Source organism: Zosterops lateralis (genome assembly GCF_965231275.1).
Source record: "Zosterops lateralis genome assembly, chromosome: 5".
NCBI classification, from domain to species: Eukaryota; Metazoa; Chordata; class Aves; order Passeriformes; family Zosteropidae; genus Zosterops; species Zosterops lateralis.
Window position 1 is genome coordinate 28,123,165 of NC_139766.1, and position 208,023 is coordinate 28,331,187.

A 208,023-nucleotide genomic window follows, 5' to 3' on the forward strand; every position below is an offset into this window, starting at 1 on the left:
AAATTAGTAATAGATGATGATTTGAGAATCACCTGAAATACTCTGGCCTCTAGTTACTTTTCTCAAATTACTTTCACCCTGATTATACTACCTTCATTTGTAAAATTGTGCCACTTTATGTGAGGCATGAGCATGCTAAGTGCTTTAGTTGCCATAGAGATGGTCATTCTTCAGCTTTTGGATGGGGTGGGTTATTTGGGGGTTTTTGTGCAGTCTGTATTGAACTCTTGAGTTGCAAATCCTTGCTTGAGCAGTTGCCTTGCAAAGAAGCACCAGGACACAGCAGCTGACATTAACAGTGTTATTTTGTCATAAGCAGGCAAAACCTGCAAAGTCTGTCAGATCTGCAAGGATTTTCTGTAGCTGCCCTAAAGGTCAGCTGTTTAGTTGAGCTGAAACTTCTTCACAAAGCTTTTGTTGTGAAATGAAAATACTTTCCTTTGATTTGGCATTTCAACTATTACATTGATGCAATAAAGTGAAAATTGGTGCAGTCAGAATTTGCTCTTGTAGCACTTGTGCTTTTTCGGTCCAATTTTAAAAACAATTCTAACAAACTCTTGAATAAAGAAGTGCTTTTATCTTCACAGAAACTATTATATAGAGCAGTTAATGAAGTTTATTTGTATTTGGTAAATTGAGCTGGAATACCTGTAATGAAAGTCTTTTAAGCACCTGCTGTGGAATCTAGGACCCTGAATTAGATCATGTCCTACTTAGCAGTTACCTGCTTAACAGTAAATGTTCTTTAAAGCTATCAGCAAAGAACTGTTGGGACTTAGCAGAGGGAAGGGCTGAGGGCAGAACTTTTACATCCCATACTCTTTCAGGTACAGGTGAGTGGCAGCTGGTGCTCAGCGTTGCCAACATAATTTCATTTCCACAAAAAAGCCACACCCAACTCCCTCCCCCCCCATTTTGTAACAATAAGGGAAAAATCAGTCATGGCTCCCACAGGTTTGTTCTCCATCCACAGCCCAAAGGTTAAAGCATCTATCCAGAACACTGAAGGTATGTTTTTAACATCTACTGCCTGTGGGGTGCTGTAAAAGTTAATTGAAGGCCTAGGAGAGAATGTGCTTTAGACTTCTTGGGGATGGCATTAAGGCAGTCCCTGTTTTAAAGTAATTCATACCCAAAGAAAAATTATGATTATTCCCTCACTGAGGTGGGCATTTGGACCTTTTCCTACAGTCTCAGTGATTTCTTTAGCACCACAACTTAATTGTGAAATAGTGGTAGAAATTCTGAGCCATATTTTAAAATAAAATCAGAGGTGCCAGTAGCACTGTATTTGGATTGTGTTGCAGTTAGCATGGCCTATGCATATTCAGATGACACTACCTGTTCAAAACTTCCAAAAGCTTACACATGAGAATGCGAACATTTTGGGCTCAGGCAAAAATAAAGTGTCAGTGTTGCTGGAACATTCAAGACTTGTTTCAAAGCATGTACTAGAGGAGAAATTTATATGAGTTTCATTGAGGGTTAATTAAAAAACAAACCTAAACTAACAAAACCCAAAGCCAAACAAACAAACACCCCCCCCAAAAAAAACAAACAAACAACAAAAACAACAAAAAACCCACCCCAATACAAACTCAGAATTTCATGCAGAGCTGAAGTGCCTCTAGAATTGCATTGCAGTCCAAGTTCCCAGATCCCTGTTCCACCTGTGATCTAAATGTCTGCATTCAAAGCTCCTCATTGTTGCTGTGCGATGCCTACCTGGGTGAGAGGGACCTAAAGCCACTTAAGCATCTCCTCTTGCACTTTTGCATAAGAATTTTAGATCTTAAGGCAAAACAGGCTCTTACTAATCAGCCTTATCAGGATACACGAAGTTGGTGTTGCAGCTGGGACTTCAAAGCACATCTATCCACACAAAACCTAACATGCACTCTACGTGTTAGAACAGCCACGCTGGTTATAAGTGATTTCATCCCCTTGCTGCTGGAGGAAAGGGCAAAAGATAACCTTTCCCTCAAAGGAGAGTGCTTAACAGAGATCTGTGGGAAGAACTTGATGTCCCTTTCCCCCCCATGCTCTCAGTTTGTTTCCTTAAGTAACTGCAAGCAAGCTTGCCTCGAGAGCTTTGGGTTTCTGCCTTGGGACTCTCCTAGCAGAACTCAGGTCCTGTTGTCTTCTGTATAACAATGAAATGTCAGTTCAGCTACAGTGGGGAGCTTTTCACAGGACAGGATTTACTTCCTGAAGGGTACTCCCTGACTGCAAAGGTGATCTTAGACTTGTTCCCTGTGGGAGGTAAAAATTCAAAACTTTTTTAGGAAGGAATGAAGATGCATTTGCACAGAAGTTGGTAAAAGAATGAACTGTAACAGCTTTTCTCTCTCTCTCCCTTCCTGATGACAGATGCCATCACCAGTAGGATGATATCTTCACAGAAAAACAGTACAGCAAACAAGCTGCCAGAAGCTCAACAGATGCTTGTGAATATCAAGCATTAAGTTCAAGTCTTTTTAAACGACAGAGCTTTTCACAGAAAAGAATGGGCTGTCGTTTACTTGGTGCTTCTCAGACCCCAGGATTTCATCTACCAGGCAGCTGTAGCATCTGCTGAACAGTATGCTGGCAGAGGAAAGAGGATGGGCTGTGGCCCCTGCAAGGAACTCTCAGTCAGAATCAAGTGAGGTCTGATGCAGGAGGGGAAAAAAGAAGGAAGAAGAAAAAGAAAAAAAAAAAAAAAAAAAAAAAAAAAAAAAAAAAAAAAAAAAAAGAAACATCGTCCCTCCCCTTACAGCACTGTCAGGGAGAAGCTAGTAGCCCACTTTGTCAAGCCCCTCCTACAGTTCTTTATGCTGATAAAAACATTCTGAGCTGACAGACCAGAAAGCTCTTGAGCACAGGGAACCAACACTCACTCAAACAGACAATATAATTAAGATGCCAAGCCCCAGAGAATTTGTTTGGATTGGAAAGTGACTATATTTGTCTTAATATGGCACAGCCTCTGGTTTCCCATTACATCATTTCCTTTTTCTAACACTAAACATCTACTAAAAGGCCAGTTTCATAGCTAGTACAGGTTTGTATTCAGTATGCTTTAAAAGTTATGTCCAATATAGGACATCCTTCCAGCTTATTTACCAAACAAAACCAAACATCTCAACTGGGATTGTGAAGACTTCTTTTACCAACTACTTTCTCTCAAACACTCAAAACATTTTGTCCTAGAGAACCTGTCACATCCCTATAGGCATTTCTGACTCCAGTTTAACTACATAACTTCTACAAGCAAAAGTGTTAAATTTTTTAAAATCCATGATGAAGTCCTGCTACTTGTCTTTGCTCATCAAAGCAGTTGCAGTCATGAGCAGACAGGAAAGCATAACTTCACAAAAACCAAGGCTCAATGGACTCTGTTTGGTTTTGGTAAAGGCCTTAGAATATCTTAAATCCTATGATTAAACATTTTACAGCTTTATGTTTTTTAGGTTTTTTTAATTGCAGAAAAGTGCATAAATGCAAGGATAATGGACGGATTGCAGCATGACACCATGGATACTATCTTCCTTAAACAGGTATTTCATCTAAAAGTAGAAAACCTTCCCATTATAAATCCAGTTGTAGATAGCCAGGTCTTTATAGTCCAAGTCAAAAAACATCTCAGCCTTGGTGAGGTGCAGGCCAGGCAGATGTGGTTTGTCTACTGCTCCTGACAGTACTTAAAAGCAACCATTCTCTGGGAACTGTCCCTGCCCCAGTGTCAAGTGAGCACAGCCTGGTACTGCTGTTGGTCTCCCTTGTGCTGTTCTCCAGGATCAGCTGTGCAGGTAACTCTATGCCCTCTGTCATTTGTAATTAATCAGTCTAAAGCACAGTTTGAGTATCTAACAGATATTTACCCCACCCCACACATGCTGATGCAAAGCTCCAAGGAATGGGTTAGATCACCTAAAAAACCAAAAAGATTACCAAGTTTTATAAAGCATTTAGCAATGTCTGAACCTTGCCTCATCTTTCATGAGCAAACATCTTTCTACTAATGTTCTAACATTGCTTCAAGTTGCACTCCCATCACTCCCCATATCTTACAGTCATCTTTGCACGTTGTCCCAAAGAAAAACTTGCTAGAATGAATGTGACAAATACCTGACAATTACCAGAAGAAAAATCAAGTTAGATGGAGAAATATGAAGTTGCCATTTCATATAAGGAAAACTGAACTTTCTGCACTTAGTGTTCGTCAGTGCTCATCCAGGGCAGCAAGCTGTTACAAGAAATGACGTTTGGTAAAAGGCTGGAGGTAAATATTAATCATAAATTAAGAATTACAAAAGTGGGAAGAAGTCCTTGCCAAAACACACATCACTTCCAGGCAGATATTTCTGAGTATGATGACTCCACCCCATCACGTTGAAGTTTATGAGCTCTCTTATATTAACACACGCACATCCCATTCACTGTATAGCAATTTATGGCTCACCAATCTTTCAGACACATCTAATTTTGTTCTCATGCTTACACAAAAAACATTTCTACAACAACTTGTCAATCTTATGACTGAACAAAGAAGGCACAATCTCATAAATAAAGTGCCCCAACAATAATTTAGGGTAGCTCTTGTTGGCTGTTCAGGAGTGCTACCCAGCAAAGGAGACTCCCTTAAGTCTGACAGAAAATGAGAGGTTGACTCTTTTGTTGACTATTGCTCATCATCAGGTAAACTCATTAATAGTGTTGTACTTTGCTTTCATAGGAAGTGAGCTTTCCCCTTTTCCCTTTTGCCCAAGTCTAGATCACTTGCATTCCATTTAGGCTTAGTTACATTGATTTTTAACCTTACTATAACAGTATAAGGTGATCAAACTTGGTCCTTACCCAGCTGTTTTATTGTTCCATAGCTAAAGAATCTATGCTGGTTGATGGGGAAGAAAATTTAAAAAATAACTGTAACAAAGTACTCCCCAAATTCAAAATACACTGTACAAAGTACAGCATGGTACTCTCTCCAACCTATTTACTGCAATGTTTGTTTTGCAAACGTTCAGTTGAGTTTGTTGCTCTATCCCACTGGAACTGCACAAAATGACAATCTGGTACACAAAATATTCACTTAAAAAAATCCAGTTTGAGAAAACTCTTAAAAATCTTTCATCTCCAATCTCAATTTTCTATCATTCCCAAGAGCTCATCTGTGGAATGGTTACTGAAGAGTGGTTCTTATAATTATCCTTAATGCACATTTGTTAAACACAATAAATTTGCTTTTTATATTGTTGCTTTTCTTCAATGAAATTTTGCCTTACATAGTTTATACAATTCCAGAAGTAAAACTCCTTTATGCACAGAGAAGTGCAACCCAATTGACACTTGCAAATTTACTGTATTAACAAGTCATGGGAGCTTATAAAGACACTTAAAAGCCACATCTTTCAGCAGACTAGGGAATACTCAATTTCAAACTCAAGCTCTTGGCAAGAATTAAAAAAAAAAAGAAATCACCACTAGTTTATTTTGGTATTTCAAGCCTGGCTACAGGGACTTTTCATTGCCAAGGAAAAAAAAGTCTTGCCACCTGCATTCTTAAGAAGATCATGGTGATATAAAGACTACATTTCTAAGGTTATAGCATATGGATGTGGAAGAATAGAGGATTCCCTTTCTTCTTTTATTATGCAAATATAGCTTTCCAAATATTCACCCAGGACTTTAGTCATACCCTAAAGGGGAAATTTGCCCTAGATTGAAAGTGATATTGGAAGATGATCCAGGAGAATTCAGGCTGCCTACAGCCTTGAACTCCAGAAGAGAACACGGCCAGAGTATCTGACTAGCAAGTCAGTGAAATACCTCACTGCGCTGCAAGGACAGGTTCCTATAACTTTTAAGTTTTGCAAAATGCAAATTTCAGACCTGATTTAAACAAAGCAGAAAGAAAAGCAGGACACCAGGAAAAAACTTTTCTGACCAATAATCAGTCTGAGACAGGTACTATAATCAGAAACAGATTATGAACATACCAGTTACATCATGAAGTGCTCACAACCTTAATGTAGGTTAAACAGCAGCTTCTGGATTTACTTAAGATCCCAGAATAGAAGCATATGGAAAAGGAAAGTGACTTTAAGTTTCTGACAAAGTTAAAAATATTACAAACTTTTAGCTTTTATTGAAAATTAAATATATTAGCAAAAGCAAGATTTAAGAAATATTTTACAAATGATTTACATACAAGAAAGCCAGTATCAGACATATTCACAAATATGCAAACTTTTAATTACAAAAAGTACCTAATGGCAGCATGATGCTAACCTTGCCACTGCAGTGTGCTCTACTATTTATATGAATAAGGCATAGAACTCACATTTGCACCAACTCAAAAGGTTCAAATAAAACTTTAAGCTTTTGAATCCTGGATGCACAATCCCCGATAGACACACGCACGCACACTCTAAGATTTCTTCTTCTAAGCTCTACAAACTAAGTGTGTGCTCTGGAAGAACAGCCTGAAAAGCCCAGTAAAAATGTAACTGGTACTAGCATTCAGATTTCAGTTTCCTCTTTAAAATGTACAGGCCTAGGTATGTAAACCATATTCACAGTTTAAGTATTTTTAGACAGAAGTACCTTTTTTTTCTGCATTTGTTCCTTAAAGTTGGCTCTCAGTTCAGCATACAGTTCATGTCACCTGTTTTGTGATGCATACATTTACAAGATAATTTAAAAAAATCTGTGCCATATTTATGGTCAAGATAGTTAAACAAGAGTAGTAATATCCAACTGTGACATTCGATACTATATTTCAAATATTTGTGCAAACAGCAAAAAAACAGTTGAGGCAAACATTTGCAAAACTTTTATTACCTCCTCAATGTTGTAAACTTGGACTGTCGGCCTTAACTCCTGCTCTTCCACAGCTTAGAAAAGTCAACTGCTAAAATGACCAAGTCTCAAAAAGGTTCTTTCTACATAGTGCAAATTTTAATGTAGATAACGTGAAAAACATATCTAGCTGGATTGACTGTGCAATTGTCAATGGTCTTCTCTCACAGTTGAAGAAAGTGTGCATTCAATGAACCATGTGGTTCAGGAAGCCAGGAAGGTGGAGAGAAAGTTCCATTACACTTCTCAAACCAGTGCTAGATGTGCAAAGGCAGCAAAAATTCCAGCTGCTACTACAACCAGAACAGAGTAACTTCTCAGGAAGACCCAGGCGGTTAGTCACTTGGACTGGTCTCTAGAAAAATAGGTGAGTATATGTTGAATTTTTATCAGACGGTCCTTTAAAGACATCATGGAGAGAACTGACAGCTGGTATCTGGGGTCTACTGGCAGAACAGCTAGAAGCCACCAACACCAAGCAGGACCATTGGGCATTGCCTAGAAATAAAACATAAGCTGGTTACCAATAACCAGTGCTGTGTAGTTGACTTCCATGAAGATATCAAAAGATAAAGTCATCAATGACCAAGACTACTTTTAAGTTTGATGCCAACTAGAGAATCCCAGGGCTACAATACTAGAAGAGTGTTGAAAGGGTCTCTTCTTGTCAACTGAGAAGTCAAACAAAGTACACTTAAACTAAGCTTTATAAAGCAATTATTTTTAAGACAACATAGGAAGCTCATAGGTTCCTTGGGAAAAGATGGCTAAGCACAGGACAGTCACCCAATGACAAATTTCCCTGATAAAAATTAAATCTAATACTTGTCATGCTCTTCTTAAGGCTTGAATATTCTTGAAGCCTAATGTTTTCATTTTAATTATTTGATGGAATTCTCTGTCACGTCCCAATTCCACTCCCCTTCTCATTACCCTCTAGACAGAGCAGGACTACTTAGCAAGTTTCTTCTAAGCAGTTAAAACCCTGTAACTTTTTCTTGTACTTTAATTACCAACAGCAACCATTAGATGTCAGGCCTTGAACTGGACTTAATACTCTTCAGTAGATGTCCTACCACGGCAGAGAATATTAAGTACCTCAAATGATTTGCAAAAACATTACTGGTAGTGGTACATTCCAGGATAACATTTCCTCATTTGTAGTTGTTACCACACAGCTGAGACATTTGTTACCTATTATAAATCTCAGGTACACAACCACTGTAATGCTACCCTGCTAATTATTCTGATTTTGCACAAATATTCCTCTTTCCTAATATGCTATTTTAAATCTATTTTTATTGAATTGTTCTAAAATCACTCCTGACTTCACACACCAGCCTCTACAGCATCTATAGTCCCCCCAGACAGGTTAATATAATTTTACAGAAATATGTGGCAGATGGGTGAGGGACAAGCTCCCCTAAGATCCCAATTCACATAAAACTCTGCTTTGAAAACCAATCTTACATATTTTTAAATGTTACTTTTCTACAGCCTCCACTCCCTCAGGATCTTACCTTTATTAATTGTTTATAATAACCATCAAAATAGATTGCTGCAGCTAGTTTCTCAAGAAACATTTGTCAAATGCTAGCAGCTGCAGCAGTTTATGAAAAGCTCAGAAAGGAGTAAAGTGTTATTTGTGATTACCTCTTAGCCAAAGGTAACTGCCTGCATGTGGCAGATTCAGTTTCTTTACTTTCACAGGGAGAAAATAGAGAGCTTTTTCATTTTGAATTCTAACAGCTTTACACAAACTAACAGTTTAACTGTTACAAGAACTTAAAGTGCTTTCAGTTTACTAGTTTTATTTCCACAGCAGCATATCATCCTTTCCTGGAGAAACTGCTGACCAGTGACAGAACTGCTTTTTGTTACTCACTGTAAGAGAAACAAGATGCAAGCACCATTGTCTTTGAAGCTGGTGAAAAAAGTGGGAGTTTTTCTTTTAATATTTAGCAGTTGGCAATAGGGTTTTTATTTTTCAAAATAAGCATCTAATAATGAATATTAAATGATGTCTCACCTGTATATTTTCCTCCCTGTCAGGCATTGGTCCAAAGTGCTGAAGAATTTGAGTGCGAAATTTGTTTCTTAAGTTTTGGAACCAACTGCAGGCCTGATTGTAAACGAAATTATGAAGCTCTCTCAATTTCTTTAGTTCTTCCTCATCAGCAACCTGTAGGAGGAAAGTTATGAAAATATGATTAGTGATAAACAATTAAGGGCTTTAGGCTAAAATCAAAAACCATTCATAAATTTCAACTGAATTTAGATACATTTCTTGTGTTCTCCATAACCTTGACTGCTAATGACTGAATGGTAAAGCAATATTATAATATTTTTAAAGTTACACCTTCAAACTATTGTTGAAACAAAAACTATTGTTTTCTAATTTATTTTATAGAAAAAAATTAAGTTAGCTTCTAGGGACCTGAAAATTTGAAAGAGAACTTTCAAGAACAAATCAAGCAAAAATCTTGATATATTAATATTAGTAAGTATTTAGACAGCATTCTGGATACCTTAACATCTTCCAAATATTCAATGTCTGCAGTGCAATAACCATCTTTCATCCCTCTCTGTAAAACTCGAAATCTCTTTCCACCAACTGTATCGACAACAGACCGTCCATCAGGTAGAAAATGAACGTTCCTAATCTGCAGCATGCAACCATAATCTGCAAAACTATAAAGAGACCTTGTCAGTAATGCAATTATACACTTCTGAAAAGACGCTTTTTGTGATTAAAAATGACAAAATAGATGGAAGCTTAGAATTAGGATGTAAACCTACCCATTTTGAGAATCACTTATGCACATCCCAAACTGTTTCGTTCCAGTTTCCATACTCCTGCGAATCATGAGTCGGTATCTTGGCTCAAATACATGGAGAGGGCAAGGCACAGTAGGATATGCCATAGTGCAAACAAACATTGGAACATTCTTGGTCAAGCTTCAAGAGAACACAAAAAGAAATACATGCCTTCAAAATCTAAACATTGAGCTATGCCATTTTTTTCAGTATTTCTGCTTTGTTTGAGGTCATAAAGCACTCTTTTCCAAGTCAAAATATATTGTAGAAACTTTCATGAATGATAAACCCACATACTGGTAACAGTGGCTGAATACCTATGTACTGATTTGCATACATACTGGACAGTAAGACTCGCTGTTATCTAGGTAGTGAGTATCTAGCATAATGAATGAAGGGCTCTGCTTTGGGATGGGAGTGTCAGCTACTTTTTGATTTTTGCTTTAGTTTGAGCTATAAAAGGATTTGAGCCCTCAGAGACACAGTTTTCCTGTAAGTAAAAAGATGTAGTAGTAACTACATAGAGCTAGGTCACCATTTAGATTATTTTCAAGGAAGGACTCCAGATGTCAATATGCAACCCAGTGTGTAATTTGCACCTTGCAATATGCCTCAGCAAGGTAACTGAAAAACAAAGTATCTTTTCATCCTATTTTATCAAGTATGTAGAGCTAATAGTAAATGCAATCAATCTATCACTAAAACATTACTAGGTATTTAATTTTAATGCCTTTTAGACTATAAAACATAATTCTACTGGATGGATTCTGTTAATTAAGTTGCATGAGCTGTAGTTTTAAATAGCTTTCCAACATTCATATCTACAATACATGATGCTCTACGTATTTGAAGAACTCTCTGTGAGATAAACAACACATCTGTCTGTATATGATTAGTATCTTTTATGAATTGCTTTGCAAGAGATTCAAGTCTCTGAGACTCTGCAGTCAATTGAAGACAATTTCATTAACAGCAGCAAACCTAAAACCAAAGCTCCCTGACAGTGCAAAGCAGAAAGAGAAACGGAAGGGGAAACATGTTTCATAGAAAGAACTACAGAACAGCCTAGGTTGGAAGGGACCTTAAAGATCATCTAGCTCCAATCCCTCTGCTGCAAGCAGACACATCTTCCACTAGAGATCAGGTTACTCAAAGCCTCCTCCAACTTGGCCTGACCAACCAAGTGACCTTGTATGATGGAGTGACAAGAGAAGGGCTACAGATGTAATTTTATTTGCAATTCTGTAAAGAGTTCTCCCCTCAATGTCCTTTCCAAATTCGAGAGAGATGGATTTGATGGGTGGGCTGTTAGATGGACAATAAAGGGTTGGATGATTCCACCCAGAGGGCAGAGGTCAATGGCTCAGAGTCCCAGTGACCAGTGGTGTCCCTCAGGGGTCCATACTGGGACCAGCCCTGTTTAATGTCTTCATCAATGACACACACAAAGGGATTGACTGCACCCTCAGCAAATTTGCTGATGACCCCAAGCTGAGTGGTGTGGTTGACACAACTGAAGGATGGGATGATACCCAGAGGGACCTGGACAAGCTTCATACTCCTTCTTGCACCTATAATATACCACAATTAATGACTATAAAAATAATAGAACATTTCCATACTAATTTCTCAAGTTTTTCAAGACAGGAAGCTTACTTGGAGTGTTCTGCAGTTTCTTCAGCATGAATTCTTTTTCTCTCAAATAATTCATCAGACAAATATTTCATTATTAATTCCTCCAGCAGTTCTGTGACGCTGTATTTTCTGTTTGCAAGGTACTGTGAACAATAATAAAAAAAAATCATGTATCTTAACAAAAAGCTTGAGAAAATGCAGCTTTTTTTATAAAAACATGATCTATGAAATGTTACAAAACTCATGAAAATTTACAGCTCTGAAGTTTTTGTTTCATTAATTGAAACCTAATGATACTCTAATATTTGAAAATTAGATTCTCTGTGTAAGTTCTTAGTGTCTGACAATTTGAATGTCTAACTCAGTTTGTATTTCTATGCTTACGAGAAACAGAACTGATTTCCCAGTATATACAGCCATACTGATAAGAAAAGTGTATAGAAATCACAGAGAGGTTTAACTGAAGAGTTACCAAAGCTTACAAATATGCAGGATTGAATTATACCACTGAAGTAAATGGTCACAGAAACATAAAACCTCTAAGACCCTGAGACCCTTTTCCATTTTAGCAATCCATAATCCAAGCAAACCCAAATTGTTGGGTTCAAGTGAAACAGCCTTTAAAATTATACAGTATTTGTATTTGTGAGCTTTACTGAGAAACAATACCTCTTTCAAGCTTTCCTTACAGAGTGGACACTGTGGAGCATGATCTAAACACCGTTCCAAACAACCTTTGCAAAAAGTATGTCCACAAGGGGTTGTTACTGGCTCAAAGAATAGTCTGAAACAAAATTATTAGAAGTTAGATGTCATGGCCAGTGTGTGTTTTCCTAAAAATCTCAGTGATTAATCTCTTGATTTTTTAAGACTAGTTATGCTATAACAAAGTAAACAATTAGTCCCCAGTCTCCTTATTCTACTTTTTCCTCTATACTGCAGTTTGGTTCCCATTTACTGCAACACTTACTGTTTTGTTTTCTGATGAAGCTGAATACATTCCAAAACTCCAGGTAACTAAACATTTACCCCAATATGCAAAGATTTTGGTCTCCCTACACAGAGATTCCGAATACACAAAATCAGGTGGTGATTCTTTGAGAAACTGGATTGTTTTAGCAGCAGTATTACCTACAGCATAACTATGAATAGTTCACTATACACCAAATGTTTTACAGTATTTATTTGGATATCAAGATTAGTCAGTAGGAGTTTTCAAATACAGCATCAGCTACATTTAAGTAGACTAACATTCTGAAGCATATATGTCTCCCAGAAAAATACAAGGCTCACAGGCTATGCATCTAAGCATTAGCCTTCCCAAAATAAGTTTTATTGACTGAAAAACCCCTAATATTTAATCACAAAAGATCCTGTCCTTTGATGGTCACCTAAAAGGGCAACTTGATTAAAAGAGTCCTACAGTATACAGCATCGTAGCAAATAACATTTAAATACACGTTAGTGCAGAGATAGTGAAAAGCTGAAATTGTTGACTGATATCAGAACTCGTAACAACTTACAAGTTGTTATGTATACATACATTCAGTTTATACATGTAACAGATACACAGCCTGTATAGATAAACATCTGTAACAAATACTGAATCAAGAACAAAATCTTACCTCATACATAGAGAGCACTCAAAATCTGATACATCAATCAAATCTCCTGGGACTGCTCCAAAAGCCAGTGTCATGTCCCTTTTTGTACTTTCTGAGGAAAAGCAGGACAAGATACTTCTTCAAACAAATGCACAAGGCAGTAAATACTTTAAATTTCACAGTAAGTGACTGCTTACCTCCTTGCTTTTTGTGTTTGTTTCTTCCATCTTCACATACAACTGTATCCTGTTCTGAAAAGGAAAGCTTTCTTTTTAACAAAGCACCTTTTCCTTGGCCAGAGAGAAGGGGTTCAGAAGACACTCTCTTTAAACCATCTTCCTTGGCAAGGTCTTTTGTTGAGTTAAGAGCATGGGCAGACTGTGCACGATTTAAGCCTCCACTCACAGGCTCCAGTACATCTGATCTTCCTAAACTCTGCAAGAGTAAGATGAACCGAACTGTATTCTAGGAGTAACACAAATCTAAGTATGTGAGATGTGACAAAGATACATAAGCCAAACTGATACCCACAGTTAGTGGGTACCCATTAGTTAACTACAAAAATTTCTAACTCAAGACAGTACTCAAATTTGCTTAGATTTAACAATTCAAAAATCTTCACCCGCTTCAAACAAAACAAAAATTGTATTTCATCTGCTTAAAAAAAATTGTATTTCTCTTTGCTTTGGAGTCCCTAATATGAAACTTCAGTATCTTCTAATACTGTATTTATTACTCCTTCTAGTTAACTGAAATGAGGAGTTTTAATACTACGAATGAAAAAAAATTACACCCAAACCATGCTTCTTTTCCTCCAATGTAGCCAATTACATAACATCAGTATTTACACTGGAAAGTGTGACAAATCAGGGTATCAGTATATCTGATGTACACGCATCAGCCAAAGACAGAAATTACTGCAGAGTTTTTATTACCTGCAGAGGAGAAAGTTGTAAGTTGCAGTAAGATGCTGCCACCTCAGAACCAAGCATAAAAGGTTTATTTCTAATATGGGGTGAATTCCAAGCAGATTCCTTCAGACTCTCACCTAACTTCTCTGGTGACAAAACATCACACAATATCTAGAAAAAACAGCCCAATGTTAATAACAACAAAAAAGAATCCACACATACCTTCATTATAAATTTACATATCAAAAGTTAAGAAGGTAATCTACATGAAGTTAATCTCATGAACAGATCTTTATTTAAGCAGTAACTCTGAAGGCAGAGTTGAGAACAAACCTATGTATTTAGGAAGAAACCTACATACCTATGTTGCTAAAAAAGAAATTTATCTAGAAATGTTTTCTACTACAAGTCAAACAGAGTTGGACATTATTAATTCAGTAGTATGCAGCTTTTCAATGTAAAGTTTTATTATCACAGAAAAAATTGTCGTGCTCCAGGCACAGAGGGTTCCAACTCAGAAAATTTCACTTGTTGCCTGCTTTTTCCAGTTTTCTACATATCCATTTAGTAACTTCAAACACACAGGTACTTTTCAACATGTATGTGAAACGTGTACATTGGGACTAACCCTTCAACATAGTATGATTTAAGAAATATCTCAAAAGGAATCTTTCACCTGAACGTTCTATGTATGTAATGAAGATTTTAGACACTCAAGGTCTATTATAATGGGAGTCTCAAAAAGGAATCAAGTCAGAGATGGGAATCCAGTATCATAAATAAAATTACCTTTTCTACTTCTAGCTTGGCTGGAAGAAAGTCCTCATCAAGGGCTAAGCACTGTAGAAACAGTTGTAAGGCATCACCTACAAAGCCAGAGTCTTGCAGCACTTTTCCTTTCTGAAAGTAGACCTGAGAAAGAGATACCACAAGGACATTTGTAGAGAATAGGGAAAACTGCAGTATTGATCTTACAGGCATTGGCTCAGCACTAGAAATAGAACCTGCCATGACAGAAAGAATGTAGCTTTAACAAATCTGAACTGTGCACAGTGTGCATGATCCATATCCCTTGTCTAACGCATCCACTACTGTGTTTGAGTCATGGGATAGGCTGGTAGGATAACTTCTTTCCGTTAACTTGTTTTGTCTTATATAAAGGGTTAAAAAACCTCACTAGTGCTGAATTCACAGCCCTTAATTTCCCTCTTGGAGCCTCTGGAGAGGAGGAAGAGGGACAAGAAATGCAAATTATTACATAACCTCACACAACAGCTTACAGGATACTTTTTTTGAAGTCTCTTTCATTAAAACCCTTATGGTTCCAGCCTTCAGAAGGGTGAATACAAATAAAACAATCCACACAATCTTACATACTTCTCAACCTACATTCTTAAAACAAAATAATGCACTCTCAGAATTATTTGCTTCTTCCAACTATATTTTATGCTTGAACACTGGATACCAGCCGGGAAAAAAAAATTAGTGTATTGTTTTCCTTGTAATAAAAAAAAAAAAAGGGGAGGAAAAACTCCTGGATTTTACTGAACTTACTCAAAAGTAGATGACATTGGAACTAAGAACTTATCTCAACTTTTAAAAGTTGCACTGACAGTAATAGAAAAAGTTTAATAAAACCAACAGTTATTAAAAAAAAAAGTTGAAACAACAATATCTATTTGTATACAGGAATTTGGGTAATGGGCCAGAAATGAAACTTAAAAAATGAACGAACAAAACAAAAAAGAAACCCAGACTATAACAAAGAAACAAACAACCCCCGAAAACAAAAATCATAAAAAACCCTAAACAAACAAACAATCCAAAACAAACCCCCAAAAAATTCTACCTAACCCCAGAATGGAGTTTCTACACAATGACTGACAGTATGAACAGTAACAGCTGTTCAACAAGACTGTCAGATGAGGACATACACTCTCTTTGATGGATTTGGGCAGTTTTCTTTAAGATGAACTCTGAAGAACGGAAGTTTACTAGTCCTCCCTTTACAATTTATTTTCCTACAGAGGTAAGGATTGTTACAGGAATCCATCCACCAAACCAAGTTCAGTTAAGTGAAGTGAAGCTTCTTTCCAAACACACAGAAAACACTCAACAGTACTACCAACACTGAGAAGTGAAAAGCAGGAGGTTTTATGAATTTGCAGTAGCCACAGAATTGCTAAACACAAGAGAAACCAAGACAACTGCAGTTATCTCCCCTTGTGTGGTAAGATCTTGCTGCTCCTGCTGCGTTCAGAGTTTAGACAGTGCGACAACACGCGTTCTGAAGACCACAGACTCCCCAGCTGCCTATACTATTTCTAAAGCTCAGCTCCCACTGAGTTTATTTGGGCTTTTTGAAGATAAACTTTCCAAACTAAAACAGCAAAGTGTCCCTCTGTTAACAAAAATTAACAACAAAACAAGCCCCAACCCCCAGCTGTTACAGGTTACATCACCATGAACTATTCCAACTCTCAGTGTATTTGTCAAACAGCCCCGACCTGCCACACTCATCAGGAGCCTGTCTCACATGAGTTAACTATTTTAAAGATTACTGTTAGCATTTTGCCTGTCTTAAGAGACAACATTTAAAGTAGTTGGCTTAGGTTTTTAAATTGATGCAAGTATAAATTGGAATTTATTAATTTTACAAACACAATATTGAAAAATGATGACTTCATACCAACTTACCTCTGGCCAATTTGGCATTTTTGAAATAACAAAATTTAGATCTTCTATGGCTGTTTTATATTCTTGGAGGCCAACATGAGACTCAGCTCTGTAAATTCTTAGCATCAAGTCACTGGAATCTGCAGACAGAAATTAGGTAAAATCTTTTAAAAATCAGAATTTTGTAATTTTTAATTAGATTTGCTTTCATAGTAATATAACGTAATTACAGTTTTTTGTACAATACTTCCAAAATTAGTGGAGTACCTTCTCCCTCACAGCCTAGTGTTTGAATAACAAATGTGGAAGTAATTCCTGGTTCATGTCTTATAAGCTGAGGAACAAATTTTGGATCCTAATGTATCTTGTAACAAGAAAATTTATTTTCAAATACTGAACAGAGGGGCTCACAAAGCACTATTCAGTACTGCTGGGACAACAAAAATTGAGGCCTAAGTTAACTTTACAGTACATCCAATCAAAACTACAGAAACCTAGGAATTTATACCACACTTGTATTAAAAGTCTAAGTATTACAAAATTTGCTATAGAATACCCAGGTTTTTCTGCAGACTGCAATTTGCTTTTATAGTGCTTGACCCCTCCCCTTCTGAGTATGGCCGGAAATGCCACTTTCATAGTGGCATCCATCTGGGAGGTACCAGAACTAAGCTTTATCACTACATGATAAAAACAGCCAATTCCAGAAAGCCTTTAGCACCAGCTGGCAGCCCTGTTGTAAGGAGTTGCAGTAGAGAACTTCTAGAGTGCAGAAAAAAGCAAAATGTGTTCAGTAAGGATAAGTTCCCATGTCCAACAATACAGCATTTTGCACCTTCAGCACAGCAACCTCTAAATGGGAAGACACCCATCTCCTTGCCACTGAAACTGCAGTTTTGTAACCCAATTAATTGCAGTTGCTGCCTGGAAAAAATGCCAAAACACTGTTTTGATCTTAATTGTTTTTATAAATAGACCTGGTTTTCATTGACTCAGATAAACTAGTCAAAGTTTGGTCTACTGTAAACAATACTAAAATCAAATAGTTCTTTAAGTATGTTTCAAAAATGGCTTTCTTGGAGGCTATAGTTTTAATTTAATATTCTGTTTATTCTAAATGTCTAGTATAAATTCTCATAAATTTCCAACATTAGCCTGCTCTACAGCTAGAAGGCATCCTGGCCAATGTTCCCATAGATTGCAACACATTGCTTAAGATTTAGATTCATAATGCTACATGTAAAAAGATCTTAATGGAAAAGAAAAGGTTAAGAAAATCAGAGAAGAATTCATTTAGCTGAAACTAGAGTGTCTTCCTGATTTGTCTTTCTTTCGAGTTGACAGTTTTCCCTCAAACGTAAATATTGCCAAAGCTGGATAGTTTCATTTTCACATTCAACATAATAACATGCTTGTTTTAACGGAAGTCTGGGAAACTCTCTTTGTCTGAGTAAAACACTAATTCTGCAAGCAGAACAACTCTGAAGCCTGTTTTCCTGTGGCTGTGTTTTATGACTGCTACAGCTTAGCAAGGTGAGAGCTCAGATTAAACTCTTTAGATAGTATTTTGTGTTGTATTTGACACTTTGGTGTCCAACAGAGTTAGCAGCAAACCAAACTCCTTTGTTCAGAGGCAGCAGTAAGTGCAGGTCTTTGTTCTCTGATAAGCTGCCTATTTGCACAGAATCAGAGGAAGCTCATCTGTTTCAGACTTTCAAGTGCAGAACATGACCTGAGGAACTCCAAGCCTTTTTTCCTAGGGAGAAAATGAGGGGTAGTTTGAAGATAAAAATGTGAGTTCAAGTCTACAGCAGGTGGACATTTTATCCACTTTTTTTTTTTTTCCCCACGAGAAATGCATCCAACTGAATTAGTACAAAACAGAGTTTAGCTGAGATCCCAACTCTGCTGCTGAACATACAAACACAGTCACTGAATGACCAATAGATAGGACAAACTGGGTCTGAATATTCAGAAGCCTGAAGGTAGATGATTACTAGTAGCTTTTCTCCTAGCTTAGTATTGGGGCCAGTCCTCTCAGTATCTTCATCCACGACCTGGACAAGAGGATCAAGTGCACCAAAAGTTCACATATGATGCAACTTGGGTGGGAGTTTTGATCTGGTGGAGGGCAGGAAGCCCCTGCAGGGGGATCTGGACAGGCTCAATCAATGGGCCAAGGCCACTCTATGAGGTTCTGCAAGGACAAGTGCTGGGTTCTGCACTTGGGTCACACAAACCTCCAGCAGTGCTACAGGCTGGGGTAAAAGTGGCTGGAAAGCTGCTCAGTGGCAAAAGACGAGGTTAACAGCAGCTGAACATGAGCCAATGTGTGGCCAGGTGGCCAAGAAAGCCAAAGCATCCTGGCCTGTACAAGGATTAGTGTGGCCAGCAGGATCAGGACAGTGATCATCCTCTTGTACTGAGCACTCGTGAGGCCGCATCTTGAATCCTGTGTCCAGCTCTGGGTCCCCTCACTACAAGAAAGACATTGAGGTGCTGGAGCAAGTCCAGGGAAGGGCAACAGAGCTGGTGAAGGGGCCTGGAATACAAGTCTAATGAAGAAAGGTTGAGTTTAGCCTGGAGAAAAGAGGTCTCAGGTGGGACCTTATGACTCTTTACAAGTAGGTGAAAGGAGGTTGTAGACATGTGGGGCTATCTCTTCTCCCAGGTAAAAAGCAACATAATGAGGGGAAATGGTGGCAAGGGCAGCTTAGTATGAGCATCAGAATATTTCTTCACTGTTAGGGTTGTCAAGCATGGGAACAGACTGCCCACAGCAGTGGTAGAGACACCATCCCTGGAGGGATTTGAAAGATATATAGATACGGCACTTAGGAACACGGTCCAGTGATAGACTCAGACTGCTGCACTAACGGTTGGACTTAATGATCTGAGAGGTCTTTTCCAACCTAAACAATTCTCTGTTTCTATCTAAATTTATACATTCAATTTTCTAACAACAATTTAGTTTTCAGGCTTTGTTACAATGAAAAAACAATTATTCTGTGTTTCAGCATATATTTTAATGTTTTCTTCGCCTAAAGAGAGGATGCAAGCTAATTTTGAATCTTTGGATCAAAGAGAGAAGAAACATAATTAGTTCTTGAACTTTCAATTTCAGTGACCAAATATAGTGCAAATACTATAGAAATGAGTGAGAAATCATTCACTTCTATAATCCCAAAGACAAATGATTTTAACACAAAAATGCACCAAGTATTTGCAACATAGAGCTGTGCATATCAGTTGTTATTATTACATTAATAGGAAAGTACACACACAAAAAAAATTCAATACGCATTCTTGAGTTTTATATTACTTCCAAAGCATCTGCTCTTGCTATAAGTATAAACACACCAATAAATGAATCACCCATGATCTGATTCTGCATGCTTTTTATAAGGTTCTTAATACGGCAAATGCTTCAAAATAAAAGACATGCACATCAAACAAACTATGTAGAAATACTTTAGGATACAGTATTTATTAACACAGTACTACAGGACCACCTTTCTAATCAGAAGTGGAACACACAACCCTTAAGAAAATGCCAAAAGAACTGGACTTGTTTAGCAGAAAATAATTCCTGAAGGCATTGGGAGAACACAGCACCTTTTCAGAATCCAAAAGTGGGTTACATAGAAGACTCTACTGAAGTACACAGTAGAAAAGCAAAAGAGACAACAGTTATAAACCAAAACAATGGCAGTTAAGACTTGAAATAAGGAAAAGATTTTTCACTATGAGGATAATTAACCTTTGAGCAGGTTGCCCAGAGCAGCTGTGGAATCATCAGCCTGTAGGTTTTCATGATCCAGCTGTACAAAACGTTAAGCAAACTGCTCTGATCACAGTATTTGCTCTGCTTAAACAGGAGGCTGATTGCTCAACACATCTCCTGAGGTCCACTCCAGCAGGAATGAGTGAGATTCAGATCAACCCATCAGTGGTGTGTTTCAGGACACTTGATTAAAGGCAAGCTGCACTTGTATTTCAATTCAAGAGACCCCTTTTAACTAAGCTATTTCATTCCTACTCCTGCAAGGAATATACTGACTACATGAATGTTAACATTCCTTATGATTTTTAAAGTCACTTTTGCACAATAGCAAATACACCTCTTTAAAATTTTTCAGAAATGGAAGAAAGTTATGACAAGATGCCATTTGAGTAGAGGTTTAGCATCAGTGCTTTATTTAGGAAATCAGATTTATGCTCATCACAGCTTTTTAACTATGTGCATTAAAAAGCAACAGATGAAGCAGCAGTAAGGGAACACTGAAATGGAACATGAATGACTTTAAACATTAATACATTTCTTAAGCTACATCTTTTCCATCTCTAAATATCTTCAAAATTCATGGTCTGAAGGAAGATGGAAAGTATGCCAGCAGCTATTAATTTATCTAATGGCCTGGAATCACCTTCAATTTGTAGTTGTGAATCCACAGCTCTAAATTCACATTTAACGTATGTCTGCACTCTGACTCACAAAGTTCTTCACTATCTTTTCCAGAATATGTGAAATGTTGATAATTCTCAGGATGGGAGATACGGGAAAGAATTGTACACTGGACCTTAAAGTAACCTTCTAGCACATGTACTGAATTTGAATAATGAAATTTTGAACAAGCATCGCAGCTGGTAAGTATATTCAAATTTTAAACCCATTTTGCCAAAACAGAAGATGTAGATTCACATAAAAAGAATAAAAATTATTTCTCCATAAATACCTAAAAAATATTCCTAAATCCAAAAAGGAAAGATTAACAAAAACTGTGTAATTAATTTACTCTTTTATTCTTTCAAAGCAGTCTTGAAACATGAAACAGGAGCCCTGTAAATATATGTGATCAGTACTGGATTCATCAGTTTTACACTGAAAACTACTGAGATTTCTTTGCGACCTGTATGAGTCAATGCTGTACTTCAGGACAAGTCTGCATCTTACAGTTTCAAGATTTAAAATCCATCCTGTATACTACCCTTTGGAAACCCTGACAAATAAAGTAGGATTGATAGCCAAAACTGAACCCCTTAAAATTAGGTTGCCAAAAAGCATATAAAATAGATCTTCGACTTAATCCCACCTACGTTGAGAACAGTTTATTCTGGAACTAGACCTAATGTATCTCCCCAGAACAGATTGGAAGGATTAGACTTATGCAACCTTTTGGTTTTTTCCCTCCACTGCAGACAACTGTAGAAACGTAACAGACTTAATCTGTAAAAATATTAATTTCTAAGTTACTGAAAAGAAAAAAAAAAAAATCCTGGTATAAATTACAACAGAACCTCCCATGCCACCAGGTGTTAAAATCTTTAGTCAAATTAAAAGAACAAAGGAATCTCTTGCTGGATCCATCTAGGTGTATCAATCACACAAATATGACTCGCTCTACAAAGAGTAAACTTTGAAAAATTGAGCGTATCTTAAGAGTCCATGGTACCAGCCAGACACATATATCGGGACGGGCACAGGACAGCCCAAAAGCGTGCCTCTACCTCCCCTCTCTGCACCCTCTCCAACACTATATAAAACTCCAACCACACCCACCCATGATGTCACTGCCATTACACAACCTGTCCCCCTCCGTGCCTGTCTGCTTATGCAACTGGGCCCGGCCTGCTGGGAATTGTCTTGGTGACACTTAAGACTGAAAATAGGTCTCTCTCTCTCAGGAAACAAGGTTAAATACACCAACGGAATTTCTCTTTGCCCGCGCACGGCGGTTACCAAACACAGAAGGAGGCAGAGCCCACAGGCTCCTCTGTAAACAAGTCCCACAGCAGCGGGCGGGGGGGACAGGCCGAGCCCGTGCGGGACGCGCCCCGTCACTCTGGGGGAGCAGAGGCAGGTGTGTTACCCCACCGCCAGGCCGGGCGCCCGACCCAGCGCCTGCCTGCACGTCCCCTCCACTCCGCTCTCCAATGGAGAGGCTCCTCCAATCCCTTCAAACTCGAGAAAACTTCGGGCGCTCTTCACCGGCCCGTGCCGATCGCTGACGGGCCCGCACGAGGGGATAAGGGCTTATCTACCTACTCCACCACACCCCCAGGCCCCACCGCTGCCGTCCCGGGCTACTCCTCCGTCCCGGGCTACTGTAGTCCGTCCCGGTCCCGCCGGGGCACGGGCGGAGGAAGGCGCGCTCTCCCAGCCTTACCTGCTCGCAGAGCCTGGTTGGCGGCGCCCAGCGCCTCTCGGAAGCGGCCCTGGGCCAGCAGCTCCTCCAGCCGGGTCGCAGCCCTCGCCCTCTCGCACTCGCCCGGGAACCACTTCTCGGCCAGCCGGTTGAGCACGACGCTGGTGCGCAGCGGGGCCGCGGCCGTGCTGGTGCCCCCCGCCGGCAGCAGCCAGTCCCGGCAGCGGCGGCAGCGGGCCCGCAGCTCCCTGCGCAGGCAGCGCCGGCAGTAGGTGTGCCCGCACGGGACGGTCACCGGCTCGCCCAGGAACCTCCCGCAGCCGCAGCAGCGCAGCGGCCCCTCGGCCCCGCGCTCCCGGCCCGGGCCCTGCCGCAGGCGGTAGTTCAGCACCAGGCACTCCACCAGGGTCCCGAGGCGCTGCGCTCCGCCGAGGGGGCCGAGGCACAGCGACGCCAGGGACGCGCCCACCGCCTCCTTCAGGCGGCTCGCGGGCACCAGCCGCGCCAGCAGCGGCTCCCGCTCTCCGTCCGCCCCTCCGCCGGGGCCCCCGCTGCCGCCCGGCTCCGGCGGCAGCTCCGAGCCCACGGCGGCGGCGGGAGAGGACGCTGCCATCGGGTGCGCGGCGGCGGCGAAGGGGGTGTGGCGCTCCCGGGCCGGGCTCCGGGCTGGGCTCCGGGGCGGGCGCGGGCGGGGGGCGGGAGGGGGCGGGGGGAGGTTACAAAACAGCGCTCCACGCGCGCGCCGCCAGCCGCGCGGGGTCACGTGGGGGCCGGGATGGGGCGGGCCCGGCCGGGAACGCCCGCACACGGGGGCGGCCGCCCCAAGCCCCGGCCCGGCCGGGAACGGGAGGGGGCAGCGCCCGCGCGGGCCGGGGCGGCCGGCAGGGGAGAGGGACAGCCCTGCGGGCTCCGGGGTGACTCCTGGGAGCGGCTGCCGCGGTGAGGGTCGGGCGGTAGCAGGGCTATGGGGGAGGCAGGGATAGAGGGGCAGAGGGTTCTCCGGGGGGAACGGGGGGCCGTGGGTGCCGTGGCCCCGGTCCCCGCCGCCCTCCCCGCGGCTGCTGCTCGCGCTCGTCTTGAGCCGGCCCCTTCTCCTTCTTTGTTAGTCTTTTAATGGAGGACACGATAAGATAAAAGTTAGAAGGTTAAGGAAAAGCTCTTTGTCCCTAGGGTTTACTTCCTCCCCTCTGTTGGGAGCGCTGCCGGCGCGGGCAGGCCGGGCCTGGGCGCCCCCTGTGCCGGCGGGCCCCCTGTGCGGGGAGCACCGCCCCGGGCGGCCTGAGGGGACACAGCGGGGACACCTGAGCCTTGCCGGGGTATGCCCGCCACTAGGGAAAGCTTGGAGCCTATTTCACAGTGCTGTGTATTTATAATTGTTGCAGTGCCTTTTGTTGTTTGTTTTTCTTTTAGCGTTAGAAGGCTGTCGTAAATCCAGACGTTTCAGATAAATATAGCAGTACCTCTAAAACCTTCCAAGCAAAACTTGTGCATCAGAAAAATTAATATATGGCCTTAGGAAGAGAGCAAAGCTATATTAATCCTCAGCCGTGTTCCGTGTATGGCAGACTGGAGGACGATGCTAAAGGTTGTTAAGAAAGCTGTAGGCAAAGATGGCACGATTGGAAATAGGCAGATACATCTGGATTTACATCCCGGTGTTTTGTCTGACCTCAGCTACTCTAAGGTTCATCTTTTGCCTCTACAGTGTCTTTCAAGTTCCTGAAGTCAAAGAAAAAAGATGTTATCACCACTACAGTTATGGTAATTGAAGCATGTGGTATATTTTAAGCATGGATAGGAAAGGTAGTCTCTTACAGTAATTAATGAAAAAATTGAGTGATTTAGGAAATGACAGTCTAAAGATCAAAGTAAAATAGATTTGTGTAGTATGAACTTGAGTTGTGGTGGGATGCTGTAAATCGCCTTGAATCATTATGGATGGTTTTAATGGATTATGTATTCTGGTGTGGACATGTCAAGCATGAGTTGACCCCTCACAAAGTATTGGACTTAGCCAATTTGGACAAAAGTAAAACTCTGAAAGAAGTACTGTTAAAGAGAGCAGTAGTTTATTTTGCATTTCAGATTAGATTACTCATGGAAATACAGAAGAAAAATAAAAATAGGACAAAGCCCAAGGGCTTGTGGGATTGGAATTAGGATAGTAAGGCTGTCCTCTGATGGAACAATTTAAAACAGTAGAAATGAAAACCTGTTTCCACCATTGCCACTTCCAATGATTCCTATAAAAGTTCACACATTAGTGATTCAAGCAATCGTGAGTGCAATCAATGCAATCAGCTATTTTACATACTTTCCAGTGTAAGGGAACAAAATATTCATGGCTTTGCCAGCGTTAGTGTCTTGGAGCGGAAGAGTTGAGGCTTTTCCCATCATCTTTCTCTTCAGAACTGAAGCAGTGAAACAAGGGATTTGGAGTAGCATGGATGAATAGATGGGTAGGGAGCCTGACATTTCGTACTGCTCCCACCAGTTGTAGAAATGTCTGGTATCTGGGAGATTATTTACGGGAAAGCTAGACTATATATTCACCTCGTCCTTATTCTCTAGACATTATTTTTTTATCCCTGTTGGAAATGATACTGGGCCTACTTAGACCGTGATTTTACCCAGTGTTGACATTCTTGTATCTTTGAACTACAGTTGATTCTTTGAGTTTTAGTTTTGATGTATTATTCCACCTTTGGCATATTTAACTAAACAAGAAAAAAACCCTCAAATTTCAAGTTTTTCACTGTGTTACCATCAGGATGTGATAGTTATGTAAGAGAGGAAAAAAAGACATTTTCAAGATTAGATAACACACAGCTCCACCACCACTCCATTAAAATAGCACACTCAAAAATCCTTTTTTTTTTTCCTCCTGCTTGTAGGGTCAGATAAATGATATTTTAAAACAACAAAGCCTTGCTATCGCGCAGTTCATGTGGGCCATTCTAAGAAAGACTTTAGGAACTGTCCTTTCCCTTCCTGCTGTAGAGCAGAATTATATTGTTGGTTTTGGAAGTTGATTGTTCTCTTTCAGAAAGGTACCTGCAAAGCACTGTGCCTTCAGTACAGTGAGGTAGAAGTAATTACTTTCCTACGCTTTTTAAGGTATTGGTTGGATGTTTTTCCAAGCAATTCCTTGTATGAGTAGTGTGTGCAACTCAATTAGATATGAGATGACAGTAAAACAGTGGTTCAAGTTGTATTTTAACCCCACTTTAGGTCAAATAAGCACAGTGAAGCAAGACCAACCCAGGCTAAGGGAACAGGCAGTGGACCTAAAAATTAATTACCTGCATACTGGAAATCTGGAGGCAAGCCCCATTTTTACAGGCCCTTGGTGTATATACCAAGAAAAAGTATTTAACCAAAAGGATGTAGTTGTATTCTAAGAGAAATAATGGTTTTCTGGCTGTTCTCTTTTTCTTTGAAGGTAGATGCTAATTATCCAGCTATTGTAACTTTTTCAAAAATACCTGTAGCAAAGGCAAAATAAAATAATTTGAGAAAGATTAGATTAGGCAAATAAGAGTCATACTTAAAAAAAGAAAAGCATAATATTCTTGAAAACTATTCATTCTACTAAGAAACACTTAAATATCATTTCTTCTAGGGAAAAAAAAAAAAAAAAAACAACCAAAAAAAGAAATATCAAGCCATATTTAAAACTCTTGAATGGCTTTTGAAGACCTTTGCTCATAATGTTGGAGTTCCTTCAGTCCTGGTTAAGAAATAATGCTCAGAACCAACTATGATTTGTTTTGTTTCAGATTTTCATTGTTGTTTAGTAGACTTTTGGGGCCTTAATATGATAGTTCTGGTAGAGAGATTTTTAAATGGAAAAATCCTCAATATCACTGCAGTAAAACTGATACTAATTCTTGTTCGTACAACACAGTGGTGGGTAGAAGTTGGTTTTGATTTTTTTTTTTTTTTAGTTAGGAGTGGTCAAAAAGATGCATTTGCAGCTTGGTCTCAGAATTAGTTATGGTGAGCTGAGCAGGGTCAGACTGTCAGCAATAGTCTAGACAGCACCACCAGGGCAGTGACTGTCCCCCTGTGCTGGGCACTGCTGCCGCCACACCTCAGGTCCTATGTCTGGTTCTGGGCCCCTCACTACAAGAAGGACATTGAGGTGCTGGCACAAGTCCAGAGTAGGGCAACAGAGCTGCTGAAGGGTCTGGAACATAAGTCCTGTGAGGAGCAGCTGAGGGTACTGGAGTTCATCCCAGAGACTAGTCTTTTCGAAAACAAGAATTTTAAATGAACAAAATTAATTTTAGATTTTTTTCTTTTGGCAAAGGCAAGAATTCTAACATTTTTATGAAATGTGCTAAATGCAGTGACTTCTGCTGCATAAAACCAGTTTTTAGCTGTCTAAATAAACTGCTAATTAACAAACAGTCAAGTGCTGTAGGGATTTCCCTTCAGTTCAGCATGAAATCTGAATTCTGCTTCATAGCATAATAATATGGCAATTGCCAGTGTATAAGGGAAGGACTGTGGATCTGGTCTGCCTAGACTTTAGTAAAGCCTTTGACACTGTTTCCCACCGCCTTCTCCTGGCGAAACTGGCTGCTTATAGCTTGGACAGGTGCACTGTTCCTGGCTGAAAAGCTGTCTGCATGGCCAGGCCCAGAGAGTGGTGGTGAACAGAGTGACATCCACTTGGCAGCCAATCTCTAATGGGGTTCCCCAGGGCTCAATACTGGGACAAGTTTAGTTTCATATTTTGATCAGTGCTCTGGGGGTAGGGGTTGGTCTCTTCTCCAAGAAACAAGCAATAGGATGAGAAAATGGCCTCAAGTTGCCTGAGGGGAGGTATAGATTGGCAATAGGGAAAACTTTCCTCACTGAAAGGGTGATCCAGCATTGGAACAGGCTGCCCTGAGCAGTGATGGAGTCAGCATCTGTGAAAGGATCTAAACGACATGTAGATGTGCCAGTTAGGGACATGGTTTAGTGGTAGCCTTGGCAGTGCTGACTTAACAGTTGGACTTGATCTCAAAAGTCTTTTCCAACTTAAATGATCCTCTGGTTCTGTGCCCTCATTTTCAGTTCAATTACAGTTTTGGAAGTGTCTGCCCACTTTGTCCAGAGAGCCCTGAGGACCTTGCTCCTGCTTGCTGATTTTAGACTTGGGGTAATGATGGACAGAAGCTGGTCCCCATTCTTCCTTTGCAGTTACCAGAGTGCTAGTTTGGCTGTGGTGCTGGGAAGTCTCATCTCCAAAAACAACTGTTTTCAGTCTTAACATACCAGTGTTACAGACTGATGGGGTTTTTTTCTCCAGCCAGAAACTACTTGTTTTCAGTAGATCCAATGACACTTTTGAGATTTGTCAAAATGAGATTTCTTTCACTTGGATGATGATGATGATGGCAGCAACACTTAACCTTTGTCATTTGTATTTTTAAGGTGACCTCTGGGGTTAAAGGTAGAATGTATAAAAGGAATGAAAGTTTAGATTTTATCTAAAGAGAGAAAATCTCAGCTAGGGGAGGCTGAGCTGACTAAGTTTCCAAATGTGACAGAACTGACAGTCATGACAGTTCAAAAATCTGGGACACTGGCTGTAGAACAGCAAGTACAGTATTGCTTACAAGGAGGAAGAAAAAGGCATTCGCCAAGTATAGACAATGAAGCTACCTCAATAGTACATTAGGGATGTAAAACACATTTTCAAGTGAAAAAACTAATGGGAGACGTGAAGCTAATATGAATACCATAACCCTTAATTTTACATAGCATAGACTAAAGTCAACCTAACAAAGTCTGCTCTTGTTCTTGTAATGGAAACTATATTCTGCAGACAGACAGCACTCAGGCTCTCATCTCTTTGGACTTGAGTAAAGCAGATTATACAAAGAGCCACAGGGAGAATTTTGGCTGAAACAGGGTAACGTGGAATTGCTAAAAAGTTGTCAGGTCTGAAAGATCCTGTTAAAAGCCTATGGAAATGGATCATGAGATCAGAAGAGCTTCCTGTCTGGAAAAACACTTCATATGCATTTTTTGAGGATCAGCTTTAGTACTAATTTTACTTGATATTTTAATCAGTGACCCTGGCACAAAAAGGCAGGAAATTGATCTTTTGGTTTGGCAGCAAGTAAGAAAGTGATGTCAATAAACTGAGGAGAAAAATGTCAGACAGAAAGAAACCAACCTGCGTGACTACTGGGATAGCAGAAATGGAAGAATTGTAGTCATGCAAGTGCCCAACCATGTACATCTATTAAGAAAAAATATTTTTCCTGAGAGTGTATTAAAGGGAAATGATAGAAGATGAGAAAGAACAGGAAGCTATAAAAAACTGGTATAAGCCTAGACTTTTTTTACTGTTGAGATAAGGAATTATTCATTGTGCTATACGTGGCTGAGTCACACAACAGTTCTGATCAGGTTATTTGTAAATAAAAAGGAAGCATAACTAGCTGAAGGAAGAAGAGGATAATTTGGAACAGCTTTGCTGTAAAACAAGAATTGGAGAAATGCTTTTTCTCCCACTGTCTTGCCAAAATGAGGATGGAGAAGGGATATGATTGCCCTATGTAAGTGATTTATGAATACAGGTAGCAACATAAGAAAAAAAAAATGAAGTAAATGACTAAAAGAAATTTAGATTAGAGATTAGGAGAATACTTCTGAGAGTCTGAAGTGAGATTATGGGATGTTTTCTGAGATACAGTGGGAGGATTTACACACTGTCAAACAGTGCTTGTTAATGCCAGGACAGGGATTACCTGACACGCAAGCTGTTACAGCAAGGGACTGGATTTAGTCTGAAGAACAGAAAACAGTTAATCAGTAGGAAACAAGTTATTAAATAGAAGAATAATTGACAAACTGCTACCTAAACTTTTCAAATATTGAGTTCACCCCTTAGTCTCAGTCATTGTTACACAGTGAATGTTTCAGCTTGTCTCTTCTCCACAGGGTGATGAGGGAACAGTTGCAAAGTCACAAGGACCACAGTTGAAATGTTCTCCAAGTCCTTAGGAAAAGTACAAACTCACTTAGGGAAGAAGACTCCGGAGAAGTGTGAGGGAAGGAGAGGGAACCTCTTCATTTGAAAGACAACAGGCATAAGGTATCCACCTAACCCTGTGCCCAGGTTAGGATACCCAACACAGGGGCAGGACTGACAGAGAAAGTAGCTGCTGTCTGTGCAGCAAAGTATCCATAGAGAAGCATGTTAGCCACTACTTCAGCGGCTGAAGTGTGGTGGGGAGAGAAAAAAATTGGGTGCGGAGAGAAAGCAGCAAAATCCAAGTTTAACCACCTTGAGCTTCCTCTGGTAGCACTCCAGAGAGGAAGTGCTCATGGCTGCTGCTGTGCCTCTGCAAACCATGCATGGCACTGAGGACTTCCCAGAGACTGTGACTATTTAAACCATTTTCTTTTGCTTTTCACTCCTAAATGACTGTTCTGTCATTCTCACTGCTTTGGCTGAATGGGGCATGTTCCACTTCAGGTAGATCCAGTGAAGGAGAGAACAGGCCATGCTTACACCTTTGGTGATGGCCCTAAATGGAAAAAGATCAGTTGAGCTGAAGTTGAATTCTCTCACGGGAAATAAGCTTATTACTACTGATAATATTTTTGTTCAATACAATTTTATTGGTTTTTAAAAGTCCATACACAAGAAACTGGCAAATCCCCAGTATAAAACAGCCCTGTGAAAGTGGCCATGCCAAATACTTCCTGAGACATTTGACATCTCTCTAATAATATTTATTTGTAATTGTTTCAGAAGGAAAGTGTGCAACGTAACCTGTGAACAGTTCATGCATATTCATGCCTTCCATGTGTTAACTGCTGGGGAATGGCTTCAGATTGCTTCACATTATAAATTGTTGCTTATTTACCATGCCAGTTGGTGACCAAGGTAACATATGTGAAATGAATTTGCAGTTTCTGTTACTGTTAGTTGAAATTTTCCAGTGAAGCAATTTCTCAAATTAAAAGAAAAAAAAAATACCGTTACCCATCAATCTGGAAGACAATGCTTTGTAGAAGAGTATTTGTTTAGATAATCTGACAAAACATAGGTAAGTTTTCATGAGAAGCATTTTCCAAATATCCAGTAAGATAGCACTGGTGGTTTCTGTGTATTTCCAAATAGCTCTACCATGAGACTAGCCCCCACATGCCTCTAATCTGGTAAAATCCCTGTTGTGGAACAAGAAACTGATTTTGGGAAATCCATTTCTTGTCAAAGGTCAGCTCCTGGCTTCATAGCAGTAGCCTCCTGCCATGTGTCTGTAGCTGCAGTTAAAAAACTTCTAAATTCCTATTGAATCAGCAACTGGGGCCTTGCAGTTCTGGCTCCCAGCCCTCCTCAAATAAAAACATATATGCAAAATTAATAACAATATATACATATTTAAGAAAATCAAGTTTTTCTTGAGAATCCACAGTAGTTTCCAACTTCTAAAAGCAGATCTGTTTAGAAAGCTGTTTCTAGTTTTTTGTTCCATGGATAAAAATATTTTGCCTCAGCTTTATGGTATTTATTTTGTCCTAAAGTAGTTAAAAGTCATTAAAATTGATGCTTGATGTTTGAGTCACTTCAGCCCTGGCTAAGAAATAATGCTCAAAACCAACTTGGTTTTGTTTTGTTTCAGTTTGTTCTGTGTTGCTTAGTAGACTTTTGTGAGATAGTTTCAGCAGAGAGATTTTTAAATGGAAAAATGCTCAGCATCACTGCAGTTAAACAAATACTAACCTTGTTCGTGCAACACAGTGTTAGGCAGAAATTGGCTTTGAGTAATTTTTAGTTATGAGTTGCCACAAAACTGCATTTGTAGCTTGGTCTCAAAAGTTAATTTGAGCTGAACAAAGCTAGACTGCTACCACTGTCTAGCATTTCTGCAGTGGGAGTTTTCCCAAGGATCTTAATTCCCTTTGAGAAAATTTGAGCTATTGGTTCTCAGTACTTTTGAAAGAAACCAGCCCCACAGTACATTATTTAATTACACAGTAATTATGTATGCACTAGTATGAAAAAAAATGACCACACATAGGATAAATAGTTAACTACATGTTAGAAAGATAAAGATCTCATTAAAAATATAAAGGGAGGCAAAACATAATAGGATCTAAAATACTTAGGTAAAGACAGAGAGAGAGTTTATTGGCTTGATCCAATAAGGGACTTAAATGCCCTAAGATAAGGTTTATGGAGAATTCAGTTACCTAAGTCAAATAATGCAATCACAGCTCACATAGCTGCTGCCTAACCCAGGAGTGCCTAAAATCACAAGTCTCTTCCTTGATTATAATCTGTATCTTTAGAGTGTCTCAGATTTTACTTTTGTGCACAGTCAGTGCGCAGCAGCTTGAGCAGTTTCGGCACTTACTTCACATTCAGTCATTTATAGTTCTCAGCTGAAAAGTTCAAGGATGCTATTTTGTGTACTATGTACTCAGGCCACACCAGGCACAGATTCACATTCTGAAATTCTTCATTTGTTGTAGTTGCTTGCTTTTAACATGAAGGATGGAGAGGTGGAATAACCTTTTATATAACAACCTGTTTTAGATTATTGATACAAGGATAATTCTTGAACATCATTTCTGTTCCTACAGACAAGAGAATCGTTTGCTTCATTGTGGCATGACTTTTGACAGGAATGGGGCAGGATCATCTTTGTTTTCAATAGCCCTGTCTCTTGCTGGGTAGGATCACTTTTCTGCCCTATGATTTGGATCTTTTTTTTAACGGGGAAACACAGCAACAATGGGTTGCTGTATAGGAGGTGATTGTTTTTTCATTTCCTTCTGTTACCCTGGCTGTGATTTAACAGAATACTGCAAGCCCTACTCCTCTTTATTTTTTTATTTTTTTTTTTTAACAGAATGGTAGTTGGATCCTACAGTTAGGAGGACTCTAAGCTGTGAGATTTAAGCACGCTGTGTTTTCCATGTTGTGGCCTGACTTAAGTTTCTAAGGAATTGCAATAATGCTGCTGCATTTCTGGGGTTTGGTAAGTCTGGTAATTATACTTTGAAACTGTGGAACTGACTATCCTGGAGACACCAATAAGTGGAGTCATTCATTTCCCTGTTTTCACGTTCATTGTATTTTTTTCTTTTCCCATATGTGGTTGTAGATTCTAAAGTATAGCTGAATGTTTCTACATGTGCAAGGCAACAAACTTAAAAATGTGATAAAGTCTTATTTTAAATTATTCCACTTTTAAAAAGTAACTAAACTCCAGATATGACATGAATCATATTTATCCTTCAGGAAGAGAAACCTTGGACTGATCAGACTCTTTCCTTCAGCCATTGTTGCTTGGTAGGAGAGATGCATATAATCTACAGATTTATAAAACAGCTAAATATTCACTGGAAAATGTGCTCCTATTAATATAAATTGTAATTATTCAAAGAGCAATGCACTTACAAGTGTAAAGTACTAAATTTAAAGAGATAAAGTGCAGGAGCTCTTAGTGCAGAACTGTAACTGAAAAATGAACAAAACCCAAAATAATAGCAAAGGAAGTACTAAAAGACTTCAATTAAAGAGAGCTTTTTCTAGAATAAAAATTGCTTGCTAAGGAAGTGTGCAAAAAGCAAATAAATCAGCATTTTTAATATTTATCAGTGTGTTTTCCTTCAGCTGAAAGCTGTTGGCTAACAGTTATGTTGAATATCTTATAAACTTTTTCTGAGTTTTTATGTCTTCGCTCTACAGAAAAAAAACAAAACCCACCAGGCTGACTGTTTTAAAAATAATGTATAGCAAAAGAAAATGTAATGATTTTGGACATGTGTTCTGTATTCTAACTCGGTATTTAACAAACAGTTTATGTTGGTATCTGTTTATATATTCTCTAATATTTTCTAACATATTCCCAGATAAAATATATATAGTCCCTAATATATTCCTTGCTATCAAGCTGGATGTTTTGTGTCTCTTTATGATGGTCCTCTGAGATAAATAATATTGAGATACATTCAGCATTGAATATAGTTTGCCAAATAGGAGGAGTCTCTCTGAATTTTTAATAAATATTGCTCTTCATTCTTATACAAGTTTAAAAAAAAGGGGAAAATTACAGTTATTGTATCATACTTGCATTAAAAGTATGCCTGTATTGTTCATAAAATCTTCAACCAAAGTAGAAGGAAGAAAAAAGCTTCTTATGCTTAACATCTAGCCTCTTGGAAAAAAATTTCATTTCTGAGTGGTCAATAATAAATGCAGAATTAAATTCAGAGTTTCAGTCAATTAAAATACATTTAAGAAGTGCATGTAGAAATCAGAAAATACTAGGCAGCCTACTTGTAGTGGTATTGAAGGGAAAGGCCCCTTATTCGTTATTACTGGATTGGACTGCTGCTTGTATTAGATGAATCACTGAGTCTATATAAATCTAGATAATGATAAAACCATCAGCAATCTTTTAAAATTCTGAAGAGGTTGTTAAAGTCATAAAATTCATGTTTACTTATTCTTCTTATGTTAACTCCTTGGGATCAGAGGAGCAACTGCTCCTTGTGTTGTAGATATTTCTCATTCATAGAGTTCCATAGAGTTTTTGCATGCATATCCACTTTTTTCTTGTCTAATGGGTGTCCTTCCTTCAGAGGTTTTAGAACACTGGGCAAATATTTTGTATTAAAGAGAATAGGAAATACATGAGTTTGCTTCAAAACTCTGTGACTAGTACTCTTTACTAAATATAGTGTTATGTGAAAGAACATGAGCTGAACAAAATGCAGTTACTTTATTCACAGTGGCAGAAGACATATACTTAAATCACCTTATAGGCAATACTTTACCTTCTGGGAGCAAAATGAATGTTACTGTTCATTCTGACTATTCAATATTCTTTTTCTACTTTGGCTTGTACCTACTACTGTAACACATGTCCTATTTGCTTCTTGAACATTAGTAGCATCACCCAGCAGCACATTGTGTGCTCTCGGCTGAGATATCACAGCCACATCTTTTCAACCTCTCCTACAAACGTGCTACAGGAAATGTACACCTTTATTTTACTTCTGCCAGAGATACCAAATGACACCATTAGTCTCCATTAGACCAGTGTTTTTCAATGGAGCACAGGATCATACAGGAAAAAAATGTGAGCACTCAAATTCTTCATTTCAGCATGACTCTGTAAAGAACCTTGTGTTTCAGTCTTTCTCCCTCCCACCTGTATTTTTCCTTCACCGTGTTTATACAAGAAGATAATTGTGTATCTGGTCTTTGGCTGTTGTCCACAAATACTCTATGTAGAGACAAAAGAAGACCTCATTTAATTTTTTTCCATTCCTGAAAATGCAATGCAACTTTTATTTATTTATTTATTTATTAACTCAAAAATATATTGAACATAATTTGTCCATGCAGGTGTAATAAGCTTCAGTCATCCTGAGTCTAGGCTGACCACACTTACTCACAGGAGGCTCTGTGGTAATAAGTAGCCCATCCCAAAAGGATTCTGCGTGATGTGTTCTGTCCTTGTCATACTATATATAACCATTACATTTTAAGGATCTTTTTTTATTATTTGCATCCCTCAATTTCTGATTGTCCAGGAGGGGTTTCACAAGGCTGATAAGCCCATGCATATGTGAGTATTTTTAAAATCACATATTTTATTTTTCTTCATATTTCTATTTCTAGTAAAAAAATCACAATTTTTTTAGGTGAACAGCTTATCCTGCTGTTTTTCATGGGTTTTCTGATGTGCTGAATCTGTTTTACATTTGTGTTTGGTTATGCTGGTGTTGGTAAATAACGTGAGAGCCCTGCTTTACTCCCAGTTCCTGCTTGCCCTTCACTGGAGAGTTGCAAACTTGACAAGGTGTTGCCATCATTTTTCTTTGTGACATACTGTGGAGTCTTCTTGTTACAAAGTACTTGGTTTGTGTCCTGGGGGTCTCAGCTGTGGAGATTTGATGTATAGCTCACTCTGTTAAGTTTCCTGGTTCCTATAATATTTCATCCTCCTGTCGGTACTGACTTAATACCTCAATTCCTGACCGTAAATTTAAGCCAAAAGTTAACTATGTAGCCTAGATATAAATATTTATTATTAATTGTAGAAATAGAAGCTGCAACATGTTTTTCTTTATTGTTTTTAAACATTGGAATGGACTACTTAGAGAGGCAGTGGAATCACCATCCATGGAAATGTTCAACTAACGACTGGATGTGGCACTTAGTGCCATGATATAGTTGACAAGGTGGTGATCAGCCAAAGGTTGGACTTGATGATCTCAGAGGTCTTTTCTAACCTGGCTGATTCTGTGATTCATTAAAAAAAATTCTCAGAGGTTCTTTTTCTTGGTCACCTGGGTCACCTTAATAAAAATGGTCAGTGGAAAACTCTGGTGTTTACAGGACGAATTACTGGGGGTAACAGTGTCTGAGAATTTTTGAGTTCTGCAACACCATTAACAAAATAATAGTTAGGTCAGTAGTTGGTTTCAGGCTTAAAATCAGGTTATAATGATTGTAGGGCTGAGTCATATCTTAGACATAGTAGTTAAGTAAACTGTTCTGGTAAAGTAAACAGTAATGCATCAGAATGAAAGGTTTCTGAATAAGCTATTTGCCGATAAATTACAGCATAGCAGAGCTTGCCTGTCAAGAATGAGAAGCAAAGAAGGCGTCAGCCTGTAGTTTTTTTTATCCAGATGTCCTATTGTAAAAGACTTACACTGTAAGAAAAATACCAGGTATTTATAGAGGGAAGTTTGAGTAGAATAAGTAATTATTGGGAAGGAAGAAGCAAAACGGAATGTATAGTTTTCAAAGACATCCTACATGTATATTTACATAATGAGACTGAGTATATTTACACTAATTGGGACTGAGCTGTACCTCTTTTCCTTGAAATCACCTCTTTGTCAATGGTGTGAAGTCGGCAAATCTCTGATGTAGCTGCTTTCCTATTTTCTAACATCAGCTAAAGAAAAATATAGGTTGTGTTCACATTGTCCCATAGCTCAGATTTCTCTTGTCCGCAGCCTTTTTGGGAGCACAGTGTTAAATGTAAGCAACCTCTGATCCTTCCTTTCCTGACCCGAACAGAAGCATATGAATGATAATATGTGCGGTGGTCACAGTGTCTCAGGAACCTCTTCCCGCCTTGCCTGGCCAGCTCTGACACCGGCCACAGGAAAGCTGCAGCTCGGTATTCTGGAACACCTCACTGATCCTGTGGGCTCTGTGTCCCGTGAGTGTGTTCTGTGACGATGGAATAAAGGGAGGACGCTGTTCAGGTTTCAGCCGCTGGAGTTTATTAGCGCCCCATAAGGGACAACCTCACCTGCAGGGACTCTGCCTCGGCAGAGCACAGATCACCCTGGTGCAGCAGCTTAAATATGGGGGTGGAACAATGGGAGGGGTCGAACAATGGGAGGGGTCGAGCAAGGGACCAGTCAGGGGCAGGTAGGGAGTGCCTCTGTAACTGAGGGACACACAGAGGAGCCAACCCAGGAGGGGAAGGAGGGAACAGCTGGGATCCTGCCCAATCACTCGATGACCTCACTGGAACTTTCTAGACCCAGGGTGAGGCCTCAAAGTGATGGACAGGACTGGGGAGTTATATAACATGTGATTGACATTTAACTGTAACTGGAGCAAACTCAGGGGAGTACATGGAACAAACCATCAACATACATTGAACAATATAAGAACAAAACATAAACGCATACATTAACTGATGAAACTAAAAACACACCACTACAAATATGCATCAGTAAATCCGAAACCCATCTTCAGGCTTGGTACTGCTTCATTTTGCAACCATGACCTCCTTTCTGTTGATCTCAATAGAAAGACATAATGCCTTTTATCAATTCTTACTGCAAATAACAGTTTCTTCATGGAATGACTATATTAAGAAATCTCTCTTTGAAATTATAATTTTAAGGTGATTTACATAAGAAGTAACAATGCCTATAGTTAGATTGTTGTTTCAAAGTAAGGACTTGGATGACGTTGTTGTCTTAGAAGTTTGAGTTACTTGATTTTTTTTTTTTTAATTTTAGTTTTCAGAATACTGGATTATACCTTCTCTTCCACTATTGCTTTTACTGCATATCTTATTCCTACAATTCTCATGTTATTATTCTATTCAAATAAAATATATACATCAAAATATATATATATGTACATGTGAACAAAGTATTTACATATTAAATATTTAATTAAAAAAAAATTGCTTTTGCATTAGCTTTTTAAAAACATTTTCTGGAAAAAAAAAGGTTTTAAATGAAGAGAGTAATAAGTGCTTTAAATAGTAAAAAATAATAATAAAAAAATACTGGTTTTGCCTGTTTGTACTTTTATTGTAAAAGTGGTGCAGTGTGCTTTTCTGCATTCCAAAAATTTCTCACAAGTCAACAGCTTGATTGATTGATTCATAATTTTTATTGTGTACCAGAAGGGATGTTCACTTAAACACTGCTTGGTGCACTTTTAGATCAGGGGAAGGACGTGCAGGTGGAGTCACTGGTACCAAGTGGGAGCAGCTGGTTGCAGTGAGCTGGTTGGGTTTGTCCTGCAGGCAGAGGCATGTGCTGCCCAGGTTGGGCTTCAAGACCAGGCTGGACATGCAGCACAGGGCTGGTGGAGCTGCTCTGCTTCCCTTCTCTGGGAGTCACTGCTCCTTGGTGCACAGTGGTCTTCTGGTCAGGATCACCACTGCATATTAGAGGTTATAGAAAAGAAAAGGATCTTCTGAACTTTATAAAGTGCATGAGCTTCCCTCCAAAGCAGCCAGTGTTCGTATCATTAGTAATACCTGTGCTTGCCTGTATTCCTGCTTTAAATGCTTTGAGAAGACACTGCTATTTCTCCTGCAGTGGAGGTACCATCGTGTAGTTCCACTGGTTGGCTCCTGGGGTTAGGATCAGGCCTTACCAAAAAAGTATGTGAAGATGCTCAAGGGCAATTAAAAATTGTGAAGCAAAATCGTGATGATTATTAAAAATTCCACTGTTATCATGGAAGGTGTTAGTGCTGAATAAGATTAAGAATTTCCTTTTCTAAGGCAGCATCCAATTTCTGTTTTTCTTTCATTCCAGATAGAACAAAAGCTATTTTATTAATTTTTGCCCACTCAGTCAAGATACAGACAAACAAATACACATCTTGGATTATTAAAAGTTCGGAATTATTTTTACTTCTTTAGGAACAACTGATGTAATATACTTTATTTCATGTAAATTCAACTCTCAGTGTTTTCTGTTTTAGGGTGGTACAATCCAGGAATTTTAGAAGGGCTTGATATGCTTTAATAGCTCAATTCTCTGGCCAGAATGTGTTTCTCATGATGAAGAAATATCACATATCTCCAGGCAGATGTTTTCCTGCAGGCTTGGCCCTTAGAAGAAAGAAATTTTGAATTTGTGCTTGGTAAATGTGTTGAGTTGGAGATATATTTATTCAGCATTTCATAAACTAGTTGGAAACAATGTTTCGGATGAGATGGAGAAAAAAAAATCACACTTTGAAATTATGTTTAGTTTTCCCACTAGAACATTGGCAGTTAACAATTACATTATTTGTCAAAAAATCTTTCAAGCAAGAAGCTAGTCAGCTCTATTTGCACAAAACTAATGGTCTACCATTGTAAACAATTTTTAATTACTTCTGTCATATGTAATGCATCCCAGAAGCAACATACATTTGAATGCAAAAGAACTGCACTTTCAGGAAAGTGAAGATAAAAGACAAAAATAGAGATTTCTGCCAACCTTTCAAGTAATTATTTAGTATGAAAAGTTTGCCTGTAAAGCTTTAAAAACTGTATTTTGCATTGCAATTTTCAGTGGAACAGTACAATTATTAAACACAGCAAAAAGAATAAATAATTTTTTAGTAACAGAGTGCAACAGATTATTTTTTAAACTATTTTCATTCTATTATGCATAACTGCTTCAGTTAGGTAGGAATTTTACTAAATAACTACAACTTTATATTTACTTTATTTTGGTTTGCCATTAGATTTTGAATTTCATGAGTCCCACAGGACAAATCTCTTTCTTGGTCTGCATAATCCCCATGGAAGGTGTCTGAGTTCTGGGCCACCAAAGCTTTGATCATATTAGAGATGGTGGATGTTTTGGGTGTTGGGCAAGAATATGGACTTGCTTGTGCTCACACAGAGAAATATTCCTGCACTTGTACATGCTTTTAGGCAACCGACTCCTGGCCTGACATACTCTGGCTCTTGAGGAATGGAAGACACTCAGTGCCGGTAGCTCCATGAGCAGCTGCAGTGCCAGCTCTGGGCTCAGCTCTGGGTGATGAGAGCCCCAGACAAGAGGACGTTAAATGCAACCAACCTTTGTGCAACAAAGGACACGGGGACCTGTGGTGCCAGCCTGGGGACAGGACACTCAGAGACACAGCAGGAGCTGAGGACCTCCAGATCTTCCTTGCTTTGACTGTGAGGATACAAAACCCCAGATTTTTCTTTGTTTGGAGCCCCTTTTTGGCAGCACTGGCTGGAGCTGTTATTCTGTTGTTGCACCATGACTAAAATACTTGAGGGATCCAGATGTCTGAGACTCTGCTATGGGAAACCCAGTCTGACTGTGTGAGAGTGGCATGTGTAGATGCAAAGGGACCTCAGTGCCAGCTTGGGTAGCACAAGAGTAACTGACGGAGTGGCTTCTGAATGGTCAGACAGGAAGGTTTCCTTAACACATCCTTTGGTGGCCTCCAGTTGTGTTTTGTCAGAGCAGAATGGGTCAAGGTGCAATAAAGTCCATGTGCACTGTTTTGTGCCTTTTGCTCTTGTCTTAACCAGTGTATCTGCACAGTGTATCTGTGCTAAGGCAATGAAATGCCTGGTATAGCCACAAAGCACTGGTTTATTTTGTACTATAAAGATTTCCAGAGGTCCGCCTTGAGATGTAGACAAAGGAAGCAGATGTCCATGGCTGCTTGGAGCAGTCACTTTCTCTTCTATCTGTGCCAGAGCTGCAGCACAGTGTACAGCCTGTGGTACCTTCTTTTTGCTGCTTTGCTGATGTTGAGGGAGGAAAATGTTGGAAATCACAGAATGGCAGTTTCTGCAGAGTTGTCAGTGGCTCTTCTCAGCCATTGATTTCGTACTCTCCTGTTTTTCCTCCTACTTTGTGTATCCTGCAGCCACAGAAGTAATAATTGTTTTCTAAGGATTTTCTCTGACTTTCTAGGTGCAGCTTCTTTCATTACCCACTCTCCACCCCTTTAGTATGACAAGCCCTTTCTGGTTTCTGGAACCTCAGACTGTATAGAAGTGTTATGAGAGGTGTTTTTTAGGGAAAAAAAATGCTTGCAGGAGTAATGGTAGGAAGTTCTTGTGTAGGAGTACGGTGGGAATTTAAATTTGCTTTGACAAACTAGTTGTTGACAGTGAATGATGTTTTGAGTGACCTTTTGTATAGCAGAAGTGGAGTTGTGCTGGTGGTTTTGTAACAGTGGACATTTCCAAGTATTTCACAAATATATGCACAACTTCAAGGTGACACCACTGCCAAGAATTACCAGAACAAGAGGCAATGAACGCAAACTGAAATAAAAAAATAGGAATAACGTTTTTAACCATGGGTGTGGTTAAGCTCTGGAACAGGTTGCCCAGAGAGCTTGTGGAGTCTTCATCCTTGGAAATACTAAAAATCTGAGTGGATATAACCTGAAGAACTTGCTCTAGTTCAGTCTCCTTTGATCAGAAGGTGGACCAAAGACCTCCAGCAGTCAAATCTCAATCAATCTGTTACTTTGTTGTAAGAAAAGCATGCAATAATCCTTTTTAAAGTGAAGGTAATGGCTTGGAGTATTGTTCTGACTTCCTGCAATTTGTGGTTCACACGCTTCTTAAACATTCTGTTGTCACTTTGGAACCTTTAGTTATTACACAGGATGTCAGTGTAAATTACATATGCAAAAAAAACCCAGACACCAAAATCATTGTTAATGAATATCTCCAGTTTTATCGTCACGTCAGAAACATTTTAAACAATAAAGAGATAGATTTTGGTTTCTTTGAAGTCTGCAGTTAAAACTTCCACTGGCTTAATGGGACAAGGAACTTTATTTATCACATCTTATATCTAACAGAAAACAGAAACTAAAGCAAAATAAATAGGTTATATAACCATATAACTAACTAGTATATTTAAACAGTCTGTAAAACCAAAACCTCTGGAAATAGGAAGTTCAGGCTACATCTGCCTCCAACCATCAGGCAGCTGTCTCTGGTCTGCTCTTTGCCCAGTGCACTAATAGCTGCGTGCCCACAGTGTGTGTGTAACTTGCTGACATCATGGTTTGGCTGCTTGACATAAGGGAAGAGCTGGGAAGCTTCATTATTCTGTAGAAAGGCTTTTAAATGTGTAGGAGCAGCTTGAGAGTGCACAGTTGAGGAATGGGCCCTTGTATGTGACAAGACACACTTTGTACTTTGCTGTACCAAGAAATCTCTTGATTTCTCACATTTGAAAGTGGAAAATATCATCCTCCTATTTGATAAATTAAACTGTTTGTCTGCAAAGCAAGCATATAAGGAATAGAATAAACATATTTTCTCACTAAAGGGATAGTTTCAGGAAAAGAGGATTAAAATTCTTGAAAAATCAGTGAGGCAGCTACAAGTGTCAGGTGATTATATGGCCTTATGTAACTACAGCGGTTGGTGTCTAGCCAAGTATTTCTAAAACTTATAGGGTAACTTCTGTTCACATTTAGGCAAGCATAAATCTGAAAGCACTTCAAAACTCAGCAGTGTTTGCTCCTATGTTAGAGCTTCTTTTAAAAAAGAAAATTATATTGTATGATTTTGGGTGTTTTACTGCAGAGAATTTTTAAAGGAGATGGTGTAGTTAAAACTGAGACTTCCAAGAATTGGATTTTACTCCTGCCTTTCGTGTAAATCCTCTGTAATGGGCAAGCAATTTTTGTAGCTTGATTTCTGGCATAACCATAGCAAATGTATTTCTGTATATGACATTGAAGAAATACAGTGTGTGTTGGTGGATGTGGTTGGTAGGTATGTATGGCAGTGTATTAAAATAATTTTGTTACTGATTTTGTTTAATGAAAAAAAAAAAGCCCTAATTGGAACTAACTGGGAGAAAAAAGTGGGTTTTTTAAAAGAAATTTTACTTCCATTTAGTCTAGTAGTGCAGGTCATGATAACTTGCTTCTGAAGGCAGCCTATCTTAAATGAGTAATTTATTTGTATGGTTTGGTAGGTTTTTTAAACATATAATAATCTTTTAAAGTCTCTTTTTTTTCCCCAAGATAGCATTCAGAATGCAAATTGTTTCCCATAATTTTATTTTGTTGACACATCCACTCTTTTTTATATCCTGCTTAGTTTTTTGCAGTTTATATCACATCACTTTTCCACTTCAGGTTTGATTTATCTTTAAACTTGTTGAGAGACATAATACCACTGAATAATTCTCTCAGACTCTGGCAAATCTTCAGGCATTTAGAAGGAGAGAAAGAAAACCTTACACTGGCAAAACGTTGCTTGAAGGGCTGAAGATGACTGGCTAAATCTGGTGAGTACTAATTAGGTAGAATTTTTTCAGTCTGTCAGTCAGTCTTACAGATCTTCTTGATCACCTACTGAACATTTACAAAGCAAGAGAGTAGATACAGTGAATTCAAGAAATATCTTCAGAATGGTGAATCTCTTTTGAAAGAGATTTGTGAACTGATGTTCAAACAGAAACATGTTTCCATATGACAACGAGATGAAAGATGTCAGCGAGATCTCAGAAAAGGAAGTTAGAATAGACAAGAATGCATTTGGAAATGTGTTAGCTTTTACTGGAAGTGTGAATTTGGACATCAGAGAACTCCTGTAATGCCTGCCAGGCTGTGTTCTCTGTCCCCACAGGGCTTTCAGCGCTAGAGTTGCCCACCAGGCAGCATCAGATGAATCATCATGAAAACCAAACAAGACAACTTTACTTCAGAGAGAGAGAATATAGAATATGAACAATCCAACTGCCATCTGTATGTTTTCCTGATGAATGGCATTATCACATCTTTTTGTGCCAAATGAGTAAACTGTTTTCACCACACAAATACTGTCTATTCCAGCACGTATTACATGCAACTACCAGCACAAATTTCAGGATGATGTTTGCAATGTGAATTCACTCTGCCAGTTGAAATCCCATCCAACAAGTTCTGGTTAGAAAAGTAATCTAAAAAAGGGTTTGTGATGAGTGTTAGGTCATGAAAATTCCACAGCTTTCCAGGGGCTTATAAAATGCCACTGAGTCCATCGCTGTCACTCACATTACTTACTAATGTACTTACAACCAGCTGACTCACTCACAGAGAGATGGACAAGCTGAAAATGTATATGAAGGAAAAGAATAATTGCTAATAGGAGACTTGTATGCAGAAGCATTTCAGTGAACTAGAAGAGAATGAAAAGACAAATTAAGATGTTGTGGTGTTCTCTGCTGTTTCACAGGAAACTTCCAGTACATCTAACCTGGTTTCAGAAAGGAAAGTAACATTTTTGGTTTACTGTGTGTTTAAGTAACATAACTAGGTATTCTATGCTTGTAGAAAAAACTCTTTAATCATTACCTAGCCTTTATAAAACAAACTTTTTTTTTTTTCATAATGAAATAGATACCATAGCTAAATTATCCCTCAAATAAGGTTTTCACATTAAGAAAACCTAGAGATCTAGATTTTCAAAAAGCATTTGCTAGCTTAAATGTAGCGACTTTAAGATCTTAAAGTTTTGGCTCATTGGGTGGTGTTTCTTTGTACAGTCTGTCTTACATACAATAAAGCCTACTCACAGGTTTCCCAAACCCTCTGTGCAAATCCACAATTTCTGGCAGCTCATGTTTAATCAATGATAATGTGCTTTCAGTGGAATAATGTCAGTAGTGGACCAATGGCTGCATGAGCAAAGCTCTGTGGAAAGAGAAAAGTCATAAAAAAACTTCAAATTTTCATATTGATTAGAAAAAACTAATTTACAGCAACAGAATACAAATACAATCAGAATTCACATTGTAAGATGAGTATATAAGGGCAACAGTGTGATATGTTTCACATGTCCAGGAAGGACATGTTTGTCCTTCCTGGTCCTGCTGCTATTTGGTGTTTCTCATCCAGCACTGTTTAGTACTAAATGTTTTCAAACCTATAGGATATCAAATGGTGTTAGCACTGGTAAGGGTAACGTTGAAAAATGCTGCCATTACAGAGCAATAAAAGTAAGAGTAAATACTCTTCATTTACCATGAAGAGTATTTCCATTACACAGCTTTCAGGAGTAGTGCAAAAGAACTTTCTGGAATTGTGTCTGTGACAATTACCTCAGTTTTTGACGATCCAGCAAGGATTGTATTGGATTGTACTCGTAAACAGTACATATTGCAAGCTGTTGACAAAAAGTTACACTTCTTTTTATTATTCCTTTAAGATGTTTATTTATCTTGCATTCTGTATATACCTTTCATCTCAAGATATATTTACTAAATGATTTATGACACACTTGAGGTTCCCCCCTGCCCTTGATAGAGCAAACTGCTGTATGTCAGCAACATGACTTGTTACCACAAGAAGCACAATGCCTCGTTGATAATGCAGTGCAAAGATCTGAGAGATGAAAAAGGTGCCTTTACATGAGATTCTTGATATTGAAATGGATCTCTCTACAAAGAACTCATTAGACTTACTGAAGTTGTACAAGAACTCAGTCTCACCTTAAGAGTTCTGGATTCTGAAATGTCTGACCCTGATATAGAAGAGGATCAGAGATTACCGAATGAACTACTTATGTCACTTCCTGCTGCACTTTGCATTTATGTGCCAGCTCCTGAAGTTGGGTATGTGATCGACTGTTTAACTCTGGGAAAAATAAATAAGAAAACAAGAAGATTACAAGATATAAATTTAAAATCTAGAAGAAGTTTTAGGAACCTGAAACTAATTCAAATTTGTAATACTTTTCCTTTATAATAAATAAAGCTAACACAAAGAATTTTTTAGTACCGCAGATTCATATGCAGTGATTTGGGTCTTGAAGGGGAGAGACTTTTTTTAAAGCATTTCTTGATACTATTTGCCAAACTCTGTTAAATGATTTACTGAGTGGTTTCAGGGCTCAGTTATTGTACAATTCTAAATGTTAATATATCACTCTTTCATCTGGAATGGAATTACCAAGGAAATTATTTCTCTTGCTATTTTCTTGGAAACAGTAATATTTTTTTGTGTCTCACGACATTTGAATTCTATGATGGTTATTTAAAAGTGTTTAAATTTTTTAAAAACATTTTTAATCATTTCTGCATCATTTCTTTGTTTGTCTTTCACAAAAATTTCTAATATTACCAGTAGCAGTTCTGTTTCTCTGTGTCATTCTTTGTCATATTAATTACCTCATTAGCTCTCCTTTGCCACAGGGAAATCACATTTTTCTTTCAAATTGTGCAATTTATGAAAACAAGTAAAATAAACTGGGATCCATTTGCTCAAATCTTTATTCATCCTTTCAGACCAGAACAAATAACGGTGTACCCCAAACTTGTCTTTTTTTCACCCCAGTCAGATGGTCTTGTGGAAGGTCATATTTGTCCCCTGAGCTTGCCTTACTTCCCTGTTGAGCGATCTGCATTCACCAAGGATCTGGTGTGACTGAAGGAGGAATTTGTCTAAAGAACTAGGGGTTCTGTAACCCGTGATTCCCACTCTGTTAAACGTGGGAGATGAGTGGGAGCTCCCACCCAGTAACTCTGTGCTATGCGGTCATGGAAGACAGAAAGGGTCTCTGGGCCCTGCAGTTCCCCTCTCTGCCATACAGGGCTGTGCTCTGCTGTAACAGCTTTTGAGCTGTAAACATCCTAGGATGAGAGCTGCAATTGTGTTCCTTGAGAAACTGTCCCTTAGCAGAAGTTCAAATGTGAGAAATTTTTTCTTATTCTTTTGACTGAGAATTCTCTACCTTAATTTTTATTGAAGTCGTCTATTTCTTTACTGCCTATAACTAAATGTTGTATCTGCAAACATGTATGACCCTGATAGTTGTTGCTTAGCCAGTTGCCTTGTGAGAGACAGAGGAAAAAGCATATTTCATTAGTTACTCTGGATTTGCGAGTCATTTTCTGAAATAACTTTTGGGGAAAAAATTTTGAAACAGAACCTTTCCATAAGGTATAAAATGCAGTAATCAGAATTCATATTTTTAGTTGGTTGTAACTTCTCCAAAATGTCTACTGTGTTGCGGACTCAGAATAGCTTTTGAAGTAGGAGAACTGGATATCTGCCATGATACTCACAAAATAAAAATAAAACAAAACAAAATAAAATAAAATATAATCAATTTGTTGATCCTCCATGTTCTGACAACCTAGATTATTCTCACGATAACCTTTGTAATCTTTGATTTAAAAGTGCTATACATAAAGTCTACTTCTTAACCAAGGTTAGTTTACTTGTGCTGGAAATTTAGAACACGTCTGACTGCTTTTCAAACCAGAATAGGGAATTGTGTTACAGCACTGAGAAGGTTGATACAGACAAGGAAAGCAAAGCCAAGCAAAAACATAAATAAGAAGTCTTGAAATACAGGTTTATTAAGTTATGATGCATGGTAGCTTTGTATATTCATCAGGAAAGAATGTTTGGATTTTTTTAACTTAATGAGCACATGAGTCTGTTTATCACATGCCTCTATAAATGACTGTCTTTGCAGATGTTTTCTCTTTATTGAAAGTACTTTTTCTCTCCTCAGGGCATGCTACACTATTAAATTAAACTATGAATTCCCTTGCTTATTACAGAAGAGACTTAGAACACTATGGCAGGCATAGCACTGGCATAACTTCTTAATATCAATTTTAAGAATTATTTACAGATTAGTAGTGTAGCACCTATATATTCTGTCTGGCAAAACTTTTTAATATAAATTCTAAGAGCTGTTTGCACATTATTGTAGTATTTCATAGATGCTATGTCTGGTTGATCAAAAATGATCAGCTAATTTCATTGAGAGTGCTATGTCTGAGATATACAATGAAATACAATAAAATTCACTGACTGCTGAATGGTCTGGGTTACTTAGGATAATTTTATTATCCTAATGAATTATTAATAATTTGTCTGTCCTATTCATCCTTCCTGTATCTGCAACCACTTTTCTTTCACAGTGAGGCTTAAACTGGCAGGTATTCTCTAGTGTCAAATATCATGCTGTCAGTGTTACCTCAACAAAGCCAGCTGTTAATAACTAGACAGTTTCTTCAACAGAGAGAATAAACATAATCACAAAACTATTTCTAAAGAGGCTTTATAAAACTCTAGAGAGGAAAGGATGAAAGAAAAATAAGGAGTTACTGTGTAGTTTAGGAATTTTGAATTACAAAATACTCTGATATACTCCTGTTTATATTACATTTCAACCTGAGATAATTCACTATTCATGTCCTTTACATTAAAATCCTGAAGTCATATAGAAATATAACAATTAGTAAGAAATGATAATAGCTTTTATTTGCATACTCTGCTTAAATGTGCTACTTGCTGACTTAGCAGAGAAATTTTGCCCCCTTCCGGTTTTTGTTTTTTTTTTTTTTAACTTTAAATGTTCAAATCTGGTTCTACTGACTAAGCTCATACTTAGAGAGGTAAATATTACAAACCTAGAATGTCTTTGCCTTCCAGTCAAGGTTGGCCTATACTGATACTTGCAAAGTTAAGCAGTTGTCATATTCTTTAAATATAGCTATCTTGCCTGGGCATAAGAAACATTCAGCACAGTTTGCACATATCGTAAATTACTTCAAGTCTTCCTAAGGAGAATTTTCTTGGCATAGTTTCTATGATGCCATGCTTCCCTCATCAGAAGAATAGCTTAAAGAAATAGAGTATGGAATTACAAGAGATGACAAAGAGCTGTAAAATTAGTTTTGTATTTTGTGGTAATATCTGTGAAATCCTTTTTTTGTGTGAAACAAAGCGGACATGATATAAAAACCACATTGTGGACAGAACTGTAACAGAAGTCCTGACAGGACACTGTTCTAGCACTCCATTGTATAGTGGCCAAGGATGTCGACCTTTCTCATAAAGAAATAACCCAAGCTAGTGCTATGTCATCATGTAACATTCAGTTCCAGTAGTTTGCCTTAGTTTGAATCCATCACCAAGAGAGGAAAGGGAAGGAATGTTGGGCATGTGTATAGTTGTGATAAGTTATTAGTGTTCATGCAACACTGACATCCATCAGACTGAGGGAATGGAATGCAGTGTATCTGCAGTGCAGTGAGGGTATGTTTATGTTGGATTAGCCTGTGCTACTGCAGAGTGAGATTTTCACCATTTTATTCATGCCACTATTGTATCTCTTGTAGACGAGCCACATCACAGCCTTACTGCACTGGGCTGTGGCTTGAGTGCATTTCAGATGTGGAAAGGTTTGCTTTGTGTATCTATAGTAACCACCTGCTGGCATTTTCACCAAGTGCTGTGCATAGGCTGAGGGTGTGCAACTGTTATTATTATCTGCTTTATAACTTTTCCCAGAAGGCAGTGTAGTATGTGGAAGATTAATTATCTTGAAATAAAACAGTTCATGATCTCAAGTGCTTCAGCTCTGGCAGCAAAGATGCTCATGAAGTTTAATTGACCCTGCCAAAAGTAATGGTATAGAGAAACCTTTGGGTGTTATAATTTACCTTTCTTCATCTGAGATCAGGTAAAGTACAGTGTCTGTGTGGGCTGTAATGCTCTCAGCTCCCATCACTTCCCTGTATGGTAGACATGCCTTTTGTTTAGTGGTATAGCAATCAGCAGGTGAATTTATGTTTTATCCAAAACATTGCTTATAATTAAATGTCTCATCTTCTCCGTGGTGCCTAGTTCTGCTGAACTGTTTTTACCAGAGTAATAATCATTCCTTTGCACATTTCAAATAGCAGTAAGTATAGTGGCACTTATATATGGCGAAGGATTATTCAATTACTGCATCTTATCTTACCTATGTGTGAAAGGCAAGAGGTTTTATGATTGTGAAATTACCCACTGAGCAAAGTTTCTTAATAATTCACTATAGTTTAAAGCAAAGCTAAGGGTAAAGAAATAACCAGAAACCAAAACCATCACATAATTTTTCCAAACAGAATCCTTTAAAACTTGTCAAGCTGCTACTGCTTGGCTTGTGCCACTATGCCCCTTACCTAGCACCCAGCAATACTACACATATTTGTATATTTGTATACACAAATATACAAATATGTGCTTCGGAGCTGTTGATTTCCTCTTCATATGTTTTTTTACCACCATATCCTTTGGGTTGTAGTGGTAAAACATGAATGGATTTGGGAATAAAAATCAGGGGGGAATTACAGTCGCAGAATCGTAGAATGGTTTGAGCTGGAAGGGACCTTAGATATTATCTATTTGCAACCTCCCTGCTGTGGGCAGGAACACTCCACACTATACCAAGTTGCTGAAAGCCACATCGAATTTGGTCTTGGACACTTCCAGGGATGGGATATGTACAACTTCTCTGGGCAAACTAATAGTGATACTATGATACCAAATTAGTGATACTGTGATACCTTGTGATATTAGTGAATGTGATATTGCAATCAGTATTATTTTGTTGATGTCTTTGCATGTTTTCCAGTGAAAGTAATTATGAAGGAATTCTGTCTCTCACTCTATGTTTCTAGTCACCCTCTCTCTGCCACCATTTTACAACAGGTATTTTGCCACTAAAGCGTATTTCTCAGTAGATAACATATTACAGAGCATGGAGTAGGGTGTTACAGAACTTGGTGCATATAAGTTTTATACTGTTTCTTCTAGGATGTCTTATGTATCTGGAGAACTATCATAAGCTAAAAATACTTTATGGCCTTAAAAGCAGACAATATAAGAAGTCTTCCTGTATATTGTGAATCTGAAGTCGGGTGGAATTCATGTTACATCGCTTTGTAAATTATGTAGTTTTAAAACTGTGATTAGCAGCTTGTTCTGATGTTGGCATTCCATAAAAAAGTTAAATGAGTTTTTGAGAACAGGGCAGTATGTTCTCTGCCACGTCAAAAGTGAAAAGTGCAGCTTCAGATACTGTAAGTTCCTGCCAGATGACACAGTTTGTATTAAATCATCCAACCCTTATGTTGATACTTTGCTGTGGTGTTCTGCCTTGCGCAGAGATGGTTGAAAAAGACTTGTCCTTGCAAGAGAAGGCAAGTAGGCTAAGCGCAGTCATCCTGCTTTATTGCTGTAACATCAAGGCACTATAAAATCTGCAAACAAAGCAGATGGGAGAAGAATCTACAGCTTTCCTAATTAATTTACATACTCTTTAGCTTTTCAGCTCAATTTTTATGTACAAAGGTAGTACCTCATTTGTATGTATAATCTCTTACCTTTCCCATGCACATCATTTTAGAATTTTTGAGGCGTCAGGATTCCTTCACATCTTTAAATATTTTAATTATGAAATCTCTCTTGATTGTTTGAAATTAACTTCCTCCTAAACATCCACAAGTAATGATGGTTGTTGGCTTATTTTTATACCATTGCTGATAAAACAGCAGATGATGAGTGATCTGACAAGTATTGCAACATTCTGGCAGTAATTATTTCTTTAATTAAATTATACATGATAATATCGGGTATGGGCTGCTCTGCTGTGAAGCCTGCCTGTATGGGTAAGTCTCAGTTTATATTCCCTTACTGGATGCAAAATTCCTTATATTCAGTGAACTATTGTGTAGGAGTTGCATAACATATAACAGCTGACCTTTTTTAAAATTCATACTCTAGATTATGCAGAGATAACATTTTGGAGTTAAAATATCAAGGGGTTTTATTTTCAGTCACCAGAGCCCACAGTATCAAACCTATAGTTCTCAAAGGCATGGAAAAGAAGTTGAGTATGAGTTTTAAAACCTGCTGCCTTGGTGACAAGGCATTAAGCATAAAGAAACGTGATAACACCAATCAGCAAATTATCAGTTTCTGGCTCCTCCCGAGTTTCAGCTGACTTCCTACCAGACCTGTGAAGCAAGCTGTAAGAATTATCTTCCTCTAGGCGCTAGGCAGCAGTTTCCAAGTCAGCTTGCTCCACAATGCCAGCAGATGCTTGGTGGAAGCAGCAGATTTTATCTTGCCTGGGGATTATAGTCTGCTGCCTGAAAAGATGGTGTTGACAGTATGTTCCCTATTAAAAATGCAGTAGTACAGTATACAACTTACATAATCAACCACTCAGTAATAGAACTCTTCAAAGCACATCCTTACCAATCTCCTTTGAATATAAGCAGGGACAATAACCTGGGGTTTATCTGAATACATCTGAGGAACAAATTCTGCTTTTAGGATACCCTTGACTGATCAACTTCACTTATTCATTCATATCTGTATATCAGATAGGAAGGTCGAAATCATCTAGACTAATCCCCATGCTCAAGCAGCATCAGCTAGAACCAGTTGCCCATGACCATGACTATCAGATTTTTAATACTTTAACAAGTACTTTCACAGGTGGCGATTCTAGAGCCTTTCTGGGCAGCCTATGCCAGTGTTTGGCCCCACTCACCAGTAAAGAAATTTCTTGTGTTCACATGGACTTGCCTGTGTTTTCATTGTGCCCATTGCCACCTGACCTATTGCTGGGCACTACTGGAAAGTCTGTCTCTCTCATTTCTGTTTCCTTTCATCATGGATTTATTGAATGATAGAATAATTTGGATTGGAAAGGACATTTAAAGGTCCTCTAGTCCAGCTCCCCCTATGATGAATATGGATTAAGCTCTGAGCTATACCCTTCCCCAATCCATTACAGCCATTGATGTGCCTGAGCTTTCTCTTCTCCAGGCTGAAGTCTCAGCCTCTCCTCATATAAGACATGCTTCAGTCTCTTTATCATCTCTATGCTGGACTCACTCCATTAAGTCCATGTCTCTGTTGTACTGGGCAGTCCACTCCTGGTTGTGCAGTGCTCCAAACTATGTTCACACAAGTGCTGAATGGAGGGGAAGGATCACTTGCTTTGACCTGTGGTCATTGTGTTTCGTATTACCCAGGATGTTGTTGGCCTTCTTTTCTGTGAAACTGCACTGCTGGTTTGTGATCAGCTTGTCCACCAGGACCCCAATGGCTTTCTCTGCAGAGCTTCTTTTCAGCAGGTTGGTCCCAGGTGTATATGGTGGCTGTGTTTATTCTTCTCCACAGTTCTCTTCAGGACTTTACATTTCCTCTTATTAAAATTCATGATGTTCCTCTTGAATCAGCTCTCCAGCTGGTTGAGGTCCCACATGGTAGCCCAACGATGTGATGTTTCAGCTGCTCCTCCCAGTTTTGCATCATCTGTGAACTTGCTGAGGTGCACTCTGTCACATCATTTCAGGTTATTAGTGAAGCTGTTAAACAGTATTAACCCCAGTAATGATCCCTGAATTACACCACTTGTGACTTGCTTCCAACTGGACTTTGCACTGCTGATCACCACCCACCAAGCCTGGCCATTCAGTTAATTTTCAAGCTGTGTAGTTATCTGGCCTTTAATTTGTCAGCTTGTCTTTGAGGATGTTATAGGATCTGCCTTAACTCAAGTTGAGGTAAACAGCTTTAGCTGCTCTCTCCCCTCATCCAACAGGCTGCTCACCTTGTCGAAGGTTATCAGGTTGTTAAAGCATGATTTCCCTTCTGCAAACTTATACTGATTGCTCCCAATCTCCTTTATTCCCTTCATGTGTTTGGAAATGGTTTCCAGGATAGTTTTTCCATCATCTTTCCGTGGATATAAATTGCTGCTGTATTGTTTGCCTGTGGTTGCAGAGCCCAGATAGTAGATTTGATAGGAAAACTGTCCTATAAATTTTATTTTAGAGACACTTAAATTATGGAATTTCTAGATCCTGGATTTTCTAAAACATCTCTCAGTTATCTTATGGAGATCAAATTGAAATTTTTCTTGTGGCCAGTGAATGGGAGGAGGCATGGAAAAGGAACATGTAGAAATCCTGTAGAGCATTGCAGACAGTGAGGCTTCAGGGACTAAGAGGAGTGTGTGTACAAAATACTGTGTTTGAAATGAATTCAAAATACTTATTTTTGAAATTCAAAAATGTATTGAAAAAAATCAAAAATATGTATTTTTCCTGTTTTCATAGTCTACTCCTATTAGAGCAATGCTACATTGCAATTGACCTGTTTAAAAAGAAGTCTAATATTCTAAGTTAATGCTTGTATTTATTTTATAAGTGAAACCCTGAAGATTGATACAAAATCAGTGGCCTTGCCAAGATTTGGAAATATTGTTTAAAACTTTGTCCTTCAAGATTATTTAGTTTCATTTTGGCTTTTCAAGGCTGTGGATAGACAAACAGGAATGTTTGAGGCCAACTCCCTAATTCCATTCAGTTGAATATCACCTTACTCAGAAGTGGATCTGTAGGACATACTGGTGGGTTTGTGTGGGCAAGTGACATTACCTACCAAACTAACTATGGCAGAGAGGGAGAGAAATTAGAAATCTGTCAGAAGATACCTCAAAACAATGCATATTATGATAGCTAATTTTCAGTTGCTTGCTAATCAAGGAGGACAAAGTCATACTCAGACATCTGAGGCTTTTTTTAGTCTTTCTCTTGAACATAAATATTTCTTCTCTTTTTAGGTGTGGGTAAATCAGACAAGAACCTAGTTAGAAAGGCAATCAGACAGAATGAAATTGTGAGGCTTTATAAATAATCCTGTTTTGAATATACTAAATGTATTCAGAGAAGTTGTGTGATTGGATGTGGTCTATGTAAAATCAAAGATCTAAGAGAAAAATTGAAGACAACTGTCAGAAGCTTTTTGCTCTTGTGATTGAAGGCTAGAAAAAATGAGTTTCATATCAGCACCGCATTGTCAACAATGTTAAATGGCCTGATTACTGAGGCAATTAAAAAAAATATTTGTGAAAATCAGCTGTGATGGCCAGACAGAGAAAATAAAATTCTGATTATTACTATGGCTTGCTTGTGGAAATGGTAGTAAGAATTCATTACACTTATTCTTGTGAGAGCAAAACCACCAAGCTTCCAAATTCTTTCTTACTGTTTTTAGCTTTTAGGTCCCTCCTTGAAGTTTAGAATTTTGCCAAGGAATTGGCCCATGTATTTTCAGAACAGGTTCTGAATTTTTTTCATTCTATTCTGATCATTATCTTTGTCCTGCTTTCTTTTGCAGTAGTTTACAATTTAGCTCAGTATTCCATCTGCTCTTCCTATAGTACCAAAACAATATAAATAGCACATTTGTCATGTCTTCACGAATTATTCTATTCTATTCCTTCTCTTGCCAAGTGACTGCAGGCACAGAAGTGAGGAGTTCATCACCATGATGAGGTTATTTGATACAATAAACAGCTGGGAGATGAAAGCTTATCTGTTATGAAAATGTTTTATCTCATGTTGTGAGACATTTTGAATATGGAACAGTAGCTGATCGTTTAAGGTCAATCCCTATATGAAAGTCAGTGCCTACCAGGAAGTGTCTAAAACATGTGCAAGGCTAGTTCAACTCCTTTTTCTCCTTCTGCCCTGGGCTGCTCTGTTTCAAAGAGTGATGTTTAGGAATGCTATTGGATGCTCTCACTCTAGAAGGTTATAATACAAAGTTTGTGGTGTAAATACATAGTTTGTAGTGTAAAGAATCAGCTGAAATTCTGCAGTTGCCCTGGAGGATTTTTTTTTTAATAAGTTCTCAGCTGGCATAATGTGCAAGCATTGCTTTATGTTTCTGAAAGGCTGTTTACCTTTGATTCAATACTATACTGAATCTTAAAATTTGCTGTTGTGACTACTACCATGCTTGCAAATACCTAATTTAAATTACCTCTTAATAAACCTAGTGTATCTGTTTTGTTTGGCTAATTTCTATTTTCACTCTAGCAGAAGAAGAAAAATGAGGAAAGAGGAAGAGAGAGTCATTGCTTTGTGATGACAGAACAGAAGGTGTTTCTTTAATTCTTCCTCTGCAGACCTAAGAGGAATTTTTGAAATTTTCTCCTTTCAAGAGTTATCTCCACTGATTCTCTCCTTGTAATAGTGTTTAGCATTTTGAATGTTCAGCATGCAGTAAAGAACAGTATATATGGATCTCTTGGGATAGCATGTTCTAGCTGTAGAACATCCAGATTTGTAATTTCAAACAATGGATAGAGTTGGCAGTTTTATTATCTGCTTTATCTTGGTGCTTTTATTTTTCTGTGGAAAGATTCTGATCTCACAGTTCTGCAATTGGTTTTGCTTTGGCATCTAGTTCCTGTTTTCCCAAGAGGCATAGTTAGTTCTTGCTGATCACCCTTCATGGCTGAAGGAAAATGCAATGTACATTTTAAGAATTTTTCCTGAAAAGTAGCTTCTGTGGGATGCTTACATAAGCAGACTGCAGTGTACCCTGTTTTTTGAAGGCATTTCTGGTACAGTGGACAAAACCATTACCTGTCATTGTTTCCAATACTATTGGGGAGTTTTTTTCATTCTTTTATTTCTTTTTTTATTAAATGCTACAGTGTCCTTTCTGGATCCTTTTGTTTGTACTGGTTTAGAAAGATACTGATTCTAGACATTCTGCAATATTCTTCCTCTTTCATCTGATCATCCTCTGAAGATTTTTTTTTTAAATGGAGGGACTTTGAGAACCATGGTCCTAGCTATCCCTAATGTACTAGATTATCTGGTATTTTTCTAATAATTACTTATATCTTAGCCCCATATGCTATCTTGTTTCTGTTAATACTTTTTTCATCTCCCATATTCACAGTATTAGACCATACAGGCCTGTTTTAAAATTATTTTCTGATTCACCTTTATTTTGATGCATGAAATTGTGCATTCTCAAAAATCACACTGTGGCGTGGCATAGAACTTATATTTTATTGAATAATTTTATGTAACCAGATATAAGACTTCTGGAGTAGATGTCCTGTCATGCACAGCCCATTACATACATTGGGGATTCCTTTGTCTCTTGTTGGTCTAAACTAGATGTAATCCCTAAGATCACATATGCTTATTCAGCATGATCATCTGTCAAAAGAGAGGTTAGCTAACCTGTGGCCATTTCATTGTCACTGCCTTTGGCCAAATTGGTGTCACTCTTTAAGGAATTGAACTGGTGCCCGTTGCTGGGTTTGGCCTTAACAATACGCCTATGTTCACTGCTTGTTTTGTCCTGGACTCACTGCAGCGCTCTTTCTTTGATCTTTCTGCACTTTTAGGTCTCTTGTGCTTCTATTGCTGTTTAAATTCTAGGGGCTCTTCTAGCTAAATTAGAGCTCTGGCTTCCCTGATTTTTCTCCCATTTCCTTTTGCTTGAAAGTCTTGTGTATCTTTGATCCTTATCTAATCTGATTTCTAACAAATGAAGATCAGAAGTTCAAGATTAGAGGCTCAGTTAGAATGTATACAGGAACTTTTTCCCCACTTCAATGCTGCTTTGTTCGGCCTGGACAATGCGTTCTTCACAATTAATGTACTTGATTTTTCTTTAGAAGGTCTGATTGGTAAAAAACTTGGATTAAAAATATGTGACAGAAAGGAAGAAAGGCAAATGCAGAGCCCTGTTGCTATTTCCACTCCCATCCTGTATTTTTTGTCTCACTTAAAACATGAGGACACAATTTATGTACAACTTCTAAGGAACTAGGACCTTGCAAAGTGAAAGTGAAGATGATGGAAAATATATGTATTTCATTGACATCATACCCATGTTCAGAGGCTGCTTTCTCTCATCTCTCCTCTTAATCTACCTTTGAATCTGTCAGTCTGTCATGCCCACTGCTACTGCTTTTTGTCAAAGGAGCTGTACTTTTGACATTGACAGATTTAGATTTTATCCCGTAGATTTCAGAAAAACATGCCCACTAAGTGCAGTTTGCCTTACTGTTTGATTATTTCTTTGAAAACCTTCTGATTTAAATGGAGAGGCATAATTTGTCCAGCTGCTCAACCCTGCCATCAGGGACATGTTCCAGAGATAAGCAGGATTTAGCAGAGGTTAAGGGGGTACATCTGTACAAGAGCTACTTGTTAATATATTAGTGACGTATCACAGAAGGATTCACTTCGGGCAGGAGCTAAGTGTGGGCTTGGTACATCAGCTGATCTCTGACAATAAGCTCCATTCTAAACTAGATTGCTTGATCTTTTGAGGCTCATCAATTTCTAGAACAGTATTTATTGCTTTTTGAAATGTTCAGGTAAATACTTAATCTGATAAAGATTTAGTGGAGGAAGTTTAGTATTGATGGTAATTTTTTTGATTTCAAGCAAAGCGCAGTAAAACTACAATGTTATCTTTTAGTACCTTGACAGCTTCTTTGGAAATATGCTTTCTTTGGCATAAGCTCTTACACATAACCTGTGCCAGTTATGTCTTGCATATTAACTGCAAACACGGGATGTGAAATAATGAAAGCCAGAGCATATCAGAATTAAATTTGGCATTGCTGCAGGAAAGAGCCAGTTAATGTCCTTGTGTAATGCTTATGTAATAGATTAGATTCTCTGCCTGACTGTTCTAGTTGTCTGTGGTGGTATATAAAAAGCTTGCCAGCTTGCTAGTACTCAGTTAGCTCATTCACCATGAGTAAACTAGTTCTCTAGCTTATAGGAGCAAAGCGCTTCCAATCCTCTAATTGGTTTATGCATATAATCTTTTCCACACACCAACAAGTGCAAAAGTTGACTTGCTAATAGAATCAGAGAATAAAAGTGAGAGAGGAGAAAAAATACAGAAAGATCTATAAACTCAATCTCTATGTGCCATTGTTTATTAATAGCACCTTTGGTTACTCCTTCAGTTCTTTTTGGTTACTTGAGACAGCAGATAAATCTTAATAGAGAAAAAAAGGGATCATAGTCACCTAATGCATAAAAATGTTTGGTTTTCAAGATATGCAGTTGCTGTCAGGCTCTCAAACTTAATTTGTTTTATATGTATTATTTTAACTTTCTACATACTTTCTTTTTAATGTTTTTAGAGGGTGCAAGTAGGCTTTAGTTGTTACCTGTTATAAGTTTTTAATAGAAAGTTGTACATTTTATAAAACTTACAAAACTGGTAAAAGAAAATTCTCTCTTTAGAAAGCATGTCAATACCAAGTCAATGTTATTTCAGGGTCTTTGAAAAATTACAACTTATAGCCTATTTTATGGCATAGAGAATAACATTTTAGGGCTTTTAAATGAAAGATATAATTAAACTCATGGTAGTATATTTAGTGGACCTTTCTTCAAAACTTCAACTTTGAACATTATCAGGACAGAACCAAGACAGTGCTGGGCTCTTCGTATTTTATGGTTCTTTCCAGGGCAGAAGCACTGTGTCTGATGAGAGATATCATCCTGAAATGGGATATGAACCTTCCAGTCTTCAGCTGCTTCTCCAGCCTTTCTTACTTGTCTTTGTGGCATCAAAAAATGCAGCAATACCTCTTCTAGAGTTAACCAGGACTATGGTGAGGCTTCACTTTAAATTTTGTTATTTCAGCTCTTGCCTGACTTCTCATCCATGCAGAGTCTTACCATGAATAAAATGTGGGAAATTCTTGCTTCAGAGGATCAAACTTTCGATGCTAAGGAAAAATTAAATGTTTTATAAAGGTGTCAGTAACATCTACTTCATGTTCTGCTTTATTTAAGGTAAGCTCTTCTTAAAACTTCATAATTCTCTTTCTAGATGCTGAGATGTTTTATAGATATTTTTCATCCAAATGTACATCTTCTAGCTTGCTCGTCTCATAGCTAATGTGTGTTTAGAAATGTCTATATATGAACATAGAATGTCTATATATGAACAAATATGAATAATATACTTTTTAGTTTAAGAATCTGTCTATGAGTAAATATTAACTGAAAGTTTAATTCTCCTACTAGAGTTTAAGCAGATCCTTGCTACATGCAGAAGAGAAAGTAATTTTCCTGAAGACTTTTGAGTCTTTAATAATAATTCAAATTCAAAAAATCTCATCAAGTTGCAATTGAAAAGCTTTATGTAGGAAATCAGGGCCATGGTTTCACTTCACCTATGTTTAGCTCCTTTTAAAATTCAAGAGAATAGCTCAGAAAATAGGTTGTATTATTTTAAAAAATAGCCTGATCAAAGAAAATATGTACAATCATGTTGCAGCATGCGAAGGTACACTTTATTCTGCCAAAAGCTTTGCTCTGTGCCAGTGAACCTCCTCTGTTCATTGGACAATATTTTCCACACAGGCAATTTATGTAACTGATTTGCAAGACACCCATTGTAACTCTGAAAGAGCTGCACCTTCTGGGCATTCTCAGGCTGGATACCTGGTTCTGACTGTTACTTGATAAGAATAAAATGTCTTATGGTTTGCCTTTTCCTCTGAGCCTCTTTGAGCCCTTATAGTCCTAGAAATGTTTCTCAAAGAAGCTGGATGTGTTGATTCTCCCCAAGCACACTGAGTCTTAAAGAAAAAAGAATGACACCTTGGAGAAGAGAGGGCTCCTGGAAGAGCTCACTGCAGCCTTCTGTTATGTAATGGGGACTTATGAAAAAGAGGGAGACTGACTTTTTATATGGGCACATAGTGACAGGGCAAAGGGAGAACAGTTTTAAACTACAAGATGAGAGATTTAGATTAGATGGTAGGAAAAAATTCTTTATTGTGGGGGGAGTGAGGAACTGAGGCAGGTTGCCCAGAGAAGTTGTGGATGCCCCATCCCTGGAAATGTTCAAGGTCAGGTTGGATGGGGCTCTGAGCAACCTGATTTAGTAGCTAGCATCCCTGCCCATGAGCAGGGCTGGACCTAGATAATCTTTAAGGTCCCTTCCAACTCAAGCACTTCTCTGATTCTTGAGGGGTTGCCTCATACTAACCTGGTCAAAGAACAAAATCTCTGAGAGCTTCCATTCCATCTCAAAATGCAGGATACTTTATTTTCCACAGATTGAGGTGTTGACTGAAAATGGTCCTTCTTTGACTGTGCTTTATTGCTGTTGCTCACCCCCTGTCCCATGACTCAAGGGGGACGTATTCCTCAGATGGAAACAACCAGGGTGGTGTGTGTAAGCATAGGGGAGGGGAGCATGGCCCAGAGAGGGAAGTGCCTGGATAGCCAGGGAGCAGGACATGGTGGGCAGGGCAGGTCTGGTCAGGCATCCAGGGTAAAGTACTGCCCAGCAGTCACCAGGTAAGTTCATAGAGATGAGGCAGGGCTGAGACCAGGCCAGACAGGCAGCCTGTGTGTCAGGGTCTGTCCATGGGGCTGCTGGCTGGGCACAGGCACAATCCATGGCTCATGTGGGAGACAAGCAGTTGTGACTCCGCATAAAGACAGCTTGTGTGAGAAAGGGGAATCAGCACCAGTGGAATGTCCCCACAGCACCATGAGGAGGGCTCTGCCCAGGGTCACCAGAACCCCTACAGAGGGGTATAAATGTGTCTCTAGTAGAACAATTCTAGTGATGGATGCCCTTCTGTGCAGTGTCCAAACCTCATTGCTGTTCACCAGTTTCCAGCACTGATTCCTTGCCCAGTTGCTAAGTGTGCTAAAGACTCAGGCCTCTTTCTGGGTGTGACAGAATGTCTGTTGCTGTGGCAGAATGCTTAGGAGAGAAATAAACTCCTGGTGACTAGGGGTTCAGTTTTGCTGATAGACATGAGAAGTTACTTGAGAGACAGATTCAGTTTTGTGTAGGGTCCATTTCTGTAGGGTTTCATTTTCTGTCCAATGCTGTCTTTAGAATCTGAGGGTTAACATATTAGCAACACTACTTGCTAGCAGTGATCCACCATTATGCAGTCGTTTATATCCAATAGTATTGAAAGGTTAAATGTTCTCCTGCAGTGCAAAAGTGAAACATGAGTCTTGCTTTAAGGTCACACATTGCTTTATCTGATACTACTGGACAATATATTGCAAACAAGATGGATCCCAAACCATTAATCTTTTGTAATGCTTGTCATAGGGAAGAAGTCAAATGGATTTTATGAGCCTGTATTATGCCAAGCATTGTGAAGACCACTCAAGACTGACAGAAAGTTTTTTGGACTACCAAACGTCTTTGGAAAGTTCCACATCCTCTCATATTCTCATAGTTATGATAATCTATTTATCATAGATCAGCAGATACTCTTTCAAGAATGGAGAGAAGAATGTGTTTTAACTAGAAAATTTGTTAAAATACATTAAATTATATTAAATATTCCATTTAAATAATTAAAAATCATCAGCAAAAAATCAAAGTAAGTATGCAAGTTCATGATGCAGAGACCTCTGTGATGCTCTCTTGTGGTACAGGAAAGGGTAATGAGCTTTCTGTTTTTTTATTATCATACCTCTATCATTTACAAACATTTGTTTGGGTGGAAGTCAAAATAAAGGGACTGGACTCTCCTTTGTTTAGTGTCTGTGCCCTGAAAAAAAGAGATTTGTGTCTATGAAATTTTTCAGAGACTCTGAGAAGGAAAGCCCTTTATAAAGAGAAGACAGAAGTGCTAATTGTGGGAATAAGATTTTTTCTTGTCTATGACAAAGGTTTGCTTGAGGTTCTTTGTTGACTCTTAAGCAAAGTCCTACACACCACAAATAGAAAGCAATAGAATGTTAGATCTTACAAAAAGGTGCTCTTCTTCTTAAATAATACATATTTTAAAACTATTTCCTTTGAAGAAAGGTTTCTCAGTAGCTATAACAAGCTGTCATCAAACTAGGCAAAGAAATAGAATAAATCTTTGCTTGCCACTCAGTCACTGAAATTGCCCCCTGATGAAAAGGAAGCTTACTAATTAATTATTTACCTCTGCTCTTGCACTTCCTCCATATCCTCCTGTCCCTGTCTTATGATGTGCAAATGCTCGGAAATGTGCCACAAAATGACTGGATGAGTACGGGAAATGAGCAGTGGCTGACTCTCATGTGGGTTTCAAAATCTAGTCTCAATTTGCTGTAGGGCTTGTCATTATTAGACTTGGGGTAAGAGAGATAGGAAAGGTCAGGGTGAGGATTTGTCTGTGTGTCCTTAAATATCATATACAGCTGTGTCCTTTTTTTCCCACATTCTTGATAGTTTGTTCTTGAGAAGACAATGCAACTGCCAGTACCAGCATGTACAGGAATTTGTGGATTAACATTTTTGAAGTTAGGTTTTATCCTTAGAAGCCAGAACTATAAGAACTAGAAAATAGTATTCAAATATACTTTTTATCAGTTCTCTGCTTTGCTCAGGGGAAAAGAAAGAAAAAAGCCGCACTTCACCCAAGCTGGAGTAATTTTTATTCCTTTTGATTACAATGAATTTGAACTTCAGTGATGTATTTTGAATATATTCTCACATCTTTCAGGCATTTGTGGAGGAATAGTGAAATAATGATCACCAACATCTCTGGTTTGCTTAAGATCAGAATATTTGGCCCAGCAGTGCCCATTTCATTGCATTCACATTTTTGCTTTTTTGCATGTCAAAAACTTGAGGGTGAAAGATGTAGTTGACTTTCAGCCAAATCCTTTTCATCACACCTACATTTAGAGGGACTCATTATTATCGGCTATGAATTTCTGATTATTTTCCCCTTCCTCTTTCAGTTGTTAGTGTTTTTATCCATTTCCTAGCTGTTTAATTAGCTATTTGTAGACCTGTAAGTCCCTGTGCAGACTTGGTGTACTGCAACTAAAGGATCAAATCAAGTGGATTACATTTCTAATGTAAATAGTTGAATTGTTTCCAATATAACACATATTTATGGTTTATCTTATTTAACAAAAACTCTGTAGAATTACCAGCAGATTATAACTATGGCAACAAAAAAAGAGAAGATGGAACAACCTCTTTTCAGGATGTAATAGGCAAATGAGTGTCAGGTTTTATTTTCATTTATTTATTTATTTATAGCCGATACTCTGTTCCCAAGTCAGAACCGTTAATGTGTGATATCAGAAACATTTGGCAGTCTCACTTCTATGAAATAAATATATTGTGAATTCATAGCATGATTAACAGTGGATATTAAACAAACTTGTCATTTGGAGAAATAGTCTACAAAAGATTTTGTGAAATTTGTGAAATAACAGAGAATGGCTCCTTGTTGTTTATGTGGTTGAAAAACAGTGGAAACAAATAACTTAATCACTGCCGGATTAAGCTGTTACAGCATGAAAGTAATTATACTTTTCATAGCAATTAACAAATAAATATTCACAAATTCGAAGTTATTTTAATGAATATTATAACAATGTGTGTACACTTTCCATTGCATACAATATGAAGGTCCCTCTTCAAAAAAAGAAAAACAAACTAGTTTCTCATTGAATTGCTCTAGTGAACCTGATGAAACTTTAAGCCCTTTATTTCTTCTCAAAGTGAAAAGCTGTGCCAATGATTATCGTCATTATTAATCATGGTTTCAGTTTCCTCTTTTAGAGAGATCTTTCTCTACTGAAATGTTCTGTACAACCCAGGCCTACTTGCATGCCCTCCATCTCTGCATAGGTTCTCTTGGAAGTCTGTGGATGAGTTCTCCACCAGCAATTCCAGGTTCAAAGGTGAATGTTCAGTGAGTTGTCATGGAGGAAAAGGAACTTATAGTTCTTTCTGCTGGTCATGAACACTTGAAATCCTTTGGTGCTTCATCACAGTTTTAGTCTCACTCTTCAAACAAATACTTCTTCCATTCACTTTCCTGTGACTGTTATTTTTCCTTATCACTGAGAAAACAAAAGTCTCACTCTAGTGCCTGACAGCTCTTCTGTAGCCACTGCCCATGGCATTCTATGTTTCCCAGCTTATTGTGATTATTTAGCAAAGTCATAAGAATCAGGCCAGAGTCCAAGTCAGAGTGAATGCATGCTCCCACTGGAGGAGAGAAAGCTCAATTCCCCAAGTGGAGAGATTCCACTGTCTCATAATTGCCAGCTCTGATCGCTCTCTGTGCAATCAGCCCTTGCCAGCTCAACAGCAAGAGCATGAGCCTGAGCTCTACCCAGGGCTCAGGGAAAAGTAGGACAATTGAAGGTTTTTCAGTCATAGCTCGTGCTGTGGTGGAATGGCTCCTTCTCCCTAGGACCCTCTGCCAGCCAGGTAGCATTGCCACTAGGGCTGAGCAGAACAACTTTACTGCAGGTAGCAGAGAAGGGCTGACCACCTCTATAAGCAGGAAGCATTTGATTCATCTGCTGAGCAGCGCAGAGGGTCAACAATATGATTATTGTGATGAGTCATCCTCATTCCAGCTGAAGACAATCATGGAAACCCTGTGGGAAACTAACCCTTTTGAAAAGAATAAATCAGCTCTTTTTAGCAACACATCTTTTGTTCAGATTGTTCATGGTGTTGGAGGATAAGCTGGTCGTCAGTGAGTACCAAGCAGTGGGACAGAAGGACAGTGTAATTCCAACAATTTGTTGGAGTGGAGATGGAGGAGGCAAGGAGAGACCTACATACAGATTTAGAGGCCGAAGCTCATTTAACAGCTCTGCAGAACTGTAGCTGAGAAGATGGTGGGGGAAGCAGACCTCCCACAGGAAATCCCACTGTTGCAAACAGTAGCTTTCTTTATGCCACAAATCTCTAGGCTTTTTGCAACTTCTAATGACAGGATTTGTGGGGTGAACATGCAATCCCAGCATGGGCTCCTGGTGAACAAGACATAAGACAGCAGTCAGGTGGATGGGTATTTCTTCACTTGTCTCCAAACACAAAGTGCCCAAAGGATAGCCAAACAAGGTGACCCATCCTTTCTTAGGCTGTTTCTCCAAGTGATGAGTGCCATAAGGCCAGGAGCATTCTGTCCACATTTCTATCCTTGTTATACATGTTGTGTATCACTGCATTCACCTAGGTCTTGAATTTCTGCCCTGTCTTCTAACAATGTATCTAGTCTTTCTGTTCTCTTGTGTCCCACCATTGGAATTAAAGACCTTAACCCTCGTTTAAAGTCAAAAGCCCGGATCTAGTGAATAGTAGAGGACTGTGGCTTTTATACTTGTGGGTGAACCCCATTTCTGTTTTGAGGACTCCTTTCTGGAGTACTTGTAGCCTCTTCTGACTGGGAAGGTTTGGTTAAGAATTAGGGGGTGAGTCAAAACAGTGTTTGAGAAGAGGATTAATAGCTGAGACAGAGGAGGAATAAATGTACTCAAGTATGGGTGAGGAAGCTTGGCGTTTGGGCTTTTTTTGTTTTGCCAGGCTTGTTAGTAGGGGTCTTGGCTGTGACTTCGGCATTTATTCAAATAAATAAGTACAATTCGATTTTTTATATAATCACACTTTTTTTTTTTTTTTTTTTTTTTTTTTTTTTTTTTTTTTTTAGTTTGTTGTAATTAATCTCAAGTGTATGTATACGGAAATAGCTTTAATCATAGATCAAAAATTAATCAGTTTTAGATTCAGAAATGCAGGTATTCATAAGAAGGGCCAAGACAGGTTTGCAGTGCAAAAGAAGTTTCTGGTAATTTAGTTTGATAGTGATTAAAGGATTACAAATTTGTAGAAATGTGTACAGATGACACACATTTCCTGTTTCAAAATTCGTCTAAGTTAAAAGCAAATATATAGGTACTTACTGGAATTTGAACAACAAAATGCTTAATTTTGTGAATTTTATGTATCCATACTGAAAGGAGATAGGCTATGTATTTAATTAGTAGCTTTAAATTAAGAAATAATAGCTAATGAATCTGCTGAATCTCCTGACAAATCTGTATGTGGCTCCAGCTTCCCTCTCAGCTGGAGCCTGCCTTCCCACCACATCTCTTGTGGAGAACTCCTGGCTTCTGTATTTTGTTTGCAGAATGAGTTGTGACCTAAAAGCTGTGGAGCTGTGTCTCTTGTCTCAGAAGATGTTGCCATGTAATTGAAAAGGTGTTCTTTTCAGTGGTAACCCAAGTACTGGTACTTTATGGTTGTGCCTGACCATTCCAAGGTTAATTTTCTCAGTCAAAGAAAAAAAAAATGAAATACTTCAATTAATCCACCTGCACACTCATGCATATTATACATTTCCTGTCGGAACCGAAAACAAAACCAAAGCAAAGCAAAAGGAAGGAGGGAGACCTAAAGTGAAGCTTACTGTGCGTTGAAAATGCTGATCAGTGATAAGCAGGAGGAGGGCTGCGGTCCCTGGGTCGCTGCTGCCACCCGCTGGCGCTGGGCTGGTGCTGCCCACGGTCCTACTCCGGGCTTGAGGAAAAGCCAAGTGATCGAGACAAAAGTGATGTATTCTGGAATTGTGCAGGAAAGAGGTACAGCTTGTCTGAAAAACACTGAGACTCTTTAACATCGACGGTCTTGTCTGACAGCTGCCACATCAATACAGGTCTAATAAGTTTTTTTCATTCATAATTTCTGTTTATCTTTTTAATAGTTGTGTTCCTTTTGTTGTTCTCATGACCGTAATTGTGAGGATAGTATATATTAGGGGAGTGATATTTCATTCGCAAAAAGCTCCTTACTGAAAAAAATCCCTTTTAGTAATGTCTAAATATAAAATAGCACTTGTCTGTATAAAAAGACTTCCAGTTAACACCTGTTTAGACAGTAACAAGAAATCCACCCTAGAGCAAAACAATACCAGTGAGACCTGAGTGGGTTATCTCAGCTGTAACAGAGACCTCTCCCCTTCAATTTACTCAGATGGCTCAATCTCTCTAAACTCCAGAGCAAACACATAAGATTGAAAGGATGTTTTGAAGGTCAACATGTTTTGAACCTTTCCAGTGAAAGTATTGCAAAATCACTATCGAGCATTCTGCCAGGATCTCCCATTATTTGTAGATCGAGTTTGATTTTGCTGGGCACTGGCCTCGTTGCAGTGCAATGTCACTTCTGAACATTTTAGGCCCTAATTGCCCTTTAAAATGCTTTTTAGGATGTCTGTAGTTTAATAAAAGATGCACATCTATTTAACCTCAGCATATGTGTAAGCTTTGTTAGCAAACCCATTTTAAGGTACTACTTTTTTAAGGAAAGGTTTGCTAAGCTAGGACAGAGATTACACAAACCTGAGTTATTAGATACCACAACGATTAACTATCAGGTTTTCATTAGCAACCTTAAGCTGTCTTCTCCTTTTTTGCAGTAAATGTTTTCGCTTTCTCAATTTCTTGGTCTCAGTGTCTGTCTCAAATCTTGCAGTTGTATCCTCCATCCCAGACATGGTTTATGTTACAAACATCCAGGACTCCATTATTCTCTTGTAATACTAGTTGTTTTTTATATATATATTCCTGAAGGAGCTTACTGTAAGACTGAGGTTACTCTTCATTATTTCTGTTTCTGGAAGCTAACTAAAGCAGATGGGAAGAATATTGGACGAATAATTGAATTCCTCATTTAATGGGAGTACCATTTTCTGTTTCTACTGACGTGATCTCTCTGGCATCCTTCCAGTGTGATATAGGCAGCGGGAGTTAAAAATTTTCTTAGCATATGAGTAGGAGAGTTCAAGGTAGAATTGGGGTTGGAGTTGATTTATTACTCTCCAAAATAAATAGATCAGATTCTGGACGTGGTATCCTGTTACATCTCAGGATAAAAGACTTTGTCTTTTGCACCCATACTGAGTGCTACTGACAACTGTGAGACTTCTTACGTAGTTTTACAGCATGTCTGGATCTGACTGGTGGAGAGAGGTGATAGGAAGTGGTACAGGAGGGCTTGGCACCCCTCACACATAGGGTGATGTGCCAGTGGAGGGGAAAAGGATAGTCAGGGTGCCCCCTGTATGTCTGGGAGTGTTTCTGGGATGGGTCTCCTGATTCACGTGGTGCAGGTAACAGAGGCTGTGGTTGGAAGGCAGACACTGGTAAGGAGTGTGTTTTGAATCGATATATTTTGGAGAAATGTAATATTTTTTGTTGTTGTTTAAAAAGCCGTGGAAGAAGAAGCTCTTCACGAGGAAGTAAGAAGATGCAAACAAGTGAAAGAAATGCAGGCTAACAGTGCATGCTGTTGTGTTGCCGGTGGAAAGGTGCAGTGGTGCCTTTTCCCACGGTGTGGTGCTAAAGGAAGCTCTGGGTGTGCAGCAGAAACCAGGACTGCATGCACTGCCCTGTCTTGAGTTCCTCTGCCTCGAACAGGCTTCACAAGAGCAGAGGCATCATCTCCCTCAGACAAAGAGCAGTTCAATGTCTATTTCTATAATAGTCTCTTAATATCTTGTTAATGATATACTTCAGTATGGACACTAAGTTAGTAATTCTAGAGTCAAAAGACTTTTACTTGAGTCTTTCTGAGAGTTTTGTCACTTTATAATCCTGTTTTTTCTGATTTTGTTTTCTCTTTTTTATTTGCTTGCTTTGTGTTTGTCAGTCTGAGACCATAACTTTACAAATTATTTTACTAGTGGGTGGTCCAGGTACAGACCCTGCCCCCTCCCTCAGCTGTGCACTGTCACTTTGACTTTTTATTCTGCTTTAACAGTAGTTTACTTGATTGTTCTATCTGCTGAAGTTTTGTAATAAGAAATTCCCTTTTATAATGGGGATTTTACGTTATGTATGCAGGCTAAAGTCCCCATTATGCTACTCTTATACTGCTCTTCTGTTTTTAAATTTATTATAATGTTAAAGGTCTGTTTAAGAGAGTGATGAAACAAATACTAGTATTGAGCAGAACTGAGAAATGGTAACTTCAGTAGCTGGCTGGTTGATTATGTGATAACTGGAGGCAAAAAGACATTTCTATTCCCTGTATATGACCCTATATATTTCCTATATCTTCCTTACATGGGATTATTTTTTTGTTTTTAACAATATGATGTTCTTGTTCAAGGCTAAATTTTGGCAAAGGAACCTTGCAGCCCTTCATGGGAATTTGCTCCCTGTCAGAAACATTTGTTCACTTTCAGAATCTGCCATCCACTTGGGACACTCTGTGGTGTTGGTCATGTTTTGTAAACCTCGTGGGATAAGTATTTGAATTACTTCTGTGCCTGCAGACAGGAGACAGCCTTTCTAAGCACATTGCATTGCTCATGCACTTACACTGTTTTTCAGGAATGATGATATAACATTAGAACTTTCACAGGCTGAAACTCTGTGTTAGCAATCAAAAGGCAGAAATATTGTAAATGCTTTGTGGGTGTAATAACAATCTGAAAATAATTTGACTTGGTCTTTTGGCACTTGAATTGCTTTGTGATCCAGCCAGTATTTCAGAGCTTCAATGTCTGAAACAATTCAGTGCTGCAGGCCATTTTTAGGATGTAAAAATTACTGTAAATGGCTCATCTTTATGTGCATATTCAAAGGATATGCAATGTCCTGTTCATTTTCCTTCAGAATCATAAAACCAAGAAACATCAATAACAACTTTTAAACATTGATTAAAATGAATGTGAATAGTCATGAGATCTTTCAGAAAAGGTTTTCCTTGCTAGTTTAGGACCTCTACAAAAACATTTCCAAGACAGTCTGTCTTTCTGCAAACACATTTGATATTAAAGATGGGATTTTATCAGTCATTACGTTGATTTGTTTACTGATATTTGTGTTGTCCTCAAACTAATTTGGCAGTAGGTAGTTCTCTATCTTGAAGGTTATTTGAAATTACATGTTGGATCAGAGCACAGTGAGTTTAACCCAGTCAACAAATTGAATATATCCAATGGGGTATGTGATAAAGCAAAAACATTTGTTTATTGTAGATTGTATTGGTCTTCCACTAAAACAGAGACTCTTATGACAGGAACACTGATGTTATTGGCAAATGATTATTTCTTGTTTCAGATAAAATCAGTTCCTGATAATACAGGAGCTATCTCTTTTGTAACTGAACACATTTCCTGATATACCTCATTGTAGATTTACATGAAGTTTTATGTAAGGTATTTATACAAAGGCCTATTAAGGCTAGCATTGTTGGGGATAAAAATACTACTATATTTATGTAGTCCTTTCAGAAAGCTGTGCCAAGGGACATCATAAGAGAAAATAACCTTTTGGATTTAATTTACTTTCTCCTGGTTAGGCACTTGGCTGCTCATAGCCACGCGAATATTCATTTAAAGTGAATGAATGTGCTGTGGCTGTGAATAATGGCTGTGTTGTAGTTGGAACAGAGTCATATAATTTTTCCAGTTCTGGTATTGCAAATATAGCTTCAGTTCAAATGTCTGCACTATGCTTCTATTTTTTGCACACTTACATAGAACTGAACCAGCTGAGGAGCATATATATATATATATATATATATATATAAAATTTGGACATAAATAGACTAAAACAGAGTTGCTCCTCATACTCTATTTGAAATTACTCATAATAGAAGATTTTATATTTTTTAATGTATAGCTTTACTGTTTATGCCCTATCTGAAGTTGTTTTACTGAATGTGCTGAAAATTGTAATCAGCGAACGATTTGTTAAAGATGATGCAGAACTGCTTTTGCACTCATGAAATGTTGAAGGTCATCTCATAAAGAGCTCTTATAGTCCATTTAGGTATAGATTCTAATTCATAAAACTATGCTGTGAGACAAAATTCCTGTATTACAGGCTGGTGTGCAAAAGCAAGAAAATAAAAGGCTTATGCAAGAAGGAGTATCAGCTGTTACCATATTTTGAAGCAAAATTCAGGTTACCTCTGTCAGAAAAAGCATGAAATTGTGTATCTTAAAGCCAATTCCCCCATTTATTGACAAATAATTAAAAATATCCCAAAGAACGAGAACACAATTCTTTTTTTAACCACAAGAAGATTAATTAATTTCTTAGGATTTCAAGAATTCCAGTCAAAACCTAAAATAAATAAAAGCAATTTCATATGGTAATCCTGTGAGATCACAGTATTGGTTGGAAAGTCCTTTCAAAACTTCTTGCACTTGTGTACAATTGCCCACCCTCTCAAATTGTGTTTTTGAAGCCAGGCTATATAACAAAGCCAGTGTATATAACAAAGATGCAGATAGGAATGAGCAGCTGGGGGCAGGAGAAACAAAGCAGGATTGCTCTTAGCTTGAAATTAGTGTCTTGATGCTTTTATAGCTGCATTTTGATGTTACCTTTCTGGAGTTTTGTTCATGTTTTTCTACCTCTCTCCCATTGAAACAATATCCAGAAAAGAACACATTATTTTAATGATGTTTAACACATCCTACCTGTAATTTTCTCTACAAGACTCACTTCTCTCTGTTAATGGTAGAATTGCCATTGCCCTTTGTAAACAATGCCCTATTTTTCAGCAGGGACTGCAGCCTTCTAGTAGCTACCGTTCACTCTTGATATTCCAGAACAGAGCATTGCTCATTTCAACTGTACCTGTAAAATCAAACTCTCCATAGCAGAGGAGGAAAACTCAGGTTTTGAGTAGACAACATGATGACAGTGAAGGTTAATATCTCTGGAAGAAACCCCATGGACTTCCAAGCTGTGAAGTATGTTGTTAATGGTGATCTCCTTGAGACAGGACTTGAGAAAGGATCCAGGGGTCTGAGATTCTGATATGGAAACCTGGTGTGACTTCATGAGTGTGGGGTGTGTAGCTGTATAGTGGCCTGTGTCCTAGTGAGACTACCAGAATGGCTCATGGATGGTCTGACAGTCCTTAACAGTTTTAGAGGAACTAGTCATTTTCCAAATGAGAGCCTAATCAGAACTCAGAAGCATGCAGTATGAATCTTGGGAAGAGCTGAGAACTTGCATCATTTGATAACATAAATGAAGTCTGTGTACACCTCTGTCTCTGATTATCCATTATGCGTATATTTAATCTGTGAGAAATATCTCTAGTCTTTTCTTTATCTGCAAGGACTGATTCATAAAGAGCATTTGACAAAGAAACAAATATTTTTATGAAGACAAGGATATTCAGAGCAAAATGAGTCTAGAGAATATTCAGAAAGATCAAAAGCTTGTTTTTCTTCATTATGCTACTAGGCACTGAAAGGAAAACAATACATTTTTTATCAAAGTACCACACTGTCTCATTGCAGCACAAATAAAAACCAATCTAGTTTATAGCAAAGTTACTGAACTGCTGGCCTGTGAACTGTACGAGCTGAAGGATGAATTTGTCTCAGGTCTGTAGAATTTTCATATAGTTATGCTGAGCATCTAGTTCCTCAAACTACTGCTGAGTCTGTCCATCTCCAGGAAATGATAAATTTAATTTCTGGGAGGCCCAAAACCCATACCAAGCCACAGTTCTTAAAATGCTAGGCAGTCCTGATTAAAATATAAGGGATTTAATTATAAAAAACCTGTCAACTTCTTTTGCTTTTAAAAGAAAACAATGTAAAAATAATATAAAACCAGAATACCAGACTATTTGGTATGTCATGATATAGTATGGCAACTTGGTAATATAAATAATGTCGTGCATTGACAACATCCAATAACATATATATAGCATGTACCTGTAATAGAATAAGATAAAAATAATAATTACAAGCATGAAAAAAAGCAGTTTTAGCACAGCATTTTAAATTGTATTTCAAAGGAAATATTGAGAGTACTTGCATTTATTCTGAATTGAAATGAGGTCAGATTTTGAAACACTTTTGTTTCCTGTGAAGTGGAAATCTGAAGTACTGATCAGTTCTATTTCTAGAGGAACTTTGTAACTGATTAGATGTCAGACTAATTACTAGTTTTTGTTTTCAAAAATCCAGAGAAGGAAGCTGTCACTTTGAGTTCCCAAAATTATTTTCTGTATGTGTGTTGCAGTTTGTGTACATTCTTTGTAGTCAGTCTAGTCTTCACTCAATCATCTGTATGCATTTGGAAATTTCTTTTTGTTAATTACCTATTTTCCCCAATCATCAATAATAGATGTAGCAAACATTGCTTTCATTATTGCTTTTCCATCTACCATCCATACAAGAGAAACCATGGGAAAACGTGTCCTCTGAGAGCTCAGGATCCTGTATCAGGCTGTAGTTATTTTACATGTCCATGTACTGTACAAGAGTAAACATGATTAACTCCATGAACTTAGAGATCTTTTCCATCCTACATGATTCTATGATTCTATGAATAACTGAAAATTATGCAGCTAAAATCTTTTGTTCTGACCTATTTACCTGATTAGCCTGCACACAGTTTTCAAGGTTGGCCTTTCATCTTCAGCTTAGATAATTACATTGACAAAGATTGTTAAAGCTGCTACTGTGCATTTTCCTTATTTTAGACAATGTCAGAGTGAATTAGAAGATTCCTCTTTAAATGCATTCAAATTCTGATTAAATTAAATGTAAATCTGAAAACTTGCAGCTAATATTTCAAATTATAACTTTTCTTTGCCTATATTATGAGAAAATAACACACCTCAGTCTAGTGAAGTACAGGCATGTCTTGTGGGCATTTTTACATTATTTCATCAGCACGTCTCCACTGATCTTTTTATTGCTGTTACACTGAAAGAGCAAAAAGAGTCCCCAAAGAGACTCTGAGTGAAATATAGCCAATGGGATTTTACTTTGAAAATACTTGCACAGTATTTAATGAAAAAATGCCAGTGTGGATTCATTAACTGTTGTATGCTGCCAACAGAGGAATCATAGATTTTCCTTTTCTCCAGGCCATAAAGGCCAACTCTATGTCTTTATCTGACAAAACAATGACGTGTTTAGGCTGTGAAATAACCTGTGGTAAAGTGTTTTATTCAGTAAAGACATCTTAGTGAAAAATCTGCTAAGTTTTTTGACCTGAAGTTCCACACTCTATCTTTGTCCTTTGAAATCTTTTAGAGAATCATAAAGAACATGTTACTTAACAATTTGGAAGTGCATGAAATACATCCATTTTTCATACAGAGTAAACTCTTGCCAGAAAATTTAAAAAAGTAATTTGCTGAAGCAGAAGACTGTTGAAAATGTACTCAGCATATCTAGCCAATATACAACACTGGCAGCTAGTTCTAGATAAACAGAGGATTTTAGATATAAATATCTAAGTAAAACCCAACATCTAGGATATCATCACCTGACAGTAAAAAAGAAATGGATTCCCATGGTATCTTAGATGATTTTCTGTCTGCATTCTCATCATTCTAGATTTTCATCTGAAATGGCAAAACAGTGTTTTAGAATTTTCCTGTCGAATAGACTTCTGTGGCAAATGCCTATCGTCAGATAATATTAATTCATAGGAACCAAAGGCTTTTTCTGAAAAAGGATGGTTTTGCTGGGTTGTTTTCCTGACTTGTTTAATTTTCAGCTTCTTTGCACTATTGCTTTTTGAATAATATTTTTGTTTTAATTAGAATTAGAAATGGTAGAGACTAAGAAGATCTGGTAAAATTTTGACTGAACTAATCCAATTACCTATCTGGGACACTTGGAAAAAGATGAAAGAGGGAGGGATTTCTAAATGTTTTTTTCCCCTTTACTTTCAGATTTTTCATCTCATCATAGTTTGAAATTTCATTTTTACATCAAAAATACCTTCGGGACTGGCTTGAAGTTTCCAAATGATCTGACAGCTCTATCTATGGAACTTCTGGCCACCAAAACTCTAAAGGCAATCACTGGTTTTTTTCTGTTGTGGTCATTATTCTTGCACCAATGTAGGGGTGAGCTGATTGAGGAATGGCATATGTGAATGTTTTGCATGAAACCTTCCCGTACTGGTCCAATAGAATCATAGCAGTGGCACATGTAAGAGCCATGAACAGTGAAGAAGCATAAGTTTAGATCTACTGGACTTTCGGAACTGATCTAAGGTCCAGATCTTCAGATGATATTAAAGAACAACTATGATGATTGGAACTGTATCAGCACTGTATTGGCACCTTATATAGATCTCAGAAGATAATGGTATTTTTACATCCCTGATAAACAGGTTTTTTCTGCTCTAAAGTCATTTTAGTAAGGAAGCTGGATCACAACTGAGATCAGCATTTCAAATTATACTGGAGTGTGTCATTATACTTATATGGGTGGAATTGGAAATCAAGATTAAGAAATTATATAACTATACATGCATCATGATTATAAAATATCAATATGGAAACATACAAGAATATGAGAGTTTTCATGTATTTGTTTTTCTACCGTATGGCTGTGGTAGACACCTATGCCACAATAAGCACAAATATTGATTTAATATTTTCCCTCTTGTGCTGGGATGTATAAAGCACAGACTAGAAGTGAAGTGTTTAAAATGAGGCTTAGCTGATGTAATAGCAAACAAATGTGCTGCATCCAGATTTCACCAACATGTAATAATCTGAGTATTTATAATGAATATTTTCATAGAGCTATTTGTTTTGAAAATCTGTGGCAATCCATCTGTTTTCTTAATAACTTGATTCTGGTCTTTCACGTAATTGAATGCATTTTTATGACTTTTTTTTTTTTTTTTTTTTTTTTTTTTTTTTTTTTTTTTTTTTTTGTGGGTGGAGCTCTCTCAAATGAGTTTTGATATTATTACTGGAAATTCTATCCACTGAGATACATTTAAGTTTTATTGTGTAAATTATCTATATAGTCATGACATGCTTTAGATTATCTTCTACATGCTAGCACAGCTGACCACCAAGATAAATGTTTTCTAAGGAAGGAAGATGTGAAAGGTACCCAATCCAGCAAAAGAAAGAGAAATGGCCTTAGAGAAAAATCCCTGAGAGAAGCTTCTAAGCCTCTGCTTTGGTAGACTTTGTTCTTTTCTGGTTTTTTGGACTATAAGTACAGTGGATTTATATGTATGTGCATAGTGAAATTGTGTCAGATTAATTGTCATAAAAGCTTTTTCTTAGCCTTTTACATCTGTAATCTTCTCCTGTTTTATGTTAGATGGTAATTTGGTGAAATGCCTAGTACTTGGGAAGGTTAGTGGCTTCGGTGCTAACTTGGTTATATCCAGACTATTAAAATCTTTCTTTCCAGTGATGAAATAACCTTGATAGATTTAAATAACCTTGAAAAGAGTTTGTCAAATTGGCAACTGTAATTGTTCATCAAGTAGTTGGATTGCTATGGAAGCACACTCTGCAAGCTTTCGGAGGAGGCTGATTTCATTGACATAATTTCTCACTCCTTCAATTGCTGGGATATTGTGAACACAGTGAGGTGAGTACTTGTTTGAGCAGCTGCTGCCAATAATATGCCTGTCTGAAGGCTGTGCTAGCTGCTGGAAATTCTGTAATCATATTCCCACAGTATGTGCTTCTCTTTGGAGGCGAGGAAGCTGTAAAGCCTTAGATGTTGGATCAGCTAGTATTCTATTTGCTCTTGCAAATAGACTTTGGCCAGGCTGAATTTGTTGTTTAAAAAGCAAAACCTGGCATGATATTTTCACCACATCCTTTCAGATCTGAAATAGGCTCAGAAATGGGTCTCAGTAGTATAGTAGATTTCTGTACAATAGAAATTCAAAGTTGCCTGTTACATTGCTCACACTGTGAGTGACAAATCCATTATAAGGTGTTTAAATCTGGCTCTTGCCAGATTTCTCTTCATTTTTCTGAAACTATAACACGTTATCTGACAGAGACCTTTTGCCTAACACTCTTCTTGGGAGTCAAACTCTGCAAAGTCCTCTGGAGCAGGGTTTTAATCCTTTCCAGCCTAAGGAGAACTGGTCTCATTTATGCTCTTTCAGAGTTCTTGTTCAGTCCTCTGAAGGACAGTGTAGAAGTAAATTAAAGTAATTTCTCAGCTACAGCTACTTTCCTCTCTAAGGACTGAAAACCTCAAAAGAAAAATAATTTCCAGTCTGGTAATAGTTATTTTGTATCTGTCTGGATTTTTCATCATCAAGTTCATTTTCCTAATGGCAAGTACATAAAACTTAATTGACCTGTTTGGTGGAAAAAGCAAATCATGTGGAAAAACCTCACAGTGGATTCGTATTCTCCCTTTTCTTACAGGAGTAGCATTAGTTTGTGGTACAGCAACCACTTAGTCCAGGTACAATGTTATGCTAAAGTGCTGCTTTTAAACTCACTGGGTGTCTCTTCTTTGCTGTGCTGTGCATGCATACCCTGGCAAGAATGCTAGAAAGCAAAGGCCTGTGAGGTTGACTGCAAACTGTGCTGCATTTAGAGTAAGAAAATTGCTTTTCAGACTTCTTATTTGCATGGCCCTGTTGTTTCACAGGCTTGTAAGAGGAGAGGAAGTGGCTGAACCGTTCGCATTCAGTGCAAATTAATTTGTAAGCGTGCCAGTGGGCTCCAACTGAAACTGAGCTCTGCTGTTAAGGCTTGTATTAACTCACCTCTGCCTTCAAATGGTCTTAGCATTCAGATAAGAAAAATCTAACTGGGTTAGAAGGAAGTAGGCTTAGTGAGGTGAAATTACTATGACTTTTCTTAATTTGTGGACTCAGATTCTCCCCTTGAATTAAACTCTTCTTTCAGGACAGTAGCTATGTCTGTTCTCTTTATTTTCTCCCCAGCCATATGTTCCTTAGGTAATTAAGACTAAGCAAAGTCAGGGGATGAATTTTTTTGATATCTTTGGGAAAAGTGTCATTACAGAGCCCTGATTATGCAAAACAGAAAAGAAGATTTTTCCACTTGGCAAATGGCAATTATCTTTTTCAGTGGTTTAGTGTAGGAGTTCAGCATGATTTCCATATTTTGAAAATAAGAATTGCTGAGAGATTAGAACAATATGGATTGCAAAAAAACAGGTATCATATTCTAAAAATGATTGTCTTCACAGTTTTGAGTAAAAAGGACATGTAAGAAATGGTCTTATATGAGTGTTTCATTGAAGAAAATAGAATTTGAAAATCAAACTTCTTTTTTCTCACTTGTAAAACTTGCTCATTTTTCAGTATTTTCGTGATTTAAATATTTTTCTTCAGGAGCTGTCAGATGGAATTAAACTAATCACTAACACAATGCATTTCACTTAATTTCATGTCCAGTGCATCTCAAGTGAAATTGCTCACCTAGCAATTATAACCATTCACTTGCAAAAAATGCTACATTCATAATTTATGTTTCCCAAAATGTAGCCAGTGAGAGAAAGTGTGAAATGCTACTGTGCTGAATTGAAAACATGAAATGAACTCAGAATTTTTGGCTTAGATTGAATTTAAATATAACTCAGCATTGATTGAAAATCCCAATGTCCTAGATTTGCACTTTTAGGTTTCAGTTTATACTAGGCATGAGTAAGTGTTGTTAGCTGCATGAATAATGCATTATTTTCTTCAGCTCAGCTCATTTCCTTTACATATTTATTCATATATGCTGTTTAAATGAACCTAAATGCTTGTACTGGTAGATATTCACTGGTGTTCCTGCAAGCCACAGGATAGACCAGTTTCCTCAACAACCGTTGTTCCTTAAGACAACTGCAGAACTACTTACCCAGAGACCACCTTTTCAAACAATCATTCATACTTATTTGTCATCTGCATTCAGATGACACTCCTGACAGGAGTCCCCTTTCATACTTCTATATCATTATCTTGAATAAAATTCTTGTAAATTTGTATGTATTTTTGTAATATATTTCTGGTGTCAGGAATACTAATTGTGGAAATGAGAAGTAGCTTTCATGACAGAACCCAAATGCACCCAGGGTTTGAGGCCTGGGGATGTGTTTTTTTCCTTAGACACAGGATACCATAATCAATCCACATCTTTTCAGAGCTCAGGGACTCTGTGAACAAGGGATTGGTTAAACAGAAGGAGGAAGTAGGGCTGGATTTGTCAGGTTTCATTGTTCTAGGAGCTGCAGAATTCTGTTTGTGTAAGTTCACAAAAATGAATTTGGTCAGAAAAGAAAGACTAATAATATCTTATTTTAGATGAATGGAAACTAATTTTCTCACTTCATTGGCAATTTGTGTTTTTTCATTCAACAGTTTAAATATCACAAACTTTGTTTTTATATTATGTCAGTTTTTCAGGCTTGTATGGATCCATAGTTTGTTACTGCCTGTATGCAGATAATATTTCCTTTATATAGTAGGATTTAGTAACAATTGTTAAGGTAGCACATTATTATTGTACTCAAAGCACAATAAAAAAAATAATAAATTTAATCTACAAAAGAAGCTTTTAAGGATGTTAATGATAGGTATATGCCACACAGCCATCAGCTTCTGTATGGCTTTTTTCCTTTCAGTTTTCTACCATGAGTAATGTATTTTCTTCATCCCAGTGTTTGTGGTGTTTGTTATACATTAGGTATGGAGAAATGCAAATAACATGCAGGCAGTCACAATAAAGTCTGCAATAGAAATGGAACTTAATTTGTGCTTCTTGTGTCCATGTCATTGCCTGGATGCTACAGTACTGCCCCTCTATTTTATACTACAGTTGCATCTTTGAAAATTATCTCTAAATGAGGACTTACTAGCTATTTGAGTTATTCAAATGAAAAAGATGGAAAGAATCTGCTTATTAAATCTCATCCTCAATTCCCTCTTTCTGTAACTGGTAGTCCACTCAGACTTACAAAACAAAAAATTAAGCTAAGTTTATTTGTGGTGCTGGGTAGAATTCATCTTTCTGTATTATGGAAAATGTAAACATATGTGTTCTGGAAATATTGCAAAATTTTGCTATTGTAAAGTGAGATAAACCTTGAATGTTTCAAAAGTTAACCCAGAATGAAAATGTGAATAATTCCTTTAATTTCTGAAGCAGAATTTCTTTGAAATTACACAAGTCACTTATGCTGTTATGGGATAATTTTTCAAAAAAAAATTTCCTAGTTGTTTTTTATTAACATTCCATCTTCCTGAGACCCATGTAAATTTCTTTAATCAAATCTAGAAACAAGCAGCTATTCCATATTTATGAAATAGCAAGACTCCATGAAAGGAGTGAGCCTTGAGGTGTGAGCTTTGAGGTGTGAGCTGTTGGCAACTGTTACTGTCTATCAGTTTAATAAGTCTTTCTCAGAAATGAGCAGAGTCTTTTCCAGTGCAGAATATAGAGTTTCTGTCAGCCCAGTACAAATAGAAGTACCAGCCATTTTCAGAGAAAATTGTATTTCACATGAAAAATGAAATAACAAAACGGTCATTAAGGCTCATGTAAAATCCAGTGAAATGACCTAAGGAATGACAGATCCACAAGCAGAATCCCATAAAAATTTTCTCATTTTTCATGTCTTAACTCTTTTGTGTCAGTCAGCTTAGACCTCAAAACACATTTCTGCTGCTTGTCCTATTTCTTTTCAGAGATGATCCAAAAGAGTGAGTGTATTGGTGGCAGGGCAGGGCTACAGGGAGAAACTGCTGGAAGGTCCTCTATGTTTGACTGAGCCAATGCCAGTGGGCTCCAGGATGGATCCACCACTGGCCAAGGCTGATCCCACCAGTGATGGCAGTAATGCCTCTGGGATAACATATTTAAGAAGCGGGGTAAAAAATTATTGCAGAGAAATAATTGTGGACAGAGAGGATAGGAGTGAGAATTGTGAGCTGAGTCCTGCAGACACCAAGATCAGTGAAGAAGGAGGAGAAGGATCTGCTCCAGATGCCAGAGCTGTGATCTCCCTGCAGGCTGTGGTGAAGGCCATGGTGAAGCAGCTGTGCCCTGCAGTTCATGGAGGGCCACAGGGGTGCAGAGATTCACCTGCAGACCATGGAGGAGCCCCACACTTCCTTGAAGTGCTGCACTCTGTGAAAAGGGACCCACACTGGAGCAGTTTGTAAAGAACTGAAGCCCATGGGAAGGACTTACAGGAGTTACACTGGAGAAGTTAATGGAGGACTGTCCCCCACAGGAGGGACTCCACACTTGAGCAGGGGGAGGGCTCCTCTTTATGAGGATGAAGCAGTGGCAGAAATATGTGATGAACTGACATAACCCCCATTCCTCATCTCCCTGTGCAGCCGAGAGGGAGGAGGTGGAGAACTGGGAGTAAAGTTAAGCCCAGGAAGGAGTGGGAGGTCAGGTGAAGGGGTTTTTTTTCAGCTTTTGTTTTGCTTTTCATTATGCATCTTTGATTTTGATGGGTAATAAATTCAAGTAATTTCCTCAAGTGGAGGGTTTCTGATCCATAGTGATAACTGATGAGGGGTCTCTCCCTGTCCCTATGTCAAGGCACAAGCCTTTGATATATTTTCACTTCCCTGACCAGCTGAGGAAGGAGTGGACAGAGCAGTTTTGGTGGGCACCTGGTATCCAGCCAGAGTCAAACCACTACAGCCAGTTAGACCAGCGTGGCAGCATTCTGCATGATTGGGATCCCTGCAGTTTGGAAATAACTCACCTGAACTCTGTGACTTTCAGTACCTGGATTACAAAAGAGCCATTGAGTGACAATTACTTCTAATAGCTCTTAGCAAAGGCTGGATGCAAAGTTTTAGAGAAGTGTGCTCCACTATGCTGCCTACATAAGCTCTGCTTTTTGTTAGTCTCATTAGCAGTCCCAGACGTTTAATGATTCATTTGCTTCTTCCTCCACATATGCTTCCTTTTCATCAGCAGTGGCACACACTGCACAGAGTGTGGGGAAATGCAGATGTCTGAGATAACTGGCAGTATAATGAATAGGTATTAACTGGCACTAAGATGGGAATGCTGGACAAGGAGATCCATGAAAACAAAGGAAGACTGTCCTTCATGAAGCAGTAACAGTATGAAAATAGAACATATTTTTAGCAAAATAATTTTCACGACTATTTCCTTTGATGGAAACTTATTGGAATAGAATTTATTTCTGGTGAGATGTGCAACTACCCTGTTCTGTAGGGATATAACCTTTTCAGTGCTTTTAAGGCTCAGTTTCCCAGCTCTCCAAAGGATAGATTGCGATTGGATTAATGTGAACATCTCTAGTTTTTCCGTGAGAGCACTCACTTGGTGTTCCTTCAAGTGTATCTAGTCCTTAATGTGCCTTTCAGGGCCCATATATGCATGGTAGTGATGACCTGCCTCATAATTGACTCTATCTAGAATGGCCAAATCTTCTAGCACCTATCAATGGACAGCACAGCAGAGCCAAAAACATCATTACATGCACCAATGCCCAGACTCTCACCCACTGCATGCTTCTTTATTACTGGGAAAGAACAGGAACACGGAGCAGTGACATCCAGCAAGGAAAGAGACTGTGACTGTGTGCTATATATGTGATGATTTTTAATAGCTTATGTAGACTGTAATGTGTCAGCATGAGAACTCAACATGGCAGTAGAAGATGTGGTTATGTCTTAGCAATATTTAACTATACAGTGCTTAAGGGAGAACAAAGGAGAGAACTGCAAGATAACTTTGGCGGTGACATTGAATAATCATAACTATTTATGGAATAAATATGAAAATGGCAGTGGATAGCTATAGTAGACATTAGCAGCATTAGTCTTTGAACCATGAGCAGCACAGTGTTATGGTTATGGCAGCAAATTCCTGAATTGTCCCAATCCAGTAAGTCCTCAATATCATGCTCTTGGGATTCTGGGCCCACACTCCTGGCACCTGGTAAGCTGAGAGGCCCTAGGTGGCTGTTTATCAGTGTAACCATCAATTCTTAGATACTGGGATCTTCAACACTGATCCTCCTCTGCTGATCCTACCTTGGTATTCTAAGTTGTCTTTATACCTTCAAGGTGCTGTGACCTAGGACCTTCTGTACTTCTCAGTATGTACTTCTGTAGTCTCTCAGAGAGATTATTCATTGCTTCTGTTGAGTCAGTTCAATCTAAAGACAACTGGTCATTGTTGGTCACGATATCCTCACCCTGCAGCTGTTTTCCAGCAGTGACAATTGCATGAAACCGTTTCTCTGCCCTCAGACCACGGCAGTCTTAATGGCACTGTTATTGCAATATTTTCCTGTATTTTAATAATGACTTTCAATCAGAAATTCTAAATTACTTTATTTTAGTTCAGCATTTCCTATACCGAGGTCTTGGATTTGTGACCAGCTGTTTGGTTAGTCCTTATGTTGCCACGTAAGTTTGTGCAGGGTTAGTGAAGTTACATCAAGTCAATCTTGACTTAGCCGTTCCTTGTACTTCGCTGTAATGATTTGCAGCGTTATACTGAAGCCTTTCTTGACTCAGAGAGGCCTGGATCAGCTTGGTAATTCTCAGCTCCCTGACACATACCCAAAGGCCCCTTGTTTACAACTCTGTGAGCTACTCCTCTGCAGGTGAAAACTTCCCATTTGTCTTTGTTGAGCTCCATGATGTCTTTTCAGACCCCTTCTCTAACTTCTCATGATCCCTCCAGCACATTGACTGCTCACCTTGTTTTCTCTTTCTGCTGCTTTGCTTTTTTCTCCTTTGTCCATTTTCTACATTTTATTTTAGGGTATGAGACCTAAGTGAGAGAGGCCAGTTGGCCTTCATGGCAGGGAAGTCAGGGGTCCTTTTAATGTATTGGCATAGTGATACCCCTTGTTCTATGGTGGAAGAACAGCACACTGAGATAGTGCTCAGAACTGCAGTGCAAGATGGTAACATGCACTCTGGAAAAGCGGGTGTGCTCTTGGATGCCACCTTCACCATGGGGCTGTGGCTGCTGAGGAAGCACTCCTGTGTTGGGTGCTGTGCTGTGGGCGTGCCCTCCCGTGTCCTGGGAAGATTGCTTTGGGAGCACTTGGACAAGGAGCTGCTGTACTCTGTACTTGTGATGACTGCTGAGGGCAGGAGAAATAATGGGAGCACTACCCTCTCTGAAACCCCCATGCAGGAACACTGGATTGGAAATGTATTTTCTTCATGACCTTGGTACCTTTAGGTGTATGATTTGGCCAGAAGGCTCTGATGTTTGAGAGCCCACACAGAGTGTAGCCTGATGGTAAATTGCTTAACACAGCTCCATTGTGATGATTCTGGCAGTGAATTTACTGGCACAAAGCTGCTTGTGCCACGGATTGAATCGGGAGGTGTAATAAGATTCCTTGGCATCAAAGTTTCTGGGACACTTTCTGACCTCCTTCTGGGACAAGATGGATATGTAAAAATGAGTATTCTGTGGCACAAGAACTACTGCCAGCTCATCACTCAGGACGATGCAGTGACCTTGCATTCAGATATTAATGGCCCAGTAGTGGTTATTCTTCAGCTAGTGGAAAATAATTCCTTCCCCCTCCACCAACTCTGCTCTGACTGCTGATGATCTGACATCTGAACCCCTGTGCCATGGCTGTGTGAGGGGGTGGCCTTGACCCATGCAAGGCTGGAGCCAGCAGTGACCATAATGGACACGACAGTCCAGCTGCCAGAGCATCCTCCAGAACCCTGCTGGGGCAGCTGCTCAATACCACCAGTCAGACCACCACCATACCATGTAAGGGAGTCTCATGTTTTCACTCAGAGGAAATTAATGTAGTAGTAAGACCAACCACCACATTTTGTTACTTTATCAATTAATAGTATGTGATTAATTATAAAACATTATTTCTTGCAGTTATTATTACAACCTACGTACATAAGCACACAACTTTTTAAATAATTTTAATTATGAAACCTTAAAAGTTTTACTATTTTAAAGTAAAATAATTGCAAGTTTGATGATCAAGAAAAAAAGGGAATTTTCTGGCTTATTCCAGTGAATAGTTTAGAAATGACCTTGCCCTCCACTTAGAGGAATTGCTTATTCATTAAACTTTATTAAAAGCTTTATTTCACCTTTTGAGTGCCTAATAAAGTGAAAGTGGTGTTTAGATAATACAGAAACTGGAAATCTACAATGGAAGTAAATTCTTAATCTTTTAGCCATTAGGAGTGATTACTGAGGAAGTGCTTAGGTACTGCTATCAGTATATTGTATATAATACAGATTTATAAATCTGTTGAAGAATGTAATTCATCATAACACTTATTTTACATAATACAGGTGAGCTGACCAAAGTAAAAAATAACCCTACAAATAAAAACACTTAAAGTATTCAAACCTGGAGTAGTTAATTGATCAGATTTGTCACCTCAGCCCACCAAAAAACTGTCTGGTATCACAATTTGGGCAATCTGGGATCACCTTGAGTTTGCACTAATGGAAAGAAAAAAGTATATGGAACTAGCTGGCATTTGTGAATTAATTATTTAATTTATTAGCATAATACAATTAAGATCCTGATTCAGCAAAGTATTTTTTTCAGCAAAACATGTCTTACCTTTCACCATTGTCACAAAGTAGTCAGTACAGATTCATTGCACTTTTATGTATATAAACATCTTGTCAGAGGACTCTTCATTTTTGATGAAAATATCTTGAAGAAAGTAATTTTTCTGCTGTCATGCTTTAGACAGAATAGCATTATGTCAAAGCAAAAATGAGATTAAACTGTTTATATTTTTCAATCAAATTGAAGAAAACTAAATCCACCAATATTACATAGGATAAGAAACAAGTTTGGTTTTCAAATGTTTCTGCTTTAATGAATGATGAATATGGATATTTGCAACCTTTTAACATACCAGTAATGATTTGTAAACATTGCATTATACCTTTCCTGTTTGAACCTCATTGAACATCTCTCATTTTTCAGCTTACACATTCTTCAGAACAGGATATGTTTGCTTAGTATCTAGAACAAGAAGGCTCTTGATCTTAATTGGGGCCCTTGGCTTCTATGGTAATCTGAGCTATTAGCCTACAAGGCTGTGAGCAGTATCAGCAAGGACCTTTCAAAGGCCATTAATGCCAGTTAATGTTTATGTATCACATTAGAGGCCGCTATTACTGTGAAGTTAAAAATGGCAGTAGCAAGATATTAAGCTTATAAAATTCACTTTGCTTTTGTGGGCTAGGATTTTAATAACATCAAATTACTAGTTTACAATCTGAATCTTCTGATAATATATTGGATACTAACTTGGTAGAAGTGTGTGGGTGTCTAATGTCACTTCTATTTATCCTTTCCATCACCAGTGACCTGCAAACTCCAAGCATAGGATCCTTCAGGGGATTCACATTTTTAAATGAAATTATTCTTGATACATGGAATAATTCTCTGCTCTTTGAGGCTGTATTTAGTGGTTTAGGAACTGCCATTCAGGCAAAGGCAAAATGCTGTTCTTCCTGCAAAAGGAACAGACAAATGTAGGGCTGTTAGAGTTTCATCCCATGTACTCTGTTTCTTGTTTAGTTACAGGAAATAGTTAAAATCATAGGCTCTGTGATAGGAAATTCAATTTAGGATGGATAACACAGTGTACATAAATATTAGAAAAAGGAAGCAAATATAAGTTAATTCAAATGTAATGATAAGTAAGCAAGAATGGTAAAATTATTGTCTATAAATAACAGTTAATCAAATACTGTTGTATATGCCATTTCATGTCCTTACTGTCACCAGCTGTTGATTCTGTAACTGTGTCCCTTCCATGAATTCTTCTCTACATGAAAATGCTCTCAGTATTGTTTAAAAGTCTCCAGCTGGGCCACACCAAGCACATTGTTAGCTCAGGTTAAAGCAGGTTCACATTAATTAAAAATTTGCAAATCTTCTAACAGCCTCCTTTATCATTTTTCCAGGTAGGTAAATAAGTTCTCATGTTGCTGATTTAACTCACTTAATGTCCCCATAGAGTGGAGACAATGAGGCTGCAGTTATGCAGGGACTTAAACTGAAGAATCTGTTGCCAGGCTGCGAAGATCCTGGAATTCAGATGCTTTGTGATGCACACATCATCCCTACTCTGATCAGGGTAATCACACAGGACTGAATTTCTTCATAATTAGTGGGCTTATTTAATCTACTTTTTTTTAGTGTTCTTAGGTTTTTTACGTCCTGGTGTACTATCTTTGATCCTTAGAAGAGTTTTCAAAACTCCTTTCTTCCTTTCCAAGTTTTACATCTCTTCTCTGAAGTCCTCTTTAAAGCACCACCTGCCCAAGAATCATGCCTTGTTGGGAGAACTCATTTTGAGCTCTCTTTTTTGGTAGCTAATATCATGGGTTTTGTTTGTTTGTTTGTTTGTTTGTTTGTTTGTTTGTTTTTTTTTTTTTTTGTTGTTGTGGTGGTGGTGGTGGTGGTGGTGGTGGTTTTTTTGTTTTTTTGTTTTGTTTTGTTTTGTTTTTTGTTTTTTGTGTAAGGAGAATATGTAATTACTTGAAGAACGTGATGTAAAATATCTGGTACTACAGACAGGCTGGGATTTATGAGAAAGCTCAGCTTCTATTTGATGTGACACGTGATTTTGCAGCCCTGAATTCATCCCCTCTACTCCCTATTTTGCTCTCAATAATTTGTGACCATGCCCTCTGTCATCATAACTGCTTTTAAATGATAATTCTAGCTTGTTGAAGTTATAGCAGTAGTGGCAGATAGGAAGAAACTTCCAGATTTAGACCTGTTCAGAGACAGCAAGCTAATATGATGAAGGCTGAATTTATTATATTTTTTATTGAAGGAACCTGTTTTCCAGTTTTAAAGGGCACTGTCTTGTGCCGTGTAGCTCATCTGGGTACTTGATATATTCAATGTACTTAATGAGGAATGTCCTGTGAAGAATGATACCATATATCTTGTCCTTGTCTTGTTAAATGTGTCACCTAGAGGCATATTCAGAAGTCATGTGAATTTGATGAGGAGGAATTGGCTCCTTTTTTTCTCCTCAGTGCTCCAGATAAAACAGCTGGGAGCATAGGGATGTTATTACTAATAAAGGAATTGAAGAAGAATTTTGTCTTCATGATAAGGTAGCATAAAAGTAATGAAACATTTAGCTAGAGGTTTATGCAAAACTCATAACCACAGTATCTGAGTATCTGTTTAACAATGAAAGATGTCTTGAAAATGGAAAGTCCTCTTATAATGATTTACAAGGTAGAAAATGAGCTGTTCCTTGCTAACATCAGTGCCCAGAAATATAAACCTGCATATAGCACAGCAGGGTAGCTTGGATATTCATAGGCTGAGTTCCTGTTGGAGCAATGTTTACCCTGAGAGTAAATAACTGAAAGTGTTAACTCAGAGAATAAATCATTAAAAGTGCCACTGCATGAGGTAGCCTCTTGTTAGTGCACTCCAAGGTAGTCTACAAGGAAGAGTTACCACAGAATGGTGAACTAGGCTATGCAAGTTGGCTCCCCAAGCAGATTTACCTTTAGGACACCCTGAAATGTTTTCTGTCTTTTTCTCTCAGAGTCTGAAATTCATTCAGCTTCCTCATTTTTTCTTCTTTAAGATCAAACTAAAAGAGGACATAATTAATTATAGAAATAGCTATAAGCATTAGAAGTATTGGTGTGCTATCCTCAGATATAATTCATAAGAATCTGACATAATTTTCAAAAATGTGTCAGTATGTCACTAAGGCTTACTCAATATTGTTTTAGAAAAAAGGCATTTGTATTCTCACAAATAAGTATCATCCTTTCAAGTTCATGTTTCAGATATCACAATAAGATAAATTATAAAAGAGATTAATTCTATCCATATTAGGGACATTATAATTGTTGCCTTCTTTTACATGAAGTCATGTCAGTTGTCAGGTTGTGGCAGCCCGACTAGCAGGAAAACTAAATGAGTTCTGTCCAACTATTAGAGCTCATTGAGCAATTAAATTAGAAAAAAAAAAAAAAAAAAAAAATTCTTCCAAGTTCAACTTTTGTTTTCTTGTGTAAAGAGGGAGAAAACAGAAAAAAATTTGAGAGCACTGATTTGTATATAAAGTATATAAGTAAAAGTCAGTCTTTTGCTGTGATTATGGGTTTACATTCAGTGGAAAAATTTAAACTGGAATTCTGACATTAATCACATAATTTTTCACTCTGAAACAGAGAGCCAGTAACTGCCAAGTGAATACAGGATTTCAGCTTACACAGGATGGTCCAAGTGCAATGACAACAGGACTTAATGCTAGAAACTTCTGAACATTTACTTTTCTTAATTGGGTGTTGAAAGGAGCAATTACTTTGTGAAACTTACCTAGATGAGGAAAAAAATGCCACATGTCCTAAGGCTGCTGTTTCCCATTATTGGAATTTTCTTGTCAAAAATACTCCTTTAGCACCTTTTGTTCTGGCTTACAGAAGTAATGTAATTCTTCTGCCCGTATTCTTAGAAAAAAAAAAAAAAAAAGATGGTGTTCTCTTACTTTGGGACTGATATCGGATGATATTGTATATAGAGCAAGTCTAATGAGTTCTTTTGAGGCAGTGTAACAAGAAGCAAGGTCAAGAGGCTGCTGGATTTCATCATTGAATAGCACTGTCAGTTTTTAAGGCACAAAATGACATTGCTGTTCAAGATTAAGAGGATCCTTACAGGAGAGAAATAAAATAAAGACAAGAAAAATACTAAGCTTTCGGACATCTGTAACAAATGAACTGGAGTTCTTAAAGGCTACTTTTTTTTTTTTTTTTTTTTGTCAGCAGAGTTCACACCAACTGCCAGTATGTCTGAGGAATGATTTTCTTTTATGGACACCAAAGTCTGTGAACCAGAGGTGTCATTTTAATATTTATACAGAAATTATTTCATTGTTTACAAGGCAATTTCCTCTAAATCCCTGTTCAGTCTTTAGGATTATGCCCTGTAAGATGTTTGGATGCGGGGGTTGTCGTCTTTCCCAGAGGGGCCGAACCACCACACCGACAGTCCCAAGGTCGCCGGTAATCAGCAGCCCCTCACTACCCGCGATCAGGGTCCTTGCTGCAGAGTAGCCCGCACCAGAGCAAAGGAGTTAGAGGAATGAGAGGGGACTCTCGGGGAGGTGAACCAGAAGAACTTTATTCTCCGGCTCGGGTCCCCAGAGAGACCACGAGCAGGGATTGCAGCAACTTTTAAACATCAGGGGTGGGTGAAAACGCAACCAATGGGTGAACAGGGAGGAGTGCCTTTCACAACAACGACCAATGATGAGTAATGGGGTGAGGAATACATTATAACAGGACCAATTAGAACTACAGGATTAGAGAACTCTCTAGAAGAAGGGGTAGGGTACAAACTGATGGACAGGACTTGAATTATATAACTCAAATGATTGACAACTGAAACTTAGCAAGTAAACAACTATTATGGGATATCGGTTACTAGGGCAACAGGGTTTTGGCGGGAAGAGGTGAGGGGAGAAGAAGCCATTTTGGTAAAAGGGAATAAATACAGATTTCACAATTAAACACTGAACCAAACTTGGTGAAGCACCACCACATTTGGAAAATGCTAAGAGCGAGTAAAATTTCTTAGTGAGAGAAATTCTTTCTTGGGGGAAATCTGTCCTGCTTTAAGACAAGACCTAATGCTCTCCTTTAGGTCTGTACAATATGGGAAAAAAAAAAAAAAAAAAAAAAAAAAAAAAAGGAAGAGGTAGATGTTTTGGACATATCGGAGTAGTTCATTAAAATTTTTCAAGATAAAGATAAGCAATGTATTTTCACAGAATTAAATTAGAGAGGTAATATTATTTGTCTTGGAAGACAAATGAACCATTGTGGATGATGTAATTGAGAGGTGAGTTGGCAATAGTTATATGCCTGCTGAAGAGTAAATAAATGTATAAACATGCAATTTAAAAAATCTCTCCTGATATGGGGCTATTGCTCTTGAAAAACTAATAGAATAAGTATCCTGGGAAAAGCACCAGTAAAGAAAAGGCTGGTGAGTAGCCAGCTGATGAATACATGTAATGTTTGTAGTGTTTGTGATGAAAGACAAACTATCTTTTGGGCATTAATCCTAAAGCAGCTGTTACCTTGACAACTGCAGGTAAGGGATGGTTGCAGTGTTCATCTCTCCAGATTAGCTTTTAACTACTAATAAAATATTAGAACAGCTTATCTTTTTAAAGGTTTTCTGTGGCTTTCCAAAGATTTGGATTGATCTGTTCCTAAATGGCAGTTTCGCATATTGTAGTGGTTTGGTTTGAATCTCGAATTTTCTGGCTGACGCACCATTTATGTGGTAGTTTCATGTTTGCTGGATTTTGTTTGCTAACTGGGAGATAGGATTTTGGGAGAAAAAGGTGAAACAGGCATAACCTAAAAGTAAACAGATTGTTTATTAACACACAGTAAGGAAAAGAAAGAAAAAATGAAACTTTCAAAACTTTTGTCCTCCCCCACAAGTGTTCACTTTTCTACAAACAACATAGAGACAAAACCTATGACATTCAGTCAGTTTGACTATTTAAATATAGTTTTTCATCAATTCTTCAGGAGAGGAGTATCTTTTTCACCATGGATTTTTTTCCACTGACAACTTAGAAAAGGTTCTCTTGTGGATCGGAACTCTCACAGAAACAGCCGCCCGGGGAAAACTTGCTTCCATGTGGTCTTCTCCTGTCAGCAGTTTCCCAAGCTGCTTATGGGTCATGGAACTCAGGCATCCGGAGTGTCACCTTTTAAAGATAAGCAACTTCAAGGCAAAGGATTCTTTATTTCAAGGAACAGAGATGTCTTCTCACTCCTTTCACTGGTGCAGGAGCTTCTCCATCTGTTTCTCTCTGTTCAGGCATCTCATGGGACCTACAGTCCATCACAAAGACCTTTGCTCAAAAATTCACAGATCATCTCCCCAAATGCATATTTTAACATGATTTAAAGGACAATCTACCAATAGAGTTCATTTCCATAGCTCAAACAAGAAAGTCCAGCCAGCAGGCAACTCCTTCATCCTTCCTCTAATTAATCCTTTCCTCACTCTCTCCATCTGACTGTTATGCTCAGTCTTCTCTGTGCTCAATCACTTTGTCTGTTCTCACTCTGGGAAAAGCCAGTGCTTTGGAAGTTCCATCTGCTGGCAGGAAAGATTTAAAGCTTGCTCAGGCCTGCGGTGGTCACGTAGTTTCTGCCGGGCAGCAGCCAGGATTTTCAAAAGCCGCGGGAACAGGGAAAAACTCGGGCAAGCAGATCTTGGAGCAGCCCGGCTGATGGAAGTCTCTTTGCCCCCAGCCCTGGGTCTCCTCCAGGACAGGCCCAGCTCGGAGCGGCCACAGGCTGCGGGCTCCCCTCCCGGGCTGGGGAAAGGGCCCAGGCCCACGGGCCGCCCTCGGGCCAGCCCCCCCTTAGGGGAGCAGCAGGGTGTTTTACAGCTGCTAAAACCATTCCGGGGCGGGATGGGGGCACGTCATCCCCTGCCCCGGGCCGGGAGTCACCGGGCCCGGCGGGCCCCCGTGAAGGCCCGGGCAGAGCAGACCGTACACGGCACTGCCTGACCTCCTGCGAAGGCAGAGAGACCAGAGCCAGCCAAGGCTTCCTTCCAACTCTTCAGGCTGTGTGGCCCAGAGGTGTATCTCTGCATGCAATTGGCTATTTTGGTTGTCACTTCAAAAGAAATCACCAATTGCACCTAACCATCTGTGCTGAACCAACACATATAGAATTGAATTTGAGGAATCTGACACATAGGAAAGACAAGCAGTTATTTATGAGGTCTTTGTGACTGCCTTAGTAGGAAGACTCTTAGGGAAATAAAGCACATTCTGTTTTTGTGCTGTGTTTTCAGTGCAGTGCTCAGGCTGTGTCTGAGCTCAGGCTCACCCTGTGTTTGTCACTGAGCACAGGCACAACTGCCGAGCTCCTGCTCTGGGTGGGCTGGAGGTGTCTCCTTGTGGTGTGAACACACTGTGCCCGTGCCTGCCTGCCAGCCCGGGTATTCCACTGCCTCCCCCAGACTGCCTGGTATACAGGCAATGTTCCCTGCCATGCTGGTTCCTGGTGGAAGAAAGCAACCTCAGGTGGCAGTGCAGCAGGAAATACCTCTTGCAGCATAGTCATGTGAACAATGCATCGAGAAGTAAATCATGTTTTAAACTGTACTCAGTGGCTCTCTCAGTAACATTTTATGGACTGTTCTAGGTCAGCATGGTGTGGTTGGTGAGCCCATAGAAGGGATAGGGAAAGGCCATTTTGGCATTTCCTTCTACGCTACCAACTGACTGCTTCCTCCTGCTCCTGCTCATAGCCCCACAATTAGAGTACAAGCCTGTGCATGTTTCTGACCCTGCTTCTGTGGAAGTGCAGCCTCACTCAGATCTGAATAATGTCTTTGTGTACTATGAAGGGAGTGTCTTGGAATGTGGGTGATCCTCATATGATGTATCAATGTCTGTACCTCGATTGTTCTTGACAACTCTGTTAAAGGAAATGTAATAATAAAGCTTCAAATTTTCTATGTGCAAACTGATCCTTGAAACTGATCCTTGAAGCTGTTGTTAGTGCTCCAAATTGGATTCCCAAGAAATTCATCAAGGTTGGCAAGACTATAGTTTCTTACTTACATTGCAAACAAGTATTTTTGGATATGCTAAAGTTTATAGTTAGTATGTAGACCCCCTAAAAAGAATTGTTCTTTCAAAGGTCCTCAGGATGGGCACGTGTTTTGTCCATTCATTTGTTTACTGAAAAAGGAAAGGAAGTTCAGCAATAGAGATTGGATTTTAATAGTGAACTTGTGACAAGTTATACAAGCATCCTTCTGGGCCTTTTAGTGGATTTTCCTCTATGGAAAATACTTGTTAGATCATGTACTTATTTCTATCACACTCTGATATGTATTTTGATGTTTATCTTCTCTAGCACTGAGGCGTTATGTTTTCAGCTGATGTACATCAAGTTGCTTAGCAATAGAATTGAATGTCTTCTATATTAATAGGATTGTTGGAAAGTGTGAATGGTCCTTTAACAGAGCTATTAAGTCAGCCCTGGAAGCTACAGCTATTTTTATACATGGGAGATAAACAGACAGAAGTTTAATATTGATACTGAAAATTTTATTCTGATCTGTAGCACCTTGTGATCTATGGCATAGCCTTAGGGTATGAGCTCAATAAGCTGATCTCAGAAAATTGGGTAACTGCTTGCTCAGTTCAAGCTTTTGTTCTTATATTAACTTCTTACAGTTTTGTGCATTTTGTGCATGTGTGTAAGTGTACCAATGTTTTAAGTTTCTGTTGCAGAAAAAAATTTTCAGTTCTCCTCTTTTTGACAGAAGAAAAATATTCAAGGAGCAGGACTGTGAGATTATTAAAAAGCCATGCAACGAAATTAAATTATATGTAAACACTACTGACATATTCATCAGTTTGATTTGTTCTCTAAGACTTTACAGAGCAGCAGAAAGCAGCAGCTTCAACAGCATTTGACTGTTTAACAGTGCAGCCGTTTCTGATTCAGAGAATACAACACAAAGAGTTATCAAAAATGACCAACCAAAAATCAAGACACGTTCCAAAACATTGTCAAGAGAATTGACAAGGATGATTTCTGCTTTCTGCCCTTCTCCTCATCTCCTGGGATCATCTGCCTGCCATCATCATCAGTTTTTTTCTGGCCTTCTAGGTCTACTAGACACTGAGTGTGCTTTGTTACCAACGTATTGGAGATTCTGGTCAGTAGGGTGATGACAACATCTATGGGTACCGAACAGAGAAAACTTGGACATACACTGAATGCCAGTGAGAAGGAAGTGGTATAACAGCAAGGCTCATCCTGTGTTGTAGCAGGTGTTGGCAAGATTAGTACAGTTAGGAGTATATACAATTAGACATATTACATTATATCATTTGATACAGAGCCAGAGGAAGAGATCTTCCTCTGTGTTACAATACAGTGGAAGCTGTGGAACACTTTGAGCAATTTCCTTTGCAAGAAAAAAAAAAAAAAAAAAAAAAAAGTAGTTACAGTATTTCTACTGGCCTTAGTTCAAGATGGAAATAAAGAAAATTAGTATCACATCCTTTACTGGGTCACTGCAGAACACTTTTTGGCATTCTAGCAAGAGCAGTTTGGTTGCCAGGAGACAATAAGTTAATTTTGGAAGGTAATGCCCTCCAAGCAAGTAATGCCAACCTTTTAGATCAGAGTAAAACCTAATGCTCTGTAGCCAAAAGATGGCCTTTTAAAAGGATTTACCTCTCTACCTTACTGATAATAAACAAACTGCATTGTCTGTTGCTGGCAGGACAAAATCCTGAACAGTAAAATCTTAGGGTGCTGTTAGGTAATCAACATAAAAATAATGCTGCAGCAGGCTCATCTAGGTTAAGCCATCTGCTAACTATGCTGGTACATATGTCAAATGACAGACTGCCAAAACTATTTTTCATTATCTTAAAATACAAGGGAGACCAATGAAATGTTACAAGGACAAATTCAAAACAAGTCCACAACTAATATGTGACATTAATTTCACCATATGGGACATGGCAACTAAGGACTCTTGGGACACTAAACATTTACTGATGCTGTTAAAGTCTTTACACAAACCACACTGACACCTCCGAATGGAAATAGCAGCAGAGCAGCATGAGAGACACAAGAAGCTGTTTCTCTGATGGTGGTGCCAACTGTAGCAGTACAGAAGCATTTCTCTTCAGTCTAGCTGCAAAACTGAATCTTCATATATTCAAGCTCAAGGCTGTCAGAGTTATGGAGAACTCATGGAAGGTGAATATTTGAGATAGGAATCACTCATGAAATAATTTGAGCTTTTCTGGGTGGAGATGGGATTCATAATTGTAGGGATTGGTCTGAACTGAAAATCTTTTGATTATTTGGGAGAAGGGTAAATAGGCAAATGGATTGCAATGGTCAGTGCATAGTGAACTCTGATGACGAACGGTTTTGACATAGTTCAGGAGAGTTTTGCAATTAGTGACTAATGCAGCACCTGAGAAAGTTCAAGTAAGTTAACTCAATAAAATCTACCTGACTGCTAAAATGATGGTGAACTGACAGTGGAATTATAGTATTTGCAGAGAAAAAAATAGTGAGGCCTCAGGGAAGAACTGCAACAGAGTTATTTGAACATTAGAGAAAATGTCTTTCTCTAATGTCTTATTTGAACATTAGAGAAAATGGCATAATTAAAGATTATAAGATAACTGAGAGGTGACTTGATTATGATACATAAGTTCTAGGAAAATATCATCAGGTAGTAATATTCTCTTTCAGTCTAAAATAATTACACCACAAACCCCAGCATCTGGGAATAAGAAAACAAGCAAACCTGTAATCAGATATAGAATCAGATTTTGATCAGTGTGGGTGATAAACTTTTGCAATGAAGTGGGTGCTTTATGAAGTATGATATTTTGTGAAACATATGTAATATGGCTTGTTAGAGAAGTAATAAGGCTTGTTAGAGATGTAGATGCAGTGGCTCAGCCTGTGATATCCAGAGGGGTGTGATCAGATTATTTGTGGTCTCTGAACATTATTCCATAAAATATTTTTAAAGGTGTTTGAGCTTCAGTTGAAAAATTGTAATGGTCCACACATCCAGAAAGATTGAAAACTATCTGACAGAATGCTACACTGGTTAAGAAAGCCAAATTCATAGTGAGGTAGCATCTTTTATTAAAACCAGGAAAGTACAGTTGTATCTATATATCATCATTTTACTGTATAGTCTAAAATACCTATTTTAACTTCAAAATTGTGAAGTCTGAATCTGGTAATTACATTTTCATTTTCAAAATTACTGAAATTTTCACAAATAAATATTTAGAAAATCTATAGACACTTGAATATCTGAAGCAATTTTATTAGTAATACCTGAGTCCTGTATTGTGGAGTATGGGAGTAGTTTTGCAATGGGAATGATAATTTTTGATAGGATAAAGTTGCCAGTAGAAAAATAGAAGGGACTATATCATTATGATCGACTAAATTTCACTCCTTTGACTTGTCTGGATTTAGATTTCCACTTGACATAGTTTTGTTCAAGTATTATCCAATATATTTAAATTCATAAAAAGCTAGTTGGACCTTGGCCTTTCAGAAGAAAATAAATACCACTAGCTACAATGCTTTAAACAGTGAATTAAGGCTTCCTCAGCTAGAATGAAATAATATTAATTATCATTGCTTATTCTTTACACCCGCCTGACATAAAAGTTGCATATTAAACCAGAGGATGGTAGATAATACATAAAGACCTGTTAGTATATTCGGATGGCTGTTTTTTTAGGTAGCAATAAAAATAATGAATATTTTTTTAATCATATTAATGTATTTAAAGACATTTGTCCTGCTTATCTTCAATCTTGTACTAATCATAGTTTATCCAAGTAAAAGAATTTATTCTTTTCAAAGAGCAGGTAGACAACTTAAGGGACAAATCAGCTTGCCTTTGGCTTCCACAGAAAGCTGTTTATTTTGCCTCATGCAGAGCTGGACATGTAAGATGCAGTTTGCATTTGCCAGATAATTCCAAGTTTCCAAGCAAAGAAAAAAATTACAGTTCTTATTTAAATTTGATATAATTTTCAGTGTTGTTGTTCAAGACACATTTAGAAATACTGCTGACCCCAGTGTATAGCCTGAGAGTACTTCGATCAAAATGAAAGCTGATACAGAGGAGTTTTGTGAGCCCGACTAGTGTAGGGTATAGGGAAACTCCTGATCCCCAGATTCCAGCCTGATTATTGAACCATTAGTTTTATGACAGCCAAGGAGCTACAATAGCAATGAGTGATCTTTGATTTGTATAGGAATTTTCTGCCAATGGCTGCAGCATTTGGAAATACTTTGTTCATTAAATTTCTCTGACGATTCCTTGAAAGTCTATTTAAAATGAACTCATTCTTTAAGTTTTAAGCAAAAATTATATTTTGGGTTCTACTTGATTTTTGTATTTAGGGGTATCACCAAAATTTTGATGGATAGAAAGTAAAAACAGAGAAGCCATGAGGGTTTCAAGGAGTTATGATAATTATTGAAGATCCTTATTTACATAAACAAAAATAAGTGACTAAGTTTAGTAGAGGAACTGTAGACAATGTGCTGTCAACTGCAGTATATCAAAACTGGAGTGCAGTGGAGAGCTCTTTTGACAATTTTCTTTTCTTTTTTTTTTTTTTTTTTTTTTTTTTGTCTGGAACTCTGGGCAGCAGGTCAGAAACAGCAACACTTAAATTGGTCTACAGCACAACATGTATTTGTAAATTGTATTAGTATTTGTAAATTGTAAATTGTATTAGGTATTATAACAAAGGCAAAACGCCTGTCCATCACACAAACACGCATACATATATTTATCCCAATGTTCTCAGTGCAGTTCTCTCAGGTTTACACTGGGATAGGTAGGGATACAGATGCTGTATAAACAGGATTAACTCACAAGACTATCAGACATTAGGCCTTATTTCATCTAATTTCTTGGACACCTAAGGGAGCCATGTTGGTATAATGAGAGCAAAGACACTAGATAATTCTAATATGCTTAAGTATCTCCATTCCAGAAAAATCTCATTGGTTTTATTATGGGTACAATATGCAATTCAGTTGATAATAGCAGCACTGAGCCTTGAAATTAAGCAACACAGCTAAGAAAGGGCTGTGTGGCAAAATGTGTTTAATGTCTGTAATTACAAACTTCAAAAACCTTCTCTTCCCTTGAAATCTCGTAAAGATTGCCATCTAAAGTGAAATTTTTATAACTGAGTTGAATACTGGATATTTTCAAAACTCATGTGGGAGAATCACAGTAACATAAGAAACAGTAACTCTAAGATTGTTATAGTTAGAGATTTTGCAAGAATCACCTTTTCCACAGGAAGGCAGCAGTGATTATGATGCATCCTCTAGAAAGATATCCAAATGTTTTTCTGTGCATATCACCTGCAACTCAAGATCTAATTACTCATTTTCACTATCTTCTTGAAATAGCATTTTGATTTTGCAGAAGGCTGAAGATGATTCGTGGAGGAAGTGTCTTCCAATCATGTTAGCATCCATTCACACAGCTGCTTAAAAGGATTTTAATGGGAGATGCTTATTTACTAGGATGCCTCAAAAAATTGGATTCTGCAAAATGTGCACATATGAAAATCTTCATGCACATGAGTGGCTTCACTTAACAGTGACTATCATTCAACAGTTACAGAGCTAATTTCATGACTGAAACTTTTTAGTCCTATAAAGTTTATGGTTACTTCTCTGGTAGTTATGACTTCAGGGTGGTTGAAGAGGAGCAAAGCATAAATCTAGGCTTTCAAAGCTTAATTTTACAGCTCCTTAATTCTTTCAAATACAAAACTCAGCAAAATATTTCCTGATGTGTTTCAATGTTGGAATATTGTATTTTCCTCTGGTAATTACATGTGGCCTTGTGCCCTTACTGTAGGACTGCAGTACATTAATCAGGTGTGTAGTGTGACATCTTGGGGAAGCAGTAGGAAGGAATCTTCTGCCTCCTGCCCACTCCTTCAATGAAGGTGTTCTGAAGCCCAATACAGTGTTTAATTTATATTTATGTATTCCCTCACTTTGACTGGGAAGTTGCTCTTAGATTCTGTGTGAGGAAACAGACATTTTGTGACACACACATATTTGAGAAAAGCCGTGAGACTCTATTATTTCTGTATAGTGAGTAAAGATACAACGAGAAATGGGACTTTAATCCCAAAATGTAGCCTCAGGCCAGTTCTTTTTAGGGCCGCATATGTCAGAAACATGTGACAATAGGGAGCTGAGATAAAATTCTGTGTTACAGTTGTCTCTCTTACTCACTGCTAGTTGGCTTGCAGTGTGTCTGTGCAGGCGCTGTAGCTGGGATGACAGTCATGGGAGTACAGCTGTTCTGCTTTGAGGGACAGCTCATCTGGAGCAGACAGATGCTCTGAGCTGGAGCAGAGCCTGAACTGTGAGCCCAGCTGGATGCTAGCTGGCTTCCTGCTGGTCAAACATCTCCTCAAAGTCAGGCATACTGAGAGGTGCAGCACTGAGACACACATCTGAGTAAGCTCAGCCAGGCTCCAACTTGGAGTATTAGCTGGAGTTCAGGACTGGCCCTTGTAAACCTCCCAACAGAGCATTCAGTAGTGACATACCTAAAGCTCAAAGAGGGACAAGAACAAAGTTTCCTTGAGGGAAAGAAGATGACAATTTCTTTTTGGACACTTTGTTTTTTTTAGCTTAGCAGTGATGTGTTAATGCTTGGAACAGACTTGAGGCAGCACTGTGGCCCCAGTCAGTGTTCTGGGAAATAAAAAGCCATGATGTCCAAGTGACTCTGTGACATATTTGGGCTTGAGTGTTGCTCATGCACATCTATCCTATGTCCTGAACTCCTGAAGCTACCCTGGCAACCAGCTATGTAGCTAAAAAGTAAAAGATTCTTAGGGAGACAAGAATTCTACAGCAAATGAGGGAAAGGATTTGCTGGTTATATGGGTTGTGGATGAGGACGGAAGGTAGAGGTTTTTTGGTAACTAAAATATTTTAGAATAAATGTGTTCTTTCTAAGCACAGTATATTGTCTGAGAAAGCCAAGTTGGCTTCTGTGTAGAGGTTGTGTGGGAGACCTTTTCATCTACCCACTGATATTTAATGGGATTAGATAGCCTTCAGACACAATTGTCATTGATTTGATTATGTATTCTGGAGAAAGTACCAAATGAGCAGTGAGGCTATGTAGTTTGTAGCTATTACATATTTGCCTTGCTGTTTAGCTTGAGCACTGCCAAAATTTCTTCCAGGACTTTCAATAAATCCTCAGGGTATGTTATAAAAAACTTTTATATGAACCCATTAGTAATTCCCAGACAATGTCCAGTGAGGGAGAACCCTAGGATTTCTTAAAATACTGCACAGAGGATTGGATGAAATATGGTAAAAAATATGTGGAATGGTAAAAAATATTTGGAATGCTATCAAGGACTTTATGATACAGAGTAGTGACGTCTTTATTTTTTCCTATGATAAAACATTTCCTATTTTCATGTAATAATTGAATATAATATGTAAATGTGGTCCTTTATTATGTGTTTAGAAGTGACTGTGTAGTCTGTCACTAGCAGGACTCCAGCAGATCCTTATCTCCCAGAAACAAAAACATATAGCTCATACCTGAGGTATGGTTTAGAAATTAAGACATATTTCCCTGTAAAGTTAATTTTTTCCATGAGTTAGCTTCCTCATTATCTCCTGTTTCTATAACCTTTTTAACCTCTTTACTCTGTCTCCATTCCAGAGGATTTTTGGAGTATAATCTGTTGAGACCCTTTCCTCAGATTCAGAAACAGATGCTTCACAAATGAGTAATTGTCACAATTCTTACTGAGAAGTTTTTAGGCATCAAAAAAAAGGCTCCCACTTATTGTTGACATGCAAACCATAGCATATTGCAATTAAAAACTTCCTCACCGCTTCTCTCCTGTTGGAAAATGCTGTGTGTGCAGCAGGTAAGCCATCAAGGAAAATAAGGCATTTTCAGAATTTTGCCTGCTTTAGTTGAGACTGGGCAAAGCAAATTTTGGCTTGAATAGCAAATAATGTGTAAGGTATTATTTCTTCTTTTGTTTAAGGAAAAATAAATCCCAATATCCCATCAGTTCCAAACTAGTCTCAGAAAAAGGTCTAAGAACTTTCATGTCCTCTGCAGTGAATTACATATTTATGTTCAAAACAATTGGACATCAAGAAGAAAAAAAAGTCAAAACCATTTGTCAGAAATGTCAGTTTCTATTCAAGAAAGCTTCATCACAGTTGTTACAATTCTATTACTCCCTTGCATGCCAAATCAATCGGAAGAGCTTGAAAAAAAATCAAACATGCATTCTTAAAAGATTGTTCTTGTTTAAATAAGTCTCCAAGACCTTTCAAATGGTAAAGCCCACATTAGGATTTTTCTAAATTTCTTTTCATGAGGCCTCTCTTGTGTTAGATTTAAGTAGGCTGCATACAATAGCTTTTTTTTTTTTTTTTTTTAAAGTCCTATGAAGCCAGTCAATATAATTAGTATTTCTTATTCCCTGGACAGTCCCAGTAAGGCTGTTACTAACTTTGATAACATCATGGAGATTGACTCAGATACAGTTCCAGATAATTTTCCACTGAAATTGGATGCATTAGAAAAAAGGCAGATAATTAATGGCTCTGATTTTATTTAAAGTATTTGAGCCTTGTTAGCTCTTTCAGATAACTTTACAGAAATAATAAAATGCAACTGAAGTGTAGAAATCTAATTGCTGGATACCAATTATAAAATGATTAATTTTTCACTAAGATGCTAATGAGAGAGCTTTAAGAGCTTTAAGAAACAGCTTAGGTAGGAGGCAAGATAGAAAATTTGACCAATACTCTGGCAAAGAACAGTGTTAAGACAGAAGGCAATGTCCCTTAGCAAAGGGACTTTGGCTAGGAATGCAGATGGGCTTCTTCCCTGAGACGGATACAGTGCTCATCATTGAAAGCTCTGCCCTTTTAGACATTTGTCTGTCTCATGGCATTAACAGTTTGGCATCTGCCAAAACTCATCCATATGGTGAAATTTAACCACATAAGATGGCATTCATGGAAGATAGCACATGACTCTTGTTCTCAGGTAGCTTCTAGAAAATGTGAATAATGGGGTTTGTGGTTTTAAGGGGAAAAAAAAAAATCTACCTTTTCCTAGAAGTTAGATTTACAAATCTGAAGTATTTTGCTCTTTATCTACAGAGAATTTTCTAATGCTATTATTTCAAAAAATTAGCTTTATATTCAGGGATTCAATAAATTGTCTTTCAATGCTCTTGTCTGACACAGAGAGCTTGTGCCTAGGTCTAGAGTCTCCCCGAGGTTCAGTGCAAATTTTCCTAGACTAGAATTTAAGTGAGCTACCTTTAATGCTGAATGTGGGCTACCCATGAGTGTGGATCTCCTTGGTAAGTAAATTAAACCCTTAGTATTGCAATTCTGCTCAAGATGTGAACAAAAAGGTTCCTCACACAGAGGAAGCTGCAGGTAAATGGAGGTATCAGATACTGCACTTTAGTTCTCAGAGAAGATACTGTGGCTGTCACAGAACTGGTAGTTCTTGTCCTCTTGGCTGATGATCTTGTGATTTTTGATGTTGTCTCCTCCGTGGAGCCTCCTTATCTCTGAAAGGAAATGTAACCAGCTATGAGCCTGTGCACTTACATCTCCTTTGAGGAAACAAGGGCAAGCAGTGAAGCAGCACAACACTGGCATGTGCTGACCAACCTTTCTGGCAGCAAGAGTCAGCCTGCTAGATGTAGCCTCCTTTGTGAAGAAAGCTGTATTGTATGTACAGTATTGATTAGAAGGGCCTCACCATAAGTGAGAATCTTGTCCCTGTCTCTCCTTACCTTTCAGTGTCCTAGTGGCAGCCTTGGACTAGGAATGTACAGTCTGCTGTCTGGAGATCAGGAATCTCCTATCATGATAATGGTCCCAAAGAGTGGAGAATGTTACATGAAGAACCTGCCTGCCACTGACCAACAAGTGGCTTGTGTTTCAGACCAGTAATTTTTCTCTGATTGAGGCAAATTCTTTCAAAACTTGCCACCTCTCCTCCTCAGAGTAGACAAACAGATAACTATTGCTGAAATACAATTTTTTTTAGAGCTCTTAAAATTCTCAGTAGTAAAACAGTAATAATAATAAACTTGTGGGGCTTGAGGTGTAACACAGAAATAGGTTTCCTTTTCCCTGTGTACAGTCAGTTCAGAAATACCTGCTGCCTGCACTGGGACCAGCCAGCCAGTCTTTCTTGAGTTAGGCCTATGCAGAGCAGAATGTAAACTTTACATCAACCTTGAGTGATCCTTTGATCTTAACAGCTGCATGTCCTGAATGCACACCAGCATGAGCTCTGAAAGGGTTTTTTTATATGATCTTCTTCCATCAGACTTCTTCTTCTCACAAGACTCCTGAATAAGGTCATCAATACTTATGGAAAGGTTTCAGAGTCTTGAGGATATGTTTAAAAGGCGTGACACAACCTAGCTTGCTGCCATAATGCAGAATTCAGCTCCTGCATCCTGAGGAAGTGGGCCTTTTGGGCTAGGGTGTCCACTAAACTGATCTCCAGACTCAGATAAGAGGTTGAAATTGAGAGCTGAGTTAAATAGACAAAGCAGAATCATGGGATTACTGACTGATCTATACCACTCTTACTACTCATATGCTTGAAGAGTGATTCAGATGCTTAGATGATGAGTATGGATTGAGAGTCTGTGTAGAACAGAAAAATACAGTTAAATGAACAAATGAGACACATGTACAAAGCAAAAATATTTCATTTGTAACAATACCAAACAGAAACTAGGGAAAATATGACTCTTGGAGAAGAGCACTGAAAATTTCTGATAAATGTTTGTTTCTGTAATTAAAATATGATCTACATATAGATATAATATAAACCAAACTATGGAGTAATACAAGTAAGACAAGAACTACTAATGCTGCAAAATAGTATTAAATTCCAACAAATTATATGTTTCCAAAAATATTTTAAGTTCATGTCTATATAGTACCAAGGAAAGCCAGACAAATTTCTAATTGGTCTGATTGTATTTATCAAAGCAGTACAAGAATCTCAAGGGGAACCTAACATCAGTAGCAAGTGCAAATTTGGAAACAGTGTGGTCTTGTGATTCTTACTCTGAATCAACCAAAAAACCCACTTTTTTTTTAAAGTTAAGACTCATAAATCCCAACATCTCTATATTTTTCCCTCTGATCTGCTTTCTGAAATCCAGTCTAAATAGGTCTCATATTGACTTAAGGAATATCTAGATATTCACTCAAATGAAGACAGTGAGGTTCAGTTCAGTGGTCTAAGTAGATTTCAGTACCGTTTGTGATGACCCAAGGAATCCTGCCAGGCTTCCACACTTCTGCAGAAAAGCATAGGTTTTGTACAGTTCCTACATTGTATTTTCTGGTCTTGTGGGGATATTTCAGATGCACAGCCCCCTTTCTCTTTAGCCATTTAAGCCTGAGCTATCTTCATCTGTGAGGAAGTATGTGTCCGCTATTTCGGGACACACGGAGAACAGCAGGCAGCAGCAGGTCAGACATGGAAAGCTTCTTTATTTTCTGAATCCATCAACTTATATACACTTTGTACAAAAGCCAAAGATTGGCTAAAAAAGGTTGCAACCTCATGAACCTAATTGGTCACCATTACCATCAATCAAGTCTCCTCCCAGAGGAGAACTATGTGAACACATTGATAAATTCTAAAAATACAAATAGTTACATGAAGCTGCATGAGAATCATGCTGCGAAGGTTCAAACATTCGAAAGCAAGAAAATTCAGGGCGATAGAAGTACTTGTAACTTGGGTTATATAACTAAACATATTTTCAAACAGATGGCTCAGCAGCATCCATTTGTCTGATTTAGTGGGAAATGTATATGTTGTCCAAGTGCAGATATGTAGTTAGCAAGTTCTAAAAATCTTTACTGTGGATGCGGAACTAGTGCACAGCTATGTGACAAGTGTGATTAGAAGTGGTTAAACTGGTAGAAGCCAAACAACTTACTGTGTAAGCATATCCAGAGAAAGTAAAGAAGTTCCCTGTTTCCTGTCCTCTGAATGCAATAACATTCATCATCCTGGCCCTTACCAGACATTTCCCTTCAGGTCTTTGTTGCAATTCTTGTCAAAATACAGAGATGCCAACCTAAAGTCAACTTGTGCTCAAGAGCATTTTACACAGCTTTTGTATTTAAAGATTTTGGGAGTACTTGATTTCAACCACATCTTTTTACTCTTTATGCCAGGTGTTTTTTCTCCCACTGGTCATTCTCTAGAGGCCTAAATGCTCCAAGTGAGATCAATGGAGGAACATGTTCATTTCTCCCTTCTGGCAACAACAGGATGCTTCCAAAGGAGAAACCTGAATGTTCTTGGAAAGTAAGCTCTATGGGTAAGTCTAAAATAGCTAACCATTTCAAAGTCTGCTGAAGTTCTGTGGTGTAGTTTGGGTAATCTTCCTGGTATTAGGATCCTTCAGAGGCAAAAGAAAAATGAACCTACAGCATTACTGAACTAAAGAAGGTATATTTTCAAGATGAGAAGTGAAATTCAAAAAGACAGTTTGTTATAAAAAGAAAAATAAAGCTTTGTCAAAGTGAAAACCTCTGTTAAAGACCCAGCTGGAAATTACAAGGAACTCCCTTCAAAATGGAATAGGTCCATAATATACAATCAGGATAGCAGCTCAGTACTTACTGCCCCTGTGAGTGCAGTAAATCCCCTTGCTCAGCCTGAGTCTTCTTGACAAGCAAAGCTGAGGGAGCTAATTCCTGGAAAAAGAATGAGAAATTTCCAAGTGAGGCAGTGTTCTTTTATGCCTGGAACTGCAATGGACTGGACTAGCAGTTCAGCAGCCTTGTCAGGATTTTCCCCAAGATTTTTCTCCTTTCTGGAGAAGGAAAAGGAAAGTTATTAAAAAGTTTTTGATATGGAAAGAGATTAAGATTCTCAGACCTAATAATTGACTTAATTCCTATCCAGAGCATAGCCTACAAGTGCTTTCACAACACCTGCACACCTGCAATTCTGTAGCCTGGGGAGGGAGCACAGGGATTTAGGAGAGTAGATTGTGGGTAGTATATGATATACAGTCTTTTCTTCAGCCCCACAAAGCCAAATTGTGAAGACGTGCTGATCTTTTAATCAGATATCTATCACAGCACTGTCTGGAGACCCTCTTCTGTGAACAACTTAATATCTGAAGTTAGAGATGACCTTAGAGAAAAATCTTTGAGGTAAGGTGTCTGGAATGCCACATCATTGTTCTTCAGCATTCACTTCCATTTGCATTTCTGAATCTGATAGGGTCCTCTGGCTTTTTCCGATAGTGCTCATTGCTCATAGGAGGATGCAGAAAGATAGATTCTGAAATGAAGTGGTTGAGGTAGAAGTTTTTGGTGAGACTATGATAAACATGGGTAGAGATTTGCCCATTCCAGACCCATGTGTGGAGACCCATAACAATAATAGGAGTTCTTTGCAGAATTTCTTAAGAAGTTCTTAAGAAGCTCCTACTTATTATTGAGTTAATTGTTATGGGATTGAGAAAAGAGCACTTTTTTTATTAAGTCTGTTCTTCTGGACTGAGAGGACTCTGCAACTCTTCAACACATGTTCTTTCTTGGATTTATTTTTAGTAATGTTCTCTTCATTTTTGGGTTTTTTTTCCAGATATCTTTTCATAAAACTAAACTAAACTAAAATTGAAGGGAGAGAAAATCAGTTTGCAATGAAGCATAAGACACTTCACTTTGTTACCTTAATGTAAAAATGGGCAAAGGGAATATAACGGGAATATAATGGGTCTATGAGCCATCTCTAAAAATGACTTCCAAAAAATTCCTTTCCATCAATCCATTTTTAAATACAAAAGAATAGAAGAAACATTTTCAGCATTTCAGTGGATTGAGTATGCAAGAAGAATACCATGGGAATAAGTCCAGAAATACTGAGAACTCAAATTCAGACTCTTTGATGTTAACAGCTTTTCTTGCCAAGACAGAGTATTTTTCTCTACTTAGGATAGACATTCTCACTGTTACACATATACAGCTAAAGTGAGAATTTTCCTAGTTCTAATGCAAGTTAGACAAGAAGGTATAACTGGAGCACATCACATATATTTTCTGCTTCTTGGTGATCAGAAGAATTAAATTGGACTAATTTAATTCTCCTCTCCACCTCCTCTTCCCCCCATGAAATGAGCTGATGGACAAGAAAGCAGAGCTCTATGCTTTGGGTCAAGATGAGCACTTTGGGCTATTTAGTCCTGAGAGTTATAGGATATGGGTATGCATGGGAAGAATAGGAGCCCCAGGCACTGTAGGAAAAAGCCAGAGGACCTTACAGCCCCAGAAAAACAGTTTCTGCTTGGAGCTTAGGGTACCAGAGATCTGACATATTCACAGTAGTTCAGGCAGCTAGGTCAGCAGAGAAAGACAATATTTAATGTCATTATAAGCTCATCCTCCAGCTGAAGAAAGGAAAAGATGCTCATGGTCTTGGTCTGCTGTCAGTATGAGGAGACTGTGGACATGCCATCTTTCAATACTGCCCATGTGGCCACTACCAGCATGATCCATAGGCACTGCCAGTTAATGGTGTGTGATCCATTCCATGCAGGGACTGATGGGATGCTCTCTTACTGTATTTCTTTCTCTATGGTACAATAGAGAGTGGCTTTAGCAACACTGGAAAATATTTGTTGATGGTTCTGTTTTTACAGTATTTAAGTCTTTTGTGCTCAATATTCCAAAATCACATGAGAACTGAATCACCCGTTTCCAAACTGTGTGTGACAATCTGCAAAGTATGAGAAATCGATAGCAGTCGTTGTATCTTTCAAGCTCAGTAACTCAGGCATCAGAAGATCGAGCTGTATTTTTTCAAATTCTAACTAGATTTGTAATGCACCTGGTAAATATCTGCCCTTTCAGAAACACAATTTCACTTCAGCCAAAATAAGCATTAAGAATACTAATGCAGGTCACGTAGTTTATTGTTGGTATGAGCAACACCCTAAGTAACCCATAATGAATTTAAAATGAATAACGAGTAGCTGCCATTGTATGATTTAGGATTCTTAAACAAAAGAGAAGACAGTCGGAAAACCAAAGAAAAAGATTCCTGAAAAAGCAAAAGAAAAGAATGTTACAGCTGAGTTGCTTTTTTTGCTTTTGCTGTGACACTGTGGTGGGAGAGCAACTGTGGAGGTGAGTGGAGCCTCAGATAAAGGCTTGGAAAAGCTCTAAAATGTGTTGAGAACAAAGAAGCCCTGAATCTCTGCAAGAACACTTTTGAGCTTAGAGCTGAATCTGAATGAAGAGTACTACCTCCAGTTTCCCACGTCTCCTGGGACAGCTGGTCAAAAGCCTGGTAAGACCCTGTTAACTGAGTGCACTGAGTCAAATTTGCCACCACACACAAATTGCTTCTCTGAACAATGTGCACTGCACTGTTCTAGTCTGTTCTAAGCTGTTTCTAAATTGAATAACTAAAGCAGTCTGGGACCAGGTCACCGTCTAGAAAGATAAGTTGAACTCTGGATTGTTTGTGGACTTCATTTGTGTTTTTGGACAAGTAATTTGATCTTCTGTGACCAATGATTGTTAGTAACTTAATAGAGGAAGCAAAGTTTATGACTTCTGAAGAGAAGTAGAAGCATTCGGGGCCTGTAGCTTCCATGACCCAGGAACGGACAAGTATCTCTATTGTGCAAGTACACTATTCACCCTCTTTTACCTTTACTTATATCTAAAGCTGCATTTCAGGTCATACTGGAGACTGTCAGTGAATGGAATTTTTATTATACGCTTCAATTGAGATCAAAATGTCAGAACACTATAGAAAAGTAATCTTTATTTTTAGCCACAGAGAGGAAATGCACATACTTGAAAAGTCTGTCCTTGTGAAATGTCCGCAGCATTTTGCAGAGGCAAGAAATGCAGGTACTAAGTGCTTTGTCCTGAAAAGACAATGCCATTGAATCATAATTAGTCCTTGTAAGGTAGATGAACCCAGCCCTCCTTCTGTGCATGCCAAATAAGGTCTTTGTGACTTCAGGATGCTGGGATGCAGCTCAGGGTCCAAGAATATGCCACCTTAACCTCTACAGTATGTGCCTGTCAGCAGTCCTGAAACATTTCTGTTCCTCTATCTCCAGCATACTTAGGTGCAAAACTGTCATATTGTCCTGTTTTGCATTGTTATTTTATTAACAAATACTTTGTCCCTTTGCTACCACAAAAAATCCCAATTACTTCCTGCTGCTGAAAACTGACATTACAAAACAAGAAAGGGGAAGGTTTATGTCAAAATAAAACCCAACAAAAAAATTGTATCAGAACAAGGTATTCCCAATCTAATTAATAAAGACGACAGTCTGTGTTCATCTTTCTTCCAAAATTTTGACTTAAATAAGCTTAAATATGAAGGATAACTTGCCAATCTACAAATTTTACCCGTCTCTACTGTCACTTGGCAGCATTTTCAGCTGATAAATTTGGTCCATCTGTAGGTCTGGGATTTTGAGTTCTACTTCTTGGAGAATAGTCTGTGGACCTACTTGGGCAATATAGGATGTAGTAAAAATAACGGTACTGGCAATTAAGGAGCCGTGCATTTTTATGTGGATTTCTATCATTGCATTTCATAATAATATTTTTTCAACTAATTTTTCTGCAATACCACTGAAGTTTTATCTCACTTTAGTTTCTGATAGTGAAACAAGAAAGAAATTTCCCTTTTTTGTGGTCTGTTCTGCTTGCTTTACCTCTTGCAACAGCTGTACTGAAATCACAAAGAAATCACAAAGACTCTTTCTAGTGAGGTGAACATGAGTTGTCCTGTAAAGCTTGGTTGTACTTAAGTATTAAATAATAGTGCTTAGCACTTGTGCAACTTAATGCCTTATAATCTTCAAAGCACTTTACAAATCTTAACTAGTTAATCCCCACAGCAGCTCTGCATGTTAGGCTATGAAGGTCACACATTAAAAATCTCCCATGACACAAGCCTGACTGCACAGTAAGCCTATGGGAAAAAAAAATCTGCACAGTTATGTTCCTGAAGCCATGAGTGTTTAATTTTACTGGACTGTAACATGGCTTACTTACTTTCAGTAAATTTGTTCTGCTTTCTTCTCACTCAAAGTAAATCTGTTACACCCTGCAGTATGGCTTAGCACACAGTATTATCAAAAATTTGAGGATTTTTTTTATTATTATTAAAACTCCTGGAAACAAATGAGAAGCAAAGGATGTGAATTTTATTTAAGAAATCAAGTTTCTATTGCCAGTGATTGCAAAGACAATGTATGGGAAAGGGTCAGGAAGTCCCTAAAGACTGAAGCACTCAGGACAGTAGCTACCATTTTTAGCAACTTCTTTTGAAAATTTGACTTTTGTGATACTGAGATTTCCAGGTAAACAAAATATGCTTATAATCAATTTCACTGGGAAACTTAAGCCTTTAGAGACCCCATTTCATTTGGGAAATGGCATGGTTTTTCTAGCCCGAATTTTATTTGGTTTGTCATGTTCCAGAAAAAAACCCCAAAACAAATAGTTACTGATATAATAGTTAATTAAAGATTATTATTTCTTTAGCCTTTTCAGGTCTAAAATTTCCCACAAAGTGGAACTATTGCTTTTAGTTCACTGTAGTACTATCACAAACACTACTGCTTCCATCTATTGTTAGTTCTGGTGGAAAACTTTTTACAACAACATTACAGTTTGACAGTAACATTATAATTCTATGTAAAGACCAAATTCACCAACCAAAGGTGTAAGTCACTAGCTCAGGACTACCTCTCAAGCATCTGCATAGAAAATAAGCCTCTTAAAAGTGTTTATTCTTTGTAAGACTTATTGTAGAGAGGAAACAACATCTTTGACTGATGAGGACTTCTTTGACTGGAAGCAGACATAAAGTAGAGGTTTTGTCACAAGTTTAAAAAAAATCATCAGTTTTCCAGAATGTCTACTGAGACACTGCAGCCTTATTTATAAACACAGCATGATCCTTCCCCTCCAAGGCACCAGGCAACTTAATGCCTCCTTTTGCTTTCAAGTACAAATGTCTCTTTGTAAAGCTTGTAATTTGAGAGCTGATCCTTTGTAGTAAGGAAGCTCTATGATATCATGAAGACTGACCTTGATTCCTTATTTCCCTACTGCTTCAACCTGGAAACTTAAATTTCCTTGGATTTCCTTCTCTTTCTTCCCTTGATTTTTTTTCCCCTCACCTTTGGAGAAAAGTCACAAATAACCTTTGAAGGAATAATTAGAATTGCTGTAACCCTATGGTAAAACCTTTACCTGATTGACTTTAAAAGGTTATCTAAGGGTAAAGGTTTCAGACAGACCAGGGAAAGAACAATCTCCAGATGAGAGATGATAAGGGATGAGCACAAAAGAGATGCTGGAAAGTAAATGGGAATGCAAGAGGCAACATAATTAGCAAGTCTTACATGCTTGCCACTACATAATTTCAAATGTTCCAAATGGAGCCTGGTATTCTGCAGACAAACTTATAATTAAGTACAGGGTTGTAATGCACCAGCACAAGAGGTCTGAATTAAGGTTTCATGGGCAGCCTTCTGGCTTTCCCAATGTCTGTAAATTAAGTGACCTAAATCCTTTTTAATATAGAAAAAATTGATTTTAATGAGGTCTTTTAATTGTTTAGGGAGGAGTGGTTGCTATAGATGGCAGTTTATTATGTAATTGTAGATGCATAGTATTCCAAAGGAAAAGGTATTCTATCTTCATTCTGCCTAAATTTGTATGATGAGACCCTGATGAGATCTTATTAAATGTGGGGTTTGGGTTAACCTTAATAAAACCTTAATAAAAATTAAGTGGGTTTTTTTGTTTGTTTGTTTGTTTTTTGTTTTGTTTTGTTTTGTTTTGTTTTGTTTTTTTTGTTTTGTTTTGTTTTGTTGTTTTTTTTCTAAAAGTGTATTAAGCTACATGACTAACATCTATTTTAAATGCATCAGAAGCAGGAAGTGTGGAGAGAATCTATAGGACTGATACATAATTGTAGTTTTAAGAACCATTCAGGAAAGATTAGGTGGTAAGGGAAAAGGCTGTGTGAATTCCCCACAGTAGAGTTTTATGAGTCTACATCAGAATCTCTTTCACAGAAGGTTGAATTTGAGGCAGTTATTTCAAACTGAAGAGCTTTTAAAATAAGTAAATATTTATGTTAACAAATAACATAAGGTGGTATTCACACTTGAGGAATTTTACCTGAAGGAAGAAGGAGGCATATATGGCATCATCTTCCAAAAATAAGGTATCCAAGAGTCTGGGAATGGCAGACCCTAATTTGTCTGTGCTGATTTAGCTGACACTACATTACAGGATTAAACTAGCAGAGTGTACATGGAAGTATGGCAAAACAGGGACAAGTCAACACAATGTTTGGAAAGGACATTTATGTCTTAGAAATTAGTCAAAGCTCTTTGGAGGTGTAAAGAAGGTTAGTTATTATCTAGCTGTTGAATTCCTTCATAACGGAGACCAAGAGTTTCATCATTACTCCATGATTTTGATACATGTAACAGACTATTAGGTTTATGTGTTTTCAGTATGCTTATTCTCATCTTGTTCATATAATTTTCCCCTGAATCTTTTCGTTCAGGTGGGATTGTCAAAATAAAGGGAATGCTTTTTCTTGAGTATTTTTTTCAGTCTTGAAAATCCCATCAATACACAATCATGTTCCTCATAATCCTCTCTTCAGGTACCTTAAAAATGATTTGAGCGGAAGACTACCTGTACCAGTAAATAGTTCACTACATTCAGTTCTTTGTGCAATGTTGTGCTGAGTTCCCTGCCTGTCATACTGGCTGATATTGTTTCATTGCATTCTTCTTTATCTGTAATCTCTTATACATAATTTATAAGTTCTTGGGACAGGACTATCTCTTTAGCTCATGTTTATAGTGCTGGTGCATGGCTGGCTTTTTGTGTACTTGTCTAATAAAACCCTGTAAGTATAGGAAAGTACAGAAACAATCTGCCATTTTTAGACTGCTTTAATAGGCATCAGTGCGGGAGTAGGGGAAAAAATTATTCACTCTCAAGAGTCATGGGATGGGAAGACTTGCAGGCAGGACCTAGTCACAAAGGTTAGCTTTACACTTAACCTTTAAATGAGCAAGGGCTAATCTTCCTTGGCCGCTTTTGCCATCAGCAGACAGACAGCACGGCTCCCATCGCCTCGGTTCAGAGGAGCTGGGGGTCCCTGCTGCCCCCCGCACCCAGGAGCCCCCCGCTTCCCTGGCGGAGCATCCCCCCGCCACCAGCATCTCCATCAGCACCACCCTCCTGGCAGAGCTCGCCCAAGGGAAGGGACGAGACCAGACCGCAAGGAGAAGAGTTAACCGGGAATCGATAACCCGGCCCTTTTTCTGTCTCAGCCCGCCTCCTCCCGCTGGCGGGGCAGTGAGGGATCAGGACGCGCGGCGCGGGGGTGGCCCCGGCGGAGAGGTGCGGGGAGGGCTCCGGCTCCCTCCGCGCCGCTCCGCCGGGGGCCCCGCGGCTCGGCTGGGCCCGGCTCGGCTCGGCTCGGCTCGGCTCGGCTCGGCTCGGCTCGGCCCGGCCCGGCCCGGCCCCTGCGGCCGAGCGCCGCCCCCGGCGCGGGCATGGAGCCGCCGCCCCGCGGGAGCAGGTGAGTGAGCGCGGCGGGCAGCGGGAGGGAGGGAAGGGAAGGGAAGGGAAGGGAAGGGAAGGGAAGGGAAGGGAAGGGAAGGGAAGGGAAGGGAAGGGAAGGGAAGGGAAGGTGGGCGCGGGGGGATGCGGAGGGCAGCCCGCTCCGCCCCACGGTGGCCTCGGGGACAAGAATAAACCCAGCGGTGGGGAAAGCGCAAAAAAACCCGCACCAGCCCAAAAAAAAAAAAAAAAAAAAAAAAAAAAAAAAAAAAAAAAAAAAAAAAAAAAGCGTCGGGATACATTTTTGCAGATTGAGACGATCGTCTTAAAAAACGGTGCCCGCAGAGCCCGCGGGAGTCGCCCCTGTGGCGCTGACCCAGCCGGGAGGGAAGGGGAAGGATCTGGAGATGTCACTGAATGTTCTCACACACGTGCGGTGCCCTCCCGCTCTCCCCATGGCACAGTGTAATTGAGCGGAGCCGCGGGGTGCAGAGCTGGGAACTGCTGTGGATGCTGGAGCTGGATTTGCTGTAGCAGTTGGGGAGGGGGGTTTTTACGAAACGTGGGGGGGAAATTTCCACAGCAATAGTAAGTTTCTCCGTGGTCGCCTGTTTAGTTGAAGATTAAGTACGCGCTGTGCGTTGGCAGACAGTCCTAAGCAATGACCTGGACCAATCCTGAGCCATTAACAGTTCATCATTATTTTCTTTTCCTAGAGAATTCTAAATACCGAGTGAGGTATTGCCTCCACATAGAGCTCCCAGCATTGCAGAGTGTTCACTGCCTAATGAATGTTTGTAAAGGGATTTTCATTCCCTCTGAGCATCAGTGGGAGCAGCCAGAGCTCAGGGACTCAGCTCACCCGTGCCTTTTCTTTTGCAAGGAATTTCTGACAGAATTCAGCAGCCCTGCTGTGCTGATGTAGTGCCCAGGATGACATTCCTTGCTGATACAGTTGCTCAGGTGAAGCGTGCTGCTGGAGTTTATGATTTTGTGCATGAAACTCGAGAAAGATAAACAAAAAACAAACCTTCAGCAGCCTCTCCATGAGCAATAGAACTAGTCCTTTCAGGACTTTTTTGTGCCCCTTAATGCACCCGGGAGGGTTGGCTTCATTTTAGTAATTTGTTTTCAGTCTAGTACATAAATATTTTTATTTCAGTAATATATGCTATTTATAGCCCATGTCTTTGAACAGAGTTTGAAATCAGCCCTACATCAAGGGATAAACACATCCCATGCCAACTCTGGGATTTGCAGGTATTCTGCTGTCCATTCTGCATGGATGAGACAGAAATTGGGACAGTTGGAACAGTGTAAGGCTCAGTCTAGAAAAATATTATTTGCAAATTCCTGCCTTTAGTTATTATTAATAGGCTACCTCAGGTCAGTGAGATGATTTACAGCATAAAGTTAAGCAGATGTCCATGTCTTTGCAGTACCAGCATCTACGTGGTAGATAGTTTATAGGTAGTAATAGTGACAGAATACTCCTGTGTGACACAAAACCATGGCTTGAGGGCCACACGTCTCTTAAATTTTTGAAGATTAAAGAGATTGAAAAATACTTCAGACTTCTATATGCTTATGAAATAATTTTTACATGAAAAAATGAAGAATAAAGACACTGGTACTTCAAAAATTTGGTGTGTACCCTCATAAATGGACATAGAAATATCAGCTGAATGACTGAGAGAAAAAGAGTCTAACTGTTGAAAAATAAGATAAATGCTTGTGTCATAGCCAGGCTTTATGTAACTGACTTGAACTCATGTGACACAGAATCCTGGCTGATTTTTTTTTCCTCAGAAAAGTTTAAGCGGAACACAGTTGGATGAAAGACACTGTATAACTTGGTTTGTGTTTTGCTGTTGAAAAATATTCTGTTTTGAAGAAAACTTTACATTCATATCAACATGTAATAATTTCAGAGGAGTTAATTGCTTACAGCCCAAATTTCTTCTAAGCTAATATTTGTTTTGATGCTCCGTGTATTGATGTTTGTAGGCATCAGCTTTTTTTTCCTTGTCACACAATAATTTCCTGATTTTAAGAAAAAAAATACACCTAAAAAAGCCATGGGATTAAAATATTTTCCAATTAGAGAACTTTAGTAATGTTTATATGAAATTTCAGCTCCCCCAGGGAGCCTTTCCTTTTCATGCTGATGAGGAAAAATGGTGTTTTTCAAAGGCCTCTCTCGTCTTTTAAATAGAAGGCTTAGAAATAATGAGTTTTGTAAAAAGGTATCACTCATACTGTAATGCTCTTGAAATAATCTTTGAGTGAAGGTCTGGTGATTTGGGAAAATGAAGGATCTTTTTTAGAGATTTTGACTACAGGACCACTAGACCTTCACACTGCTCAGTCTACTACAGTTACCACTGGAAGAAGCTGTCAGTGACAGACACTTCACAGAGTGTTACATGTCAACCTTTTAGTAACAATATAATGCAGTTTTTCTGTGTCTAGGTCTAAATCTGAACCCTGACAGGTTTACTGGTGTATCTTCAGGAGCCTTTGTCAGCTGCATAAGCACCCAGTTACTATTAGAGAGTACTGATGACACTCCTAAGCACTAGTGTCAAAGACATATGAGACACCTTTTCTTTTTCAAGAGAGTAAATAGAGATATATGACTTCCTAGAACTAAAACTCACAAAAAAAAAAAAAAAAAAAGGTGTATCAGTCAGATTTTTTTAGTTTTGTATGTTAAAAAAAATGTCATAGTGGCTTTGATTTCATTCAGGTGGTCATCTACTGAGGTAACTTAGTAGCTAGTACTGTCTACCACAACATCTGTTCTTTTAAAACTGTATTTGGCGAGTATACTGAACACTGGAATACACTTGTATATGAATATTTTAAGGTAGGAAATTATTTGTTCAGTTGTAATAAACATGAAAATCAAGCGTAGTTTATAAAGTGTATCAAGAGAAACCACTTAGTAGTTCTGTAATTACTGTAATTGATTCTACAATATTTTATATCTCATCTTGAGATCAAAGGTAACCATTGGCTGCCTCCATTTGAGATCCTACTTGATAATGTGCTACTTATCTTTCTGTCTTTGAGATTTCAGCTGAAGATATGTTTTCAAGTAATTGGCAGTCTTAAGTCAGTTTGTAAATCATTTTAAATGGGGAGGTTTTGTGTATTACATCAAGTAAGTAAGCACCAACAGTGATGAGCTCTATGACTGAATAAAAGGAGAATTATACTACATAAATTAAAACTAATCCAATTGAAAATAGTACTGTAAATGCAAACCCAGCGTGTGAGGAAACAAAAGAAATTAAAAAAAAAACCGTAATTCCAGAACTGTAGAAAGACATTCAGGAATCAAATATCCCTCACCCTAAAGAATCCAGACATATGGAGAGGATACTTAGAATGACAAAAGTACTTATAGAAGACCACCTTGACTGATTCATCAGGGAAGATGAAAAGTACTAAATATTTCATGCTTGCTTAACTGATGGAAAACGAGGAGACATGATGATTGTATACAAATGTTTGAGACATACAGTGACCAAGGAGAAAAAATAGCTGTATTGAAACCTTGTGGGTAGATTGGCATGGCCAGGGGCTTTGAGATACTGATGCAGGGCACAGAGTATTTCCTGACAGGTACTTAACTGACTTTGATTTTTAACACCCCATTGGTGGAGGCTCCGTGTCCTACCTAGTCCACAGTCATTTCCAGTGCTTTCCTGATCATCTTCTTGTGTTTAAAGTGCCCTATCCATATCTCCTTGTAGCTTAACCTACTATCTTTTGTCTACCCTTCAGTTTTGGTAAACAGGTATTTCCTTCCATTTTGCAACAGCCCTTCTTGTTATGAGATGGTCCTCTCTCATTCTAGACCAACACTTTGAAAGAAATTTCTTTCCTCAGGATTTATGTGATTTCTGATCTCTTAAATATATACAGTATCTCATAATTGTTCTCTCCTATTTTATTCTTGCTTGAAGTTGAACATAATGCTCAACCTGATATGGCAGCAGTGCTGAATGTAGGAGAAGGAAAATTTTATGTAACTTGCTGGTATCTGCCCTATTTCTGTGTGCTGATCCTGATTTCTTTTTCTTTTCTTATTTTTATTGGCAACAGTATATTGCTTAAACCACCATAACAACATAGCATGTATGGTGTTAAATCTGTGAAATGTTACACATCCCAGATCCACTTCTGCAGAGCTGCTGCCAGTCATCCCATCCTGCCTTGTTCAGTCTTTGTGCAGTTGGTTATTCTTATTGAAAAGTAATGCTTTGCTTTTGTCTTTTTTGATCTGTTTAAACATTTCATTTCTGGATACCATTGTCTGATTCGTTTGAACCCTGACGATTTGGTCTGTCTGCAAGTATCATACAAACAAATTATTGAGGAATGTCCAAAGCATATTTCTGGACAGGTTTGCTCAGGGTATCCTTCTAGTGTGACAGTGAATTTTGATGACTACACTTCAAATATCTGCTTCAAAATGCTACCAACTGTACCATAATTTCTAAAATCTAAAACAACTGTCCCTAATTTTTTCACTAGAATATGATGAGACCAGGATTGTACATGTTGCCCACAGTTTCTCCAAACTAATTTCTTGTGGCTCTGAGACTGTCTAATCTGAGACCAGTGCAATCAGTTCCCTATGTACTGTTTATTAGGCTAGTTGTTTAGAAAACCCTGAAATTAAAAGCCCTAACCTATTCTCTCCCTAAGTCCCTATCGCTTTGTCAGTGATGTATTGGCACCTGGTGGCAATTAATATGAATAGTAGAGAAGAAAAACCTATTTGCTCTTCTCAGCACTACTAGACTTTCCTTCCTGCTTAGTAGGCCAAAGTTTTCCTAGGCCTTGCTTCTCCTCTGATGTCTGTACAGAGTGTTTCTGTGCAGGATCTGAAGACCCACATCAGTGCCCATCCAGCATCACGGGTTTTTGACTGTGGGAAGGGACTCTGTGCTGGGAGGTGATTTGTGAGTTTTGATATAACAGTAAAGATGAACAGACCCATAAAGGGACTGTGAAACTTCTGCATGAGTATGTTCCTGCTCTCTGGATTTTTTAATGGCCAAGGGTCCATGTTTGTGCATTTTCATTTAGCAGAATGTTACCTATCTACAGAATAGAGTTTATGTACTTAGTGAAAATAAATCTGTTTACAGTGCAACGTTTCAGGTACATAGACTATGACCCTACATGCAAAACAGCAAGGGGAATATTAAATGATTAACTGATCCAAGAATGTGCAATGAATAGTACTAGGTTTTGTCTGAACTGGAAAAGAAAGCTAACAAAATGAATGTAACAGTGAATGGCTGTCATTTTGCATTACTAGAGCTCGAACTATGAACTTATTTTGTCCAAAGTCTTGTAAGAGCAGTCTCAATCCTTTTAATGTTTTGCTGGGACAAAGTTCTGTGTATTTTAGTAAGAAAAAATACAGTGATAGTGACTTCATTTCAATCAGTGAAATTGCTTTAAAATGCTCATTTCACAGTTAGTGTTTCAGCTAAAAGTGGTTCTTGTCAAATGTGTCCCACTCTTAAATTTTGCTTTCGGAACTTCCCAAATTTTACTGGAGGAAGGGTTTTGAATCAGGATTTCAGTTCAAAAAGGTTTTAATACTGCATGGGGCTCCCCTTGCTCTGATTTCAGGCTGTGCATTTTCATGGGATTATAATGGTTCATTCGTGGTTGAAATTAATTATTGGAGCTGTTAGACTTATGTAAGCAAATCATCTCCTATTGCATCCTCTTGCTAAACTTTCTTTGCAGTTACTTTAACTGTTTATGACAGCATGCCTATTATTTTGTTTTATTATCATTTGTTTACTGATACAGCTGCTTTGCTTAGTGATTCATATCTGGAAGGCATTTGGTATGTCGGCATAGACAAGTTTCTAGTTTGCGTTACTGAAATGAGAAATCACTGTCAATCAGAATGGAAGTTGCTGCTATGATTTATAAATCCAATTCAAGGGTGAGCAAAGTTCTGATAAAGATATCTTAGGTTTGCTTTTGAGAAGGGCTGCAATGATGTTTTGATGTGAATTGGATTTTTGTCTTTGCATGGGAAAAAATACTCTGGTTTATAGTCCACTAGGGCTGTGCACTTTGTTTTCCATGGCTACCTGTATTTGAATGAAAAGACTGATAAGTTTTGGGAGTAAACTGGAAACATTTCTCACTGCATAGGTGATTCTCCCTATTCTAGAGATGGAGAAATACAAATTGGACTGCTGCACCTTTTACTTAGGTGTTAGTTACAGCTACAGGTGCATGTGTTATTGTTGGAGAGTGGGGTTTTGAGGATGTAGACCAAGCCCTTGTGCTTTATCCTGTTCCATTTAAGCAATTAATTAGGTTATTGCATCCATAGCTGGAGTTGCATGTGTAATCAAGATTTATGTTGCTGTGGCAACAAAGAGAGACACAACTGTGCTGAATTTCCTAGATCTTTGAAGCAGTTCTTTTTACCCAAAATGATATTGAGAATTCCCATCAGCATGTGAAAAAGAGTGTATCTAAGAGGGGTCCTCATTAATAGGCTGAAATCTTGCACTGAATTGCGTGAATTTGTGCTGCTCATCCAAGGGTTAGAGAAAATAGGTGGTTGCAAGAGAAAAGACAAGGAAGGCCTGTGGAGCAGATTAATCAAGAGCAATTGATTTCAAGACAAATAGGAGCAGTGCAGGAAAATTACCAGGTGGTTTTAAGAGGCCATTGACAAAGCTTTGTGACGTATACCAGGAATTGTGTTCGGCCTGGATATAAAGGCAAGGAGGAGCTGAACATGAGCGAGGTCAAGACTTCACAGCATTATACAGTATTATATCAAGTTAAATAGTCATGCTGACATAGCGTACGCTAAAGGAGATGGAGGAAGATGTAATAAATGAAAAGAAGATGGAAGATGAAAATTGTAGGTGACTGGGAGGAGATAATTTGAGGAAGGTGAGAAGGCCTGAAAGTGATTCAGAACTGCAGGTAAGTGTGAAAATGTTTTGGTAGACTGTGGTAGAGGCAGTGTTTTTGGACTGAACACTTCCTCCTGCGCTTCAGTTTCAGGACACTCCAGGCATCTGGGAGCCAGCAAGTACTTTATCCCCTTGAGGATGAGGTATTTAATACCATTAGTCAACCTTGTAAATTAAATGCTTTCAGAACCAACAACAAAATTTCAAACACACTCCCACTCCCAAAAAAACCACCCAAAAAACCCACGAAAAACAACACCCCCTCCCCCCAACAAACAAACAAACAAAAACATCAAAACCAAACAAACAAGACCCAAACATGATTTTTTAAAAATGCTGGAAATGGGGGTTATTAATTTTGGTTGTTTTCATTTCAAGGTCACGCTGAAATGTATTTCTTACTTCAGCAGGGATAAAAAATATCCAAGCAACATGACTTTTATTAAAGCAGTATCCTTGAAAAGTTAATTATCTAAAAGGTTGCAGAATGTTAATGGAAAGGGAAGAAATTAAATTACCTTAGAGTCAGAGAACTTTTAGTGAGATATATAGCTATGAAAGTATATTGTGTACAATTCTTTTTACCTTCTTGGAAGCTGTAATATTTTGGGGGCTCATTTTATTTGGTTGGTTTTGAGGTTTTTTAGTGAAGAGGGAAAAGAGCAGTGTAGGAAAAAGTCAATGGACTACAACCTGTTTACTTTCAAACAATTTGTTCATGTTATATGTGATGGACTGGTGATCCATTTCCCTGCAAATTCAGCAGAATTTTGCAGAAATTGCAGAAAATACGGTTTTCATTAAGTTTCCTCATTTAATAGATCAGCTGCAACAAGGGCCTCTTGTAGCTGCATGAACAAATCACCAGGAGGATGCCCAGGAAGCACTGAAAGGAAAGAGAATCCTGCTTTTCAGTTTTTATCCAAGCTGCTTGTTTGCAGGAGGTGGATGTTTGTTGAGCTGCATTCACATTTTGGGGACTTGTCAAGACTTGCTGCAGAGTGACTGAACAGCTCAGTGCCAATTTACTGCACATCCCCGTCTCTGCTCCAAGTCTCTGCATGAGCATAAGCACAAGAGAAGAGTTGAGCATGGGAAAAGTCTCCATAATTACACCTTCTGCTTCTCTTCTCTTTGCTGGTCTTACCAGACAGCTTCTCAGTAGCTTAAATGAGAACTGGAGCAGATGCTGAAGCAGTGGGATTTCTGGGCAGATTTTCATTACCTGCTTTGCAAAACAGACTTTCCAATTATCCAGGAAGTTAAATCCAGAAGTTGGATGAAACAAATATTTTCTACAATTCATGTCCGACAGAGGCACTGACAGTTACTTTCAAAGCAAAGAAATTGTAATGGTTGTTTTTGTTTAGAAAGAGAAATAGGGGCATTGAAATTGGCTTGTAAAGTTACATTGGTCTAAGTTTCTGTGGTTTTTTTGTTGACAGTATACTTGTATGAAAGTGGTACAGCTGCAGGTGTGGGTGCACTCCATAGGTTCCTTGCATTTTGTAAATATTGAAAGGAAGAGGTTAATTGCTGGGACATTTCCTGCTGTGCTGCAAAGTAAAACCTGATAGTATTATGGATCTTGACTGCAAAGTCAAATTGGCAAGTTCAATTTCATCATGTGCCTTAATTATTTGCCAAATATAAACAATCAGCAGGAATGGAAGTTGCTACAAAATGGTGCATGAAATAATTTGTCTTTTAGTATACTACCATTATTCTATTATAACAAAATTATTTTCTTGACAATATTTATTAAGAATATCTAAAAATAACAACCTAATGCTGTGCTGTGATACATGGAAGTCTCCAGCATGACCTGTGTAGCTGAAGACTCAGTACCAGTTCCAGTGAAGGAGAAAGTTAAAGGAAGAACTTAATGCTCTTCAATGGATTCAATAGGAAACTAAGCCAGATCTCCATCTGCATTGGAATTCAGTGTAGACATTTTAGGAAAATGGAGAAAAAAAAGACAGCATTTGGAATTCAGTATGAATGGTTGAGAACATTCTGCCTTTTCAGATTTTTTTAAGAACTGCAAAGATTGAACAAAGAGCTTCAAGTGGAAAGATAAAAGAAAGTACTTGGATACACTGAACCACATAGTAACTAAACATTAAATATAAATTAGAGCTAGGAGCTTATCAGGCAACAAAATAAAATAAATCATTGTTAGTCTTTGGAATTACTGCTTATAAATAGAAGACTCCTCGGCAGTTGAACAACCAAACAGAGCATGTTTTGAAGCAGAGAAAAAAGGAAGCTGGAGAAATGAAACACCTAATTTATTTTATTTAAGGGTCAAGTAGAAGCAGAGGATTGGGCTTTTGACTCTGAGGAATACTTGCTTGAAATTACTGCAACTAACCCATTCTGTGTGACAACATAACTTGAAATGTATTCTGAGAAAAAAGTTCTGATTGAGTAGCTTCTGGCATATGTAATATAATTTTAAGTTTATGTTGCTTCTCTTGTTCAGTCTGTTACAACTTTTCACTCTTCAGTGAAATGGAAAATGTTCCTATTAGCAATGGACTATACTGTTTCTGAGTTTAATTTTTATGTATATGTGTATATTCACCTAGTAATATGTGAGCTAATGCAGGATAAAAGAAAATTGTGGACTGTAGAAAAAAGATAAAGTAAGGATTGTGAAAATATTGAACATAAATGTTTTGAAGACACGTATTCATAGATACTATAGTCAAAACTGTATTACTGTGAAAATTGTTAACAATTTGTCCCTACCTCTTACACAGTAACAGTAAAATGGATCAGGCCTTTCATACTATTCTGTAAACATTCACACACACTTGAAGTGCATTGTTTTTTTCAGTCACTGGGATTAACTCCCGTTTTTTAAATTAAAAATATTGTTTTTGTAGGACAGGTGTGGGACAAATTGTGTCTGTATGACAGCTGTGGTGACAGCTCACTTCATTTATTGCACAAAAATTTAATTTTTTTTTCTCATAGATATCATAATTTCTCAAATATTCTCATCTTTTTCATATTAATGTATTTCAATATTAAAAGCAGGAAGCAGAAATTTTTATTATGGTTACTAAATGTATATTGTTTGAAAATCAAGGAAAGTAAATTAAAGTCTTTGCTTCTGACCTTTTCAAATGCAAAAGACTCATTTTTATGATTGTATCTTGCTAATACATTGCTTAGTCTGTTGGATTTTTGGAAACAGGCTTTATTCTCTGTTGAGTTCTTGGACAATTGAATGAGTTTTGTTTTAATAATGAGAATAAATATTTCCCAAATAAACAGGTTTAAATGAGTTTGAAGAATACCTTAACACTTTGAAATGTAATCTTATCAGCCTTCATCGGATACTCAAAACTGACCCGGTTGGTCCTTGGATGAGAGGAAACGTTGAGGAAGGTATAGATTCTGTATGAAGGAATTCAGTGTCTGCATCTGCTGGTGTTCTATTTGAGCTTAGGGGTAATAGCTAAAGTCTAAGAAGATACCATTTGTTGAATCACTAAACTAAAATACTGTGCTAAGACATGAAGATAGTGGAAGTACGGAAATCAAGGTTTTGTTGCTGAAAATCTTTAGCAAACTAATCACTTCTAGAGGGCTGATAAACCACAAATCACTTATGCATGATTTAGGAACTTAGATTTCAGGGACCAGGCTGTATTTCAAGTAACGTATTAGTAGTTTGCCTATTCACATTAGAAACAACAGGAAAGTTGATTCTTAAAATCCTGTTCACAACTGGTTGGACTGATAATCGTAAAGGTCTTTCCAAGCTAAATGATTCTATGATTCTATAACCATTCTGCACTTTCACTGAATACAGGCTCTCTTGCACCAGGTAAGTTTTTGCTATGTTGGTGAACTTGGGAATGTGCTAATTACTGCATAGGCATGTGCAGTTACATAATGCTTTACAGGGAAGGTGATGCATTCACATTTTTTCTTTCATGAAATAAAATCAGTTCCTTTGAATAAAGACTATTTTATACATATGGCTGCTAGATGGATGTAATATTTTTATGAATATAAATGTACAATGTCCTGAATTATGCATGACTATAAAATGTAAAGTCTACGCTGCAATAGTTTGTGTTTTGTTATCCATAATCTTCATTATGTTTTCAGGATGGAACATGAGGCTACCCAGCTAGAAAAGCAGCACGTGCACAGTGTGTATGAAAATACAGCTGCCTACTTTAGTGACCTGCAGACCAAAGCATGGCCTCGTGTTCGGAACTTTCTGCTGGAACGAAAGCCTGGCAGTCTTGTTGTTGATATAGGTAAGCCATTCTTTGAGGTGGCATGAAAGATTGTTTATAAGCTTTGTTAGTTTACCTGTCAATCATATTTAGCCTTCAGATCAACTTTTTCTCTCACTTGTTCAAATCTGCTTTAAAACTGCTTTTTAGCCCCCATGCTAGATGCCATATACCACTTCTTTTAATTCTTTGGCAATGTATCACATAGACCGTAAATAATTTTTTTCCCTTATTTTTGTTGAGCTAAGTCTTAGTCTATCCATTTCCCCACTGGCTTAATGGTCTGTCATTCCCCTGGAGCCCTTTTGAAAAAATTATGTTAATAGCCCAATTATTTAATATTTCATTTTCTTTAGATCGCTTGGTTTATGTAATACCAGTCTGCAATTTATTTTTCATTTATTCTAAAGCTCCTCCTAGCAAGGCTTTTTTTTAAGAGAAATCTTCTGATGTGATTACTGTTAAAAAATATTAAAAAAAATAAAATCTGAGTCCCTATGATCCTAAATATGGACACCAAAACCTTGTTTTCTTGCTATGGCATTGTCTTCCCTACATGTAGCATTTATATCTGGATTTTCTGTTGCTCCTGCAGACTTTCCAGGGGTTTCCAGGTGCTGGCATGTTTCCTTTGCATGCATTATGACTCCAGTCCTGTACAGCACATCATTGCAAAACAAATGCTCATTTGCCTCATTGTGTTTTCGGTACTGCGTAAACTGATAAAATACTTTTACACAGCAAGGTTTAACAAATGTGCACAAGAAATTATGCATCTACTTCATATGCTGTAGGCCGTATTCAGAAGATAATATGTAGTACTCCTGCTACTGTTGAGCACTACACCAAAAATACTTGATAGATTTTTTTTTTTTTAACATGCAGCTATTTTTATATGTCTGCACCATTGTCACTTATAATCTCAGGGAATATCCTATGGCATACACTCACTCAACTGAGAGTTAGACTGATACTTCTCAGCCAAAATTCTTGCTACCTCAACAGAATTAATTTGTATCTGAAGTTCTTTGAGGCTTTATCAGCAGTGATTGCTGGAAGCTTAAGGTCACCCTGCTGCAGTCTCAGCTGGAGAGAAGATCAGTCCTTACAATTGCCAATAAGAATACTCCCATTAAGGCACACAAGGTATCTTCTTTTATGATGGTTAATAAGATCTACAGGAATCTGACTACTGTGCTTACTTTTGGCACGTATTTAAGGGAGAGTTGCATTAAAGTGGCACTAGTGCCTAGTGGCACTAAACTTTTCAAAATGAGATCTTTAATTGGTATTTTTTCAGTTTAATACTACCTTTTATTATAATATTGTTTTGTCTATTTGCCTTACTATTTTTCATTGATCAAAACACACAAAAATAGCTTGGCCATTGTTAGCTTTATGAAGGAATTCACCTTCCTGATGACCCATTTAAAAGCGAATCTCTGGCAAATGTAGATTTCTAGAATACTGGGATTATTGACACTATTTAGCTTCATTCCAGAGAGGACCCTATACTTCCAAAAACTCACAGTGATTAAAAAGTACTTCACCAAAAGCCACGTATTAAGCAACTGAATCTTCCAAATTAATGATAGTTGAATAAATGTGTTTCTCTGTAAACACAATAATGAATAATAACTTATACAAATTTTTAAAATTTGTAGTTTTCTAGTATGCAGAGCTTCATGTATTATTGCATATATTCCTTGAACTGGATTAGCAATATTAGTATTTTCCATTTCCCTCAAGTGTTACTTCAAAGAATAGTGCTTGCTTTTAGCTGAGAAATATGCTTTTTTCACCACTGAAGTGTTGTTCTGTTCTGCAACAGTTCCTGTGCTGTCTCTCTAGATAATGGTGCACATTAACATCACCGAGAGCAGCAGCGCTGCAAGAAGCAGTGATGTTTCTAAAGATATCTCCAGGCCTTTAAATTGAATTACCAGTACTCAGATGATTCTCTTTGCCAAGCTGCTACCCTGTTGCGTGGCTGTCAGCTTTCAGAAATTATTCCTCACTAGTGACCCAGAGCTGCAATAAATGGCCCCCAGTATAATTTTGAAAAGTACTTGTTATGCATAAGGCATTGAGGGATCCTCTGAAAGATTTCAATTTAGTACAGCACAGTCCTTGAGAAGACAGACTTTTAGGTAGAAGACATTCTGGAACAGTTCATTACATTTACATGGGTTATAATGCATTGGCACAAAGGAAAAAGAGAATGTGCCTGCAATATGAAAAGAACTTCTATGATTTATGGTTATTTTCGTGTCTGTATCTAAAGTAAAAATTTTCCACTCTGATTTGTGTCAGTGGCATTTATGGTTTAGGACTTCTTGGAGACAAATGGGATGCATTGGAGAAGTACTGCATGGGGTTAAGCAAAGGAAAGAGATCTATTGCAGATCACTGAAAAGACATAACACACTGCCTTCAGGGAATCCCCTGAACAGAAAGCAGCTGGAAGCTGGAACGGTACTGAGGAGAGAGGCCTTAATGCTTATCCTTTCCTTACCCTCTCCTGGGTGCCCATTTATGCTCATTGTTGGTAATGAGATATACCAGGCTATATAAAGACTCAGTATGAAGCACCACGGTTGGGTTTTTATTCTCAGAGATTTACAGTAGTGCCTATGGAGGACCATTCTTTCCTCCTCCTACTGCACTTATCCTTGTTCCCCACAGAAATACAGATAATCTGCTATTATACAGGGCTTTGTAGTGGGTAATTTTGTTGGTCATGTTGGTACTGTTACAATCCTAAAAGTGTGAACATAAAATTTCAATGAACCCTGCAGCAGTTAGGCTAGTCAGCACAAACCCTCATTTTGTTTTCCAGGAAAATTTAGGATTAGGAAAGCCCTCATATTATTTTCACTGCTTTGGGAAGGAAACCAAATGTTTGGAATATACGACTTCTGACCTAGTATCCTTTTCTTTAGGTTGTGGAACTGGAAAGTATCTCAGTGTCAACACCCAAGTGTATAATCTGGGCTGTGATTACTGTGAAGGACTGGTAGAAATTGCAAGGAGGAAAGGTGATGAAGTTCTGGTGTGTGACAACCTTAACCTTCCATTTAGGGATCAGTGCTTCAATGCAGTCATTTCAATTGGAGGTAAGACAACATACCTGCATTCTGGCCCCAGCGAATGAGAATTTCTGAGTGTTCTTTTCTTTCCATGTGGCTTCATTTCATTTAATTGTTCTGAAAAAAATCCTTAGAATCACAGGAGATATAACTGAAATTAATGTAGTCAACATGGAAAAACAAAACTCTCATTACTCAAGAGGCACTGTTGACCAAGGAAATGTGCATATCACTTGTTTGTTTATATGTGGTAGAGAAAAGATTTCCTTCCAGCATGCATTTTAAACAAGTGAAAACTAATCTAAACATGGCTGCTTCAAAGCTTAAACAGATTAGATGCTCAAGACAAACTCTTGGTTTCTCCATAGGATCTGTTTTGATCAGCAAATGCATTGAAATGAAAACTTTGTAGCAGAACTTGGAACTCACATTAACTATTATGTGTTAGATTTATTTAAATTCAGATTTCTCTTACTCATAAGAACTCAGGGTCATACAAGCACTTGTTGTCTAAAATGACCAGAGCATCTCAGCATCTTAACTCTTCTGACCTCTCTTTTTGAAAATACTGCTCGTAATTTGAGAAGTATAATTTGTGAAGTGTGGATAAAAAGTAGTTAGAGTACCCAGTTACAATCTACATTTTTAGCTCTAGTCTTGATTGAGCTTCTTTCAGGGTTTTTTAATGCATTAGCAAAAGTACAAAGCATGATAATTATTATTGATAGCAATCAACAAACTACTTGAGATGTGGTAGAAATTTGTTTTTAAAATGTATCTTTCACATAAACAGGTGGCAGGAAAGGGTGACTAATATACAAACAGTAATTATATTACTTTGCTTTCATGTTGGCTAGTTAACCAGTGAGCCCTACCCACATTTTAGGTCTCGTAGCATAATTTCAGTGCTTATCAGATCAGCTGAGTCTGAAAGATAGCATACCTATCTAGTGTTTGTATCAATTATAAGCCTGACAAGTTTAAAAGTTCACATGCTATTTCAGTACATTTAACAACAATGGATTTTAATCCTTCTTGAATAGAGGTATAGTATGCCTGTGTCTCTCTAATTCTAAATAAAGTGGGTTTCATCCTATTACAGAGAAAAACAAGTATTTATGTATTTAGTCAAGTACTCTTCTTGTATTTGCTGGTATAATCATGTTTATAGGATTGATTTTTCTGCAGAACCACCAGAGTGATTCTAACCAGAAGGAATATTTAACTCATTAAAGAGTTTGCACAGATTCTGTTGGTTGATTGTCATTTCTTTCTGGTAAACTAAGTCTGTATGTGTATGCTGTCTCTGTCAGTTTTGATAAAATTTTGCAGGAGGTTCTGGGGTGATATATGGCCTAACTCCAGTATAAGAAAATATCTGTTCCCTTCTCCCTATCCTGTGCCAAAAAATTCAATTTTTAAAATTTTTTTTTCAAACTTTGCAAAAAGATTCTTTGAAGTCAGGAGTACCTGGAAACAAACACTGACTACATAGATGGGAAACTCTTCTCAGAGTTGTCTCTTTTGTATTCTCAGTAGCTTGTGAGAGCCTTGTTAACTGCCAAGAATGCTTTTCTTGGCTTGTGATAATAAAGCTACATTTTTTCCCCTTGGTAATTTAATCTGTTTTGAATAAAGACAGGGCTATTTGGATGCACTTTTCATAACTGCAGTGTTGAACTAACACTGTTTCTACAACTAGAATTGGCTACTGTCAGGCAGCACATATAATCAGATTTTTCTGAATTTATAGAGAAATGTTTTCAGCTAAGAACATATGCTATTGTCTGCTGTTCCATGGGTAGATTGAATGTTTTTCATGTAGAAGTGGCTGACTCCAAGTCCACTTGAAACAAATTGTGGAATCAGTCCTCTTTACATCGCTGAATCAAATCTAGTACTGACATATAGAACGACATGACCAATGTATCCAAGCTCAGTACAAGTTTACGCCTCTGAGAGTTTAGAGAGAAACAGTTCTCTTAGCTATTCTCTCACTGTTAAAATTGGCTCATTCATACTCGAGATGAATAGGAAGATAGAAATAATGTAGAAATCTTGAAATGTAATATCATTTCACATTGGAGTGAAATTTGAAAATGTGGAAATCGTTCTGGAAAGAAAATCCAAATACAGTGATCAAAAGTTTTATTTTAAATTTGACTTTATTTTTTAACAGCATAATATAATGTTTTAAAAAAACAAAACTCCTGAGACATGCAATGTAAACATTCTTTTTTACAAAAATTAAATTTAATTTGACAAAATTTAAACAATGGCAAATACTTTTCTAAATTTTCTCATTAGATCTCTTACAAGTGTGCTGGTCCAAAAGTTCAAAGTATCTTTTTACTGATACTACATTTTGCTGTATTTGTTACACAGTGAAAAGATTTTCTATTTTCAGTAAAATAAGTCTGAAAATTGTGCCATAAACTAAAGTCCACTCAATACTACCTAACTCACCTAAAGGCCAGGCATTTAAGTGAAAGCTTGCCATGTTACAATGGGTTATGGATTATACAGAGAAACAGAAACCTCCAGCATATATGCCTGACTTTTCTTGAATCTCTGTTTCAGGGTGTGATTTATTTCCTTCTTCCAGATTTTACTGGTTTTATCCATTGAACATAATCATAAAAGAGCATTGTGTGATGAACTTCCATTGTGGTACCTATAAATTCAGCGCTGTCACTGACTTGCAGCAAGTGATAATTTGGACTGAGGGAACTGAAATGATTGAACATGTAGAACAGGTTGAAGATGGAACTGCTTTGTCCTTACTAATATTCAATACATAATACCTTTCTTTTTTTTCATAGTGATACATCATTTCTCAACTAAACAAAGAAGAATCAAAGCAATAAAGGAAATGGCAAGGATATTGACACCTGGAGGCCAAATAATGATTTATGTTTGGGCTATGGAACAAAAGAATCGTCGCTTTGAGAAACAAGATGTATTTGTTCCATGGAACAAGGCCTTGTGCTCACGCCGTTTTTCAGAATCAAATCAATCTGGAGATAAGGGTGAGTTTGTCCATAGTGCAAAAGGCCAAGACATACACCCTGCACAGCTTGTCATCTCTGAGTGCAGCTACCAAAACAATCTGCAGCCAGAAACTGATTCAAAACATTCTCGCGATGTGGACCATTGCTTACCCAGAGCCTGCTGCATGAAAATTTCTGAGGAAGAAAACAGGTTTTACAGTGCTCTAGGAAGATCTTTCCGCTCATGGTTTTTCTCCAGATCCCTTGATGAAGCAGCCCTGAGAAAGCAAAGTGACAAAATGAAGCACCTGAAACATGAAGGAGTTTGGGCAAACAATACTGTACCCATTCAACATTCACGACACTGCAGTTTGGATTTAGGTCACCCTGGGGCACTGTTAAATGAACAAGGCTTAGATGATGATGATGATGTGTTTGTGGAAAGCCTGTCTCTCAAAAAACCACAGTGGTCACCAGCCACAGATGCACTGAAGGATTTAAGTTTAAATGGAGAACACCAAAGTGTAGCTCAGAGCAATGGGGACAAAGCTTCATTTATAAATGGCCCAGTGGAAGACAGGGACCACATCTGTGGTTGTAATAAAGATGGTGCTGGTAAATCTGATGCCAGCAAATTTTTCAAAAGAACTTCAACAACTGACTCCACTGACTCAGCTTTGGATTCAGCAGTGTCTGTTGGGGACCAGACTGATGCTGTGTTGGATACAAAGGCCTTCATGCGTTATTACCATGTTTTTCGGGAAGGAGAGCTGTGTTCTCTGGTAGAAGAGAATGTGCCTGAGCTTCAGATACTTTCTTCCTGCTATGACCATGGAAACTGGTGCATTATTGCGGAGAGAAGAGGAACATAACTATAAAGAGAACAAAGCAGAATCCAGTGACTGAGGATTTTAAGCTCTTCCTTGTGTTACTGTGAGTGTGCAGTGTAACATGGAATTTGAATCTTGTAGTTGTGTGCCATTCATTTTTGAGTTATTATCTCTCAACTATTTAACTAGCTAATGCAAGGTCTGTATATAGGAATGTAAGTGGTAGATAATATTTACATTTTGTTAAACTTTTATGAAGTTAAAACTGTAGTTTTATATTGCTCTTAGCAAATAATTGTGTTTTAAAATATACTTTTCTATTGAGAAATAAACTGTTTTATAAAACAAGGATCAGGGCATCTTTTATGAGAAATATCCTCTCAGTGGAAAGTCTAGTCTTTGTTCTTCAGATGCCAGAAGTTTTGTCACATTACTCCCTATTCCTGAAATCCTACAAATGAGACAGACACTATGTCTAACATTGTACTTGACTGTACACTGGTAGAGTGCATGCTGCAGAACTGGGAGTAAGTGTGGTCCCAGTGCTCCTTAGCTGGGAGTAAAGTTATTAATGGGCAAAAAACTGTGTACCAAACAAGCTGTGCATATTCTGTCATTGGATGTTTGTATTTGGGAGCAAATGACAGCACAGATTTTGGACAGTATTTTTCACTTTTGTTTTAAAAATAGTTCAGTTTTTTTCCTCAGGTGGAGGTGAAGTTTTATGTATTAGCTCTCACAAATACCTTATTTTAATTTCCTCTGCTGTAGTTTTTTTATTGGTTATGTGTATATAAAAGTCAGAGGGATTTATGAGAGTGTGAGTATTACATAAAGTTCAAAAATATCAAATCCTTGAAATCTGTATATCTTTTTGATAAGCCTGGCAAGCTAAGATTAAATTAATAAAAATCCAGTGCATATCTGGTCAGCTGTCATATTTACTTTTCTTGTTCACAGACATGAGAATATATATATTAGCAGTGTAATGAATAATGTAGACAGGATGAGGATAAGCCCAGTTTGCACATAAAATACAAATTCTTGTCTTGTGAAGTTTAAATGAATCTTTTGAGACCTAAGTGATAATAGATTGTTCACACAACTTTCCTGTTCCCTCCAAGACAAACCATCACTATCCATCTGCAGTAGGTTGTAGCAATTTATAGTGCTGGGGATAAAAGCTCCTGGCTTCAGAAGATCACTAGTGGAACTGCCAACAGAAGCAGGGCTAGAAGAAGCTAATTGCCTCATTAGCACAGGGTTACTCCATTCCTAGGCTTAGTTCATAGTCAGTCGTTGCAGTACAGGGCACATCTTCAGCTGATGTGATTTTGTGACCTTTAATGGAGCTGCCCAGATTTTCCCCTTCCCCCCCGCAAAAAAAAAAAAAAAAAAAAAAAAAAAAAAAAAAAAAAAAAAAAAAAAAAAAAAGAACCCCCCAAACCCCTTTTGTTACAGCAGTTTTAAAGAGCTGTATAATTAGGATATCTGTCCTATTATTGAGCAAGTGGCTTTGAATACAAGGCAATAGGAGTGAAATGCCAAGCTTTTCCAGTCTATGCTGCACGAGTAGATGGATCTGGGATTTTTCAGTAGAGAACCTTGATGGTGTTGAGTAGTTTTTGATGTAACTTCTCAGCTGTTAATTGCCACATGGTAATGTATTACAGATTTATTTACTGGGGCAATGTCTTCAAGCAGTCCTTTTTGTCTTCTTCATAGCTTAGGATCCTTATACTTTATCCTTCCTGGGTCTGTACTACAGGCCTTTGAAAATAGAAATGTGGCTAAAGAACCATACATTCGAGACTTCTGAAATACCATTCCACTCTAATCTAAATGTTGCTTTCAATACAGCCTGGGGCTGTGGCTTTCAGTTGCTGTGCATGAGCCATGCTTCAGAAAACGGGCAATACTCCCTGCCTCCCTGGGTCCAGCTGCTCCTGGCTGAGGGGCTGCACCTGCTGCATCCTCAGGCTCCAGATTTAAACACTTAGTGCCAAAGTACCCATATTGCTGAGCCAGCATGGGTTGTCTGAGCTCCACATCTCATTTCTAGTGGGGTTATGTCGGACAGGGAAGGCCTGCCTCTTTTGTTGGGAATTTCTGGATGAGCTTGAGAATTTTAGAAGAGAAGTCAATTGCTTCCAGATAAAGTATGCCACTGGATATTCAGCACTCCTAGAATTTGGGCTGCATTTAAGAAAGAGGTAGATTATCATCATCCTCTACCCAATTCTGAAACTTCATCCTTAAATGCCAGCATGCAGAAACTTTATTACACACATATAAAAATATTTATTAAGTATTGTTAATCTTAACTGGCAGCTGGGTTTAGTTATCACATTTACATCACAATTTTGTTATATGAATTTCTACCATCTGACTATGGTGTGTTCAGTGTGTAAGCGGACTGATGAAATTCGGGGTAAAATGAGAAAGGAAAGGTGTCCATTCTCTTTATAATATAGACTTATTATCCTTGCAAGAGCCTGAATCCGTGTCAGGCTTCAGTTAAAAACTTGAATAAAATTAAACTGTTTGAATAACAGTTGCCCCCTCAAAGCTGCTGAAGTACTTTCAACCACTTTTGTGTTTGTAGATTTTCCATGCATTATTTGGTTTGAGATTCTTGCCTGGGAATGCTTTTCACAAATACTTATTTCTGTATTGAATTTTCTCATGTTTTGAGTTGATGCTGAGTTTGGATTGTATTCTTGTAAATTCCTGGGAGAAGGAGAGGGAGGTTTGGTAAGCAGCTTTCATTTTTTCTTCCCCAAATACTCAGTTGTCCTCTGAGGATGTATCATTGCCATGTAACATAATTTCTATGGAATAGGTTCAGTCAGCTGATGTCACGACTGTGAAGTCTTTATACAGCAAACCTTTATTCTTGCAGGCAGTCTCCCATCTATTAATGGAGGCTGTCTGGATCTGCAACAGCTCTATCATCCCACAAGCCAGATTACCTCACTCAGAGCATGGTGAAAGTCTCTCTTGAGTGGTTTCTCTTCTGAGGATGCCCACCTTAAGCAAAAGGTAATTTCCAGCAGAATCCATGTGATCCCAGACTTTAATAGCTTACAGACAAATTTAATGTGCTCAGAGATGTGCATATACCATTAAAAATATAGTAAATGAATGAATAAGTAAATAGAACCCAGCTGTCCTTGAATGTTTAAACTTTTGGCAGTGTCAAGACTGAAAGATCTGACTGTTATAAGGTAAAAGGCAAATGTGTTTTTGCATTGCTTGTCTGACAATTGGGCAATAATCTCATTTCAATTCTGCTGATAAAAAACTTGCTTCTGGCTTTAGTGGGCTCAGATTACTCCTAAGGTGTTTATGTATCACTAAGTGGCACGTGGAGAAGATTGATGGCATGAGAAAGATGCCCTGGTTTCTTACAAAATTAATTCAGGTGGAACTTCCTGTGTATCAGTTTCTGCCCATTGCCTCTTGACCTATTGCTTGGCACCACAACTGCAATAAAAATTACATTGAACAGACTTATTTTTGCAGGACTAATGGAGTTGTAATCATTGATAAATGTTTCTATTAAAAGTGAACATGTGTCATTTCTTTGGTACTAACAGTGACTGCTTGCTTTCTTCCAAGCTCATCATGTAGGAATTTTAAAATCATGGTTGAGAAATTAAAGCTAAAAACATTCTAGCAGACTTCTCTGGTACTTATTTTTATACAGGTTACTTATGAACGCAGTTCAAAATGCTGAATGAAGAGTTGAGTATGTTCCACCAGCAAAATATTGCTAGGGAACTGCTTGGGTAAGTTCTGAATAGAAATAATAGCTCTGATCCTGCATCCTCTCTGCTGTGTCATGTCTCCATCAGACTGCATTCATATCTGCACTGTTGGGCTGTATTAGTATTGACAGTGTGTTAAATCTGCTGCACTACCCACTGTCTTTCTCAGCACTTTTACACCGTTTGGGACTACTTCAGTACTCCAGGAAAATGAAGTGTGTCAGTTAAATATGTACAAGTGCTTCTCTCTTTTGTGAGTTCAGCATTTCTTACTCGTACAGTATATGAATTCTGGCAGTTAGCCATGATTTTGTCTTCCAATCCGCTGGTGAAAACCTATTTAGATACTGCTCTGTAAGCAATTCTGTGTCCATACATGGAATCTATTCTTTAGTATTCAATAGAAATAACTCCTACTTGGTTAAAATACAGTTTTCTACAAAATTTATGTGTTTTCACATTAGCTAATAAATATATTAGACCCTGAAAATCTGTATCTTGGAAAGCTCTTAATGAATGTTAATTTGAGAAGACTGCATTAGTGCTGTTTTCCCATTAAGTTGGACCATATGGACACAATGCAGAACAGGAAAGCACAGTGATTTTCTGTGGAGCAGGGAATCTCTGCCTTTGAACATTTAAGCTATCTCTACATCTTTCCAGAGCTTGGGGTGCTTGAGGACAGCAAGATGCCTCTGTTGCTCTTCTGGCAATTCAGTACCTGCATCTGCTTCTTCTCCCAGTGCTCAACAGAGATAAGTTGTCTTAAAAAAAATACAAATTTTCGTACTTTTTAAAAAAACCCAAGCAACCAGCTCCCCACCAAAGCCACCACTACCACTACAAAAAAAAAAACCCAGCAGAGGTGCTTCAGCAATTATGATAATATCTAAGCAGAAATAAAAATATGGAAGAAGGAAAAAGAAAAGAAACATATGTGTGGCACTCCTAGCTTTGAAAAGATTTCTGGCTATAAATTCTCCATTCCCTTTAGCCTTGTTGACAAGGTGCTGTGCTCTGCTTTGATGAGGAGTTTATTGATGGAACAGTGGACCTGGGAACAGTGAGATGGTATTAGGTTGCCCTCTTCAGTTGTGACAAAGTAGGTTGACTTATGCAAAATTTTCAGAATTTTGTACAGCATCCCAAAGCCTTTTTTCTGAATGAAGAAGGTATTTCATGTCATTTTGAAACCATCACAAGTAAAACAGACAAAATATATAGCTGAAGATATCTCCTCTTACACATGTGATAACGAAGTCTCTATGTGAACAATCAGATTGAAAGCTGATGCTCCTCTGGCACAGGATAAAAAAAGTCATTTTTGAGAGGCATTTTGGTGAGGCATCATCATGTTCTTCTCTGTCTCTCTTCTGCATCATTGCAGAAGACACTATGCTACATGTCAGAATTACTGGAAATAAATTGACCGTTCACATCTTTGCTTCCTTAGTTCAGAACTGACAGGATAGCCAGGGTTAATTTCTGAACAATGTGTTTCTTGTGAAAGGAGGAATTGGCCATTTGGGCAGAACAAATGCTGTAGTGCAGAGAAAGGTGTAACCTTGTCTGGAGTATCTGCCCTCCCTTCTTAAAAAGGGGAAGGCAGAACGTTTTGTGACTCACTGGCCAAAGCTGTATTCCAGTGTGTCCAAGAGAATGCAAGAGATAAGACAGTGAAAAAATTAATAGAGAGCAAGTGGCACACAGCATTTCCAGGCTGGTTTAAGTTTGTGTTTTATTCCATGGTGTATCCTGATGAAGGTCATTGCCTGTACTGAGCACTAGCAGCAGCTATCAACATCAATAAATGTCAAGAGTGCTTGCTGCTTCTTGGGATCTGGCCCTCTCCACTTTATAAAGTCTGGTGTTCTAACATTGACCACTGGACCATTAAAAACATTTGTCTAACTCCTGAGTAATAGGTTTAAATAATGAGCAGATACAAATATATCTCTGTATGCATATATATATAATTATTTTTATGCAACCATTTAGGGTTTTTTCCCCCCTGCGTATGTTAAATGTTTTAATTACATTACACTACAATGGTAAGTAGCCCTTGGTGCAGTTTCAGAGAGGGAAGCAAACAATATGACAGTGAGGAAGAAAGGACTAAGCCATGAGTATAACTGAGCTGCCAGCCAGAGCATGTTTGGATGGAGGTAGTAGGAAGGAAGGGGAAGGTGCTAGGAGAATCACATTGAAGAGAGTGACAGAAAGTTGCTCAAGCTTGTGAAATCTGACCTCACTCAGGGAAAAATTACCTCAAAATCTGGTTCAAAGTATTCCATTGACTTTCCTGGTCTTTGTATTGGTTGTTCTCAGAAATGCCTGTTTACCCTGGGATTTTCCCTTCTGTGGTTTGGAGGAGAAACAAAGGTCCCTGGGAGGTTAATTTATGTTTAAATATAAAGTAGAGCAGTCAGTTTAATAATGGAACAAATGTTTGGCCACAGTTTCACAGAGGTGTTTCCATAGTCCCTAGAAGAGTGAGCCACAGGCACACCCAACTCTTTTTCCTGCCTCTAGCTGAGATTCACAAGGAAATAAAAGTTTAATTAAAAAAAAAATCTTTTTTAAAAAATATATCTGTGCATAAAGGGAAGACTGGAGCTGTGTGACACATTCTCACCTGCTCCTTGAGCTGGGTATTCAAAGCACCAAAGCTTTGCATGTTTCTTTTTATTTGCCATGAAAAATATCTAAGGCTTATCTGGAGAGACCAAATTCTGAAGTGAAAGGAAACCTTTAAAACTCACCTGTGAAAAACCAGTGATTCTGTACCTGAATTTGCTCTGAGTTACAGCCATTGATTTTGCTACTGTTCGGGTCAACCTCCTAAATGGGAGTTTTCCCACACAGGGTGCATGCTGCTGTACGCACTCCAATGTGTCCTCAGGTGCAGCTTTGCCTTTCAGTCCTCATAAAGACCTCACAGGAGATGTGAAGTAGTGAAGTGCTGTGCAAAGCAGCCTTTCAGCTATGAAGTGAATTTGTGATTGACACGTCTATGAAATATTAAACCAACCATTAGTGTCTCTGAGCAGGTTAACCACATGAGCCCTTCAATCTGTGCTGGATCGTGTCTCTGTGGTAGCATATTAGGCTCTGGCTTATTGAGAGCAAAGAAGCCTAAGGGAGAACTGCATTTGTGTGCCTGCTTACCCTCAGAACAAGTGCAAATGTTTGAACAAAAAGTCAGAAGGATTCAGAAATGGAAGGAGGGAGACAATAGGTAGGAATATTCATAACAGTGATGGAGAATATCACACTTAAAGAAAAGTTAAATGAAGAAGTTAAAAAAAATATTAAAAGAAAGGAAGAAAAAATGTGAACATGAAATATAAAGCAGTGTTTTTTCTCATGTAAACCAGCCAAGAGTCTACACAAACGACCACAGGAAGTTTCTCAATATATTTTTTAATTGAGAAATAGAAAAATTTAAAAGTAAGACCTGATCACCATATAGTTGGACTGCCAAAGCTTTTATGGGATCATTAGTCTGGGATTTATGTAGGAAAATTAGCTTTTGGGTTACAGTGCCTTAAACAGATTCAGCTTATAAATAACTTCTCAGGGCCTAGATGTATATTAAGGTCACTTCAGATCAAGTTGTGTAATCATTTTCAAGCCTAAAGTTTGTATCTGTGGGATTTGGGTGTGAATAATACTGTTTGTTGTACCAAATTTTATTCTGTGCTACTTATTATATAACTTCTCATTAAAAAACCCAGATATGTCATATTATCTTTCAAGACCCACATGCCACTCATTTAAGATAGAGGAGCAAGGCAGATGAATATGGAATATGGATCTTACTGTTTAGATAACATACTTTGGAAAAGTACAGAGAGAGGCCCTGGGAGAACAGAAGTGCTGTCCTAAAGGAGTGAATACAAAAGCCTCTGGTAGCACCAGGAAACTATATTTAGAGATTTTTCCCTGCAAGAGAACCCTCTCTATTTAATTCTTCACCAGCTGGACCTTGTGATTTCTCAGCAGGGCTGGCAAAGCACAGCATTGCACCAATCACATCTGTCAGTCACAGCACGTACGGGACAGGGCCTGCCTCTGTGGGAACTCTGCAGTCAGCTCAGATGGGTTTGGCATTTGTCTGGCATTGAAAAATCCCTTCACAGATGCCGAACGTTAGGTGACCACTGAGACATTAGTCAAAAACATCTACGAATTCTAATGAAAAAGCAAAATTGTCTTAATATTTTTGTTGTTAGTCAGACTAATGATATCATACAATCAACTTCTCTAAGATCATTAGAAATAAAAATTCAGGAAAAAATGTACTTTTCACTTTCTAAATATTTACACATAAATTATTAATAAGGGAATCAATTATTCAGTTTTGGTAGAAACAACTACTCCAAAAGACTGTTAGTTTTGAGAATAAATTTATATTTATTTATTAGTACTTTATGGGCTTCCAGAGCTGTGCATTACTGGTATTCTCAATGTTAAGAAGGGACGTACTTGGCCTGATTTCGTAGCAGGCTCCTTCATTAACCAAAGAGCATGTATATATTTAAAATAAATTCCTGTTGATTGTCTTGTCTAGGCTTCCATTGAATATTTGAATACAATAATGAAATAGAGATAAAATACAGGTGATCCAGTAATAATAATGTTTTCTACAGCAATGGTAATATGTACAAAGTCTATTTGAGTCCTGTAATGAAGTGTTTCACTCAACTAAATAAGATTAAGAAAATCTTCAGTTTTCCACTAGGTGTCAGTCAATATATTTCTTTGGTTGAATAGGCTCCGCAGAAGAAATTTGAGAGCAAAAAGCTGATGCCAAGCAAAAAGCTGGTGCCAAGCTGCTATAAAAAGAATTACATTTTTGTGAATGCCAAATAGACATATTTTGAAAGAATGAGACTAAATGGATGACTTTTTAATTTTAATTGTGCCTCTATTTTTTTAGTTTGCTTTACATTCTCCATTTAACAGCAGTCAAGGAAACTCACACAAATTCCAACCCTGGGGAAACAGGGGAGAAGGAAGAGAAGGAGCAGTTTGACCTTGACTATGGAGACTCTGCTTGGTTATTTCATGTCGGTCCTGAGCCAGCAGCAGCAGGATTTGAACCTTCCAAGAGGAGGGTGCTCAAGACAGCAGAATCCAACAACTTTCAGAAAAGCTCCAAACTATCAAGCCTTTGAACTGCCGTTGCACTAAAAAAAGTGGCACCTTTCCCACCACTGCAAGGCATGATAAGGGCCTTGGGAAAGGTCTCAAGAGTGCAGTGAGAGTGCAGAAACATCTGTGCAGGAAAAGAGAAGACAAGATAGACCCAGGGAGAGGAGTATGCCAATATGGATTTGAAAAGGGAAACAAACCAGACATAACTCTGCTAATAGTAACCTTGGCCCCATGTTGCTGGTCATAATGGCCATTGAAGGTTACCAACCTCTTCTTTTTCCAGGCTTGGCCAGACTGGAGCTGCTGTGGGAAGGCACCACCTGAAGAATGTACAGGAAAGGAAAGGTCCAAAAAGCGATGGTGCAGAGCAAGACATTTGCCAACCAGACAAAGTGACCCACATACTGCTACTTAAAGTATAAGAAGGAAGAAGGCAAGCTGGCTTCAGAGCCCATCTCGTGTGTGTACCTGTGTCCCAGCTACAGCTTTCTACAGTGTAGTGTACTACTACAGTGTAGTGCCTCGCATACATACCTGCTCTGAACAGGCTGCACTCACATGGGCTGTGGCTTCTTAGGCCATCTACTGCCTCCCAGGCAGCTGTGTAAAGCAGGACTGTTAATCCCTGAGGCTCTGTAAAATCACTGCAATGGGAGCTGGAGATTGAAAGCTGATGCCCCTCTGCAAGGGTCCTTCTCTACCCCAGCCACATAAAGACTGGCAGGATACCTATGGGAACAGTGATTTGAGATCAGAACAAGGGGCTGAGATACAAATGTCTGAGGTAGCTGTTAAAAGAGAGCAGCAGTTTTCTGACACAAATTCAATTTATATCCCTTGTCCACCAGGGAAAGAGTTAAAGACTAATTGTGCTCATGTAAGATGAAGCCCTCACTGGAGGAATTGGTAAATTGGTAAGCAATGTCCATAGGGACAGCAGGGGAACAGGGCTGTCTCTCCAGTCTGCCCAGAGAGTTGGCTGGTTTTGCTTTGGGTCTGTGGCTGCTGGGTTGTGTGATCTGGGAGGCCAGAAACTCCCAGTGTAGAATGTTATTGTCCAGCCTGTATTTTCTACACTGACACCAGAGTGTCCTGTCGTCTGTGTGGTATTTTGCAAGTTACTGCTCTCATGTGCTGGACTGCCTCATTTCACTGCAGTGCAGTTTTCCCATTCACCAGCCATTAGGGCATTAATGTCATGGGAATGTTACTGAAATAATCTGGTAGAGGAATTATGATGTATTTTAACACAGTTACACCCCAAAATCTAAAAATTACTTTATTGTGTTTGTTATTGCATTGCTCTTCTTTGTGGCTTAAGTATTGTTTATGGTACAACAGAGAGAAAACTGAATTTTTTGTGGGTCTGTTTGTGCAATTTTACATGACACACAGAATGGGCAGACTCAATGGCATCTACAAAAATTCTTCAGGCTTCCTGGTTTGTTCTTCTTCTCTCTGAAATACCCAGAGCCGTATCTTACTTTATGTAACAAAAGATGGAGTGAATCCACTGTACCTGAGGTGGTTAGAAAAAAACCAACACCAGCCCATGTTCCCTCTGTGAGTGTTGGGGCTGGCAGAGCAGCCAGAAGCAGCATGGCCTGGGAGCCCAGGAGGTACTTGGGTCACCGCCTGGAAGAAGCAGCAGCAAGGCTTTGCAGGATGAACTGGGAACCAGCTGTCGAGTGTCTCTGTGCTATCCTTCAGCAACCCTCTTCAGCCAACCTCACGTAGCTCAGTTTCCCTGCTTGGAGGATGAAAATAAAATCAACTCATATCTTTACAATGAGCTTTCAAGCTTCAACACCAACAGCCTCATAGTGTAACTCCAGGGACTTGAAAAAGAATGTTAAATTTCTCTCATATTGTTTATGATATTGAAATAAAGGGTAAGTTTCTGCATTGGATCAGACATGGACAGGCTTTTTCCAGAAACATGGAATTTGGAAGGTGTATATCAGTGTTTGCCAAGATAACAGCTGACCTACACTAACAATTTTTAAAGTTATATATCTAATATAGGCTATGCTTTGAAGGTCGCTGGAGTTCCCTTCTGCCATCCTTCCACTAAGATGTGAGCTGAATAGCTTGGCTGCAAGCCAAAAGGAGGTACTTTCTCCTGGCATGATAAATGTGGGAGGTTTAGGACCTGTGTCTTGGGGAAGGCACTTCCAGATGAGCTGGAGGCTGTAGCTTAGTGCTACCTTTCACTCCGTCCCCCAGACATTTAACTAAGTTGTTTAGCTCTTGCATACTTCTAATTTAAGTCTCATACTTTTCTTCCTTTAGTCTGATGTGTTTCAAATCAAACTCACACAAATCTTCCAGCCAAATGTTCTTAGAACTTGTATATGCAGGGGTGTAGGTTTGTGACAGTGCAGGGCTGGGGGAAGGAGCCAGTGGTCTCAGGATGAGCCAGGAGTGCCCATGGGAGACTTCACCACTGCCTTGCCATGTGTGCTTTGGCCTATAACAAAGCTACAAGAACCAAACCCCAACAACATCAGCTGGTTCTGTTAAAATTGCATGTCTACTCAAGACTGATGCCGTTGGTGCTGGAATCGGTACTGCTATTACACTGTGTTCTCTTCCTACTATTCACAAACATCCATGATTTTTAGCTCAGCTGTGTTTTCCTCCCAGTTGGCAGAAACCTTGGCTGTGAAGTGTGGGAATAAAACTCAGGATCTGCTGCAGCCAATTTTTAGTTTGCTGTTGAAATTCTCACCTCTGTGAAATCACTACAGAAAAATGTTTTTATTTATGATGTCTTATTTATTCTCTATTTCTATGACACGTACTTCAGAAATGTAAGAACCCTCCTTTGTTTTTCTGTGTGTATCCAGCTCGTTCCCAAGAAACACTGGCTGTGTATTTGTTCGAGGTGGAGGCGTGAGGGAAGGGTTGGCTCCCAGTGCCTGCCCTCAGTTAAACACGTGGGAGCTCTGGCTTTCCATGTGTGGCTGAGCAGATACCTGAGTAAAACAGTTTCCTATAGAGGTCTTCAGGACAGTACTTTCTCCTGCCTAAATGCTGGAATGGAAATACTTGCTGGCTGTTTTCCTTTGAGGCTGGTGCTCTGTCCTTGTACAGCACAGCTTTCTAATAGCTGACTTCCAGTCAAACTCTGAAATGTTGAGCAGCTGCAAACCCATCATGTGCCTCTCTCTGCAGGGACTATTGGCCACTGGACAGAATTACTGATCCCTAATTACAGTGTCTGTACAGATAATGATCGGCCTGGAGCCATAATCAGATATAAAAAGGCTCTGAAACAAATCTATAGGCCAAGTTCTATATTTACATAAAGCTCTAACAATTGGGAAGGCATGCCAACACAAGTTATTAATGCCTCCATATTTTTATCATGTAAATGTGGCTATATAGTTAGTGATGATCAGGGTTTCTGGCTATGGCATTACAACCACACACAGAAGAAGTTATTTCAGCCAATTGGTTTGGTTTCAGAGTGAATTTCAGACTGACAGTTCTATAGTGAAAGGAACTTACTATACTTGACCAAGAAAGAAGAAGCTTTTCTTAGGGTTTTGTTTGGTTTTTTGGTTTTTTTTGGAGGGCAGGGGGTTTGTTTGGTTTTGTTTTGGTTTTTTTTCTTTGGAACAACTGCACTGACTTGGAGACTGTAATTCCCTGAAGAAGCTATGTTCAGCTATAAATATCCCCTGAGCTAACTCAGTGGGTTTATCTGGACTGGGGCTAATTTATAGGTATTGCATTGGACTCTCAGAGGGAGCATATTTCTTATACTCTGTAGAGCAGTGATGGGTAATAATGACCCAGGGGAAGTCTGAGATACCTCAACAAAAAGCTTCATCACTATTCTGAATGTAAACCTCTCAGCTGTCCCAGAGCAAACAGCTAGGGGATGACTGGCACCTTGAGGCAGAGTTTGTCTGCAGGAAAAGCAGAAGATGAAACAAGAGCTATGCTTCTTTGTCATTGTCTGGTGCTAAATAATAAATCTTTTCAGAAGTTAAATCTAAATAAAGCTGCCCAGGATCACCACCCCTAGTGCCTGTACTGCTGGGTAGCAGGAGGAGAGACCTGGTAGTGACGGATGTGCTTTTAGCTGGAGCCAGGCATCTGCCCCACCTGCAGGTAAGATTCCTACACCAGAAGGGAGCAGGGCAGTGAAACAAATTGTGGAACTGAGGTGTCTAGGTATCAATCTGAATAAAGAAAGTTAAAAATATTGCAGTGAGTGAGGTTTTGGAAGGAAACAATTTAAATGTTGGCTCTTGGAGACTACTTCCCCAGAGGAAAGTTGCTGGCATGTAATGTTCTCTCACATGTTTCTTCCCTCATTTTAAAGGCAATAGGAGAAGAATGTTAAATGTACCTGTTTAAAAAGCCTGATGAGGAGATCAATATTGTCACTGTTCTTCTGAGGTCACTGCATGACCTCAAGGAAATTGATAGGTGACTACCCAAAGCACAGGGTAGGGCAATTTGGAAAGAGTTGCCACAAGGGAGAATGCCATCCATGGAGCAGTAGTCCTATCTTATTCATGTTTACCAAGAAAGAAAGTAATCCACTTATCACAGATGCATCTCAGCAAATATGACAGCCAAAGAGATGAATGAAAGCCAAATTAATTTTTACTAGGCCTAGAAATACCATGTTGAATAGTGGCTGGTCCCTCCTTGAGAAGAGTCTGTTTATGAATCTCAAACACTTGGACAAATGCTATCGGTAGGCAGCAGCTCCTAAGAGAGGCTGTCTTGTCACAGCTTGGTCTCTTTCCTGATGAACAGTGACTGGGTACAATACTTGTCCCCAGAAACAATGCAGAGTGAGGCAGCTGACTTCCCTCAAGACATCAGCTTTAGCCACAATTTGTAATGGCTGCTTTTCCAGGCTGGCAGAAGAGTATGTTCAGCCCGTTCAGTGCCAGAGGGTCTCAGTTCACCAGGAGCAGGTGGGTTGTGGTGTAGGACACATGAGAAGCTAAAGATTTCTTCCTCTTGGGCAAAAAATAGTCAAATATCTTAAAACAGATCAAAGTTCTCATCTTCTTCCAGCCAGGGAAGCTTCTAGACAGCCCCTCCTCTTACGTAAGCACATGCAGTTTAGGGGAAAGACTGCTTGTTCAGAACTTGAGCTCCCCAAGAGGGTGGTGACAGGCCCCTTACCTTGGAGCATTGCTGAACACGATGCAATCTATAAGCACCGAGTCTGAGCTGTGCCTATGCCTGTGAGAGGTTTTGTATCAGATCAGGGAGGGCAAAGACAGAAGGAAATGGGATCCCATGATCTGAGCCTGACCTGATTGCAGTGATGGATCTGGCAGGATGGAGAAAATATCACAGGCAGACAAAACGCACAAGCAGTGTAGAACTGATGGTAAAATGGAGCTCACAGGGTTTAACAGAAGGTTTGCAGAGCAGAAACTGTCCACAGAGAAAAGAGGATTGCAACAGCAGTGAATGATCTCAGAAGGTGTTGTTGCTCAGCCTTTACTTTTCCTGCAGTGTTCAACAGGGAGCAACCAGAGTATTTTATCTGTGATTGGGAAGCTTTTAGGGGTTTTTGGTGCTTTTGTGAAGTGTGCATCTTTAAGTCACATACAGGATGCTTGATTAATAATCAAGGTAGAGTAAGAAATCAGTTTTTTTCAGCAGCTCCCTAGGAAATGTATCCTTACATTGGGTATCTCCTAGGCTATTCTCTGTTTCATGGCTTGAAACAACTGCAAACTATATGTATATATTCTTATCCCAGTTTATGATCTCCTCTGGAGCATGATAATGGGTACACAACATTAATCTGATTTGTTTAAAAATATTAATCCAATTTTTTGTTTAATGGTACAAATCTGGGCACAACTGATAACAAAAACTTACAACATCTTATCTCTTTTGGGAGATAGCTAAATGCAATGCCATTCATCACAGTGATAAGTAGCTCCTCAGGCACAAATACACACATATTGCAGTCCATGCATGATGCCTACCAGATGCAGCTCTGTTTTCTGTCTGCTCTGTGTGGCGCTATCGACAAAGCTGTGAGCAACGGCAAAGCAATACTCTTGGCAAATCTTTCACTAACATTGGGGATTGCTGTCCTATGAACCTCTCTGGCAAATTTTAAACAGAATCTAGGAGTCTGTTTTAGCAGGAGACTAGACTGCAAATTACTTCAATCTTGCAATCAGCCCAGCATTTTGTTTGAAATTGGATTTGTTGTCTTTCAGTCAGGCTAAAACTAATGTCTGGGCAAAAGCAGCCCCAAGGTTTGCTGTGTTGAGAAGAGCCCTGCAGAGCAGAGATCACCTGCAGCAGCCCAGGGGGGTGTGGGGGTGATGCAGTGTTTGTGCTGCGTCATGATCCTGCAGCAAGACATTGTCTTTGTTACCCACTGCTGGCTTGAGCTTCTGTAACCACATTAAGGTTCCTACTATGAAGGTATAGTACCAGGGAAATGTGGAAATACTAAAAAATCACACTCATACTCTTTTAAATGACAGTATTTTCTTTTTTTCTTTTACCCTTGAGTTTATCTAAGCATTCTTTTATCGAGGTTTAATCAGCTCTGATATGTCAAGACTTGTTCCTGTGATTAGCGTGCAACATTAAGGTTCAAATATTCTATTTGCATTTCTAGTTCAAAAACCTTTATACTCTAGCTCCCCATCACAAAATGTAGTTGATGGCACATCTGTTTCATCTCTTGTCTACCAAAAGTAATTTGGAAAAGTTAGAAACCCTCTGGAATTGTGTATAGACAAGAAGCAGCTCAAAGGAAATCTTGTTCTCGGCTCAGCCTTTAGATATTTTTGTTTCAGTTTCTTGCAAAACTTGCACTTTCAATTTATGATTACTGAAGCATTTTTTTTTTTTTTTTTTCTCCTCTTGATGTTCTGGGGAAGTCTAACTAGGGAAGGCAAGGCACAGAGGGCATGAAGTTCATGTAGGAAAGCTGACTGAGGGACAGGCTTAAGTCATTCAAAGAGCCTGAGCTGAGCTCCTATTTATACTAAAGGTTTTTGGATTATCCATTCATCTCTGAGGCTGGGACAAAACCTGGCAGGGCAGTGGAACGTGGTGGGTGGGTAACCAAGTCCTACACAACATGGAAAATGCTCAGGCCCCAAATACTACTTCTGGGGACAGTTTCTGTAGGAATTAGGCAGAAGAGAAGGGCAGAGCAGAGTGAGCTTGTTTGTTTAGACACACAATGTTTGCCTTTATTTCTCTCTATCTTTTCTAAGGGCTGTGACGGCACTTCCTTCCTAGTTCATTTGTGTGGCTGCCTGAAAGGGATATGTCTAAATAGGGGTCAGAGTGACTGCAGGGCAGTTTGCTTGTTTGTTAAACAATATGGGAAGAAAACAGAGGCCATGAAGAATACCTCCCTCCCCTCTGTGCCCCAGGGAACATTCTTTATAAAACTTGGCAGCAACTCTGTCATTGCAAACCAGCAAACCACTACATGGAGCAGCTGGCTCTGGAAACTGTTTTAGTCATTTAACAGGATAGGAAGAGGATGCAAAGGAAAGAAGCCTTAAAAAAAATAAAAAAGAAAAGAAAAATTGTATAAAGCCTAAGAGAAAAATCTCTACATCAGTAAAACAGAATGTTTAAACAGTAAAAAAAATTGTGGTGATTTTCAAAGAATTAAAAACAAAAAGTATGATAAGTTTGACTTGTTACATGGTGCATTACAAAAAAAGAGCATAGTAAATATCATGTCATGTCCCAGATTGTGCTGCTGGTCAATTTAAAAAAATGCTCTCTCTGATAGTGACCATTGCAAGGCTGTTAGCATGCCAACACAAGAAACTTCCTGCAGATTCTTGTGAAAAATACATCCAGAAGTCCAAGTGCCTAGTGCAGAAATTAAAAATAACAGGAACTTTGGTATTTATATTTTTCTCAAAGCTCTGCAAAAAACCAATAGTGAATTCCAAATGCAGATTTTCAAATAATGAAATTCCAAATAATGAAAAGAATTACTTTTATAGTAGAGTGGATGGTGGCAGAAAACAGCTTGTTTTGCCTTCTTTCCTCAGACCACTTGGTGAGATTTTGGATCAGTGTCTCTAGGCTCTTTTCTACAGCAAACTGGGGATATGATTCAATGCAAGCCTAAAACTTGAGACACTTAGAGCTTCCCAGCATCTGCTATTTGCTTAGGTTTTTATCAAATACGTGCCTAAAGTGTGAAGCCATGACTGGCCTGCTTAAACCTCTGTGCTCCTGAGCAGCAGGGCCTCTGAATTCTGTCACTGTTCTTGACATGTCATTCATTCCCTCAACAATCTTGCTGGTAGGATGCTTGGGACATAATTTCCCCTCCTTCCTCAGTCCCAAATGACTGTTAGATTGAACCTAGTTCAGTAGCTACTCTGTCTGATCTTGTTTACAGCTCACATCACAAGGCCAGTTCTTTACCTAGAAAGTTATGTGATAATTTTATACATAATCATTTATTCTTATCTTAGGTTGGAAGGGTGGAGACAGCAAATGTGAATGTAATTTCTTTTGGACTGTGGTTCAAATGTTAGCTAGAAAAATCTTAACTTTTCTACTTGCCCAAGGTCTTTCTTAAAAGGCCTCACATGCAATTTAATGTGTTTTCAGAGGTCTCCAAAGCCAAGTAAGGGAGCTTGCAGACCAGCACTGTGTAGTGTTAGTGCTGCTGTACCACTGCAGTTCTGGAATTCATGAGCAGTTGTGATTCCATCTAAATATTTCTACTTCGTTGAATTATTGCCCTGCATTATGAGGAGTATATGTTTCTACGGTACACACCCCTGTACTTGGCACTGGTGAAGCTGCAACTCAAATTCTGTTTTCAGTTTGGGGCCTGTCACTGCAAGAAAGTCATTGAGGTGCTGGAGTGTGTCCAAAGAAGGGCAAAGGAGCTGATGAAGGGTCTGGAACACACATCTTTTGAGGAGTGGTGAGGGAGCTGTGGTAGTTAACCTGGACAAAAGGAAACTCAAAAGGGACCTTATCGCTCTCTGCAACTGCCTGAAAGGAGGCTGGAGTGAGATGAGGGTCAGTTTTTTTCTCCTAGGGGAAAAGTGACAGGACGAGAGGAAATGCCCTCAAGTTGCTCTGGGAGAGAGTTGGATTGGGTATTAGGAAAAAATCATTTTGTGGAAAGGGTTGTCAAGCATTGGAACAGGCTGGCCAGGGAAGTGGTGCAGTCACCATCCCCAGAGTTACTTACAAGATGTGTAGATGGGGCACTTGGGGCACACTGTTTAATGGAGGGCTCAGCAGTGCTGAATTAATGGTTGGACTGAACCATCTTAGAGGTCTTTTCTGCCCAAATGGATTCTGTGGTTCTACGCATACTTTGAATTGATGAGGAGTGTAGCACAGAGATGGGATGCACTTAGGGGAAGAGAATTACCATCAGTTCTCACCATGGAAGACATGAATCATCCTCATCTGCTTTTCCCCTCACTGGGATGTAGGTGCTTCACCATTGCTGAGGATTACCACCAGACGTTTTCACCACCAGTTTTTCAGTTTCAGTCATTTGTATGTACTTCTCTCAGTCTTAGATAATGGAGTAAAAGCACTTAAGTAGAGGGAGGGCAGGTGCCATTCTCCAGACACATTACCTTAATGAACCTCCCTCTTTTTTTAAGAAGTCTAGAAGGCTTTCAAAGCTGTTTTTCTAGGTATATTAAAGCAGTTTTCATTGCTATCTGATGAATGAAATTGTTTGTAGGCAGCAAAGTGTTACCATTTTCCTCCTTTTAGTTAAGTAATTTTAATGTTGTTCCAGCTTTGTAGGCTATAGGTGGGGCGAGGTATCAGTGAGGTGTGATATTCAAATTTGGTTTGGATTATTGCTTGTATTATTGTATGATTTGTTATTTGTTTTATGCTTTGGAAGCTCTAGTCAATAAATTATGTAGGTGACAAAGCCTTCAACAAGAAGTGAAAAAGCCCATGTGCATTCTTCAGACATTCTGTTGAGAGAGAGAAATGAAAAGAGTACAGACTGCTAGAGATTAGATGATTGAGTTAAAACAAATATTTTAGTACCTTTGCATTCCTTTTCGTATGTTTAAATGGACTACTTAGAATACGCACCATTGTTCAACTTTCCCCAGAGATTTGGGTAAAAAAGTAGCCAATTGAAAACTTCACTAACCATACTGTCAGTGTTTCTGTGAACTTGAATTACAGCCTAGAAGATGATGTGTTTACCCAGCTCATAACAGTGCCTTGACTGAAATTTATTTTCTTTTAGTTGTTTTTGAAAAAAAAAGGCAAATACTTACCAGATGACCTGCTTGTTTTGAATAGACCTGTCAAGCTGCTGTCAATAAATATGTTGAAAGTGTTTGGCCAAAACTTTAGAACCATTCCTCAATTATGCACACCTTGCACACCATCTTAGTCTGGGCTGCTTTATGAATATAATCTACTTCTGCTGCTAGCTGGCTTATTTTAAAAAATGACAATTCTCTCAAGTGACACTCATGTTTTAATTGATGCCACCCTTTCCTGAAATTCCCTTTTGCTAACCATCTTCCTACATCCCTAATAAATGAAGATATAAGCTCCCTCGAATCAGAGCCATCTTGTCTACCAGCTTATAACATGCTTATGTCATCATATTATGGAAAAAGCTGTTTAATTTCCTTCCCTGGAAAGCATACATTACTGTACTTGCCCTTTTAACACTCTACCTTTTGAATACTTGATTTTTTGAATAGTAGTATTCTTTCATTCACTGAGAATTCTGTTCCTAAGGGGCTTTTCAATTTTTAGTGTTATAGTGTTTTAGTGTTAAAGCCTTAAGAAATGCCTGTGTGGGTTAGGAGCAACTGTGATATTCAGACCCACCGCATCAGCCTTTTATTATTTGAGCTAATGACTAGTAGAACACTGGTACCTGGAAAAGCATGTATGACACACTTGCTGTAGGTCTTTTTCTTCCTGTACTAAGGAAAATCCCCGTAGCCTGTCACCCTGATTTTTCAGCCTTCTAATGTTTTACACTTTTGTCCTGGAGTTCTCACGCATTGTAACATAAACAAAAAGTGATGTTTTAAAAACTATACATTCCTTCCTGGGGGAAGGACAAATTGATGAACTTCTAGTTTGACCAGTGGGGTCAAAGAGGTACCAACCTCATCCCCCAATCCCTGATCAAGCTCCAAAAACTATATAAGTCAAAATCCCAAATAAACTTCCTTCTTTTTCGTTTTCACAACCTAACAGTGTGAGTATAGCTCTTTTTGTGTCCATCTAGTGACAATAGCCTATGGAAGAATGGATTTGATTCTCTCTATGATGGGGAAATCATGCTAATCAGTTATAGAGCTTTCTGGATTTTGAGTAAAACTCAGGAAAGCAAAGAGGTCTCCCAGTTGTGTGGTAACCTCCCCATGCTGATCTTCATGTTTTTGGCCCATGGTGGGAAAGGCACTGCATCTTCTAATTTAAGTGAAAGTCTACTTCAATAAAATCTAAGCAAATTGCACTCCACAACCTCCAATGTAATTTTTAGAGAAAGACTTATTAGTAACTTCCAAAATAATTGAGATATTTTATTTTTGACAACAGATTTTTTCTTGCTCAGTAAGGCAGTGCTATCTGACAGTGCTTAAAGGTCAAAACTGGTAGCCCCTAAGTCCTGTAATCATGGCAAATAATGAAGAGAGAACCTTTGTTATGTCTTTGTGATGCTTTATGGCAGCTACGAAGCAACAATTCCAGGATTTGAGCTTGCAGAGTTTTAAATTACTTATGCTCTTGCTGCATCTCAGGGAGAGATTGTCCCACAGTCTCAAAGACTTCTTGCTGTGTGGAAAATGCCTTTTCCTTTCCTTCTGCCTCACATTTTCCATTAACGAATTTTTATCCCATCTTGTACACCCACTCAGCTAGTTTGAACTCTTCTGGGTTTTTATGACCTTCCAGTGCTAGTAGACATTTACTACATCCCTCTTGTCTAGTGGCCAGACTGTGTCTTGAATCTCTCTTCTATAAATGTGCCCCTTCAGTGCCTTAATCTCTTTTGATGGAATTTTTTCTTCTTTGAATTCTTTCCCATACTTCATTGCATTTTACTGTCCCTGGATTCAGCTTGCAAGTTCATTTCTTGTAAGCAATCTGGACGCCTCAGAATATACAGGAAAATACAGCAGGATGGTGCAGAGGAGAGGAGAAATTTAGCAAGTCTCAAGAGCTTAGGAGAATGCTCAATGCAAAAGGCACATGCGTGCCAACACTACATATTAGCATCAGATCTTCACCCTGGTGTTATGAAATAATTGTTTTAGAATTTAATATCTTTCCTTGTGAGAGAAATAAAACATTCTGGGTTGACAGATGAAAAATAGATGAAAGTAACTTTTCAGAGATGCAGAGAAGGGTTGTATTGAGAAGTTATGGTTTAACAGAGGTGAAGGAATTAGTGTTTCTTAATGCATTGCTCTGTTAAAACAGTATCATGTTTTCATTCCTTACGATTGTAGGACACTGCTACCAGCGCTTAGCAGATTTTTCATATGCCTTAAGTGAAAATATCCACCTTTTATAATGTATCCCAAGTCATGGATATTGTTTTCATATTAACTTTCTCCTGGCACAGCCTGCTGTGGATACCAGGTCCTGCTCTTTTCAAGGTCTTGTATCAGACCCACAGGTACTGTTTTGCATCATTTCAGTTCCCCTTTCCCAGGCTGGCCATGTGTGTTAGTGACATCTCTGGCCTTTAAGGCCAGATTATTATTAAGGCTACCGATTATTTACAGCTTCATAAATATCTAATTGTGTAGTGCATTACTTGAGGAATTACAGTGAAACATGACTCTTTCTGTTTGAATTTGTCAGAAGTAGTACTGAAATTCAGCATTAATGAAGCACAGGGCAGACTGTACCTGGGCTGCACTAGGGATGTGATGTACACAGTTATTCATACCAGCACCTGGACAGAATGGAACAGTGGCCCAGCCTGCACTTCCTCTGTGGTAATTACTGCTTAAAGCAGAACATTCAAGAGGAGCCAGTGCTGCCCTGAGTGACAGCTGACAAAAAAAAAAGACATGGAAGATTGAATTCTGTTGTTGTGCAACAACATGGATATCTGCAAATGAAGGTACCAAGAACACAAACATTCAGGAGGCTGAGGCTACTTAAAAGATTCAAAATTAACTCATATTGTAGAAATGTTTAGGAAAATGCTAATTTGAAAGTAACCTAAATGCATTTTAAACAAAATGCAATATGAATCTTTAGAGTTGCCAGAGGAGTGTTATGAATTAGTGTGCCTAAAGATCCAAACAAAACCAAAATTACAGAAAAAAAAATAACTCTGCTTGTTCCAAGGGCCCAAAACTGTTGTGGGTTTTTGTTTGTTTGTTTGTTTTGTTTTTGTTTTGTTTGCTAAGTATTGACTTGGGAAGAAAAAAGGTTCTGTAACAACCAAACAAATGACAGTCTCTTATCAGAAAGTTTCTCTAAAACTATTTGATGCATGATAACTAATACCATGTCAACAAGAGGTTTGCTTTTGCCAGACTCTGAAGCTGCATCCCTCAGTGCTCCCTGGGAAGTAAAATGGGAAGTAACAGCAATAGGACTTTGGGATGCTTAGGCAGAGAAAGAATAGGATGATGTTGGTAACTGAAAGGCAGCAGGGCTTCTCACAGCTGCTGTATCAGACAAGCCTCACAAATCAAAACCCTCCTTCAGATGCCTAAATTATATTTCTGTTGGCCAAGACTTTAAAAACTTTGAAAAGTTGCTTGAATTAACAGCTGTCTTTGGCTTGTTTTTTCACCTTAGTCAGTTGTGTATCTTCCTGGCCTCCTCTTTGGCTTCATTTAATTGCTGCATGTGCTTTAACTTTCTCCAATTACTTTTTGAAACAAACCTACGACGGCACATCTCATTCTGCCCTCCTTCCCGCTTTACAAAATAGGAAAGCAATTATTTTCCAGCATTGCATACTGCTGCTTTCCACCCTGTTAAATTCAAGCACACCTTTCTACAAGGCCACAGCAAACGAGAAGATTCTTCTCAGTATTATAAAAATATGAAGCAATTGGCCAGGGAATGTTTCTGTCAGCTATCTGCCCTTGTGATGCCCTGTCTTCCAAAAACTTTGAAGTTGCTTTGGTACCTGCCTTTAACAACACTATAAATATCAGCCTGGGAGAGGGCAGGGGTGGCTCTGCTGTTGGCTGTAGTATGTAAAGAACCAGAAGTAAGAAAAACACCTCCCCTTCTGTGTATGAGAGTGGAAGGAAGAATGCAGAATAAAATAAAACTCATTATGAATATCCAATTTTAAACATTTAATAGTGCACTTATTGATTATATTCTGTACAGACATCTATAGCAAGTTAAACATTTTCCTTTCTCTTGCGTAGATCATACTCATGTAAAGCACATTTACAATAGAAAACATACTTGAGGTACAAAAACCCAAAAAGAATATCTGAGGTATAAATACAGGTATATTTTAAATAATCTTTATCATGCTTAATCTATGTTTGACAGTACACTGTGGGCAAGTATACATGTTTACAATAGAATGGTATGTACAACATACAATTTTACAAATTCAAAAGTGTTTGATGTAGAAGAATATACAAGATTTTCCTGCCCATGAGGAACATTGTTACTGGAAGTACTACATTATTTGCCATTATAAAAAAAATCTTCATCAAAAAGCTTAAAATAATACTGACAATGGTAAAAAAGGTCTCAGTCAAGATTCCATCTTGCAACTCATTCATACCCTAGCCACAAAATACATTTAATACTGCACCTTGAAAGCAAATCTTTACCTTTACAGTAAAACCTACAGAAAGACATCTTTCCAGAGGACCTCAGGACTTCCTACAGTTCATATAAGTTGATTCTCAAGAAGGGGAAAATATCCCAAAGGGTTTGAAACACAACAAGACCGAAGACAAAACTGCACCCTCCTTTCTGCTCCCAAATATAACCCTCCAAACTGCTCACATGCAGGTTCTGTTCATGTTAACATGCAGCTTTTAAGAAAACAGGCAAAGAGGGGTGAGTAAGGGAAAGAGTTTGTGTGACTCTCCCTAGTGAAGTCACCCCAGCTGCTACTGCAGGAGTCCTGCCACCTCCTGGCACCACAACTCCAGTGTTGACTTTTTTCCTCTTGAGCCATTAGAATACAATAAAATATATAAAAGCTCATTAAAACACCTATAGATAACACAGGCAGGAGTAAAAATAATAAACATTTTTGTTTTTTAACAACTGATGTTATTGGTTCTCCTCACTGTTGCAGACATTTCATTTCTAAGCTGCTACATTGCTCAAAAGTGTATTTACTTAAATTTGCTATAGAATTGCTCATCACTCCTAAAAGATCATCTGGATAAGGAGTGGACAGTAGCTGAAGCAAGACTCTTGTAACATCTGCTTAGGGTTTTCAACAAGTTTAGAGCTGAGGAAAAGGCAGAACTAGCACATTTGAAGGATGGCTACTCTTGGTCCACAGGGGATTCCCATTCTAGGTTGAACTGTATCCAGCATACTAAAATCCATTCTGGTTGCCTATCAGTGTACCAGACACATTTCAAATTCAACTTCTTCTATCCTTTCAACCATTAACACACTCATTCACACTTTAATCTCTGTGCAAACCTTTCTCTGCTTATCTCAGTGAGAACACATTGAAGAGTACCAACTATTCCAGTGGATACACCAGTCCCTCAATGCACTACAAATAAAATGACATGAGTATGTACATAAAGCTAAGTATTTCACATGGGAATGATGAGCTTTCACCATATTTCATAATATATTTTGCATTTAAAGAAATTTGCTTCTCAGAAGCAATTCAAACTATCTAATAGTAATTTTTTTTTAATTTTTATTTTTTTGCACAGTTCTCCTATGTATTCCAGTCGAGGCCTACATTATAGACCTTACACAGACAGGAAGCAGCTTTAAAGTGTATGGTATGGCCACAGTCCTATAGTAATGCTCACAGTCAAGTTGTCACGCTGCCATCCCTTCATGACACGACTTGCAGGTGGAACACAGGTCTGGTTTGCAGCGCACAGGTCTCGGGTTTGGGTCATGTCTATGCTGCTGAGGTGGGGAGCTCATGGCTGCTCCTCTTCAGTAGTCACCTGGATTTTACTTCCTTGTTCTCAGGACTCTGCTGACTGAAAGAGTCTCGTATCTTAACAACTTCTGATGCACACAAGTGTCCGAAAGATTTGGTGTACCAGTCTGGCATGTGGCCCCTGTTGTATGGAGGAAAAAGTAATCGTGAGGAATGTACCAGGGACTTTGTACATATTTTCTTAGTCACAATCGAATTTATATCTAGCTGGTTAAATGCCTGACTAGGAAATCTCCTTAGTACTGCTTACTGCACAGCTCAACCCTACTAATGTACAGATTTGCTCAGAAACAAGTGTGCCACAGTGAGGAAAAGTTATGGAAAGTTCTGTGACAACCTGGTCCTCTTTACTAGCTTAATATTAAAATTAACACGTCCTTGCATCCAATATGACTGTCAGAGGAAAGGGTGGGGTTCTATACCAATAGTGATTGTGGAGCACATACTGGAGGCTTCTAATGCAACAAACTACACCTGCTGCCAGATGTGCACTGAAGCCAACTTTCTGTGACATCTTAGAGACCTGCGTGCTTGCCTTTGGGAAGGACGTACTATTGGCCAAGCTAAAGTCTGTTGAACCATCTAAGTTTTCCACAGACCACACTGAAACTATACACGAAAAAATTACCACATCCAAAAAACAATATGGAATTTCCTACCTTAAATCAATTCTGCACATGTAGGTAAGTTTTGATTTTCCTGACCCGCAGGGCTCAATCAGATACCTCGACAGGAGCACATTGACCCTAACACCTGCCACAGGAGCCCGGTCATGGTCCACTGAGGTTGCTAGAAGCACACAGGCTCCTTTGGGGAAGTTTGTCCTCCATGTCCTAAGAAAAAAAAAGAAAATCAAAAATCTTTTGTTTGACAAACAGTAATAGAAAAATATTAATAAGAATTCAAATTAGGCCCAAATAGATATTTACCAATATAGGTGATATTATAAAGAAATAAGCAAGGTTGCCATATCTGTAGGTTATAAACATCATTGCATGTAAATGTCTTACCTTAAGACTACGAAGTCCCTGGCTGGGTGAGGTGCCATGCTGTTCTGGACATACTGGTATATATCTGTTTGGCTATCCAAAGGCTCGATTACTTTTGACTCTATAAGATCTTCATCCCAAAGATGCTGCTCTTTAAGTAAACGATTTAAAACATCCTCTGGTGTAGCTGAGATTTCAATGGTAGTTTTCCATAATCGGAGTGGGGGACCTTCACACACCTGGCGAAAATTAGCAGAGTCCTTACTTTTCCTCTTCCTTACACATTTTTTTAAAGCTTATTTTTCAAGAATCTTATTGAAACACTTCTCTATCTGCTAGTTCCAAGCTGTACGAGATCAGAGATGAGAAATTTCTTTCCTACTGCCTGCATAGTGACTCAGCTTGTTAAGGCTTTGCATATGTGAGTGAAGGCATGTAAATTCAGAACCATGAACATTCCTGGGCTGGATAAACAGAAGAACACAAATCAGCGTGTGTTGGCAAACTACTGCTGAAAGACATGGTGTTTTTATATGGTGTGCAACTGCATCAAAAGATCAAGGTTTTTTTCTAATTTCTATCTGGAAAGTAAAGACGTGTACTGAACCTTCTGTAATATCCTATGCCAAAAGTGAACTAAAACCTAGAGCTGTGGTGTGAGTGACAGGGTGCATACCTTCTTGTATGCCAGCTCTGCTTGCTCTGATGTGGAGCAGTTGACCCAGCCTTTAAACTTCTCCTTCATCTCCTTGAGCAAGTCATCCACGCAATCCTGGAGGTAGCAGTGGTAGTCGGAGGGCTCAGTGTTGCTGCTGCTGCCCCGGAGCTCCTCCAGGCTGAGGGGACGTAGGTCCTGCTCCGTGTACGAGTTCCGACCCCGGCTCATTTCTTCTGGTATCTAAGGGGTGACAAGGGTGAAATCATCCTCTTGCAGCTCTTTCCCCAGATTACTGCGTTAGTCTAGCAGCTCAGTAGCCACAGGGACATGTGTACATTAGTTTTGTAAGTGATGGGATGTACATGTGTCAGGTTAAGCACTCAATATGAAGAAATGTCAAAATTAAGTTTGTGACTTCAATTTAATTCAAATTAATCTCTCTTTTATGGGGTGTCTTATTTTCTTCTGTGGAGTATCCCCTGTTACTACACAACTAGATTCATTCCCACAGCTCAGTTTATCCAGCAAACTGAAGGAAGAAGGGAACATTGTCAGCTGCAAGAAAAGAGACAGGCATGTCTTCAGCTGAGGGCTCTGAAAAGATCTGATGACAGTGAGGAAAACCAGGACGCTTGTCTGGTTCTCCATCGCAGGCCCTCCAGGGAGAATGCTTGAGTTCCTACAGATCCTTCAACCTATGGTATGACAGTGTTGCATTCCAGGATGCTTTTTCAGCCTGTCTTGGTAACTCTTGGGAATTTAAGTATAAAATGAACACTGAAATTCCTGGAAATAGCTTCTTGCTTTGTAATTAGAGCTGAGGTTCACAGACCCTCATGGCAAATAAAAATTTGAAAATGTATTCCAAATGCAGCTTGGATGCAAAAAAAACGTACCAAACCCCACAACTGCCTCCTGACTTGAGAGCACCAGTGCCAACAGAACAACTCTCTTCTGACACCAAATTCAAGTATGCACAGAGATCAAGATGCAAAGGCTTATTTATCATGTGTTAGACTTCATTAAAATAAAGAGACATTCCAAGCTTTTCATTATACAGCAGATCTAGGACATATTAATCAATATTCCACCCATCAGTTTTGTAAACAGGTGCTTTACCTGAAAGAGTTTCTTGCATTCAGCAATCATATGAGCTAGCCCTTGGGTTGCAGCCAGATTTTCATTTAGGTCCTTTTGGTCGGGTTTGCCCAGGCTTGGTTTCCTTTGCATCACCCTTCACAGAGGAAAACAGCACACACATACACAAATCCAGTTATTTGTTGCTGAGCAAGAGACACATTTGGGAAGAAACGAGTCGGATTCCCAAGTCTGCTGGTGATTGAGAGCAATGCCGCCTGGTACCAAATATTGGCATGGTGTTGCCAACTTCTCTTGCTACTCTTTCTAAGCCTTTTCTTTGGAAACCCCTCCCTCCACCCACTTTTTTTTTTTTTTTTTCCATTATGAGCTTGTTTATATTTTAACAAATGGCCAACAAAAGATAAGATCCCATAACTGTTCTACAGCCGGTGCTCTCTGAGGTGTCTGAGGTGATCACAGCTGGCAGGATCAATCCCAGACTGCGCCTGTTGCACATTGCTGCCAGCTGTGCTATGGGACCAGCAGCAGTGAGCCCTGCTCCCAAAAACCTACCTTGGGGAAGAATTCTCTCTTTTGAGAGTGTTCAAGTGGAAGAGGGAAGGTGCTAAGCAGACAGCCAGGTTTGTTGGTGTCATCTGGTTTTCCTTCACTGCAGCCGTGACATCACTCAGGAAATACAGAAGAATCTGGAGGACCTCCCTGTTCTCATCAGGTAAAAGCATAATGGCAGCCTTGATAGCCTGGAGACGCTGATCCTTTGGCACATCTGCGTAATATTAGTAATTCTCTCATCAGCCCATTGATTTTCCACACACACAGCATGAATACATCCCAAAGCAAACTCCAGATTCAAATATTTGACTCAAGTTTGAAGTGATTTCCTTCAGGATGCATACCATTTGTAGGAAACATGAAGGAATTTTTTTTAACCCACTAGTTTAACTACCCTCAGCTATTTCCTGCCTCACAAGAAATGCAAGCAAGAAGCTGTGCCTAGGCCAGAGTTAATTTTAGATTTAGCTTCAACAGCCACATGCTCCTGCAGATGCACTAAAAGGACAGAAGCCTGGATTCAGGCAGGAAACAGGCAAACATAGTCCAGCCAATTTAGAAATTCTCTGGCTTGCAAAGAAATTTAAAACATGTATTTTAGAATAGGTAAATTATTTAAATAAATTAGCTAGCGAATCTTTTCAACAGTGATGTCATAAAACATCCAGAAAGTGCTTTACTGAACAGAGAGGGTTACTTTATTGAGCAGATCATTCAAAGTCATGCAGTGGAAAAAGAAAGTCAACGCTGTGAAGCCCCATACCATTAAACAGCTCCTTGGTTACCAACAACAAACAGCAATTGGAAAAATTTGATGTGTCTTTATATAAAGCCTACTCCTCCAAACTTGAAAGGAAAAAAAAAATGAAATAACCCAGACCAGATCTGCTTCTTATAAAGGGATTTCCAATAAGCCACCTCTGAAGACAACATCAGAGTCTGAGTTCCTGGAGCATTTATATCATCATTAGCAGCCTACCACCCTCACTGCATGTCTTATAATACACATTGTGCTACTCAGGTACTTAATTGGTATTTGCTTTGGGCTTCAGCAACTTTGTAAGGGTGGCAGGTGAGTTCAGAAAGCAGTTTTAAGGAAAAATCCACTGTTTTCCATGCTCTCGCTCAGCTCAAAGCACATTTAAGCCACGTGCATTCCAGTGTGCAGCCTGGTACATAGCACCAAAGCAAAGGGAAATTTTGCTCTTTGCAGGGAATGAAAGTTTACAGCTGTTTTAAGGCTCTTCGCTTTACACAGAGATAATACTTCCCAACCAGCTCTGGGATTTCCTCAGACCTACCGCCTGCAAAAGGAAAGGAACAGAAACTCCTGCAATGTTCTGTCAAACTTTTTTTTTTGGCTCTAAACCCACAGAGTGGGTGTTTAATATGCATGGAGGTGGAGCATCTGATTAATTTTTGCCATAAACCTGCTTGAGAATCCAAACACACACAAAAAAAATGCTTACACTGAAAAAATAGTGTGTACGTTATTTTAGAACATCATCTCCACCAATGGAGCTCTGAAGGAAATTCCTGAATATTTTTTGTAATTATTTCTTCTCCAAGCATCGATAAACTTAATTTTTTTAATGTGATATACTCTGAACACTTCATGGTACTTATCCGTAAAGTATCTACAAGTCAGTAACAGAAAAGCTTACCACTTAGAGACTGTTTTTAAACAGCTGAGGTGAAGGATAGCAGAAAATGAATTATAAGAAAATAAAAATTTTTGGTAGCCTTGCCAATCCCCTCAAAGCCCCAAACTCTGTTCATGTAGTGTTTGCTCTGCTCATCTACTTAGCCATATTGGATGTGGCTTATTTTCAAACCATAATATCAAATATGCTCAAAGAAGAGAAGAAAATTTAGAGTAGGTGATGAAGGATTTATATTTGTTCCTAAACTTTTCACCTTGAGAAAGGTGAAATTAAAAGAACTTGTACTATAAATTGTTATAAAACTACAATACAAAAAAATCCATTTGTTAGAGGCAGCCTGAACTGTAGCAGTTATTGGACAAAGGCAAAGACCAACATAAGAAACATGTGTAGTGCCCAGAGCAGCAGTGTTACAAAGTTCCACCCCTACTACACAAATAACCACTTGTCATGGGCTGCAGAATCTCAGTACTTACACTGGTATATCTGTAAGAAGGTCTCAGAGAGTTTGTTGGTCATGAGAGGCTCAGGGAGATCACGGAAGAATTGCTTCAACATGTCTGCTACATCATAGGCAGACTGGCCTTCGTAATTGACGCTGTCTGCGGAACTCTCGTTCATTTGACGCAAAGCCTGAATTCTTGATTTGACTCCAGATTTCCTAAACAATCCAACCTAAATATATGTAAAAAGTAAATACATTTATAATGAATCTAGAAAATCTGAAATGTAAGCATGCTCTTTAGCTTCTGAAGGATGGGCTCTAAATTTGTGGAAAGCTTTCCATGCATTAATTATCTATTTCTTCCTGGTTTGAGTCTACTTTTTTCAGTCAGACTCAGAAACAATAAAAACTAATGGAAAGCTGGGGTTTGGGTGGTGCATGCATGAGGAATAAGAGAACAACACAGACCTGATCCAGACAGTGGTTGCGGAGGTACCTCATGGCTTGCTGAATGCTCTGGGGGAGAGGCTGCCCCGTGCGCTGCACATTCACTTGCAGTGGAACTCCAAAGACATTTCGGTCTTTATAATCTGGCACCTTTATTCTTTTCATAAATTTTGGTACTGCCCTATTTAAGCAAAGGGAATGACACATTAAATTAAACCTCTGTTGATTATTTATCTTCTGTATTTCCAGTAATTTGGAAAGTAAGTGAAAATAAGTAAAACACTTTTAGTAAAATGAACAATAGTAACAGTATAAATTAGTTAATCCGCTCAGGGCTGAAAAGGGTGAGAGGAAAGAAAACTAGAGTTTCTCTAAGAGAAAGGCTTGACATTTGGGGCAGTATGCTGCCTCTAAGTATTAATGTGGTGCTACTCCATCAATATTAGGAGGATGAAAGCTACAGGGTAAAACTGCAGGGGCCAGATTGAATTGCAAAAGAGTCAAAATAAATCTTGCGGTCAGTGACCCCTTATAACACTGCTTCTTTAGGTTTCAGGAAAGATGGGCATTTGAACAATGAGCTTTTGTATGTCAACTACTTGTTCTGCAAAGTCCTCAAACTGGGTCCACCACCCACCAGTGTGCAGAACAGCAGGAAACTGATGTAATACATTTGAGTTTGTCAGCTAAAAACTTCAGCTCTATAAACAACCCCTTTGAGGGACCCCCCTCCTTGTCAGCCAGTGACTTTTGTTACCCCCACCTCCCACTCCAGTTTCACTGAGAGGCCTTTCCATCTGCTTATGACTCCAAGGAAAAAGTTACTGAACACAAAGGAATGATTTACCCCTGTGTCCCCCAGAGTATTGGTTTTATAAAGGGGAAAAAAAGGCCACTAAAACGTGAAAATATTGAGTTCATTTTCCTAAACAGGGAGGAAAGCTAATGTCCAGTCTAACAACTAATAGGACACAGTAGCACTGAAAACAGGGAGATATTTAACATTTCAACATACAGTACAGCTATACAAGCAGTTCACTGGATTTACAGCTGACTGATCTGTTACACAGTAAACCAGAACCAATTTGTATTCCCATATAGTTAAGTTTAGGGCATTATTGATACATGTATGAATAATACTTGCTTTGTCAAAAAACATGCCAATGGAATGTGAAAAAACACATTGCGAACTCCACTGAGAATCTGAAGCACGCAGGGATAACTGGTCAATACTTATTTCTGTCTTTCAGAACAAACAACTTCTGTATTTAGAAAGACTGACATAATAACAGCCTTTGAACAGGAGGTACTTTGATGCTGAAGCTAAATACTCTCTATGACTCCTGGGGAAGGGAGGAGGCTGGCCTGTGGTAGGGACAAGAAAAATTTTATTTGCGTCCTTTGCATCCTGAAGGTTACACAGCCTGTACTGCAGATACAATAATAAAAGAGCTTTCTATTTCATTCTTCTGACAAAAAATATGCAACTGGGTTACAAGCACCTGGTAACAGCAGAAACTGCTGCTTACAAAAAACTCCATGGTTCTCCCAACCTTTCTTCTTCTCTCCATCTCTTTTGCAAGCTAACTGATTTATAGTGCCTTAAAAAGGGAAAATGAAAATTTGGCAAGTGAGATACTAGAATGAAGAGAAATTTACATTATTTAATTACATAATTATGTAAAGGAAATAATGTAAATATTTAAGAATAACTGAAGAAAAATGAGCCTATTAAGATTGGCTGCAATTTGTCCAACTGCTTGCTAACTGCCTCAATAAACAAGTAGTCTTTCTTTTGCTATAGATACTAAACACCTTCTTCTTCAGAAATCTTGTTTGTAATTCATTGCTTTGGTTCCCTCATATGTCCCCATAAACACATCTCTGAAGCCTAATAGGATTACACTTACATAAAGGGTTAATGATTTTAGCCCTGTCTTAGGAAACCATAGATCACTGTCAGCACAGGCTGGAGGAAGAAGTGCAAATATAGAAAAAGAGGGATTGGATGGATGTATTGCATCTTTCCAAATGCTGCCCGGGACAAGCACAACTGTCATGCCTGCGTAGTTGGGCTCTCTATATACAGTGCTGTGTCCTTACCAGCTGAAACCATGCTTGTTGGAAGGTGTGTACTTCTCCAGGAGTGCAGTCAGCTTCAGGAGAGAGTACTTCTGCAGCAGGTTCATCTGTGCTACAGACTGGCAGTTGATCTGCAGTGATGCCGAGCTGAGGCTGGGCCGGTGGGAACTCTGGAAGCTGTGCCACCTTAGCTTGTGCCTGTGGAGAAGATGAGAGACAGAGAAAGGGCAGATTACTGAAATGTCTCTGCAAGACACATGCAGGAATTACTGCAAATGTACTGCTGAGATGCCTGCCCTTGGTGGCTGCATTTTTATGAGATTTCACAGGCATCAGCCAGCAGCATCTCTGCCTCACCTGGTGTGATGCAGCATGGGCAGGTGCTTCACATGGGAATGTGCACTCTGAGCTGACCCACAGCTCAGTGCTAGCTACACAACCTTGTCCTATCAGATACTCTCCAAGGGCTCCAATGCCCTTCTCCCACAGTCCTTTCAGTATTATGGCAGTGGGAATCAAAAAATCCATTAAGAAAAAATGGCATGAATTTTTAAGACATATCAAATAAGAACTCTGCACTTCTAAAAGTCCCATTAGGTTTATAGAAGCAGCTGTAGATGACTAAATGATTAGCACTACATTTGAAGAAAAACTGGAAACAAAGCTAGAAAGAATGAAAATCCTTGCTCTACTCACAATACAAAATATAGTCATGGTAAAACTCCCAGCAGAATCTGGAGGCCACTGGAACTCCCCCAGTCTCCCACTGTGCTACAGTGATCAAGAGAAAGTAATCAAGCCTCATTTCCCCCACAAATTTAGTGCCCTAGCATGCTATTAGAAACAGCCTGCTATTGAAAAATGCAATTTTTTGAAACAGCCTAAGAGTCAAGGCTTTTCCTACACACTGACACAAACCAGAACATACTTATTCCTGGTTCTCTTAGCCAACTTAAAAAGTGATTAATCCTACTTGAAGTCACTCCCCTCCCATGCATCATTTCAGTTTGAAGAATTACTGTGCCCCAAAACTGCATTAACTTTGCTTTTTCAAAGACGACTCAGGCTAAACATACAAACACACAGCTATGCATTGTAGGAACCACGAAGTCCTACCCAAATACTTGCCCATAGGACTTGCCCATAATGGTTTTGGGAAGCAATGGAACAGCACACGTGTTCTTGAATGGCCAGAGCTTCTGCTGCACCTTAACTAAGCGTGGTGCAGCTACCACAGAGCCGCTAGGGCGGGAGGGGACATCCACAGGCCACCCCAAGTCCTTGTGATCTCACCTGCTGGAACGTGTCAGCGATGCACCAACCCCAGAGTCTCTCCTGTCCTGGATCCCTGTGGGCTCTTCTGTTTCATTCAGCGAATTCCCTGTACTGTCGAGGTCACTTGGTGTTCTTCGATCATTATCTACATCAAGGTGAATCTGCTTTGGAGAGGAAGGGCACGGGGAGATGGAGTCGAGTGCTGAGTCAGAGTCCCCTTCATCTGAGAACTTCTCTGACCACTGGTTCACTATTCTCTGCATCCCTTTGACATGGTATAGGATGTCGTCTAGTTCTGGGAATATGTCTTCATTTTCGAGGTCGGCCAGGTCACTTGTACTGGAATACAGGATTGAACCTGGCACATTGTCATAAATACTCAGGCGGCTGCTCATTGAACTGGAGGAGTTGCGCCTTTTTCCCATGCCTAGCTCTTTGGAGCTGTCACCACTGTTCTCCCTCTGGAGGGTGAGGTGGCCATGTCCATGGAAACTGCCTGTCCTCCAGTTCACAGAGGTGTTGGTTTCTGTAGGGGAGAAGTTTCCATTGGAGAGTGCTTTGGGAAAAGTGCCAGGCTTATGATCTTCAGGGATAAAAAACACTGTGTCTTCCGCAAAACTGCCCCGGTTCTTGAAGTTCTGCTCCATCACATCGCTGAACGTTGACTGATTGAAGGGGTCAAAGCCTTCCAGGTACATGCCCACCCTTTTATTGTAGGCACTGAGGCTGCGTGTTCGTGTGACAGGACTGGGCGTGCTGACAGCACTGCTCGTCTCAGACTGACTACTGCTGCTGCTGGTCTGGGTGGAATTGGAGACGCTCCTCTTTCGTACCATAGGGAAGTTGATGTGATTGCCGTTGAGGGTGGAAATCTCCACACAGTTAAGTTGTTTCAGTTTATCTTCATCCATGCCCTCCTGCAGGATTGGCCCGCTAATAATCAGGCCAAGCTTTGAAGGAGCTTTGTTCTTGCCATGGTGAGAACTCTTGATTTTAAGACTCTCCATTCTCTTGAGCAGGCTCTTTGTTTTGGACTTGGCGTTCTTCTCGTTGGCTTTTGTGTTGAAGCTGAAGCTATTCAGCTCCCTAGGCGAGGGCAGGCTGCTGAATGAGTCATCGTTGGCTACAAAATTGCTCGATGAACAAACGCTCACTACTGAGTTTGTCCTGGTGGTAGAGGCCTCGCTCTGCAGAGTGGGTTGGTGGCTGCTGGTGCTGCTGATGCTCAGAATAGAAGCCACCTCCTGGCGCTCACTGAGGTCTGTGAGCACACTCTCCCGGCTTGCGGCGTTCGTCAGGTGAGGAGCTTCTGGGGACGGGATACTCAAGTCTGGTTTTGGAGGGAAGACATCAAACTCTTCAAGCCGCGACCACCTCTTGCTGTCCCTCTGGAAAGTCCATTTGCCACTTATTGCACAAGGTTCATCTTCATCTGAATCTTCACTCTGCAAAGAAGAACCCTGAAAGTATTGCTTGCAAACTGCTCAAACAGCAAAGGCGGTTGCATTTAAATACAATGTCCACTAAACTGCTTTAAGCACAACCTTGTTCTCACTGAATTTAAAGTGAAAACAGTCTTTTACTTCAGGGAGAGGAAGATTAGGCCATAAAGCCTGTCATGGGAAAAGATAACATGGTACAGGCAATATATTTTAACTGTTTTTAAATACAAAAGATACACCGTTCATAAAAAGAAACAAACAATATAATCTACTTTGAATTGTTCTATTTTAAAAACCCTAGTATCCATGGACTTTTAATTAATTGGTCACAGTGGATAGCCCTCACATCAATGGAAATTCCTGGCATGCATAACATTTTAAACTGGAGTCAGTCAGGGGTTGGGGTCCCTCTGGACTCTATCCAAAGCTACACTTTGTTGATAGTGGCTATATGTTTATACTCCTCTTTGCAATTATGAGATGTTTCTCATACATTCTGAATTTTAGTGGCTTAATTCCTTACCCATTTGGGAACTCTGAACAGACTCCTCACTGTGACTAATGAGACAGCAAAAGAAGCTCTTGCACTGCTTAGAGTGTGATGGCTCCAGGCTCTTACCTGGTCCACTCTTCCTCCCACAGGCTAGCAGCTAACATTTTAAGAATGTTCTGTGAATTCTCTACTTCAGTCTAGCTTCAGGCAAACTTTAACACTGTAGATAGTGAGCAGCAAGAGCTCACTGACAGTGTAGCACGTAGAGTAAATTGTAAATAACATGTTTGATGTATGAGTAATGCTTAGAGTACAATTACACATACATCAATTACGCCTACAATCTTTTCATCTAAATTCTGAAAGGGAATGATCTCGACATATTTGGTCTTCTAAATTTATGGAAAGCTTCACGTTATAATATGTGGAGGAATAAAGCCAATGAAGATATTTTAATATGACACCATGAAACCACAAAATAACTTTTGGTGTTTAGAGTAAGAAACACTAATTGCAACCCAGCTCTATGAATTTCACTTCATTTATTTAATTTATTTATATTTAAAAACAGACACATATGCATGCCTTGAACTGTAACTATTTATGTGCCAAGAATACAAACATTTGTACTTTGAAAACCAAGTAAATTTTCATATTTCAAGTAGTTTATGTATGCATAGCTCAGATCCTGATCATTTCCTAGTTTTTCTTCTTTTTTTTATAGGACATTTCATCAGCTCAGGAAATTAAGTGAAATACTGTATTTATTTCTTATGACCAAATACACGACACACAGAGCAAGCATCATTTTCTTTGTCTCCCAACTACTGCAAGCTGCTTTTGTCCATGACTCAGATATAAACCCAAGAATTCTGGCTTGCTTATTAAAGTTTTCATCAGGAAAAAAGTAATCTTAAACTGCCAGTGGATTATAATGATGGTTTGGGGGTGAATGAGACTGACTGGAAGAAAAAAGAGGAAGCAGTAAAGTGATTTTAATTTGCAAAGAAGTCAGTGGAAACATAAAGAAACATGTTTCTGTCAGCAGAATTTTCCCCTAGTGTTAAAAAGCTTTAAAAGCTAAGTATTGATTTTATTGACATCAAAAATGAAAGGGAATAGGCTCCAAGCCCATCATCTGCCAGAATGAAATTCAGGAAGGACTGAAACAAAAGGTAACATCCAGATTCTGGAAGATTTGAGGTTTGGACCTGAAGTCAGGTCTGGTCTGACCTAGTATCAACACTGATCATTCCACTGTTAACAAGGTTCAGGAAAAAGGATGAGAAATCTTCTGGTGGTCATAAATGGCCATCCAGCTGCCTACCCCTTCTTTTAAGGAGTTCCTACATATGGTGCCTCAGAGTGTTATCTTCTGGAGCTTGGATGCTCTTTCCAACATACCTCAATCAGATAGGGAAAGAGGGGATTAATTCCTGGTAAACAACCTCAGAGCATTTGTATGCATTCTTGTTAGGGGTAGGGCAGCATTGTATTGCCTTAACTCAGTCATCTTTATCTGCAGTTGTCATATCCCAGGGGACGGTATCAATTACTGATCCCTCCTAGGACACACACATAGTTTTAAGACAGCTATTGAGTGGTACCTTATTAGCAAGTAGGTACTACCTTACTGAAATTACAGTAGATGCTCTCTTATTTCTCACCCTGCTCCACAGGAATCCTGAAGATTCAGGAAACACTTTTAATTCCTGCTGAGCTCCCTGGAAACATGTAAACTTTCTGAAAAGGTAGCTGTTTCATTCTGGAAATAAACTGGAAAGGAAGTAATGTGCCTAATCCTTTCCTCTGCAGGCATAGCACAGTCTAATTGATCCTGTCTACATCATAATAAAGTAATACAACTCTAACATAATGGCAGAGAACCAAAACTGAAGATGATGTCAAGGACAATGGTCTAATATTAAGGTCAGCTCACTGTGGCTGTCAAGCCTCCTCTATAAAATCCTGCCTGAGTGCAGGCAATAGGCTACAACACCAACAAACTCACTGGCAGAGAAGTCCAGTGCCTTTCACACTGAAAGCAGCAGTCCCAGGGAAAAGTTTGCTAGACAACCTTTACACACTGCCAAGCTTTGCACTTTTCACTCAGTGAGAACACAAAAAGAAATGTAAGCAGATTTTTTACTTTTTTACTGTGTCCTTGCCAGGTTCTACTCAGGTGTAATCCTAAACTGAAGCTAAACAATCTGCTAGATTTTTTTTTCCAGTTTTATTAACACATAATGCTGTAACAGAAGAATTAAATGCACTTACCCTTTTCCTGTGGGGACTAATTTCTAGCTTCATCACTGCACATTTGTTTAAAGTATTTAAGCGCCTGCAAAGAGCAAAAGAAACCATATTAAGAGAATACTCCAGTGTTTTGACATAGGCTATTCCAGTTCAAAGCTTTTGTGAAGGCTGTCCCCAAACTGCTCTGCATACAAATAACCACAAGCAGAGTTTCAATTAGAGCCCTAATTTACTTAACTATTAACCCATTACATTTGGCTGTACTCTAACTTCAGAGGGAGCCAGAGAGGACTACTTGTCACAATTACCTAAACCAAAGTAAAGAGAAGTTAATGGAAACTTGGACTAAACTGAGAAGTACATCACATCCTACAAATTCTAATAATTACATTTGTTCTACATAGCAGACACCCAAACCCTGAAACACTCAATCTTGACAGACTAAAAATAACAGAAAAGTCTTCCAATTTGACACTGTAAACGTGTCAAAAAGCATACTGCTTTAAAATTGTACTTTATAAGCTGAAAACCTCCCAGAGGAAAACTGATTTTCCACTTGCTAGATGCCTATTTTGTTTTTAAACAATGATTGTCCTGGGACAAGACCATTTGTCGGTTTAAAAATAAAACTCAACAAGAACACAGACCCAATTTCTGCTTCCTAAACTGAAAGTTTCTTTCATATATAAAAATATTTTTCTGAAGGACTAAAATTTAAGCAAAAATAAATTGCTGCAGCAGCAAAACCAGCCTCTCTGTGAAATGGGACAGCAGTCTGGATATATATCTTGAAGTACAGTATGAATACATATGAGCATTCCTCTATTCCTCAGTGAGCTGATCTGGTCATCTGGTAGGTATTCCTAAAACAACCAAAAAATTATCTTTCTTCTCCTCTCTTCCCCAGTCACTCATTGTGCAGGGCTGAGCACAAGCAACTTGAAACACAGCAAAATTTGGTGCTATTTGTGACAGAGCTCCAAGGCAGGTTAGGCTCAGCTAAGTGCAGGCTGCCACGGTCTCCTGCCCTTCTCCATGTCCTTGCCTTCCCAGGAACTACTCCAAGGACATGGTTCAACTAAAATCTGTACTGATAAAGTGTGGTTAGAGAACTGCCAGTGCTATGGCAAGACAAAAGGAAGAAACAGGCTGGGCACAATGCAGAAGGCAGAAAAACTGAAACAGCAGCTTCACGGGAGTGATAGTTTAGTCCTGTGTCAATACTGCCGCTCATGAGACTGTACTGTGGGTTGGATGAAGAGACTAACTGAGCCGAAAACCAATCCTTCAATATTTCTAAGAGCTGAATTTCCCCTGGGTCAGTACCCTGAGCTGCATGAAGAGTTGTGTGTGCAGGGAGTAGGGCCGCCCCTTTCTTTCAACTGGACCACAGCCCAAATTCAACAGAAACAAAGCTGAGCTTTAAAAAGACTAATTCATTCCAAAGGAAGTTATGTAATTTTCACATAAAAATTCATCTGTGCGAAGTGCAAAGAAGAGTCTGTATCTGCAGTTTTGAAAAACTGAAAAGAAAAAGAAATGCTGACATGCCCCATTGCTTCAAATGAATTTTCACAGATTCAAGAAACTTATATTTGAATGTAGAAAATATGTGCACAGGGGGAATTACTAGTTTCTTCTCTTTTCCCTTGCCTTTTATGCACAGGATTGGCTGCAGATGGTATTTACATAGGGCTTGATCCTGAAGCCATCAAAGAAAATGGGAAAGCTGCTACTGATGCTTTTGCTGCAAGTCATGAAGTAAAAAAGAAAAGGCAGCTTGATATATAATTAGACCCAGCTACAACACAGCAGAGAAGAGAAGGAACAGGAAGAATTGCCATGGGTCAAATAGCAGGGCAGTGGCAGGTTAGAAAAGTTATCCAGACCTCTCTTTTTTATCCAGATTCCATTTTTGCTCTGAATTTAGAAGGCAAAAGGCTCAGTCCTGCTGGCTGCAGCTGGTGGGTGCACACACAAGTCCAGTGAATTCAGAGGAACTGTATTTATGGTGCGGGTGAAGGGTGAATGTCCCATCTACAGGCTACACACAAAACTGTTTGGTTTTTTTTCAAGAGGCCACACAAGCATCAGAAAGCTGCCTTCCTTTCTGCTATAAACACATTCTCCTCTCAAAGTCCTGGATCTCAAGACCAGGAAATATTAAACTGGTTTCAGTTCCATATTGTGCAATAATTTACAGATTTCACAGTGTTGCAACCTTTGACTTATGCAGAGAGAAGTTACCACTGAATCCCTGGATCAGGCTTTATCTAGCTCCAGCCTGTCTGACCACTAATAAAGACAATCTCTGATTTCACAAAGATTACATCCCCAGACTTTTTTCCCACTCAACTAAAATGCCTGAAATAGGTGGAAAAGAGTAGAGCAAAGACCTTTATTTTCACAGAGCATTTTTTTTTAAAAAAAAATCTCCTGCCACACATCTCATAAAAATTAGTACAAAGGTAAGATAAGGTAACCCCAAATGAGTGAGGTTAAATTCAATAGCAGTGAGGCAAATAAAGTCTCTGTTGCATATTTGACATGGATGCATCTTAAAACCAATTTCCCTTTTAATATCTAAATGCTCTGCAGCAATTGCATCAGGTCTGCAACTTCCATTACACACATCACATATCCCGCTTCAACCCCTGCTCAAATTCAGGAGTCCTTGAACTGCACACCACTGAAAATACAGTACAGTATTCAAAATTGCCTTCCAAATATGTTAGTGCGTCTTAAAAATCTAAGCTTACAGTTTGGTTTGTCAGGATGAGATTTACCTATACAACTGTCATTAACCTTCATGTATGCTTTGCAGTACTTTTTTAAGCCCATAAGCACATATTCATTTTCTACAGATCTTCTCATCTAATTGATGCTACTTAATAAACCACAGTTTTCTCTTCTGGGTCTGGACCTTCTCCTTTGTTAACTCCACTCCCAGGTATAAGTTCACTTATCATTTCCTTACTGACAGTCAGCAGACCTGCCTCATTCTTTAGGTCCGTCTTACTCTGCCCAAACCTGTCCCAGTGACACCTTCCTGAAGACAAGATGGGAGAGGGAGGGACAGGGCAGGATTGCTGCAGACAGCAGTTACAACCACTTTCACCGCCTGTCTGTCTCATTCTCAATCTCAACTATGCCTCCTACCCTGGCCACTCTCTAGATGACTGTCTGCATGACAAGATAATATTCTTTCCATCATTTAGAGAAATGTCTTTGAGTCAACCCTCTATACATCTTCACATCCAGATGTTATCTTACTCCCATGGAGCATTCTATCTCCAAGATATCACTTTTCCTCACTCTCCATGGACTCCTATCTTGGCTCTCATTCTCCTTCACCCCAGCTCCGCAAACCCTTTCCTCCTGAGGGTACCAAGGCAGCAGGACCTGCATCTCTGTCTCAGGCCCCAAGTCAGCCCATATCAGCCCTGAGTATCAATTACACAGCCTGAACCTGCTGCACCCAAAACATGAGGCACTGGAGCTCCTCTCAGAAAGGAGCGAATGATGCATTTTTATTAGTCTTCTCAGAAATAGCCAAACTAGTTTAGCCTGAACTTCTTTTAAGAGAGGCAGCCTGAACAAGACATTCACTATGAAAAACTGTAGTGTGAACAGCTAACTTCTAAATTAAAATGTGGATTTATGATGTGAAGTCTTTTTTAAACTAGGTACTGGTCAGTTCTATGCTGGGTATAACACCAGGTAATTAATTTTGTTCTCATTAACAGAAGTACTCACCTCATGCAACCAAATAAAGCAGTAGTAATGCATAATACTAGATTTATACATTTTAAATTACAATTTTGAATTCGAGGAACTGTGTGGTCTAACTTTAAAGTTTAAAATATTTCCTTGAAGGACTTAAATTCATAATTCTGCTTATAGAGCAAAGTCCAGCTCCATTACATATGTAACTAACAGTCATACAAGGAGCTTCTTGTCTCAGTGGACAGTCTCTAATTTGTCTCCTGGGGTTTGTCTGCATGTTCTTCTGCAAAGGAAGTCAGCTCTCCACAGACCAAATGATACAAACAGTGAATACATTACAACCAATTTCTTCGATCAGAAGTCCCGATGATAAAAGATTTAAGAAACCTATTACATATACAGTGTAACAGATTCCTAGCCATGCATAAGGGGATTAAAAAAGATTTCCATCATGGCTTGCTATGTATTTTGTACTTAGCAACAAACTCTAGGATAAGCATGTTTCAGTACTTAGTTTCATCAGCACATGATGCATCCAATTATTCTCTGGAGATAAATTCCCAGTCATTCATCTACATAAAGTTTTACGCAACCAAGGCCAGCACTGGTTTGCACAGTCATCAAAGAAAGCATCCAAGAAAATTAAAATATGGTCATCGCTCTTACATTTTTAATGGTAAGATTACTCTTACATTTCTTGGTAAGATCACTAAATGACATTTCTTAACCATTTCTTACCGAATGCCATATGCTATCTATAGTTCAAGTCTCAACCAACTTTTCACTTGAAAATTTTCCTTAAAAACATAATGGGGTTGGTTAAAGTTAACTTAACTTTCCTGCTTGCATTTATAAGATTATTAAATAATAATTAGCAATACTGTTCAGATGTAAGCTACCATTCAAAATGCTTCAAACTTAAAAAAGAAATACCTGTCACTGTGATTTGTACAGTCTTTTTAAAACAGTTCTTTCACATACAGTTATCAGAACAAGGTAATTAGAACTTCTGGGTAACACTGACTGTTTACACAGAAAAGCAGATGCTCACCACAGAGCTCTTACCATTTTGTTAACATCCACTGTGTACAATATTCACTTAGCTCTGTGCTCAAAGTGCAAATAACTCTGAAAGTATTCTGATTTTCAGTCAAGAAACAGTGACAGACTTACAGTTTTAGAACTGTTCGAAGCCTTTACTGAGTAAACCCCTTTACTGTTTACACACTGACCGTGGCATGAGTCAAAATAAACCCTGCAGGCTGCAGGCAGAAAGGCAGCATTCCAAACTATGTACTTCTCCACAGTTTTTAATGAGCTTTGCAAAATTAAACACGGAGGTATGGAAAAAAAACCTAAAGGTGGAAATGTGATAATGTACTGCTTTTGTCTAACACGCATGGTAAAAGGCCAAATTCAGACATCTGAGATGGTTAACTCAACTGCTTCAATTTTATTTTGAGGTGGGATCTGAATGTGTCAGTTTTAAAGTTATTTTGTAAAAGCTAAGTCTGATATATAAGCCATAGGTTCAGAATGATAGAGTTCAACCTTTAAAATCTTTGTCTCATAGAGATATGGAGTGCACATTGCTACTTTCATCAGTGAGAGACAGTCTGCTACATTTTTTCCCCTGTATAATTAATTAATCCCAGGTCAAAAAGTATTCTTGGAAGAGAGCACCAAAAGCAAAATATTCTGGCCTGACTGTATTTTGTTTTCCTGGCGAGGGAAGACCAGCATTCTGGGAATCAGTATTTATTTGCATTGCTGTACTTTCTGTTCAATGACTTCACAAGCTCCAGGACACGCAAATAAGCAGACCAACACATCATATTTAAATATCAATGGAATAGGTGTCCCACACTTCAGTAATGCACATCTTGCATGAATTTAACTGACTTTTTCTCCTCCTAATGACTGGACAACAAATCTGTTTTCTTAGTTTGAAAATCCTGTAAATATTTCTGAAGAACTTTAAACTCCAGTCCCTCTCTTTCCCTTCCAAGTATGGCAGTGATGGCATGAGAACACTATAAACTTAAAGCTGTTCTTAAAAGGGTTTTGTAATTCATTAGAATTACTGACATTCAGAGTTGCAGACACCATGCATGCAGTATCCAAAAGCATTCATTTTGCAGGCAGTTTGGAAAGCTGCCATACTGAAGGACAGAGCCACAAAACTGCACTTATTTCTAGGTAGGAGGAGATACGAGAAGTTAAAGCTTTTTTTCTTTTGCCATTTAAGCTTGTGGACTTGCACTAGAGGAGGTAACTGATAGATGGATTAATGTTAGATGATGTCAGATGGGGCCACTATGATTGCTTTTATGACCAAACTGGTATTGCTGATGCCGTAGTTCTGTAAAAAACATCCTGCTACAAACAAACAAGTCTTGCTCCCTCTTTTTCTCTATCAATCCCTTCTCCTGCTTCTGCAGCTGGGGGGCTGTGGGGTCCTGCCCCATTCTTCACACCTACTGTGAACTTCATTATGGTTTTCCACTGATTTAATTTACTAACCCAGAAAAGGACTATCAAGACCCTTTTTTGGGGTGAGCCAGTTGAACTGGTTTGTGGAAGGAGCCCACAAAAACCAATTTGAATTAATGTGAGCATGTGGCTGAAGGCAGACCCATCTTTGGAGTAGTGATAAACTATTGCATTCCCATACATTATCCCTTTCAGCTCTACCCACATTACACAGGGCGATGCACTGAGGCCAGCATGAGGGTTTGTATATAGAGCACTTTGTTTATACACAGCATTTTGTTTGTATATGCAGCTGTCCACCAAGGTAAGAAAGGAGAGTGATGAAGTGCACTAGCATTGCTTTGCCGATACTGCTTCCAAAACCCAACTCCTGCGTGGGAACTGGTGCTGCAGCTGTACGTGCAGATGACTATAGCCAGCACAGCTCTGCTTTCACATGCCTAACTAATTTGGGAATTAGGAAAGAAAGCAAACAAAGAAGAATAATAAAAAATATTCCTATGAAATCCCTTTCAAAAAGATTCCTGCCACTCTCCTCCCAACTTTCTGTTAAATAAGATCCCCAAACATTACTTAGCCCAATAAAGTATTTTAATGAAAACCACGTACTTTTGTGTCCTTTTTTTGTTGTGCTTTTTCCAGGTACTTTCTATTGCATAAGAAGGGTTTTGTTTCAAAATGCAGTGTGATTTTTATTCACCTACCTGCACAATGCCTCAATAGCATCTCTGTCCAGAAAGTCATGCTCTCGCTTGACTAGAGCAATGTCAATAGGAAAAAGGAGATCTGCAGGGAAAGAAACAGTTGGAATCAAAGTGATGCTTACTCCCAGTGATGCATTATTTCAAACAACCAGCTGCCCACAGTTGAGCTCATCAAGATGCCAGTGATTGGTACTTAGGTAAACACATGCTATCACCTCAAATGCCAGAGGTGCTTCCTTCTCATCTACAAATTTTTGACATGCAGCCTTGATAACTGAAAGTTCATATACAGAACAGAGGAAAAATGATTAAAGCAGAGATGAAACAATGAGAGACAGAAAAAGGCAAATGCAAGCTTCCCTATCAGACATCAGAAGTGTAAACTAATTCAAGCTAGCTTTATTTAAAATAAATACGCTATCTCCATCGATGTTCTAATATCTCACATTAAAGAAAAAAGGCCAGTAAATGCCAAAACTCTGTGAAAGAATGAAAAAAAGTCCTTGAATCTCCTTAGATGTTAATTAAGCTATTCAGAAGTTTGACACTGTTTCATTAATGAGATATGGCTTGAAATGAAAACAAGCCAAGATGCGTGGAGACCATACTGCCTCCTTTCCTTAGGAGATTAATTAGGTAAACAACTGGGAGAGTGAGGGGGAGGAAACAATGTTGGCAGAGAGCTGAAAATTTACTACAGCTCTGAAGCAGCAAACACATATATATTATTTACTGTACTCCACAGATTCCTGACTGTCATACAGGTCCTGATCTGGCATTCCTTGCACAGCTGAAACTCCCACCCAAAGCTGCTGGTTCTTCAGGGCACACAGAAATACAACATCAATCTATGAACAGACTGGTGCAGTTGCACACAATTTTCCTCATCCAAATAATTGTCTATGATTTTTTAAATTTCTATAAACTAGGAAGAATGAGCTGAAATGAGGAAAAGAATTAGAACTGATATTAACTTCTAGAAAGGTATTTTCTATACTAGCAGAAAATTAACTCTATGAATTCTATGAAATTAATAATTTCCTATAACAACAGAAATTAATTCAATGTCCTCATTTTCATATCATCATAGAATAATTTGGGTTGGAAGGACCTTAAAGTTCATCTAGTTCCAAGCCCTCTGCTATGGACAGGGACACCTTCCACTAGACCAGGTTTCTCTAAGACCTATGTAACCTGGCCTTGAACACTTCCAGGGATGGGTTACCCACTGCGTCTACAATTTCTTCAGGAATACAAATTAGGACATATTCTGGAAAATGCTAGGAATTCTGTATTTTCTACAGAAAACTGCAGTTTTAGCAAAGCAATTGGCAAAGGTTCACTGATTAATCTCTCCTATTAAATGTGCACTGTGTGGGAACGCTCCATACAGGTGACTCCTCAGAACTCCTGTACTGTACCCAATTGATTCCCAGGTCTCCCCCTCACTATTTTAAGTAGAAAGTTCAAGTAAAGAGGGTGAGCACATTCAACATGTATTTTTCAGCAACGCTGATGCAAGATTTTCCACTTGGGAAGTCATATCTTAGAATGTACACAAGAGAACGTGTGAGAACTTAAGTGAGAGAGGTGACTTGAAAGAAGTTGATAGTCTGCAAAAGACCATTTTTCTAATGCTTAATCTATGCTACTGCTGGCTTTGTTGTTGCTGCTGCCAGGGGGGCTTGCAAAGGACAATGGTATATTGTTTTTCAGTAAGGACAGCTGTCCTTTCAATAGATGTGGCTGGCTTGCTCTCACTGCTTCTCTCTCACCTCTGTGGTCCTTTTGATGTTAGACAGGACATGCTATTGCAATAGTAACTTCTGGTAAGTTTAGAACATCTAGGTGGGGCAATGGTAACACAGGTAGGACATGTTTTCTGAATGCAAGTATTTTAGTAGGGGATTTAGGACTCAGCATCATAAGAAACCCACAAACCCATGTATTCAGCTGAGAATTTTGTCTCAGTTGTAACAAAGACTAGAAGAACAGTTCCAGCTCTATATTCCAGGAAAATCTTGGCATCTCCATTAGCACAGGAAAAAAAAAAAAAAAAAAAAAAGGAAAAAATAAAAGAAAATTTAATTTCTGAACAGGCAAAGAAAAGTTTTGCCAAGTGCAGCTTTTGAAAGTGCTATTATCATCTCATATTGCCAATGCAGCTGCAAATCAAAGCTAAACAAGATCATTTTTCAAGGAGGTCAGCTCAGCATTTGCTGTAATTTTCAGCAGTTATTCACTGTAAATAATGAACTTTTTATGCTCCTTTTTAAAAGCAGCTGCTGGAGTTTGCTTCATAAAAATGAAGAGGCAGTTAAGAGTGCATAATAATTTTACTACAATGAAAATAATTTCAAGTAGTGTGGAGGCAAATTCTGAACAATAATATAGATATATAAAAAGATGTCCCACTTTAAAACAAACTCCTATATGCTACTCTGCATCAGAGTGTACGAACTGTAGGCCAAACCCACAGGTTTCCAGTAGGCTGGAGAGGCAATGAAGACAAGAGTTCTAATGGAGCAAAACCTTGTAAAAGCAGACACACAAAATGAATTCATCCCAGAGAAGGATCAGGGACTGGAGGAAGCAGCCACCCTGAGGAGCACAGCAGCCTGTATGTTCTTCTTCCCTTCATAGTAAGCCTGTGTCTCATTCAAACCCAAACCATCCTGAAAAAACACACGGAACTTGGGAACCATGAGGCATAGAGAGGTACCCATGTATATGCAGAATTTCCTGCTACTGTTCCATTAGGAGAGTTGGCCAGTGGAGCTGTACACAGCTTTTGCATTTCTCCAAGACTGGGCTTCTAGCAGTGGCTGACTATGCTCCTTTCTGTTTCAATCAGAGGGAACGTATCACAGTACTAACCTTTACATTTGTTCTATGATGATGTTTGGAAGACTCAAACTAAAACAGAAACCTGAAACAAATTTAAAACTCCTGCGTGCTTCAGGGTCTCATTGGGTTTGGTACATTTATGTGTGTGGTGCATGGCAGAGAGCAGCCAGTCCCTAAAAGTCATCTTATGTACTGGAACTTCAGTGGTGCCTCTGAATCTCATTTATTGGTGAACATTACATCTTATTGTCCAAAGGTTGCTGGGGAGGATTGAGTTCAGGTGCCTACCTTCATAAAGCTGCGCATACTGCGGGAACCCAGCAGCCCGCAGCCAGTCACAAGCTTCCTTGGCCTCGATTTCTGAAAGAGGACAGAAACAAATCACCCTCTGATTAGTGATCTGCAGAGAAAACCCTTCCTCTCCACCACTTCTACTATCCCCACTGCAAAGTAAGCCCAAAGGTTTCCGGAAACTTTGAACTGAGACACACATTTGCTTACCCCAGTTTGCTTTTCCTCCCCCTATCAAACATACCTTAGACTCTGGAAAATCACTAACATTCAGCTGCTATTTATCAACAGCTCATCATTTTAATATTAAGAGAAACTGCACAAATGAAAACTGCAGCCGTTACGGATTATCCTGTACAGCATTTGTCAATGCTAGAAAAAACAATCTGCAATCAACATGAGCAGTGTTTGTTCAGCAAATCTTATGGTCCTCTTGGCACAACCACTTTGTCTTGACAGCAATTCCTTGCAGAGCTCGCATTACTGTGCACTTTAACACCCTGTAGATAGTACTGACAGACTCAAGCCCAAGAACAACTGACACACTGTACTGCAGCTCACTCAAGCACATATTTCTACCCAACAAGAACCTAGTTTCACTAGAAGTCTACAAGGTATTTATGAGTTACTTGGTGTATTACTGGAAGGTTTCCCTCACACTGCCCAAAACAGTATGCCACAGAATGAAATTATTCACACACATATATGTTACACTGAACGAAAAGAATATTAGTCTGTGAATAAACCACATATAAATGCATTTGTTACTTAAAAAAGTAGAGATAAAGAATATGTTATCCTATAAGCTCAAACCAGGAAAATATAAAAGATACTTAGGGTATTATCCAAGTGCTGAAGATATGGATTGAGCTAATTATGTTCTTCAAAAAATTCAATAAAGTGCTACTGGGAATTTAGCTCCCTGCTTAGAACTGTTCAAACAAACAATGAGAAATCAGAAACGATTTAAGTTTGTCTGGCTTTGGTTATATTCACTGTTCCTGACGGACCAGGAAACAAAAGCTTCATTATGTACAACTCAGTACACAATTTTGCCACCTACTTGGAGAGGATACTATGGCTACCTGCTTCAGAAACCATGCACAAAAGGGCCTCCTCAGAATTGCTCCAAATACAGGTTACTCCAAATACAGGGCACTGACAAGCCAAACATAATGTAAGTAAAATATCACAAGATTTTGTCACGCTACGAAATATTCCCAGTGAGATACAGGTACACAAAACTGAATGAAATGGCAGGCACATTTTAATGTCTCCAAAATGAAGGCAGATGGCAATCCTCCCCATCTCATTTTCCAAATTGCTACAATAGTGTTAAAATATTTATGCTTTGCCAGACTACTTTGCTAAGACAGATATCCAAACCAAGGGGTTAAGGTGAGCCAAAACACAACATTCCAGATAAATAAACATCGAAAAATCCACTCCTGTTGAAGTCAGGACAAGCAGGCATTTGTGCAACTTGTGTTTGCTTCACCTTTGGGTTACAGGACCACATGAGAACAAGCACGTACAGACATATTGACTTAGCTACTGATTAAGAAAAAGCATTCTTCAATTCCATTGCAAACGATTACAAAGTTTTGCTTAAGTAGTATTTCAATTTCAGTATGCTAAGGAAATACATGGGAAATTTAACAAAGAAGAAAAAAAATCTAAAATAGATTTGAAACTTGTATGGCTAAAGCAAGAATAAACAAGATAACAAACAATTCAATACTTCAGAACAAGAACAAACAAATTAATACTTCAGAAATTATTAAAGTAGCAAAGCAAAAAATCTGCAACTAATTTTTAAGAGCACTTAAAATAAAATGCAGTATCTTATAGGTCACATTCTGCAGAACTGTCTGGATTGAGTGAGAATTTGATTTAAAACCAAGAAATAAAATTATCCTTGATAACAAGCATTTGCCAAAAAATGCAAGGAGATGCTTGCAGTGCAATTGAAAAAAGTGCCAGACTCCTTACTACTACAGGCACTCTTCAAAGTGTTTAAATATTTGTTCACAGGTCCTTTAACGAGCACCCCAGGTGTATGACCTGTAAATTATTTCTAGAGCTAGAAAATTATGAATATTCATTCACTGAACTTTTTTCACCATCCTCTATAGGGGCTTGGTGTATCTTTTCTGCAAATATATATGCCAGTTATGTGGAAGTTACATTTTATGGGCACCCAGCTGTCACGTGTCTTTGGGATTTTCAGAGCACATTTGCTTTCAAAATACCTTTGTGAATCCCTTAGGAATTTTAGGCAATGAAACACTCGAGTTTTTCCTATTTGTCCACAAGAATTGCAGGGAACAATAAAACACAAGTGCATCTGTCCATCGATTAGGTGATGTAAATGCCTAGGGTTGGCTACAAGACAGTGCCAAGTGTTTAAAAGCCGTATTTGCCCCATTTTCAAATAGGGCAAGTTGCAAGTCCTGTTGCAAGCCCTGGGAGAGCAAAGGGTGCAAGTTCTGTTACAAGCCCTTGAAAGGGTGAAGGGTTTGGAGTACTGTCTTGAACAGGGGGCCAGGGAGTGCCCTGAGACCAGGGCTCTCTCCCTGTCATCTCCACCCACACAAAGCACCAGTAAGAGAGGGACATGACGGTACGGGTGACAGAGTGAACGTGGGACCTAAAAGAGTAGCTCCTTTTGTTCAACTCCAGTTGGCCAAACTCAGGATTCCTCCTAGACTGTACTCCTATGTGGTGTGACCAGACAAAAGGAAAGGTAATTTTCAACCCAGCTTCCCCATCTCAACTTTGTTGGCTACTAATGAGCCAGAGCATGAACAAAACTGTGTATGTATGCGAAATTCAGGCAGACCAAAATATAGTCAGAGGAAGAATCCAGCCCAAGGTACACTGAATAAGCAGCACAGAAAGCCGAGTACACGGAATAAGCTTCCTCACACTAAGAGATACAAATTTAAACAGCTGAGAGCATGTCTAGGTAAAAAGTTCATTACTGCAGCTTAACTAGAATCTGTGTTTGAGAATAAAACACATTGGTTAAACCCAAGGTTGTGGCCAAATCATTTAAACTACCCTAGAGGAAGAAGCTCAATTCCCACAATTTCCAAATTCCAGCTTCCAGCTCAGCAGCATTAGCCCTGGGACTCTTGGTTTGCTAGCTGCCAGTTTCAGGTCCAAGTGGACATAAGAATATTTATGTGCAAGTCCTTGTCATCCTGGTCAATGGCAGTCAAGGTAATAAGAGACAAAAAAAGAACAGGTTTTCCAGAACCAAATTCTCCAACTACTTCTAAAAACATTTAGAAGGGACAGAGCATTCAATAGCCTTTGTTCAGTATCCCAGGGGACGCAGGTTACAGATAATTATCTGAGCTAGGAACTCACTGTCAAGCACAGCATTTGCTTGGCTGAGGCCAGCTGATAGCCACAGGGAGGAGAGGAAACTTGCAGAGGAACTCTACAGTGCTTTCCAACCTATTTTAGGAAAGTCCTACTTCAGCCACAAATTGCAAAGCAATTTCTGATGAAGTCCTGGCAGCTGAACTGATAAGTCACTGCAGGTAAAGGACTGGTCTCATTCTCTCCTTCCCACTCCATCCCTGCAGTGCCACTTCCTTTCTGAATCAAATATCCTTGTCAGTCAAAACCTTTAAAATGAACTACCATCCAGTATAATTCCAAGCAAGAAATGCATGTGCAGCTTTTCAGACGTGCATCCTGTGCCCGCCCCCAGCAGCGGGAAGTTCTTGTATGAAAAACCGCTGGCAAGAAAGAAATTGTGCTATTATTTTTAAATGTCTTGATACAAACTCCCCCACCCACCCCAAAATGAAAAACCTCTTAGAATGTAAAACAAAACGAATTTAAAACCCCCTACCCAAATCCTCCAAAAAGAAGTACAATGAAGTCTTTATTCTTGGTGTCGTGTAAGCAAACAACAGGCAAATGTGTTAAAGAGGAAACAGGAAATTTTTATTGGAAACAGCTTCATTTGTTAGTCTGCTTTACAAAGCAGTCCATGCTCAAATCAAGGGTAGGAGTTCCTTTTGTGTATGATTGGGAACCATTAGTCTTTATTTACCCACTTCCAGAGGGATAAGGAGAACTCAATTCTTCCCCAGAGTAGTAAATGAAAATGGGAAAGTCTAACTTTCTTTTTTTTTAAACTTTGGTTAATCTTGGTTCCTGGCCTTGTAAGTTTGCAAGTTTAGACCTTCAGAGTAAAAATATCTCAATTAACACCTTGTTTGAAACTGCAGTTGCAGAAGGGAGGACTGTAAGATGCCTATAGTTTTTTGTTTCATGATGCCTTCTCTTCCATAGAAAAGAAAAATCACACAATAATGTGCTGCAATAATGTTCTTTCTGAAAAAAAAATCATCATAGCAATCCAGTTAAGACAGCAACAACATTTATTTTCATTCTTCTCTTTTGCTTCCATGAAATAACACACAATTTAAACACTAGCTCTTTCAGGGTCTTCAGGACAAGGTGCAAGGCAGATGTATCTTTGTACAGTCATGCATTGACTCAATTTTCACCTAAGTGCTAAACATCTTATGAACAGTTTTTCTAAGCAGATGGTTTCCTCAGACACCTTTACAATCATATTAGCACCTCTACACATCAGTTCTACTCATCTCACCTTTTGGCTCTGTTAAGAGGGCAGCTTGTAAAAATCTGTAGAGAGACTGGTAAAATCAGCACTGTCAAAATCAAATTTCAGAAAAAAATGGACTTCACTTCTGAAGGTTCACTTCAATGTCATACATAACAACTGAGGTGTTTCTTTTGAGCTTCTTAATTGCATCTTGGTCTTAATTTTTAAGAAAGTTATTCTAATTGAAATTCACTATTTGACTTTTCCCTTGGAAGAGAAAAAAAGCCACCCAAAAACTTGTAGAAATTGAGTATAAAATCATCTTCCTGAATTAGCTTGCAGGAGAGGGTCTCCCATGCAGTGCAGCAAATGATCCCAGATTTTAATGAAAGCTGGAGATGAACACACAATCTCCTTGCTTTAAGGCCTAAAACTCCATAAACTATCTGTGTGTTTGCAAAGGCATAGAGGAGCACATGAAGCACACAGACCACAAAGGATTCCTCCGCTTCCAGGACTGCGGGTCCAGTTTAATGGCTGCAAATGGCTGGCATGCTCTTTCTCTGTCTATGTAAAAAATTATCTCTCCTACACGTCACGTCCCTCTGAAACTTTTCAAAATTTTTGTTCAACTCAAAAACACTGTCCTGAGCTATTAAGAAACTTGAGATCATTCAGGATCATATTTTTTAAGACCAGCTGTGGTATATGTGAGAAATATTCTTGTTTGGATAGAATTCCACAGCCCAAGTACACGCAATCATTTTTCCTAGTGCTTGAATTGCATCCTTGACATGTGAATTGTGGTCCCAGCATTAGACCTGATCACACTATCCAACCACTCAGCCCATAGATACATGAACACAGATGTGAAATCTGAGACAAACCGGGGAAATAACTGCACTGTGGCAGCTGTCTACAAATGAGCCGTCTAGGCATTGAAAATGATAAATCAGTTCTGTGTAATGTCATATGCCTGCAGCCCTTTAAAGTTGGGACAGTATGACTGACTTCCTAAGAGTAAGCCTGTTACGTGTCCATGGCCTCCGATGGTTTTCACTTTGAAGATATGCTTGGAAATAATTAAATTCCTTCTCCTAAGTCTGTTTTTTCTCAAACTTGTATTGTTAAATATTCCTTAGGCAGTATCATTAACTAAGTGCTCCACACCTTTCAAGAAAGCGGCACATAGCAAGGACTATAGAAAGCAAAAATTGTGAAGAACAGCATTTTATAAGGATAATGCTCTCAAATACAAACTTGGGATATTTGTCAATAAATGTTCAGCCACTAAAAGCTACAGCATTCTGAAAAATCCATTAAAAGCTCTTGACAAATTTCTAACACATTTGTTATTTCTTCTAAGAGAACAATCTAATCTTATACAACTGTTCTAGAATAACAGTCTAACACATTCAGTCCATGAAAGTTGCATTTCTAGAAGAACCAGTGAAATCAAGTGAATATAAAGCACAACTTTTGAACTGATTATGAGCTTGCAGGTTTTGAAGTGAAAGCTAACAACCTTCCCAAGAGAGCAACTTTTCTCCTTTCACCTTCAAAGTGCAAGTTACATTTTGCAATTGCAGCTGCCTTTTTTGATGTGTATTTCACTGTGCTTCCATTTACCTTCTACAGTCAAATGATACATGCTGTGATGTCCACTTACTGCTGTCTGCCTCAGCAATCAATTTAAGCCAGTATGGATGCATGTGCAATTTTAAGAAAATATCTCTTATTAAAAACTTTCAGAAGGATGGAGAAAGGGGTACTCACAAATTCTTGAGGGAAACTATATATGACACCAAATACATACACTGCTTTCTAGTCATAAAACCCCTAGAAACCGTGATGAATGCTACTCAAATATTCCACAACTATATGATGACGACTAAAAAAATATTCTTTGTGTTGTCTCCTGCTGGCTTTGGGTTAAACAAGGGACTGACTGGCTTTTTCAAGTTACAGAGCCTTGAAGCAAGACAGTAACTATGCAGTTGATGTTATGTATAAACCACAGGACACTGGGAGAAGAAACAGAGTATGTTTGGAATTTGTGTGGGAACAGATGAAGAAGTAAGGAAACAGATGTTTAAGATCATATATTGATGTTTTCTCTGAAAAAAAAAAGGCAGGAAGCTCGAACACCCTTTTTTTTTGGTCAGCAGAACTTTTGAAAAAAGCAAATGGTTTACTTCCACTGATAGGATTTAAGTTTGTTTATTTCCTTATTGATGAAAGCTTAAAAAAAAAAAAAAAAGTAAAATAAAAGAATGTGACTGGTTTCCAAAATGTCTACAGAGGTGTATGTTGGCTGTATGTACTTTCCCTCCTTCCCAACTATACCAAATTACAGAACATAGTACTTTTAATTGCTCATTAATACTCTTGCTAGCACAGCACGCACAATAATGCCTTTGTGAATCAAAATATAATCATTAAACTTGAACCTCTTTTTCACAGTCAGCATACCAAAATCACTTCAGAACACTTTTTCAGCTCAAAACATAAAAAGAGAAGCAACATTTGTTGAAAATATTTCAAATGTTTAGAAATTGAACCAACACTTGTTAAAATCAACAGGATCATCCATAAATATCAGAGGACTCAACTACGACTTTCTCAGCATGGATCTGTGGGTCTCTAAAACCCAACAAAACTTTTGCAGAAATGAATGGGGTCAGTTTCACTATTTTTAGTGCGGGGAGAAACCCAGGTTTTCAACAGAGCACAAGGAAGGACAGTGCTCAATGGCAGGAGGCCAGAGAGGGCACAACCACCACTTCCAGAGCTTGTCCTGGCTGGCACAAAGAGGTCCTTCCCTCTGTCAAGAGGACCAAGCACAACTGATTAGCTCTGAAAAGCACCAAATCAACATAATTTCGGGATTTAAGAAAGGGCTACTGAAATAAAGGATATTCCCCATGTGTCTGTCAAGCTCTTTCCCTATACACTCTGTAACGGATTGCAATTACTGCTTATTTTCACACCATTAAATATGCTTCCAGCTGGCCAAAAGTTAGCTGCTTTACTTCCTAACTTCTAGAAGACTTTGGGAAAGCATGTTCTAGGACACAAAAGAATGATCACAACTCCTAGTTTACACTGCAAGTTAATAATTTATTCCTAAATAGGTTTTCGTTTTGTTTTGTTGATATTTTGGGTCTTTTTCGTTGCATTTTGAGCATATACAGGAGAATTAGGAAAGAAATTTAAAAAACAATGCGATCTGAAGATAAAACCTGTGTTTAATAGGAAAAGTATAGCTTGATGTGGCATTTTTCCTGTCAAATAACAACTCTTTTTGTGAGTTGTAAATTGTAAGTTAAAGATGGTCTTCTCTCTTCTTGTTTTCAAGAAGGTTCACAGATGAAGAGGAACAAGATGTCAAGTGACTTAAAAAACCCTCAAGAAATAATTGGGCACGTGGGTTATTTATCTGGCCTGCTTAACACAGGGTGGTCTTGGAGGATTATTTGGGGCAGAGAAAGCTGTTAGTCAAATCCTCTGATGGAGGTCATGTTGACAGATCCCAGAGTGAGAAACAAATCCTCCTCCAAAGAGTGGGAAATAGAAGATGACTTTAACCTTCTCCTCTCCCAGAAATTACTTGGTTAGCATGACCTTTGAGAACATACTGAAGGGCAAACATTAACTGTTGCTACTCCCAAGGCCAGCATTAATATCCTCCAATTGCCCCTATCTGCAAACTCTTGGTGTGCAGAGCTCAGCTCAAAAGGCTCATCCAGCTCCAGAGGGAGACAAAAGTGAGTAGGCCCAGCATGACCGATACTTCATCTAAAAAAGGCACAAAATGTAAGCTACCTGTTCAGATCTAGGAAATAACAATGCTGTAAGAACTGATCTGAGCTGGCTCAATGGTTCATACAAAAGGAAATAGATTTTCTAGACAGTTACTTCCTTGAGCTTGTTAAGCTTCAACCTCGAAACTATCCACACATGTAGGAAGAACTGTATGGAAGAATGTCTTCCTTTACATCATAACCATTTACGGCCAACCCCATCGATGATCCAGTCCCAAACTACATCCTGTGTGGATGATACAACACTTGATACAAAATACCAGTGGCAGTGGTACATATATATCCCAGCATAAAGCGAATTGCATCACAGACAAATGCCTTCTTCCCTGGTGCAGAATTAAAAACGTAAACATGGATTTTTCCAAAGCAAATATTACTATGAATGCCCTGTTTTCAGATATTAGAGACAGTTACAGTATTGTCTGTGATACTGCACACTTGAAAATGCATCTCTCAGTACAAGATCTAATGATCACATTTTGTAAGGACGGAAGAAGAAGGAAAGTTAAAACAGATCATGAAGCTTTACCCTGGAAAGTTTCTTCTACCTTATGTGCACAGGAAATCTGTTCTTAGAACTCATGGAGAACAGAGGGAATGGTGGTCGGCAGAGACCAAATTCTATGGGTCCACAGGGTCACAGAGAGAACATCTCCAAAATGCAAAACTGTGACTGGGGGGCGGGGTATGTATTTTTGGTTACCCTGAAATTTCAGTAAATTACAAGAACAGGCCTGGGAAGGTCAAACTGTATCCACCACTGGTTTCAGCAAATGTCATGCATCTCCTCAGGAAACAATCTTAGTACAGACTACTGCATTTGAATAGAAAGATTTAGACAACTGTAAAGTAAATATATTTAAACCCAAATCTACAGAACCCTGCACCATTTTAGACTTTAAAAAAATGCCCCATAAGAAGTGAGGCATCCTATTGTATCTTTATTAAGAGAGAGACCAGATAAATTTTTTTCCTGATCCTGCCTCACCTACCACAGTTCTTCCCAAGGGAAACAAATACTAGACAATATTTGAAAGAATATTCATCCTAAGAAATAAAAATGCTTGTCATGCTCTTCTAAAGGCACCAAAGTAGTTCAGAGTGGTCTGTAGTATTACCTGTAACTTTCAGATAATGAAACTCAGTGAATTACAGCTATCTGGCTAAGTCATTCTCAACTCTCTTTTGGTTCTGCCAGTTTTGCCAATGGTATACTGTACTAGCAGATCTACTGATTTCAAAGATGCTGAGTGGGATAGGATTGCACTGTCAGCAAGAATGGCAGAGTAAATGTCCAGTAAAAAGAACCAGAAAGTTACAGTCACAGCCCAGTCCTGTGCCCCTTTCATGAGAATTGCTCATCAATGAATACAGAACTTGTTTTTTCCCTTGAACAGGAGGACGGAAAGTAGATGAGAAAATTAAAAAACAAAACAAAACAAAACAAAAATTACAAGAAACCCATAAAAAATCAAGAAAAAAACTTGGCAAAAAACTTTGGAAATTAAAAAACATGCAGGACAATCCTGATATCCTGCACTATGCAGAATTACTGATTGCTTAGGTACAAGCAAGAAATATGCCTGGAATTGCTGAAATTACCAATATTACTGTATATCTAAAGTCACTACACTACTGTAGAGAATACAGAATTTTGTAATTAATTCACCTTGAAACACTGAGATTCAAACCGTAAGCAGAACAATGATACCCAAAGAATATATATCAATTATAGAGGGCAGTATCTCTTTATTTAGTGGAGATCAAACCAGCAAATTTTCTGTGAACTGCATATCATTTGACTGCTGTAGTTCTATAACGTGCACAAGAAGGAAGGGGAAACATCTGAAGTTATTTTTATTTCCAAGTCTTCTGGCTATACTGTATGAATGCTAGGGTGGGTCTGGCATTGTCTGAAATGTGTCAGGGTCTTTTTGCATGGCCTCATTTCCTTCTTCCTGTCGCTAGGAAGGATAGTTAAGCATGAAAAGTGCTTGTTTACAGTACAGGACCATCCTGTTAAGCACATGAGTTCTCTTCCTCTGTCTCCTTTTAACCAGCCGAGGGTGCATTGTGTTTATGCTCAAGCTAGTAGCACAACTCCCATCAGAGGAGAATTGGAGGAGAAGTCTGAATGTCTCAAGAAGCCCAAACATAACATACTGTGGTATTCTGCCTAGAAAAAACCCACTTTATAGTGCAAACTGCATCTCCAAATATTTGCGGAACTCGTAAATTCACATGCCTCAAACAAACCACTGCCTAGAATGTAATGAATCAGAAGAAACAGAAAAGTAAAACCAAGCCACCTCATCTCCTTTTTCTAGGAATCTTAATATAAACATTTGAGATTAGAGCATGAGTACAACTACAGTACCTTTTTTCTACCAGCGGTAAAACACACTGGGCACTTGTAAGTTTCCATGAGTAGCATCAGTCTTCCTCTCTGGCTCACAAGGGCAGCTGCTGAAGTGGCTGGGAAGACCCTGACTCAAGAATTAAAAATCCTAGACTGAATCTAGGCGATTCAGACTACCAGACTACTGAGAAATAAAACCAGATAAAACCACCAGATATGTTCTTCCTGTTAACTACCACTTAGAAATGACATTTTATAACACCTACGAAGTTTAAGCCTTATTGTGTTTAAAACAATGTATCAGCACTTCCTTTTAATAAAAAAAAAGTATCAATTAACTACCCAGGTTATCTTAAAAGAAGATGGGATCAAGAAGTCCTAGAGGCCACGAAAGGTAGCTCCAAATGCTTTGATTTCTAAGAATTTGTAGGCGAAAAGAATCTTGTCAGAACAGCATCTACATCTTCTCTTGCATATACTGTATTCTATAATCAAAGGATATCAGTCCTAATTATGATCCCATCAGCAAACTGAAGTAGTAACCCATTAATTTGAAAGACCTCCATCCCACTTCCTGGCCATCTCAGCCTTTTCCTTTTTGTTTTTGTTGCTTCTACTGAAGATGCAGAGCAGGATGCCTAGAGGACAGCAGTGATACCTGGGAAGACAAGACAGCAGCTACAGCTGTGGAATCAACAGACACACCTAATACCGACTCCATGTGCTGTCAGCTGGCAATGGCCTGCTTGCCAGGCAGATGCTGAATCAGTCTGGCACTGAGCTCTTGACAGATTCATACTCAGAGACTCGTAAGAAATCTGCCTGTTATCTTCCTTAAATTCACTACAAACAGCCTTAAAACGTAACCTGGCTCAGAGAATTGTTACTGAACTGCTGTTAGGAATTTCTGGATCAGGGCGGAGCAATTCAAACAGATCACACATACTCCTGTAAAAATATCTACAATTGATGGCTGAGATAAAATTGCATTCCTCAGTCTTTCCAATCAGGTATGTTAAGTACTATGACACATCAGGCAGAACCTTCAGACTTAGTTAAATACATCGTTTAAATGTAGTTATTTTTTCAGATTTTCCCAAAGAGAATATGAGGGGGCAAAAAAAGCCCGAAAGAAACCTGTTGTACCAACAGTAAGTGCCCTGAGTGCCAACAGAACTCATCAGGTCAATGGCAACACATCGCTCAACAACTGCACAGTTTGGGGGAACGAAGTCCCTGCGGTGCTTCGCAAAGAAAGGGAGGGTGACATGGAACGTAAAACTGCCCGACTGGAAAACGGCATCGGCTTTCTGCTTTCACGGAGAAGGGCAAAAGGAAGAGGGGGGTGGGGGTGAGCCCGTCTGGCAGGAGGTGCTGCTCCTCCCCGGGATCAAAGCGGCCGGGGGTGACACCAGGGCCGGCCACCGCCGCTCGGGGGGAGCCACCGGCCTCCTGGAGGCCAGCGGGCTAATTACGGAAAACTTCAAAAGGAACTCCACAGCTCCCGTCTCGCAAGGACTCCCAGAAAAGAGAAAAAAAAAAAAAAAAAAACCAAAAAACCCACCCCCAACACCAAAAACAGAGAGAGACGAAAATTAGGAGGGAAATAATAATAAAAAAAAAAAAAAAAAAAAAAAAAAGGAAACGGAAAAAACCCCCCCAAAAACCCCAAACCACGGAAAAAGAAAGATGAGCCCCGGTGATGTTCAGGGAGCGGCCGCATCCCGAGCGGGCTCCGCGCCCGCGGCAGCCCCGCGCCTGTGTTAACCCTTTGGGCCGCGCTCCCGAGCATCCGGCACGGCCGCCGCGGGCGCTCCGGCGGGCAGAGGTAACCCGGGCTCCGGCAGCGCTCCCGCCCCACCCGGGCCCGCCGCCCCCCGACGGCGCTGCTCGCCCGGCACACGGACTGGGGACGCACCGCACGGCGGGACGGGGCAGCCCCCAGCGCTCCCTCCCCGGGTGCCGCGGGGTAACAGCAGCGGGATCCCGTCCCCCCTGCCCCAGGCGCTGCCCCACGGCGCTTTCCCGCAGGGCTGACCGCGATGCGCGCACCGCCACCCCCCAAAACGGGCCGGCAGGGGATCCCCGAGCTTACGTGTGAGAATCATGGTCTCCGCCGGCCGCGAGGGCTCCGCGGGACTGCCCTGCCTGCCTGCGGGGCCGGCTGCCCGCCTCCCTGCCCGCCCGCCCGCCTGCGCCCCGGCGGCGGCTCCTGCCACTGACACCGGCCCCGAGCAGCGCCCGCCCGGCCCCGGCACCGCCCCCGCCCCCGGGGCCGCCCCGCCCCGAGAGCCGCTCCATCCGCCCCCCGAGAGCCGAGAGACCCCCGAGCGCGGGCACAGGGACCGCCCGGCCCGCCCTGAGCACCGCCCGGAACGCCAGAGAGCGGGCACACCGCGGGGACACACGAGGGCACAGCGCGGGGACACACGAGGGCACACCGCGGGGACACACGAGGGCACAGCGCGGGGACACACGAGGGCACAGCGCGGGGACACACGAGGGCACACCGCGGGGACACACGAGGGCACACCGCGGGGACACACGAGGGCACACTGGGGTGACACACGAGGGGACACCGCGGGGACACGGGAGGGCACAGCGCGGGGACACACGAGGGCACACTGGGGTGACACACGAGGGGACACCGCGGGGACACACGAGGGCACACTGCAGTGACACACGAGGGCACACCGTGGGGACACACGAGGGCACACTGGGGTGACACACGAGGGCACACCGCGGGGACACACGAGGGCACACCGGGGTGACACACGAGGGCACACTACAGTGACACACGAGGGCACACCGCGGGGACACACGAGGGCACACCGGGGTGACACACAAGGGCACACCGCGGGGACACACGGGGGCACACCGGGGTGACACACGAGGGCACACCGGGGTGACACACGAGGGCACACTGGGGTGACACACGAGGGGACACTGGGGTGACACACGAGGGCACACCGCGGGGACACAGGAGGGCACAGCGCGGGGACACACGAGGGCACACTGCAGTGACACACGAGGGCACACCGTGGGGACACACGAGGGCACACCACACAGGCAGCCGTGCACACACTCAGGCACACCCTTACACACACACACACACACACACACACACGCACATGAAGATGCACACACACATACACACCCCTCTCCCCTGTCCCTCTGCTTGCATGTCTGAGGAGTCCAGGGGAATTACACAAACCAAAGGTGATCCAGTCAAAGATGACATAAAGGCTTCTGTGCCTCTTGGTCCTTTGGTTTTTAATGGCTGTCAGCTCTTGCAGTGGCCAGGTTCATGAAAAGCAGTCAGCAAAACTCTCAATACTTTTTCCAGGAAACAGAGAAGAGAGTTGACAGAAAAGGCATCATGGCTCCCGGGTGTTATAAATTGGAGAGTTTTGGAATAACCTGAGCAGCCAAAGGCATGGAGGATGCTGAGCCTTCAGCCAGAAGCAAGCCATGCAGGGTGGCCAGGGCATGCCAGTCCCTCCCCCTCCAGACATCGTGGTGAAGAGTGCTGTGAAATTTTAGAATTCTTGAGCACCATCAAAGTCTCAGTCTGAACCTGGGTAAAACCAAGCGTTTTTCCTGTGGGGACCACTGCAAGTCTTGGAGATAGTGAAGCAAAAGAAAGCCTGGCTTCATAGCTCTGTGTCTGGGAGTTGCTTCCTGCACCACTGCACCACTTTATATTTTGCAAAGATTTTTGAATGCTTGTTGCTTGGTTGACACATTCCAGACTGTAAAATGGCACAAAACAGGTACTTTTGAGCAGCTGCCAAACTATAAGCATGGAACAAAGTATTGTGAAATTTTGAAAATATCTGGACCTTGTCAAAGATTATGATTGGTTCGTTTTCTTCCAAGCCAACATCATATTTTGTACTCACTGGTGTTATTCTAATGTTCAGTTGTCATTTCTGCACTATGAATACAGATATAAAGTATACATAATGAGATGCTTGAGCTGGCAATTTCCTGAAGAATAAACATCTCCCCCTTCTAGAGGCTGCAAACTGTGGCCAGTTGGCCATTATAGTATTGTTTCTGGAAACCCCTGCATAGCTCTATGTCATTAATTTACTTTAATAGCCAAGAAGAGGATGGAAATGCACTATATCTTCAAGCTTAACTTTACATAAATTACCTGCCTAATCAATTACCTCTTCATATCTAACTTGGCTCATGCACTTTTTAGCATAGCCATATTTACCTTAATTTTGAGTGTTTCTTGTAAAGTCAGGATATATATTTATTAGATAGGTCAGGCACGTAAAATGTTAATTCCTAACTCTAGTATGGGGAGGACAGACATATGCTATGCCCCAGCTGCTGAACAGCCAAAGTAATCCCAATCTAATTGGCTTTCTGTGTGTATTGTCTTTCATTTTATGCAGTTGGTAGACTAGTAAGTGTCAGACTAGTCCTGATGAGATGAAATATACCGCTTGCATATTGTGTGTGATTTTCAATCTGAATTCCAGGGAAAAAAATTAAAAAAGGAGAAGAAATTTCTCTAATAAGTATCCTCAAAAGGGAGAGGAGGAAAAAAGGAAAAAACAAACAAACAAACAAACAAACAAAAAACCAAAACAAACATGTAGGGAAACATGCTGGCCCAAAGGCATTTCTATCACAATAATAATTCTGGAACCAGGAGACCACCAAGTGTCAAGTTAATACCCTCTGTATGTAAAAATCAGGGTTTGTTCCTGTAAACACAAACTGCCTAGGCTGCTTCCTGGACCAAGCCTTCATTTTGTATATGAAGCTTTTGTATACAACCCACAGGAAACTTTTGAAAGAGGAGAGAATGGGCTTCACAGAAAAAAATGGGAAAGGTTGGGAGAACTTGGCATTGTGAAAGGGAACTCAAAAAATCTAAATATGAGAGGAGACATGTACAATAGTGAAATAAAATCCAAATTGAGAGGGTTGTGTGATAGTTGCAAATCAAGAATTTGAAGTCAGAGTTTCATTTGAGGATTCTGAGATGGGTGAGTGATAAGATTGGTGAATACTTCAGACACAGAAGATGGGAAGCTCTCAGTAATTAAATCAAGGGTTATCATTCTCCCCTCTACCACTTTGTTAAATAGCAAATGAATGCTATTTAATGATGATGCTGACAATGAAACACTATGTTTGTGCTTTAGTTCAGCACTCCTGTTCTACTTGCAAATCTAATTAGCTGCCGCGGTAAAGGAGGAATCTCCATCCTCATTCAGTCTCTGCAGCCGTGTCAGAAACAGTGACTTTTGTGATGGAGCAGTCTGTCTGTTGGGATCATTGCTAAATACACGCTGGAGGATTATCACTGATCTGGATTAGATTCTTGCTGGTAACCTAAAAGAGAAAGGCTTTGATTGTGGTTTGTTATCAACTGCAAAAGACACACAGCCACTGGAGCTTGCATTTTAACTTGGAATTCTGTAGGGCTGCTTGAGCAGGCGTATTTTTGGAGCTGATGCAAGGCACCAGTCCCACATTTGCTGTAAAACGTGCTCAGAGGAGCATTCCACCTGAGGCATGGGTGTTTAACAGGCTACAACCACCCTAATCACTTATCCAGCTTTAAAGAGTGTTGTGAAATCAGGAGAGCTTTGGCCTTTAATATTTTTATTTCTTTATCTCTCTGGCTATTCAAAGAGCAGGCAGCTGTCTGACAGAGACACAGGATTCTGGAAGTAGCCTGCCTAAGAGGATTGTTTCTGTGGAGTACTGTTATCCTTAATGCAATCAATGAGCTCTTGCTGGATGGTAAAGTAATTGTAAAGGGTTGCCCGAAAGGCACAATTACTCAGTTTAAAAGGTGAATTCTCCTTCTGTTGTAACTGCATAAGGGAGTGATTTGCAGGAAGGCATCTAATAATAAGGACTTGATTGTCCTCTGCTTTCCCTCCCAGGCCCAAATGCCTTAATGGTTAACTGTACCCCTGTCATCCTTTTTCTTCTAAATAGTGCAGTACACAGAGAGGTTCCAAGTCACAATTAGTCAACTGACCTGCTGGTACAAACACAGGATTGTGAGACACATGACTGCAATTCTAAATGCTAGTATTAATATCCTCTTAGCAACAGCGTGATAGATTATGGAGCAGTTTCAAACTGAGTTTCCAGGCCTCTGGTTCTGGGCTTGGATTCCTTCTCCACTCCATATTTGTATGTTGTATTTCCACAGTCCAAAGGACTTTCATGTTCCAACCACTGTCAGTGAAATAACTAAGCCTGAATTTTCTAGCACTTGACTTTACTGAAAGTAATTACTTAAAGAAGTCTGTAATTGTTCAGGCCTCTTGACAAAGAGTGTTTGCACTATCACTTTGCAGAGATAAGTGATTGATTCCAAAGAAGACAGTGCCTTGATTCCAAAGAAAGACATGTTTCACCTACTCGAGAATCACAAAATGAAAGAAAGCATCTACCCAAAATGCTTACTAACAAAATATATAGTAAATTCACTATATTGCAAAAAAGAGGTGCTGCTCTACAGCGTGTAATTTATGGGCTCTCTGCTCTAGAAATCTTCCTATAAAAGTGACACGTATATTAGACACGTATATTAGACTCTTGTAGCTGATCCCAGGCAACAATCAGTTGGGTGTTTCCCCCATTGTTTTAAACACTAGAAACAATAAAGAAAATTACCCTTGCCTTATTCTTTGTGGTCCATATAAGCAGCTATTTTAAAACAAGAGGTAAGAGCTCTGTGCTTCTGCCTACTTGTGAATGCCATCAAACACTGTGGGTTCAACAGTTCAGGCTGGAAATGAAATAACCAAGTTCACACTGTATTTAAGAAAGACTCTATTCCATAAAGGCAGAACAGAATAAGAAACAAAAATAGAATTAAATTGACAAAGATACAATTTGGTAAAATGTAAATATGGGAAAATATAATAGGAGAGAAAATCAGTATTTTCATTCCATTTTAAACAGAGAGGATAAGCTCTTTAGCTTACATGAAATATACCATTGATTTATGGAAGTTGGTGGAGATGTAGGGTAACTTTCCCATATTGTGGTTAAGATGCTGTCACGGTTGAAAGTTTATTTTTAAAGACTGCAGAATTTTCTGCTGTCAGCCTTCCCTTCAATTAAAAGCTAAATTTTTACCTTAAAAAGTTGATTCACCTTTGCAAAAATAACCAACTGAATTTAATATTCAAGAAAGTAGGGAAAGTAGGTAAACTAAACCTTATCTAGAAGAAATGCTTAGAGAAGCATAGTTAGAATTTCCCACCTGTGATGAGAGCTCAGAGATGATCCAGAGTAAGTGTATGGCTTGTGACACATAGAAGTCCTTCTTCCTTTTATTTAGAAAAATTCAGAATGACTGTGTTATTATTGATAAAGACAGCACCTATAATTGATCACCGCTTCATAAAAAGGAATCTGAACCTGGAATTATCAGGATTAAAACCTCTGCATGTGTGTAAAATGGTAAAAATGATTGTGTAAGTGAGAACTACTGAATGTGCAAGTTAAGGGGGACTGACTGTTACACTGCATTAGAGAAAGCTGAAAGTGATAAAGGTTTGTCTTGGCCAAGGCACCATCCCTAGGTGTCGTGGTGGCAATTGCCTTGGTGGCTGTGTGGCAGCAGAGTTCCATGGCACCAGGAGTCATCTCTGAGCCCTCTCCTTTCTTTGTGGCTCATTTAAAATGTGACATTGGTGCCCGAGTCTTACCCCAGTTCTCTTCCTCTGTGCTTACAAATCACAGTGTGCAGTCAAGTGTGAGAGGAAGACAGCATAAAGGATGCCTTTACTCAAAATATATATTACAAAATGATTAAAAGATGAGCAACTTGATGATGGTGTAAAATGGTGGCAGGAAATAAAGCTCAACTTTGTGTTGCCTGGGAAATTAATTTTTTATTCATAAAAATGCTCTTGTTTTCACTCTGTGTTCTTGTGACAGCAGCTGTATCGTTACTGAATCAACCTGCTCTTCACTCTTCATTTTTAAAGCAAGTAGATTTTACCTTCCACCTTTAAAACCACCACTTTCAATGTTAAGATGCATTTCTTTAAACCTCATTCTCTGTTCACGCATGACCTCCAGTCTGATGAAGAAAAAAGGTCAGTTTTTATAGAAAGGCAACAGTAACCTTTCATTAATCAAGATATAAGATGTAAGTTGCCCACTAAAGTAGATGAAAACTGAAAGACTGATGCCTTAAACATGTCAAAACAGTGGTTAAAAATTGGTTTATGAAGCATCTGTGTTGTTATATTATATATGAGATGCTGGAATTTTCAGCATAAGACCCTGGGCCCAGCTGGAGTTAAAAGGAGTAAAGGGAAAGGAAATATAGTTGTTTTTCTTTTTCTTTTTTTTTTTCTTTTTTTTTTCTCCCTTGATTGGGAGTATTTTTAATTATATTGAGTAAAAATTATGAACAACGAAAAATTTCTTTTCAAAAGTAATTTTTTTTATTTCCATCTTGTGAGATCCAAGGCTTTTTACTGAAATGAACTCTATAGTCATTAAACTTATTTCCTCTGGAGGAAATAAGCACATGCACCCACCTGGACCAGTTGACCCATTATGAGAGGGACTGTTGCTGTTTTAGCCTTGGGGAAATCTCCAGGACTCAGGAAATAATTTTGAACCCATGACTCAATAAAGCATGGTAACTATGGCAACTAAAACACATACATAGTGATGGCTAATTTCACATCAGCATTCATCAGGGGAGGTACTATCTTGGTACTATAGCATGGAGACTAGGTATTGTTAACTTCATGTGAAGCTACAGAGACAGGGAAGAAGGAAAACACATGTTAATAAGCCCAGTGAGCAAAGTGAGGTCTGGTGTAAGTCATAATAGATTCATAATCCTTAGTCCTGTTCTTGGCAGCACAGTAGACTGAGACCCAAAATACCTATCTGCACTCTTGTTTTAACTTATCAGGCAGCCTTGGTCTATCTATTCCCCTTCTCATATTTCATTTTTCTTTAGATAAATTAGGGAGAATAGCACGTGCTTTTTTTGCAAAGCATTTGAGAAGTACTGTGGAAAGTAAATCTTCTTGCAAATTGTTAGTTTGGACGCTTCTTTCGTTGTCCATGCCCATGCTCTTGCTTATTGTAACTGAAACCCAGCTTATAGAAGCAATTACCTTGCCTTTTACTGGGAGATGTGTACATGCAGACAGTTATTTAAGAGCACCTTAAGTAACTTACTAGAGTGTCAACACCCATAATGATGTCTGAGGAAAGACAAGAGAAGTGGAGGGGGAAGCTAGCTGTCGTGCCAGCAAGAACAAACTGAGTTGGAGAAGATTTATTAGGTGTATATTGCTCAGATAAATGTGATCCTGACTTGAATGAGAGCCAGCAACAGCAAGGGGAGGGGATCAGGCAGAAAGAAGTGGCTGTTTGGACTTTGTCAACAGATTCAGGACCTGATGAAGATTAGGAGGAGCAACAGAATTGTTGGGGTGCTCATTCATCACCTTAAAATTTAGGATTATGAATTCTAAATGGATGGTCAGTTTAGCTGAAAAATGCTTCCTCTGCCTTCTTGCTGTAATTCTCTTTTTATGCCAGTATGGTAGAGAGTGAAAGTAATGCATGATGTTATTTGTGAACATGATACAATGCATAGAAGTGACTGACACATTAATAGGAGCTTTCGTGTTTTAAAAACAAAGTCTCATATTCTGTTACATGACCACAAGAAAAAGAAACATGGAAAGTGGTTAGTGTGCTTTCATATTTCAACACTGTCAGATTATGAAGGGCTACCTTTTTTACTCTTCTTGTTTCTGAGGTTTTACTTTTGTCTTGATATCATTTTACAAAGAGACATGGTAAATTAGTTAATTCTTGAGAGGGGTAAATATCTTAGATCTAATCTTAGCCCAGAGCAGTTTTTGAATATCTACATTCTGAAGGAAAAAAACTCAAACTCCTATTTCTTATGACTGGGAATATATGAAAAATCATTATTTTTGTTAAAGAAAAAAAAAATCAGTGTTCTGTCATATTCTGAAACATATTTTTTAATTTTTTTATTTTATTTTTAATTCAACTTCAAAATGTAAATACAGATAGGCAGTGATTGGTGAGTGCTTTAACCTAAATCTCTTTTCCCAATATACCTGATGAACTGAGGTTACCATGCTGTTATATTAAATTTTACAACAGTTCTGTCATTAGAGCAACAAAGTAATCCCTATACTTGTTTTCTATTCTTTTAAATCAAACTTGCTATAAAATGGATTTTTTCCTGTTATAGTTGGTATTTTTTAAAGCCTGTGGTTGCACAGTAATTTGCAAGAGCTATGCATCTACTGGAGTTACTGTTAGATACAAGAAATTAATAACAGGCAAAGTTTCTCTTATTTCATTCTATAGCAAATGTTTTACATTTCTGCATGACACCTTTAGTATAGCAGCAAATGTATTCTGAAGAACCCCTTTAATTTTCCATGACCACCAAGTGGCCAGTTGCACCAGTAATATGATGCTCTCTGTGGGCATCTGAAAAGTTACATACGGGGACAAGTAATCTGATGTTTTAAAAATGTTTTTGCCATTGGAGTTGCTGGGTCTTTTGTTTCCGTTGATTTTACTGAAGATCCATTAATACATATGATGGGTGGTAGAAAATAACAAGCCTTAAGTAGATACAGAACCTGATTATTTCTTCATGGAAAATGAAGTTAAAACTATGAACAACATTATTTATAGGATGCAGTGCTAACAAGGGTTTGGATCAGTTCTGATATTGTACTTTAAAATTTTAAAGATCCATTATGAGAAAAGTAATATGGAGAAAAAAATCCACTGAGCTAACCTGCTTTATGTTTGATCACAGCTTCAGAGTTCAAGGCAGCCAGGGACATACCTGTGCTAGGATCAATAGGGCAAGTGATTAACAGTGATAGGACATCCTGAACCTTTCATGCTCAAACCAGAACTTTCCCTCCTTTGAAACAAGAGCCTTTACCTCAGTAGAATTGTATTTCTCATGAGCAGCACTAGAGTACATAAATATTCCCAATTTTCTTTGCTGAGGAATCTTTATTTTTCCAACTACAGATCTCAAGATTAACACTGCTCCTGGCCTCTGATTTTTAGTCAGGAAGTATAAACAATGACTTGAAAGGTATATGGGCTGAACTTTCCATGTGACTTACCAGTAGATTTTTATAATCTGTCGTGCATGTCATATTGACCTTACAAACTTAATAACCTAAGAAACTAAGATTGCCTCTTAGTTCCTTAATGTAAATCAGTGTTAGCACTAAGAAAAACTCTCTAAAAAATATCCTGCAAAAGTAGATGCTAACAGGTTAGAATATGGAATTTATGAACTGATTAAGTGAACTGAAGTATTTGGGAAAGATTTGGAAATAAAAGCCACATGTCACCTGGCCTAGGGTGCAAGAATCCCACTTGTCAAAAAATTATGAGCCAAATATCCCAAAATCATATACTGTTTTGAATGTGGGTTTTTTTATCAAAGGTGAGAAGATTATGTGATTGCAAATATATAAAAAATGAACCAAATCCCCAAACTGGTGTTTGCCTTTATGTTGGACAGAAACATTCATTAGCTTATCTCTTTTGCTATTTCTGTTGCCCTTCACAAAGCTAGCTGATTTCATGATGAGATTTGAGCCATGAGGGAAACTTCCTGGCTTGCATACAGGATGAAAACGGGGCAGTTCATCCTTAGATTTGCTTCTGAGGTAATGAGTTACTGCCCACCAAGGTAACCTTTTAGCTATCCTAGGATTCTTGAGTGGTCTATCTGTTTATAAAGGGCAAAGTAACTTCCTGAATTGCCTTATCAGAACACTCCCCCACTAAGCCATATAAAAAGATTGGTACCTTGAATAAGAATTTCTCATCTTCATGTGTGTAGCACCTATGCTGGGTATTTAGTTCATATACTACCAGCTTCTCCACCTCTTTTTTTCTGTTTCCTTTCCTTACATTTCTGTCTTCATCTTTTTTCCCCTTTTATAGATGGCTTCTACTAATAGCAGTTGCAAGAGGCAGAACTGCCTTTCTTAGACCTTATCTTCTCTTCTTTTGGCCAACTCACGTAGGGAGCAGGGAGAACATAAGGTCCAGAGCTGTTGGATAGTGATCCTTGATGAGGGAAAAGCATACAGACCAAAAGGAAGAACTAAGAGATGAGTTTCTAGATTCTCTAGAAGGAACTGAGAATCTAGAATTAAAAATCTAAATATTGGAAGACTGAGATGAGATGGGCCAGACTGAGTGAATTGTGACCAAATAAACTGTATCTTCAATTGTAACACAAATTTAGCAATTAATTAAATACTTCCATGGAGCCAGTTGATATCCGGTACTCAGAACCCTTGGATATGAATAAATGTACTAAATGAAGGAGGAAAGAGAATGGTCTTCAAGTATCCTGATGAATTTCTGCTTTATATAGCAATTAGTTTTGTTAGTACAAACATTATCAGAATACACTGAGTATAATCTAAACCAATATGAGAGCTACCTAACACTTTATAGCTACTCTATTATGTATTGCAGAGCATTATGGAGAGCCCAGATAATTGTGATGGGTTGTTCTGTTTGACATGAAATAGTATTTGTCAGCTTACCAGATCTCCTTCCTTGATTAGAAAGGACTTTGTTTATTTCACAATGGAAAGGAATTTAAACCTCATTCATACAAATTCATGTATGCTTAGTTTTTTAGTGATGGATTTCCAGGATCTTTAACACACCATTTCTATGTTCTCAGCCACACTTCATCTGAAACTCTTAAAGTCATTCCATTAAGCATATCTGCTCAAGAATGAAAAAATGATGTTTTATCCTCTGGCCACTTGTACCCATTATTTCTGATCTGACTGATAATGCCAGAAATCGAAGTACAGATTATCAGAACAGCAAGGCTTTTCATAATGGTCTCTCTGCATGAAAAGTCCATGTGTCAGCTAAGAAAATGAATTTTTAATAATACTTGGCACTGAATGAGTGGTTTGTCTCAACAGACTGCATCAAGCACTGCTTATCTGATCTCTGTAACTCTGAAATAGGTTTCACCTATTTGAATGATCTTTTTCTTAGCCATATTTATACCAAGAAGCTTATTCAGGATATGATATCCTCAATTTCAACACAGGGATTTATTTTTTTAATAAGGAAATAAAAACACAGTAGGAATATTTGCATTGGTGTGCTCAATAGCATTTCTCTGTCAGACAGGGAACAACATTTTCTGCGCCTATTTAAAATTTTGGAGAAATTTATGCTTTTTTAAGCCAGGTGAATATTATGAAGTTTATGCACAATTTTAATATATCTTTTAAAGATGCTATCGATGAGTGTGATGCCCTTTTCATTCTGTACTTTATTACTAAGTATCATTTTGAGTACATGGTAGTATGCAAACTCTATGTGATGTCACAAAATGTGACTCTGCAATTTGCAGTGTTGGCAAATAAAGGCCCTTAGTCAGTTTTCTTTTTAGCAGTTTGACGTAAACTGTTGTCCTCAGTTTGCCTTAATTGAATTTTTAGTGAGGAGGAAAAAGGGCCAGCAGTCAACCCACTACAACTGTGTATGCATACACTGTAAAGAAATAAATATGCTCTCTAAGACTAATTTAGAGACAAATGCCTCTTATTTGCTTTAGATTTGAAATAATGATCTGAAAAAATTAATATATACATAAAAGGCAAAATAGATATTCTTGGTTCATACAGCAGCAGCTTTAAAAAACAAGCATTCCTTCATAGACTAAAGATGAATTGAAGTTCTCCGATTCCTGTAAAAATGTGTGTATCTACACTCATAGTTTGTTCTGGATCAATTCCAGTGCATTGTGATGATAGGAACTAGAAAGAAAAACTCAAAAGGGTATTTTTAATCACTTTTACCTCTATTAACAATGTGATGCTATTTCCATTGTTCCTGTTATAAAAATAAGTAGCTGACATGTTCCCCAGAATTGATTATAGTGTTTTAGTCAACAGAACAGCCATCAAGATATTTCAATCTATCAGGAAAGGGAGTGGAAAGGAGCTGACAGAGAAACCTCAAAGGAAGGACAAGACACTGTGTCTTTTGTCCTTTGTTCCAGGATGGAAATAAACTGTCTCCACTTTTGATAAGCTTTTCTTTTGATCTTTGTTTGCAATTATTAGGGTTAGACACTAAGTTATTTTATGAACCCTTTCAGGTTTAACCCCCTCTTAGTTAATATGAATATGACCTCAGCAAACCATCAAATTTATTAGGTTTTTATTATTTGCTTTAATTTATGGAGATTTTGCCTAATATACAAGGGAACTGGACAGTGATAGATAGGGGAATATGAAAAGTAATTTTTTTCTGCAGATTTAATTTTACTTCATATTTTATAAATGTTAGAATATAAAATTCATTGAAAGGTATAAAGATCTATTTTCTGTCTGTCTGTGTCTATTGTATAAATACATATATAGTTTTTTATATATAATTTCTAACTATTCAGGAATGCTTATTACACTGTGCTTGCCTCTTGTTTTGGAAAATCTGCACTCTGCATAAGGCTATTGATTAGTACTCTTATTTATGAGTATTCATAAATATCTCAGGCTATGGAAAGAAGCAGCCTTTAATTTATGCTGAAAGATAAATTGGATCTAGGCGCCGAAGTAAATACTGGGAAATAAGAATTTGGGATTCAGCTTGACTAAGTTAGAAGCATAACTGGAGTGTCACCTGCTTGTGGTGCAAACATAACAAGAAATTCAGGTGTTAGTTTAAGAACAAATGTGTTTTTCTTTGTTTGCAAAGCTAGACTATGTCCTAGGCAAAAAAACCCCAACAATCCAAACCCAAAACAATGCAAACAAACAAACAAAACCAATGAGCTCCAAAACCACTGAACCAAAAACCATCTCCACAAAAAAGTAAAACAAATCAGAGTACTTAAATGCACTGTAAATGTAGGCAGTTTTTACACATACACCATAATTCAGGATACCACAGAGTAAAACGAAGAATGTAGTCAAAGAATGTAGTCAGCATAATTTCAGAAAACAGTCCAGAATTAAAGTGTGTATATATTTTTACATCACTGATCATGGATTTTAAAGTTCATTGTAACAACCTGAACCACAAGTCTTGCTTAGGTTTCCTGCTTCAAGTTGAATCTCTTGCATTTTAAAATGCCTCCTTTAGGAATGCACCTTAAGATTTCAAACGACAACTTCAAAGTTTAAAATATGACAAATTACTTCAGAATTTAAAATGTGTGTCTTAGTATAAATTTTTATCCTCTTAGAATCAGTATTTAGTATTTCACCAGTGTTCTTTTGTATTGTCCTGGAGATCACAATTAAGCTGTGGGATTGCAATGAGAACTAAATGATGCAAAGCTATAACATCTCTTCCAATGTCAAGGACAAAAAAAATTATGTGTGATTTGCTGAGTCACATCATTGTATTAGTGTACAGCTTCATGTTTGAAGATTTAAAAAATGCTATAATTTTCAGTAGCTTCCTGAAACACATAGTATAATCACTTACTGGAAAATACAGAATGCACTTTAAGGGATCTAAATTGCTGAATCTCTTTCTCTCCAGTGGAATAGTCTACTCTTATCAGTTGAATAAGTGATGCAGTCTAAACAAAGGGTAATAATGTTCAACTGGAATTCCAGGAAAGGAAGCTTAATGTGAACTTCCTGATTTAATCTTACAAAAATAGAAAGGTTGATAGGATAAATGAATCACTCAGAAGAGCAGATTTTGCTTCATTTAATTAAAACAGATCATAAAAATGTCAAAGTACTCCTCTGTAACATTAACTGCAAAAGTCATATGTAAAACTATTTAGAGTATCATTTTCATGGATGAGACTGAGAAAAGTCTCTTCAGAGAAACAACTCAATTTTCTCAAAATTTCTTCTCATTTTCCAGCCTGGAAAACCTGGTGACAACTACCTGGCCATTCCTTATACAGTTTCCTGTATCTTCTGCTTTTGGTGGGTCAGGAAAAGTCTTCTCAGAAGTAAATTTGGAACTTCTGCCTCTGGGAGATAATCAGCAAGTCAGAGATGCACGAATATTGAAGGAAAACAAAGGAACTATTTTGAGACTCAAGAAAAGGTTTTCTTATGTCCAGTTTGTGTTCATTTTGACTTCTTGACAATGGTAGTCACTCAAGTGTGGAATAAACTCACAAAGAAAGTGGAATTAACAGTTTTTTGAACAAGATACCAGGTAAGTTTTTGGGAACAAGATATGAGATAAGTTGCTG

The 208,023-nt window shown here is 38.9% G+C and overlaps 3 protein-coding genes across 11 annotated transcripts in view; 1 reads left to right on the forward strand and 2 right to left on the reverse strand.

Moving 5' to 3' along the window:
• Positions 1-6,070: 6,070 nt before the first annotated feature.
• LONRF1 (LON peptidase N-terminal domain and ring finger 1) lies at positions 6,071-23,248 on the reverse strand (the record flags this gene model as incomplete). The annotated part of the gene is made up of 12 exons (XM_083861248.1): positions 6,071-7,344; positions 8,876-9,028; positions 9,375-9,537; positions 9,646-9,804; positions 11,320-11,441; positions 11,968-12,082; positions 12,924-13,014; positions 13,100-13,337; positions 13,838-13,984; positions 14,603-14,725; positions 16,511-16,629; positions 22,657-23,248. The coding sequence occupies 12 exons, from the start codon at positions 23,246-23,248 to the stop codon at positions 7,186-7,188; spliced, it is 2,181 nt and encodes a 726-aa protein (XP_083717374.1). The 3' UTR covers positions 6,071-7,185.
• Positions 23,249-23,472: 224 nt separating this feature from the next.
• TRMT9B (tRNA methyltransferase 9B (putative)) lies at positions 23,473-133,833 on the forward strand. 4 transcript variants are annotated; one of them, XM_083860749.1, is made up of 7 exons: positions 23,527-23,574; positions 29,581-29,734; positions 32,505-32,633; positions 105,902-106,047; positions 125,428-125,582; positions 128,504-128,677; positions 131,473-133,833. In XM_083860749.1, the coding sequence occupies exons 4-7, from the start codon at positions 106,022-106,024 to the stop codon at positions 132,510-132,512; spliced, it is 1,395 nt and encodes a 464-aa protein (XP_083716875.1). In that variant the 5' UTR covers positions 23,527-23,574; positions 29,581-29,734; positions 32,505-32,633; positions 105,902-106,021; the 3' UTR covers positions 132,513-133,833. The 4 variants fall into 4 exon arrangements, with proteins under 4 accessions (XP_083716873.1, XP_083716875.1, XP_083716876.1 ...); XM_083860747.1 differs by lacking the exon at positions 29,581-29,734 and having other exon boundaries at positions 23,473-23,574; XM_083860750.1 differs by lacking the exons at positions 23,527-23,574; positions 29,581-29,734 and adding an exon at positions 32,164-32,325.
• A 21,854-nt stretch (positions 133,834-155,687) lies between these two features.
• Positions 155,688-208,023, reverse strand: part of DLC1 (DLC1 Rho GTPase activating protein) — a 211,592-nt gene continuing 159,256 nt past the window's right edge. For 4 of the 6 annotated variants that reach the window (XM_083862027.1, XM_083862026.1, XM_083862025.1 and 1 more), the window contains 13 exons: positions 180,980-181,051; positions 177,845-177,926; positions 170,943-171,006; positions 166,749-168,175; positions 165,477-165,653; positions 163,395-163,554; positions 162,958-163,156; positions 160,818-161,031; positions 160,284-160,398; positions 159,183-159,404; positions 158,528-158,745; positions 158,177-158,350; positions 155,688-157,638 (listed from right to left, as the gene is read on the reverse strand). In XM_083862027.1, the coding sequence (XP_083718153.1) occupies positions 157,518-157,638; positions 158,177-158,350; positions 158,528-158,745; positions 159,183-159,404; positions 160,284-160,398; positions 160,818-161,031; positions 162,958-163,156; positions 163,395-163,554; positions 165,477-165,653; positions 166,749-168,175; positions 170,943-171,006; positions 177,845-177,926; positions 180,980-181,051 (3,245 nt within the window). In that variant the 3' untranslated portion in view covers positions 155,688-157,517. Of the gene's footprint in view, positions 157,639-158,176; positions 158,351-158,527; positions 158,746-159,182; positions 159,405-160,283; positions 160,399-160,817; positions 161,032-162,957; positions 163,157-163,394; positions 163,555-165,476; positions 165,654-166,748; positions 168,176-170,942; positions 171,007-177,844; positions 177,927-180,979; positions 181,052-193,851; positions 193,932-208,023 lie in introns of those variants that run through there. The other 2 variants (XM_083862029.1, XM_083862030.1) reach the window with 2 other exon arrangements.

Coding starts and splice junctions, on each gene's coding strand:
- TRMT9B (XM_083860747.1), top strand. CDS start 106,022: ATGTTCTTGGAAAGTAAGCTCTATGG. Junction 125,583..128,503: donor CAGTCTTGTTGTTGATATAG/GTAAGCCATTCT, acceptor CCTTTTCTTTAG/GTTGTGGAACTGGAAAGTAT. Junction 128,678..131,472: donor TGCAGTCATTTCAATTGGAG/GTAAGACAACAT, acceptor TTTTTTTCATAG/TGATACATCATTTCTCAACT.